The sequence below is a fragment of the Paramisgurnus dabryanus genome, chromosome 17, assembly GCF_030506205.2.
Source record: "Paramisgurnus dabryanus chromosome 17, PD_genome_1.1, whole genome shotgun sequence".
Classification (NCBI taxonomy): Eukaryota; Metazoa; Chordata; class Actinopteri; order Cypriniformes; family Cobitidae; genus Paramisgurnus; species Paramisgurnus dabryanus.
The window spans coordinates 27,399,623-27,643,415 of NC_133353.1; the positions used below are offsets into that span (position 1 = coordinate 27,399,623).

Here is a 243,793-nt window from a genome sequence, read left to right on the forward strand (position 1 = left end):
ACTAAGCCACAGGAACTACCGAAGTCATATAAAAGTTAAAGTAAATAAACCAGCAAGCTTGCACTTTGCTTGTGTGTTGTTGCAAGTCACTAGTTCAGCAAATATATGTGGTCAGATAATGTAACAGTAATCCAGCCCAAACATTATTAACCCGCCTCTCTGAGGGTCTAGGATCAGGGTACAAGCTCTGAAACTATCAGTCCGCTATAGAGAGCTGCCTACAGGGTAAGGATGGAGCCAGACCCCTGGGCCATCAGAAAGCAGTATGGGAGCGTTCCGATAAACAGCTCAGAGAGGATCATGGAGGATCCGTGGGGAGGGGACCCTCATTCTATTTTACTTTCCCTTTCCTCACTCCACATGCCTGCGCACAGGAGCACCATATTACAGCGCTGATCTGTGTCTGTCTGATTTTTCACAGAGTTTGGAGCTGCTGTAGGTCAAAGAGGAGACTGGCGGGCCGGGGGTGCGTGCAGGCTGGGCGAGCATTAAGCTGGTCAGGTGCAGCGCCACCAGTGATCATTAGGGTTACAGCTGCTAGGGCCAGATTGTCTGCTGCCTGTGCCGGGCGAGATGTCTCACCCTGGGAAAAAGAGTGAGCATCTGTCTGTCCTTCCCCGTAGACACGAACCTCCTACCAGCCTGTCCAACTCAGCCCGACTGGTAACAAGGTCACCTAGCTTTTTTCCTCACTTTTTCTCACTACAGTATGTTAATGCTGGTAAATGTTGTATTAGGCTATGTTTAAATGACAATGATGCAGTAAAAAAAGTTTTTCTTTATATTTTTTTTCTAAATATCACATGCACACGAAAAAGTTCAGTCAAAATAATCTGTGTTTACATGGATCCATGAAAAATACTAAAAATTATGTATTATGCATCCAAGCCAGTAGTATTCTCCAACCCATATGGTTTTTTAAGTCAGTTGTCCACACCCCCTTAAATAGGACCAAAAGATGCATTTACTAAATTAGCTCCTCCTTAATCATCCTGATCTCACGAATTTCCGTGGCATAGTCACAGAATTTTTTGCTAATTTTTCCCTAAACCGAAGCGACAATGGTTTGAAAATAGGAAAAAGCAGTTGAGTAACCAATCCGTGAGAATGCCACGGAAAAGAAAGTCCGTGGCAGGCCCATGGAAAATGCGGAGATCCGTGAGAATGCCACAGAAAAATTTGCAAAAAATTCCGTGACTATCCCACAGAACTTTGTGAGATCATGTTGAACTTAATATATCGGGGAAATAAAAAAATATATATTGGGGAATAATTTTGCAATGATGACATGTATTGGAAAATTATTTTCAATTTAAAGGGATAGTTAAAAATGAAAATAATGTTATTAATGACTCACCCTAATGTCGGTTCAAACTCGTAAGACCTCCGTTTTTATTTCCATAAAGGTAATAAAAACATCATCAAAGTAGTCCATGTGACATCAGTGGGTCAGTTAGAATGTGTTGAAGCATCGAAAATACATTTTGGACCAAAAAGAACAAATATTATGACTTTATTCAGCATTGTCTTCTCTTACGCATCTGTTGTGAAGTGCACAAGCGAGACTTAAGTCACTTCAGATGACGTACGACGCGGCTGACGTGTTATCTGGTGCGCCCCAGCTGTTCTGTTTTGACTTCGTATACAGACACACGCTGTAATTTAAAAAAAAAAAACTTTGCAAACATGTCTGAGATAACACGTCATCCGCGCCACTGCAGTCACGTGACTTTAGTCTCGTGCAGGCACTTTACAACAGACGCGGAAGAGAAGACAATGCTGAATTAAGTCATATTTTTTGTTATTTTTAGACCAGAATGTATTTTCGATGCTTCAACACATTCTAACTGACCCACTGATGTCACATGGACTACTTTGATGGTGTTTTTATTACCTTTCTGGACATGGACAGTAGACCGTACATAGATTTTCAATGAAGGGTCAACAAGCTCTCGGACTAAATACAAAACATCTTAAACTGTGTTCTGAAAATGAACGGAAATCTTACAAGTTTGGAACGACATGAGGGTGAGTCATTAATGACATTATTTTTGGGTGAACTATCCCTTTAAGACACAAGGATTAATTGTGTTTATATTACACATTACACTATTCAGGCATTTTGAGCAAATAACGTCCCATTTATTTATCATACACTCTCAAAAAAAGGTACAAATATTGTAACTGGGAAAGTACCTTTAAAAAGGTCCTAATATGTACCATTTTGGTACAGATATGTACCTCTGCGGTACCCATGTGTACAGTAGTCCTCAATTTACCACCTGAATCGATCTGCAAGATCAGAAATTATGCCATGTGAATTGCATCTGACACAGATTTTATGTGGGATTACTTGATTTACATAACTCTTACCCCACTATTTATTATTATAAAAACATGATTTCACTTTTGTATATAAAGAAATTGTAATTAGGACGTTGATTGATGTTTAATGTAATTATTTAAAGGCAGAATAATACTAAAAGGCAAAAAACATTGAACATTTAGTAGGATTATAAACCTTAAAGGTTAAAATCTTTAAGCAACCTTCAGATCAGAGAACTTTCAATATAAATGCGAGGATTTGCTTATTATAATCCTCTCGCCATAGTGTCTCTATTGTTGATGATTTTAAGATTAACTGCGTTTATAATCTCAGCTAAAGTGAATCGATGGCTATTAATCAATGTGAGTGAGTCTGAATTCTGCTATTACAGAGTCTCGTAATGAAATCACATCCCGGCCTCAAAAAGCCGCAAATAGCATATGGCCGGTTATTAATCTGTCAAAAGCAAGATTCTGCAGACATACTGGGGAGCAATTAATCTACATCATAAAAATATGGTTTTAAGGCAAATGATGATTTTATCGGACAGCAGATTGAAGCAGAGGTCAATCCTACTGTTCTGGTGGCATGGAGTCAAACACCAGCACTTGAACTAATGTAAACACAGTGGGTTAATCTACTCTATAAGAAACATAGAGGGTGTTAATAAGGAATGGCCATTTTTCAGTAATATAATATTTGAGCTTTAAAAAACGAATATTCAAACATTTGTTTATTTAAATGACATTAATTAAGAAAGATGTTTTTGAAGCTGTGTATTTTTCAGAGGCACGAGACCGCAGCAGAGTTTAGGAGGCAATCACAGCATATATATATATATATATATATATATATATATATATATATATATATATATATATATATATATATATATATATATATATATATATATATATATATATATATATATATATATATACACAGTATATATACTTTTTTCTTTCTTTTATTGTTTGATTGACATTGACACACAGTTTTAGGATCTACTATAATGCAATCTAATATAATGGTAACATTTTACAATAAGGTTCATTAGTTAATAGTTAATAGTAACCATGAGCAATAGATTTGTTATAGTATTTATTTAATCTTTGTTAATGTTATACACTCTAAAAATGGCTGGGATATTTTTGACCCATAATAGCCTCTTTCACACAGTAAGTCTGGTAAATTACCATGAATTTACCAGAATGAATTTACCAGTAAGACATCATTCACACATCAGTATCAAAATACCGGTAAACTCGGAGAGAAAGCGGAAGTTAACTGTGGCGCGTGGCCGGCAAGCTCCGTGTCGCCTATTTGTAAACAATTTCTATTCAAATTATTATTGCAGATCGAATATTTGACCATTCAAGCACATCCCTAGTGTTAATCTACTCTATAAGAGATATACAGGGGAGTAGATAATCTGCATCATAAAAATTGGTTTTAAAGCAAACGATCATTTTATTAAGGTCAATCCACCAGCACTTAATGTAAACACATAGCTGTGTCCCAATTCGAAGGCTGCGACCTTCAAAGAACGTATTATATGATTAATGTTTTTAATGTGGTGTGAAATGTGATTGACTGGAACGCATAGAGGTGAGGTATACATATAAACCTCTGACTTTGTCTCGAATGCAGCAGTTCAGTTGATAGCAAATCTGAAAAATTCACTGTCCCATGTGACCACCACTGTTCATTTTACAAGGGAAGAATAGAGAGCAATATACATTTCTCTCTCTCTTTCATGCCAAAGAGCGAGGAAGAACGAGACCGAATAGGAACACAAGACCAAACAGGTGTGACTCCAACTTTCTGCCTCACAGGAGAAAATGAAGCGTTGTCAAGGACATTGCACCTGTGCTATTGTCTGCAACAAATGGCTTTTAAGTGCAAATTTCTGCCAGGCTTAAAGGAGGACTGTGGCCTTTGCACTTATATTCACCATCTGAACTCATACAATCTGCATAATGGGGTGGGAATCAAAATGAGGCTCCAACGGAGCTATTAGAGAAACACAGAACACATCATCCCATCCTGATAGATTGCATACATGCTGCATCTCTTTGCAACACATCATATGTTTACATATGTATAATGTGCAATATTGTATGGTAACAGAGCTAACAATCAAGGAAAAATTGATTTTAAGTGAAAATACAGTGGAATAATGATTGAAAGGCATGCAACACATTTCAGGGCCTTGTGCTAAGGAAGGTCCTATTAACTCTTTCACCGCCAGCATTTAAAAAAAAAAAAATGCAGTCATTGTGGAAATTAAAATATTTTTATTAAAAACACTCAAATAAAACTTCATTTTGAAGAAACTATGACAGAAAAATGAACACATACTAGATTATTAATGAAATAGATGTTTTTTAACAGAAACCAACAGGAAAAGCTGCGTGATGAAGTGAAACTAAAGGGTTTATAAACACAAACTGATGCGCTTTATATACTGTATGACGCACTCTGCATAATATTAAGCCTTGATACAACAAAAATGTATTATATAACGTGCATCTGCACAAAATGCAAAACTTAAACTAAGTTACTGGACAGAAAGTTTAACTCCTGTCGTGGATGCGCATCATCAGCATGCTTTTAAACACGTCCAGTCAAAGCACAAGCTTCATAATATTAAGCAGCTTTAAGTCTTTTGCTATCATTTTAGCGATTAACGTTAGCTGTGTCATGCCGTCCTCTCACCTGTTCTCAGTCAAGATGTAATGCTCGTATGAGTCTTTGGTTTTTTTTTTTGACATTTGATGTTTAAAAATGAGATAATTACCCATTGAACTTGTGACGACGACTGTATTTTCGTTTTACCAAAAGTGAATCCGAAAATCACGGCATCCTTTTTAACCATAGTGCCTTGACTCGAGGTGTGTTCGGCTTCAAAGCGTCGCGCGGATCGGCCGGTTGCCATGGCGCGGGCTTCACAGCGTTGCGCGCATCGGCTGGTTGCCGCGGCACGGATCCGTTTGTTTTTGGATCATACATGTTAAATTACTGATGTCATATGATACGCCGGTCTACAACGCGACGTCCAACACGCACCCAGTTTTAGTACCACATGCGCTTGTAACACTAACCAGACATCCAAATGCGCCATAACCACAGAAAATAAATAAATAAATAAATAAACCCACCAGCGAGCTACCTGCAATTAAGACACGAGCTACCAGTAGCTCGCGAGCGACGTGTTGGAGACCCCTGCCATAGGGCAATATTTCCGGGTTTAAAAAGTTGCAGAAGTTGCCACCTGGTGGATAATAGCGGTATTGCGGAAAGACCGAAAATCTCGTCATTGGTGGGGAAGCGTTTTCTCTTGATTGACGAGATATCTCGTCAATGGCGGTGAAAGAGTTAATAGCTAATGACATGACGTTATTTATTTTGTGTCCGTATGGTTCAATTAAATGTAAAAGGGTTAAAATTTCAAAATAAATTTTCAGATTTCTTGCATACATTCTCTTTTTTGAGAACCAAGTCTAAAAATTCTGGTTTTAAATTCATTTTGAAAGAATATTTGGGGGATAATTGCAAAAATGTCAATGTGGTAAAACGGGTCTGCGTCAATTGGTGTAAATAGTATTTTTTTAAGTGAAAATATAAATTTATTCATAAAAAATGTGGAATAAACATAATTATCTAGTTTAGTGTAATATGATTTATTTACATATATTTTTACATAATTTGTCAAAGAACATTTAAGAAAAAAATAGCTGTTTTCAGCATATGTCCGGACAAATATTACAAAAACTAAATAAAATTTACATTTAGAAATAATTAATAAAATAATATTTTGTTTTTTTTTGATGATTATGCTTAAATGCCATCAAGGTGGATAAAATATTTAATATTTCTCATTCTTTGGCGCAATTGGTGGTTACACCATTTGACATTTTCAGGTCCATTCAGTCTTAACTTTCATCAAAATGCTACAAATGTAATTTTTATTGCCTAAAATTAACATGAATACACTATGTGCGTTGAAATAAACCTAATGCGTGCTTTTAAAACAAGTTTTTAAAAAAGATTTTTGAATTTCTCATCTTGCCAAACCGTTTTTGTCACTGACCTAGCTAACAATTTGATTAGGTGAAAAAGCATAATAAAATTTTTATAAAAAATGCAAAACAATAGAAATGCATTTGTGACCATGCTTGTGAAAACCCAGCTATAGTCATTTTTTGTCATTTACTATTTTCTAGATAAAATCATTCAATATAATGTAAAGAAGACACTGTAAAAATTTTAGTTATGCAGCTGTTTGTCAGTAACAATGTACATTTAAATGTATGTTATTTACTAGCAACAATTTGTTCAAAGTTAAATTAACATTAAACATTATAATAATAATAATAATAAGTTTATTTGAACATGTAATAAAAATACAAAAATATACATATATATATAATAATAAAGTATGTATACTGTGTATACATACATACAAAACAAAAAAATAAAATAACAGATAAATAAGGACATGTACTTCTCAGCACTTTCAACCAAAATTATTATAAATAATAAATAATTCAAAAAAAAAAAAATATATTCCCATGTTCAAAAGGAGTAGGAAGAAGTTCATAAACAAACTTTTCAAATCCCACCCCCTTTCTCTATTTTTATCAATTAGATAAATACACAATGATTCCACACGATTCTTATTTACATAAAAGTGCACCTCATATCTACCTACCTACAACTCACATATACCCATACATACATAGACCACAGACAGATGCAAACATGCATACATACCTACAACACTATTTTCATTTCTTTCAATATACCATACTATAACCTCAAGTCCTTTTCATAGCCATTCAATACATTATTTTTAAATAATCTCTTGAATTTACAAATTGTTGTACATGATTTCATCTCGTCACTGCAACTATTCCATACATTAACTCCTTTAGTTGTAACACAGTGATATTTGGCATTTGTTCTAATATGTTTCTTAAAGGGACACTCCACTTTTTTAGAAAATAGACTCATTTCCAGCTCCCCTAGAGTTAAACATTTGATTTTTACAGTTTTGGAATCCATACAGCCGATCTCCGGGTCTGGTGCTACCACTTTTAGCATAGCTTAGCATAATCCATTGACTCTGATTAGACCATTTAGCATCATGCTAAAAAATAACCATAGCGTTTCGATATTTTTCCTATTTAAAACTTGACTCTTCTGTAGTTATATCGTGTACTAAGTCCGACGGCGAAAAAAGAAGCGATTTTCTAGGCTAGGAACTATATTATAATTCCGAAGTAATAATCAATGACTTTGCTGCCATACCATGACTGCAGCAGGTGCAATGACATTACGCAGAGCCCGAAAATAGTCCCCTTGGTAACTTTCAATAGCAGGGGACTATTTTCAGGCACTGTGTAATATCATTGCAGAACAGTCAAGTTTTAAATAGAAATAATATCGAAAACTCTATTTTTGAGCGCAATGCTAATGGTCTAATCAGATTCAATGATTATGCTAAGCTATGCTAAAAGTGGTACCGCCAGACCAGGAGATCAGCTGAATGGATTCCAAACAATAAAAATCAATTGTATAACTCTATGGAGCTGGAAAATGAGCATATTTTTTAAAGTGGAGTGTCCCTTTAACAAGTCTTTATCTTTACAGAATAAAACGCAAATAACAGCCTCATGCAAAGCATTCTGGGATCCATTAATCCTCATCAACCTTTTTCGTTATTTCTTTCAGATTATGGTTCCCAGAATCCTTTGCATGAGGCTGTTATTTGAGTTTTATTCTGTAAAGATAAAGACTTGTTAATCAATAATTGAAATCTAACTTTGACGCATAATTAGATTTCACAGATAGGATCACATTTTTATCTCTAGATCGGATGCCACTTTTTTTCATCATATTTCCATATCAGTTCACAGGCAACTCCAAGTGATCATATTACCTGAATGAAGCGGTTATATAAATAACTAGTAGCATCGCTATTACAATCAGCTCATAAATAATGCATGAATATGCTGATGCAACTTTGTTGGATCTCAAAAAGGCGTGAATTTTGAATGAACCTGTTATGCCCCAGGACATTTGATGTAATATGGTTACATCTTCGAGGAGGGGCATGAATTGAACAGGTTCTACCAATGGCATCTTGTGTTCTCGCTTTAACGTGTGTTGCTAACGTGTTGCATCAGTTGTCACTCGGCAGGTTTGTTTTGCTAAACTGTTTTACGTACCGGCGTGCTGTTTTTAAAGCAGGATTTGTACCTTGTTGAAATTCTATTGAGTAAAATTATGCATGAGCCTGTGTTGTTTGTTTAGATGAAGAATAAATTCGGTCTCAAAAACACGTTACGGTAATCTTACCCATTTCATGAATAAAAAAATCACAATAGTTTGAATACTAAAAGAAGTCACTGTGTACACACAGTGAAAAAAGTCACTGGGACGGTGCCTTTAAATAGGTCCTAATATGTACAATTATGTAACTTTAAGGCACCAGTATGTACATAGTACCAATGTGTAACTTATGCACCTTTAAGTTACTTTTTAAAAGGTCAAAAAAGGTCAAAAAAGGTAGCGCCTCAGTGACAACTTTTGTACCTTATTGTTCCTTTATTTCTGAGAGTTTACTTACTAAGTGTTTTTTATTTTGTAAGTATAAAAGTTGTAAATAGTAAAGCTTTGGGGGGGCATCATTGGCTAATCTTAATAATATTGTTGGCTGGTCCCATATAAATGATTTATTAAAGAAAGCAGTATTCACATGCAAATTAAAAGAGGTGTTTCATCGGCATAAACTAGACTATATCTGCATCTTGTTGAATTTTAGTCAATCTTCTTGAAGGGTCTGGTTTGCTTCACTGTATTACTGTAGGTGACTCAGCCTTAGTGTGATGCTAATAGTTTTCCAGGGGCGTCTGCATCAACACCTACTGTATGTGCTGCAACCCCACTGCAGCAGTATGCAATGGCACAGTACACAGCGCCTCACCTGAACTCACTGTGAATTATCTTCTTACATGCCACCTATGAGTCATTTCCACTTTTTCTGTTGTTTTCAATAGCAAGTGAAGCTCTGTGGGTACACCTCATAAATTCAGAACCATTATGTTTATTAGTCTTCATTGCGTGTTCATTTTTCTCATTGTGTTAGATCACTTCAGATGCCAGGTGGCTGCCAGATATATCATACACATTATTTAGTGTTCATAATTTAGTTGCATTGATCTGTGAATATTTAAAAATAGGTTAGGTCTATTCGAATAACTTCCGGTAAACTCCGCTAAGAATAAATAACAACAAAGTTCTTTAAACGTAGTTTATTTATATAACAAGCAAAAAAACAACAAATAGATTACCTAGGAAACCAAAACATTTGTTATTTTTGACGAGGCATTTGTTCAAGAGATCAGTTTAGGAACTAGTCAGACCATTAAAAAAACGAAACGGAAGTAAAGTTCGGATCCAGACGTGTATCGCGTCAGTGCGTCCGATGAAAACGTCTATAGACCCAACGCTGCATGGCTTAACTTATTATTGCACGTTTTCATTTAATTTTAGGTAAATCAATCTCCAAATGCAATAAAATATAATTCTATCAATTTTAATTATTACTATTATTATTATTATTATATGATTGATTTTATTCGTTAAACACACAGAGGAAACTTTAAAAAAAAAACATTATGAACTGAAGAATATTCATGTTGTTGTTATAAAACTATTTCACAGAGTATTAACACTTAATGACATTTTCATGACAAATTATATTTGTACCACTGTAGTTGAGGTCAAGAAAAATATTCATGACACTGTTATAAAACTATACGACAGAGTCTTAACACTTAATTTAAAATTCAATTTGTATCAATGGTAAAATGTGGTCAGTTATGTTGTCTTGGTAATGTCAAGTTGTCATGACAAGTAATGATGAATGTCAAGTTTTCATAACAGGACATCTCAAACAATGTCATCTTTGCATTAAAAATGACATAATTGAATGAATGACACTTAATTACGGTTTTCATAAACGTACATAAAATCTCCTTTATGTTCATAGTACGTGTCATGTCGTGATTATGAATGTGTCGTGTCAGTCTTACAAACACCCCTTTAAGTAAAGTGTTACCAAATAACCCTTTGAGGGTACCACCCCAGCGACTTAAAAAGTCAAATTTTGTACCTTTTTTTATAACAGTGTAGTATTTAACAGATTCTGGCAACAAACCAGTATTTCTGAATGGACTGATGCCAGCATTAGCAGATTTAAAGTGATTATCTCATTTCTGATGGAGGTGGCATTTAGCGGCTTTTGCACCTGAGCTCTTCATTTACATATAGGCATTTATTATCCAAATCGACTTACAAAAATCAGGAAAACTTGAATGACATACATAAAGCAGTAACCATCTCTCAGATTATCTTTCATCGCTCTGGCTAACACTGCAATGCTATAATATGCATTAAATCAATTCTGCACTAGAGCATTAGCTGGGCTTAATCTGCTTGAACTTTTAAACACTATAAACATTTTCGCACAAATACTTACATTGGCAAGGCAAACAAGAACGCAAACCCTGAAGTCTTGTTCTCAGCTAAGGTAGATTATGTGCGGCTGCTGTGTAGAGCATCTCCTGGGATACTTTAGATGCAGAGTAATAAAACTCTTAGCATGCCTGTGCCAAGTTGGGACATCTGCTCACCTTATCACAGATAAGTGGGGGTTTGTCCCAGCATCTGTTGGAATTAATCCATTTTGCAAACACAGTTATCCTAATCTCCTAAATATGCCTCTCGCAAACCAGCGACGCACGAGTAGTGAGCTTTTCAAGTTTTTTTCTATTACGCGTTAAGCTAAAAGGCACTAAGCGTTACTAAAGAGCCAAGGCAAAACGTTTTAAACTCATCGTCCAAATGGTAACCCAGCGTCCGAAATGGCCTAACCACACGGAGGCCTTCCGCTGTACCTACCGTCTCCCCATGCATATTCATGAGTTGCCTTCTCTCTTTTGTTGTCTGCCTAGTCAGCAGTCACAAAGCACATGGCGAAGGTTGGCAGTGCCTTGCCTAGGTAGAGAGGGGCGGTGGACGGAGGCAATGGCAGGAACCGGGACCTGTGAGGGCTGACTGACGTTTCCATCTGTGGCGAAGGCTGGTAATTATCGGGAAGAGGAGCGCCCGCAGCAGCGCGCCATCTGCTAAGGGGGAAACGGCTCAATGAGGTATGATCGGGCTCCGCAGTGCCGCCGTGCCATTGCCTGATTCTGACATGAGGGCCTCGCATCTGCTGCAGACGGGCCACGGTCGTGCCACGCATGCACACACTTGAACACATCCACGGTCTGGATGCAAGGCATGTGACAGGAGGGCGGAGAGCAGCCAAACGCCCTCTACGACCCAGATCTCCATCTCCTGTGTGAGGCCCGTGCGACATGCAGCTTAAATGTGCCGAAGTTTCCACGCAGCTGTTATATAGTTTGTTTGTTTGCCTGTTTGTCTCTGAATGCTGTTGCATTGATTTTATAAAAAATTCTGCATTGTGCACAAGTGGAAATTACAAGTCCATCATATGTTGTTTATCGCAGCACTCAACTGCCCCAAAATCCTAATCACTCTCATATAAATAACAGCAAACCACACTAACCAAACTGGCAAACCAGCTTGCGTTCATTTGTGGAAGTCATAACAGCATGAGAGATAGTAATTAATGACACGCTGTTCATTTTTAGGTAAACCGTCACATTAACGTCATTCCTACAAGGACATAAACATAGAATCAGATTCTATGTCTGATACGAGCATGGAACCGGATCTAATGAGCAGATGAGTAAAGCTGAAGGTGTGGATATGGGGTGTGAATATGTGTCTGTCCTACGGTAACACAATGCAGATGTAGCGCATGACTCTCGCCGATGTATATCTGATTCACCAGAGTAGCAGCACATTATTGTGAGTTCAAGGAACCTGGTGATGGAGCTTTACAACTCTTCTCCACCTGGCAGGTGCAAACTCCCCCCTCTTCTGTCCAACTCTGATGGCTCTCCCCACACTTCCTGCAGACACACTAACATCCCCATTAACAATGAGCATGCTGTACTGGCCTCCTCAGGGGGCTGCAAAACCCATGATGAGGATCCATGGTGTCCCATTGCTATTATCTACCGTATAAAGACAGCTGCACGCATGTGGAAGGAAACTTGCATCACCCACTACTATAAAGTGGGACTTGAATTTGGAATCAGATTCTTTTACTAAACAATGGTGGATGGGGAGTGTTTGCGTGGCATGCACGAAACAATTGGGTAGCCCAGATGCAAGAGCCGCTCAATGCCAGCTCTGTCAAAAATGAGAATGAAATATGTTTATCAAATTCGTTCATTTCAAATCCGCTTAATTCTGGCTTCGATCTGGGGTGCGTTTCCCAAAAGCATCTTTAGCCAACTACTGCCGTAAGTTTCGAAGTTTCGCCGTTACTGACAAAGTTCAGGAATTTGGTGTTTCCCGAAACCATAGTTTAAACGAACATTCGCAAGCTGCATCGCAAACTTGTGTGGTTTGAACGACAGGTCTTATCATGTGGTTAGAAGCATACGTTGATCATGCTTTTGAATTAAATAAGCACAAAAAACTGTAGTGTATTCTATATACATCATTCTAAATATATACAAATTTTATTTTACATCTTTAAGTTTGTAAACAGAACTAAAGCGCTGTATTTGAAAACTGCGCATGTGCGTAAATCTGCAAGCTTCAAGACCCTGGGGAGAAGTGACGTAAGAGGGAACTTGCCCATTAATTAAATATCTTGAAATAAAACAACAAAAACTAAATCACGGTAATAAAATCAGTCTTTCGATGCAGTGTACGTTATTTACAGCAATAATCTGACATTAAATCAATTTAAACAGATTAAAAAATTAGTACTCCACCTCCCACGTGACATCATCAACTATGTTGTTGAACCAATGACGAATGTATGACGAATATAGGACAAAGTTACTATGTTTTCGAGAAACATTCTTGACAAGGTAGGTAGTTTTTCCAACTATGCATCGTACTATGGTGGTTCAGCAGCAAGTTACTTCATTGTTTAGGAAACGTACCCCAGGTCATTATAAATACTGCTTTGTTGGCAGAATCCGCTAAATGCCATGTCGATTATTCAATGATAAGTCCTCTATGTGCATGGAAGATGAAATAGATGAATGATGCCACGCAAAATGTGGATCACATTTAAACTCGTGTCCCCTGTAAGTACTTGGACCTGAATACAACCAGAATGTGGCAGTGACATGGATCACAGCGCCCCCTAATGTGTGGTTAAGTTTCTTCAGTTTTACATTCTGACTTTTATCATTTACAATGTTTCTAGTTGCATCTTTAGTGATTTTGTAAACTGTTTACTATGTCTAGGTTTTTGCCCAAAAAGTATTGAATGCACTTAGAGGGTTTTGCGGTAAAATACATTCAAATTTGTTAAATATCACTGAAAGTGACATTTGTGGAAAAAAAGCAATTTAATTACTGACTAATAACATTTTAATTGGCTTTAAAGTGAAATTACTGAACTTAAAATGCTTATTTACAAGAAAATGTCAGATGCACTTAGAGGGTTTTGCTTCTGAACTTCTCAATTATTCATTTTGCATATCAGTTTGGAGACAGTAGTGGGGCATTATGAGTCTTAACGATACCAAAGTTCATCAAACCACATACAAAATCATAAAAATGTGAAATACATCAAACATCAAAAGCATGCATGGTAATATTTCAAAATCTCATCACGTTTCTCTGAAATGTAATGCATTAAAAATGCCTGCAGATTTTCAAACCGTACATAATCTAACTTTTTAAAACTTAAACAATCTCTTCAAATCCTTTCAGTCTGTTACTTTCCTCCAAATGGCTCAATATTGCAGTAGCTCTTTTCACCTTTGCGGTTCTGTGTTTTCACGCCGCACTTTAGTACTTCTAGCCCCATCTGTGGCTGAATAAAAGAGGAGGAAATAACTTAACTCCCTATCACAGGAATTTGTCAGACTGTTTGGACAGATTGGTAGAATACAAAATGCAGCGGGGAGCTCTGATGTGGCGATAAAGAGCTCCCCTTTGATCATACTTTGCCTCCCCCATCACCACGCACATGTGTGCATCAAAATCAATTACATCATATACTGAGAGATGGAAAGCTAACCACCAAACTGACAATATTTCTTTGTTGATGTAGCTTTGAAATCAGTTCCCCTCTTTTCGATCGTGTTTACGAAAGAGTTTTCTTTGTGCATTTCTGCGTGCATATCAAAGCAACAATATATAAATGTAATATTGACAAGAGCAGTGAGCACTTAAGAACCACAATGTTACCAACTTCATTCAGAAACTGCTTGCACGTTATATCACAATTAACGTTCAAAACGTTCAGTGATGGGAAAAAATTGGAAATGTGATTTTTCTCTTTTTGTTGGAGTGGCTTTTTAGATGTTGCCAACACTTAGGAGAAATTCACGGCAGCATCAACAGCGGCCGTCTCCTCATTCAAAAGCATTAACTCTGTGCCATGTGTCTAACAAACAGAGGCCATTCTACAGCCCTTAATGACAAGGCAGGCGCTCCTCTTGCCTCCCTCTCCGCTGTTCAAATTGCTCTCCAAATGAAGTACAGCTGTGCCGACCAGGTGCTGCCATCCCTTTCAGAGAACAGGAAATTATCAAATCCCCAAATTCCTCAAACACAGCGAATGCCGGCTGCCTCCTCGTGTCTGTGGGTTTTTATTTGCGGTTGGTAGCCTCACGTTGCTGTGCGTGCACTATGCATATATATTAGTGTTGATGTTGTAGTTAAGATTATCAGTTTTACCTAGGAAACCCTAGAACGTGATGGGCAAACTTTTGCAGCTAATATTTTAGCGTAAAACTTGTGTCTTCTTGCAATTCAGTTGTGGTTGATAATAAATAATAATGTAGTGCTGCATCATACAGCGGGGAAAATAAGTATTTGAATACAAGAGCCATCTAGAAGCTGTAATCACCAACAAAGGCTATTCTCCAATGTATTAAATAAAGTGTGTTCAATACTTATTCCCTGTGTCATTTAACTTTATTTATTATGACTCAACTTGTATACTTAAATGTTCTTATTTCTATGTATGAATTCAATATTTGGCTTGATGGCTACATCTGGTGGAAATTTTGTGTAAATAGCCCACTTAGAAATCCCCTTACTGATAAAATTGCTTGTGTGTCAAATATACAATCCATGGTTAAGTTAGTTAACCGATTTTTTTATCAATTAAAACCACATGCAAGACCAGGAGTTGCGTAGTGCAGTTTGGTCTTCCAGTTGCGATTGTAAATACATTTTCAAGTTTCAAATTGTTTCAGCAAATTGGGTGGTAAAACAATAATATTAGGCCTACATACAAATAAACATAGCCCATAATGGTCGCAATTAATTTCCTGTAAATTGATGGAAATTGACTGAACATTTGATAAGAAAGTAAAACTACGCCTTTCAGCAGCCAAGTCATATTTGTTCATTTGAAACAGTAATCTTTATAGCAAGTATTATAGATCAACCCACAATCTACTTTATAATAAACAGCATATCTTTATTATTACTTCCCAGACATACACACCAACATATACAATTTCAATGCGCTCTGCTCTTTTTTTACTACACCTGTGCATAAAATAAGAGCAAACATCACGTTTCCCATTTCATAAAGCTGATGTGTATGCTCAGCTGGTCTAAAGGTAGTACATGGCCTTGTGCTTAGGAGAAGTGCAGCTGTTAGTCTCTCCATTAAGGTCCTTATTCATAATACACAAAGCATTTCCATAGCCAGGCTTCATATGTGCATCCTCAGCTGGTGTCCCACCCCAGGCAAATCCCATTCGGGCATCGCTCCAGCCAGATGTGCACTTTACACCATAGCCTTTGGGTCAACACATGTTAAAGGTATACACAGAGTCCACACTACGCATCAAAAAGATAACAATCAGCCCTAACAGTTTGAGGTCTGTTTAAAAATGACTTTATTGTACAACCGAGTGATACGCAGACATCAAGTTTTGTGGCTTTTAGTTTAAGTTAGTGATGGTCGCTTTTGAAGCACTGCTTCAAGAGGCTTCGAAACTTTTACAAATCTTTTGTTTCAAATCATTGGTTCGGAGCGTGTTTCAAAACTGGCCAAGTCACGTGATTTTAGCAAACGAGGCTTCATAACGTCATAACTGTTTTGAAACGTTTCAAAAAATCCAATGATTCACCACGAGAGGGTGTTGTAAAAAATAGTAAAATGTTTGGACAGAACTGCTTTTTTGACCATTTTTTGCAAATGCTGAAGAAGTGAACGCGAGGAGAGATTGTGCTCGGTCTCAGTGCTTAACTAAGTCTATTAAAAACCCAATATGAAAAATTCCACTTCTTCATGAAGCTTGTACACAATGTAGCTTTATATATTTTCATGCATTTGGCAGACCCTTTTACCAAAAATGGATTACAATGTAAACAATCTACTATTTTTTATAATTCAAAGTGATCTTGGTACTGGTATTACCATGATTTTCTAGTTAACCTACAGTACAAGAACACTTTAAAAAGACAAATTCTTGAACGTAAACACTTTTGACATCATGAATTGGCTTATTGGGCTCAGTATTGGGGTTACATCATTGGTGTGCATTATTTCCAAATAATTCAAAGGACCAGATTCAATTATTCTGCTTATACCACGGTTACCACAGAAATTGCTAAGACATTGCTCTGGCAGTTATTTTAAGACATTTGACCGGTTAGGCGTGCGTTTATCAAAAAATAATGCATACCAATGGAACATTTCTCAACCAATCAGAAAAAAGCATTTAACAGCTATGTGGTATAAGCACTGATCTATATAAATGACTGGATTGCGCAAGACGTCACAATTGTGAAGCCACCGCACCTCCATGTTGGTATGCCCAAACATTCTGTTAAATCAATGGACATTATCAGATTTCAATGATAAAACATCACTTTACTAGTCTCTGTTTTTATATCTGAAGTCTCCCTGTACATTATTACAAAGCAAACGTCCTAATTATGTACATTATTTACTGAATGTTGTACTGAATTTGCATTTTAAACAGTAAATTACAATACATTCATCTTTATTACAGTATCAGATCAGCAGACAGACCACAGCATATTTAGTATTAATGACAAACGTGCTGATTCTGAAATCTAAATAAATAATCATGCTTTGTACAGTATGTGCATGCAATAATTTGCTGGTTTTGTAATTATGTTATCTTTACAAGTTACCTAAACTTATTTAAAGAAATAACGCTCACCGTGTAGATTAATGTCAAAAAACTTTATTTATACCCGTGTCATTAACAGAATGCAGCAGACACACTCACCTTAAAGTTTATTTATAAATCCTGTATCCTGCCCGATTAAAACATAAACATTCCAAATAACACCAGAATAAACAATTAATTTATGTACACATATCCTAAAACTTGATTTTTTGTGACTGATACGCTGTAAACCGTAAGAATTTACATCATGATTTTGAATGTAAGTCAATGACGCCCTCTGCCAGTTGGGCTTATCAAGATGGCCGCTCGAACTCTGCAGTGGCTTCACCTCACGCTGTTAGGTTAAGCGTTCTATGGCCAATCCAGTCATTTATATAGATCAGTGGGTATAAGTAAAGAATAATTGACGATGGGCCGTTCAATTATTTGAAAATAGTTTTTCTTTATTCAAAGGACCGGAGTCAATTCTTCTTCTTATACCACAGTTACCACAAACATTAAAACATTTTAAAGGTTACATGTGCGGTTTACAAAAAATAATCCACACCCATGAAACATTTCTCAGCCAATCAGATTAAAGCATTCATCAGCCCCGCGGTATAAGCCTTTATAGTCCATTTCTAAGGTAAACATTTTATAATTATGCGTGTTCCCTGGCGCTTGAACCCACAACCTTTTGCACTGCTAACGTAATGCTCTTAACACTGACCTACAAGAACACTATTTTCAAATTATTTTAAGAAAACTAAAACTACCTTCCTATTGCTATATCCCAACTCCCTATTACAAAAGGTTAATGCATCAACACGGCAAAGAAAACCGAGCATAATAAGCCAATTCATGATATCAAAAGGGTTTACGTTCAGGATTTCCGCTTTGTGTTCTTGTAGCTTAAAGGTGCAGTGTGTACATTTTAGTGGCATCTAGTGGTGAGGTTGCGAATTGCAACCAACGGCTCAGTTTACTGCTCACCTCCCGCTTTTAAAACGCATAGAGAAGCTACGGTAGCCGCCACCAGACAAACATGTCATCTTTGAAGACAGCTTTGTAAAAAAAGTTTGTCCTTCAAGGGCTTCTGTAGAAACATGGTGGCACAAAATGGCGACTTCCATGTAAGGGGACCCTCGATATGCAGATAAAAATGTCTCATTCTAAGGTAATAAAAACATAAGGGTTCATTATAAAAATAGTTTTGTATATTATTTTGATTGTTCTAAAAATTACACACTGCACCTTTAACTATAAAATGATGGTAATACCAGCATCAAGATCACAGTTTGATTCATTATAAAGTGTTTAAATTGTAAATTGGCAAAAATGTCTTCCAAATGCATGGAAATAAATAAAACTACATTGTGTTCAAGCTTCATCAAGAAGTAGAATTGACCATATTGGGTTTTTAATAGACTAACTGTTAGTTAAGCACTGAGACCGAGCACAATCTCTCCTCATGTTTACTTCTTCAGCATTTGCATGTGTTTCTGGCTCTTGTGCCAGGGTCAGACGGTCCAGGTGGATGCCTGGCTGATCAAGCCTTTTAACAGCAAGGCTTACCGGGATCACAAGACGCGACCATGCCGGCTTTTATGTCCCCTTGTGCGGCTAAGGGCGACCTGAATTGAAAGTAGCAAACCCCTGCTGAAACCAGATAACCTCAGATGGGCAGTCTCTTTCGTAGACTTGGCCTGCGATGAGCCTCTGAATAAGAAAGCGCGCTCTTTGAAATGCAGAGATCCATAAAGAATTGAGAAGTAGGAAAGGAATCAAAGGATTCCGATTGGAAAGCGGAGAGCGAAAGTGATTCCTGAATTAAAGATGAAGAGGAAATGTGTCAGGTTGTAAATGCCACAAGAGAAAATCAATGTTTTTATACAGAGACAATAATTCCTCCATAACATACTGTAGTGTAGAGGAATGAGTGACAGTATACAGTGTGATGCATGTATTGTGTTAGAGAGAATCGCAAAGCGTTCGGTTAGCAAACAAATAATGAAACTTTCAAAAATTTGTCTCGCATGTCGGTAATCTTTCCTCTTTTATCCCAGCCAGGAGAGGACAGACAATGGCAGCAGTCCTTGTGAGATAAATAAAAGGGGGGAATATTGTAATGCGGTGCCGACAAAGCGTTCTGGTGATGGTGGCAGCTGATGGCTATTATGTCCAGGTGGCCAGGGTTGCGCTGGGGCTCACAGAGAGCCTCCCAGCTGCTGGGATTCTTCGCATGTCAATTAGGAGAAAGGAAAGCGTGTTTGCACGCTTTACAAGGACACACGGCACTCCGTGTGTCAAATTGGCAAAAACAGAGAGATCGTAAAGAAACTACTGAAGGGGCTTAAAACACTAAGTTCATCAAGGTCATTAAGAGTGTTTGCATGTTAAAACTGCAAAGCAAGAATGTAGAGCTTGAGATTAATTTGATTTCAATCCCAGTTACTATTCCACTGAACTGAATCCAAAGCTATGGCTATACATTAATATAAAGACTTTTCTCCATATGAATTAAATGCATGACCTTGCCATGGGTAGTGCCACATGCTAGCAGGCAGAGGAAAGCACAAGCTTTTAACTACTTAGTACTTGTACACTGTCAAAAAAAAGGCCCCTAGTGTTACCCTTTGCACCTCAAAAGTTCAAATATGTGCACAGCACAAAATATATACATACTGATACTAAATGTATACATGCCGTTAGCTAACTTACCAAGTTACTGCCCAGAGGGCGGCATGCGACCATTTTTTTCCATTTGAATGTAATCGATCATGCAATCAAAAATGCATGAAACTGTACTGGTTCAAAAATCTAAGAGTCAAGTGAATGGACACGAGGCCTGCATTCACACATTAATTTTAAATCGCACATGGCTGGGTTTCGTGTACCCTTTGATATCTGGTAAAGGTCGAAGGATGTTGAGACGTTAGCTGTTACCCTGTTATGCCTGCCACTTTATAGCATGTGCCGGGGTCAGAGGGCACGGTGCAAAATTCATACCCTGCATCGCACAGCCGGTTCTGTCTCAGTCTGTGTTCAGGTCTTTTGCATTCAGTCATGACAGGCCTGGTGTAATTGGCTCAGGGAGGTGAATCCGTAATCACGTGAGTGGCACGTTCCTCGCAACATTTTGACACCAAAGGTGAGGGAGAGGGTGCGTGTCAGAAGTTGCCATAAGGAGTAACCTTGTTAAAGGCCAGGGCGGCACCAGTGAGGTGTTTCTATTGTTGCTCCGAAATATATTACTATTTTTTGGAACATTTTTTACAGATAAAAATAAACTCAGAGGTACAGCACAGCTGCCAACTTATATTTTGGGAATGCATTGTATGAACTACAAAGACATGGATAGTTTTGCACTTAGAAAAGCCCACACACAGACCATATACTGTAGATCAATATGGTAAAACTAGACTTGTCTTCATACTGGCCCAGACATTTGAAAAGAAACGCATCCATCGTTCCTCGGAAACTCGGTCTCGGATGCAGCACACAGATGGTTATTATGGAGCTCCACATAAATTGATTATGTTGGAAATTAACTGTTGCTGTCAAAGGCAGCCGCCAAACCTGTCCCAGTGTGTCCCTCTGCCCGCTGATGCATAGTATACAGCTGATGAACCAGATGTTGCGCCAATCTCTTCATTTTTAAGGTCAGCGCAGACGTGTTTTGGAGGTCCTTACTCCTAATCTTGCCTTGTTCGGTAAGCTTGTTAGCCATGTGTATTTGTCAGAAAGGAGAAATGTTTCATTGCAAGACAGTTGAGATTGAAGAGCATTCTGATGTCTGTTTTAATGCACGCATAATTTGAGTGCACAGAAACACTGTAATGGAAAAAGAATGCAAGACCCTTTTATTCATACCTCAATGGCGGTAGATACCTTTAAAAACAATAAGTAATAGAAAATCTTCACTTCTCCGCCTTTCTGTTCCTCACACCTAAAATATCACAGCAAACAGCCATCTGCAGAACACAATCTAGTCTTTGATTGGGAGCGCAGGCTACGCTCGCCGCGTCTGGCAGAGGATGGAGTCCAGGCGCATGAATATGGATGCTGTCAGGTGTAAAAGAGTGGGGTTCTGTGATGCAGTGCTGTCTGTGACACATCCTCTGCTCAGCTCCCTGCTCCAATCACACCCCAGATGTACCAGGGCTGCTGCTGCTGTCACTCAATCTGCGGCCCACGGTGTCTGCCAGCAGCAGGAGCCTGGGTCCCCATCTCTCAGCTTTGACAGAATAACACTTAAAGAGATAGAGACGATACAGGCGACCTTATTCAAACCTATTTTCCAACCCGTACGACCGTTTATGGTCGCCTGTCCATTCCCCGAAATATGACCCACAGAAGCGTTTTATAAATTAAAGGCATCAAGTACGCTGTTCCTACGGTATATTATTTGGCAGCATTCATACATCCTATGCTATATAATATTTAATATGAAAAAGAAATGCATGCTTTTTAACACATTACTCTGTGGTATAAATATATTACCTTTGGTTATCTTCTCATTACTCAACTTGTAACAGGAGTCCACAGAAACGTGTAAGTGTATTTGATTTTAGACTTGTGAAGTTTTAGCGCAGTGTCGTTGCTAAGAAACGCTCTCTTGTTTACCTTTGTCTCACGTGCTGCAATCCGCGTTTGTTCTCGCGTGTCCTCGCGTGCTTTAGTGTATTACAGTAAATACAGTAGTAGTTTCGGCCATTAACGTGTTGTTGATTGTTTTCGGGCGTGGCCAACGCCAGGAGAGTATTTAAACAGCAGTAAACAGTTCAGTCTTCAGGTGAAGCAGTTATCAACAGGAGTCCACAGAAACGTGTAAGTGTATTTGATTTTAGACTTGTGAAGTTTTAGCGCAGTGTCGTTGCTAAGAAACGCTCTCTTGTTTACCTTTGTCTCACGTGCTGCAATCCGCGTTTGTTCTCGCGTGTCCTCGCGTGCTTTAGTGTATTACAGTAAATACAGTAGTAGTTTCGGCCATTAACGTGTTGTTGATTGTTTTCGGGCGTGGCCTGCTGAGTTTCAGCCCACATTTGAAGCACTTATAAAACCAGTCAGTCCACCGCGGCAGCGGTCGCGTGCAGCCCTTTGTCGTGTGAAGACCGAAGAGTGTAAAGACCATCGACTCTACCTGCGCGACTCCACCGAGCAGGGACACCGACTGGGCACTTAAGTATTGCACTTTTTGAACTAACTTTTTATATTTTTCTATTTATCTATATAGCACTCTTTTTCCTCTCTTTTACATTTCCTATTCTTATAATTTTTACTATGTGCTTTCAAATCTCTACTGTCATTACAACTCGTAAATCTGTTGTATCACGTCGCCGTGGGAGAAATATTAATAACCTCCGCACTCTCCCACCTTCCACTATTGCCTCACTCTCTCTTCCCATTGGCTTATGGAACTGCCAATCTGCTGTCAACAAAGCAGATTTCATTACTGCCATTGCCTCACATTCTGGCCTTTCTGTTTTAGCACTTACTGAGACATGGATTAAACCAGAGGACACGGCCACTCCGGCTGCCCTCTCCAACAACTACACTTTCTCACACAGTCCTCGCACAACAGGAAGGGGTGGAGGAACTGGTCTGCTCATCCCAAAGGACTGGAAATTCCAACAGCAAACCCCCTCATGTGACAGCAACTCTTTCGAATCGCATATTGTTACTATCATCCACCCTACTAAAATGCATTTTTTAGTTATCTATCGCCCCCCAGGTCAACTTGGACACTTCTTGGAGGAGTTAGATGTACTTCTGTCTTCATTCCCTGAGGATGGTACTCCTTTAGTAGTACTTGGTGACTTCAATATCCACCTGGAGAAACCACAGGCAGCTGACTTCAACACCCTGACTGCGTCGTTTGACCTCAAGCGAGTCCCTACTTCACCAACACACAGGTCTGGTAATCTTTTAGATCTTATCTACACACGCTGTTGTTCCACCTACCACACCCAGGTCACCCCACTTCACACATCTGATCACTTCCTAATTACTCTCGACCTCGACCTGACTCCCCCTGTCGCTACATACGATCCCCCATTGGTCACGTTCAGGCGCAACCTGCGCACAATCTCTCCCTCCCGCTTATCCTCTGCGATTGTTTCCACGCTGCCCGCTCCCAGCCAACTCTCTCTGTTAGATACTGACAATGCCACAGACACACTTTGTTCCACTCTTACATCCTGCTTAGACACATTATGCCCTCTGACATCTGGACCGGCCCGGGTCACACCTTCTGCTCCTTGGCTAACTGAGGTTCTCCGTGAGCATCGCTCCACACTCAGGGCTACAGAGAGGAAGTGGCGCAGATCGAATGATCCTTCTGATCTCTGCCTCTATCAGTCTCTTCTTGCCTCCTTCTCCAAGGATGTCTCCTCTGCAAAGACCCTATACTACCATTTAAAGATTAACAACTCACCTGACTCTCACACTCTCTTCAAGACCTTCTCTACCCTTCTTTGTCCCCCTGCCCCTCCACCTTCATCCGACCTAACGGCTGATGATTTTGCTTCCTTCTTTGTGAAGAAAACGAAAACTATTAGCAGTCAGTTCTCCGAGCCGCCGCTTCTTGCGCATTCTCAAATCCCTGAGACATGCTCCCTTCCCTCCTTCTCTCTCCTATCCGAAGCAGATGTTTCCAAGGTCTTGGCTTCTAATCATCCGACTACCTGCCCGCTAGATCCCATACCCACCCATCTCCTCCAGGCCATCTCTCCGTCTGTTATCCCTGCTCTCACTCACATTATCAATTCATCCCTTTCCACTGGCACCTTCCCTGTAGCATTTAAAGAGGCCCGGATAACCCCGTTGCTGAAGAAACCCACTCTCAATCCTGCTATGCTAGAGAACTACAGACCCGTTTCTCTTCTTCCCTTCATTTCCAAGACTCTTGAACGCATTGTGTTCAACCAGCTCTCCACTTTCTTCACACAAAATAACCTCCTGGATAGCAATCAGTCTGGATTCAAAAGTGGTCACTCCACTGAGACTGCGCTGCTATCAGTCATTGAGGCCCTAAGGCAGGCAAGGGCAGCCTCCAAATCATCTGTGCTGATCTTACTGGATCTATCTGCAGCTTTTGACACCGTCAATCACCGCATACTCCTGTCGACTCTCATGTCTATGGGTGTCACTGACACAGCGCTTTTATGGTTCAAGTCGTACCTCTCAGATAGGTCATTTCGGGTATCCTGGAGAGGTGACGTCTCCGAACCCCAACGTCTAGATACCGGGGTCCCTCAAGGCTCTGTGCTTGGACCGCTGCTCTTTTCGATATACATGACATCCCTGGGCTCTGTCATTCGGAAACATGGCTTTTCCTACCACTGCTATGCAGACGACACTCAACTCCACTTGTTGTTCCACCCTGATGATCCTACGGTTTCTGCCCGCATCTCGGCATGCCTGAGGGACATCTCACTCTGGATGAAGGATCACCATCTCCAGCTTAACCTTGCGAAGACAGAACTGCTTGTCATATCATCCGAACCAAAGATTCAGCACAACTTTTCCATTCAGCTAGGTTCCTCGACCATCACGCCTTCCAAGATGGCCAAAAACCTGGGAGTGGTCATTGATGATCGGCTTAGCTTCACGGAGCATGTTGCCAGCACCGCTCGCTCTTGTAGATTCATCCTCTACAATATTAGGAAAATTAGACCTTTCCTAGATGAGCATGCTACGCAGGTCCTGGTCCAAGCTCTTGTCCTGTCCAGGCTGGACTACTGCAATGCGCTACTGGCAGGACTTCCAGCCTGCACGACCAAACCCTTACAGATGATTCAGAACGCAGCGGCAAGAGTGGTCTTCAATGAGCCAAAGAGGGCGCACGTCACTCCTCTCTTTGTCAAGTTACACTGGCTTCCTATAGCAGCCCGCATCAAATTTAAGGCTCTGCTCCTGGCCTTTAAAACCACCACTGGGCCAGATATGGTAGAGAAATTTTGAGTGTTTTATCTTAAGCTTAGTATAAATGTTTTATATAAAGCACACTTTTAATGTGTTATATTGTTGAGGTCTAAATGAATTAAGTTGTCTCTCTGTTGCTTGCCATGACAGTGTTTTTCCACAGCTAGGCCTGGATGGGGGACATGTGACCTTGGTAAGAGTAGCAATATAGCTTTATGACGCATTAGAAAACAAAGGCAATGTGTTTTACCAGCAATGGCTGTCTTTTTGTGTAGCAACTTAAAGGTTGCAAAGATACAGGCACAGTACAAACAGATTGTTCGAATGGGAGGGCTTCCTTAAACGGGGGCACTATTTAAATCACTGAAAAACTCAGAACGGGGTCATTGTCATAGTCATTGTGATCATCATTTTACCAATGCAGGTGTATACACCCTATGACCAGTATTGTGTTTCAAGCTGTCTGACACAATTCTTTAATAAAATACTTTGAAGAGAATTTTACATCTCAACCGTCTCTGATTCTCCTGAAAAAATCCACGACATTTTGGCGCTGCGAGCAGGGTTACAAGAGAGAACATTGGACAACCGAGTGGGATCGTTCAGAGGCCGGTCACGGTCGGGGGGAGATGTTCTCCATCCTGAGTCGATTGTTTCTTCTTTGTGGGTGTTAAACTGCTAAGGCTGGCCAGCCGCTTGCTTCTTAAATTAAGGTAAGCAAAGCGTTATGGCATTTTTTCACCTGCATTGATGGGATTTTTGACTCTGTTTGGAAAACACAGACAGCCCGGCGTTTTCATTTGAATTCCTTAATTCTCTCTGTAACTCATAAACGAACTAGTATTGCGATTAATGAGAAGGGACTTGTGGATGATATTACAAGATAAATTATCTCTAATAGGGAAACCTGGTCTTCCGAGTAAAGTGTACTCTTATCTGGGGGTCAAGAGGACCCAGCTGTGAAACAGTTGATGGAAAATAATATTAACATAGCCAAGAGGGCGTTGACTGTTAATAGCCAAGAGGGCATTTAATTATACTAAATTTTGTTGATTTTATGGACTCAAACTAAAACAGTAATTTTGAAACTAAATTTTGTTAAGCCAGTGGGCTGATTTAAATAGAGTATCTGAGATGAGTACGGATATATCTTTTTTAAAGGAAAGAAAACCAGTGGGTTGATTGTGAGCAGTTTCTTGGTGTAACTGGTTAAGTTACGAAACAAAGTGAGATAAGAGAGAAGATTTTTGTTGAGGGAGAACCAGTGGGTTGCTTAAATGAGTATTTGAGAGTAATTTATCGATGAACTATGATACTATAAATTGCTCTGTGAAACAAATATGAAGAGTTTGCATAGTTTGTGTTCCAAGGAGCTTAGAACGTGCAAACGAGGGTGAGCGAGAGAGTCTGGAGTGAGGGAAAAACCAGTGGGTTGCTTGAGTGAGTGTTTATGAGTGCCTCTATCGATGAACTGTGATACTATAGAGAAGCTCACTGATATGGACACAGTGTTCAAGGGTGCTTTATCGATGAACTATGATACTATAAAGTATTCTTTGAGACGAACGCAGTGTTTAAGGGTAATTTATCGATGAACTATGATACTATAAATTACTCTATCAAATAAACACGGGAGAGACAAGGGAAAAAGCTTCGGTCCAACTTAAAGTTAAAAAAAGTGTTTATTAATTGTTGCATGGTAAGGATTTACCATAAGTGAATTGTTTTAGAACAACCCAAGAGGATTTCTGCATTTTATTAAACCCATATGAGAATTTTGATTTTGAAAGTTAGGGGTAAGAGTTATCCTGTGTGAAAAATATTGTCCATGATTGAATGTCAGTTGTTACTGAAAACATTGAATTTTGGTGGAACCTGAAATCTCTATCTGATATTGAAAAGTCATTATTGAGTGTATTTGATTTGACAAAAGAAAGGTTAACAGAAGGAAGTTTAACAATTAAAACAGAAGACTCTGAGATCAATACAGTTACGTCTGCATTTAAAATAGCCCAATTAATCAGAGAGATCTTTTGTGTTAGTTTTAGTTGGCCTGAGATAAGAAGTTTTTCCAGTTGTAAGATTAATGTGTCAAAGACAATTGTGGGATATAGAGAACTGAGGATTGTAAGAGCTAAGTTTAAGTTTGAATCAAATCTTAAAAGTGGTTGTGTGACAGATAAAGTGACTGGCGAAAAGGAGATCATTTACATACTTGTGGGACCCTTTGTGATATATTCCAGTTGCCTGACTGGAACATTTTATAGTGCAGAGAAGTGCATTGACTTATTGTTAAATAAATAAAGCAAACAACCATTCAGTGTAACATGGAAGCAGCAACCAAAGAATTAGAGCGTGCTATCACTGTGGCCCCGGTAGAATGGTGTAACTTACAAGACAAAGGCTTTGATGGTAAAGCATTGGCTAAGTGGTGTAATGATCTAAAATGGTATACCAGAAGTAACAAATATAAGAAAGGAGAGCAGCCTCCCTTTCACTGGCCAGAACAGGGAACGTGGAATAAAGAAAAAATTAAGAGTATGAAAATTTGGATGACTAATTGTATAGCTAATCAGGATTTGAAAACCAAGAAAGATGGAAAGAAGAAAAAGAGAAAAGCTTTGTTAGATGGAATGGAATTGTGGGAAAAAGCTAGAGGTTGCTGGAGTAAGGAAGCTGAAAGAGTGATGGCTGATAGAGAAGACATCAGAGTTCAAGAGCTGGCAAAGCACAACGAAAGAACAGAAAAGACAAGATTGCTAGAACAGCCAGTAGACACTGCAAACCAATTACCTGTGGTAACTAAAACAGTTAAGCCACCGCCCTATGCACTGCCCTCTGCCTCCCTCAATCCATGTCCCCCATTCACCACACACACAAACTGCCCTCCCTTTCCCACTCTCTCTGAGAGTCACCCTCCCTTTCCCACTCTTTCTGAAAGTCGCCCTCCCTTCACTGCTCACACACCAGCCCCAACCACCCCTGTTGCTTCACCAAATGCTAGCACACTGTATCCAGTTATTAAAGGAACTATGCAGCTTAAAGGGGAAGTAGAAGTTGAGGGAAATGTGGAACTGTATGATGAGATGCATAGAGGCAAAGAAGGATCATTCCGTGAACAAAGTCAGGCAGCAGGAGGAGCTAGTCAGTATACCAGGACTCAGTTAGAACATCTGGACCAACTAATTGAACAGAGAGCAAAGGAAATAACAGAATTAACTAAAGAGGTGAAGTCTTTGGGTTTAGCAGGGCTATCGCAGGACAGAGAGCTTGGTAAAAGATTACAAGAGGAAGAAAGGATGATTTTGGAGCAAGAAAGGCAGGATAGAGAGATAGCAAAAGAAAGAGTGCTTAAGCAACAAAAGGTCAGGGCATTGCAGGCTATGGAACAGAGAAAGCGAGAAACTGATGACTGGCTAAATATGAAAATGACACAAGAGTACCCAGCCTCTAAAGGTGGTATAGATATGACAAAAATGTCAGGACCTGATGGATTAAGAACTTACAGAGCTAAGATGTTGGTAGAGGAGAGAAACAGAGATTTAGAGTATAGGGACACATTAGCTTTAGACTTTGACCCAATAGAGGAAAGATCCCCATTATTGAAAAGCACCCCTAGAGGTAAAATAAATGAACAAGGTGTGAGTGTATTTCCGTTGCGTATTGAAGGGAAAACAGCTGTGTATGTCCCATGGGCTCATAGAGATTTAGAGACTATAATAAATCTGTTGCCAAGTTTAAGAGATGGTGCTGGTCCCTGGATCGGTGCGTTGGAGAAAGAGACGCAAGGTACAAGATTGGCGGTGGGTGACATAAAAGCCTTACTGGCAAAAATCACTAGTTTGAGGGAAATGGAGGATGTGTTGTGGTCAGCAGGTATGGGACAGAGTGTGGTTTCGTCTGATTTTGACGGCCAGGCTATTGACTGTTACAGAGGCAGACTTTGGGGTGCCTTGAGAACTGAGTTCCCTGTCAAGTTTGACAGCACCAAACTGACCCCCACTGCACTGGGTCAGGAGGACTGTGCACTGTGGATTGCTAAAAACATGCAAACTTGGAGAGGGCAGGGCTGAGAAAAGATCCCACTGACCCAAGAGACTTTGAAACCAGACTGTTCAGAAAGGAACTGCTGGACGCACTGCCAGTGTCTGTGCAAAACAAACTGAGTGACACCCCAGGGCTAGATGCAATGCCACACAGCCAGTGGGTGGAGACCCTGAAACACCATGCCTCCAAACACCAGAAACACGAAAGAGACTTAGAGCAACAAGCTAAAGAGACTGAACGAAAGCTGGCTCAAGTTACCCTGGAAGAAAAGAAAAGACACAAAGACATTAGTAAGGCCCCCAGGGGAACCTATGTGGTGGGATGGGCAGGGTCATATGAGTCAGCGAGCCACTCTCAGGGCGAAATGGTTGCAACACACCCTCCTAACAAGTCTGAAAAGGTAGCAGATCTGCCAAAACAAGCTGCGGATCAAACCCAAAATCAGAACCCATGGCAGCACCCCCATGGCGCAGCCCCGTCTCAACCAGTAGTTGTGAATGTAATGGCACCTAGTTGACAGAGTAGAGGAATTAATTTTTGAAGATGGCCAAGGGGCAGAGGAAGGGGATATTTTCAGAACAGGGCATCCGCTGATCTGGGTCCATATTTCGGGCAAAACAATGTTTGCTGGGGATGTGGGGAAAATACTCATGCTAGGCGTGACTGTCCAAAAAACCCATGAAAGCAATAGGGGTGTTCGGAGGGTCCAATTAACCAACAGGTAGCATTATCCAAAAATGATTGGGAAGAACCTAAATTAACATGCATAATTAATGGAGTGAAAATTGAATGTTTAATTGACACCGGGGCTACATGCAGCTCAATTGATCCAAAATTGGTACCTGGGGTTGTTGCATCACAATCATCTGTTAGAACAATGGGATTCTCTGGAAAAAGGAAAAACTGTTGTAAATCAATTTCTGATGGCACCTCAGGTTCCGATCACATTAATTGGAAGGGACATTTTGTGTAAATTAGATGATACCATCAAAACCGCACCACAGGGATTAACATTGCAGTGTCTAACCAAAATAACTAAACAGAAATTAACCCCTTTAATTAGACCAGAAGTATATTGGATTGGGAAATTAGAGAAAAAAAAATGATGGCGGCTGCCAGAGAAAAAACTAAAGATTTTCAGGGACGAAAGCCAAGATTTGAGGGTCACTGTACAATGAAATATTGCATCAAAGGAGAGGATTTAAAGTATGAACAAAGATTCAAATTAGGAGAAGAAATTGAGTTGAGAAGTGAAGGAGTGTTGGTTTGTGAGGCTGGAGTAGCAGTGAGGATCAGCAGTTGTAAGCTAGATAATTTTGCTGTGGAAGGAAGCCACCCCAATGTGACAGTGTGGGTGTGGGGAAATCATAGGGCCAGGGACCTAGAACCTCATGTGAAAAAGTCATATTCCATTGAATGGGAAGAAGGAGAGAAAGGCTGGATGGAGAACAGGGAGCTAGGTTGGTATCTAATTCCATTAGAAATGACTTAGACAGGTATACAGCAGAAGCAAATAATTTTACAGGATAGCAGCACAAAGGAGCAGGTAATTGCATTGTTTAACCAATTGCTAAAAGATAAGCTAGTTATCGCCAGAGATGAGAGGGAGTATGCTTGATATGTAGATGATATTTTGATAGCACACAACAATAGAGAGGGGTTTGATAAATTGACAGAACAAGTTTTGAACAGACAGTTTTGAACAGTGGATAAAAAGTATCAAAATAAAAGCTGATATTGGCTAAAACCAGTGTACAATACCTAAAAAGAGTAATCTTTGAAGGGCAAAATTAAATTTGTGACAAACACCACAGAACCATGCTTGACTATCCATGTCAAAAAAAAAAAAAAAAAAAAAAAAAAAAAAAAAAAAAAAAAAACACAGTGAAGCAAATGATGGCATTAATGGGAGCCACAGGGTGTTGTAGTTCATACCAGAGTTATTACCAGAATATGCCAGTAGGGTCAAGTAATTTAGGGAATTAAAATGTAAGGACATGGGAAAAAATCTGACAGATGTTGTTATATTGTAGAGAAGACACACCGCAGGTTTGTATGACAGAAGGCATTGAAGAGATGAAACTGAGAGCAGATTTGGGTTACGAAGGGGATCCTGGTTACAAGTTTGTTGATGGTTCATGCTATAAAAATGAGATAGGTCAGAGTTGCATGTGATAAAGTGTGATCCTGGGAGATCCAGTGACTGACAGATTTAAAGTTTTGAGGTGTAAGAGGATGAGGCATGGGCACATGTCTGCCCAGTGTGCAGAGTTAATGGCTTTAATTGAAGCATGTGAAATTGGAAAAGGTTTGGAAATCAATGTAAATACTGATATGTGGTATAATGGGTTAAAGAGAAGTAATGGCCACCCAATTAAATATCTTACAGAGATCAAATAACTATTCAAGGCAATACAAAAACCAGCCAAAGTAAATGTAATTAAGTGTGCAGCACACACAAAAGGAGATTCATTTATTGACAAAGGAAATGAAAAAGCGGATGAGGAAGCAAAATTAGGAGCGGCAAAACCAGAGCGAGCTGAAACCATGTCCATGGTAGTGACAAGGTCAGGTAAAAAGACTGAAAGTGAACAGGTGAGCATTTCCGCAGACGTAACTGTAGATGAAATCAGAGACATGCAAAATGCAGTGTAACAAATTGAAAAGATGGAGTGGCAAAGCAGAGGTGTTGTCAATGTAAAAGGTTTGTGAAGAACAGACCATCAACAATTAGTAATTCCATCTAGAATGGAGAAAATGGTAATGATGAACGCGCATGGTAGTGAACATTGCGCGAGGGGGGAGATGATAGATAAGATTTTGAGACAACAGGGTTTCTGGTTTATCAATATGCAAAACAAAATTAGCAAATTTTTGTCATTTTTGTCAGAGTGTGACATGTATATGAAAAGAAATGTCAAACCAGCAGTACATCCAATGTGTCTGTTTCCAAGTGTGGAAGGACCATTTGTGCATCTAGTGATGGATTTTGTAGATATGATCCACCCAATTAAGGAGAAAATGTGTTTTTTAGAGATGGACAGAAGCTTCAATCCAGTGTGAACGCAGAGTGCGCAAGCAGTGGCTGGAGCACTTAAGAGGGAAGTTGGTCCCAAGATTTGGGCTTCCCAAGGTATTGCAGGCAGATAATGGACCAGGATTTCAGGCCAACCTGTTGAGAAAAGCACTTGCTAGGGTAGGAATAACCCAAAAATTTGGATCAGTGTATCATCCACAGTCTCAAGGGGCGGTTGAGAGGTGTAATGGCATACTTAAAATCAAAAATAGCCAAAATCTGTGCACAGACTAAACTAATTTGGGTTCAGGCCTTACCAATAGCGCTCATGGCCATAAGATCTAGTACTAACAGGAAAACGCGTTTATCCCCTCATGAAATGGTAACTGGGAGACCAATGTTCAAAGCTAACCAAAATGAATTGAATTTGGAGCATGAGGAGGATCTAAAAAATGAAATTAATGAATATATTGCTGAACTAATGAGAAACCATAAAGCTATTTTACAGATTGAAAGCAGGCCCAGAGAGACACCTGGTGACGAAGAAACTGAAAAACCTTTTCCTGTAGAAACCTGGGTGTAGATCAAAGTTTACTAGCGTAAGTGGGATGAACCCAGACGAGAAGGCTCGTATGAGGTCACAGAAGCTAGCCCAACAGCTGTTAAGGTAAAATGTTCCAAATTGTGGTATTATAATACTCATTGCTTCCAGGTACCAGAGAAGACGACCCCCGGCGACTGTCTCCATGTCATTATGTTGAAATAACCATATGATAAATAAATACTGTAACCTTATTTTTTAGATAGTGATGTGATGAACCATAGAAACTGGATTTGGAGATCACAATGAATGGGTAATGTATGATCAAAGCATTTAAGGATATGGAGGATGACGATTGCATGAATGTTGTTTATTTGTTTATAATAATGAAAATGTTTCTCCCACCAAATATACAGGCCTATAAGGTTAATTATACATGTTTTAAGATAACCATTTTACAGATGGGTGGTGCCAAAAAGAAATTGATGTTACAAATGATAAAGAGGGATACAAGGCTAACTGGTTTGTAGGCCAGACCACAGAAAGGGCAGACGTATGGTGAATGTGTGTTGACATGAATTTAAGGCCAAGTTTAAGAGTAAATTGGAAGGGAACCTGTACCCTTGTACAATTAAATAATGCCATTTCAAATGTTTTCATTACCTGATTTTGGGGATCCTACATGATAAAATAAGTGTTAAGAGTATTAACAGACAGAAAAGAAATCTGCCTGGTGGATCTTATGATAATATGTGTATATAGAATGTACAGTATATAGATGCCATAGGGGTTCCAAGGGGGGTGCCAGATGAATACAAAGTGAGATATCAGATTGTTGCAAGTTTTGAGTCAATTCTTTTCTGGTGGTCAACCCTCAATAAAAATGTGGATTGGATTAATTAATTGTATTACGTTAAGGGGATAACAGAACAAATGGGACTAAGTCACTGATGGCACAACAAAACAGGCTGGCATTAGATATGTGGTTGGCTGAAAAGGGGGGTGTTAAAAAAATTATAGATGATGGATGCTGAAAATGTATTTTTGATAATACTGCCCCTGATGAGAGCATTATAAGGGCATTAGAAGGTTTGACCGCCTTGTTAAATGAATTGGCTGAGAACGCTGGAATAGATGACCCATTTACAAAAATGATGGAAAAGTGGTTTGGGAAGTGGAGTACACTGATAACTTCTTTACTGATGTCAACTGCTGTAGCTGTTGCTATCCTTACATTGTGTGGTTGTTGTTGCATACCATGTATCAGGGGTTTGATTGAGAAAACTATCGACAAAGGAATGGGTAAGATAATGTACCAACGGGTACAAATTAATGAGGACGACGAGGGAGATAAATTTGAGGACAACATCCATGTGTGATGGGAAACCAACGAGGCTCTAGTACCCTCCTCCCTCACACGGCCCTCTACGCGTGCAAAGCGCATGGGTTGAAGACCGTCGAAAGCTGGAAGATGCACCCTACACATATACATATAGAATTCATGTTTCTTAGAAAGACTCTGTGTGGAGTGCCCACCAGAGCAAAACACTCTCATGTGAGAATCATTATGTTACTGGTCATGTTAAACTGGACATAGGGTGTCACCTATACTAATGCATTTATTCTTTTTTATTAACATTTATAATTTTTTGCATTTGTTATCATTTATTAACAGATTAAATTAAATTAAATCTTTTGCATTTATTATTTTTATTACAAGTTATAATCTTTCATTAGTAATGCAAGTTGCAAACCTGAAGTGTGTGTAAAATAGGGAAAGGGATGGTTTTAAGCATCACTGTCCACGGTGTGATGACAGTGTAACAAGCCTGGTAAGTGACTGATGGTCCAGGAATCTCCTGGGGGTGGAGGTAAAACATCCACCTAGCACGGCTTACCAGAAAGTGAAAATAATTTTTTGAAAACATGATATGCTTGCTTTAGATTTAAAATTGAATGTTATGTTATTTTTTTATATGTTGTTAATCATTACTTTTTTTACAGGTTGTTAATTATCATTTAAAGGATAACCGGTGTGAAATGACTGTTGAAACTAGAAAAGTGACTGAGGGTCTGGCCCGAACTGTCAGGGGTATTTTATTCTTTGATTCTTTCTTTAAAGTACCTAGCCCGGCTTCTCTGGTATCATCAGTCGTATTTGCAGGGTGGTTATCGAAAACATTTAGTTTCCGAAGGGGGGAGATATGGTAGAGAAATTTTGAGTGTTTTATCTTAAGCTTAGTATAAATGTTTTATATAAAGCACACTTTTAATGTGTTATATTGTTGAGGTCTAAATGAATTAAGTTGTCTCTCTGTTGCTTGCCATGACAGTGTTTTTCCACAGCTAGGCCTGGATGGGGGACATGTGACCTTGGTAAGAGTAGCAATATAGCTTTATGACGCATTAGAAAACAAAGGCAATGTGTTTTACCAGCAATGGCTGTCTTTTTGTGTAGCAACTTAAAGGTTGCAAAGATACAGGCACAGTACAAACAGATTGTTCGAATGGGAGGGCTTCCTTAAACGGGGGCACTATTTAAATCACTGAAAAACTCAGAACGGGGTCATTGTCATAGTCATTGTGATCATCATTTTACCAATGCAGGTGTATACACCCTATGACCAGTATTGTGTTTCAAGCTGTCTGACACAATTCTTTAATAAAATACTTTGAAGAGAATTTTACATCTCAACCGTCTCTGATTCTCCTGAAAAAATCCACGACACAGCACCCCCTTACCTTCGCTTGCTTATAGAGCCTTATGTACCCTCTCGATCACTGCGCTCTGCCACCGAGCGACGACTTGTGGTACCATCTCAAAAAGGGAAGAAAACACTAACGCGTACCTTCTCAGGAACTGTCCCACAACTGTGGAATGATCTGCCGGTCGTGACACGATCAGCTGACACTGTAGCTGTCTTTAAGACTCGGCTAAAAACCCATCTCTTCCACCATTACCTAACTTCCTAATTACAGATTTACTATCTTTATTTAGTTACCCTTCTCTTTATCTCTTTCTCTATCTACCTTCCTCTTTATCTTAAAAAAAAAAATAAAATAAAAATAAAAAAATAAAAAAAACTACTAACATACCCTTGGCTATGTATATTGTGTTGGACTTGATGAGACTATTTCCAGTGCACTTATGTATTGCTGTTCTTATGTTGCCATAATTGCTTCTATTGTCTACCTCACTTGTAAGTCGCTTTGGACAAAAGCGTCTGCTAAATGACTAAATGTAAATGTAAATGTCATACACTGTAAATAAACTTCACCTTGTACGAAAGTACTCTTACGGTTTGCAGAGGTGGGTAGTAACGAATTACATTTACTTCGTTACATGTACTTGAGTACATTTTTTGTGTAACTAGTACTTTTAGAGTAAATTTAAGGATAGGTACTTTTTACTCTTACTCAAGTACATTTCTAGTGAAAAAACTGTACTTTTACTTCGCTACATTCGGCGGCGTTACTGCGCTACTTTCAAATGGTAATAATGAATGAATATATATATTTTTTAAAGTTTATAGGGCGTGTTCGAAAGTTTCGCGAGACAGGCTGCGTCACCCTTTAGCGCGCGCGACCGCGCGGTCATCCTTTAGCGCGCGCAACCGCGCGTAAATGATAGGAGAAGCAGATGAGGGCGTGTGTGCGTTGTGCGAGATATCGGAGGCAGATCATGCACGGCGGCTTCAAGTTCGGTCTATGTTTTCACTCCAAGAGGTCAAAAAGAATAGTTTCATGATGCGATGCATGCTTTGTTCAATGAACGAGCTGACATCTCAGCTTACAGGAATTCAAGATCCAACCTGAAGTAAGTGTCACAGTATTGTCTATACGAACACTATTAATGGTCATTTCACACACTGTCCGAGTTTTTTTGCCATATGCACTCTTGTGCAAGCGATGACAAAACCTAGTGTAAGTTAAACCATACAAACAGCACGTTCATCTGCACATTTCCATATCATTTCCCCACAACTAAACAAACTGAACAGCAAAATGTAAGGACGTCTTGCATTTATACACAAATCCGGACACCTCACTAATGTGTAGAAAATACATTTAAATAAAAACGGGATTGTATTTTATTTAAATCCTTCCTAAAGAATGAATGAATACAAATAAAAGAATAAAGTTTGATTTTAAAGAAACATGTATTATATATTATACTAAATGTAGAGTTGATTTGCACAAACAGATAAGTTCCATATGAAATTCTAAAATGATCATTTTTATTAAGCTCGTGTTTATGTTCAGTAATTGCACTTTAATGGCAATGAAAATAACCTATTCATATAAAAACATGATAACAAACAGACACACACGTTCTTTTTTGTTTACTGTTTGCATGTTTAAAGGCAGACGCTGACAAGTTTGTGTTGTGAACATGAAATTAAATACAGAGTTAACCGACAGAAAATATCTGTGTGTTTGAGATTTTTTCTCAAATGACACGTTATGTGATAATGTGTACCCATTGCAGGACTGAGATAGGCTGCTTTACTTGTATATAAGCAGAACAATGAGACTTTTAAGGAGAGGTTTGTGAAAACCCTCCAAGTAGTCTGAAATTCAGTGCTTTTGTGATCGGAAGTAACGAGTAACTAACTACTTGAGTAGTTTTTTCATCTAATACTTTTTTACTCTTACTCAAGTAAATAATTAGATTGATACTTTTACTTTTACTTCAGTACATTTTTGTATAAGTACTTGTACTTTTACTTGAGTACAGATTTTGGGTACTCTACCCACCTCTGACGGTTTGGGCCATTGTTTATTGAGGTATTTTGGGACCTACCCATGTCTCAAAGCGATCCTAAAGGGTGGCATATCACATTTATGGCGCTTTTCCATTGCATAGTACCCCACGGTTTGGTTTAGGTCGGATTACTTTTGGGAGCTTTTCCACTGGGTGCAGTACGTAGTACCAGATACTTTTTTTAGTAACACCTCAGTCGGGGTTCCAAGCGATTCGATCTGATACCAAAACGTTGACGCGAAAACACTGTAGATCACTGATTGGTCTGAGAGGATCGTCACTACAAGCGTTGCCGCTATAATGTAAAAGATTAGCTTTACCTTTATGCTAGCTTGCGCTGTCTCGAGTAAACCTGTTGTCATCTGTGCTTTGCTTTAAGTACCCAAACTCCCTTTTAGTGATAAAAAACATCCACAGGTTGTGAATCAGGAACACCATAACAGTTTTTTTCTAAACTTGCAGTTTGTGGCGGCACATTCGCAATGCGCACTTCCGCATATATGCTTAAACGCAACTTAAATGAGGCTCAGTGAATCGCGGTGATTGACGCCACCGGTGTTTGTACAAAAAACTGAGATTTTTGTATCGCTACAGCCCTAGTTATATATATTATATTGTATTTCTGTAAAGAAATCCTTCAAAAGTCCCACATTGAACCTTTAAATATATGACAATCTGTTAAATCAACTGTTGTTTTTTGCAAAAGACAACAACTATGACAATGGCATATTTTTAAAAGAACACTTTCTTTGTACTTCCACTAAAATTTAGATGCCTCTGCTCTATCCTTTTCATCAGAAACAATGTACAAACTCAATTCTTCATTCTTTTGCACAGAGATGAAAAGACGCCTTTCTTCTTTTATGCGTAGGTAATATAATGGTTAACGTTATTTTTGATAACCTTGGTTATTTAGGCTTATGAAAGCACTTTAAAGATGACAACTTCAATGCTTGAATTTATTAAACTTGCCTATTTTCCAGCTAACCTCCTTGACAACAAATAAGTTAAGCATCTAATTTTTTAAAAGTTTCAAAGCACAGTTTACAGAAGTTGATCTCACCCATAATCCCTCTGGGGTTTTTTCCACATGGCTTTGTGAATCACTGCCTAGGATATGGACATCTATTTATTGTGCGTATAAAAAGATGGAGCTTTCTTTTCTTTTTTTAATGCGATGTTAATGGGATGCGACACGAAATATGAAACATAAGTAGAGGATGCTCTGCAAACCCAGATGGGGCCATTTAGCCTCTTTAAAATATATGAGAAATTAAACACGCTTGTAGGGGAAAGAAATGTGCTTATCTCATTTTACAAAGCACTCCCGTAGTATATCTGCTGGTATCCAGACGAATGGAAACAGAAGCGAAACAATGTTGAGATTTTGGAGCAATGTGCACTCATTGTTGCCGGAGTTAGATTAAGAATGAGGGCTGAGAGGAGGGAGGGGGTGTGGGTATTTTTCTCGTGATTCATACCCCGCTGTAAACGGCGAAACTCTCTATTCCGGTATATCAGAACCAAACACCTTGGCTGATAGATGCTGTGAGGTGGAAAATAGCTAAATGAAATTTTCTGTGCTTAAACGGCGAGAAACGGTGAAAAATAGAAGACGCGATATTCTCCAATAGCTGTGCCGCAATCCTTCTTTGTCCTGAGAGGCCTGTTTGCCATTCTGCACGATTAACAATATTATCTGTACCTGCCCGCGTCTGCCGGCAGACTGCACGCCATTGTGTTCCCGTCAGGGGTGAATGCCTCGGGCCTGGCGTGACACTGACGCCGGGCCGTCAGGTGCCACAGGGTTGGCTTCTCCCAGGTGGGACTGTGCTGGCATTTTGACCGATTTCTCAGCAGGGGGAGTGTGGAGACCCCCAGCAGGAGAGAAAACGGGGGCAGTAACTTCACCGACACCTGCCCAAAAGGTGTGCGTGCGTGTGTGCATGTGTGTGTGTGTGTGTGTGTGTGTGTGTGTGTGTGTGTGTGTGTGTGGGCAGTAGTCCCAATGGGTGTAGCATTTGTACAGTGTGTACAGAGCTCCATCTGGCTCTTCGGTCTGGAACAGAGAAGCGGTTTAATAGCCATTTGGATTACCTTATAGGTATTGCTGTTTTATCTAGTCTAAGCACTGGACAGGATGCCCATAGGCTGTCCATAGACCGTTCACTGAGCACAGACAAAAATTGATATTGCAAAAAATAATAACGGGTACAATCAAATTGTTTGGGTGCTATGCTGTAATGTGAAATGAGGGCAAATAGGTTTCCATTGGGCTGCTGGGCAAAGTCGTGTTTATAAGCTACATAGGCTGATGCAATAAACACTTCTAAGGGAGAAATAGTCACCGGATTTGCCAACAAATGCAGGGTACTAGAATCATTAAGAGTTTTGTTTGAAACACTTAGTAACAACTATACTTAATATTCTTTAACTTACCTATGTATTCTTTTAAAGACTTGTCTGTAAACAGTGTTGGCGACTTTGTTACAACATTTAGTGACTTTTTACAAATTGTGCCTAGTGACAAATCTAGCAACATTGTGGTAGAGCGATAGCTTCAGATCTGCATGCATTTCGAAAGCGAGTTTTTGTTTTCCCGTTACATGCACGCACCATGACGCGTGAATGAGCTGCTTACAAACGGCATTTCCAAAGACCTGGGGCCGGTTGCACCAGCTGGGCATTACGCTTGTTGCGATAGTCGGTGAAACGTGATTACCGGTGCTTCGGCCTCTCACCGGTTGCATCACTTGCCCACCGCGACACCGTCTTTCACCGTCGTTTTGATATTTTCTTTTAATTAAATCATTTAGTTTCGTTAGAGAGAGCAAACACACTAACAACTGAATGTGTCTGCTGCCTGAATTCAGCGGAGCTCAACGTGCGTCACGTCACAGAGCAGCAGGTGTCAGATTTAATTTATTCCTGTCAGACTGCGGCGAGCTTACTGACCAGACGATCATGGCAGAAGCCGCGTGCTTACTCGTTTTTTGTTATAATATACATATATGATGTTAAATATAAGTGAGATCGTTTTGTTGTTGTGTTTTTCATTAAGAATAATAATAAACCCATCATTCAAGCAGCCCTTTATGGAGAAATAGCCAGTTGCTCTGCTTGGGACTGGAGGGTTCTGTCAGAAGTACATGTGCACATTGACTCAAGCACTTAAACCAGATTTTGGAACTCGCGATTGCACGCAAATTCATACACGATTTAATGCAGCGTACGCAAGCGCTGGATTTAAACAACAGTTGCATCTAATTCAAAAGTGAAAGTAAAATGCGCACATCTGTATGTGCATTTATAAGCCCCTCCCACCTGGTGAAACCGGTATCACCGGGTTTGTCACGCGCTGATTAACTGGTGGGAAAATTCTATCACCGCAACAACCCTACTGGGTGTAAACCCGGTCGTAAGACTACTCTGGACGTAAAATGCGCAATTTACACCTATTGCACCATCTAGCCGTAGCACATGTCTGAGACTTAAACTTACTTCTAATCAAGGGTAGGTGTAAGTATAAAGTATTGACTTTTTTTCTATGGCAAAAATAGAAATAATGAAATGTGACAAGACATTGGCACGTCTAATGCACAGGATACGCGAGCAATGTGCTTTAATGCATGGTAAAGAGACCGTCAATAAATTATATAAATACGAGAGAATCCTGGGAAAACAGGATGGTTGACAGGTGTGACACTGGGTCCTATCATACACCCAGCACAATGTGAGAGCAACAAGATAGTTTTTGCCCAACGCAGTTATCATTTTCACGTCCAGTGCCACATTGTTTAAATAACAAATGCACTTGTGCCCTATTTGTGTCCTGGTCTTAATTGTAAAATACCAAATTTGTCCTTTAAAGCCCTGTTTTCAGATTGTTTATGATGAAATAGAACGGTTTTGACTGAAATTTCGACATATGTGGCTGCCCCGAAAATATTCGTGTGTTTGTTTTTCATCTCCCACCTCTAAAATGGGTGTATAGGTGCACTGGAACAATCCTTTCTAAAATGCATTAAACTTTCGTTTACAAAGACGTGAAACTCATCGAGTGGTCAGGGGTGTTCACTGATATGCTCACACAAAAATCGCTGCAAGATGCTTTCCAACAGCTGTTTTAACATTCGTTGGAAACTTGTGGACCTATTTTTCCAAACGCCTCACACCCGTTCCGTTGAGAGCTTGAATAATAGACTCCAACCCAGTTGGTGGCGATAATCCACCTTTGCCAATTGCAAGAATACAAACAACGTTCCTGGCGCGGAGTAATACCGTACATCTCACAGCACATCTAATACAAGTCAATGGAGTTGGACAAAAACTACGATAAAACCTATTGGAAAGCATCTTTTGCGCGATTTTTGTGTGAGCATATCAGTGAACACCCCTGACCACTCGGTGAGCTTCACGTTTTGTAAACGAAAGTTTAATGCATTTTAGGAAGGATTGTTCCTGTACACCTATCCAGCCATTGTGTGTGTGTGTGTGTGTGGGGGGGGGGGGGGGTTGATACAACAAACACCCGAAAATTCTCGGGCAGCATCATATGTCCAAATTTCAGTCAAAACCGTACTATTTCATCATACACAATCTGAAAACAGGGCTTTAAGTGTAAAATACCAAACTTGTCCTTTAAAACGAAGCCTGTTCAAGTGCATTGACCACTTAAACCTGGTTTAAAGTCAATGGTGCAGTATTTTTTATTATTTAAAGACACACTATGCAGTTATTTTACCTTAATATAACAGCTTCAAAGTTATTTCGGTGGTAAACAAAGTCATAGTAAGGCGAATCATCCTCCTGTTGAAGCTCGGGGAGGACGCCACTACCAAAACCAGCAATGCAAGCTTGAGAGAACCGCCCCTGACAAATCTCGCGAGAATCACGACTTGCTTTACTGCAACGACGTCACACACCTTAGGCTTGTTCGACTTCGTGTGGCACTGCAAGAACCGACCGCCGGATGACGTCAAAGTACCGCGAGAATGATCCGAGACGGCACTTTGACGTCATCCGGCGGTCAGTTCTTGCAGCGCTGCATGAAGTCGATCAAGCCCATAACAACAACTACACGCGCGAATTTGAGACGTGAGGCTAAACGATTTAAAAGTTAAGAAAGCGCGTTCGGAAGCGAGTAGGAAAAGGAAAAGAGAATCTGACCGCGTTAGGAACCGGACAAGAGTCCCACTCGGTCAGGTTTTTACTCGTTGGCGTGAGCTAAAAGACAGCACTGGAGGGATGCTGATCTGGCGATCTTGTTGATGGACTAGTAAGTAAATCTCTCATTTTTAAACTTGTTTGCGGTCTATGTTGTTGTGCTTGCTTGTAGTATGTCATGCGATTATCATGACAACAGTTGTCAATATCTGACATAATTATCAGGACATAAATAAGCCTAGAGGTTGTAAATAGTGTAAACATGCACAATTTGCAAACTATTATGATAAATAGCAATAATCATGTATAGCGACATTATAACGAACAATGTTATGAGATAATGCAACGTACACAATTAACTTTGTCATGGCATTTTGTAATGTTTAATTGTGATTTAGCTGCGATGTTAAAACATTATAAGCTAGCAAACGCGGTATTTTATTATTATATGCACTTTACACTTGGAATAAACTTCTTATTATTCTATTACAATAATCTGTAGTTTAGTAGACTATGCAGTACCCTAATATTTGTATTAAATTGTGAAACATTACCTGGTCATTATCTTTGGAGTACTAGAGTGGGAAATTACGACAGTTTCAAGTATTCTCCAGCGACTCTAGGGGTCGCTGTTTGACAAAAACGCCGAATTGCATAGAGCGGCTTTAAATGGCGCATAAGTAAAATTCACACAATGGGCGGGTGCACAACGCACATTCTGTATATTACACACACAGGTTACAGCCCTACTTTACCTGTTTTTCATGGCATCTGCAATGACTGTAGTGTAACTGCTGTCTTTCTGGCTCATTTTACCTTCTGTAGCAGTGGGTGCAACACTATGATCGAATTTCCAGTTACAACAAATCTGATACTTCCTTTTAAAACCTAGCGAACATTAAAGTCCTTTGATGAAAAAAAAGAAAGAAAAGAAAAAACAATACTCTCCCCACTTCTTCCTTTTTTCTTCTTGTCTCTTTCTCTACCCAACAATCCTATTCACTCAGAATAATTGACTCAGCTGCAGTCTTTGTGATATAATAACCAGTTCACCTCACTGAATAACATTTCAGAGGCTCAGCTTCAGTATAAAGCTAATTGTTGCTGAAAGAGAAAGAAAGCAGTGCGTGTGTATGTGTGTAACCAGTGATAAGAGGAAAGGCGACACACACGCTCACTCCAGGCCTGCGTTTGTGCTAAAAGTGACATTTATTTCTCACTGTTATCCATGGCCCTCCCTGTACGCCTGTATAAAGGGGAATAGGCTCCGAGCCACACAATTTTTTTCTTTTTCTTATTACTTTTCAATAACTACACAGTTTCTTTTTCTCTCCCCGCAGGCCCAGTCCGGTATCCTGCTGAGCTCAGATAGGCAGTGCAATATTCACAGAACCTCCATTTCTTTCTTCCCTTTGAGCTATAGAGTTATGGTACAGGACAGCTTTGCATTGTTTTTCAGCTCTTTATTTCTTCATTTTCAAACCCACTTGGTGCATATAATATCAATAGGCCAGTAGATTGCTATAAACTACTCTACAGCGGTGGTTGTATGTAGTGTATACTGCATATTGTGTATGCTAAAGTATCATTAACAATAAGCACTAGTATTTTGACAAAATGGATAGCATTAAAGGAATACTCCACTTTCATGAAAAATCCCAATAATATTTCCCACATGACAACCAAGTCTTTCTTGGTTCAATCCTTTCAAGCGAAACAATAATTTTCGCCAAAAAATTGACTTAAACCACAACTTCTCATCTTGCAGTAGCCTGTGACAAGCGGCACCGTACGTATTACGTATGTTGAAAGGTCACGCATGACGTATGTGAAACTACCGCTCCAGTGTTTACAAGTGTAGAGAAAGAGGAATGTGGAATGATACTAATTAATGTCTTTGGGTCAGTTTACTGTTTAAAATGGTCTGCAACTGTGCGTTTCACATATGTAACACGTGACCTTTTGACGTGATTACATCATACGTAAGGTCACGCTGGCGCATCACATGGCTAGTGCAAGTTGTGGTTTAAAAACAACGATCGTTTCGCTAGACAAGACCATTATGCTTCGGTTGGGAGTGTTTAGAGCCCTTTAAAGCTGCATTGAAACTGCAATTTTAAACGGCATTGAAACTGTAAACTGTTGAGGTAAACTAAAGTCAACTACAGTACATAAAGAAAAATGCTGGAATGTTTTCCACAAAGAACTTAATTTCTTCTCAACTGAACAAAGAAAGACATAAACATATTGGATGGCAAAAGAGAGAGTAAATCAGAATTTTTTTAATGAAAGTTTCCTTTTAAGGGTCCATTATACTTCTCTGTAGGACTTTCGACGTAGCCTCAACAGTGTAGGCTATGCATCGGTTTTCATTTATACTTTTGCGTCGACATGCACTTACACATGCCAATCGCTAGTAAACCTTGGGTCTCAATCACTAAGCAGGCATATATACAAATTTGTGTGTGAGATGTGCGTACGGATGTTTTCACGAACAAATCGTGATTCAACAAAAACTTTCGTATAAAAATGTCTTCTAAATGTACGCAAAAATTCAAGAAGACCTAAACCCACTCAAATTCAAATTAATTTATAAAGCACTGAATAAAACAACTACGCTGACCATACTGCTGTGCAGACAATAGTACAATAAAAACAAACAGCACACAACAATCACTCTAAGTAATTTAAAAAGTAATAAATAAAGAAAAAAAATAATAAAAACTTGTACGCAATAATCACGTACGCTATAATATGCTATAATTATAATGTGTATGATTACGTTGATATATAGAATTTACATGATTATATTTTATATTATGATATTTTCTGTATTATATATTATTATACATGATCTATTTTATTATTATTATTATATACATTATATTATACTTTATTATAGCCTACTTATTTTTTCTACACATATTTAAAAGATGCACGTAATGACAAATCTTCACGCTTTCCTTCCTCACTTTTTAAATCTCTATATGAAAGCGTCTGCTTAATGCCTAATGTAAACGTCATGTAAATGTAATGGGAAGTCCAAACGTCAATCACTTCTTCGTCAATCTCATGTCTGTTTTATTTTAGATACAGATGCGGGTTTCTGTCATATTAATTAAATGTCATATGTTTTAACGCATCAACACTTATTTAATGTTACTCCGGTCGGTGGACAGCATTGACTTCCTCCAGCGACAGCGAAACCTCACTGAAAAAAATGATTCATGGAATTTAATAAATTTTTTTAAGGTAAGTGGTTGCAATCAATTTATTTAAGCTACATTTAAACAAAAAAGATTAGTATCGTAAAATAAAATATAAAACTTTTGTTTAAATGTAGCTTAAATAAATTGATTGCAACCACTTACCTTAAAAAATTTAGTAAATTCAATGAATCATTTTTTTCAGTGCTCCCAAATAAAAAAATGCAAAGCAAAACGAAACTTTACCGATAATAAATACGATCATGGATTTCTTTTCAAAGATTTTTTTATTCTATGACAAACTGCTCTGAAGTTTTCTGTGGACCATCACTGAAAAAAATGATTCATTCAATTTACAAAATTTTTTAAGGTAAGTGGTTGCAATCAATTTTTTTCAGCTACATTTAAACAAAAAAATAAGTAAAGTAAAATACAATAAAAAACTTTTGTTTAAATGAAGCTTAAATAAATTGATTGCAACCACTTACCTTAAAAAATGTAGTAAATTTAATGAATAATTTTTTTCAGTGCAGCGCTGCGGAATACCCTTGTATGGAGCTGGTTTGGGCGTGTTTTATGCAAATTACCAACCTCGTGCACGCGGCCGCCCATATAGAACACTCCAAATTCACTAACGTAAGGAAACGGGTAAAAAATAGAAACACTCATGTGCTTACGCACGTGTTGTGAATTAGGCGGAAAGTTTTCTTGAGAAGTTCAAGTGTGCTTATAAATACAAAAAACTTACGCAATTATTAGTGAATGAGACCTAATGTCCTCACCGTGCATGTCATGGTGTATACACGGTATCGAGGCAATGCCAAAGATGAAGCAGCATGTTGTGTACGATGTTGAAGCATCAGCAGTGATAAAGGTAAAGACAGCGATTTTTATTGCAGCTTGAGTTAAATATCACTCCTCAACTTGACCCATCTTTGTTTTTACCGTTGCAAACAGGAAATGCATATGAGGAAATTATGTTTTTTAGCCTATGGGGGGTTCTAGCAGACCAATCACGTCACTTGCGCTGCTCGTAAAATGGTCGTGTTTCATTTTTTGAGAGGTGCGCATCAAGTTACGCACAGCCCATGTATACGGCATAGGTCCTATGCGAAACTATAAATCACGCTTTATGAATAATGATTGAATTAATGTTAAATTAAAAGTAGTTGTTTTGAGCTCATTTATACAGTAATACAATTGGCTCATCTTCCATTTCATTTTAATGAGGGGTATGTTGCTATCTGTGAATCACTTTGTCTTGTATAGTAGGAGGTCTTTTCAAGCCCATGAGGGATTTGGGACAATTTCCCTGGTGGTCTTGAGCTTCTGTTCATTTTCCAAATTTTCTTTTGTTTTTCTTGAAGTGCATTGCTTGTCTACTGTTTCACAAAATGTGTCCAGTTGGATAAGGGCACATGTATTATTTTCAGACGTTTTCCATTTAATTTTGCATTTCTTACTGTACTTAGTTTATTACCTTTGAGATGAATGTTTTGCTCCATTTCTTTTACCCTTTTGTCAAAGTCACTCTTAGTATCACAGATCGGTTTCTGTGAATTCTATAGAATCGACCTTGAAATGGATAAAACAATTCCCTTTGGGAGAATATCATGTTTTTAATTCTCATTCCACAATCCCAAAAGTATTGTAAGTTGTATAGCTACTCTAGGTGTAAATGAGGCTTTCGTTCCCTGAAGGAACATTTGATCTTGGACGTATGCATTGTTGTTTAATGTCTGTTGTGTCTTTTAACTGACTTTTCTGTTTCTGGTCTCAGGCACAGAAGTAATATCAAAAAAATGCAATCTGTGTTGGCATTCCTATTCATTTCAATGGCAGTTGCTCGGCTGGTCCATAAACGTTTTTTTGGGATAAGACAATAAATATTAATTTGATCTGCTAAATGTTGTTGATTAAAAGAAGGTGCCAGGGTCTTAACATGATATCAAATGCTTAGATGACGATTGTGGTTGTAGCTAATCTATAGTTTCAGCTCCAGTATTAACAGTTTTATGAAAACCTTAGCTGTGTTTTACTAGTGTCATTGCTTATATTATATTAAACTGTATTTTAGTACCAACAACAAAGTTTAAAGGCTTTCATCAGCACTTTAACATTAAACAGTTGCCGTGGGACCTGTTACTTTACAGCTTGCAACTTTCATAAGTTAGGCCTATACATAACATGAACAGACAGATGTTGTGCCTTCAAGCAAGAATTTTGGCATTCAGATGCTCGAAAGCAAAAGATGAGGAGTCTTTTACAGTTTCAAACATTCAGATTCGTAATTGCATCCAAACAAGATGAACTGCCATGGTGCAGCTCAATGGTTACAGAGCTGGTATAGTGACCAACAGGTTTCAGGTTCAAGCAAAACAATGGCCCATGAACACAACATACCTAACCCCATGCTACTACCTGAACATCAGGTCGTGCTCCGGAGACATTGTGTATATGTACATGGTACAGCCACTTTTCACGGCAAAGTCATTTGAGTTCTAGAGCAGTGGTTCCCAAACTTTTCCAGCGTGTGGCCCCCCTTTAGTACGGTGCATTCCTTCGTGGCCCCCCAAAGAAAATTTGTGACAAAAAACTGTTCTAAAACTCAAAATTTTAATAAAAAAACATTAAATTATACAAAAAAGTAGTGCTTTTGGATAGTAGCCTTATTTTTTTAGGTTTAATTACACAGAATTCATGATAAATTAATGTATTTCATAAAATGTCATAAAACTGGGGCCCCCCTGGCACCATCTCGCGGCCCCCAGTTTGAAAACCACTGTTCTAGAGAATGCACATACTAGTGATGAATATCATAAATGCATCATAACTATATGTCACGGAGACAAATTTCCCCATGCTTGGTTGATAAAGACCTAAGTGTCTAAAATGGTATAGAGGAGCTGTCATGTAAAAGTCAGCAGATCTGGAGTGGATTATGAGGTCAGTAGACATTATCAGATATTGTATATTTCCTAGTTTTTTGTTTTTAAGCTTAAAAAACATCGACTTAGTTATACAACTCTCTCTGTGTATGGACGCCTTGCAAAGTATAGTTTATTTGACTCGTACGTGTACACACAGGTGTTTGACCCATGCACATTGCGCCGGGTTTAGGGTAATTTAAAATGAATGTGTTTTTGTCGAACGAAATCGAAAACTCGAACTCTCTCGCGTGTGTGCGTCAGTGTCCTTTTTAAACCTCTCATCTGTTTGCCAAAAGCGCTTGCCACATTGTGTGGCTGGCGGTAGGTTAATTTTCGTTGATACAGTCAATTGCCGGTTACCTTGGTGTCGTCGTCAGATAACAAAGTAAAACAAATGGAGCAGCTCACCAAATTGGTTGCGAGACCAGCAGGGTTTCTTTCTGTCTGACTGCTGCATGCGGGGCTGCAGACTGCACACACGTTGGTCCATTAACATTCGGGTCCAGTTGGGTTAAAATAATTGACACTGGTTCAGGGCGGACTTCGTCTAATTTTCTCAGGTTTGTCTTGGGTCGGGTCATTTTTTATTATTTATCCATGTCGGGATCGGGTATAAAGTGATTCGGGTCATTTCGGGTCGGGTACATTGTTTTGGACCCGAGAAGACCTCTACGCTGTACACTGTACGTAGACCCTCGCTTATGCGTAAAAAGTGGACTATACTTCAGCCTTTACAGTACAGTGCATACAAAGTTTACATTTTCTATGTGTTACCTGTGGATCCAACCCACATCTTTTGCAATTCTGACGCAAAGCTATACCAACACAGCTACACTACAAGACAATACAAGACTATTGCCTTACAGCACTCGTCTCTCACTTTGAATATTTGAGATGCGAGTTGAACACCTGTATGTGTGCAAACAGCTGGGGTGACAAATGGGGAGTTGGGGATGACACTCCTGAGCTTGCTCACAGCAGAGTGGGAGGTGTGAACAGAAAGTCCCACCCAGCAGTTAAATCCCTTACGATCCAATTTGAGTATCATGTGAGAGATAGTATACCGACAATAAACTAGTTTTGTCCAAACTTTAGGTTCAAGAGAGGACTGCTTGTAACTTCAAAGACAAAATGATTCATCGTTGGGTTGAATAACTTAGAAGCTTAGGGGCTTTTACATTTCGTGTGGAAAAACGCGTCCGCGCCGCTTCCCATCCTTCTTTCAAACGCGCTTTCGACGCAGCATTCTGGCGGCACATCGCACCCTGTGCGCATCGTGACCGCGTTGCTCTCTTTTTGAGCGCGCTTGCCACACGGCTACATTTGAAATAACGTATTTGCACGTGCAAAAGATGCGAAATGTGAATCGCCCCTTACGCTGTCTTGTTGACATGTTTAGTAGCTTTGGAAAGATGGTGTTTGCAAAACAGTTCAAAGTCATGATAAATAGTCGATGTACAGTACATATACCTGTGACAGCCCAACAATAGCATTTTATTTAAATGCGACAATGCTGTATGTCTTTCGACATTTTTTGATTTTCAATATTTTCATTCTATTATATCACCATGATATAAAAACCCCAATTGTTCATTGTTTCAGTTAACTAAATAATTATCTAGTTGGTAAAAGTCAATATTTTATGCATCTATTAAAATATCTACTATAAAAATAAAACGGGTATTACACAACATTGTAATTCTTGGTCAGTAAGTCGTATAAGCGGATTCTTGGCTGTTACCGACGTGTCGAGTCTTTGTACATTAAAGGTCCGCTTTCTCTACTTTTCCTTCTTCTCTCTACTCATTGTTCCACATGCCAGTGCTTGCACGGGCCGCAGGAGTCCGCACGGCAGATGGGTGCCTCGCTTTTACATCTCACTTGAGGGACTGGAAAAAGCAGCGCAATCTGCGACCCACAACGCACCATCGGCTGAGCCACGCGAACGAAACAGGGCGCAGCCCAGATTCTTAACAATCCCTTTGAATCCCCGCTTCCCCCTGCCTGGACCTTCAAAGTGTGCCCAATGTTTTATTTATCTGATGCAGGGAGGAAATAAAGAGCCATACCCCTTCTGTTTCCTGAAAAAGTCGACCGTTATCGAGAACAAGGGGAGGGACGGCGGGGAATCACACATGTCTTTGAGAAAGAACTACAAATCCCAACAGGCCCGCATGGTGGAAACGGACCAGCTGTCCACAGTTTCGGCAGACCAGATCTCGGCGTCTCGATTATGAAATCAAGAAATAATGAGGAGTAAAGTGCAGGCATGAGTGTATTCTCCTTTGTTCTTGCGTCTTGACAGAAGTTATTTTTCTCCCGTTGCCTTCAAGCTGTGGTCTGCGGTTGCCAATGTTTGGTGCAGGACTGCATTTGTTCCCTCAGACAGAAGACTCGTGGCCTGCCCTGCTTAAAGCTGTCATCCAACTCCCGCCTTGTGTTTTATTCAATTTTGACTGCGGCCCATACGCCTCCCATACCAACTGTCATCATCAAAATTGCAAAAGTCCAAAGCAATTAGACTTTTTTTGGAGACTTCGGATAACTTCTGTTCTTTTCCGCATTATAATAGACGGATACATAAACTCCTTTATGAAAAAGCTTCTTGCAAAGTGAGTTCTTGATAAGTGTTCTTGCAAAGTTTCATAAATGCCATTTGAATAAATGAAAGGCCTTACTCAGAGACGCACATTTTGGCTCACATGGCGAGCTAGACAGGACAGAACTTGACTAAACACAAAAAAAACTTGTGTGATAAACATATTAGGATAGTGGCATAGATTTAGTTAACAAAATGTGATAAATAGGTGTATGTATTTAAAGGGGACAGAGAATGAAAAACCATTTTTACCTTGTCTTTGTTGAATAATGGTAGTCTACCCGCATTCACAAACATACAAAAAGTGCTAGACATGCTAAACATCTCAGTCTCATAGAAATTCCTCTTTTAGAAATGTCAGCCAGAAAACGGCCCAATCTGAAAAACTGATGCTTATGACATCACAGGCATCTCACTGCCCCTCCACTTTAAAATAATTGGCTACATTTTTTGAGTGCCAGCAAAGTCAGCCGATCAGTAATGAGATTGCAAGTTAAGCCAGTAGGGGGAGCCAAATAGGTGCAAAACCACTTGTTTAAAATCCCCCACCCTAATAGAGCTATCTGAGAGAGGTTTTTAGGACGCTTCTAAGGCATTACAGACCCAAACAAAAACATTTTTGTCTACAGGTCATATCACAGAAAAAGGATAAATACCCCGTTCAATCATTCTATGTCACCTTTAAGTAAAGAGCTCAGATGCAAACCACTCTAAGTGCATCTGCATGTTTTTTTTTTGTAAATTAGCATTTTTTATCAGACTTAATTCTGCCAACAAACCGGTATTTCTGAATGGCTTGAAGCTGGGATTAAGCAGATTTTAAGCGAAAGTATTTGGTAAATGTATAATAAGTGTTTATATATCATTATCTTATATTTGATGGAGGTGGCATTTAGAGGATTTTGGATCTCCTCATATACACCTTTATATTGCAATGCTCACTCAGCAAGCAATAGCCGTCATTTTACAGTAAGTCAAAAATTGGTGCTAAATAGCACTAAAAGCTCGTAATCATAGGGGAACCATTTTTTGTGCTATATAGCACCTATAAAGCACCTTCAGGGGGTGATTTAGCACCACTAAAGTACCAAATATGGTTCTTTATAGCACAATATGGTTCTACACAGGTGCAACACAGGTACTACATACTGTAGGTGCTACTTTATATGGCACTTAAAATGGGATAAGCTAATGATTTTATAGAATGGCAAAAATCATGCATTGTATCCCGGGTTTAAAGGGACACTTCACTTTTTTTGAAAATAGGCTCATTTTCCAGCTCCCCTAGAGTTAAACATTTGATTTTTATCATTTTGGAATCCATTCAGCCGATCTCCGGGTTTGGCGGTACCACTTTTAGCATAGCTTAGCATAATCCATTGAATCTGATTAGACCATTAGCATTGTGCTCAAACATGACCAGAGTTTTAATATTTTTGTTATTTAAAACTTGACTTTTCTGTAGTTACATCTTGTACTAAGTCAGACGGAAAATTAAAAGTTGTGACTTTCTAGGCCCTGCTATATATGACTTTTTGCTACGAAAATGCCGGCGTTATGAAATCATGCAAGCCCGCATATTTTGCAAGCAGAAATCTGCAATTTATGCAGCAAAAGTGCTGCTTATTTAAAAAATACGGCCCCCGCAGACTTTGGCTGATTAAGCATTGAATCATGCGATCGCATTATTGCGTTTTTCTGGAGGGACTGTTTTCAAGCGCTGCGTAATATCATTAACTACAGAAAAGTCAATTTTTAAATAGGAAAAAAATCGAAACTCTTTGGTAATTTTTTGCGCGATGCTAATGGTCTAATCAGATTCAATGGATTATGCTAAGCTATGCTAAAAGTGCTACCGCCAGACCCAGAGATCAGCTGAATGGATTCCAAAACGGTAAAAATAAAATGTTTAACTCTAGGGAAGCTGGAAAATAAGCCTGTTTTCAAAAAAGTTGAATGTCCATTTAAGAGAAATGGTTTTAATCTGTTTTAATAATCCACCTGAATAGTCAGAGATGCAAATGTATATATTCTTTAGAAAGTTGCATTTATAATCCGCCTAGTTCTTAAATATAAAGAAAGTGCAGCTCCATATCTACACCATCGGGAAAAAAAATGGTCCCTTGCTGTCACTGGGGGAGTACCCTTTCAAAATATACACCTTTGCACCTAAAGAGGTCATATTAGTACCACAAAGATACATATTAGTATGTCAAAGGTACCAAATGTATACATATCTGTACCTAAATGTACTGCTCCGGTGACAGCTAAGGGCAATTTCTGGACAATTGTTTTCTGACAGTAAAGAAAGAGCTAATATTTCAGGCTTTTACAAAGACAACAGGCTGCTGTAGACAGATTTTAACTTTTCACGACACAGCAAATGAGCAAATCACAGCAGGCAGTAAAAGCGGGCAGCATTGTCAAAAAAGATTTAGATATGAACAAAAAAAGCTGACAGCGTTAATACGGAACCAAAAAGAGGAGAGCAACCTGGCATTCACTCAAATTCTGCACCTGCACCTTAACAAATGGAGCTCTCCTGTGAGCCTCTCTGGCTTTCTCTGACTCCATCTCTCACTTCTATTCAGCAAAAATCTCTCCTCCTGCCCTACACCCAGGCTCTGGGCGTCATATTTGGGGTGTTTTTCCCTGCTCTGCGTGTTAATTTGGACCCAACCCTGAGGGAGATCTACGTAGAAGACCTGTTTGGGAACGCGGTGCCAAGGTTGGGGCGGAGTGACACAGCGAGCAGTAAGAGACACCTGGTCTGCCTGAAGGGCGAGCGAGAAACTTCTTCACACTTTCTTTCACTTTCTTTCGCTCGGAGAAAACAGCTGCATCTCACAGCCATTTTACCATACTGGCTCAACCTGGGCCATCAATCAGCCAACACCTCCTTGGTGAGAGAGAAAGAGAGACTATGAGTGAGCAATGAGCAATACCTCATTTGCTTTGGCACGGATGTTCAGTACTTTCACACGAGTCTCAGATCAGCTTTGATGGTCTCAGCTTGTTTACTAAAACTTAGTTAGTAATGTTTCTAAACAGCATTTGAAACAGTGTTGAAGGAAGCACTTAAACTTTCAGTGCTGGGCAGGAAATATAAGAGCATCCTTTGTCTTATCAAGAACCAATTTGCTATTAGAGATCTACCTGCAAACTATATTCTGTATTTTTATGTGAAATCCATAGGGAACTCAGTAAACATTTATACATTTCAAACATGTTTGATTTCACATGGTACTTAAGAAAGATCTGTGCATATCAAATTATTATGAAAACTTAGATCCAGAACCCTCCAAAAGTGCATCTGACATCATTTCTTGTAAATAAGCAACTTTTAATCAGGGTCTTATGTTTAGGTTCAGTAATTTCACTTTAATGACATTAAAAAGTTATTAGTCAGGAATTAAAATGTCTTCCTTTATTTCACTTAAAGGACAACATCACCGTTTTTCAATATTTTACTATGTTCTTACCTCGACTTAGACAAATTAGTACATACCTATGTTTTTTCAATGTGTGGACTTAATCTTTGTTCAGCGCATCGTGAATGTGTTAGCATTTAGCCTAGCCCCATTCATTCCTTAGGATCCAAACAGTTTTTTCTTGGTGTTTTCCTTTTTAGTCATTTCAGATGTATTTAAAAAATTTGAATGTCTTTCGGTGCAAAACCCTTTAAGTGCATGCAAGCTTTTTTGGTAAAAAACCCCACTTTAAAAAAATCCAAGTCTTTGTACAACACAAAGTAAACAGTTGCAAAATTACTAAAGATGCAACAAGAAACATTGCAAATGATGAAAGTCAGAATGTAAAAGTGAAGAAACTGATCCACACATCACAGGGGGCGCTGTGATCCATGTGTGTGTCACATTTGGGTTGTAATCAGGTCCAAATACTCATAACGGACCATGGTTCATAAAATTCATCTTCTGTGCTCTTTACGGACATTTCATTTAAGGATTCTGCCAACAAAGTGCTATTTCTCAATGAGGCTAATGCATAATAATACATCCTATAATTTTTTTGTATTACAGAATAAGAAGTTTGTGATTGTGAGTCATCTTTTCAGTTGTAGAAAAATAACAAATTGCAATATAGGCGTAAAGGGGACAGAGAATCAAAAACCATTTTTACCTTGTCTTTGTTGAATAATGGTAGTCTACCCGCACTCACGAACATACAAAAAGTGCTAGACATGCTAAACATCTCAGTCTCATAGAATTCCTCTTTTAGAAATGTCAGCCAGAAAACGGCCTAATCTGAAAAACTGATGCTTATGACATCACAGGCATCTCACTGCCCCTCCACTTTAAAAAAATTGGCTTCATTTTTTGAGTGGCAGCAAAGTCAGCCAATCAGTAATGATATTGCAAGTTAAGCCAGTAGGGGGAGCCAAATAGGTGCAAAACCACTTGTTTAAAATCCCCCACCCTAATAGAGCTATCTGAGAGAGGTTTTTAGGAAGCTTCTAAGGCATTACAGACCCAAACACATTTTTTTTGTCTACATGTCACATCACAGAACAAGGGTAAATACCCCGTTCAATCATTCTATGTCACCTTTAATATGATGATGTTGCTAACTTGCAAATGCAAACCGTTTTTGGCAAGTTGGTCTGTCTTATAAAAAGACAATTTGTCTGCACTTTACAGTACCGAGGTTCCTACACACAAGAATGTACTTTTCGTCCACCTTCAAAGTACATGCTTATAGTGAGCAGTCCTCCGTGCTTTAAGAGTGAATCTTCTTTTACTCAAATAATGTAAAGTTGCAGGAAGAGTGCTCGTAGGCAGAGCCGGTGACAAGTGGACCCAGGCACGTACTCCGCCACACAACTTGGTCAGCACAGATGAGATGTGGGAAAACAGGCAGCTGCGGGTGGAAGAATAGACCATAAGGCTCGAGCGCTTGCCAAATTTCATCATCTATTATGGATTGCCTGAGAAGCATACTCCACTGCGACCGGGGGCACGTCTGAATCACATGCAATCGCAAATCAGCGCAGCGAGCGCTGAGATATTGGAGATGCACCCTGAGCCTGCCTGGCTTTACAGAAGTTACCACGTTACAACAGAATTAAAGGATTTCGATCTTTAAAAAAGGCTTGTATTGAGATACTCTTGCAATTTCAAATCAGATATAAGAAGGATTTTCTGACTTACTGAGAGATTTAGTGCCTCAATGCTCAGAATGTTAAGCATATGACAAATCCAATCAACTTATTAAAACTTTAAACTATAAAAAAGCATCCAAATCTTTATAGATACATAAAGATTACATAATTAGATTTATGTATCTTTTTATCAAAAATTTAAAGCATCAAAGTTCGATTTTATTCATTAGTAAAGATATCAAGGTTATATTTTTCACCGAATGTATACAGGATGGTTTTATAGTAAACAGTAAATCACAAAAAATCTCAGCAGGCATATGACCGACCTTCAACGTTGAAATGTGGTTGAAATAATGACAGTTCTTGTTTCAATGTTGAAACAACGTTGATACAACAGTTGATGCTAGATGGTTGTAAAAGGTTAATAAATATTGAAATAATGTCAGTTGTTGTTCAATGTTGAACCAATTTGCATAATCAAAAGGTAATTCAACGTTGATTCAACCTTGTCCTTGACGTTGATTCAACGCTGGGATGACTTTAGCTGGGCTTTCACAGACAGGGTCACATTAACTCTTTCACCGCCATTGACGAGATATCTCGTCAATTAAGAGAAAACGCTTCCCCGCCAATGACGAGATTTTCCGTCTTTCCGCAATTCCCTTCTGCAACTTTTTAAACCCGGAAGTATTGCCCTATGGCAAGTGGCTGCATGTCCGTGTCTGTTTTAAAGATCGCTCTGAATGGGATCTCTATGAAAAGTCCGTCACAAAAATGGAATTATCTCTGCTTTTTGCTCAAAATGTGGTGTTTGTTTGAAAGCAGAGGGTCTGTTCTTTCATTTGGTATATTGTATGTTTATATGTTTAAAGAAGAACATTTTCTGGAAGGCATTAAACTTTATAGAACCTTATAGAAACGCTACAGTTATACAAATACAAATATGTGCTATCCCAAGGTTTTACAAAGAATTCCGTTTAACTTTTTGTGAATTTCTGGTCCAAAAAAAGTACATGAATTTTCTAAAATGTATCCAAGAGACTAAAGTAATATACAACAATGCAGAAGGAAGGCATAACAAGTGCCCACCTTTCATCATCTAGAGTGCGGAAGCCCACTCGTAAGAAGCCAACTAAAGCAGTGATGAGAGTTTCTATATCTTTTCTGAGGGACCAGTTTGGCAGGCATCATCTCCACACAGCAGTCAATTGCCATGTAAATTACAGGGCCCGGGTAATAAAAACTGATTTGTATATCACCAGGAGTGGAGAGTGTGTCTGTCTTGTAAATTTAATTAAACAGCAGGTGCAAAATCAGGTCATATGGCTTTGATGTGCCCCATGTGAGAATGACAACCAGACAAAGATTCTAATATGGGCAGCATTTACATATTTCTGCATTGGAACAGCTATCACCTAGAATCCCTCCACCCTAAAAATCCAACAGGATTCAAATGAACCGCCTGATCATCTGATTTTGCACCAAAATAAACGTTTAAGCTCTTAAAAACAGCTTTGACTTGCTTAATGTTGCATAAATGCACCTATTATTGTCGCCTCACCATTACCGACACACTTCAGCTGGTTATGGTCTCACTACGAGGCAAATTATCCGATGCAACTAATATGCAAAACAAAATAAGAACCAATAGAAAGCACTATCAAGTCATCGCCGGCACACTCAGCCACGCAAATAAGCACCAAAGCCAGAAATCTTTCCTTTTATTGGACGATGTGACCTGTGACATCAGTCCCACCTTCGTCCCCACAGGACCCTTTTGATTTGACTTGTAAGAGGTGTCAGAGCCTGACCTGATGGCAATACTCATCCTGTGTTTTTACTTTCTACTTTCTTGCCTTTTTCGAGAGGAGGTGCTGGATAATTACCACCTAGGATGTTGCCATCTGCGCCGCCTTTTCACGGTCTGTTAACTTGCCTCTCAAAAAGTTTTCTGGTGGCAGGGGCCACACATGTAGGAGAGAACGCACATTCAAGGATCATTAAATCTTGTGCTAAAGAGGATAGACTCTACTTATGGCTCAGAGCAGTATGTCACGCCACCCTAAAAATAGGGCATAGCGAAAAAAAAAATTCAATTCCATGAGCATCATATGTTTTTGAGAACCGAGGTCACGTTATCTCAAACCGGTCCAAATCGCCCAAGTTGCCCTGGCACACAGTGTCCTTCCAAAGTCAGTCTGACCTTTTCCACCTTATGTCCAAATATGTGGAAAGAATTCCGATATCCAAGAGTCCAGTGACTTTACCGCTATTTTCTCCAAAGTTGCCGCCGACGTTCTGAACAAAAGCGGTTTATTGTTGTTGTGAAAATCTGTTATTAACAAGCTGTCTGACATATTCTTTGTGAAAGCCTCACTTAGGAAACCGCGGTGTCAAGCCGAGCAAGTTTTTAATGAGAAATGCCAAGCAAAACATGCCGTACTGCTGCAGGAGCGACGAGGGGGTGCAGGTGCATGGCTGGAAGCGGTGAATGGCTCAATAGCCAAGAGAGAACATATCTGTGTTCAGGATCTCCTCTGATTATTGCCACATATCATCAGAGAAATGAAGTAACATCAACACAGGTGCACAGCAGTGGCTTATGGGAGCCAGTTTGACACGTTTGGTGAGAGTCCACGCTGTTTGATTGCTTGTGATGCGTGCAGAACCACCAAAACATCAGACGTTATCTGATATGAAGCAGTTTATCAAAGCTACAATACAAAAATCAAATATTACACCGGAGAAAAACTGATTTTGATCATGTGGCGCTTTTAGCTGATTTGATGTAGCCAAACAATGAAATTCAGTTGTGATCAAAACAGACACAAAACAAAGGTGAGCTGCTTTTTCTCAACCCCAGATCCAGAGCCAGCCTATGTGCAGTAAATTCCTCAGGTACGCTCCAGGTCCTGCGTGTATCCATTGATTTATTTGGATGTGCCTGAAATATTTCTAACCAGAAAGTGTCGAACCAATAGAAATGTCACAGACGCAGCTGAGAAAGCTTATAAACTCAGGTGAAACACTCCAGGCATCAGCAGACAGAGAAGAAAGGTCCTACAAACAGACCTGTACTGCTGATGGATGTGACAGTTCTTCTTCTTTATAATGAATTTTAACCTTTTCAAAGCAGGATATGTTGACAGCTATGTTCAAGTAAGCTGCATTTAAAATGTTTGCTATGTTGAAATGTTGTATTACAGTATACTGTATGTTGCATAGCAGTGTACAATCTACATTCGCTTGCATGACTTGTAGGTGAATAGGACAGGTCGTGTGAGCATGTTGTATCATATGTAGGCCTGAACGTGTCTACACTGCAGTGCAGCCCTGAATCCATCATCAACCTCATCATCTTCTACTATTAAACTTTCTCCCCTATGGTGATATGCTCCCGGTTGTTGCATACAACGTTACTCCAGTCAGTCCAGAGATATATAAATCTAGAGCAATCTGTGACTTACATCAGTATACTGAAGTTTCAGAGAGACATGATTCCTTACGGCGCATTCACACGGGGCGTCAGCGTTAACGCTTCCCATTCACTTTTAATGGGTGATGTCATGCGTTGCCGAACTGAAATGTGGATCTGTCGGCGCCGCGTCAGTTCCGTTGCTCGCGGCAGAAGTTGAACATTTCTAAATTTTTAAAGCGGCAACGCGTGCGTCAGCCAATCAGATCGCCTTATGCAAATAACCTAGGCAGAGACAGCCAATTACGTTTATGGAAGAACGAAGCATGTGTAGCGGCCACTGTGATTGGCTGTTGGCCACGCTTCAGACAAGCCTTCCGTTAAGCGTTAACGCTTACGCCCCGTGTGAATGTACCGTTACTGGACTGTGGTCAGCACATCTATAGAGGCACTACAAACTAGGATTTACAAATGTTAATGCATTGAATAAACAGAGATTTATACTTTGCATTACACTTTGTATGTGTTATTATTGAGTAATTGTAGTTAACAGCATGCATTGATATACAACTTTAGGGGTTTCATACAAGCAAATGGTACATGACATGACTGAACCAAGTAAAAGACCCCAAAAAAGTTCAACTTATAGCTTCTTCTGAACATAACTGCTTGTGGTTTAGGTCAGTGGATTTTAATTTTATATTCTTGATAGCATTTAAAGGGATAGTTCAAGCAAAAATGAAAATTCTGTCTTTATTTCTCATCCTCATGTTGTTCTAAACTTGTATGAATTTCTTTTTTCTAATGAACACAAAAGAAGATATTTTGAAAAATGATGGAAAGCACACAGTTGATTTTAACCACCGACTTCAATAGTAGGAAAAACAAATATGATGGAATTAAATGGGGACCATCAACTGTGTGCTTACCGGGCCTCATTTATAAACCATACTAAATTTTACCTCACAATCTTTTCTCAAAAATGTGTAATTCTTAGAACAATTGATGCACAGAGCAGTTATATCTGATATCTGGGCAATTTCAGAATTCCCCCCTTAAACAATGCCCAATTAACTCTTTCCCCGCCATTGACGACATATCTTGTCATTTAACCCTTGTATTGTGTTCGATTTTGTGACGATTTTGATGGAGCGGCTCAAATTGACCAGCATTGGATTCAATGCAATTTCTTAAATATCACACTATGAAAAACAAGGAGGAATTATATGAACAGGACCATTTTAGTATCAGTCTTTGTCACAGATTAACATTTAAAATTTTTATTCAACATATTTTTTTTTAACATACCTATTTTTAAAACATCCTAAATAAACAATTTAATATTGCTGTGAAATGAAATGAAGCTTTTCTTTTTCTAAATAGGCTCATCTTTTGTTCTTGAGGCTCATTGTACAAATTCAAGAAATCACTCTTTACATGATGTGCACACATCAAGCATGTGCTTTCTGACTTCTTGCATTTTACGCAAATGGTGCTTATTTTGGTGTCATGTTTTGTCGGGCACAGCTGGCATCACCTGTATTCACCTCTGGATTTTCTGTGGGTCTGAATTAATCTGCTTTACTTAGTATTTCATATAAATTGAAAATAGAAATGATAGTTCACATTTACTTTTCTGTGTCTGAGGAGGTCTTTATCAGTACTGAAAATAGTGAGGAAAAGCTCACTTTTCCCTTTCCAGGGTAGTAAAACACTAAAATATACGCAATAAATGTATTTAATTTGTGTTTATACAGTTGCCTTGGAACAAACAGATATGGGTCAAATTGACTCGTGCACATCAAAAACATAACAAAAATCATTATTTGTGCTAAAAAAAAACTACTTCAAAACACATCAGTGTATCCTAACTTTGCATGCATGTTCATGGCCCTAAATGAGAAAAAGTGACAAAATGTCTGGAAGAAAACGATAACTTAAGTTGCATTTCATAAACATTGTAAATAGAAATGATAGCTCACTTTTACCATCTGTGTCTGTAAAAGTCTTTTTCAGTACTCAAAAGAGACCAAATTGACCCGGAACATAATATGAGGGTTAAAGGGGACAAAGAATGAAAAACCATTTTTACCTTGTCTTTGTTGAATAATGGTAGTCTACCCACATTCACAAACATACAAAAAGTGCTAAACATGCTAAACATCTCGGTCTCATAGAAATTCCTGTTTTAGAAATGTCCGCCAGAAAACGGCCCAATCTGAAAAACTGATGCTTATGACATCACAAGCATCTAACTGCCCCTCCACTTTAAAATAACTGGCTACATTTTTTAAAGTGGCAGCAAAGTCAGCCAATCAGTAATGAGATTGCAAGTTAAGCCAGTAGGGGGAGCCAAATAGGTGCAAAACCACTTGTTTAAAATCCCCCACCCTAATAGAGCTATCTGAGAGAGGTTTTTAGGAAGACCCAAACAACAAAATTTTGTCTACATGTCACATCACAGAACAAGAATAAATACTCCGTTCAATCATTCTGTCACCTTTAAGAGGAACATTTGCATAAAAAAGTGTTACTGATGAGGTTTTAGGGTTATCTGTAATACCGCGATTATCCACAATTCCCTAATTTATAAAAAACCTTATTTAATTTAAACTTAACTTTAATTGTATACTGCGTTTATGTTTTGATAAAATCATTTATCTAAATCTGATCTCTAACAAAATTATTTTACAGCAATTATTTCAGATTTTTTGCTAAACAAATTTTACCCATATTTAAGAGTTTATAAGCAGAGAAAAAAATAGCAGCAAGAATGGCTTATATTTCCAAAAACCTGCAGCAATCTGTCAAGCAAAAGTGTGTATGTCTGCTCAGACCCTGACGTGGCGCTAAGCACTTTTCCACATCAAAAAGGCATTTTTATAATTGTGAACGTTGCCGTGGATTTTTGCATACACACACTCTACAATCAAATCTGTGCATACACAAGCTTTAAAAATGAGGCCCACCGTCTTTTTATCACAATATTTCCATAATATTTGTTTTCCTACTATATAAGTCAGTGGTTACAATCAGCTGTGTACACTCTCAGAAATAAAGGTACAAAACTGTACCTTTTCTGTCACTGGGGCTGTACCCTTTCAAAAAGTACAGCTTTGCACCTAAGGATTTTATTTTAGTACATCAGAAGTACATTCTGGGACCAAAGAGAGCTTAATAGTACCTCAAAAATATATATTAGTATCTCAAAGGTACATATTGGTACTAAATGTTTACATATATGTACCTAATGGTCCTTGCAATTACCTTTTTAAAGGGTGCTGCCCCACTGACAGGTAGGGTACATATTTTGACTTTTTTCTAACAATGTAGGTCCTTAAGGTACAGTAATCTACCCAAAATTGTATTCTGTTTTGTAGTCCTGTAAAGGTATCAAACGGAAACTTAGGGTACAGCCCCAGTGACAGAAAAGACATTATATTAAAATATCTTCTTTTGTGTTTATCAGAAAAAATTGTAATGCAGGTTTAGAACAACATGAGGATGACAAAAATGTTTTGGTCACTTTGATGAGTTTTTTTTTTATCTAAGTTTGTGAGAAGCACATGGTCATGTAATTCATCCAGTCAAGAGGTCTCTCTATGTAACCTTTGCGTTTATCGTGTCAGTCACATGCTGAAAATTTCTCTACGTACTGTAGTTTTTATTGAGTTTTGGGCATGGAAATACTAATGGTTCAAACAGGTTCAGCTCTACTAAGTTCCCATGGTTACTGATACTTTGGTTCCCTCACTTGGTAAAGAGATGCAGTGCAAACAGCCTATAAACAGTAAGAATATAATGTTTGTGCAATATGTTTTTACTTTATTATAGCAAAAAATGAGTTAAATATCAACAGTCCATGTGAAGAACAACATTTTTTTCATAGGTGAGCCTAAAAACAATTTATCACAAAAAGTGCGTAATCGTATAGAAGGCAAGAAAACTGTGATGGCTAATTAATATTAAAGGTGATAATGAAGGGATTATTTTTTTCCAAGACGATAAGCAAATGGCTGTTAATTACAGGTGCTCTTTCTTACACTTTATGCAGCCTTTGACGCAGCACTGACAGAAATAACCCCTCATTAGCACTTAATCATGTTAACCTGACTGAGTGTTCAGTGATGGGGAGCTAACTCGATTTTGCAACCAGAGATTGATTTCTTACAATTAAATGAACAGGTGCGATGCTTGTAGAGTTTCAAAATTAAGAGTTCTGAACAATCTCACTAGTAGTTTATCTTCAAAACGACCTGATTCCTAAAAATATCTGAACTATTTTCACTTCTTATCACATTTTATGAAGATAACAAGGGCTGAAGATGTTTCAACATTTTAACTTGAACAAAGTTAGACCTTCAGAAAAGGTATTTTTTAAAGATTTGCACAAAGCACAACATAAAAATTACAAAATGAATAGCCTACATAAAAATGCACATTAATTACTACTAAATATCCCTACACCATGCAAAAAAAAATGACTTTCTGACTAAGTATTTTTGTCTTGTTTTCAGTAGAAATATATAAACATTAAGATGTTTTTCTTGATGAGCAAAATGACCCAAGAAAATAAGTCTAGTTTTAGACAAAAAATATACAATTTATTGAATTTGTGCTTAAAGCAAGCAAAAATATCTTCCAATGCGGTGAGAAATTTTTTTTGAAATAAGTGTACTTTTCTAGTTAAATTTTTCACCCCATTGGCAGATATTTTTGCTTGTTTTAAGCACAAATTCAATAAAGTGCAATGAAAAAAGACTTACACTGAAAAAAAATTTGCTTTATTACTTTGTATTTTTGTCTTGTTTTCAGTACAAATATCTTATAAAAAAATTCGGTCACACTTTATTTTACGGTATCACTGTTACAGTGTTATTATACTTTTAAGTACTAAGTAATAATCATTAATAACATGTACTTACTATAGGGTTGGGGTTAGGAGTAGGGTTTGTTTTAGGGTTAGTTGCATGTAATTATGCATAATTAACTGTTATTACTATAATAATTACATGTAACATGTGTAACAAAGACACCGTAAAATAGTGTTACCAAAAATTCTTACATCAAGGTGCATTTCTTGAGGAGCAAAATTACCTTAGAAAAAAAGTCTATTTTCTAAGTATCAAATTAAAGTGAATTTGTGCTTAAAACAAGAAAAAAATGCCAATGGGCTAAAAAAATTTCAAAAATTCTTCTTGAATTAAGTGTTTAAGAAAAAAAGTAAACTTATTTCAAGTTTTTTTCTTACCTCATTGGCAGAATTTTCAAGCACAAATTCACTTAAATTTGATTTTTTTTTTTTGTCTAAAAACTACACTTATTTTCTTAAGTAATTCTTCTCATCAAGAAAATGCATCTTGATTTAAGTATCTTAAGATTTTTGTACAGAAAACAAGACAAAAATAATAAGTAAAAAAGTATTTTTTGTTTGCAGTTTACTCATATCGCAAAGCTTCAAGAGTCCTGATATTGACTGAAATTGGTGTATGGTGGTAGTTACCTGCATGACATGGTTAACCTAGTGAAACACCTTATGAATCCACTGGTGTACTAACAAGGGTTATTGATGGTCCGATGGCATCAGGATGACAAAGTGCACAGTGAATGTAAAACTGAAGGTGCAGAATAAAGAAACACCATCAGTCTGGTCGTACTCTGCAAAGGAATGTAATGACATCATCTTCTCTGCATACTGAGTTATATTATGTTTGCAGCCTTTCTAATGAATGATGCGTGACCTTTTTTGTACAGAAAAGCAACAATATTGGTTGGTTGGTCATTCAACAGCTAATAAATAGGTACAACCGTCAGAAATAGCCTACCTAAAGATAACACATATGCCCCCAAATTAAGTTACAGTACCAATAAACATGAAAACGCAGCAACTAAATATTACAAAATAAGATAAAAATCTCGACACAAAGGAACTGCGAACCAAGAAAAGCCACTAGATTTAAATTTTGGGCACATTCCAGTTTTGGTTAGAATGTTTACGATCTTTGATGACGTTTCATCCGTGAAAACACTACGAAAACTTTTAAATCTTTTTTTTCTGGTTTGCAGCTGACTAACAAATGCTCAACTTAATATAATTTAAGAATAAATTGATTTTACCTTCTTTAAACGAAATTAAAAGGCCTACCTGTGAAGAGAGAATGATGAGCAGGATTGCGGCCTCGTGCTTAAAGTCAATTCGTGCGCGTGACCAATCACTGATACAACAGCGCCACCTTTCCGTGACGGATTAATTTACAACTAAATCTACTGTGAATGATAATATATACTGTGTTCAGATAGGACATAATTTCATTTTGAGGTAAAGATTTTGTTCGATCCTTCTCATTATAAGGGTTGCTCTAATTATTTGTGACACTGTCTGTGAAATCCAGGCTTAAGTCTCAATTATGAGGTCAAACCATCAAAGATAGATTTCACTTTAATCGTAATATTTAATATTGCCTTATTTAATAATAAAGATATTAAACAAAAAATTATATATTTTTGCTTTCATTTAGTTATTCTTGAATATATAAGGTTATATATTCACAGAATGTTCTTTACATTATATAGGATGATTTTACATAGAAAACAATAAATCACAAAGAAAATATTTAGCTGAGTTTTACATTATTTTCTTTACTGTACTTATTCTGCAATTTAATGCATTTTTCCAGTACTATGTATATTGTTTTTTTTTCTATATGCTACATACATTGTTTACTACCATTGTATGCTTGACTGGAATGCATTTTTATCATGTCAATAAAGCAGAAGTAAAAATCCTAGTCTACAACATTTCTGATGAAGCATCAGATTAATATAGCTACACTACAGTAGTCCCTGTAAATGTAAGTTTTTCCTACATTTGTTGATGACATCACAAAGAACAAAAAATGTTTGACAAAGTTTCTGAAAAGACTGCTTATTTTTATTTATTCTGCATCCACACCATACATTTTCAATAAAGAGAAGTGAACTGGTTGGTTGTTTTAATGTTTTTCAAATGTTTGAGGCTGCCGACCACAAACTGAATATCTCTCCTGAATGAGGCTGGATGACAGAAAGGTCACTTAACCATAATTGTGAAATAGTAATTGCATTATTAATAAACTTAAAACTCTACTTCCTATGAAAAAAAAGGCCTTCCAAAACCTAAGCAAACGTTCGTGAATGTAATTTTCCTCCACTGTCAGCCACAGCAGAACATAAATGTTCTCATTTTCGGCCCACCTTCATGGGTCTCAAAGAAGCGGTGCTGTTCAACTATGCTTTTTCAGTCTTTGCAGTATGATAAACAATATAATGCAAGTCCCTTGAATGATTATGGCAATACTGGTTAATTCTTTCTTCAGTTAGTCATCAGCCTTGGCCTCCATCTCTTCTGCATCATCATCTCCATCAACCTCTGCATTCTCCCTTTCCAAACGCTCCAGCTGCCGAGCCAGTTCTGTCTCATCCGTGTCCGTTACGACTTTAGCCTGCACGGATTAGAATAAACATGAGGCTATAAGCTCTATACCACATATAAGTAAAAACAATTTGAAACACCCGAATGAGCTTTATTATATGATCAATATATAAGGCAGACACTTAACAAGTTAATATCGGAGTCAATGCAATATCATTTCTTACCTCCATCTGAATGTTGAAGACACCTCTTTTCTCCTCAATCCTTTCTTTAATAGCAGCCATGGCCTGATTGAGAATAGAGAGACCCTCTGTGCGCTCTAGTGTGGTTGTGGTCATAACATAGCGAGGAGGGGCAATCAAGTTGATCTGGAACAAAAAAAACGACGTGAAAATGAACAAGTCTGGATCGAAAAATGTGTGGATAGAAAATGTTAAGAAACATCACTATCTTAATGTTCAATATTAAATGGTCATCATATGAATAAATAACATAAGTAAATCACAAAAAATGACTAAACTAAGTTTTTACAGGCAGGGTCGCATATTATTACAAATTTTAAGTAGTCAATCTGGGCACTAAGTGTTTATTAAGAAAAACTTGTACCTTGATTGGCATGGCCTCTGTTGAACATGCCAGTCCAGCCCGCAAAGCCTCTTTGACTGCATCAATGCCTTCATAGCCATAGCAAGCCACCTCAATGTCTGTTTGTGAACATTAAAAAACAATGTAATTATTTACGTTTCATTTAGTTTTTTTGTGTAAATGTTTTGCATTTATAGCTGATATATATTTCCAGTTCATGGCTATCTTAGGGTGACCATTCTTTCAGAACACGTCCTGGCCAGGATTTCGGGTGCGTCTTCCGGAGCATACGTCATCAAGGTTCTCCCATTTCAGTTAAAAACATAAGTCATAAAATCGTAGTTTCATTCTCACCTTAAAATGTAACGGTTGCTTTTCTGATATAGAACCTGAAATAATAAACCTCAATGACGTATGTAGTCAGCAAAATATGAATTCCGGAAGACGCACCCGAAATCCTGGCCAGGATGCTTACGGGAAAAATGGCACGTATGGTCACCGTAGGCTATCTATTGAATAAAAGTCTGGCACCTGCTCTTATTTTGACAGCTTGGGGAGTGAGGCGTCTGTTGATGTTATCAATCAAAACGGCCCTTTCCTCTTCTGTCAAATCCAGGTCATCTAAAATGGATGTGTCTCTACACGAAAGAGAAAAAAATGCAATTTTAACACAGTTTGCACTGAAAACTATTTAAAATCAATAGTTCATATATAAATTCTGACGATTCATACTTACGACACAGCCTGCTTAAAGATATCGTACGCTCCGTATCCAGGTCGCTTGTATTTTTCATCAAACACCCACGCCGCACGCTGGTACAGACTCTCCAGCTGTTCATCTTTAGTGTACTCCAAAACTTCAGCTACATGCCTCAAAATGCTGTAAACCTACAACAACACGTTTGTTGACGATTTAACCATTGTGAACCAGCTGGTCAAAGGATATTTACCGGTAAATAGATAAAATTGATACATCAGGAATACTCACAGTTTTGGATTTCGTGAACTTGTCTTCGCATTTAATGGCCTCTTCGGGTGACACTCTTCGTTTGGATAAATCAATGTAACCTGGAGAAAAAATATATATTATATTTTAGATTATAATAATAGTTTCACATAATGTAAGATGACTTATTTTAGGTAGACAACAGTAAATTACAAAAAAATACTTAGCTAGGTTGTCAAAGGCAGGGTTACATACAGAATACAGAACAATAAACATAAATTGAATTCAATGATCCACACCTTTCTCTTTATCCACACGAATGACCACCACACATTCATTGCGTCCGATACGGATGAGTTTGTTGATGGATCGGATTCGTCGTCTGGAGAGCTCGCTGAGCAGGATCATACCCTCGATGTTGTTGTACTCTAATAGACTCACATATGCGCCCATCTCTGCGATCGACCTTACATTAACCATAACTACATCTTCCACCTCCGGAAACCGGTGCTGGTAAAATCTACAACTGAGCCCGGGCATCTTGAACCTGCTAAAAACAAACACACAGTCACATGGTTTTTTAAAACAGAAAGAGCTGTCACCTCGTGCTGTCTATGTAGGGAGCGTACTTGGTTTTGAGATACTGATGAATTACTAGACAACGTTTAACGTTACTGTTAATTATATTAACAACGTATGTATCATCACCGGAGATAAGTTCCAAGGTAAAAGACCATACAGATAAAAACACTTAAATAAAGTATCTTGCAGAGAACAAAAAAACTATAATCATTTGTAAATAGCGAACTAACTGGTAGGAGTCATTCAACATAACCCAGTACTTTCTCCGAAAACAGTCACGATCTCTTTTACTTACCAATGTGCTGTAAATGCGTAAATTGAAGTTACTTGTAATCCTCTACTTGCTGACGCAAATCCAAGTGCGTATATCCAAAAATAAGATAAAATAGATGGACTAAATATCCGAAGCTTAGTAATCTATTTCATCAGCATGTTAACATCCAGCCGGAAAAGGAAGTGCTTCATTACACTCTTGTCTATCTGCGTGTTGAGCGGCTCAATAGCGCCATCTAGCGTTTCGGAGCTATGCGGTTTAACTCTCAGGAGTTGTTCATGACCAAAAGATTACAGTTTTTCTCAATTGCTTTGGCACATTTTTCACAACAGTCTTATTATTCTCTAAACTGTGAGTGCAAATATCACAACTGTTTGCTGGAACTTCAGAACTTAATTGCATGTCTGCAAAATGAAGTTACACACCCAAAACATTTAATTCATGCTTCAAAACCTAGTTATCTTGTCAGTAATTTGGCCAAGGGCACCAAAATATAAAGTATTTTTGTCATCGTGTGAGCAACACTGGTCAAAATGTTTAGTTGTTTTTTCACCATGAAAGTCCACCATAGAAAATAAGGTTTCATAAAAAAATCGTAATAATTGAAAGAGTCAACAGTACATAAAAAAAAGTAAATGAACATTTCTATTTATTCACTTCATTTATTTTTGTATGTGTATTACATTTAAACTGAAATCTTGCTTGTCCAATTGCTGTACATTTCATATTTCCTATGTTACAAAAAAATATAATAGAAAATAACTACAAAATAACCTCAATGATAAACTAATTATTCTTGTTGGACATCCTGTCGCTCTTGTTGGACATCCTGTCGCTCTTGTTGGTCAGGCCGAAGATTTTCATTCACATCACATCTTATGTTTTCCATTGCCATGCACCAGGGAAAAAATCTCCAATGAAGCAGACATTACAAACAATATCAATGTCAGATATTTATGGAATGTACATGCATGTTTAGTAGTTTTTGATAAGTGAATGGATCGTTTTGAATGTGATGGCGTACACGATGACAAATGATTGAGAAGTTGTGAAGAGTTTGACAGTTTAAGTGAGAATTGACTCATCAGTTTTGATCAACAAGCCATATGCAATTAGTTGTTGGGCAAACTGCAGACGATTGTACTTATTGTTTGCACACATGTGCCAAAGCATTTGCAATTTGCTCAAATCAATAAGAAATTCCAATCTGATGTGAACAATAAGCTAATTGTTTAGAGATCTGATCTTATTGTTTTGGAAAATAAAATTTTCATTTGAGAATTGAGCCAAAGCAATTGAGAAAAACTGTAAAACGCACTATAACATGTTTTATTATCCTCTTAATTATTTTAAGCATAGTGCATAAACCTATAAAGCTAAAAGCCTATTCCTTTAATATTGATCAAAATAATACTATACTGTCTGCTAATCATTTAGCAGACAGTAAGTTAAAGTGGCAGTTTCCCGGACAGGGATTAGATTAATTCAGGACTATTTTTACAAATATTGGTGTGCATGTTTAAGACACACCAATGACACTGATATATGTTACGATGTGTCAGAGCAAGATGTTTTTAAATTAAGACGGCACAAACGGCATTTTTTATCTGGGACTAGGATAAACCCTGTCCAAGAAACAGCCCCCAATTGTATTAAAGCCATTTAGATTTAATTCGCATATGTTCCCTGGGATTCGAACCCATGCTAATTCAATGCTCCACCAATTTAGCAACAGGAACAGACAAAAAGCTACATTGGTTATCCACTACTACTTGTTTTTAAAGTAAATGCTGCCAACTCTGTGTGATGCCCTTTGAGCAATATTTTATGATCGGATGCCAATTGACTGAATACAAGACATTTGGTTTACAGTGCCATGTTTCCTAAAAATTAAAATTAGCCCATATTTTACTCACCCCCAAGCCATAGGTGAAGCCCGGCTCCAGATATGAGATGAAAGGTGGGCCAAGTTATATTCCAGGTGGGCCGGACGGAATGGAGGGGGTTCTTTAATATTTAGGATATATATATATATATATATATATATATATATATATATATATATATATATATATATATATATATATACCACGGGTCTGTTGAATGCTGTATTCTGATTGGCTGAGAAATGTTCTGTGGGTATTCATTAATTTCTGATAACCACACACCTAACTTGTCAAATGTCTTAAAAATAGGCACCAGAGCAATGTTTGTGGTAACCGTGGTATAAGAGGAATAATTGACTCCGGTCCTTTGAATTTTTAGAAAATAATGCACACCCGCAGTGTAACGGCATTGCACCTTGGGTGTGCATTATTTTCTTATAATTCAATGACCCGTTGTCAATTATTCCTTACATACAGTCTTGTTCAAAATAATAGCAGTACAATGTGACTAATCAGAATAATCAAGGTTTTTAGTATATTTTTTATTGCTACGTGGCAAACAAGTTACCAGTAGGTTCAGTAGATTCTCAGAAAACAAACAAGACCCAGCATTCATGATATGCACGCTCTTAAGGCTGTGCACTTGGGCAATTAGTTGAAAGGGGTGTGTTCAAAAAAATAGCAGTGTCTACCTTTGACTGTACAAACTCAAAACTATTTTTCTGGGATTTAGCAATCCTGTGAATCACTAAACTAATATTTAGTTGTATGACCACAGTTTTTTAAAACTGCTTGACATCTGTGTGGCATGGAGTCAACCAACTTGTGGCACCTCTCAGCTGTTATTCCACTCCATGATTCTTTAACAACATTCCACAATTCATTCACATTTCTTGGTTTTGCTTCAGAAACAGCATTTTTGATATCACCCCACAAGTTCTCAATTGGATTAAGGTCTGGAGATTGGGCTGGCCACTCCATAACATTAATTTTGTTGGTTTGGAACCAAGACTTTGCCCGTTTACTAGTGTGTTTTGGGTCATTATCTTGTTGAAACAACCATTTCAAGGGCATGTCCTCTTCAGCATAGGGCAACATGACCTCTTCAAGTATTTTAACATATGCAAACTGATCCATGATCCCTGGTATGCGATAAATAGGCCCAACACCATAGCAGGAGAAACATGCCCATATCATGCTCCATGCTTCACTGTCTTCACTGTGTACTGTGGCTTGAATTCAGAGTTTGGGGGTTGTCTCACAAACTGCCTGTGGCCCTTGGACCCAAAAAGAACAATTTTACTCTCATCAGTCCACAAAATGTTCCTCCATTTCTCTTTAGGCCAGTTGATGTGTTCTTTGGCAAATTGTAACCTCTTCTGCACATGCCTTTTTTTTAACAGAGGGACTTTGCGGGGGATTCTTGAAAATAGATTAGCTTCACACAGACGTCTTCTAACTGTTACAGTACTTACAGGTAACTCCAGACTGTCTTTGATCATCCTGGAGGTGATCATTGGCTGAGCCTTTGCCATTCTGGTTATTCTTCTATCCATTTTGATGGTTGTCTTCCGTTTTCTTCCACGTCTCTCTGGTTTTGCTCTCCATTTTAAGGCATTGGATATCATTTTAGCTGAACAGCCTATCATTTTTTGCACCTCTTTATAGGTTTTCCCCTCTCCAATCAACTTTTTAATCAAAGTACGCTGTTCTTCTGAACAATGTCTTGAACGACCCATTTTCCTCAGCTTTCAAATGCATGTTCAACAAGTGTTGGCTTCATCCTTAAATAGGGGCCACCTGATTCACACCTGTTTCTTCACAAAATTGATGACCTCAGTAATTGAATGCCACACTGCTATTTTTTTGAACAAACCCTTTTCAACTAATTCAACTTATTGCCCAATTGCACAGCCTTAAGAGCGTGCATATCATGAATGCTGGGTCTCATTTGTTTTCTGAGAATCTACTGAACCTACTGGTAACTTGTTTGCCACGTAGCAATAAAAAATATACTAAAAACCTTGATTATTCTGGTTAGTCACATTGTACTGCTATTATTTTGAACAAGACTGTATATAATAATATCCTTATTATATATATATATATATATATATATATATATATATATATATATATGCTTAACATATTAATAATAAGTATGAATAAGTAATAATTTTGACCACTTAATAGATCTTGTATCAATTAAGTAACTTTAAATTTGATTAAAAGGGCAGTTCTTTTAAAATAACTATTTACATCAACAAAAACAAACTTGTTACAAATTTTTTTTTATTCTATCTGAAATTCTGTTTTTCTTAAGAATTATTCTCATGTCTGTTAATATAGTATAACGTTACAGATTTTTGGCCAAAACATTGGCTGTTGGTGTGGGGCCAAGGTGGGCCAAGCCTTTGATTGGGTGGGCCAGGCAATACATTCAGCCGAACACAGTTGCAGTTACGTTAAACAATACCCTAGCTCTTTTCAGCATTATAATGGTATTGGATAGTGCCCAATTATATTAAAGCTTTAAAAAGCATATTTAGCAATCAAAAAATACTCCATAAAGTTATAAAATATGTCTTCTCATGTGAAGCAAAGTAGAAGAAAGATGAGAGTGATTAAAATGTGGGTTATTTTTTAATTTAGGGGTGAACCATTCCTGTAAGATTTTCTGATAAGAGAGACATTTGTTAATTAATTTTAATACATTTTTTGAATTTAAATTTTTAATTTTAAATGAGCATAAATGACCATCAAATCCACACAGAGGACAAAACAACACATTCTAATAATCTGTGCTTTAATTCACTTGTATAATTAATACAAAAACAGCTGAGAAGGAAAAGGTGATTCATCTTTTACATTCATTAACTCTACTTCCAGTTCACTGGCTTGTAACTAGATCACATGAGACCGAGGTGTTGCACAGCAGGTTACCGATCTGTCCATAATCAAACATGAATACAGAAACCAGACTGTAGTGCACAATAGTAAAAAGCTTAAGGGTGTTGTCTGACTGATCTATTCTGTACATTTAAAAAAAGACCTCTAAACACACATTGAAGAAATCAAAACGGTAAAAACTGTTTTGCAGAACAAATCTTAGTAAAGCTGTTTTCAGGGTGTGCTTGAATCAACTACAGAGATAATACTTGCCAGCAATAACTGACACAGTCCTTCATTTTAAGAGGGATGTTTTAGGTGACGTACATATACTTTCTGTTGATCATGATCAAGTGTTCCCTACTTCCAGCATTTGCTTTCATGGGCCAAATATACACATGAGAAAATCCACACATATACACAAGCACACACACAACATGGTTGAATTCTCATTGAAAAAATAAATTTTGCATAAGAAAAATGTTTCTACACTGTGACGTTTTCAAATCAATCAAGCAGATCCTCCTAAATGCTCAATACTGTGATGCATTTAAAATTTAATAATGTAATTCTACCAAAATGGTGATTCTCATAACTGCCATTTTTACAGTGTTACAATAAAAACTACCAAAAATGCATTACTGAATTTAAGTTATCACAAATTACAGGCGGTACAACAAGTACTTCCTAGTTATTTTTATACAACAGTAAGAGATTTTTAAATATTGAGTATTTCAGAGAACAAACTTAATTGACATTTTCATAATGCAAAAAATCATTCATGAGTTTTCTTGTGATTGACCTTAACATAGGGTATTAACCATTTATATTAAAAGCATAATACACAAGCTCCTTGTCAGTATTGAGGGCCTATAAAACACACAAAATCTTCAAATGCAATTAATCAAGGGAAAATGACTTGATCCAAGAAAACATAAAACAACTTAAAGACGTGCAGAAACGTAGACTTCGGCTTTGTTGACGCTCAGATTGTGAACCTGACTGTATTGCTGTCAAACACTGTTTACAATACTGGTTACACTTTTGAGTGTTGGAAGTGCGTGTGAATACTGAGATAGACAGCAAAGACCTTACAGACTTTCCACAAACATTTAACCTGAAGTTTACTACCAAACTCCGTCAGTGCTCGTTGCCACTTTCAGGCAGCGCCACAAGGGTAAAGAAGGAAGAGGCATACGGTTCAGTCACTTAAACATTTATCCAGTTTAGTGTCTTGGAAGCTTGGTATCTGATATATCCACATAACTTTGTACATTAGAAATTAAAGGCGATTAAGCAGAGAACAATAATGAATCTCCTATCACAAAAAAAAAAATTCTGTCATTTACTCACCCTCGTGTTTTTACAAACCTGTATAAATGTATTTGTTCTGATGAACACCATTCACTTCCATAGTATTCGTTTTCCTACTATGGAAGTGTATGGTGCTTCTGATTGGTTGTGTTACAAACATTCCTCAAAATATCTCTTTCTTTGAGTTCATCAAAACAAAGATATTTATACAAAGACATAAGAGTGAGAAAATGATGAATTTTCATTTTTGGGTGAACTCTCCCTTTAAATGTCTGGATGTTTGGATTTTGGTGGAGGGCCCATGATGTCCACACATATCCCTCAGCTGGATTTTTACAACAGTGGCTTCTTTCTCAATCACAATTCAAACCCTTCTCCACATGTCCATGTACGTTTTAAAAAATACATACAGAATATATTTACAATCATAAATAGTTATCAAAAGCAGTACAGAAGCCCTAATTCTACTGCTGCACCAAGTGCTGCTAACTCTCTCACAGGTCTCTGGAATGTGGGTGAGTGGAATCAATAACACACCATGATCAAACGATTTATGACATAAAAACTATCATTGCCCCAGCCTGGTGACAGCATAGTGCAGACAGACACTTCTGTCAGGGTCTGAGGTGGCGTAGTGTCCTTATCTAGTTGAATTTTGTAGTGTAAATACATGAAGTCAATGACTGGATGAAAGATTTCTTCATTTACACCTGTCTGTAGATGGGTCTCACTAGTCTGGGAAGGATTTATTTCAACGCAGCCAGGTTGAGGGGACCCACTGGGGTTCAGTGTCTAGTTTATCGATGAGGCGAATCAGCTCCTGATACGACTTTTCCAGGTCAGTGTTCACGATGGCGGCGTCAAACAGATGTCCGTAGTTCTGCTCCATCTCGCGAGCCTTTTCGATGATGTCTCTCAGCTCCTCGGGCTGACATAAGAGAGAAGAATGTGGGTGTAAGTTTTTTTCTGCCTTCAAGTTCTCTTCATTTAAATTTTTCTTAATGTACAATTGATGCATTAAAGGTGTTGTGTGTAGATTTTAGAGATTGTGAATGGCAACCTCCCTTTCGAAACGCATAAAGAAGCTACGTTAGCCGCCACAGGACAAACACATCATCATCTGAGACAACGTTACGTGAAACATTCCATGTAAGGCAGGAGTGGGCATTTCTGGTCCTAGAGGGAGCCTGTCCTGCAAAGTTTAGCTCAATTGTTTGTGTGTGTTAAGGGATGGAGCTAAACTTTGCAGGACAGTGGCCCTCCAGGATCAGGAATGCCCACCCATGATGAAAGGGAGTTAGAAGGTTGGGTGTGTAAGATACCAAAACCAAAGTTATGTCATATTAATCAGTGTCTTGTTGACTAAAACATAGCATCGTTTTGAAATATGTCTGCAGCTCTTAGCAACTTTTTTGGTGGGCTTGAAAATATTTTCACCCAGCGGGGTTAATTGTAAGGCACTTATGATATGAAAACCGCTAATGTTAGCGTAATTCTTGCTGTTGTTGTAAATAGGCTACACACAAATGATTGCTGGCTGCCATCAAAATAAATGTGCCTGTCTTATCAAAAATCGTGTGTCAAATGTATTTTTGTTCATATCTTTAATATTGATTGAATAAGGTCACGTCAAAGATTGAAATCATAATGAAATGAATGGCTAAAATCAGACTTTGATGCTCATTATGTCAGAATTTGATTTTGAAACTGTAGTTTGGTTATTACAGATTGGGTCACATATAAAAAATGTTTTGTCATAATTGTGCTGCTTTTTCTACCATATTAAGACATTTGTATCCATTTATAATTGAACTATTGTTAGAAAAGGGCTGGATGAATGAATACAGTGTGGATACCTGTCTATTATAGACAGATATATAAACAATATCCAATTCAAGTATATAGACAAAATAGTATTGAAATATTTGCCTGCAAACTTAATTTTTAGCTAGTGTTACAACTAACCCCCTGCCTGTTACAATGAACCCCACCTATGGGGTAAGTTGTAACGTTTGCACTTCTGTCACGTTTTGTGTAATTGTCCAATAATGGTAAGTACTAGAAACAAACTTCAAAAAGCGTTAGGTTGTGCCCGCTCTCCTCTATACAAAAAATTGTACAGTACAATATTAATTTGCTTCTAAAATAGTTTAATATTGACACCCCAAAAATTCTCCCACGGTAAATACAATATTGTTGTGGCATTCATGTGCTCTCAAATTATACGTACGATTACTTCAATGTGACCTGAAGGTATGTTAGAGCTAAAAGTTGATGTTTACCTTTGGATTTTTGTTGTCTTTAGCTAGGAGTGCCCTCAGTCGTTCTTGCGATGGAGGAGCGATGAAGATAATGTAAGGCTTAAGGTCCGAGCTGCGCAAAACCTTTAAAGACTGAAACGTGAGAAAGATTAATGAGTATTTTCTTTTTTACATCAAGTTTTACCAAGTTTCTGTTTACATCATGTGTGTGTGTATTATGTATAATAATCATGTATATAAATACATGATTAGTTGTTATGCAGCCCTTTTAAAGGGCACATATTATGTCCACTTTTACAAAATGTAACATAAGTCTCAGGTCTGCCTAGAATGTGTCTGAAATTTCAGCTCAAAATACCCCACAGATAATATACTAGTCAACATTTGAAGTGGATCAAAAAAGTTTATCAAAGTTGTCCAGAGACAAGAATGGGTATTAGGGATTGGTTTTGTGTCAACTTTTTTGAATGGTTTTGATCCACTTCGAATGTTGACTAGTGTATATTAAAGCATGTCCACAATGCCCCTATTTGGGTGGAAGCAAAAAAGCTCTGTTTTTATGTGTGTACCTTTAAAGGCAAACTAGCAACAGCTCCTCACTACCTTCTTACCAACAGACAGTGAGTGCTTTTGGTTAAAAAAAATATAATTCTGTTAATACAGTCTGAGAAAATAGTATTAGTATTAGCATAAGCACTACAATGTGCTTACAAACACATTTAAAAGCGTTTGGGTAAAAGTGGCCGTGGCTGGGGCTTTGTTTGTGTGATGTCTAATGGGAATGCAAACACACATTTATGTCCAAATTTATGTTTTGCATAATATGCACCTTTTAAACTACACTCCGTCCGCACTCACCTGAGTGTGCACACACAAGAGGCAGATCTTGCCTGTGTTAATAACTTGTCGGACCGAGTCCGTGCTAGTGCCATAAAGGTTCTTCTCAAACTCTCCAGACTCGATGAACTTCCCCGCCGCAGAGTCCGTCTCAAAGGCCTGACGGGATACAAAGTGGTAGTCACGGCCGCTCACCTCAATATCTCTACGGTTTCTTGTGGTGTCTGTGAGAAAGAGAGGCTCTTTTATAGATCATGACAGAAGACAACATGCTGACAAAACTCAATGTAAGATGAGCAGATGGAGTACGAATCACCAAATAACGAAAAGTTTCAGGTACGTACGAGGGACAGCGCCAGCAAACCTGTCTGGCTCACTAGAAAGAAGTCTCTGTCTGAGCTCATTCTGCCCGCAGTTTGGCGGGCCGATCATGGCGATGGGGCGCTTACGATTGGCTGGCTGGTGGTACAGTGCCATCTCTTCATATGTGAGAACCTCCTCATTATCAAAATCTTCAGGTAGAAGAAGGAAAAGGAAAACATTTTTAGGAGCACCTAAAATACTTTATCTCAACATACAGTCACATATGCAGGAAGTGCTAATGACTGTTTGAGGCTCAGGTTGTTCTGAAGAGCATGAACACTTATTTGACTTACCATCATTTTTGTTGGCATTGTATTGCATCTTCTTTCGCTTTTTCTTGTTCTTTTTAGCACACCAAAGTTTTCCTGATGAAACAAAAGGCAATATGTGGTTTTGAAGGATGGATTACTACTACTCTAACAAGAAAGTTACTTATCCAATATCTGAAAATTCAAATCGTTTTTTTTTTACTTTAAACAGTGCACTATGTCTTTTGAGTAACAAGTTTTGCTTTTATGAGATTAGGGTGTTTGTTGTGTGTCCCTCACCTGATTTCTCAGGCTCTTTATCCTCCTCTATGGTTTGCTTCATTGCCTCTCTCTGCTGCTGGAAGCTTTTACCTGGATCATCAGATATAAATCAAAGTGTTAGCTGCTAATATGCATTTCAAATGGCTTAAAACACAGTTTGCAAAGATAACCTGAGAAATACAACACATGAAAAATCACTACGTTTCAGTACCAGGGACCAAGCCGGCGAGAGGCTGGTTGTCTTCGTCTCCATCTCTGTAGGCCTGCCACCAGTTAGGGTCATCTTGGCTGATGATGTGGAGGATGTCGCCCTTTTGAAAACAAAGGCCAAGCTCTCGACAGGGCACGTAGGGGTCATCTGAAGGGTCGTAGTCAAAATGTGCTTTCACGTGCACCTGTGTGGAGAGATACAATGTGACTGTATTGCATGACGGTAGCAATATGTGTTTGATTCCTTCATTTCGGATCTGAGTTTAGACTGACGGCCTCACCACTGTCTCTTTAATGGGAGGTGGTTTGATCTGTGGGCTGGGGATCAGAACGAAGGTCAGGACGCCATGCATGTCCGCCTGTTAACGAAGGGAAAAACAAATAGTACAGTCAAGGATGTATTGTTTTTATTAGATTTTTTGTAATGCTCATACCATTTTATATAAATTTATTTATTTTCTCTCACTTTATACTTAAAGGGACACTGCACTTTTTTTGAAAATATACTCATTTTAAGTATTTTTACTGTTTTGGAATCCATTCAGCTGATCTCCGGGTCTGGTGCTCCCACTTTTAGCATAGCTTAGCATAAACCATTGAATCTGATTAGACAATTAGCATTGCGCTTAAAAATAACCAAAGAGTTTCTGTATTTTTCCTATTTAAAACTTGACTCTTCTGTAGTTACATTGTGTACTAAGACCGACAGAAAATGTAAAGATGAGATTTTCCAGGCTGATATGGCTAGAAACTATACTCTCATTTTGGCGTAATAATCAAGGACTTTGCTGCTGTTACATGGCTGCAGGAGGCACAATGATGTAATGCAGTGGCCGAAAAAGTCTCCTTAGTAACTTCCAATGGCAGGAGATTATTTTCGGCTGCTGAGTAATATCATTGCACCTTCTGCAGCCATGGTTATTTGTTAGCGCAATGCTAATGGTCTAATCAGATTCAATGGATTATGCTAAGCTATGCTAAAAGTGGTACCGCCAGACCCGAAGATCGGCTGAATGGATTCCAAAAAGGTAAAAATCAAATGTTTAACCCTAGGGGAGCTAGAAAAAAAGTGGAGCGTCCCTTTAATACTCCACATTTTAAACACTGCTGTATTTCTCTCTTTTCTTACCAGGATGTCAAAGACCTCATTGACATCTTTGCCACGAATCTCCACACCATTTATTTCTAGGATCTCATCTCCTTCATGCAGCAGGCCACTGTGTTCTGCTGCGCCCCCCTTCACAATTCGGCTGATGATTACGCTGTCCATGTCGTTTCTTACGGTTGCTCCCTATGCAAACACAAATGCTGTGTTTTTAAAATGTGTAATCATTTACATGCATTTCTGGGTGAACCATTTCTTTAAAGGAATAGTCAATGTTCTTAAAAGAGGAATCCTTTTTTTACTCACCACCATGTCATCCAAAATTTTCATGTCTTTCTTTGTTCAGTCGAGAAGAAATTATGTTTTTTGAGGAAAACATTGCAGGATTTTTCTCATTTTAAATGGACTTTAATGGACACCAACACTTAACACGTAACAGTTTTTTTTCAACGGAGTTTCAAAGGACTATAAACGATCCCAAACGAGGCATAAGGGTCTTATCTAGCAAAACGATTTTCATTTTTGACAAGAAAAATAACAAATATACACTTTTAAACCACAACTTCTCATCTAGATCCCGTTCTGAAAGCGTCTGCGTGACCTCACGCAATACGTCATGACGTCAAGAGGTCACAGAGGACGAACGCGAAACTCCGCCCCAGTGTTTACAAGTGTGTTGAAAGAGGACCGTTCCGACGTTGTTGTATGTGGAATGATACTAATTAATGTCTTTGTGTCAGTTTATCGTTTACAATGGTCCGCAAATGTGTGTTTTATATATGTAACACGTGACCTCCCTACGTCACTACGCATTTACGTTAGGTCGCGCTGGACCGGATCTAGACGAGAAATTGTGGTTTAAAAGTGTATATTTGTTATTTTTCTTGTCAAAAATGAAAATCGTTTCGCTAGATAAGACCCTTATGCCTCGTTTGGGATCGTTTATAGTCCTTTGAAACTTCATTGAAAAAAAACTGTTACGTGTTGAGTTAAGTGTTAAGTGTTGGTGTCCATTAAAGTCCATTAAAATGAGAAAAATCCTGCAATGTTTTTCTCAAAAAACATAATTTCTTCTCGACTGAACAAAGAAAGACATCAACATTTTTGATGACATGGTGGTGAGTAAATTATCTGGATTTTTCTTTTAAGAAAATTGACTATTCCTTTAAGCTAAAATTACAAATAAATGCATCGCACAATGAAAAGAGGCATTGAATATTTGTCCTCACCAATGGGATGTCCTTAGCTTTCTCAATCCGCACAATCTTGACAGTCTCTCCTCCCCACTGGGTGAAAGTTTCGCTTGAACTGAAGGAAGGAGCGAGCGGCTCCAGCTGCATCTCTTGTTCAGCCACACTGTCGTGGGCCACCATAAGAGCCTGGAAGATTCATACAGAGCGAAGAGATGAAGAGCAGCTACATTCAGGATGAAAGCCACTGAACCTTTTCACTGGCAGGCCATTTCAGAACTCAGAGTAGCCATGAGCTTGACCTTGATATCTAGTTAGATCAAAGAGCTCTCAGCCATTTAAAGAGGGAATATGATCACAGCTGTGGGCAATAGCACAACAGTGTACAGGAGACATGGATAGAATGTGTAGGACTGACTAAAAATGCAATTGTGTACAATAAGTTTTAAGGTTTTTAAAGGGATAGTTTGGCCAAAAATTATATTAAACCCACGGTTTACTCACCCCAAAGCTGTCCGAGATGCATATGTACATCATTTTTCAGACAAACACATTTCAGTTATTTTAGAAAATAAATAAAATAAAGTTTTAAATGTGGATATTTCTACAATAAAACTGCACAGATTACCCTCAGAATGCCTTGTTTTATCATCGTGGAGCCGTTTGGATGTATTTTGTGAAGGATAGATGCACATTTTTTGGACTTGAAGGACGTGGACCCCCTAACTTTACATTTGATTAACTGAGAGATCGAAAAATTTTCAAAAATAACTGAAAATGTGTTTGTCTTAAAAATTATGGACATATGCATTTCGGACAGCTTGGGGGTGAGTAAATCATGGGTTTAATATCATTTTTGGCCGGATTATCCCTTTAAGATTATTAATTGGCAACCTATTTGCACCTCATGCACCTTGTGCGTGTGATGGAAACAGACCTGCATGTGAGGAGTTGTAAGCAAGCTGTTTAGCTCCAGTCCCTCCTTCTGTGAACTGTTGTGTAGCATGGCCTGGACCTGTGAGGACAGTGAATCATCCCAAATCAGATCAACATACCAATACTGCACCACCAATGCTACGATACCCCTACTGTAGTGGTTCTCAAAATTGGGGGCGTGAGATGGTGCCAGGGGTCCCCAGTTTTATAAAATACATTTATTTATCATAAATTCTGTTTAATAAAACCTCAGAAATATGGCTACTAACCAACAGCAATGCTTTGTATAATTTTAAATGTTTTGTTTAATTAAAATTTTAAGTTTTAGAATGTTTTATGTCATGCTTTTTCTTTGGGGGGCGGGAAGAGATAGACCCGTGCACATAAGGTGGGCCGAAAGTTTGAGAACCACTGCCCTAGTGTAATCAACTTTTAAAAAATCTTAAATGTGCTCAAGTAAACAACCAACTGTGTTGAGGACAAATATTGAACTGAAGTAGTAATTTTACAAATAATTAACATAACAGGATATCAAAATGAACTACATTAATTTGCTTGATAAATGTTCCTGATTGATGCATTATTGATAAACCCGCATTCATTTAGCAAACATTTTTTATCAGTACAGGAAATGTAACTCATGATTTTGGCATTACTAGCACCATGCCCTACAAAAATTCAGTTTTTCAGTCAACCTTATATTTTCAGCGCGGCTGGAAACATTATAACCCCAATAAGGTTCCTCGCTTGAACCATGTGTCGTTTTATAGATGGAAGTCCCACAATAAATGTCCACATAGGCACATAGGCGTATGGTCCATTTTTATGATTTACATTATGCAATTTTGTCATTAAAAGAGTACAGTACGCACAGAGCAGGATTTGACAGTACACCAGATTAACATTGGTTGTGTAGGTTGTGCATACACCTACAAGAGAATGTAGTATATTATGGAAGCATATGGGTAGCATAATTCAATTTAGAATGTAATATGCAATATGACAATGCAATATGTAAAATGGCAATGCATTTCTGTATTTAAGTTTACATTTTCCATGCTTTGTATGTGCAATGCTTGGTGCAAAATAAAAATGAAAATGTAATACTTTAATTTACATTTTCCATTTTCTACAGCCCTGTTTTAAATACATATTTTAATGCTTTAGAAGTTGCAAAATTAAAATGGAAATGTATTACCCGAACTGATATAATGTGTTTCACATGGTCAAGCAAAAACTGTAGCAAAATTATAATTTAAATGTAATTCTCCCTAAATGCATTTACATTTACAGGTGGGAAACTTGGGATTGCATTTTCATTTACATAGAGCGCAACGGATGTAGCAAAATTAAATTGGAAATGTATTAGCTGGATTGATTAGATGTGCTTTACATGGTCAAGCAAAAACTGTAGCAAAATGATCATTTAAATGTAATTTTCCCTGAATGCATTTACATTTACGGGTGGGAAACTTGGGATTGCATTTTCATTTACATAGAGCGCAACGGATGTAGCAAAATTCAATTGAAAATGCATTCCGTGTTGACCACGCCCCCGCCCCGTGAATCACTAGCCGTTTCTCAATGTCAAGGATACTTCCTTGGCAGGACTAGTCCTTACAAGTCACTTCCTTCAGAGGCTAGGCGAGGATCCTTTTAAGCATTCGGAGAACACGTTAAATGGAACAGGCTAGCAAGTGCACGTCATTACGTCATTGCGTGATTGAAAGGTGTGCTTTCGGTGCTGCGCGCATAGGATTGTGGGTGATTTCAGCGCGTGAAGAGCGCGAAGGATACAAATTTGCATCCTTTCCTGTATATGGGATATTTCTCGAACGAAGGACTCAGTCCTTGGCTGAAATTTCAAGGATCCTCGACATTGGAACAGTCCTTCGACGGACGTCGATGACGTAGCATCCTCGAAATTCTAGCTTCCGAGGATCCTTCCTTGACATTGAGAAACGGCTACTGCGTCAAGGCGGGCCAACAACTCCCATTGCCTGGCCTCTCACGTGGGAAACATTTCGGCAGCAGGGCTGATTGAGAGTGTTATATTCGCTGACCGATTAAGTGAAGCATAAACAGAGAAATATTAGTGTTTATGAAGATTATTACGTGTCTGCTTTCACACTCTGTTTGCAGTTCGCTGCAGCTGCTGACCGCTGCTTTTGCCTATAAAATGATCGCGTGATTGACACCCCCTGCGGAAAAGCGCAAAAACATTATAACAGATCATCCTTTTTTTCACAAAACAATATACTTTAGATATTATTTGATAGACTAGTAAGTGTGGATTAATGATGTTTAAAATCTCTAGCCTGGTGGTCAGGACATGAATGGACGAAATCAACAGATTAGCAAAGGTTTATTTATCTCCACATATATCATAAATAAAAATTAGCAGTGTAACTTTGCGATATACTTCTTTATATTTCCTACTATGTAAATATGATTTCCATATTATAGACGAGAGTATTCAACGGCAATAAACATCTCATATGGCAATAAATATAATAAACATAATAAATATTTTTGGCAGATTGATTACGGTTTGTATTACCCTAGGTTTTTTTTTTTTGACCATCACAGTTCAAATAAACCCTAACTGTTACATATGTAGTGTATGTATTTTTACGTTGAAAACATTGTTCAAATCTTTTTTTATAATTTTAAAATACAGAAAACAGCACGGAGTGAAAAAAGGTAGACAGACTGAACTTCTTTTGACATGAAAAGTGAAACGTTTGACATGTTTTGTGAAGAAGAAGAACCATTATCTGTTCTGGTAAAATTCTGTTCTTTCACAATAATGCAATAATGGATCATCATTTAACAAGAATAACCATTTTACTACATTAAGGCTTAACTATGGTTTCAGAAAATCTGTAGTAAACAAGTTTTGTTGTTGTTGTTGCTTTAAGGTAAAACTTTAAGGTTCATTTTCGTAAGGGTCTAAGACAGAGTCATTGTTTTACTGTTTGCCGTTAAACGACCATCTCCACCAGCAATCCGGTTCTAACCAGAACACCGCATGTAAAAATTGTCGATCTCCATTTCGTTTCATATTCTCCATGTCTGTCTCTTGTATCAGTAAAACTTCAGTATAATTTAACTAATCTGTCATGATGCGAGCGAGGCATGTCTAAGGTCTAAACAATCAGAGGGAAATCACAGATTATTTACGCTACCAGATTGTTTTTAACATGGATCCTGATGGATGTCTGTTTTATATATTTATGTTTGAGTAGGCTATTGTTGTGTTTAAATATTGTTGTAATATTTGTTTAAATTTAATTAGCTTATTGCGAAATACAGAATAGGCCATTTTAAACGTAATTTTTCTTCATACGTTTTGTTTGCTTCTTTAAAACGAATTTCATTTTAATCTATGTTTTGTTAATAACTTTTGTGGATATAAATAAATGGAACATTAAAAGTAGTGAATAAGATAAGCGGACCCTAGCCACAGGTCAGTATAGCCTTCCATTCATTACGCTTCTGCTAGGATGAAAGTGTATAAAAGTACAGAAAGTTAAATGTACGTTTGGTCTGATCGGGTCAATATGCTAATGTCCGGGTGTGCAAGACTAGTCGATCTGCAATACTTATTCGAAAAGAAAAAAATCTATTCAAAATTTTTTTAACGTGTCACTGCAGGGTTAAGGTATTGTAATATAGAATGGTCATTTAATGCGCTATCACTTCATTTGTTTTATTTTATGTAAAGAAGTAGTATACCTGAAAATTATTTTGTATGTATTTCTGATTGTTTTGGCCATTCAGGTCGCAGTAACCTATTTCGAGATTTAACACCGCTGCTAGGTTTTCTGATTTCACTTGCTCGCGTGTTATTTAGACGTGCGCATCATGAGAAATTAGCCTCTTTTTACCGATAAAACAGAAGAGCTAACCGAGACTGAGAATGAAACGAAACTTAGATTATTATATGCGGTGCTCTGGTTATGAACCGAATTGCTGGAGATGCAAACAGTAAAACAAGCAATGACGCCGTCTTAGACCCTTTCGAAAATTTATCATAGTTTGACTATAGTTAAAGCCAAAATCATGGTTACAACAAGATGGTTTTGAAAACCAACCACACAAGAGCTTTAAAAAAACTTAAACCTTACTGTAGTAAAACCATGGTTATCTTGTTAGATAATAATCTATTATTGCATAATTGTTAAAGACTTTCATCGGAACAGGTAATGTTTATTCTTCTTCACAATAACATGTCAAACTAAATAAAGAAGTAGTCTGTTATAGCTTATAAACCTTTTATCATTCGCACCGTGTGAGGTTTTAACGCCATTATCTTTATTTTAAAATCATTTTAAAAAATGTACAATGTTTTCAACGTAAAAATACATTCATATATATGTAACAGTCAGTGTTTATTTGAACTGTGATGAAATGTTCGCGGTAGAAACATCCGTAGGCTACTTGCATGCAAAGACAGCCACAGGACAGTGCGGGGTGAACTAGCGTCTGATAATGCAGACAATTCGGTGAGAGGATCAAACAACGCTGTTGTTCTGTCACCTACAGACAGTAATAATCTCCATAAACACTAATATCTCTCTGTTTATGCTTCACTTAATCGGTCAGCGAATATAACACTCTCAATCAGCCCTGCGGCCGCCATGTTTCCCACGTGAGAGGCCAGGCAATGGGACGGGAGTTGTTGGCCCGCCTTGACGCAGTGATTCACGGGTGCGGGGGCGTGGTCAACTCGGAATGCATTTTCAATTGAATTTTGCTACATCCGTTGCGCTCTATGTAAATGAAAATGCAATCCCAAGTTTCCCACCTGTAAATGTAAATGCATTCAGGGAAAATTACATTTAAATGGTCATTTTGCTACAGTTTTTGCTTGACCATGTAAAGCACATCTAATCAATCCAGCTAATACATTTCCAATTTAATTTTGCTACATCCGTTGCGCTCTATGTAAATGAAAATGCAATCCCAAGTTTCCCACCTGTAAATGTAAATGCATTCAGGGAAAATTACATTTAAATGGTCATTTTGCTACAGTTTTTGCTTGACCATGTAAAGCACATCTAATCAATCCAGCTAATACATTTCCAATTTAATTTTGCTACATCCGTTGCGCTCTATGTAAATGAAAATGCAATCCCAAGTTTCCCACCTGTAAATGTAAATGCATTCAGGGAAAATTACATTTAAATGGTCATTTTGCTACAGTTTTTGCTTGACCATGTAAAGCACATCTAATCAATCCAGCTAATACATTTCCAATTTAATTTTGCTACATCCGTTGCGCTCTATGTAAATGAAAATGCAATCCCAAGTTTCCCACCTGTAAATGTAAATGCATTTAGGGAGAATTACATTTAAATTATAATTTTGCTACAGTTTTTGCTTGACCATGTGAAACACATTATATCAGTTGGGGTAATACATTTCCATTTTAATTTTGCAACTTCTAAAGCATTAAAATATGTATTTAAAACAGGGCTGTAGAAAATGGAAAATGTAAATTAAAGTATTACATTTTCATTTTTATTTTGCACCAAGCGTTGCACATACAAGCATGGAAAATGTAAACTTAAATACAGAAATGCATTGCCATTTTACATATTGCATTGTCATATTGCATATTACATTCTAAATTGAATTATGCTACCCATATGCTTCCATAGTATATAGCCCAGGAGATGCATTGCATTTTGTCTCAATGCACATGCGTGGAACGTCTGTCTACACGTACGAGTCAAATAAATTATACTATGCCAGGCTGTGCATTCAACCGTGCATGTATACGCTGTACACCGGGTTTTACTGTGTGGGCAGAATACAGGTCAGCGGATCTTGGTTTTAATGAACACAGAAGACAGAGCGGCTCACTGTTTGTTATTGTCCAGCACTTGAAGAAACTCAATACAACAACAACAACGAGTTTATTAACCATGAGCTTCTCATTAGCATTGCACACAACAATGAGTCGATCTAAAAGCCGTTTCACTAAATATCAGATTCATTAGTGGAAATACTTACACCCTTCATTCATTTCACCAGCTTTGAGGGTTTTTTTAGATTCACATCCAATATTTAGTTACAAAATTACTTAACATATTAAAATGCTAACTAATGCTGGGATGGGTTGTGCTTAGAATAATGCATCAAAAGTTTTTTTTAGGGCTTGCAGTGTAATCGCAGCCCTTGTTAAAGGTATGTACCCAAGTTGAGTGTTGACTGATTCATGCAAACAATTCACATTTTGTTTTTATTGTGTCACTACACATCTTTTGTGATCTTAAAGCCACTTAGCAAACGGTAACTTGCCAGCAGCCAAAATGTTGTTGATCACCGGATAATACAGGATTTCATTGTTATTGATTCAATATATATAGTAACATCAAAAATGAATAACTGAAACATTTGATAAAGTTTGTCATTTTATCTCTCACATTGTACCTGTTGCTAAAAGAAGAAATATATTTAATCTGATCATATAAATAGGGCAGGTGAAACTTGACTTTCATATGGCAGAATGGCTCCATGAACCTATTACAAGGAGAATCCCTTTGGAGTCCCCTGGAGATAAGATCCTTGCTCAAGGGCACAATAATGATGGCTCATTAGACTATATACGCTGAAACTAAGGGGGAGTGCACACCAAAGCTTTTACGCCAGCGGCCGGTGTACGTTTTCAATTGCTTCTAATGGCAGCGTGGCGTTTTTCAAAAAAGCCAGCACCTGCCGGTTTTTTCACATTGAAAGCCGCTTGGCGTTTTTTCCGTGCTCAGCTTTGAGCAATATAAAAATATTCAACTTGGGGTGAAAAGCTCAGCTCGTCATGTCACTTCTCACCCGGCTGTCCAATCACAGTGGAGGAGGGGCGGGACAAATATCACAACCACCAACCGGCGTATCATACAACGACTGATTAACATAACAGAACTATCACAGCAACCATAGCGGTCACCTTTGGTGCTTTGGTGTCCTCAAAAATAGACTTTTGTAATAAAATGACATGTAAAAATGTCACTATTACCTGAACAATTAAAGAGAAATAGGTGGCCTGAAATATCACACCAAAAAATAAAATGTATTAATTTGGTCAATCCAAACCCTTTTTGAACCATTTCTCGATGGTAGGTCAATCTCCAATGATGACCTCCAGTTTTAAAGCATCTTTATTTCAACAAAAAAAAAAAAAACACTCCATGAGGTACAGACTAACAGTTGAAAATGAAGCAAAGGTGTCAAGGCATCTAATGGCGCTTTTCCATTGCATAGTACCCCACGGTTTAGTTTAGTTTGGGTCGGGTCAGCTCACCTCACTTTGGCGTGGTTAGCTTTTCCATCGAGTTTAGTATCACTTCGGAGTGGGAGGGATTATAGGCGTGTCGTTATATTTACGCTGCCTACTGCTGTGACATCATACACGTGAGAGCGTTGTTGTACATTCCCATACATTCATTTATTTCTCAGTCTGCCACAAAATTAAAATTGTCCACCACAAATAGATGTTTGCACATCGCGTTTATCACTACCTCTGTCTCACATGACAGTTTCTGTTCAAACACCCGACCCGTGGCGTCAGTCGACGGCGCTCCGCTGAGCCTCATTCAAGTTGCATTTAAGCATATATAATGCGGATGTGCACGTCGCGAATGTGCCGCCACAAACTGCAAGTCTCGAAAAAACTGTTATGATGTCCCGGATTCTCAACATGCGGATGTTTTTCATCACTAAAAAGGTGTTTGGAAACTTATAGCAGAACACAGATAACAACATGTTTGCTTGAGACAGCGCAAGCTAGCAGTAAGCTAAAGCTAATATTTACATTATAGCGATGACGTGACGATTCTCTCAGACCAATCAGTGATCTACAGTGTTTTCGCGTCACGTTTGGTATCAGCTCGGGTCGCTTGGAACCCCAACCGAGGTGGTACGAAAAAAAGTATCGGGTACTACGTACTGCACCCAATGGAAAAGCTCCCAAAAGTAAGCTGACCCGACCCAAACTAAACTAAACCGTGGGGTCCTATGCAATGGAAAAGCGCCACAAGTTACAATTAAGCACTTGTTGCCATGCAACCCTGGAGCAGCAAACAGGACGTTCTCACACCTGTTATATGCATGAGGTCCTTGACATCAACTAGTTCACAAAACACTTCAGGGGCTTCTTCTTTTCAGGCTATTTGCACATATGCTGACATTATGTCTCTGGAATGCTGCATCCAGCCATGAGTAGATTGAGGAATTCAGAAGAAAATGCAAATAAGCCTTGTCAGAGCTCTTTTGTTTGTTTCTCAAGAACCTAGTCTTGTCACCATTTAAAAAGAAAAACACTCTATCTTCATTAGTTTGCATGTTTAGTTTGTACTAGTCTGATCAAATGCGTGACAATGCATTGATATAAAACCTCGGCCTCTGTCACAAATCTGGACCTATTACAGGCTGACACTGTGTCAATTTCCTATTTTTCATATTATACATGCACAAATTTACACCTTAAAACACATAATATTCTGAAGTGCTCGACCTTCTGAATCTATTCATGCAAGTAACAAAGAGGCTGTTTACACTTGGCATTAACATGCGTTTTCGTCGATCGGATCACAAGTGGACGACTTTAATGCCAGGTGTAAACGGTGTTCAAAACGTTTTGAGCTCGTCCACTTTCGACCACTTTCAACCACATTCAGAGGTAGTCGAAACCACTTTCGATCGGATCGCTTTGGAGTTGTGGAACGCATATGTGGTTGAATGTGTTCGAACAGCCACACACGACCGCCTTCTCTCCGCCCATTTATCTAATCTGAGGTATTAAACACAAGTTTTACGTCTTTTTTTGACTTCTGGCGTGAACATACGGTGAACAGCGCTATTTTTAGCCTTTCATTGATAAAACTAAAGCGGAGGATCTCCGTAGTTTCGTTTTGAAAGCGTGTGAAAGTTGCGCGATCCTATTTCATCAATTGCGCTGGAAATTCAGAGAAAGCTCTGACATACACATGTACAAAACACTGTGCACCATGTTTACTTGCTAAACAAGCAGTGGACTCCGACATAATATTAGTTTGCGTCCATATAAACTCATAATTACTCCCGCTCGGGTTTGAATGACAGCAGAAAGACTTGCCCACCGTCTCACAGACCACCCCCTCACAGTATTCAGGACAGATGCGGTCGAAAGTGAACAAAAGAGACGGATTTAAATACCAGGTGTAAACGTAATGTGTCTCTCTTGTCCACTTGTGATCCGATCGATGAAAACACATCTTAATACCAAGTGTAAACAGCCCCAAACTCAGCTCACCTCTTGCGTGAGGGTCTGCGCATGGTCCATCAAGGGGAAGGGAGGGCTGGGCCGGTTCATATAGTGGGCCACAGCGTTGTGGATGTTGAAGGCTTTCTGGAAGTCAGGCTTCTGGACCAGTTGGAGAACCAGCTCCACGTCCTCCTGACTCTGAGAGTCATTCAAACAATGCTGCACCTGCTTCAAGGACATCAACAGCTCCTCCAGGTCTGAAACAAGACAAATTAACACAATTCATATGCATGCTTGTCAAAGCTCTGAAAATCCTACATCAAAAAAGAACAATAACTTAAAAGAAACAACGGTACATACCTCCAAATCACTCACCTGGAAAACTGATGACGTTGCCACAGGCAAAAAACACTCCCCCATTAAACTTTTTACTATACTTTTTCCAGACTGCATGTGGCTATTCTACCACTTTTCTTAAGGAATGAACTACAGCTATGCTGTAAATCTTCTCTCTAGTGTCTAAGTTCACAATGAGGAAACGTTGAGACATAATGGCAGTGAGACATGGGGGTGTGTTTTCCTTTGCAAGATGTGTAATACCTAAGTGGGTGGCTAATCAGAGTTATTCGTGGGCAAATCAAATATCCTTAATGTTCCCTCTGCGTTGACCTTAATACATGTTTTTCAAGCATGCTTGTTGACGCAAAGGTTCAAATCCACGTAAATGTTTGGGAAGTCCAACTTAGTTCAGAGCGATAAACAGGCTAACAAAATGCAAAAGAAACAAAGAAAAGAAAAAAAATCAGCTTGCGCTGCATTCTGGGTCAGAATGTTTCATAAAAGGCTTTTTAATTAACCTCCCCCTCCGAGGGTCCTCTCCTCCCTCCCTGAGGAATTTCACTAACACGCATCCCTCGGCCATGACTTTGAGGAGCCATGCAGAGTGCCTCTCTCATCCGCACAGTAACTATGCTTTGCACGCTGGACTTCCCCTAATGTGAGGTCCATTCAAAATCAAGAATTCACTTTAGGGACTGAATGCGTGTGTGTGTGTCTATCCAAACCTCATGGATCAAACTCAAGAATAAGGTTTCATGCAGAGAGGAACCAAAGAAAAGTGGAAACGACATCAGAAAGCAGAAACAGTTGAGCTGCAAAACTGAAAGAAATCGGTCCAAACTAGATATGAAATAATGGGGCATTTAAGTGGAATTTGGTGCTCATTTATTTTCAAGACCTATCTGTCTCTGGCTCTTGAACGCTCTTAGTCATCAGTTACATGGCCTTGAGCAGTCTTGCTTTGCATTCTCTAAGAATGGCTTCACTCATGCACGCTGATTTTAGCAGTCAAGTGCCCTTCAGTTCCAATGCATCATCTTCAAGCCCATGTCATTTGACCTTTAAGTAGTGGTTGACTGATATGGGTTTCTTAATGGCTGATGCGGCGGGCAAAAAGTATTTGCAACAACAATTCACTAAAAGTACATAAAAACTGCTAAAAGACACAAATGCATCTGTTAAGAGGTGCAGAGACAACGTTAAGTTAACAGGAAAGTCACCCACATGATCACTACAGGTCAATGCGTTGTGCACTAATCATTAGGCCGTAACTCTGGCTAATCCACTGCAGGCTGCTTTTCAGTAAACAGATGTTAGGGGAGGGACAAATTTATCACCCCAATCTTCCGAAACAATGCTAATTAGCAGTTTATGACACCCACCTAGTAGAGCAGGTGGTGCGGTGAGGCTCTGCAGGCCTCCCATGGAGCCTCCGGAGCCCTCCATTTGCTCAAAGGTGGGGTTATCGATTCCCACTTTTGGATTCTGGGAGAGCTTTTTGATGCGGATGGACGAGTTGAGGTCGAGCTCCTTGCGTCCCTCCTCCTCCCGTCTCCTGCGGTCCTCATGCTGCTGGCGAATTCTCTCCAGCTGAGCGCTGCGTCTGACGGGCAGGGTGCGGGCACCCAGGTCTCCAGGGCAGTCCACTGCCATCTCCCTGTGCTTCAGCACCACTTCCTCCTGGGCATCCATAGCCCCGCCGCTACCTCCCCCACTGTCTGATTCAGTCACGTAACCGTTCATGTAGGAGGTGGTCATCATGGCTGTGTGTGTGAGTGGTGGTGTGTGGTGAATGCGTGGGTACGTGTGCGTGTGGGGGTTGATGGTTAGCAGGGATGCTTTCTGCATTGTGTGAGGGCTGGTGCCATGACAGCGTGGCTGAGGTCAGTAGCGGCTCCAGAAAGGGAGCCACACCTGGAAGAGAAGAGAACAGAGGTTAGAGGAGGATAGCTGAGCCTTGACCACAAATCGACCAAAATCGATTCCGCTCATTGATTGTGATTTCTAAAGTTTCTTGGTTTCGATTCCATAGAGATTAAATAACAAACAATAACAGTCAAATCAAGCCTTTAAGTATCAAAAATATTTATTTTTTGGAATAACATTTGTACATATAAAAATTTTTTAGGAGCTAAAAAAACTTTTAAACAAACATGGATAGGCTACCTCAAAATTATTTAACATTTTCCCTTGTAACGTAATCCCTACCTAAAGGATGGGGACTCAACAACAGAAAATGCATGCAGCCCTTTTACTATAAATGTTGTGATTGATCTATCACAATTCTCAGTTTTTACTGTGTGAACCTTCCTTTTGAAGCGAGGGTGAAAGGGGTCTCACGTGTGGGATGTGCCGGTTAGTGGTGCAACGGATCGCAGTTGATCCGTGATCCGTACGGATCACGACCCACGGTTCGGCTCGCATGTGATTCGCGGATTAATACGCAAATTTAAATAGGGAAAGTTTATAATTTGTAAGTGTTATAAAGGTTTGCAAATGTTAACATTCAAGTGATTTTAAACAGTTTAACTGCAAAACGGCGCTAAAGTGATCAGTTTACTTTACGCACAAACGCACGCGTGCGGTTAAATGCGTCCGGTCCAGCTCGAGTCAGACGTAATCATCCTTCAAAGATCAGAACTCTTGATGTTTAAATTTCAGAGGGTTGCGCTACTCTCTCTCATACTGTAGTGTATTAAAATACATTTGGCTAATAGAGCAATGAAAAACAACGTAACGTTTTTATGTGGGACGACTGTAATGCTGCGCCGTCTGTAATTCACCCTTTGTCTGTGTCTGTGCGCTCGTTTAAGGGGACTCGGTAGTGCACAAACAGAGAGATGCAGTCTGTGCACATTTGGTCTTAAAGAGACAGTAAGCTCAATTGACCTACTTAAGTCTGTGTCATTAATGTTAATCAAACAACCCAAGACAAAGAGAAAATCACTTCTGAAGCTTTAAAAAAATAATAATTACATTTAATTAATACAATAAATGCAGTGTTATTATTCATTTGATTTCTGTAACTAATGATTTTAGACCTTACTTAATGTGCAACCTTGTTCTTTTTATAAATGTTTGTAATTTCTTGATTTGTTATTAGAATTTTCCCATACTTTTTTTTTTTTGCTGATCCGAAAAATGATCCGATCCGTGCCTCAAAATCCGTAATGTGATCCGAACCGTGAGTTTTGTGACCCGTTGCACCCCTAGTGCCGGTGCTACTGCCGCACTATAGTCGGCGGCGACTAATGATGAGCACTTAGCAGAGTCGGCACTCGGGATGTGCATTGCATCAAACAGGGTGCATTCTTTTAATCCGACACGATGAACCAACCGCAGATGCTTAGCCGATATTGCTGGTGACAATGTTTTGTCTGATTTTGCAAAATGCAGCCACACTTTAATGCGCCTTCCACCATGGTCTATCGTGCAAACTTTAAGTATTTGTGCAGAAGGTCCTGCGCACTGTGTGCAGATGGCAATAGATCAGGTGACCCAGGTCTGGCAGAGGACGTGAAAATTATGTGACGGTGCAGTCCGGAATCGTTACGTGAAAGCGAAATTGTAACCTTCTATAACAAAGATCCGATTCCCTTCTCATGTATCTGATTTCAAAATCAGGTTTTGTGGTCCAGGGTCATATAACATAACTACAAATCAACTTACATCTCAAAACTGTATTATAATGGCTATATAGAAATAAAATCTATGCAATACATATTGCACACTAATTTATTATTTGAATTTATTGAAACGCCTTTTTTCCAAAACTTTAATAAATTAAACAGATACTCCAACCATATATCAAATTACCCCATAATTTATTTAAGTATCCGAGATACATGTGTCCATTATCTTTCAGACACTTGCTGTTGCACAATTTTTTGAACCGCCAGGGGGCGACACGAGCAATCAAGTTAAAAAACAAACACAAAGATACGATAGAAGAAGTCGTCCGCTGGAACATCCATGGTGCTAACATCAGAGCTTGATAAATAAATATGAGAACTTGAATAAAATATGTCTTTATTAAACATTATTATTTCATTAACATTTTACTAAACAAAAAATAAAGACATATTATGATTTGTATTTTATTCCTCGTCCAGTGGTTCATTCAATACAAATATAAACCAAACATTATGAATCATATGTAAAAGAATTCGTGTTTTAAATCGCAAAGTTTCCATGCTTTACTTCCAGAGTGTCAGATAAATAGTATATGCATTGTTCTGCATGGATTGAGCAAAAAGGAAAAGTCACAGGCTTGCCTGCTCAAACAGAATCGCCTCGAGTTACGTCACTTACGGATTCGGGGCGTGCTCGTTTACAAAAATTGCCGTACACACCTCCACGAGAAATGGGGTCTCGCGCACCCACGTGCACGAATGCCCACTCTGTTAACATAATTTTTGCCGCGGGCACGTTGGTGCGCGTCAAGTATAAACATAGCTTTATGGTAGAAAAGAGAGATCAGGGAACAACTTCTGACTTTAAACCCTAAAAAAGTGCATCCATCCTTCACAATAATTCACACGGCTCCAATGGTTAATAAAGGTCTTCTGTAGGTAATTAATGCGATTTTGTAAGAAAAAAATTCATATTTCAAACTTTATAAACTGTAATAACTAGCTTACGGTAACGACAACATCTTGGACTCGCGCGATTCAGAGTTTTAGCATAGTGAGTGTTGGTTGCCATAGGTACACTGCGCAATGATTCTTGAGTCCAAGATGGCATAGTTACCGGAAGCCATAGATATATACACTAGATGTCGCCTTGGGGTTCTAAGCATGCGTCAAAACCGCCGCCATTTTAGAAACGGGGTCTTGTCATAGGAAGTAGCTAGGTGACCCCTATCTCCGCCTGAACTTCGAATTCATGGACAATGCTGGGCTTTTGTGCTGCGTATGGGTGTTAGGCCTAGTAGCACTATGCATTATAGTTAGAAAAAGTAAATTTTCATAATATCAAAACTTTAATTTTTTCCTGGACTCAATGCTAAATACATGTCTGACTGTTGAAATGAACCAAATGAAAACCAAGAAAATCGCATTCATGACGATTTATGGTGATTTAATTTTCACCGTTGCCTACAATGACGCTAATGCGGGGTTCCCCTGTTTTAAGATGGCGGCTCTAGTTGACGCATTCGGTCCAATGAACTGCCGTAGCCAAGGCGACATCTAGTGTACATATCTATGACCGGAAGCTAGTTATTACAACAAATTACATTACACAACCAGCCAAAGAATATGCAAAACACAAATACCTCAACATTATCAAAACAGGAAGTTATGTTCCTGCGGATCCCTCATACAACACTGTTGATTCATTCGGTTTATGACATTCAGCCCTGCATGAGTGTACAGTTATTTAAGGAACTGTTTCAGATGAAAAAAAATGACACATGCATTACTTTCCCTAAGTAAAGCTTAACAACCACCACAAGCACAGAGAACTACAAGCGCACACACACACACACACACACACTTCCCCACATTAAGGGCTTTGTGGTTGTGTGTCAGCTGCATGAGACAGGCCAGATTTTTCTGCTATCTGCCCCTTTATCATCCTTATTTCTGACACCTGACACTTTCGCAAAAACCCAAACCGCATTCTCACCCTCACCCAAGAGCCTGCAGATGACCCTTAACCCTGCAAGCTTTCCCTTACATCCTCTCAGACGGATTTCAGTCACAAACAGCCCTGAGTCACGTCTCTGTCACTCGGTAAGATGTGATGGGGAGTGCATTGGAGGGGAGATGCTATGCTCATGTAATGAGAGTATTCATGGAGTAGTGAGTTAAGATTTAAGTGTGCTTAAATGCTCTACCACTGAATTATGCATGAGACACCACATTACGTGGGTGTCTTCTTCCAGGAAAAGGATCTCATAGGATAATGGAAAGACATGGGATCACACGGTGAGGATAACGGATGGGACCTTTGTCCCTCTATTGACCCTTCCTCCATTTTGCTGTTAGGTCCTCATGTCTCTGACTAATTTTGTGGAGGAAACAAAGTAAGATCCTGTCCACACTTTACCCTAAAACACATAATAACATGGCCTTTTGTCAGGCAGAAGGAAATTGCATTAAAGTTGTAACAGTTCAATTGGTGAGTGAAATTAAATAACTGGATTTCCTTGTAAACTTTTGACTCGTTTATCCATTCGATCTGACCTTAGCAGAGCATTATATATGATACCAGACTTTCAAACAGAACCGCCATCCTTCACTTTCTTATCTTTAACACTATCATTCATTTAGTCTACTTTCCCTCCTTGCTAATGGATTGCTTCTTTTACTTCTACCATGTCCTCCCTAAGCTCCCCTCCTCCCCTTAGCCTGCTCCGAGATTACTGTGCCGCACGACTGCCTAACCCATTGCCATGACAACAGCTTTGTCAGTGGTTGGGAGGTCCGAAGGCCTAAGAACCAAAGAAGAAAAGCACAAAGCCCCATACAAACACACAGGGGGGAGAAGCTATGGGGATCCTCACCTGTGTTTGCCAGTCAGTCTGGGATAAATCCTCCAGATTGAGAGAGATTCCTTACCCGTCTGCCTCCTTGTTTCCTCTAGGTGATAAAAGCTTGTCTCCCTTGACACCACCTGCAAAAAAAAAGAAATTGTAAGTGCCGGGCAGATTTCAGGGAACAGTGACGTGTGTGCAAGAAGGTATCTGCTTTATAGACAATCTAGAAAGGCTTATCAGATAAGAAAAGAATTTACTGACTGTGTTTACATGCACATGAACATTAATTTACTAATTAGAGTTGGGTAATATGTGAATTCCAGAATAAAGTCTCATAGGCAATTCCAGCATTATGGATTGTATATTTTTTTTGTCAAAACTTGTTATATAATTTCTCAGAAAATGCTTTTATTACCCATATACTGAACCATCTGTTTATATTTTCATAAACCACTGATGAAAGAGTTCAAAACATCAGTAAATATCAGTCTACACTCATGTTTTCTATTTTAGATGAGAAAAACATGCAGGCATTATTGATGTAACAAAAAACACATACTTTGTAGGAATTCTGTTAATTAAAATGCACAAACCAGAAGCAATCATACCCAACAAATGGCGAAGGGGTGGCTCTTTAACATTTAATATTAAGTATTGTATGCGCATTTATAAGGAAGAAACTGCATATGAATGTGACATTTCTCCGTTATGGACAAGACAATTCAAAAATATCCACTAACTTAACTATGGAAAATGATAAAAAATGCTTTGAAAACTTTAATCAAGGCTTTGCATAGGTATTTAAAACACCAAATATTTACATCTGAGATATCAGTTTGGTTAAAACTTTGTGTTGACATTTGCATGAAATTGCCCTATAACCTAATTATTTTTAGTTTAGGATCATCAAAGTTTTATTTTACTTCTTTGACATGGCCATAATTAAAGATTATATTTTCGCAGAATGTTCTTTATATTACAAAGACCGAATTTATTTCGGCCGAATTTTATGTTTACGTCATATGTTCCAAAAATCTATGTGTCATGTACAGACAGTATTCACATTGTTCTTTGGGTGGTATTGTTAATGACACAAATGAGAATACATTGTTATGAGTGCAGAATTACCAAAGAGGAGTGAGCATCTTTAGTACTCGAAGCACAAAACAGCAGAAAAAACAATCATCATTGCTTATTCAGAATATTATCATGTACAGAGGAATAAAGTAAAACTAACTTATAATAGAAAGTACCTGGTACTCAAAATGTGCCAAAAAGTTTAGCTAACTATTATTTTTGAGTTCATTCAACATCTATCACAGATTTAAGTTAACAGTAAGTTTTTACAACTACACCAAAGGTAAAGAGTTTAGGGAACTTGAAAAGTAGATTCAACCATAATTAAATATTTTAAGTCAAAAGCCCTCTAGTGGCGGTTTTTACCAAAAAGTGACGTCATCATTGAAAGGGCACTCAGATGTGTTTTAAACGGATGAATTTGCTCTTGGATGCAAATAATTACAAACTTTTGGTGGTTGTGATGAGTTCAATGTGCCAGGTAAGCTAAGAAAGAGTCTGTCACTGCAAATTTACTTCATTTTAAAGTTAAATCAACACCATTGGTTGAGGAGGTTCAGTTCCCAGCATGCTTTGCATGAGCCCGCAATCGCTTGGGAGTTGCGGAATGCAAATGTGGTTGGATGTGTTTGAACAGCCACACGAGACCGCCTTCTCTCCACCCATTTATCTAATCTGAGGTATTAAACACAAGTTTTACGTCTTTTTTTGACTTCTGGCGTGAACATACAGTGAACAGCGCAACTTTTAGCCTTTCATTGATAAAACTACTGCGGGTGTTCTCCGTAGTTTCGTTTTGAAAGCGTGAAAGTTGCGCGATCCTATTTCATCAATTGCGCTGAAAAATCAGAGAAAGCTCTTACATACACACATACAAAACTCTGTGCAGCACGTTTACTTGTTAAACAAGCAGTGGACTCCGAAATAATAGTAGTTTGCGTCCATATAAACTCATAGTTACTCCCGCTCGGGTTTGAATGACAGCAGAGAGACTTGCCCACCGTCTCACAGACCACCCCCTCACAGTATTCAGGACAGATGCGGTCGAAAGTGGACTAAAGAGACAGATTTAAATACCAGGTGTAAACGTAATGTGTCTCTCTCGTCCACTTGTGATCCGATCCATGAAAACACATCTTAATACCAAGTGTAAACAGCCCCAATAATGTGTTGCTTTATCATATAAATTAGGGATGTTAACAATTAATCGATCTTCGATTAATTGTCGATAAGAATTAAATTGATAAAACTTTTAAATAAACGATTGTCGAAAGAGCAAGCACGTGTAAACTAGCCATGATCACAATGATGCTCGATCCCAAACACTCGATTTTAACCTCATTCGAGACGAGGCTGGCTGCTAACGCAACGAAATGGCATCCGCAGTGGATCTGAGAGGGTCCGATGCCGAAAATCTAAACACAGTTAGGATACTGACAGCAAAGACCCTCTTCAGGGAAGCCTGCAAGATTAGCATAGCAACGCTGCTATACACAGGAAAGGAGACTAGAAGCCGTTTTTAATGAACAGATTAAAATGTAATCTTAAATTCTGGCAAGAAACTGTTAAATGTAAACTGTAACTGACTGTTGTTACACTCTGAACGCCCGCAACATATATCATTGATCATCATTATTGCCACACGCTAAACACTGTTGCGGGTTTTCTTCATAATATAAGCATCTTTGCTGAAAGTACGCCGCAGGTCTGAGCTGAGGTGACAACGGGAAAAGTGCTCTTCGTGTGCTTCTTTGATATAATTACAACAAGCTGTGTATCAATGACTCGGAAAGCAAGGTGAACAACTAGAAAAATAACACTTGATGATAATGAAACTTTTATTTTGTCATGGACGCACGGACTTTCATCCGACTGTGCGGAGTGCCCATTTGAGGCGGAGTTATACTGTGTCTATTAGTCATTATATTTCATTACGAGATTCAATTGATGATTTTTATCAAAACACCAACTACATTGACTCATTTCACAATCCCACTAGCATGTTATTTAGACAAAATAAAATCTTTTAATTCGCGTGAGGAAACTGGCATTTTTACGCACACATTTATGTCATTGGCTATATGCCACAGCTGTAAAGGCTTATTGCACTATTACTGTTAACGATTATTCGATTGATTGATCGTTAATTTAAATGATCATCGAATATGACAAATTGCATAATTTGACATCCCTAATATAAATAATACCTATGTGAAAGTCAGGACTGAGCTCAGTCTCAACACACTTTCACTGGTATCAAATTTTCATGAGTCACATTATATGTTTCTGTGATTTGTGAACAAAATTAAATGGTAGTTAGTTTGCTTGAATATTTTGAGTACTCTGAACTTGTCGGGTTTTACAGTGTTCTGTTAAGTTGTAAAATGTAGATATTTGAGTACAGGAAACTTAAGAAAAACAAGGCAATCAGTTGCCACAAAATATTTAAGTAAAACTACTTCTACAATTTAAGTTACATAAACTATATAATTTAATTTATATAAGACTGTATCTAAGTTTAGATATATACATTTTTTTTATTTGAATTGAAGTTGTCAGTACTCAAAACATTTAAGTTGGCAAACTTAGAAAAATAGCGCCAATCAGTTGCCTCAATTTTTTTGAGTTAGTAGAACTTATCTGGGTTTACAGTGTTATTGTGCACACAGTAATATTACAATACTTAACGATCTTATAAGTCCTTTTTGGCTTCAGAAAAGTCGTTTTATCAAATCTAGTGACTTAGATCAGCTCTCTAACACTTTAGATACTCGAAACAAGAGCGTACACATTTGTTTACATTCCCCTTGAATGTTTCTATTTTAATACCTATAACAGTCTATGATATCATTGTTCTGCAGTGACGGAGCAACAATCCCATAATGCACAAGGCAGGAATGCAAAACAGCCTGGGAACAGCATTCTTCTACAGACCAGAAGAGAATAAGGGGACTATTGTGAGTATATGTGTGCATGGTTTCAAGGTCACATTAAGAAAACAAGTAATGGAAACAGATACAAAGTGTGATATTACATAAAGCTAGGGGTGACCCCGAATAGTCGAAGATTCGATGCATCGATAGGATAAGCCTGATTCGACTACCAATCTCACAGTCGAATCGTCGCAGATGTGTTACGAAATGAGGATCATTCAATTTTGGCCGTGGGTGCACACATGATCTGATCTCACATATAACATCTTTCTCACAATATATTAATATACTGCATATTATGATAATGCTGCAAATAATATGTGAAGTAGCAGCTTTCAATAAATATTTTTAAAATGCTTTAATAAATCCAACAACCCCTGTGACTGGGCTACACGTCCATAAGAGGTTTATATGTTAATAAACCATTGCCTCTTTGTTTCTACATTTAAAAGAAAAAGCTGGCAAATTATATTATGCCTTTCGTTCTTTTAATAATTTCTATATTTTATTTTATTTATAACTCACTTTGGGTTATCTGATTTAACTATTTGGCTTGTGTTTTGTTTCCGTGCACTTGAGGCATTTTGCATATTTTTTCTGCACTTTGTTACTTTTGACCTTATTTTATTAACAAAATTGTATTTATTATAAACGTAAATTCTGATCTAATTTAAGTCTGTAAATTTTGGATAGCTTTTCGTTGTATCGATGTTGCGCTATTGCGTGCTGGCCATGCTTGCGCATGCAATTTAGCCGAACAGGCTAGGTGCTCTGCGTCTCATATTTAGGAGTTCATCAAACTAAACATTAAAAAACGGATGTTTTTCGACGAGTATAAGTTTTTAAAATGTATTGAAAACAGAGTGGTTATCTTCAAAAGTCAAAAGTTAAACTACAAAACAGGTAAGCCGTTTTTTTTTCGGTGATGAAACGGAAACTAGTATCTGCACCGAACCTATTTCTGCCTGACACAAATGTCTTTCTTGTGATTTAATATTATTGTCGGTCGGTGTTCACTTTCAAATGATAGCAAAGAGATTCCTGAAATAAATTATATCATCCGGTCTTTCTGTATCTAAAGTTAATACAGAGATGATCAAAGTCAAAGCAAGCAAGCAGGTATTTCTGTGCTAAATAATAACGCGTAGTGTCTATAAAATCATTAATTTCAGTGTTTTTCTTGTTATAAATTAACGTTTTGTATATATGGTTATATACAACGAATTGTATATAAAGATTAGTTTTTATCATTTACAGTCACAATCACAAATTATTTGTCATTTCTCATTTGTCGGGTTTTTTTGGGTCATGACTGCTTTGACGCGCTAAATCTCCAAATTAAATAAAAACACTTAATTGTAGCCGGAGTTTCCAAAGCAGGAACACCTTTGTTATTTTTTTAGGTTTATTTATCAAAATGTATTTTTGTGTGATGGTCTGTAGATCGTGGCTTTAAAATGTTATGAGGAATAATTAAACAAATGTTGCCTTACATTTTACCTTAAAAAAAAAAAAATATATATATATATATATATATATATATATATATATATATATAAATGCATCGTCAGTTTTGTCTTCTTTTATTACTTGAAAGACAGTTTTGGTCACTTTATCAGAAAGTTGTTTATGTGTGCTGCTTGTGAAAGAAAATAAAAGTTACCTGGCCCCTTCCCAACCCATGCACACAAACATAGATGATTCGACTATCGGTCGACTATGGAAAGATTCGACAATTCTGATTCGAATATGTAAATCCTTAGTCGAGGACACCCCTACATAAAGCCCTCTAAGCCACTGTTGTTTGTTTGGATGTGATGGTAATATCGACAAACGAAAATCCAATTAGTCTTGAATAAAAAGGTAAGCAGATTGCAGCTCTACAGCTCCACACAGACCCTTCCTGAGAATAGCCAACTTCCATGTGAGCACAACACACTCCCTGCATTATTCAGGTACTCATGGTGATGTCATTGTTAAAAGTGGTTTTCCATTCTGTTGGCTACAGATAAGAACAATCCCAAGGCTGTCCGCTACACTAAATCAGAGTCAATGAGTGATACTGAGCCAAATCAAACAATACTTCTACTGACAATGCCAAACGGCGGGAACATTTATATAATCCCTATGTTCATGAGAGCAGCTTAGATGGAGGAGTGAGGTATAGTGCTGTCCAGGGTCCAAAATTAACCTTCAAGTACCAAAAGAGAGTAATTTTACTAGCTTGTAAGCCACCTTTTAAGGAACAGAAACATAATACATGGTTTAAATAGCAATGCAAGAACGTCTGATCCATGCTACTTGAACTGTGAACTCTTTACCACAGATAAACAGATTTGCAGACTGTTGTGCATTTTTCAACAACTACCTACCTCAGTTATTAAATGATTATAATAAGGCTGTTCACCTATTTAATTCACATATAGGCTGTTTTCACCTGGGAATAGTTCACGCCAAAATTAAACTCTGTTATCATTTGCTCACTCTCATGTTGTTACAAACCTGAATGAATTTCTATGTTCTGATGAACACGAAGAAAGATTTTTTTGAGGAATGTTTGTAACCAAACCGGTCATGAGCTCCATTTACTTACATGGTAGGATAAAAGAATACTATGGAAGTGAATGGGGCTCATGGAATTTGGTTAAAAAGTTCTTCCTTAGTGTTCATAAGAACAAAGAAATTTAAACAGGTTTGTAACAGCATAAGAGGAGGTAAATGATGAGAATACATTATTTTTGGGTGAACTAATCATTTAAGTGTTTTTCATAAACGCATTTGACCGGATTGGTTTTGTGGGTTAGACGGCGTGTTTGTGGTCGTATGTGTTTGAGCAGGCAAAAAGACCACCTACTCTCTGCCTATTGGACAATGTTTTAACACTAGACCGGACGTCTAGCAGGGGTGCAAATCGGACAGATCAAGGGATGTCAAACTTTGCAATTTCCCATATTCGATGATCATTTAAATTAACGATCAATCAATCGAATAATCGTTAACAGTAATAGTGCAATAAGCCTTTGCAGCAGTGGCATATAGCCATGACACAATGACATAAAAGTGTGCGTAAAAATGCCAGCTTCCTCACCCAAATTAAAAGATTTGATTTTGTCTAAATAACATGCTAGTGGGATGTAAAATGAGTCAATGTAGTTTGTGTTTTGATAAAAATAATCAATTTAATCTCGTAATGAAATAGATAATGATAATAGATACAGTAAACTCCGCCTCACAACGGGCACTCCGCACCTGCTCTGCACAGTCGGATGAAAGTCCGTGCGTCCGTGACAAAATAAAAGTTTCATTATCATCAAGTGTTATTTTTCTAGTTATTCACCTCGCTTTCTGAGTCGTTGATACAGCACTTGTTGTAATTATATCCAAGAAGCACACAAAGGGCACTTTAACCGTCGTCACCTCAGCTTTAGACCTGCAGCATACTTTCAGCAAAGATGCTTATATTATGAAGATTTCAACCTGCCATTACAAACCCCCAACAGTGTTTAGCGTGTAGCGCCTCAGCCAGTCAATAATGATGATCAATGATATATGTTGCGGGCATTCAGAGTGTAACTACAGTCAGTTACAGTTTACATTTAAAAGTTACTTGCCAGAATTGAAGTTTTAATCTGTTTATTAAAAATGGCTTCTGGTCTCCTTTCCTGTGTTTAGCAGCATTGCTATGCTAATCTTGTAGGCTTCTCTGAAGAGGGTCTTTGCTTTCAGTAACCGTGTTTGCATTTTCGGCTTCGGATGCCATTTTGTTGCGTTAGCAGCCAGCCTCGTCTCGAATGAGGTTAAAAAGCCCAGGTGTGTGTTTGGCATCGAATATTGTTGTGATCATGGCTAGTTTAACTTCTTCGCGCTTGTTTAATTTTTTCACCAGCTGTGTATGTGCTTTGTGCAGGCGCCACACACACGTGCTTGCTTTTTCAACAATCGTTAAGTTTTATCATCAATTTAATTATTATCGACAATTAATCGATTAATTGTTAACGTCCCTAGACAGTTCATTTTCTCTGTCAGCATTGCAGTTTTCACCGGTACATTAACCACTGCTTGGATGCGGTTACGATTCGTTTCTATTAATTTATCGATATTTTATATTCATGCCTAGTTAAGCAGCTACAATTTACTTACAAATGCAACCAAAATATATAACAAACATTTATTGAATTCTTTGAATGGCTCAATTTCTTGAACATTAACAACAACGAACTTACAAAAAACAACACTTTTTTTAAATAAAGAAAAATTAATATGTCCCATAAAATCAAGCTTATGATGGCAACAGTCAAAGTCTTTCCGTATTTTGTGACAAAATGTACAATAGTGATAATCACTGAGGTTGTTGTGAATTGAAAAATAAATTAATATAAAGAATAAAGCTGTTAAACTTAAGCATTTGATCTGTTGCACAACAGTCAAAGAAGTGCTGCAGTGGTCTTTTGAGAGAAAAAAAAAAAAAAATCAACTGATCATCATTTCTGGAGAGAGGACACTGCGTTTTGCATTGAAAATATCACGTGGTCTTCTGTCTCTTTCGCTGCTACAACCGCTTTGTTGCTGCATCGCATTAACTTGCTGGCGCTAGCAGATGAAAATAAACTTAAATGGGCGCTTTGGCGGAAATGCGTAGATGGATGTTATGTCAAGGAATTAGGAGGTGAAGAGTGTCAAAGTAAAGGTTCCTTAATTCGATTTTTTACATGTGGCATCGATGCATCGGTTCGTTAGAAATAAAAATTGATATCTATCCATATCCATGTATTGTGTATTGTTACACCCCTAATGTCCAGCGTGAATCCTAAACAGGCTTTCATTGATTAAATTACATAATGTTATGCATCATGTTTACTTACAACACAAGCAGTGGACTCGGACATAATATTAGTGTGCATCAATTTAAACCCGTTATTTCTCCTGCTTGTGTTTAAACGAAAGCAGAGGGAGTCGCTCACAGACCATCTCCTTTAAGTAATCAGGACAGCAGCAGTCGAAAGTGGACAAAAAAATTACCAGGTGTAAACATGAATGCGTCTCTCTCGTCCACTTGTTATCCAATCCACCAAACGCATCTTAATACCGGGTATAAACAGTCCCATAAACATGCACATCAAAATGGGACATGTCTCTACAATGTTTCACCCTCCTTTTATGACACAGCATGCAGTCGAGAACCTCAAGATTGAAAAACATATAAATAAAGCCTCTAGCCATCTGCTGCTCAAGAGCTTAAGTAGCCTACTTCAAACCCTCCTGCTCCATTCAGTAGCAGTCTGGCCGGGGTTCAGCACACTAAGCTTCTGGCCTCTTATACAGGCAATTCGGACATCTGGGCTTTTACTGGTAGAATGTTCTTAGCTCTTCCAACCCGAATGTTTGGAAAATGTTTCCAGGTTGATGCCTGACAAATGCAAAAAGGAGAGCAAATGTTTTCTACTACAGATAAATAGGGATGTGTTTGGGCAGATTAGAAAGAGCAGGTTCAATGCAGGTGCTTCCAGACCGAGCAGGTGTAGCATGACTGGCTACAAGGCTGTGGGTGTGGCCCTCTCACGTCAGCCAATGGGACACAAGCATGAGTAGGCACAGAGTCAACAACCCCGTTGTTTGTCATTCCACCTGAGAAACTGTCTTCACAGATACTGCGGCTGTGAACACGAACTACATAACAGATATGACATGCTCTCGCCAGCCGCATTCCTGGCAAGCTTTTGTAACTGAGTAGTTTTAGTAAAGTAAACGAAAAAGAAAGTCAACAGTGTTAAAAATGTCATCAGATATAACTTTCACAATCGGCCTGTTCAGTTCTTAATAATATCACACAGCTCAAGTGATATGATATTCTTAGTCAGAAAAATAATCAAATAAAACAGGGTCTGTTAGGTAAAGCAAAGTAAATTACTTCACCTTAAGAACAAAATAATGTTATTTATATGCAAGAAGGTTTGGCCTTGTGGCCCCAGTCCTGCACAGGATGAACCAGTTTTACTGACTGACATGAAACAGCTCGCCTCGAGGAGTGGCAGTATGGAAGACAACAGCAACTAAAATATTGGAAAGGGAAGTCCCTATGCATCAGCACCTGGGCTTCCTTATTTCCCTTCATCATCCAGCTCATAAATCTTTACATTTACAGTTACATAGTGTTAACCAATAAATTATAATATATCAAATACCTACAGAGCACTAATTGACACCTCACAGACACAGTATCAATCTCTGACAGATATGGATAATGAAAAACTGAAGAAATCTGGTAAGACACTAGACAGGCTGACACTTCCATGGGTGTCACTATAGAGAAGAAACAGACCAGGATTGTTATCTACCCCAAAGCTCCAGCTCAACATTCCAACACCCAATACTAACGTACCAAAAAAATCCAGATTCCAAGCTACTAAGAATCGAGCACGTACCACTGAGTACCAGGAGGAAGACAAATGCCAAAAAAAGAGGAAAAGAGAAACACAGAAGGAAAACTCAGGCATCAAAGCGAAATATGAAGCTACAGAGGTTTGTAGTCATGCCAAAGAGCATAGTAGAAACCCACCTATTAGCAAAAAGATTGAATTTATAACACTTGGCAACTGCAGTGCAGGCAAGATTTAATAGGAAAAGCTCTGAATTTGGAAACCGAGAACAGAATTAGTGCATGACCTTCATCTTGATGCGTGTTGTCAAAGCTGTTAATGAGTAAACCATTACACTTGCCAGTTAAAATCTTACATGGGAGACAAAAGTTGAGCGTGCAACTATGCATTAAGAATAAAATATTCAAGTAGGTGTGAAACCTAAACCGCTTAACTCAAACTTTCAAACCATCAACCTCTCCTAGGTCCTAAACTGACAAGTCAGTTAGTGAGGTTTAGTTATAATTTTGTGCAAGAAGGTTGTTGTGCTTCATTTTAAGTTGTTTATGACATTTACAGCAAAAAAAAAAACATTGGTGTGGTAAGGTGTGTTGACGTTGTAATTTATAGCACCCATCAGATGCAGTGAGTGTGATCTGAGGCTCTTCCACACTGGATGGATTTCTTAACCTGGACCAGCCAGGAATCCCTTAAAGGAGATCCTTAAAGGAATCAAGTGATTTACAAGGATTTCCTCACTGCCAGCATTATCTGATACGAGCAGTCATAATTTTACATGAATCAGTTATCAGGTCCAGTCATATGAAAGATAAAAGCTTTCTAATGATTGGTTTGAACACATTTAGGGGACATCATGCTTTTGTGCACCTTTACAGGTCCCCTGAAAACAAGCAGTAAAATCCAGGTCTAGACAGCAGGCCCCAGGCTGGTTGGTAAGGCTCTCAAAGAGAATCCATCAGGACAGCAGTGCTTTTGCATATTGAGAATTCCAAAGGGGACACAGACAGGTCAAAAAGAGCACAGGGGTTCTGTATAATCTTGGCACAGGTCCCTTCCCACTGCCAATGTAATAAGAAAACCTGTCTACACATTTATACCTCTACTAGCTGGCCTATGCTTCATACATGTCTGGGAATAAAGCTGGTACACTTGAGACTATCAGCCTAATTGTAAATTCCTTACACATCTACAGAATGTTTGCTGACAAGATTTGATCCTGGTATTTGTCATAACAAAGATATGAATGAGTGGCTGATGAATTCAGGTGTTTAAAGCTGCAATCCTCAACTTTAGCCTCTCTATCGATATCTTATTTTTGGAGTTATTGTCTTTATGTGGGTGGTGCTTCGGCATTGTGCATAGACAAAAAAAGTAAGAAATACTTTCTAGAAGTCATATCCAAAAACATTTCTTTTGAAAAATTATATATCTGTCACTTTTGTTGTACCAAACTAAAATATAAACTCATGTTACTGATTAGGGCTGCATGATAAATGACATGTGCATCTCTTCAGTAATGCCGGTTCCTCGATTAGCAGTAAACGCAAATAATTTTTTATACTGGCCTGGCTGGGCCAGTGGTTCAAGGCTGTTTAAGGCACTTCTGAAGGCACCACTGCTTTGACAAGGGTAGCCTTCTGCAACAACACTAATGCATTCAATTGAGTAAAGTGTGTGTGTGTGTGTATAAATGCATGTTTTTACAGTCATTAAGTAATCGTGTTATCCAGTTTTCCCCAATTTCGAGCAGCCCTACTGCAAACAGGGAATGTGAAAAAGTGTTATCTTAATAAATTTAAGGCAATTCCTATTGTATGTGTGTCCAATTTTTATGACTAAAATAACAGTAAAGGGTAAAATAAATAATTGCCAAAAATTAAAACGAAATTTGCATAAAACAAAATTTGGGAAAAAATTAAACGGATTTTATAGGGCCCTATCACCATCACCTGCTTTCAAATGGAGCGGCATTTAATACACAAAGCCGCAGTTCACTGACAATTGGGGCAATTTCGCATTAATAATCGCTGACATGTGATATGTATGCAATATGGCCAACTTTTCATTGAACTACAGCTCTGTGTAGTAAATGCTGCTCCATCTGAAAGCAGATGATTTACTACTAATCAAGGAACCGGCATTACTGAAGAGATGCACATAATATCACATGCGATTTATCACGCAGCCCTATTACTGATGCCTTATCCGTTCCAAAAAAACAATCTCTGCACCCATTCACTTTAAATGGGTGACGTCATGCGTTGCCAAACTGAATTGTGGATCCGTCGGCGTTGTGGATCTGTGTCAGTGCCGTTGCTCGCGGTAGAAGTTGAACATTTCTCAACTTTTTAAGCAGCTTTCTTTAAAACACTTGAATTGATAAAAGCACAGTGCGAATATGCGCTTTTGGGGGAGTTGGGCCCTAGTGTGAGTGAGCCCGAAGTTATGTTTTAATGGGGGGCAAGCACTTTTTCACACAGAGCCATGTGGGCTTTAATTTTGTTTTTCATTCATTTAAAAACTGCATGTTGTGTTTACTTGTGTTTAGTGATCGACCGATATATCGGCCGGCCGATACATCGGGCCGATTTTAGCAGGTTTTAGGTGTATCGGCATCGGCCGATTCGCGGCTTGCGTTCGCCGATAGTTTTTCCCCGGCATTAATTACAGACAGGCGCCCACAGGCAGCCCGTGCATTGCCCCTCCCCCCACTAGCAGAGCGGAGCGCTCAAAGACTGCTCTGGTAAGTTTTAAACTTCAAAGCATCTTTTAACTGTTAGACTGAAATATTGCCATATACTTTGAAAGTGTAAACACGTTGCTCTATATGTGCGTGCAACCATAGCTAAGAAAGTTTGGTGGTCCTAATGGAAAACGCGAATGCCTATAAAACTGCTTGCCATTGTATTTAGGGAGCTTCAAATAGCTTTTAGGCTAACCGTATGCATACGGCAGCTGTTACGAACACTGGTCATAGGATTATATAATGCTGACGTTGTTCCGTGATTTCGTGGTATTTATAGGAGTTTTATTCAGCGACCACCAGTCTGACGTTTGGACACGACGCGTGCTCATAATGCCGCAAGCGAACGCAGGTCATGTGATCAGCCGAACAGCTGATCATAGCTGGACAGGGTGGGTTTTTAATTCTCATCTCCATAAATATATGTAGTAGTAAAAGGCTAAAAATCTATATCCATTGCTGATAGTTTCTCGTCATTGTGGAGAGCGCAGTTCATGGTTGCATACGTTTATGGTTGTTAACGCGGAGTTTCGCGGAATTTTCGTCAGCGAAAATAAGAAATTCGACCCAAAGCACTTAGTTCCAAACAGTTCACACATGACTTTTATGTGACCGGAGAAGTGTTTTTTTGTAAGTTTTGTCAACATTTCCGTTCACTGGGAGCGCAAAGATACATGCACTCTCTCATCCATGTCTCTCTCACTGCACCTCTCCCACGTGCACGCGCTCTATTATCTGACCGAAGTCCGTACACAAATCCTCATGTATTTTGTTCAGTTTTATGCGTTTTAAGCGAGCTGAGGCAAACTAACTATCCCTCGCATTTATTATAGGGCACTAGGGTGTGTGAGGTACAGAAGTGGGGCAATTGGCATGTTATTCAGAATTCTTAAGTTGTTTTTTGATCAGTATTGCTGTTTACATTTTCCTTGTCTTCTTATTAAAGACATTTGCTCTACAAGAGATTAAGTTAAGTGCACTAAAACTTAGACCTAAGCATTAAATAGGTTGTAAATAGTTGGTTACTTTCATGGATAAAGTAAAGTGTTCCCCTTGTTATGCTGCTTGGTTGCTGCTATTGTGTGCAATGGTGTAATTATTTTATTTATGTATTTTAAGCAGCACTGAATTTTCTTACTTGTTCTACCTCACCTTTTCTTACTATTTGTTAAATATAGTTCAGTAAATGTTCCTTTTTTAAATTAAGAGTTGTAACATTTGGTTTTATCATTGTGTCATTTTTATGATATAAACTGAATGAGAAAAAGCAGTATCGGCTCCAAATATCGGCTAAAGAAAATCGGCAGCCTGTATCGGTCATCGGCTAAGGCTGATGGGAAAAAATCGGTATCGGCATCGGCACAAAAAAATCCATATCGGTCGATCCCTACTTGTGTTATCTTTGAATAATATTAATAACATTTAAAAATTGTTTTACGATCAGAAACAAACCACTGTATGTCCTACAACATATTCTATACAGGGCTCGCAAAATCGCTAGCCCGACATCCGGGGGCTATATTGTGCCTTGCAGTAGGGCTACCAAAATGCATCTCCACCCTACCTATTGGGGTATCTCGACTTATAGGGAGGAAAAATATATTTAAATGCTTATGGATGGGTAATTGGTGTATGTAATTCAGGAATCGGGTATTAAAATCGTGTTTGAACGTGTGCTTTCACGATTGCGTGAAGCCGCAAACTGCACAGGAAGCAAGCAGTACTGATTTGTCATTGACGATCTGGACATGTTGCACAAAATTTCCTCCGATGTCATTCTGTCAGTCATTAATATCTTCACATAAAAAATTAAATCTCCTGCAGCAAGCTTAAATGTGATATAGATTGCATGTCCAGTGAGCAAAATTACAAAACAGGCTACAGCATGTGCCTCCGTGCAGAACTCGCTCTTAAAGTGACAGTAGCCCCTATTTTTCTGATTGGAAAAATTATCCAATTTGTAACTGGAGAAACATAATATGATCCAAATTGTGAGTTTTTTGACCCATTGAACCACTATTAAATGGTGAGTATTTCCAGTGTGGAACTGTGCAGAAACAGCTGGTTACATGGAAATCCAGATTTATGGTTTGTTAAAAAAACAACGACATCAAAAACAACAAGAATAGAAGAGCAAACATTGTGGTCAGTGGCCCAATTGGCTTTGAATTTGCTAAATTTGGCCTGAGGTGAAAATTAATTGAGGAACCCTCAATCAGGAACTAACTGAGGAACCCACATCAGGAAACTTCAGTTACTATTTCATATTCAGAATCTGAAGTTTATAGATATTTCAGTTCAGTTAGAAGCAAATATTTGTATTGATTATTTTAATATGATTATTTTATGTGTTATTTGTGTTTTGCTAGATGTTTTTTTCTCAATATTCTACATTAAAAGTAATGTCTTTTTTAATCTGGCTACTTACATTTATTTTTGGCTACCAAAAGCTTGAGAGTGCCTGCCCGAAGGGCTACCAGGGATTTTGAAATTTTGCGAGCTCTGCTATAGCATCCCATGGTAGTAACAAAACTACATCTTGTACATGCTGACATCATAGAGCCAATGAAGGAACGTCTAGAATCCTGATGAGTAATCTGATTCTTGCGTATGTTGGAATTAGCACCCTCTCTCACTACACTGAAAAACAACACCATGTCCCCATGAAAGACAGCTTGATCAACTGAAACAGATCCAAAATCCAGTATCATCTGTTATGTGTGTATATATGTAGTAAGCCAATACATTTTCCATTACAGCATTTTATTTTTATAACCTCTATGGGAATGCAATGACGGGGAAAACAAGATTATAAAAGTAACTATGTAACAATAAATGTTTTGCTAATATAATCAATACACCAAAATCAATAAATACAACAAATGACCTATTTTGAGTTAAATCATTTCAGTCCATGTATTAAGAGCAGAAAGGTTATCTCCCAGCTGATACATGTTAGATAGACCTGCCTCTGAGCTGAATTATATCCCAGCATGCAGTAAAGAGTTATCTTTAAACAACACAGAGCTGCCAGCTAAATCACAGCTTGTCATTTGAGGAAATGATAAGACTGTAAATTGTGCACCTAATAATGGAATAGTGAAAGCAAGTCTGTGGTGGGATGGGATTTCACTTTTGGTGACTTGGTAACGTTTGAGAAATAAAATAAATGTTTACAATACTAATAATTCAAAGAAATAAATGCGTAGAGACAGTAATGTCATTACAAAAAAGTATGTGTGTCAAATGTTCTATTTGTATGCTTTTGCGAAATAAGATTCAGTTTAACCTGTAATTGACGAGACCGACACCAACCAATAACTAAATGAGGGGATTTAATTGTATAAAAGTTATGTGAAATTTGTTTTGGGACAATGCAATATTAAACATGCAAAGTGCACACCTCTCATTCAGTATGGTGAGTGAACTTCTGCAGTTAGAAAACATATACACAATAAGAGATCATCGCTGAATTTATCTCCTTCTCCTTTACTAGCACATTAAACTGTCAGATCCTTTTGCACGTGCCAAAAAGTGGGTTGATGAAATAAAGTTGACCACTTAGCACATTAGGTTTTATATGCAAATAAACACTGTGTAAATGCCTTGTAAACACGCATACCAGTGAGTTAAGACACTGACACGTTCCTCATTCATGATACAGGATCCTCAATTCATTAATAAAACAAGAAAGATAAAAGTGTAACTTTAAAGACCTGTCTGGGCTGTGGGATACGCTTCCATTTACTTCACCTCCCAAGTAATTCACAGTCATAAAGTAAACTGATAACGCCCTTTCCATGTCAGCTTTGATCCCTAGTTTCCTACTAATCATTCCTGTGAGAATATCACATTTCTGCATTAAACCAACGACCATTCTCAAATGGGATCGGGAAACAATGCCAGATTTGTGTCCAAATGGCTGTAATGAATTAAATGAACAATAGTAGCCACATTTGTCGATTAAACAAACTTCCACACTATTTCAACAGGTTGTTTACGGTGCTGGATGAATCGCTCGCTTTGTCAAATATCCGGTAGCTTCGATTCACAGTGACTTAATCCACAACGACAAGGTGTTTGTCTCGAAACCTAACGTTAGTGAACTGCCAGCGTAGAACACAATTTGGGGTATTTAACGCGCCAACGATGCTCACAAACGCAGGCTAGATAGCCAGCTTAATATGTTATAGGGGGCATCTGTTGAACAAGCTTGATATGTACTTTTAGAAAGAAATAGTGAAACAAAATATGTTACACTTTTACAAGCCGTCTATTGGACGTTTAAAAAGCTTTATTTGATATATTTAATAGTGTGTTTTGCCGTTATTTGCATAGCTAACACTGCTAGCTCGTCACTTCCCGAAGTGCAGCGCTGCTTTTCTTTTCCAGGCAACCTGTTGCAAACACCTCCCCAGTATTTTAACAACCAGAAACAACTTTAAACAAGCACGTAACTTACCTCTTTAGTCAGTTTTGCGAACCCTTTAGTCCAATATGTGTATAAATACTTCCTAACTCGCTGTTTTGTTCACAGATACGCTGTTTTCATGTTGTGTGACGGGTCACTGCTGCTTGAGTCTCGGGACTGCGTGCGACTGACTGACGAGAGTGGCTCGACAGCGCCTCTGGCAACCGAATAAGACGACGCTTCTGATTGGACAGATCTGCCATGCTTAAACTCGACTGTCCAATCAGGCGTGGCTTTTCTTAGGACGGAGAATGGGATGAAGCTTCAGTTTCGATTATGAATCTCATCTAAATATTCGGATTATTAATGAATAGGCTTCATAAACTAACAGAACTGATCTAGGTTCATGTTAATTTATACAGTTCAGTTCACACCAAATTTCATAAGGATAAAGATGTAATAACTAATAAAAAGTATAATTTATTGTTATTTAACATCAATTATAATAATTTACTGTAAAAGGAGAACACAAGCTGTAAAAACATCAAAAACATTTATTAAAGGAATGCTCCACTTTTTTTGAAAATATAGTCATTTTCCAGCTCACCTAGAGTTAAATATTTGATTGTTACAGTTTCTGGTGGTACCACTTTTAGCATAGCTTAGCATAATCCATTGAATCTAATTAGACCATTTAGCATCACACTCAAAAATAAGCAAAGAGTTTTAATATTTTTTCTATTTAAAACTTGACTCTTCTGAAGTTACATTGTGTACTTAGACTGACAGAAAATGAAAAGTTGCGATTATTTTAGGCAGATATGGCCAGGAACTATACTCTCATTCCGGCGTAATAATCAAGGACTTTGCTGTTGTAACATGGCTGCAGGAGGCGCAATGATATATTACGCAGCAGCCGAAAATAGGAGATGGTTCTCACTGCGGAACACAACATCCAGGGGGCGGGGTTGGATCTAGATCCAACTCCTCCCACTTTATATACTTTGTTCCGCCAAATGAACCAGTATATTTGCGTTGTTGCAGTCCGCAATTAGTTGCAACCTGTGGTCGCCAACGTTTGCTCTTATCAATTTAATTGTACGTTTGATTAACTATAGTTGAGAAAGATTCATAATTTAGAAAGTATCACAGTTAGGTGTAAGGAGAGGTACGGACACGTTCCCCGACAGTTTGATATCACTGAAGGGATTTATTTGTACATTATCCCACTTATAACACAGCTATTCCTATACGAGTAAATATAAAAACAAATTTATTTGATATCTTTTATTAGCAAATAAAAAAGTAAACCATCTATGAGGGAAACCTATTTCCTAATGGCTGTAAGCAAAGACGCGTTAAAACAAGTTCAAAGTCCATACAAGATAAACATTCAATATATTAATTTCTAAATAACATGCCATAGCCTATATATTTTAATAATTATGCATATTCTGCATATTACTCATAGTAGGCTTACCCGAAATGTTTTACTCCAAAACATTATAGCAAAAAACTTACATTTCACCCTAAAGGCACTACTTTTATTGTAGTCATAAGTAAAGTTAGTTTTTATGTCAAAATAATAACTTAATTTAGTTACGACTTAATGCGGAACTGGTAACGCAGCAACACGTGTATGACGTGTCTTGTGGTAAAACTGCCGACCAATGGGATCTCTGGATCGGGATCCAGCTCCGCCCCTGGATCTAAAGGCAGCTCCGCCCCTGGATCTAAAGCCAACCCCGCCCCCTGGATGTCGCGTTCTGCAGTGAGGCGCTACTGGAAAATAGTCCCCTTAGTAACTTTCAATAGCTAAAAGTGTTAGCCCCAGATCTGGAGATCGACTGAATGGATTCCAAAACATCAAAATGTTTAATTCTATGGGAGCTGGAAAATGAGTATATTTTCAAAAAATTGGAGTGTCCCTTTAACAATAATGGCACATCCATATTATTTATATGTTTGAAAATAAATGACAGATGAAAAGAACTAAAACTTGAATCAGCTTTGTGTTTATTTAAAAAAAGAAACTGAACCACGTTCTTTACATAATGATCAAGAATTTTAATTCTCGCATTTGATCAGTATTACAGAAAATGATATTATAGTACAGAGTTTTTCAATATCTTTTCAATACCTTAGTATATGCCTCAGTAGTGCTGGTCACTTATCTGTACAATGTCACTCTTGCATTTTTTTGACTGTACATTTTATGTAATTCGTTTAAAAAGGCTGTCAGCACTTAAATAAGCTGTGTCTTCATCTTAAAGAAATAAAAGTTTCCAGGAAGCTCAGCCTCTAGGAGTGGGCCGGGCGTGTTTAAATGTAAGGGTAGTGGGTAAAATAGAGAGAGAGTAATAAGGGCAGTGCTATGAGGGCGAGTTTATGATGAAGTCTGCTCCAGGCCAAGGTAGTATACGGGTGCGTTTAAATAGCACAGAATTTACACAGACCCGTCAGAAGAAGTTTACTGACTGGTCATCGACTGCAAAAATGGTGTTTCAAAATAAAGGATCTGTACAAAATCTGCATTACCCAGTAGCACCCACTGCCTTTCCACCGCCAAGCACTCACCCCCAAAGCCCTGGCTTTTGGCACTGCGCACATAAACACGACTCACAATTTAAACGACAAGCAAAGCGGTTTTGTAAACCCTTTATAAAGCATTATGAAGTCTTATGGAGCATATAATACTAAAGGGAAAGATAGCTGGGTCACCTTGGTGCACTTTGAGGAGAGATGAAAAGATCCACGCTTTTGTCATGGAACCAAAGGGGTCTCTGTTGTAGTTTTAAGATTTTTTCATCCCTCAGTGACACATTTTCTACCGATGAGAAAATAAGCTTTCTGATGGATGTGTGAGAGGCGCCAACAGCTGTCTATTAAAATGCTACCGCTATCTATAAGTTCTAGCATTGAACACACAAAGCAATTGCAATGAAAGAGAACAAAGTTGCTTAATATGATAATATTCATTATTATATTAATAATTATAATAATTATAACAATATATTACAGAATAAATCTCTTATAGTTCATATATATATATTTTTCACTTTAAAAGGTATAATATTTTCTCTCTTTGAAATACTATGATGTCTTTGAAGTCATATTTTCATAAATTCACGTATTCGTCTTCATTTGAAACGTTGATTATACTGGATCAACTTTTTCCAAATCAATAAAAACTAGCTGTGCCGTTGCATATTACAGAATAGTAATGATATGTGGACATGCACCACTTTCTTGCACTTCGCTTGGTCTGTCCCTTAAAGATGACATCATAGTCGTCCTATGACCATGACGTCCACAACTTCGCCCTTGTGCAGCTCCACGTATTGCTCTGTTTTCGGAGGCAACATCAGAAGGCCGTTGGCACTGCGCATGCTCATTAGCCGACTACTCATTTGGTTTCCTGCAAAACATGGAGAAACATGGTGTTAATATACTTATATTTACTATAGTAATATACTTGCCATTCAGCAGATATTTTTAAAGGGACACTTCACTTTTTTTGAAACTACTAATTTTTCAGCTTCCCTAGTTAAACTTTAGATTTTTACCGTTTTGGGATCCATTCAGCTGATCTCCGGGTCTGGCGCTAACCACTTAGCTTAGCATAATCCATTGAATCTGATTAGACCATTAGCATCACGCTCAAAAATAACCAAAGAGTTTTGATATTTTTCCTATTTAAAACTTGACTCTTCTGTAGTTACATCGTGAACTTAGACCGACAGAAAATCAAATATTGCGATTTTCTAGGCAGATTTGGAACTATACTCTCATTCTGGCATAATAAATAAGGACTTTGCTGCGGTAACATGGCTGCAGCAGCCACAATGATATTATGCAGTGCCCGAAAATAGCCCCCTGCTATTGAAAGTTACTAAGGGGACTATTTTTGGCTGCTGCGTAATATCATTGCGCCACCTGCAGCCATGTTACAGCAACAAAGTCCTTGATTATTACTCCAAAAGGAGAGTACTGTATAGTTCCTAACGATATCTGCCTAGAAAATCGCAACTTTTAATTTTCTGTTGGTCTTAGTACATGATGTAACTACAGAAGAGTCCAGTTTTAAATAGGAAAAATATCAAAACTCTGGTTATTTTTGAGTGAGATGCTAATGGTCTAATCAGATTCAATGGATTGTGCTAAGCTATGCTAAAAGAGGTACAGCCAGACCCGGAGATGACCTGAATGGATTCCAAAACAGTAAAAATCAAATGTTTAACTCTAGATCTGGGAGCTAAATGAGCATATTTTCAAAATAAGTGTAGTGTCCCTTTAATTGTAAAACTATTTATGAAATTTCTGCTTGATCAACATGGGTCAAAAGTTTTGAGGATATAATGTTGATATTGATTTGGATTGCGATTTTTCACCCCTTTTCCACCAACTGGGTTCCAAGTTTACGTGCTGGAGCCAAAGTCGGTTGGTCAATCCATATATACACATTTCAATCAAAGAAAAATACTTTTCACCATTAGCATTTTATCAACCACATTTGTATACCTGTGCTCTGTGCCCAGGGCAGTGGTTCCTGGTGATGCCACGTCAGTATACAGCGATGATACTCCGGACGTGGATCCAACTTTACATCACAGGACAGCTGCAGAGAAATGGGAGCAATACTGATGAGATCCCAGCACAACGGGTGCGCAGTGTATGGGACACTAAGATGGGAAGTTTGCTTACCCTGGCTTTTATGATGGTGGGTCTTGGATCCAAAATCCCCTGCATCTTTCTTAATGCAGGGATGACAAAAAGATTACAGGTTACAACAGCTGACACTGGGTTACCTGAGAGAGACAACAAAAATGACTGTTGAGGTGACTGTGTAGGTACAGAGTTTAAGGCTTTGGAATGGAGATCTGGGGCAGAATGTCTGTACAAAAGATCAAAACAGTTGTGGATCATCGAATGGAAATGTAGGTGCATGTGTGAATGTATTTGCTAAAAATGGGGATATGGGGTTATGGCTATCCTAACTGTATGACTTCAGGAGTTTACAAAATTAAGATCAAGGTTTTCTTTTGAAATAAATGTGGTTTTCTTTTCAATAGCATGTAATTTAAAATCATTTCCCCTCCGGTTTCACAGACAAGACTTGAGGCTAGTCCTAGACTAAAGCACATATTTGAGCTGTCTCAACTGAAAATAATCGTAAGATATGCCAACGATTTGTCCCAAGATACACACCAGTAATGTCTTTTTTAAGGCATGTTCATAAAAGATGAAGAAAACATATTAATTTAACTAAAGGGCTCATTATACTTCTGCGTATAGCCTACGCCTGGTCGTAGGCTACGAGTCAGTTTTTATTAATACTTCTGCATTGTTGTTCGTGTCAACATGCAATTACACATGCAGACCGCTAGTAGGCAGTATCTACGTGTGTAACCCACAATAGCAGGGGAACAGTCGAAGAAGCAGCTCAGTAAACCCAAAAATGAAGAAGCTTGTGTGTTATTTGAGAAGATCAGCAGTAAATAGAGGTAAATAGAAAGTGAATATTGTTGCAGGTTGAGATAAATTAAAAATTTTAACTTGGCCCATCTTTGTTTTTACTGTCGTAAGCGGAAATCCGTATGAGGATATATGCGACGCAGATCTTATTGACCTGGGTTCTAGCGGACCAATCACATTGGCACGCTGTTACATTTTGGGAGCAAGGCATGGCAGGCTACGCCGTAGGCTACTGCCTACATTCGCGTCTCTGCGTAAGATATGCTGTTCAATCGACGCAGAAGTATGAAGCCGCTTAAGTCCTAGTCCTGGTTTTAGCTAAGGCTTGTCTGTGAAAAAAAAATACATTTACGCATATGGCAGACACTTATTGCAAGCGACTAACAGTACAGTGCATTCAAGCTGTACATTTAATCAGTGTGTGTGTTTCTTGTGATTGAATCCATGAACTTTTGCACTGCTAACGCAATGCTCAGTAAAGTTACAAGACAAGGCAATGTGAAGCACCCCTTAAAGGAATATTCAATTTTCTTAAAAGAAAAATACAGATTATTTACTCACCACCATGTCATCCAAAATGTTGATGTCTTTCTTTGTTCAGTTGAGAAGAAATTATGTTTTTTGAGGAAAACATTGCAGGATTTTTCTCATTTTAATGGACTTTAGTAGAGCCCAACATTTAATACTTAACTCAACACCTAACAGTTTTTTTCAACGGAGTTTCAAAGAACTTTAAACGATCCCAAACGAGGCATAAGAGTCTTATCTAGCGAAACGATTGTCATTTTTGACAAAAAAATAAAAAATATGCACTTTTAAACCACAACTTCTCGTCTAGATCCGGTCGTGATGCGCCAGCGTGACCCCACGCAGTACGTCATGACGTCAAGAGGTCACAGAGGACGAACGCGAAACTCCGCCCCAGTGTTTACAAGTGTTGAGAACGAGGACCGTTCCTACGTTGTTGTATGTCAACTGATACTAATTAATGTCTTTGTGTCAGTTTATTGTTACCAATGGTCCGCAAATGTGTGTTTTATATATGTAACACGTGACTTCCCTACGTCACTACGCATTTACGTTAGGTCACGCTGGACCAGACCTAGACGAAAAGTTGTGGTTTAAAAGATCATATTTTTTATTTTTTTTGTCAAAAATGACAATCGTTTCGCTAGATAAGACCCTTATGCCTTGTTTGGGATCGTTTATAGTCCTTTGAAACTCCGTTGAAAAAAACTGTTAAGTGTTGAGTTAAGTATTAAATGTTGGGCTCTATTAAAGTCCAGTAAAATGAGAAAAATCCTGCAAGTTTTCCTCAAAAAACATAATTTCTTCTCCACTGAACAAAGAAAGACATCAACATTTTGGATGACATGGTGGTGAGTAAATTATCTGGATTTTTCTTTTAAGAAAATTGACTATTCCTTTAAGCTCTGTTCTATTTAGTTGTGCTATATCTAGCTGTCTTTGAACACATAAACGTATTTTGTGTGAACGGACGCCCTACAAGTCTCCTCTTTATACACTACAGAAATTAGACATGGTACAACAGTGTGCCCTTCATCACATCAACAGGAAGGAAAGACTGAAAGCAAAAGGAGGACATGAGGAGAAATAAGGTAGGAATTTCTGACAAACAGCAGTTTCAAGAAACTAAGCCACATCACAGTACACAAACAGCAGGCTTGGGGTCACCACAGAACTAGCAGCTACAAGTAGAGCCATAAACTCGAAATAAATAAAAAGCACAAAGCTTTTCTCTCAGAAAACAGAACAGAAAGCGTCACAGTTGATGATCAAAAATTTGTTTTTGCTGATGAGTTCCATTCTATTGTGTATGAGATGTTGTTAGATTAGTCAAGGTTTTCATGATTTGGGATCTCAAGTCTGCCATGATTTTAAAACGCAAAAACTAAGAGATTTTCTGTTCAATATTGTTCTGGTTCAGAAAACCAGTTAATAAGGGTTTGGTGTCCATTTCCGTTTTCTGAGCTCAGGCTGAAGACAGGGCTTATTTTCTTGAATTAAAAGCACCTACTTCCACGTGTGGGAGGGGGCGCGGGAAGTCTGCTGGCCTCGATGTCACTCAAGGGCACAGCGTCCAGTAGAGTCGCCCCTGTGTCTCTGTAGGTGAAATTACCTTTGAAGGGGAATATAAAAATTGCCACTGTCACCTCTGCCTCTACTACCTGGGCTCTGAAGCTACAAGGTGGGAGCACAGTGGGCCTGGGGGCAAGCTTGGGAGACGGAAGACATGGACCAAAAGTGTGGGGCTCAGGTATACAGGTATTGAAAACTGCGGGCTGATACAGTGAAATTTCATGGGATGGGGACCATTTAAACATCTGGCCTGAAGGTGGGACTTCATAGTCAGAAATAGTAATGTATAATAATATATTAATGCGAGGAAACCTGTTTTTTGTGTGTGATCAGTGTTTCAGTTTCAGGTAAGAAAGACACTTTCTGCCAGTCAAAACAAAACTGTGCCATTCATTCATATACACAGACACACAGACTGGAGTACAAAATACAGCACAAAATACCTGGAAGGGCAAAGATCAGTTTTCTGGCACCGTCAATGTCTAAGGTGGCAAATGTGGTAGGCAAACTGCAAATAAAAGAGAAGAGAGCACATCAATGTTTATTTTTTATCAGCAGATCTTTCTCATTCTAGATCATTCTTATCTCAGACTACACATTCAAAGATGAATCATTGAGAGTCTTATGCACACTACAACAATGAGCGATTGTTATGCCGCTATTATACAGGCCTCTGCATGTATGGGCATGAACTGGATATGATGTCACATAAAGTTTTGCTTTTTATTTACACACCATGGATTCAGATCAAGCCGCTACCTTTCAGTCTCACGGAAGTGACTTAAACTGCAATTCATTGAATTCCCAACTTTAAAGCTGAAAAAATATGTTTACAGACTGGTATATATATATATATATATCTATTTATGTGAATTTTTTTAAGTGATTTTCTTTAACTCATCCGTCTGAATTACATTAAGCCTTATATTTCTGCATTATTAAGGGCATGGCCACTTGAGTGACAGGTGGATTGCCTCTGCTATCACTACTGTCGAACTAGGCAGGCATGGTTTCATTAATTAAGCACCTCAACCCACCCACATTTCGCCTCTTTGCCTATTTTTGGTTATCTGGGAGTGACACGCTGTGACTCGCTGCCATGATGGCGATGCCAGCTCCGCCCACTTTGGGCTTAAAAAATGCTTCTCAGAAACCTATGGGTGATTTCACAGACACTACCAAAGATATTTCATATTAACAAGATGTGGCATTGGTATTGATATGAATTGGGGAGATTGCACGGTCAATTTGGGCGCTCTAGCCCCACCTTACAGCAAAGAGAGCCAATCGTCAACCATTAACAGAATTACATCCTATGGGGGAGGGACATGGCATTTTCCAGAAACTTCTTCAATCTACACTGTAAAAATTACTTGTTGCACTTAAAATTGTAAGTTTAATAAATTTGAAATTAAAATTCATTTCAACTTTCTTGCTTAGTAAGGAGTTGCTATAAATTATAAAAGTAAAGTTAAATTAAACTTTATTTTTATCAATTATAGTAACTTCTCAATAGTCAAGAGAGTTGAAATTAATTGCAAATTAAACATTTACAGTGTAGAGCGAGCAACACAGTTGCGACAGAATCACAATATGTTTTTCCTATTCCATTTATACAGCAATATATAAACAAGTGGGCGTGTCTAACTGACATGAGACTTATCATGATGATAAAACAAGGAAAAAGATAAAAACACACTGATCAAGTCCAACCACAAATAAATCCCCAAGCAGGAAAAAGAGCTTATAATTAAAAGAGGTGCGACATATGTGGTCTGGACATGTTCGGGTTTCTATGTAGGCTATATTCTTTGTATATACTACATATTGTTACCAGGAAATAAAATTACTCAAATGGTCTATTCTAAGTGATGCACCGATGTATCGGCCGCCGATATTTATCGGACGATTTTTGATGAATTTGAAACCGTCGGCATATCGGCAGTAGCACGAGAAAAGCCGATACCGATTGTTTATTAATTAACTGCATAAAGAAATCCATTATATGTAAAAAATGAGTTAATGTTGTTAATAAAATAAATGCTGAATAGCAAAAACCACCTTTGAAGGTTGTCATGCTGTCTTATTATATTTTTTTAGCTTAATTTGTGCCTCTCTTATTATGTTGGTAAGTTGAATGTTAATGAGATCCAATCCATGTTCAGTAAAAATAATTGATGCAGAAATAAACTAGCTTATAAACCAACTGTATAGTTTTGTATACAAGTGTTTAATATCGGTATCGGCCAGAAGTTGTCTGTTTAAATCGGTATCGGCCTAAAAATATCCTATCGGTGCATCCCTAGTCTATTCCACTAACATAATCAATTTAAGATTAACCAGCTATTAAATGTTCAGTAATTGTTCACTTCACAACGTGTAACCATGTGGTTCTTACTAAAATAAGCAACACTACCGATCAAAAGTTTTGGAACACTCGCTCGCTCGCTCGTTCTTTATTTATATAGTTTTTCCACATTACAGAATAATAATAAACCCGTTCAAATTATGGCATAACACAAATGTGACTGGATTTAAGTTGGTTACTAAAAGTATTCAAATCAAAACTTTGTTATATTTTATCATCTGTAGTGCAGTCACCCTTTGCCTAGAAATTGCAAAACCGTACTCGTGTCATTTTATCAAGAAGCTTCTTGAAGTTTCACTTGAGGATGAATTTTAAAGAATATTGAGTTCAGATTTAATCTGGGCTCTTATTGGCTACTTTTTCTTCAGTATTCAGTTTAAGTTATCTATTCTGAAAATAATATTTTTAAATAAAATATTAGTTTTCTAATAACCGAAATTAATCTGTTTGGAACAGCTATATTTTTGTCTAAGAAAGTAATTTCAAGCATTTAACCATACACCTTCAGATGAAAAGATTTTGAAGATCATAGTTAACATTTCAGTGAAGTGTTTTTAAACATTCTGACAGATAGTGAATATTAGGGATGCACTGAATACATTCTTGGCCAAAGCCGAATAAAATGAAACACTCAGCCGTAGGCCGAATAGCGAACAACCGAACATGTTTTTTTTTCAGAATTATTTTGCCAAAATGCTTTGACGTTTTATTTCTCATTTAATATACGTGTTTTTATCATTGTAGGAAATCCTTAGTCTGAATATTTTTGGGGGGCAGACACGTTGATGAAAACATTGTTGAAACTAACTAGTAATGGATCTACCATTGCCATTAGCACCTGACAGGCTCAAACTACAGATTATGATGGGCTATTTGAAACACCAATATAAAGGTTACTCACTAAAATATGGCGCAAACTAAAAACATTTTTTTTTTAAACTTTTTTTTCATCTTTTACTATATGCCACAAAGTAAACCATGATGAGACTGAAAAAATTCAGCCACTTTGTGCATTTAAAGGTAAATACATCAATGTGGTGCACCTAAAAATAAGTGACAAAGATTTTGAGGGAATTTTATGTTCTGAAAAATCTTTGGTTACATGCATGGTAATAATAGGGCACAAAAATGAGATTCACCACTGGTCAAAACATGTTTAATGTTTAATAATTAGTGGTGGCATTTAATACAGATTTATTACTGAACACCAAACAACCTTTGCAACCTAAATTTGAAGTGGATACTGCAACATTAAAGTTACATAATTCAACTGATGTTGACTTTGCCTTTTCAGACACATCATGTGCATTTGTCTTTTGCATTGTTCTTTTAGTCAAAAGCTACACGTTTCACACACACATGCAGGCAAACCAGATATACGAATGTGTGTGTGTGTGTGTGTGTGTGTGTGTGTGTGTGTGTGTGTGTGTGTGTGTGTGTGTGTGTTTGTCATTATATTATCCTCATTCTGTAATCGCGTGCGTTAACGCACACACGCAAACCTGATTCATGAACCATCAGCGAATGCATGTGTTCGTCAGGATGAAGTCGGACCTGGTTCACGTGTATGCGTTAACGCATGCGATTACATAATATTATAATGCAAGCAAAACGTTTTGACACAAACGCAACTTTATACTGGTCTCCGTTCAGCATTTGGCTGCAGCTGGATCTCAACCACACTTTAAAGATCCGCCCCATTCTACTTCTGATTGGCTAGTTTGTTAGTTTGGTTGAGAGTTCCTCTCATACTATTTGTAGGCGAATGCATGAACTCGAACTGATATTAATATAATTATATAAAAAATTTTTATTTAGCAGTCAACGCCGCACGCCGGAAATCCGGCACGGTGTCAGGAAAACTTTAAGCCCTGTTACTGGTTGTAGGAAGTTTTTATTACATACTGCTGACGCTCTTCGTTGTTTCTCTTCTCATCTATAAGGAGTCTCTCGCTCTCCCTGCTTGTGCTTTGTCTTTTCACTTTGCTGAATAATTTTGGCTGCCGAACATTCGGTGCATCCCACGTATATTGTAGGCTTCATGCAAATACGGCTCTGTAAGACTAAGATTGTATTGATTCGACTTACCCTGGTTTCATAAACACTCGGCCAAAGTGGATCTGAGCATGGAGGTCTATATCCAGTACTTGCTTCAGATAGTCCTGCAGGGAAAAAGAGACTGTAGTGGTGAGTGTGTGTATTTGTGTTTCTCCTCTCATGCGGGACAACACATCTATCTACTCCAGCCTGTCCAACAGCACTATGCGATGAAGTCATTCAAAATCTCTAATAAATAGGGCAGAAAAATCCAGCGCAGCAGAGGTATGAAGCAATGCTGGGCAAAAACCCAAAACAAAAGGTCAAGTTAACAAGTGATGCTTAGTAGTAAGAAACAACACTGGAGAGAAACACAAGATGGCAGTACAACATACAGTGACGTCCGGCTGGAGTTCACTCAAAAATGAAAGTTCAGTCATAATTTCATCATTAAACCTGTATGAGTTTCATTCTTTTGCTAAATACAAAAGAAGATATTTTGATAAATGATGGTAATTGCTTACCATTATTCTTCAAAATATATTTTTTGTATGTAACAGAAGAAACGTCTAGACAAAGCAGATTTCATTCCTCTATTAAAGGGGCCATGGCATGAAAATTAGACTTTTTCCATATTTAAGTGCTATAATTGGGTCCCCTGTGATTCTATAAACCTAGAAAATGTGAAAAAGATCAACCTAGTAACTTAGTTTTGGTAAACCATTCTCTACAAGCACATAAAAAATAGGTCGTTGAAATTTGGCCCTCTTTATGATGTCATAAGGAGCTCTTATAAGAATAATTACTGCCATTTAGTGCAGAGAAAAAGAGAGAAAAAAATAATTCACAGCACAATTGAGTTTCAATTGCAACAAACCACCATCATTGTGATCAGTATTTGCACTTCATCAGCTCATTTGCATTTTAAAGGACACACCTAAAACGGCCAATTTTTGCCTACACCAACAAAGTTTCAATTTTAACATGTTATAATAAATGATCTATATGGTATTTTGAGCTAAAACTTCACATATGTGCTCTGGGGACACCAAAAATTTATTTGACATCTTAAAAAAGTCTTGTGCCATGGCCCCTTTAAGGAGCTGTAAGACTGAGCTGGTGACTTTTCATACATGATAGTTCTTCATAAACTATAGCCATTCCTATCAACTTACCTTCTCACCCATGGACACGCCCCCTGATGTGATGATGACATCGGCACGACTGATACCTTCATTGAGGGCATTCAGTAGGTCGTCTGGGCTAAAATTGGCAATTACACACAAAATACTGGCATATTGGTAAAGTAACCCAAATAGGTGGCCTACAGTACGTACTGTATGATTATCGCCAGAGTAAATTTAAAAGGGTAGTCATACAAGATCAAAAATGTTGACATTTTTAATGATTTAGGCATGGGCAGTGTTGACTCTGTGGTATGTGTGTGTGGTAAGGGTGTGATGCTGACTTGTCTCCGACGATGCCGAGGTTGATAGTGGGGTAGCCATGCTCCTGGATGGTGGCCAACAGTGTGGATCGGTTACTGTCCCTGATTTTTCCTGGGTGTAGGTCATCTTCCGGATTTAACAACTGCAAGTGTAAACACACCCGTACACATTCAAACAAGCATTGTGACGAGTAAGAGAAATGGTAAAGCCACACAGGACAAAAAAGACAAAGACAAAAACACACTGTTGTACCTCATTGCCGGTAGACATGACTGCTACAACTGGGAATTTCTGCACCTCCACCTCTGTGACTCCTACGGTGGCCAGTAGCCCAATCTCAGATGGACCCATGTGAGTGCCCTTAGCCAATACGCACTCTCCTCTTTTTATATCATGCCCTATAGGCCTGTGTGTGCCAGACAGAAGAGCAGAAATGAAACACATGGAATAGATAAAACATGGATTGAAGGAAATCTTTTACAACAAATAACAAAAATGTGGCAACATGTTAAAAAAATAGTTTTGGTGCAAATAAAAGTGCATGGATGAGTTTTGTTTGTGTTGCAATGGACAGCAATGGCTTAAGATGAAAGAATAAAAGAAAAGCATACATTTCCATATGACTATTATCACCATATTATATCTATGTTTGTTTTTCACAGAATTTGAAGGATTAATACTATCAAATGGTTAAAAAAATTGGTAACACTTTACAATAAGGTTGTTTAAGTAAACATTAGTAAATGCACTAACTAACATGAACAAACAAAAAACAATATAGTTTGATTAATTTTGTCAATGTCATTACAGTTATTCATGCTACTAATGTTAACACTTAAAATGCTTGACTTTATAAATGTAATATTAAATGCTGAAATTAACTAATATGAATAAATTCTGTAGAAGTACTGTTTATTGTTAGATCATGTTAGCTAATGCATTAACTAAGTTTTAACAAATACAACCTTATTGTAAAGTGTTACAAAGTAATTTTTTAAAGGTGCCAAAGAATGCATTGATACATTTGGCCCTATTTTAATGATCTAAGCGCATGGTCTTAAGCACACGGCGTACAGTCTAAAAGTGCGTGTTTTAATGCACTTTTGCTAATTTAAGGACAAAAATATGGTTTGTCCGCCTAGCACAGAGTCTAAAATGGTTGTTACTATTCTTGTAATGAGTAACGAGTGTGCTTTAAGCATAACGTGCAATAAACCAATGAGAACCTCATCTCCCATCCCCTTTTTAAACCCAGCTGTGCTTGCGCCAGGCTTTGTAAACTTTGTAAAACTTCGCGGAAGAAGATCACCACTATTTTAAGATTGATGTAAAAAAAAATGTTTTTTTAAATTGTTCTTTTTTGTTTTAAAACCTCTTTAAAAGTCATTTTCTTTCAGTCATGGAAGTAAAAATAGCAGACTTTTAATTGCTGTAAATGTATGGATAGCCTACATGACCAGTGTAATCTCAAAGAATAATTAGCAAATATGCAAGAAAAGATTTGCACTACAAAAAAACAGAAGATAAATAATTTTCAAGAAATGTTTCAGCACTCGTACAGCGCCGTGAGATAGTTTTTAAAGCATTACTGAAAAAAGGTTCTCATCTTCCATATCCAGAGGTACAAAGTTATCATATACAAAAATCCGTGGGGCATTAAAAAAGACATTTAAAAATAGCTGCAATATTTGCATTTGTTTAAAGCAACACTATGTAGTTTCCATGTAAAAGTGACTTACAGCTCCCCCATGTGGTTGAAAAGCGCAACAGTGCCTGGTATCAGACACTCTTCTGCAGGTAGGGGGAGGGGCGGGGCTGTGTGCTCTACCCTCCACCGCCACTTTCAGAGTGTGCTTGTAGCAGCTAGGAGGCTGCTCAGGTTGCAGCAACAGTACAATTTGTCCAGTTAAAAGTTGTTCTATTACTGAAATAATTTTAGAGACATTATTTAAAGGTAAAAAAACTACATAGTGTTGCTTTAAAGCAAAACATTCAATTACTTATCAGGCTACTGATGAAGCAGCTCTTTACGCCTTCTAACGTCTTATAATCGGCCCTTTTTCATGTCCAGGAGACTCAATAATAATCTTTTACATTTTAATTCTTTAAATTTTATTTTTAAAAACGTTTGTGTGCTGTCCATGTATGTAATAAGCAAACGCGCGTTGTCGTCCCATTTATAGGCGCATTTTACTAACGCGCTCTTTAATTAACAAAAACAACATTGCGCCATTAATTTTAGACTTTAGACTAGGTTTTAGTTTTTAGGTTTTAGGTTTTAGCAACAAGCCAACAATGCGCCTGAACACACCTGGTTTTCAGACCAGTATGTCCATGGGCACAAATGTATTTGCTATTTAAACAACGTGACGCTGGATGTGAAAATGATAACTGCGCACCGTTACATCGTTCTCTGATTTTTCGTAGAAGGTGTGTGGCTTTATTAATTGCAAAAATTGTTAATAGACGTTTCAGTAAGTCTGTGTGCCAAGTTTGTGTTTTTTGTCAGTATCGACCTCCAAAACGTAATTGTAATGTCAATAGAATAACTTTGCAGCCTAAACGCTAGCATATAGCATTAACTAGCATATAACGCTAACTCAGCAGTCACAACTTTGTTTTTAGCATTGTAACAATATTGTAATTAATTTAATCATTGTAATTTAATGTTGGGGCATACTTCACGCCTGTAACGTCACAGCTGGTGTTATGTAGAGATTAGCCTGTTTTCCAGCGTCTTGCATGCACAAGGTTAACATAAGAAAGAGGGGTAACACTTTAGTATAAGGACCAATTCTCACTTTTAACTAGTGTCTTATTAGCTTACATATTAGCGGTTTATTAGTGCTTATAAAGGACATATTAATGCCTTGTTCTGCATGACCATATTTTACATCCCTTAACCCAATCCAATACCTAAACCTAACGTCTACAACAACTACCTTATTAGCTATTAATTAGCAGTAAATTGGGAGTTTACTAAAGCAAAACTCATAATTAAAAATCAATAAGTGTTCCCCATACTAAAGTGTTCTGAAAGAGGAAACAATCACGTTTGAGGCTCACAATATGTCATTTCCATGTACAGAACCCTTATTATTCATCTATGATTCATCTTTACAGTTTTACATTCTATGGCACTTTTAAATATTTTTTCAAGCTATTTTAAAAATGATTGCTGCTTGGTTTAGAAAAATCCACACATACAGTATCAAGCAGAATAGCATTCTTGAGAGGAAAAAAGTCACAATTTGTTATTATAAAAGGCTATTTTAGTTTTCCTCACTTAACAATGAAAAAAGTAGCTTAATTTAGTAATAGATTTATAGTACAGCTACTTGGCAACAGTGCAAAATTGTGAAATGAAATAAACTTGAATTAAACTGAATTCATGATTTCTGGCAAACAGATCATAAAAAATGTCTCCAACCTGATGTCTTGTCCTGGACGTGCCTGAACCAAGATCCTCACCTCCAGCTCCTCTGTACCCTATAATTCATATGTGTATACAAATTAAAAAGTGTTAGGTGCACATGACATCTTCTTTATTTGATATCTAGGTAAATGAATAAAGTGGGCTATTGTAGCTACAGTATAGTCTGGTGACAAAATGGCAAGAGAGATTGTTGCAAAAAAGTCTGATAAACGTACATCTTCAGACTCTCGTAGCAGTTCTGTGTCTTCTACTTGCACGACGGCATCTGCACCACATGGGATAGGAGCACCTGTTGTTACCCTCATCACCTGCCCTGGCATGACTGTGAGACTGGGCTACAAACACAAAAACACAAGATTAGTTATCCCAGAACTTTACACCTATATATATACAGTCTTGTTCAAAATAATAGCAGTACAATGTGACTAACCAGAATAATCAAGGTTTTTAGTATATTTTTTATTGCTACGTGGCAAACAAGTTACCAGTAGGTTCAGTAGATTCTCAGAAAACAAACAAGACCCAGCATTCATGATATGCACGCTCTTAAGGCTGTGCAATTGGGCAATTAGTTGAAAGGGGTGTGTTCAAAAAAATAGCAGTGTCTACCTTTGACTGTACAAACTCAAAACTATTTTGTACAAACATTTTTTTTTTCTGGGATTTAGCAATCCTGTGAATCACTAAACTAATATTTAGTTGTATGACCACAGTTTTCCACTCCATGATTCTTTAACAATTCATTCACATTTCTTGGTTTTGCTTCAGAAACAGCATTTTTGATATCACCCCACAAGTTCTCAATTGGATTAAGGTCTGGAGATTGGGCTGGCCACTCCATAACATTAATTTTGTTTGTTTGGAACCAAGACTTTGCCCGTTTACTAGTGTGTTTTGGGTCATTGTCTTGTTGAAACAACCATTTCAAGGGCATGTCCTCTTCAGCATAGGGCAACATGACCTCTTCAAGTATTTTAACATATGCAAACTGATCCATGATCCCTGGTATGCGATAAATAGGCCCAACACCATAGTAGGAGAAACATGCCCATATCATGATGCTTGCACCTCCATGCTTCACTGTCTTCACTGTGTACTGTGGCTTGAATTCAGAGTTTGGGGGTCGTCTCACAAACTGCCTGTGGCCCTTGGACCCAAAAAGAACAATTTTACTCTCATCAGTCCACAAAATGTTCCTCCATTTCTCTTTAGGCCAGTTGATGTGTTCTTTGGCAAATTGTAACCTCTTCTGCACATGCCTTTTTTTTTAACAGAGGGACTTTGCGGGGGATTCTTGAAAATAGATTAGCTTCACACAGATGTCTTCTAACTGTCACAGTACTTACAGGTAACTCCAGACTGTCTTTGATCATCCTGGAGGTGATCATTGGCTGAGCCTTTGCCATTCTGGTTATTCTTCTATCCATTTTGATGGTTGTCTTCCGTTTTCTTCCACGTCTCTCTGGTTTTGCTCTCCATTTTAAGGCATTGGAGATCATTTTAGCTGAACAGCCTATCATTTTTTGCACCTCTTTATAGGTTTTCCCCTCTCCAATCAACTTTTTAATCAAAGTACGCTGTTCTTCTGAACAATGTCTTGAACGACCCATTTTCCTCAGCTTTCAAATGCATGTTCAACAAGTGTTGGCTTCATCCTTAAATAGGGGCCACCTGATTCACACCTGTTTCTTCACAAAATTGATGACCTCAGTTATTGAATGCCACACTGCTATTTTTTTGAACACACCCCTTTCAACTACTTGCCCAATTGCACAGCCTTAAGAGCATGCATATCATGAATGCTGGGTCTCATTTGTTTTCTGAGAATCTACTGAACCTACTGGTAACTTGTTTGCCACGTAGCAATAAAAAAATATACTAAAAACCTTGATTATTCTGGTTAGTCACATTGTACTGCTATTATTTTGAACAAGACTGTATATATATATATATACACACACAAAATGATATTATCAGGTGAAAAAAAAACAGTATGACATCCATGCAAACATGCACAGGTTTATTAGATGAACATTATTATTTTTCAAGTTAAATATGCTATGAAACACCTAACATGGCCTCACCAGTGTGTATTTTTCATGTTCACTGTATTTGGGAGTTCATTTACATAAATTGCCTTTACAAGTAATGCCAAAGCACACTGCAGTGCAGAGGTATTTCCAGTGTGTTTGTGTGTGCATGTGGGAATTAACATCAGGTTTTAGGGCACATGAGAGTGGATGAACATGAACTAATGTGTGTTAGAAAAAGCATTGACATATTTTAGTTAAGCTCACCTGCTCCCCAGCCTGAGACTCCCCGATGATAAAACGATCCCCAGGGCCATCGGCAGCTGAGAGACAGGAAAAACAATCAACCCTCTTAGATATACTAAAATGTAACTTTCAACGTAAAGATTACCATCTTTGTGATGGTAATAAGGTAAAATTATTGCCACTGCATTTAATTCTTAAGAAAATTATGATAAACCAATAATAATAAGTTAAAATGTCCATCATTTCAAATGCCACTGGTGGAAGTGCACATGCACATGAATTCAGCAGTACATAAAACTGTAAGTGTATGATGTAACATGCATTATATAGTATTTCATGCTGTAACACTCTTTTTTCTGTTTAATTTATAAAAGATTTAATCTACATTTCATTAAAAAAATCTAAATGTTAACTAATTGCAATTTTTAAATAACTACCATTACATCAATACAAAGCCATCATGACAGTTTTGTGTGCAGGTTTTGTAGTAAAATGGTCGGTTACATCATTGTTCTGCTCTTAAGTCTCAGAAAAAGCAGAACAACACTAAAAAGAAAATCCCTATCCAAAAACCTGCTTCAACACCTGCACCATTTCAGTCCAAAAAAGGTAAATGAGACCTTATACCAGTGGTTCCCAGCTTTTTTCACTTCAGGGATCCCTAGTTGCCCACAACAATATTTGAAGGCCCCCACTCACTAAATTTCTTTCAACATAAAATGTTCACATTAAAACTTGGAATGACTAGACAGATGTATATTCGCTACTAAAATTGCCCAAAAAGTAAGAAAAAACTTGATCTTTGCTTGTTTTAGTTTATTTTAATGCTTGTATATTGTCCAATTTTGAATCATTTAAAAGTCATCTTAAGGCCCCCTTGGAAATCTCCTTAGGCCCCCCTGTGGGCCCCGACCCCCTGGTTGGGAAACACTGCCTTATACAATGCCATCTCACCTCGAACAGCGTAGCCATCTTTAACTGATGCTGGGAAAGGTGGCAGGTTGTCTTTGGCGTAGACGTCCTGAGCCAAAACGCGGCCCATTCCATCTACAAACACAAAAATGATAGAGATAAAGTTTTAATGGGATTGCAAATACAGCTCCAATACACAATCATGATTGTTTTTGGCACTTGGAGTGTATGAATCGGAGGCCGGCAAACGCTGCATGAGAAAGCAAACGTAGGCATGCGGCCATATGGATGTTGAGAGCAGGAATGGAGGCAAGTGGAGATGAACATGAGGAGATGATGCAGGCAGAAGGATCCCAATGAAAAGGTGGGTGCAAGGGTGCCATTTCCTCCGAGCACCAAACACACACAGTCACGTACATAGCCTGAGATCTCTGGAGCGAGTAACAAGCAGCCACCCACACATGAAAAGAAGAATAAAAACAGACAGAGAGAAAAGAGAAAGAAAAGATCTGGGAGAGCCAGAAGGAAAGAGAGAGAGACAGAGAGCAAAGGCGCTTGTGTAGAGATAAAGAATGGGAATAAGACAGGGCGAGCAAGCTGATGCTAATGAGGCCTTTGCTCTGTTGGAGACTGATTAGAAAAGACTTATTTCTCTAAAACAGCACATCTGACGAGGCTCTAAATATAGCGAGTGTCTGGAATGGGAGATCAAACAGATGGGTACGGTGTTATCTACACACAGCGATGAGTACACAACCTCGCATCACTGACAGTGCTTACAACCCAGCCTCGGTGAAACGGCAACGATTCCCTGCAGCTACAATACAGCAAGCCTATGTCTACTCAACACAACAGTGTTCACATTTAGTTCCTAGGACCACAGACAAAGTCCATAACAACTACTCAAAAATCTACAGATAGCCCAATGCAACAGTAATGGGTCGTTTACACAGAACAACAAATGGAGTGTAACAAAATGTAAAGTTTATTAAGTAACCTGGTGGAGTTAAGCTTTTTCCTTTTTACCGTTTTGGAATCCATTCAAGCTGATCTCCGGGTCTGGCGATACCACTTTTAGAATAGCTTAGCATAATCCATTGAATCTGATTAGATCATTAGCATTCGCGCAAAAAAATAACCAAAGAATTTCAATATTTTTCCTATTTAAAACTTGACTCTTCTGTAGTTACATCGTGTACTAAGACTGACGGAAAATTAAAAGTTGCGATTTCTAGGCAAATATGACTAGGAACTATACTCTTATTCTGGCGTAATAATCAAGGACTTTGCTGGCGTAACATGGCTGCAACAGGCGCAATGATATTGTATTAAAAGTAACCAAGGGGACTATTTTCAGGCAGTGCGTAATATCACTACGCCTGCTGCAGCCATGTTAAAGCAGCAAAGTCCTTGATTATTACGCCAGAATGAGTGTATAGTTCCTATCTGTGAATAAATTTGGAGGAAAATTATTAAATGTTAAAAATTATTATAAATATCATTATTTTAAATATTAACTACATTGTGGTCCTTTCGTGTCTAGCGATGTGTGTTTATATTAAAACTAAAACGTTTGTTGCAAATATAAAATTATAAAGTTTCATGAAATTAAAGGAATATTCCTTTTTCTTAAAAGAAAAATCCAGATAATTTACTCACCACCATGTCATCCAAAATGTTGATGTCTTTCTTTGTTCAGTCGAGAAGAAATTATGTTTTTTTGAGGAAAACATTGCAGGATTTTTATAATTTTAATAGACTTTAATAGAGCCCAACATTTAATACTTAACTCAACACTTAACAGTTTTTTTCAACGGAGTTTCAAAGGACTATAAACGATCCCAAACGAGGCATAAGGGTCTTATCTAGCAAAACGATTTTCATTTTTGACAAGAAAAATAACAAATATACACTTTTAAAGCACAACTTCTCGTTTCAATCCGGTCGTGATGCGCCAACGTGACCCCACGCAATACGTCATGACGTCAAAAGGGTCACAGAGGACGAACGCGAAACTACGCCCCAGTGTTTACAAGTGTTGAGAACGAGGACCGTTCCTACGTTGTTGTATGTCAACTCATACTAATTAATGTCTTTGTGTCAGTTTATTGTTTACAATGGTCCGCAAATGTGCGTTTTATATATGTAACACGTGACCTCCCTACGTCACTACGCATTTACGTTAGGTCGCGCTGGACCGGATTTAGACGAGAAGTTGTGCTTTAAAAGTGTATATTTGTTATTTTTATTGTCAAAAATGACAATCGTTTTGCTAGATAAGACCCTTATGCCTCGTTTGGGATCGTTTAGAGTCCTTTGAAACTCCGTTGAAAAAAACTGTTAAGTGTTGAGTTAAGTATTAAATGTTGGGCTCTATTAAAGTTCATTAAATTGAGAAAAATCTTGCAATGTTTTCCTCAAAAAGCATAATTTCTTCTCGACTGAACAAAGAAAAACATCAACATTTTGGATGACATGGTGGTGAGTAAATTATCTGGATTTTTCTTTTAAGAAAATGGAATATTCCTTTAATTGAGTTGGCTCGTACAATTTTCGGTTGGAGAGCTTTTGAAAAGGTCACGTGATTTCCAGTAAGGGAACATAGGGACCGTCATTGCTCACTGGTTTTTGCGTTGCATTGTGGGAATTTTTAAGGAACAAATGATTGATTTTGCGATTATGACAGCCCCTTTTTGAAAAAATTGAGAGATGAGGGAATAAACAGAAGTGTGACAGATGAGAAGCTACAGGCATGAAAGATGAAAACAACAGACTACTAAACAAAAGGAGCTGATTGGGACAAACCCTTGGGTTTTTTCGGAAAAAAATTATTTGGTCTTTTGACCGTTTTGAACAACAAAAATACTTGCGGTGCATCCCTAGATATCTCATCAGATTCCAGGCTGAGAGTTACATTAAACCCCAGGCACTTATTTAAAAAACAGGGGAAGAGCCCCTCAATACGCCCCACGCCAACTTTGTGTTTCAGTGGAAATACGCAGCAAGTTTGTGCCAGAGCAAAAGCATGACTGCCTTCTTTGTGACCGTCTTACTAACCAGTTGAGTGAGTGTACCTCCTTTCTACCCAATCGGTTCTGCTTTTGGTAATGGAAAATAAAATATAGATTCTTATGTTATTATTGGTACATAACTTTGACAAGCACATTTTATCTCACCATTTCTAATTGGTCTACAGGGCTCCAGACTAACTTTTTTCACTAGGAGCACAGGGGCCCCCAACTGAAAATTTTAGGGGCGCAACCCAAAAATTTAGGGGCACACACCGTAAATCAACATGCTAATCAAATAATGACACTTCTACAAATTTATACTGTATTAATAATAAATACTTTGATGATAGATGCAGAAAGTACAATGTGCTGTTTCAAATTCAGTGTCACATCACAAAAAAAGGTCAAATTTACTGGGGCGACTGGATGTAAAATTCAGTGGCACACTCTCAAATTTTGGTGACAAAATGGCAGTCTGGAGCCCTGGTCTATTATGCATATTTGCACACACAGCCTGTGTTCCTAAAAGATTTTCATATGTGCGCCTTGCTGCATGCACCGCATCAACTAAAATGACCCAAACGAGGTTTAAACTTGACACAAGCGCGCAGCCTTTTGTCTCTCAAAAGTGGTTAAATACTCGCGTTTGGTTCCACATTTAAAACACACCGAAATTCCATCTTACCGTTTTGCTAATTTCACTTGGATGAAATGAGATGACACATTCAATGCATTTTTAACTTTAAAAACAAACAAATCTATTCAAAACCGCAATATCGGGCAGAAAAATTGCAATTAGACATCACCAAAAATCGCACAGCCCTAGCACCACAAACAATAATACACTGCAAAAATAAGGATTGTTTTCAAACAAGTTTTGCAACCATTTCCCGTTTTCCACCGACTGGACAAAAAAAACACCATTGCCCTCGAAAAATAAACCACCGTCTAAAGCCAATGTTGCTGCCTCATTTTAGCAATGCTAAAATACATAATATACTATGAGATACACTACAGAAAACTAACACTTCAAAACAAGGTTGAATTTGTTAACATGCTATTGCATTAGCTAACATGAATTAAAATTTGCACTTCCCCAGCATTTTCTTTACATTTTTAAAAACAAAACGGTTAACATTAGTTAGGGCACAATAAACTAACATTAACTGTACTGGCACTAATCAACATGAACAAAAATTAACAAATGCTGAAAAACTATATCGCTTAGTGTTGTTTATATTATCTTATGTATTAAATAACATTATCATATACCATTATGTTATGAATAGTTATGAATATAAAATTCTGTACTAAAGAATACCAAGGATAAATCTTACAGATAAAGCACTAAATTAACACTAATGTTTTATTAAAAAAAACAAGCTTTCAATATTTTTATTTGGTATTAACTAGTATTAAGCAAAAATGTACTTATGGCCGCAAGAAATTGTACATTTAATAACGGCTGAGGACTACATTCTGCTGCTTCTATCAACATACAGAAGCCACGACTATTTTCACAATATAACACTCATCCGAACTTTACTATTTATGTACCGCAGATATACTACAGACATACTGAAGTATCTCTAAATATGCTGGTTATTGTTCATAACAAAAAAGTAATTATCAGCTATTGGTATCAGCTGAAAATTCAGGAGCATTTGCTTGCCACCGACATCCAACAGAACTGCTTATGCTAAATGGCCAATCTTCTCCAAGGCCGAGTCCATTTATAAATCTTTAAATTAATTTTATTAACCGTAGCGACAGAGAGACGTTTTAAAACACACACTCGCTCATAACTTACACCCATCTTGGTGCGTGAACAACGCCATTTCAAAAATTTATGAGTGACATTACTTGGCTTGGTAAGGATATTTCCTCTATTTACGCTGATCTGGACTTGGTCTCCATGTGCTCGAACTGAGCTGAATATCCATCACTTTTATCTGTCATGAAACTGTGAGGCTCTCCGCAGGGTTACTGATGGATCGAAACTTAGTTTAAGGCATTTGGTGGTTTTGTAAAATGAAGTGATGTATGAAAAGTGTGTCTATTGAATGTTTGGTTTAGGTTTGGGGTTTGAAGAGCATTTGTGTGTCTTTTTTTGGTTTACAATGCATTAAAAATACACATTTAGTGAGCCCAGCTACTTTAGCGAGATTATTTTTATATTGTTTACCTTTTTGTATTTTTGTGTCATGTCTTGTGTCATACGCATTGTGTTTTTCAAGATCCTCTGGCACTCAGGCTTTTTGGTCTGGTTAAACACAAGCATGCTATGTAAACACCCCTAAAAACATTCAATTTCATTATTACCAATTAGTCATGGCTTTTTTAAAGATAGACTATTAGTCACCTTTGACTGATGGATTTTTGCTGGTTTCCATAGCAGTAGTTGAGCAAAAATCTGAGATAGTTGCATTTTGTGAAGGACTTTTGATAGAGATCAGATTCAGAACGATCCTCAAAACATACACGGACATACAGCTGTTTGTCCTAGGGCGATACTTCCGGGTTTTATACAGTAAGTAGTAGAAGAGCCACCAGGTGGATAATAGTGGTATTGCGTAAAGCCGGAAATATTTGTCATTGGCAGGGAAGCGTTTTCTCTTAATTGACAAGTAAATTTGTCAAAGGCAGGAAAAGAGTTAAATCGAAAAAGGTTTTGATTTGAGGTAAGTGCGAATAATGGGAGATGGGAATGCAATTGCCAAAAAATTCTGACGTAGCGAACATTAAACCCATGGGACAGACTGTCAAGCTGTTTCCGCTGACATTGACTATACCATATATGGGGCTTGACGTCGTCTTAAAAGGCATAATTCGGGCATAAATTATATTAAACCCATTAAGATTAACTCACCCTCAAGCCTTCTTAGATGCATAAGTCCATCATGTTTTTATGCAAACACATTTTCACTTATTTTAGAAAGTGCTAGATCTTTCAGTTTATAAAATATAAAGATATGGAGTGCACCTCTTTCAAGTCCAAAAAATGTACATCCATCCTTCACAAAAGTAATCCAACCGGCTCCAGGGGGATAAACAAGGCCTGTTGAGGATAATCTGCATGGATTTGTTGTAGAAATACGCATATTCAAAACTTTATTAAGAAAATAACGCTGATACTCTCTCCTGAATGCGGACGCGACTAAGGTGGTGGCATTTCCGTGAGCAAGTTATTTTCGTTAAAATCACAGGAACAAGTAAAAAGTTGCACCACTATTACAAGCTGAATCCAACGTCACATACTGTCCAATATGGTATTGTCTCATCCCAGATTGTAGTACATTAAAAACAGTATGTCAAAGGTGATTAATGGCCATACTATTTCTAGTGCACAGTCAATGGATGGATTCATGCATGCCACGCAAGACATGCAACAATACACCGACACAGTACCATTATGCAATTTCAAAAAAATATTTTACATCTGCTGGTACAACATGCTTGGCTAATTTTTTCTATGAAAAGCCATGTTCACATCCATATTTTACAATAATACTGTTCAGTATGCAACATCTCGTTAGCAGTTACAAACTCTCTATCGCCCCTTGTTGGACTGGAGGTGAAATGAAGCTATTGCATGAATGATAGCCATCCCACAGCATAATTGGACCGCGATGAGCACTGGGCATGCTCAAAGTTGCGCGCTGGACATGAAGGTTCTCACTGACCTGTGCAATACTTGGGGGTATGGGCAGCCCTGGCCAAGGACCTCCTCTCTGCCTTTGCTTCAGGGCCAGAACAGAGAGGCATTTTCCTCCAACTGGAGCCAGTCTGGCGCCAGACGCCTTTTCGTGCCGGAGGGGCCATGTCACCTGGGTTGGGCCCTGCCAGACGCACGGCATATTTTTCACTACCACAATCCCCCACCACATGGACCGAAATTAATGTCCAACTCACTTGGTGGTATAACTGACATCCACATGCAGGGGTGACTGCTGTGTGTAAGTGATGGCCGTGGAAACCAAAGAAGATTGTATTTGTAAACCAAACAGAAAGTAGAAGAATAGCCCTCCGTGTGTCGACCATAAAGTAAATTTAAAGCAAAACTATGGGATGCAATCTGGCTTGCCGGATTGGTCAAATTCTGCATTTGTTGTGTCCGATTGAGCACTGTGAGCAATTGAAAACCTTCCAGAGCTTTTATACTGGGTTTGTGTCTTAGGCAGCCACATAGCTGTTGAAAACTGATCACAGGATAACCGCAAATGACATCAAAGCTTCGGAGGAGGTCAGCGAAACAACAGAGGACAAGAATAAAGCTGAAAGAATGAAGAGATGAGGGAATGGGAGAAAGAAAGAACATATGTATGACAGATGAGGAGCTACAGGCATGAAAGATGAAAACAACAGAGCAATGCTGAAAGCCTAAAAAGCATCGAGAGTATGGAAACTACAGTATGTGCCTTTAGCACTTACTGGCCTATATACACCACAGACCAACAACCAATGAAAGAACTAATTTTGGCTCATTTAAAAGCACAGTATTATTTCAAGGGACAGTTCATTACATTAATCATTTACTCGCGAATATGTGGTTCTAAACTCGTATGATTTTCTTCAACAAAAAAACAAAAGGAGCGGTTTCTAAAAATGTTCACTAGAGATGCACCAATATTAATCTTTTCCACCGATACCAATAGCTGATAAACGTATTTTATGGACTATAAGTACCACTTTGTTCATAGTTTGGCTAGTCCTGCGACTTCTAGTCTGGTGCGACTTATATTTCAAAGTTAATTCATATGAACCAAGAGAAACCATTACCGTCTACAGCCGCGAAACTCCGCTCTATGCTGCTCCTGTATTTATGTAATTTAATGGATTCAGTGATGTGCAATGACTTCGGGACCTTTTTGAACTTGATTTGGCTTGTCATGTTAATTTAGCCATGTTATGTTGGATATGCTTTTGTGTTCGGTGAATAAATGGTAATGTTACGTTAACATGTACGGACACCTTTTCAGCCTGCTGTTTTGTGTGCCATTGTTTAGTTGAATAACTTCCCTTTTTAGATTAAATGTCTGTTCTTGGGCTTGGATTTTGTGAAATCATTTTCTAAATATGAAGATTACATTTCTGAATGTTATTCATTCATATAATGACCATTAATATTGAAAATAAAGAGCCATTCACACTTTAACGATAACTATATTAGGTCCACATCACCGGATTCGCTCACATGTGCGCTAATTGCGCAAATCACTTACCTTCAATGGCATTAACTAATACCACGTATTTCCGGTAATTAAACTTTTGAAATTGTTTACATGTCACTGAATGTTTAAATATGCTGTTCTAGTTGTATTACACAGCGGCTATAACCAGCACACGTCCTCAACACGCTGCGTTTTGCACAATTCTAAACAGTTTGTGTAATTTAATATCTTACCTTTTAGGGCTGTAACGAATAATCGCGCAAATGCGCATTTTCTCAATTAATTAATTTCGGTGACATCTCGGCACATCCAAAAGCCAGATGGCGCTCTCGTGCAGAAACTCCAATTGTGCCACAGAAGAAGTAGCATTACAAACAATATTCCAGGAAATGCCTACAAGAATATTTATATCGGCGTTCTTCAGATTGTTTTTAGGTATTTTCATGATAATAAAGAATATTTTGAATGATTTTGTTTAACGAGTGTTGCTTTTTTTAAAACGCACGTTATAAACGACTCGGATTCCTAATAATTTTAGATTGATAATAACTTCTTACTGATAAAAACGCCATAGCACACACACAAGCTGCGAATGAAACATAGAATCGCAGCCTTGCGATTCAGAATCGATTTCAGACAGGTATTTTTAATGGGACACGTGATTTATTGTCACAGCCCTATTACCTTTTGGCGTAGTATAAAAAGCATTACTTAGTCAATTTCACAGCAGCTGCATCAGCGCTGGATACCTGAAGTCATTTTATGTTATAGACCTCAGCAATGAGCTTCTCCACCATGTTATCTGTAATTTCAAATGCGCGGGCATTTAAAGTTCAAATAGATTTGATTGGCTGTCAATGGTTTATCATTCATCGGCTGGAAAAAAATCACTCAGAAAGTGATCCCAACAATCCTGTTCACTGTATTGTTATCATTATAGTTGTGGGGTGATCTCCGCTATTCTCTTTAAGATAAAATAATTTTTAAATCTATATTTTTTATAGTTATAGTTATCGTAATAATGTGAACGGCCGTTTAAAATAGTGATGTTTCTTAAAATTTTCTATACACAGAGCTTAAATTCATTGCATTTTCCTGTTCTCTTTTGATTGACAGGATATATCTGGCTGTTTTTAAACTATCGGCTGTGAAAAATGGCTTTTATCGACTGATACTGATTATTGGCAAGAGTTTGGTTCCAAAACGCAATTAATCCATTTAGACTAATTCGGATAAAAATGTGTTTTCTACACCAAGAAAGTGACAAGAGGAAAACCACTATTTTTGGTTAAAAACCAAATTCACATAGCATCGTTAGGTTATAATAACATTAAAAATTAAAATCCCAAAATGTACTATTTTTTAGTAAATTTAGTAAATTAAGTTCTTTTTTTCAAAATGCTATCAATCTATTGAATCAATTTATAAATGTGCATTCATCTTCGCCATGTTATATTCATTTAGTTGACTAGTGGTATACACTGATAAAAATAAACATTAAGGTCATTAATCAAAACACTTTGTCATATTAAGAACACTGTCATGGCTGCTGTCATCCTTGGGACGTCGTCGCTGAACTTTTTCGACAGCGATCAGCTGTAAAATGTTTTGGTCCTGCTCGAATTTTGTTGACTTTGTGTAAAATAATGAAACGTTTTTCATAAAATCCCCAGGGGTCAATGTGTTAGCATGACAGAAGCTTCATGTTGTTGGGAGAACAAGCAACCGCCGGCATTTTTCTGTCTCCCGAGTGCCTCTCACGTAAATAATTCCATGTTTTTCGCCACAGAAAAACATCACAGGTTTATCAATGCCATCAAAATTACTATTTTGTTGTTGTTTGTTTATTTATTTATTCAGTCACAAAGTACAAAGTAGATGAGGAAAACTAGGATTCTGTATGTATTCAAAGTGCCGCCATTATTGTTTACAATGCGTGGAATGGTGCGCTGTGATTGGTTAAGCGGATTTAGTGCATTCTGCAGAGACGGAGGACTGGCGTTTGTCGCAGTTTGGGAATAAAGGGAGAAAAGATGACAGAATAACACGACAGATATTGGATTTTGCGTAAAATAAAGAACTGACTTTTTAATACTGACCTGATACAATACTGATTTTGGCGGCAACTATTTTTTTAAATGGCGTTTAACGTGTTTTGGAACCATACTCTTCATATATATTGATGCATCTCTAATGTTCACCCTGTTTCTTTTCTTTATAGTGAGCAGTAGCTGTAAAAGAAGCATAAATAATTTGTATACTGAAGGTTTCAAAAAATCAATCCATAATCAAGTCTGGCACATCAAGATGCATCGTGCCAGTTTTGATGTCAATCGTTCCAAAACAGCAAGTTTGAATATTCAACAATTATTACAATTAAACTACTTTTCTGGGATTTTGTACTTCATTTTTTTGTTATTGGACATACAGATAATGGTCTAGTTTTGTTGGCCTTTGGTCTATGTGGTATAGGCCAGTCTTACCTCTGTAATTGATGATTTCGGTTCCCAGGACAGGAGTCATCTCCAGCACAGTGATGAAGGCTTTGTCCATAGAAGTGAGTGGGAAAGGGGACATGCGGTGTCTCCGAGCTACCTTGGTGATGTCCACTGCGCTGTGACCTGAGACCAAAATCAAGAGTTTACACACGTTATCATACGCTTGCAGATGTATGCTTCACTAAAAATGCACAATCGGTCACCCACTTGCTCTTAGGATGTTCTCCTTGCTGCTGCATCGCGACTGGACCTACACATATAGAGAGACAGAGAATGAGAGGAAATGAGGAAGAGAGAGAGACGAGATTGGAAAAGGAAAGAAAGAGAGAGAGATGAAGAGGGTTAGAGCGCAAAAGGAGCTTCATCCTTTGTCCAGGAGTGTTTGCATTCCACTGACAGGATTCTTTCAGATCGAAATGATCATCTACACATTCAGACGAAACAACTAAATGAAACTAGCTACAGTTTGAAAAACAAAAACTGAAAACAACATTTTCAGTACTACTGCCATTATTATCATTATCTTCATGGTTTTGATATAGTGCACCATGGAGGGTTACATAGCATAATGTATCATTCTAGTACCCAAAACTACCCAGTTTAAGAAGAGTTTTAATTATAGCTAGGGCTGCAAAGCTTAGGAATTTTGGAAATATTTCAAGTTGGAAACTTAAGGAATTAAAGGAAATTATTTGTAAATTTTTGGTCATTTTATCAAACTGTATAAATACAAACATTAGCTTCCTCGATCCGACTCTTCTTCATTTGTTGTGCCACAACTCCCATTTACACTCACCTAAAGGATTATTAGGAACACCCGTTCAATTTCTCATTAATGCAATTATCTAATCAACCAATCACATGGCACTTGCTTCAATGCATTTAGGGGTGTAGTCCTGGTCAAGACAATCTCCTGAACTCCAAACTGAATGTCAGAATGGGAAAGAAAGGTGATTTAAGCAATTTTGAGCATGGCATGGTTGTTGGTGCCAGACGGGCCAGTCTGAGTATTTCACAATCTACTCAGTTTCTGGGATTTTCACGCACAACCATTTCTAGGGAGTCTACAAAGAATGGTGTGAAAAGGGAAAAACATCCAGTATGCGGCAGTCCTGTGGGCGAAAATGCCTTGATGCTAGAGCTCAGAGGAGAATGGGCCGACTGATTCAAGCTGATAGAAGAGCAACTTTGACTGAAATAACCACTCGTTACAACAGAGGTATGCAGCAAAGCATTTGTGAAGTCACAACACGCACAACCTTGAGGCGGATGGGATAAAACAGCAGAAGACCCCACCGGGTATCCACTCATCTCCACTAAAAATAGGAAAAAGAGGATACAATTTGCACGAGCTCACCAAAATTGGACAGTTGGAGACTAAAAAAATGTTGCCTGGTCTGATGAGTCTCGATTTCTGTTGAGACATTCAGATGGTAGAGTCAGAATTTGTCGTAAACAGAATGAGAACATGGATCCATCATGCCTTGTTACCACTGTTTATGATGGTGGTGTAACGGTGTAGGGGATGTTTTCTTGGCACACTTTAGGCCCCTTAGTGCCAATTGGGCATCGTTTAAATGCCACTGCCTACCTGAGCATTGTTTCTGACCATGTCCATCCCTTTATGACCACCATGTACACATCCTCTGATGGCTACTTCCAGCAGGATAATGCACCATGTCACAAAGCTTGAATCATTTCAAATTTGTTTTTTGAACATGACAATGAGTTCACTGTACTAAAATAGAGCAATAGAAATCTATAGAGCATCTTTTGGATGTTGTGGAACCGAAGCTTCGTGCCCTGGATGTGCATCCCACAAATCCATCAACTGCAAGATGCTATCCAATCAATAGGGGCCAACATTTCTAAAGAATGCTTTCAGTACCTTGTTGAATCAATGCCATGTAGAATTAAGGCAGTTCTGAAGGCAAAAGGGGGTCAAACACAGTATTAGTATGGGGTTCCTAATAATCCTTTAGGTGAATTCACATGTAATTTCCATGGAAAGTTTCCAAAATATTCCTGAAATTTTGCAACCCTTATTTTAGCCAACATTAAAGTCAACGTGAAACAGAAATCACATCCCATTTTACTTCAATAAACAAAGATTTTTGAAGTATTTAGAGCGCGACTTGTTTTACCCATTATGATTTGCTGGGATACCACAATGGAGCCATTTTGCATATTGACGTATCCCAGTGGTTGTTTCCTTGGAAAATCAAATTTTTTTGCTATTAATACCTTTGCGTAATAATGCCGTAACTAAAACGTTAATTTTAGATACGTGTATTAAGGAAGAAACGTGTAAATTTTGTTTTCACGTTGACTTCAAGACACTCACCAAGTGATCCATATACAAGACACTCCCTCCCATCATATTGACTTTTAACCACTTATATGCCTAATTTCTCACAAATTGACCCATGAATGTCTATGATAATAATAATAATAATAATAATAATAGCAAATTAATTATACATTTAGCTAATTGTAACTGTCAATCTACCAGTACAAAATATTATAAAGTATGGAATTTCCTTTAGGCCAAGAGTAATGGTACGAAAGGGCAATCATTTTCCATGCAAAACAAATACACAAAGACTTGAGGCTATAAAGGTTAATAAAAATGTGTTAAGTCTTTGGATTACTGCATGAAAGTTTTGAATAATGTGTCCTTTGTGATGAACGCAATGCCCCTGGCCTATAGGGGGAGACATACAAGCAAGTCCCAAATCCTTTCTACTCACGATCCAGTTACGACAGACTAGCACCAACACAACAAATCAATGATCGACACAGAGCACAGACAGAGAGAAAATCAGAGAGAGAATTAGAAAGAAATGAGGCGCAGCTGACACACAGCAGACGGTGAGAAAACACTGCGTCTAAATGGAGATCAAAACGTAAAAGTAACAGAAAACAGGAGAGAAACCATAACAAGATCTAAGAAACAAAACTCAAGGTCAACAAGAGACTCCAACACACCAAACGTCTAATAAAACAAAGAGCGTTAGATAGAGCAACGTCCACAGACAAGATCATGAGAGAGGGCAGGAAACAGACAAGGAAAAAAAGAGTGTGAAGCAAGGAGTTTGGACTCCTGACGCAAAGCAGAGTTTGCGGATGGAAGCAGCTCCTTTTTTTGACACGGGTGGGGAATAGTTACTCGCGAGTCGAAGGTCCTATGGTTCCTGCGATCATCTTTGAGCCCCTCCAGCCTAGAGTGGAGCTTCGGCAATGAACAGAAACAAAAGGATTTACAACAGACAGAGCAAAGGAAAAGCTTTGGGAGACCAAAGAAAGAAAATAGAGTTTCAAAGGCTTATAGAGACAGCAGTTGCTCAGTTTACACAGAACAAGCCGAGAGATGACAGGGAACGAGCACTGAGGAGGTGATCTGATTGGACGATAACTCGGCAGTGGGCTAATGTTTAAAAGGGAGGTGGGTTGTTATGCCAGCCAGCCAGGAAGTTAGCACAGGTTAGCGGGGAAAGGGCTGCGGTGAGGCACAATGTCACTCAGCACAGTTAGCGGAATCACACAGCACATACTGCACTTCTGGTCCAGTCAATTTTTTTGGTGGACACCAGGGAAAGACGTTAGACAGGCACTATAGTGTCATAGGTGTTGGGTGTATCTGTGCAGATGGCCGGGTCAGAATTTACATCAAATTGATTTCATTTTCTATATGAGGTCTGAAGGGTGTATGAATGTGCATGTGCAAGTGGGGAAATCACTGTCAGGAGGGTTATGGGTGGATAGATGGGTAGATGAACAACAACAAGACTGATTTTACATTTACGCATTTGACATCATACACACAAGTGCATTAAAGATATTTTTTTATTAATGTGTGTGTGTCCTAGGAATCAAACCCATGACTTTGCGCCAATTAAAGGTGCATTGTTTAACTTTTAGGAGGATCTCTTGACAGAAATGCAATATAATATATATAACTATAAGAAGAGTTTGGTTCCAAATCGCAATAAATCACTAATTTTGATAAAAATGTGTTTTCTATACAAAGAAAGTGACAAGATGAAAACCACTATTTTTGAAAGAAACTTTCACATAGCATCGTTAGGTTATAATAACATTAAAAATTAAAATCCATAATTTGATTTTCAAAGATTTATTATAAAAACTGATTATTTGTTTCTGCACAATGCATTAAATCCATAACAAGATTTTTTTTTCAAAATGCTATATATCTATTGAATCGATATATAAATGTGCATTCATCTTCGCCATGTTATATTCAGGTAGTTGACTAGTGATATACACTGATTAAAAAAAGAAACATTAATGATTAATCAAAGCATACTTTGTCATATTTAAAACATAGTCATATATGCTGTCATCCTTGGGACGTCGTCTCTGAACTTTTTTGACAGCGATTAGCTGTCAAATGTTTTGGTCCTGCTCGATTTTCATTGACTTTGAGTAAAATAATGGAAAGTTTTTCAGAAGATCCCCTGGGGTCAATGTGTTAGCATGACAGAAACTTGATGCTTTGTTGTATGAAAACAAGCGTTTATTGCGTTTTGGGAAAAAAGAGAGAAAAGATGACAGAAGAACACAGTTGATATCGGATTTTGCGTAAAATTAAGAATGTACTTTTTAATACCGACCAGATAAAATACTGATTTTGGCGGTACATAAAAAAAATGGCGTTTATCGCGTTTTGGAACCAAACTCTTCATATATACATAACTATATTATCCGTATTTTTATAAGACCTTACAAAATGACCTGCATTGTTTATTACCTTAAAATGAGCAGATTTTATCTACATATGCCGTGGGTCCCCTCACATGGAAGTCGCCATTTCTCGCTACTATGTTTCTACATTAGCCCTAAACGGACATCTATAAAACACATTATGTCACTGCAAGGGCTTTGAACCAGAATTTTTTCGCAATTGGTTCATTCCGAACAGAAACAGTATTTTAACGTTTCCGGTTTCGGTTCAACCCTAAAATTGACGTTCCTGAACCGGTTAGAACAAAAAAATTAAGTTCCCGAACCCATTAATAAGATTCCATGTCAGCTTTGGGACATACAAATAAGTAGGCTGATCATAAGGACATTAAACTTAAATTATTAGTCTACTTAATTTTCCTTAAAGGAATAATCTACCCTTTTGCCATATTAAACTATGTTATTACCTCAACGCAGACGAATTAATACATATCTATCTTTATTCAATGCATGCACTGAACAGCGCGTCGTGAATGTGTTAGCATTTAGCCTAGCCCCATTCATTCCTATGGTACCAAACAGGGAAGCCACCAAACACTTCCGTGTTTTCCCTATTTAAAGACTGTTACATGAGGAGTTATACCAGTAAGCCACAAAATAAAACTTTTTTTTGGTACCATAGGAATGAATGGGGCTAGGCTAAATGCTAACACATTCACAACGCGCTGTACAGTGAATGCATTGAAAAAAGATAGGTATGTATTAATTCGTCTAGGTTGAGGTAATAACAAAGTTTAATATTGCAAAAGGGTAGACTATTCCTTTAAGTCTCTATATAGTCATCAAACATTAAAAAAAGGCTACATTATGTAAGCGGCATAACTGTTATTCTGACATGCCTACATTTGTTGAGTGCACTTAAACACGCGCACACAGACAGACGTAGGACGAATTCCAAGCGGCGCATAAACAGTCGCTCCATATAAAGTGAAAATAACGTTGTTTTTCAGTGCTTTATTCACCAAATGTATTTTAATGGACTACAGTATGAGACACAGTAGCGCAACTCTCTCTAAAGTTTATACATCAAGAGTTCTTATCTTTGAAGGGCGGAGTTGGACCGGACACATTCAACCGCATGTGCGTACAGAAAATTGCTCACTTTAGCGTCTTTTAGCGGTTAAATTGTTTAAAATCACTTGAGTGTTAACATTTGCAAGCCTTTGAAACACGTGCAAATGATGAACTTTTACCATATTTAAATTTGCGTATTAATCCGCGAATCGCAAGCGAGCCGAACCGTGGGTCGTGATCAACTGCGATCCGTTACAACACTAATTAGTAAAAACAAACATCTTGTGGAACTTGGTAGCCTACAATATTTACCTCTTATGATTGAGCATTAGAGACTTGGGCTTGAGTAGGCTATTTGCTGGTGGCAAGCTTCTCATTTCTCAGATGAGTCAATGACGATCGGAAGTGAACTTCATCGAGTATTGCACAGAAATCTTGTCAAAGAACGAAAAAAATAACGTTATTGACCGGTTACCATTATTTTAAATAAACGTTTCTGTTCCGGAACATATGTTTTTTTTAAAGTTTCTGGTTTCGTTTCTGTTCCTTGCAAAACATCAAAAGTTTCTGGGGCTTTTTTTCGTTCCGTGAACCGGTTCAAAGCCTTACGTTGTCTCAGACGATGACATGTTTATTCTGTGGCAGCTACCGTAGCTTTTCTCTGCATTTTGAAAGGGAGGGGTGAGCTGTGGATTGAGCCATTGGTTGCAATTCACAATCTCACCACTAGATTCCGCTAGAAATCTACACAGTGGACCTTTAAAGGTATAGTTCACCCAAAAATGAAAATTTTGTCATCATTTACTCACCCTCATGTTTTTACAAACCCACATACATTTATTTGTTCTGATGAACACAAAGGAAGATATTTTGAGAAATGTTTAACAAAACCATTCGTGGACACCTTTCACTTCCAGGATAAAAGAATACTATGGAAGTGAATGGGGTCCACGAACGGTTTGCTAACAAACATTTCTCAAAATATCTTGTTTTGTGTTTATCAGAACAAAGACATGTATACAGGTTTGTAACAACATGAGAGTGAGTAAACGATTACAAAATTTTCATTTTTGGGTGAACTATTCCTTTAAAGGGATGGTTCATTCTTATGTTGTAAGAAACCTGTATATATTTCTTTGTTCTGATGAACACAAAGGAAAATATTTTGAGAAATGTTTGTAACCAGACCGTTCATGGACCCCATTCACTTACATAGTAGGAAAAAAATACTATAGTAGTAAATGGGCTCCACGAATGGTTTGGTTACAAACATTTCTTAAATATCTGACTTTGTGTTCATAATAACAACTAAATTTATAGAGGTTCGTAACAACATGAGAGTAAATGATGAAATAATTTTCATTTTTGGGTGACCTATCCCTTTAAATTTAGCAAAATTGATGTAACATACTACAAAATCCTTTGAGGTATTTGAGGATAAAACTGAATTAATACACTGTATTTAGTTCCAAGTATAAACAAGATAATCACAATTCTTTTCTAAAATGCACAACAAAAAATATATATTATATTAACCGATCAGCGTACTACGCATTCTTCACAAAACAGACAAACATACAAACACACACAGACACACACACACACAGATATCTAACAATATTATCCTATTAACAGACATGTACATTTTTATTAGCTTATTTTTATACTTCTTTTTACTCTTATTTGTACATCTAACCTCCATTCCTGAGAAATAAAGACAACATGAGCTTAAGGTGAAAGTGAGGTGACCAATGACCTCCAGATTGACTGAAGAAATGGACTGATGCAATGAAAGCAACACAGCGACATTAGATCTTTTTAAATCATGGCTGATTTAAAGCAGTGGTTCTTAACGTTATTCCTGGAGGCCCACTGCCCTGCACATTTTGTATGTCTCCCTTATTTAACACACCTGATTCAAATCATCAGCTCATTAGAAGAGATTTCAATGAACTGAACTGAGTCTGCCAGATAAAAGAGACATACAAAACATGCAGGGCAGTGGGCCTCCAGGAATAACGTTAAGAACCACTGATTTAAAGGATTCAGTGGAATGAAAGTACTGCTCACAAGCTGACCAGTCCTCATACAAAGGATGGAAAGTGATGCATCAGCATACAGGCAGATGAAAGCTGATCCCTGGTCAGTGAAATGAAAATGGAGTAATTGGGAAACAGCAGTGGGCAATGAATTCTTAAGTAAGTGTCAGGACCAGTATAAGGAACGTAACCAATCAGGAATGATTGATAGGAGAGTGTGTGAACTAAGAACTGCAATGCTAGCGAGTTGTTTTATAAGCTATGGGTCTAGGGTGGGACTCTGTTTAAAAACTAAGTAAGCTGTCTACCTAGACAACATGACTATAAGCATAATTTAAATGACTGCGCAAATATTAGACAGTAGCTACGTTTACATGCAACCAAATAATCCGTTTGTAATCGTATTGATGGCTCAATCGTAATGAAAAGCCTTCACGTAAATACCTTAAAGGGATAGTTCACCTTAAAATGAAAAATTCTGTCATTATTTACTCATCCTCATGTTGTTCTAAACCTGTATGAATTTCTTTTTTTCTGATGAACACAAAAGAAGATATTTTGAGAAATTATAAATACAGCAGATAGTGACCATTGACTTCCATAGTAGGAATAAAGAAATATGATGGAATTTAATGGGTACCGTCCACTGTGTGCTTACGGTCATTTATCACAATACTTTCAAAATATCATTTTTCTACTATGTAAGTCAATTGTTACTACCTGCTGTGTGTTTAACATCATTTCTCAAAATATCTTATTTTGTGTTCGGTAAATGATGACAGAATTTTCATTTTAAGGTGAACTTTCCCTTTAATCAATACGATTGAGGCCGATCGGATGCAAATTTCGATTGTATTGAAAGGGATGGTGTAGTGCAATCTATGATCCGATCATTAGGAGAAAAATGCACATGTAAACACGTGAAACGTAGTATTTTCTCAGTCGGATGCAAAAATACATTTACGTCTCACATGATTCTCGTCACAGAAACATGCAATAGCAAGACTATGGCAACACGCAATATTAAGGTAATGTGGTCAAGCGCTGTACATTTTGCAGCGCTCATGTGTACTTTCATAACATAAGGCTACACAAAGCAATAAAATAGCATTGTAACTTTCAAAAATCGTGTTGTCATTGCCTATATCTGAAAACGTCTTAAGAAAAACTTTCTCCAAATCAGCTTTGTACATTTATCTAGGGATGCTGTGCGCTGGGTGGCGTTGCCAAGTACTCTGCTTGTTTTTGATTTCAGATTTGGGCTACTGTTTAAACAGTCTTCGCAGGGTTTTTTCTACAGGTTATAGATGACAAGATTTTGTTCATTAGTTATTCCTATTAGGGCTTTGAATGGTCATTGGAGATGCTTTTGGGTTAGTTTTGAATGTACATTGGGATGGTTTTGATACAGAAAGCTCACAACCCTGGCTGTGCGTTTGTGCAGACGTTCGGTTCGGATTATATAGAATTTACTATTACTATCATTATATATTTTTCGATTAAAGGCTCTCTAAGCGAATCTGTGCGACGTCACTTGTTGTTGATATTTGAACTGTTTTCAAAGAAACGGAGCGTAGCTAACTCCTCCCCCTCCCTTCCGTGCTTTCATGAACGCGACCAAACCCCACCCCCAAATCCTTCTTGGCGTTTATTGGCTGTAACACTTTGTTTTGTTTCGTGGTGCAGGTTTGGCCACTGTGTGTATATTGAAGTTTGTAGAGCCTGGGATGTCTACAGAGATCACGTTTTTTTACAGTTTGATCAGCGGTCAGGTAGCAAGCAGATAGTGAGGAGATGTTTGCGGTATGTAACAAAAAATGTTTTTTGGTCTAAAACGCGTGAATTCGCTTAGAGCACCTTTAATCGTTTCTTTTAAGGCCACAAATCGATTTTTTTTTATGAAATTACCTGATCCTGTTTGATCAAGGAATGTGACTGTTTTTACTTTTTTAGCATACATTTTTCATCTTGCATTAAAATTGTATTGTATTTAACATAATTGTATGCATTTGAAAATGTTACTTATGTTTCTTTTTATTAATTACCCACTTGTAAACTTATGTTCACTGTTTTTTTTATAAAAGTATTTGTATTAAATCTATATTCACCGAGTTGAATTGAGAATCGAGTATAAAAATCGGTCCGAGAATCGGAATCGTACCGAGGACCAAATCGATAGCCTATTAATTGAAATCGAATTAATCCAGAACATCTGAATCAATACCCAGCCCTAGGATTTACATGTAGACGAACATTTTAATCAGATTGCAATGTTTAGGGTGCATGTTAACTGTATTTTCCTAACCTTCAACAGTATTAAACTCAGTCAGATTGTCAAAATTGTGTGCATGTAAACATATCCACTGTAGTTCTGTTAAATTACTGTGGTGTTGAGTATAGGAGATAATAGATATACATTTCTAACCACCACACCAAGTGTACTGCTGTATTCAAGTTAAGATCAGATTAAAAAAAAATATATGTTAAGAACTGCATTCACTTTCATTACATTCTACTATGATTAGCAAACACCACAATGTATCCTTGGAAGTTAGCACCATAAACAGGCTGTATCTAGAAAAGGCAGCTTACTAGTTTTTCAAACAGATCATGAGGAAAAAGTGCCCTGACACTTCAATTTTTTAGGATGTGGCCGCGAGCAACAATCAGAGAGGACGCTGGTGCACGCTGGCATGTGTGATTGACTGAGTGCTAATAAATGGGAAAGTTAGGGGAGAAAGGTAATATCCGTTTACCTGGTCCAAGGTAGAGTACCTTGACTTGAGTGTGATGACCTCATCCAGGTGAGCCCTGAACTCTCTCCGTGAGGCCTGAGGGAAGCCACAGGACAGTAACTCACCTGAGACAGCCATCCCCATTAACATACATACAAACACACATCACAGTAAACACAATCACACACACACACACACAAACGCACAATCTATCTACGGATCAGCTGACACTGGGATGAAAAATGTGAGGGGGAAGAAAATGAAAACTCAAAGCAAAAAATCCTTGCGGCTACTACATGACCAAACAAGAGGAAAGCAGGGGTAGTGTGTCTTTGTATGGGATGCTGATTTTTTAAAGAGGATTTCAAAGAAAAAGAAACCAATCAAAACTCAAATCTAAAGCTTGTTTCTGTAACCCCTTCATTTTTAAATGTTATGTTATTATGTAACAGAAAATAACGTTATTATGAGGTATACTATGTTGGTGTCTTGAGAGACAAGAGAGTATTTTAGATACAGTTGTTAAAGGACCAATATTATGTGCTATTTACAAGATGTAATATAAGTCTCAGCTGTGCCTGGAATGGGTATGTGAAGTTTCAGCTCAAAATACCCCACAGATCATTTGTTATAGCATGTCCAAAATGCCCCTTTTTGTGTGGGCTGTTTTCATGCGTGTACCTTTAAATTCAAATGAGCTACTGTCTTTGGTTTAAAATAGACTTGATTTCTGTGAATACAGTCTGGGAGTTAAGCATCTTTAGCCGCATTAGTGCAACAACGTGCTAACAAACACATTTAGAAAAGCTTTTAGGTAAAATTAACCAGTCAGTCAGTGGTTGTGGGCGTGGATGTGTTTGTGTGACATCACATTAACAAGAGAATCAAAGCAGCATTGTCTAATGAGACTGCTTTGGTTTAAAGGGAAATTAAAAAGAAGGAGAGGGTGGATTTTTTCATTGGATGGTTGTTGTGTTCACAAACTGCCAACACACATTTATGTCCAAACACATTGTAAAAGTGGATTTCCATAATATGGGCCCTTTAAAGGTCATGTGTTTAAATTCAGACTTCAAGAGTACTTAATGAGCTGGAGCCATCAACTGATGAATTACACACAGTCAAGCACACATACACGCACTAAAACTAGAAAATGTTTTGGAAAAAAATGGGCCGCGGATGAGACAGAGTTGTCAAATAGTGATGAGTGAGGTGTGTGAGCAATGATTGGCTGAGTCTTAGAGAGGGGCGTAGTTAGTCGCTGGGATATGAACAGTGCTGTGTAAAACATGCTGTACCTCTGTGACACTATAAGTGGATGAGCAGGAGGTGAGCCGGGCCTGGTGCAGGGAGAGAGGGAACAGGAGGGTTAACACTGCAGCCACAAGCAGGGAAAAAACACACAAACAGCATTCCCATTATTAGAAAGGAACATGGGCTGATGCTGGATCGTAACTCTACATAGACAGGTAACACCATAAAGACACCAAAATCCCAGTTTATTTTGTCTGAACTAGGGCTGCAACTAACGATTAATCTGATGATTATTTTTCTCGATTAATCGAATAAAAACTAATCTTTAGTATTTTTTACTTATTATAGCTAAATCTGGCACTCAATTAGGATACACACTACCACAGAGTTTTAGTAATATAATCTTTTTTTATTTCGATATTTTAAGCCTTAAATAAAAAAAACTTGTGCAGCTATTAAATTGTAAAACATCTTTAAATGTAAAAATATAAATAAACAAAAAGTATTGGGTTGTTTTCTTCATAGATGTGCTGGTGAGACAATTTTGACACAGATTATTAGACTGATTTTAATCTTCACCTTTAGACCTTGATGAGCATTAACATTATTCATTATTAACAAAATAAATAAGCCATATGACATGAAAGTAATACATATTGTTACAGTAATAAAAACTTGGATTTCTCATTACTATTTTTATGAAAAAGAACCCCAACAAAATATAAAATAACAAACTCACTTAAAAGGGCACGTTCTTCATGATCCCATTTTTCAAACTTTAGTTAGTTTTTAATGTTGCTATAATAGCATAAATAATACCTATAAAATGATAAAGCTCAATGTTCACTGCCAGGTGATATATTTTCTTTAACAAACTTCCCCTTTCAAAGCCTACAGCGAATGGCCCGTTTGGACTACAGCCCTCTTCTTCCTGCTTTAATAGGGGTGCAACGGATCACATAACGGATTTTGAGGCACGGATCGGATCATTTTTCGGATCAGCAAAAAAAAGTATGGGAAAATTCTAATAACAAATCAAGAAATTACAAACATGTATAAAAAAAGAACAAGGTTGCACATTAAGTAAGTAGGGGTGTGACGAGATCTCGTGCGACGAGATCTCGCGATATTCAATGTGTTTCTTGATATTCTGATATTCAAGAGATTTCTTGTGGAGGTGAAATGCTGGCCGTTTCTCAAATAAAAGACTGCATCCTTCGGAGGTCGCATTTTTAAACTGCATTTACTCCCATATGTTGATTAATCAACACTGGCCGCCACAAATAGATTTTTCATGATTCCCATTTACATTTTAATTTTACTATTTAAAACGGCTTAATTCATTGCAGCGAGTTCCCAGCGCGCCTCCATCCTCCCTCTCTCGTTGTGTGAAGCGCCTCAACAGCGCGCGCCGTCGGCCCCTCCCCTATGAAACGCGCCTCCAGTGAAAGGTATTTTAACTCCGTGTTCCTCCGTGTACTTTCTCTTTTTCGCGTAAACGTCAACAGTCACGGATGTTACTGACAGCTGATCTAGTTCATCATGGGTGACTTTACAAAAGGTTAGCAGTAGTGTTTCCCACACATACCCTTTCTGATGTGAGTCTGTGTCCGAGCTCTCTCCCTACCTATGATGTGGCATGCCCGTGCACGTGTTCTGGAGTAACAGCAACCGTGTATTCTCTCATATTTCTGAATTTGCAACAAATTGTCTGCGCTATATGCGATATACAATAAAACTACCACTCGTATTTAAATAAAAAAGCGCTCATAACACAACAACACTGATGAGAAGAGCAACACCAGTACAGCCTCAATGTAAATGTATGATGATTTTTTCAGACGATGTCGCGTTTTTAGCAGCAGTTAAAGAAAGAGCTGATTGGATTAAACAAAGAGTAACTGGGTCGTGGGTCCTTACTGGGTCCTGTTTAGTCACTATTGTATAGACAACAGAACAGAAACTATGTAAAAATAGCATTCAGTTGTGTTAGAAAGCAATATAATGTGACGGATGCAGGCATTTGTTATAATACATACATAATGGTTTTTATTTATAGACCACAAATGTAATGTGTTTGTAACTTGGTTTTAATACTTTATTTGAACCAATTATTATTGCATCTTCGTTATTATGTAATTTTAAATGCTACTGCTCACTTGGGTCTATTTTTATTACCCCAAAATAACAAATTACTTCATTATCAGTTAGCAAAATAATTGTTAGGACCAGTCCTTGATTAGTTAAAACATTTAATAAAAAAAAAAATGTGATTTCAGTTTCTTATTCATTTATTTTATCATTGTGGGTTTCTTAAAAAGTGTACAAATATCGTCTCGTCTCGTTCTCGTGAACCCAATCTCGTGTTTCGTCTCATCTCGTGGATTAAGTGTCTCGTCACACCCCTATAAGTAAGGTCTAAAATCATTAGTTATTGAAATCAAATGAATAATAACACTGCATTTATTGTATTAATTAAATGTAATTATTATTTTTTAAAGCTTCAGAAGTGATTTTCTCTTTTGTCTTGGGTTGTTTGATTAACATTAATGACACAGACTTAAATAGGTCAATTGATCTTACTGTCTCTTTAAGACCAAATATGCAAAGACTGCATATCTCTCCATTTGTGCACTACAGAGTCCCCTTAAAAGAGCGCACACACACAGACAGAGGGCGAATTACGGCGCAGCATAAACATAAAACATTACGTTGTGTTTCATTGCTCTATTAGCCAAATGTATGTTAATACACTACAGTATGAGAGAGAGTAGCGCACCTCTCTGAAGTTTAAACATCAAGAGTTCTGATCTTTGAAGGATGATACGTCTGACTCAATCTGGACTGGACGCATTCAACCGCACGTGCGTTTGTGCGTAAAGTAAACTGATCACTTTAGCGCCGTTTTGCAGTTAAACTGTTTAAAATCACTTGAACGTTAACATTTGCAAACATTTGAAACACTTACAAATGATAAACTTTACCTATTAAAATATACGTATTAATACGCGAATCACATGCGAGCCGAACCGTGGGTCAACTGCGATCCGTTACACCACTATGCTTTAATGAAGTAACTAAAACAGTTTTTTGACTAACCTCCGCCCACAGGAATACATCAGTTGCCAGCTAAGCTAACGGCAAGCTAAGCTGCTATCGAAACACAACACACTAAACAAACTACACAATCAGAACTCTTACTTATTTCTGAAAGAGGGACTTCATAGAACAAGGAAGACATCAGTCCGTGTTTAGGACAGTGAAAACAGCGCTATACAGATAAGAAAATTGGGTAAAAAATACCGCGTTTTTTTACACGTGAAACATGAACACTGTAAACACAATCAAACTTCAAAAACACAGAAAGAATGGGTGGACGAAATTAAACCTTTATTAACCAGCGTTTTGCTTCCGTCACTGTCCTGTCGGGTTGCCAGATCCTGGAACAAAACAAGCCCAATAGCCAAATGCATTTCAATGACTGTTCACAGAACAAATACCAACTAATGAACAAAATCCTTCCAACTCTAACCTGCAGAAAACATTAACATAGAGAAACAGTTTAAATGCAGCCCAATTCAGAACTCTGCCGAAAAGCAGAGGATCTGGCAACGCTGTCTTTCTTAACCAAGCTGGTCGTGCGGTGAAAAGAAGCACCTGATAAACGTGCAGCTTGTGCTGTATAAAGTAGCAGCTCCTTACTTTGATTACAAGCGCACAGCTCGCATTGTATGTCTGCTGTCCAAGCATGGTTGTCAGAGACCAACTAATCATTAAATTCGTTAAGAATGAATTCCATAATCGATTATTTTCGATTCATTATTGCAGCCAGTGGCGGTTCTACACGGAGGCCAAGGGTGGCCCATGCCTCTGTAGACATGTCCCTGGCCACCCCTGTGGCCACCCCGTGCTGACCAAATAAAAAAGTATATATTTATTTTGATTTTACACGCGAGCGCCAAAAGCGGAACTAAAGGGCGATTTATAGTCGTGCGTAGGTCCTACGGCGTAGCTACGGCGTAGGCTATCCGTAGCCTGTGCGTAGCTCTGCGTAGCCTGACGCGCACCTCCCAAAATTTCTAACAGCGCGTCGGCTCTACGCGGACCGTAAGCGCTGTGATTGGTTCACCAAAACCCCTCCCGTCAGGTAAAAAAAACTGCGTCATAGGTATTTCCGTTTGAGACGGTGAAAACAAAGATGAGCCAAGTTGAGGAGTGATTTAACTCAAACTGAAACATAAGTCGCTGTTTATTTACTTCCATCATTGCTGGTCTTCTAAAATTATACACAAGTTGCTATTTCTTCTTCGTTTGTGGGTTTACTTGCTTAGCTTCTTCTTCTGTGACGACTTCTGCTGCTACTGTGGTTACACGCGTGATTACTGCCAACCAGCGGTTTCGCGTGTGTTTGCACGTCGACGCGGATGGCGACGCACAAGTATAAATGAAAACCGACGCGGAACCTACGCCGTCGCTGCTACGCCGTAGGACCTACGCACGACTATAAATCGCCCTTAATGCGACGCAACGTTTTACACGGGTAAATTAGAGCGGCGCACCCAACCACTGTAGCCGCCTGTGGGTGCTGCTCGGCTAGTGTCTCAATTCGTTCCCAACCTCCCAATGTTGAGAATGTGTATGCAGGTTTGGGCACTGGTAAGGACTCTAGCTCACTTCACATTGGGACACTTTTCACTTGTTCTCCTGTGACGTGGCTGCATGTTGTGATCATTTACAGCTGTTACTCATCAACAACCGACAAAACCAACATCTCGCTAACTTTTTAAAGTTAACACATTGTAAAAAGCGCTGTAATTATGCTCTTACATATACGTGCATAAAATTTGAGGAATATAATTAAATGTTACATATAAAAAATTTTTACAATTTAAAATAAATATTATTTTAAATGTTGATTAGATTGTGGTCCCTAACTGTCTAGCAATGTGTGTTATATGTAAACTAAAACAAACGTTTGTCTTTATAAAAGTTTGCATTTCATAAAGTTTATTGAGTAGGCTCGCATGATTTTCGGTTGGGGGGCTTTAGAAAAGTGCCCAGCTCCCCTTTGCACCTGCACTTACTCTTGTATTAAATAAAAAAGTATATGATTGTAAAGTAAAATAAAGTTTACAGGGTAGTTTCCCAGGAAAGGGACTAGTCCTAGACTAAAATAAATGTAAGAGCTGTCCAAACTGAAAACAACTTGCAATGCCATATCTTAAAATACAGCTTTGTTTTGCTTCAAAATGCACACAAGTAATGTATGTTAAAACTAGCTTTATTTCCTAATTAAACTAAGGCCTAGTCCTATCTTAAACTAATTCCTGTAACCACCCTTATAATCTTTAAATATAACTTCTTGCCATTTTTTTTATGTGCCCCTCTGGTAAAACACTGGCCCCTCCTTGGCCCCCCTAGTGAAATGTGTCTAGAACCGCCACTGGTTGCAGCCCTAGTCTAAACTCAACTTACACAATCAGCAAGCCCCTCAACATAAAGGAAAAATCTATAGAGAAAGTTCATGCAGTCAAAACTGTGTTTCAGTTTCTAATGCTTCTGATAGATTTGCATATGTAGTAGGGTCCAAAATTAAGAATTGAAAAAAAATCTATTCTTAAACAGGACAAATCTCTCATCTTTATTTTTGCATGTCTTGTGGCAAAACCCATTTGACATGCACAATTTTTTTTTCATTGGGGTTCCAATGTTTTTGCATTAATTCATAGAGTGCATGACCCAATGAACTGCGCTGTTTGCTGCAAGTTTACAAAAAAGTCGCAACAAAACTTTTAATTTTAATGAAACATACAGTAATAATAAATTATCGTTTTCAAAAAATTGACAGATAAATTCACCTGATATTAGCAATTGTGGCAAGAAGTTAATTTTGGACCCGGTGTACATGTCAAAACAGGTGCTTTAATAATGCAACTGCAAGAGGGTAGTGAAATGCAGGATGAATTAGTGTGTAAATAAAGAAACCAGGAACTGTGGTCAAAAATATGATAATGGACATTGGACACGCACACACTTTTTGAATAATCAGTGCCTGTCAAATATAATAAATACACAACTGCGCACAAAGAGCTCTCTGTGTATGCCCTTGATGTCTTGCACCGTAACACACACAGAGAGAGAGAGCGCGTAATGAAAAAATTTAATTCAGGAGGCACTGCCAAATACAATATGTATCTCTTCCAAAACAGTCACACAACTGTCAAGTTCAATGACAGGGCCATGTAGTAATCACCACGGCAACCGTAAGGACCCTTTCTTCCTTTAGCTGACCTTCATCTCCTCTCCAACCATCAATTAAGTAATGAGGAGGTGGGGTCATCAATGTCCAAAGGGACTGTCAATGTCTATGCATTATAACTGGAAATGGTAATCAAGGTACACTCTGATCACACTATTCCTGCTATTGCCTTACTGCTAGCATGTGCGTATCTTCATGATGATGTTACTTATATTTTTACATTAAAACTAGTGATGCACCGATGTATCGGCCGCCGATATTTATCGGCCGATTTTTGATGAATTTGAAACCATCGGCATATCGGCAATAGCACGAGAAAGGCCGATACCGATTGTTTATTAATTAACCGCATAAAGGCAATGAATGGCATGACTGTTGTTCAATTAAAATGATTTAATGTTTGGGTGTGCACTAGGACTGTTCCGAATACCATTTTTTGAGCTTCGAGTTCGAAGCTCTAGTAGAAATCAAATCAAATATTCAAAGCTTCGGAAGGAGGGGCTGAACATATTTTTCTCTTTAATAAAGGCAGGAATCTGTGTGTGTATGTGTAGAGGTGTGCCTGTCACGCGTGCTGCGAGAACAGCATTAACGTTAGTGAAACAAAACACGAGCAATACTTTTAATAAGGTAGCCTAACATTTTTCTAAAGAACAAACACTCCCGTATCAGAAATTAGAAGCATAGTAATTACTGATAACGTAAAGGGTAGGCCATTTAAATAAAACAACGAAAATAAATGAACGAATGAATGAAGTTCAACAAACTGTAATAAAACGGTAGTATACTTTTAAAATCAAGTTTATTTATAACACTTACACCATCCAATATGTTTTTTCATCAGTAGAACAATAAAGAAGATATTTTGCAGAAACCCCAGTGCTCCGTCATGCAAATCAACCGATCCGCCACTTTAAGCATATATATCCAATACAAAAGTAATCTATCATAACTCCGTGTGACATATTGACGTCTTGTGAAGCAAATCAATCAGTTTTTGCAAGAAACTGAAAGTTATTTACAACACTATTAGCGTGAATGCCAAAGCAGGAAGCGCGCTTTACGTCCGAGGCGATCTCTTCTACTGGTGGCGTTTGGTGGCTGTTGGCTATGGATGTTGGTCTCTCTGCGCCACCTATAGAGCTGGAGCGTGAAGCGCACTTCCTGCTTGGCAAAAGCTATGCATTAACGCTGTAAAATATATATATATATATATATATATATATATCAGAGATGGGACCAAGTCGAGTCAAGTCGAGTCACAGGCTATGTGAAGTCAAGTCAAGTCAAGTCCTGTAGTAGGTCAAGTCAAGTCCAAGTCCAAGTCAAGTCACCTTATTATTGTAATTTTACCTGCAGAATCTGATCTTAATAAAGATATATAGAATATAAAGATATAAAGAAATACTCATGTTCAGTAAAATACATCATGGAATCAAACAAAATTGTAATCTCTTCCGTTTGCGTGCCTACATTTGAAATAACGAACTTGAGCGCGCAAAAGACATGATATGTGAACCGGCCCTAACATTGAAGAATCCAGTTATTTTTCTCTGTGTGTGTTCAGTTGGCAAACTTAGACACAGTTGCCAAGTCTCGTACCGCTAAGATCAAGGGAAGTATTTTTAAAAAAATAAATCAAAATTATTTTGCCCACATTTGTCCCCAACACAGTATGATGAGGGTTAATGGCTACTTTAGCTATTATTACATTAGCTAACTACCAACTAACCTTCAAATGACGGACGAAATTGGAGGTTGTCGTCTGGCTGTCCGTGATTTTAATGTTGCATGTCTTGCAACGCACTGTTCGTCTTTTGCCATCATGTTGAAGCTGAAAGCGATGACCCCCTCTACACCTCTGGCTGACATGTTGATATCTGTTCTAAGTGGGCGTGGTGTGCGTAAGCAGTGGTGTAGTCTAGATTTTTGTAGTGAGTATACTGTGATTTTTCCCTCTCACCCTTATGCTCACTCGTCCTAGCGCGACACCTCATAAGCACCACCACACTCACAGATGCATACAGTATGGATCTTCATGTAACTAAGAGCATTCTGAAAGTGTACTCATAAACACATAAACTGAATGTGTAATCAACATGTCAGTTTATTATAAGAAAAAAAGACTTTAACAGCCATGGGTTTACAGCTGGGGAAACTGGACTGATTTTTAGACTGGTTTAGTGTTAATCAACATCTAACTCAGGGACAAAAGTTATTTAACTGTTAATTAAAATTAAATAAATCTTCAATCTGTGGCTAACACATGCATTAAAGGAGAAAAAATATTCAATTCTTTCAATAGCTATTATCTGACAACTATTGATAACATTAACATGTGTAATTTAATGGTGTAAATGTTTTTAATTAATACACATTTAAGATGACCATGAATTAACTCTAATTAGTCACTGATATAAAAGCTTATTTTTGCATATAATATAAGCATTGTCTAAAAATGAAAATAGGCTTATACTTAATTATTATTACAAGACCATCATGTAGCCTAATATTAGACACCCAAACCAAACAGAAGTTTAAGATCATATACATCTTGAACGTAGATATATAAATGAACACAGAGAAGGGAAGTTTAACACTGTGAAGCACAAGCAAAAATGGAGAGGAACTGAAGGCAGTTAAAAACCATCAGGATATTATCACGGGCTTATTTTATTGCATTTGGAGCCTTACCTCCAGATAAAGTAATAAACTGGACTGATGATTTAAATGTTGTTTACTCACATGTGCGTTGTAAACTCTATGGATTTTATGTTGCAGCACTCGTTCACTTCTCTGGACTGTTTGTTTACAGTGTCGCGTGAGCAGCTACACTGCAGGTTCGACTTCATTTGGCGCTAAGCAGACCTCATGGTGATGTCAAAGTACCGCGAGAGCGAGTCAAAGCAGATTTCTCCATGTGATAACTGGAGTCTCTCTCGCGGTACTTTGCTGTCACTCGCCAGTCTGCTCCCCAGTTACTTTCGCGTCACTATAGTAATCTGATTTCATAGAAATTCATACGCCGATCGGATCGCGCAGTTCGGCATGAAGTATATAGCCTAATATGTATTTTAACCCGTATATAACCCGCTAAAGTAGCAAGTGTAGCATGCTAATGGTCAATGCTTCACATCTATATTATGACTAAACTTAAAAAATGTCACAAAACCATGCTGTTACGCATCCTCGCGCTATTTTTAGTGGGTATACGGAAATCCTTGACCATTTCTAGTGGGTATACGGCGTATACCTGCGTATCACGTAGACTACACCACTGTGCGTAAGGTACGAGAGGGCATGACTGATGTGTCGTGATTCAGTCATGACAACGCCATTCTCAGCCTGCGCTCCAGCTGGGTCAACTTTATTTTTTAAAATAGTTTATATATTTTATATTCAAACTGAAAACATGATGTGATTAACACTCAAGTCATTCAAGTCATCGTGTCTCAAGTCAAGTCAAGTCTCGAGTCTTTAACTTCCAAGTCCGAGTCAAGTCTCAAGTATTTTATTTTTTGTCAAGTCAAGTCACAAGTCACAAAAATAGCGACTCAAGTCGACTCGAGTCCAAGTCACCAAGTCACAAGTCCCCATGTCTGATATATATATATATATATATATATATATATATATATATATATATATATATATATATATATATATATATATATATGTAAGGGATAATGTAGAGGCAGCCGGTAGTTATCGGGAAATAAGCCCCGACAGTGTGATCAGGACCCGACGCGAAGCGGAGGGTCTTGTATCACACTGAAGGGGCTTATTTCCCGATAACTACCGGCTGACTCTACATTATCCCGCTTATTACACGGCTACTTGTCACATAAGAAAAAAACTGGACATGAATATGAATTTGAAACATTTTATTGGCATATTTGTTTTAAATTAACATTTTTTATCCTTCCGCGAAACTTTGCACAGATGCATAAAATGATCGTAATACCTTATTAAGATCCTCTGCTTCATACTTGTCTATCTTAATTTTTTTCTCTTTTAGCCAGTCTTTGAAAAGTTTTAATGCCCATTCTGTATTTTTTTGTGTGTTGGCTTCGTAGCTGTCATGCTCTATTTTGTCAAGTTCAGTCTCAGTAAGCTCTCTGTGTCTTGTCGTGGTTGTCGAGTGTTTGTCACAAGATGGCGCCAAACAAACAGTAATCTTTATTGATCTTTATTGGCGCGGAGCGATCTTACTCATAAAAGTAGTACCGGCTATGCGTTATTATTTTGGAGCGGTTATTATTCGAAAAGAACGAACCTGCAAATGTCTCAACTGACCAATCAGAATCAAGCATTCCAGAGAGCTGTGTAATAATATATATATATATATATATATATATATATATATATATATATATATATATATATATATATATATATATATATATATATATATATATATATATATATTCAAATCTCAAAACTGAAAATCGAATGTCAACCAAGGGAACGAATATTCGCACATTTTGGTCCAGCCCTAGTGTGCACTACTTAAGCACTGACAGAAAACCTTTGTTGAGCTGGCTCAAATGTCTTGGACAATAAAAGAAACAGACTGCACTTTAGTGGGGGAAAATAAGTCCAACTTTTTTTGAAGTAGCAATATTTATACTCTGTTTAAAGCAATAGCACTGGCATTATTTATGTTTATTAAAGAAATCCATTATATGTAAAACAAATTTTTTAATGTTGTTAATAAAAGAAATGCTGAATAGAAAAACCACCTTTGAAGGTTGTCATGTTGTCTTATTATATTTGTTTTAGCTTAATTTGTGGCTCTTATTATGTTGGTCAGTTGAATGTTAATTAGATCCAATCCATGTTCAGTAAAACTAATTTGATGCAGAAATAAACTAGCTAATAGACCAACTGTATAGTATTGTATAGAAGTGTTTTATATCGGTATCGGCCAGAAGTTGTCTGTTTAAATCGGTATCGGTCAAAAAAAATCCTATCGGTGCATCCCTAATTAAAACATTTTCTCCTATTACAGTGGAAAGTGCTTAAAGGCACAATATGTATTTTTGGCTGCTAGAAGTCGAAAAACAATAACAAAGGTTTAGCTTGATGATGCTGTGAAGGAGCGTGGAATGATGGGAGTTGTGCAAGCAACTATAATGCAAGCAAACAAAGTGGCATGCAGGACCCTACAACTAGGGCTGTTCCGAATACCATTTTTTGAGCTTCGAACAATATTTTATACACAAACCTATATAAAATATTCAACTATTTTGCAACAAAAAAGCCTCTGGAGTCCACAAATAATGTATTTCTTGGCATCCAAACGTAAAAAAACAAATATTATTGCAAATGTGACATTTGAACCTGTTGTGAAGGAGTTAAAGTAAGAGTTTCACTTCAAAGTTTTGTCACGCATATTCTCATGTCCTGCGTAGGTGAAAGATGCAGCTCTAATTCAGTATTAACACTCTTTGTTTAATTACAGTCTGTCTGCACGACTGAAAGGCCCTTCAGGCGTATCCTTACCCAACCTCACCACCACACATACACATCAGTGAGCCCACAACACACGCGCCTCAGTGAGCACACACATGCGCTGTCCTCTGGGCATCAACACGATCCTTTCCACACAAATCCAGTCAGCAAAGAACAGAACTCAGACTGTCTCAATCAGTAGTCATCAAAGGAAAACAGTGGTACTAGAGTAACAATACACAATATATTGCTGCTCAGCAGGTGGGGAATTCTGCAATACGTTTTGAAATGTTTGCAGAGCATGATCTGACAAAACGTCTATATTTGATGTTTCCACATGCTTATTTAACAAGGTAAGTGATGATTTTCATTAAATTAGTTTTATTATACTACCTGCAAATGGTTTACCTTTTCCATCCATATTAAAGACGGTTTTATACCTGCCCCCCTCCTTCTCAGACTCAATGCTCACATGGGTTGCCAGACATCTTCAGGAGCACAACTGACGATGATAAGCATTAAGCCTTACACTGTACTGTAAGTTTACTAATTCATTTTTACATTTGCAATGTTTCTGTTGTTTGCAAATTACAAACCCGCCCGTGTGGATTTTTATAACTCAATCTGTGGCTTATTTTGGAGGTTGTGTCCTCAGGAGGTCTCATTTATGGGCCATTGCACTGTGACCCTGCACTTAAGTAGCATGGGTATATTTGTAGCAAAAGCCAAAAATAGGCTACATTGTATGGGTTAAAATTATAATTTTTTATTTTATGCCAAATATTATTAGGATATTACGAAAATAGCATGTTCCATTAAGATATTTTGTACATTTCCCGCCATAATATATCAAAAATGTTTGTGCTAAGGACTTCATTTGGACAACTTTAAAGGCGATTTTCACAATATTTAGATTTTTTGCACCCTCAAATTCCAGATTTTTAAATAGTTGCATCTTAGCCAAATATTGCCCTATCATAAAAAAAATTATTGTAAAGCTTGTTTATTCAGCTTTTAAATGATGAATAAATCAAAAACATGTACCCGTATGACTGGTTTTGTGGTCCAGGGTCACAAAAAAGTATCCGTAGCTGTCAAACTAAAAAAATGAGTATATTTGGCAGTGGACGGGATCACACAGACCAAAACTAAATAAAAGACATTCCAACACAGAAACGTGCATTAAAACTACTATAGCATTGTTATTCAGAGAAACAGGTGTGTGAACTTAGCATTTTTCTTAAACATTATACATATACATTAAAGGTGACATAGAATGATTGAACGGGGTATTTTTCCTTGTTCTGTGATGTGACATGTAGACAAAGTATTTTGGTTTTGGTCTGTAATGCCTTAGAAGCTTCCTAAAAACCTCTCTCAGATAGCTCTATTAGGGTGGGGGATTTTAAACAAGTGGTTTTGCACCTATTTGGCTCCCCCTACTGGCTTAACTTGCAATCTCATTACTGATTGGCTGACTTTGCTGCCACTCAAAAAATGTAGCCAATTATTTTAAAGTGGAGGGGCAGTTAGATGCCTGTGATGTCATAAGCATCAGTTTTTCAGATTGGGCCGTTTTCTGGCTGACATTTCTAAAACAGGAAATGTTTAGCATGTCTAGCACTTTTTGTATGTTCGTGAATGCGTGTAGACTACCATCATTCAACAAAGACAAGGTAAAAATGTTTTTTTATTCTCTGTCCCCTTTAATATATTGTATTTTTTTTATTTAGTATAGTCAAAAACCTACTCCTTTAAAGCTCCCATAACACACCCTGTTTCTGCATATCTGATGTAAATCTGGAGTACCCATAGAGTAGTATTACATCCTTAATATCTCTGAAGAATATTAAGTTTTATCAGATTTATTAAAGACAGATCAGATCTACCAATTCTTTCCGATAACGTACGAAAAAATTCTGTAGCAGGAGTCACAGGCTAGGGGGGGGGAGACTTACTGCATACAACTCATGTCCCAGTTGGGACTTTTCAACAAAAATCTGCAGTAAACGAACACACACAACACACTCCGCTGCTACCATGAATAAACAAACTATATCCATTGTTTCCATAATGCTGGCTTACTTCTCCTTACATACGAAAACACACTTCTTCTTTCATGCAATTATTAAGACTTGATACAAAACAAGCGTATCGCGTGAAGTGATGCCTGTGACTTCTAGCGTCCTCGGTTCTCGCTCTCCCACTGATTGACATATGGGGTGTTTTTCCTGGAAGAAATTATACCCCTGATACGTCAGCTCAACCCATATTCGAAAAAAACTTTCAGAAACTTATACGAACCCTGTAACACGTCCAACTGCTTTTTTTGACAATTTGCCTAGGTTTAGCATGAGGAAACAACTCTATAACTGTGTTAATAAGTCAGAATGTATGAAATACCATTGACCCCCCCCCCCCTTTAATAATGCATAATTTTTATATGTATATTCATTAACAATTATAATAATTGTTATATAATTATATAATACTAATTATAATATAACATCATGATTACCAAATGGTTTATTTTTAGTAATTCAAAAGTAACAGCTATGAAATATAATTAATATATAAAAAAATAATGTGGAAATGCAAATACCAAAACAAACACAGTCGTAAAATTATAAAAGCCTATACATTTAAATATTATATCACATTAGGTTGCCCACTATAACCAAAATAATTTATTCTATGATATTTAAAACATCTTTGTCAATTCATGCTTATTCTCTACAAAATCACACCATGTGCACAAACCAGACAGAAACAATAATCACTGATTTATACAAATTCCCAATTTATATAACAACCTACACTTTAATAAAAGGTGCTTAAAAAGCTCCTCATAGCGATCCCATAAAATAAAAAATTTTGGATTGTCAAAGAACCAGTCAAAGGAACCTCTAAAGTTCTTTCTGCCCCACAACCGAACCTAACAGCTTTTAAAGCCAATATAAAATCATAAACCTTTACCATAAGCTGTCCTTTGCATCCAAACAAACGCATTTATTGCCATCTCATTTTTAAAACTTTTTGTGAATTTCCGTGGTTTTCCTATTTCTATTGTCAGCTTCGAAACCATGTAACATTGTAAAAAAGTGCTATATAAATACATTTTAATTGATTGATTACATTTCAAAAATGAGAAGAATCTTTTAACACCACAAAGAACCTTTTGTGAAACCAAAAGGTTCTTCATATGTTAAAGGTTCCTAATGGAAAGGCTCCCATTTAGCCAAAAATTGTTCTTCTATGGCAACGTGAAACACTTTATTTGTAAGAGCGTACCCCTAGTCGATACCAATCCTAATCAAACTAACCTTAATTTCAGATTTTACATATTATTGTACTAAATCTGTACTACTGCACTTTTTGCTACTTTTAGCCACAATATTTGACATGACACCAGAAGTTATGTACATCAAAAATAAAAAATAACAGTGTAATACCTCTCCTACTAAACACAACATACACAGACACGTAGTGCAAATGCACCATATTCAAATAAACATGCATGCATCACACAGTGTGTGCGTGTGTGAATTTGTTGTTGTTGTAGAGCTACAAAAAATGCACAACAAAATACAATAACGCAACAAGATCCTGTAAGGTCTTGGAAAAGCACTAAAACTAAACCAAATGCAACTCCAAACAGCAGCACCTAACACCGAGCCCTGCTCCATTCACAGAGCCCGATACTAACATTTCCTTATGTGCTACACTAAAGCACTGCAGCTGTTATGAAATCACAGGACTCGATCCCAGTGAGGGGCCGCTACATACACCACACAGAATTCACCCCAGAACAGAGCATCCCACCCCGGTGCATCTGCCACGGATTCCCCCGGAGTTTGTCTGAAACCCTACCATCTCACACACACGCAAGCACTCACGCACGCACATCCGACATAAACACGCTGACGACAAAACACAGTGACGCATCAGAGCGGAGAAAGCCAGCGCTTACCATGCTTGATCCCGACGCGCAGCAGAATGCTGCAAGTCTCCCATGCGCACACAGGGACACACACGCACGCTACACGCATGAAGCTTGCTTGAGTGTAGGAGGGGAGAGAGAGGTGGAGACATGGGAGAAAAGAAAACGTGCAAAGCGACTGATCTAGCGTTAATAACGTGCATTTACCACGCAAGGAATGGTTTCAAATACACCCAGCCGGGTTTAATTTTTTTTCACAATTTTCTTTGTTCTTTTTAAAAAGGCAAAACAATACACCAAAGAAGATGATAAAAGACCAAAAGGATCTAATTTTAGAGGCAATAGATCTTTAGTGCTGTGTGGTACAATACTGTACAATGCAACGGTCCTGACTGACTGTTGTCTGTGGGGTTGTGTGTGTGTACCAAGTGAGTTTTCTGAATTTAACCGATTCAGGGCAAAAAAAATATACAAAATTGTGGGTAAGATAAAGAAGGAGGGACGCAGGGTCTTATGTAACAGCTGGATGCATTTGGATCTACTGAGGGAATGCAGTGGGCTTGTGTGTGTGTGTGTGTGTGTGTGTGTGTGTGTGTATTGATTTTGGTTGTTTCAGATGATGTATGCTTTTATTTCACTCACTAATAAGTCACCATCTACTTATATGGAGAGGAGGGGTACATCAGCCACAGATAAAACCTGACTGTGCTGAAATATTATTAGCTGTTGACATCCAATCCAGAACATACTTTTTTCTTTTATAAAATTTTTATAAATATCTATTTTTACTTAAATATGATTTAACAACAGATTCTCTCATTGGGGTGTGTTAATATTGTAAAAATGTTAATACTTTTTCAAGGGTTACTTCACCCCAAAATTACCCTTACCCGTGTCGTTGTAAACCACCAAGTCCTTCGATTGTCTTCAGAACACCTTTTTACATATTTTTGATGAAAACCAGGAGGCTTGTTGTGAGTGTCCCGTACACAATAAAAAGGGATGTGTTAATTTTGTACACATTTGTGTGTATCATGCTTTTTAAAACATTATGGGTCAGTTTCCCAGACAGGGTTTAGCTAAATCGAGGACTAACCCTTAGTTATGTTAGGACAATTAAGTAGTTTTTCACGGACATACCTTACAAAAACAATATTGGTGTGCACCTTAAGACCAAACAATCGATATATTTTAAAATCTCAGTAAAATGTGTTTTTAAAATAAGGCAGCACAAACATGCATTTTAGTTTGGGACTAGGATAAACCCTGTCCAGCAAACCGCCCTTATGTGTCATTTTAACACATTACGAGACGGTTTCCCAGACAGGGATTAGCTTAAGCCAAAACTAGGCCTCAGTTTAATTAGGAAATATAACTAGTAGATTTAACAATCTTGCCTTACTAAAAACATTACATGTGTGGATTTTGAGGCAAAACAAAGAGTACTGATGTATTTTAAACTACGTCAGTGCAAGTTGTTTTTAGTTTGGACAGCTTTTAAAAGTGTTTTTAGTCTAGTACTAGTCTAATTCTTGTGTCTTTTTGTGTTGATTTTGTGTTAAAGGGACATTCCACTTTTTTATATGCTCATTTTCCAGCTCCCCTAGAGTGAAACATTTGATTCTTACCGTTTTAGAATCCATTTAGCTGATCTCTGGGTCGAGCACTAGCCCTTTTAGCATAGCTTAGCACAACCCATTGAATCTGATTAGACCATTAGCATTGCGCTAAAAAATAACCAAAGAGTTTCAATATTTTTCATATTTAAACTAGACTCTTATGTAGTTACATCGTGTACTAAGACCGACGGAAAATTAAAAGTTGGGATTTTTTAGGCAGATATGGCTAGGAACTATACTCTCAAACTGCATAATCAAGGACTTTGCTGATGTAAAATGGCTGCTGCAGGCGTAGTGATATCACGCACTGCCCGAAAATAGTCCGCTGCTATTGAGAGTAACCAAGGGGACTATTTTTGGGCAGTGCGTAATATCACTACGCCAGCTGCAGTCATGTTACATCAGCAAAGTCAGTGATTATTACGCCAGAATGAGAGTATAGTTCCTGGCCATATCTGCCTAGAAAATCGCAGCTTTTAATTTTCCGTTGGTCTTAGTACACGATGTAACTACAGAAGAGTCAAGTTTTAAATAGGAGAAACATCGAAACTCTTTGGTTATTTTTTTGCGCGATGCTAATGGTCTAATCAAAACCAATGTATTGTGCTAAGCTATGCTAAAAGTGGTAGCGCCAGACGCAGAGATCGGCTGAATGGATTCCAAAATGGTAAAAATTTAATGTTTAACTCTCTCAAAAAATTATTCTCCTTAGTCCTTCAGTGAGCATTCACGAGCAGACAGCTGCGCATGCTGCTGATAAGACCTGCTGATGTAGTTGCCAGCATACAGACACAGAATACGCTGGCAAGTAATTTGTACATTGATAAGTATTGATTATAATGTTTGCATAAAAGGAAAATACAGCAGGTCAGCATGTAACGTCAGCAGCATGTGCCGTAGTCTGCTCGTGAACGCACACTGAACAACCAAGGAAAACTGTTGATTAAAATAGTTTGTTTTGTTTTCTTTGCACACAAAAGTGTTTATGATATAGTTGTACATTTGGGCTAAAATACACTACAAAAAAATTCTTTTTTTAGTATTTTAGTATACATATAAATATTTAAAAAATTCTTCAATTAAGATGCTTTTTCTTAATGAGCAAAATGACCTAAGAAAATAAGTCTAGTTTATAGACCGTTTCAGCAGTAACAACATAAACAAGCGGCTGTCGCGGTCAGCACGTAACTTCCGGTAAACTCCGCTAATAATAAATAACAACAAAGTTCTTTAAACGTAGTTTATTTATATAACAAGCAAAAAAAATAACACAAAGATTACCTAGGAAGCCAAATCATTTGTTAATTTGGACAAGGCATTAGTTCAAGAGATCAGTTTAGCAACTAGTCAGACCATTAAAAAAACAAAACCGGAAGTAAGGTTCGGATCCAGACGTGTATCGCGTGCGTCTGATGAAACCGTCTATAGACAAAAAATATACAATTTGAGTGAATTTAGTTTAAAACAAGCAAAAATATCTGCCAATGGTGTGAGAATTGTTTTTCTTAAACTCTTAATTCAAGCAAAAAATGTTGACTCAATGGCAGATTTTTTTGCTGGTTTTAAGCATAAATTTACTTAAATTGTATATTCTTTGTCTAAAAACTAGACTTATTGTCTTAGGTCATTTTGCTCATCAAGAAAATACATCTTGATTTAAGAATAAATGATTTTAGTAGATTTAAGATATTTCTACTGAAAACAAGAATAAGTAAAAAAGTCATTTTTTGCAGTGTAACCCTTAGTTAAATAATTATTTAATCATTTCAGATTGCTCAACACAGTTCAGGTTTTTCACCATGTCTGATATTTCCTGGAAAAGTACAAAAATATAAAGTCAGTAAACCTAGCATTACTCCTGTTTGTGTCACGCATGCATTTTACACACATACATTCTCTGCACGTTTCAATAACATTTATAATTTTTGCACTCATGTCCAAGGCGCGCTCACAAAGCACACATGTAATGGACTACACATACACATGTCAGCGCTAAATTTACTTTGTGTAGCCTCTTTCGGTAACCATTAAGTGCCACCTGACATGACTGTTTAGTATCAAAAACTAAATCACAATACGCTTGTCAAAAAACCCCCAGCAGTAAGCAGAATTACAAGCAAGCCTGAGGTCACATCTGAAGATCAGACGTTATTAAACTTTGCTTAACAAAGGCAATTTCTTTGCACCCTGGCATGAAAAAATTAAAACAGAAAGTTAAATACTTCTAATTCTTTGCAAAATCAACTCCTTGGTGCCTGGTATATAGATGGTTTGTGTTGTACAACACATTATGTCCACCAGAGGGGGAGAGCGAGAGAGGAAGACAGAAAGAGGAAGAAGAAAAAAGAGAGAGATTGCTAATATAGTATCACTACATTTTCAATTCCACAAATGACTTTTGGACCCATCCTCATATGAGTTAACAGAAATACACAGTGGTTAACTATAAGGTCTGATCAATATTTAACGAAAAGCAGTGCATTGGGAATACCCAAGTAGTGACAATGAACCGTCACCAAACTACAGAAACTACTAAAAACGTGAAGAAAGAAACTAAGTAAAAAAGATCTCTTTATGTAAAAGAGCAGAAATCAGAGGATCCTGCCCTCAGACCCTTCAAATGCAAAATGTACATTCAGATCAAACCAATAACTCGACAGCAACTAGAAACTAGCGTTCATATAACACAGGACCTACTCAGTTACAATGAAAGTGCAAAGTTGAGATGATCGAGTATGACCATGAATTATGAAGCGACTAAACACACAACGGCTACCAAAACCTAAAAAAGGCTTAAGTTTGTAATGCTATACTGTATTTAAAATAATGGATATAACAATGATATATACATAAACAAGGTTTAAAAACACACAAAAGTCAAAAACCACTTCTGAACCTTCCCTAAAAAGATTCACATCTGTAACAATATCAAGTCACACATTTTGGATCTGAAATATAAAACTACATCAGCAAAGCAAACTGAATTGAACCAGTGTGGAAGCTCCGCCTTTCCTCTCTGACGGCCCAATGAGCAGAGTCGCTTCTGTGTGGAAAGCAAAGCAGGGCATCAAAGCGGCCAATGAGGTGGCGGCAGATGAAGATCCAGCCATGAGGGATAAAAGGAGCATGACGAAACAGAAAGCTGAGCTTGTGGGAGCAAGGAATAGTGTGATTGAAGCGGGAGGGGCGGGATCTTACCTTAGGGGTGGGGCAGGAGGCAGTGGAGAGGCGGGACTGCTGAGCACAAGGTGATTCAGAAGGCGTGGTGCTAAGAGAGGCGGTGTCTCGCGGTAACACTTGCACGCCTCGTGAAATGATGGATTCTGGTATCTGCAAATACAAGACCATCCAAGCAAATGTCAGTTAAATTCAGTAAATAACTAAAAAATTACAAATTTTTACCATAAATAATGAGATGTGGCAATGATTTAGCTTTTAAGTGTTCCTGTAGCTCAGCTGGCAGAGCAAACCTGTCAAATAATTTAAACGTTCTCAATTCCAAAAACATTTTAACTAGTGGCTCTAATTTTTTTTTTAAATAAACAGCATTAGTTTATTCATTTTGCATGAACACCCGAAACAATTTAATAAGATGATTTTTGCAGTTATCATATGACTCAAAATATCATATAGACAATTTATTATAACATGTTAAAATTGCCACTTTGCATGTGTGAGCAAAAGTGTGCCGTTTTGGGTGTGTCTCTTAAAATACAAATGAGTTGATCTCTGCACTAAATGGCAGTGCTGCTGTGTTTGGATAGTTCAGATTAAGGGGCTGTATTATCCCCTTTTGACATCACAAGGGGAGCCAAATTTCATTGACCTATTTTTTCACATGCTTGCAGAGAACGAGTTACCAACACTAAGTTACTGGGTGGTTGTTTTTCACATTTCCTAGATTGATAGAAGCAATGGGGACCCAATTATAGCACTTAAACATGGAAAAACTCAGATTTTAATTTCACCAAGAATGAAAATTCTGTCATCATTTTTCATCCTCATGTTGTTCTAAACCTGCATGAATTTCTTTTTTCTGATGAACAAAAAACAAGATATTTTTATTAATGATGGTAAGCATTGATCGTAACCATTGACTTTCATAGTAGGAAAAACAAATGAAATTCAATAGGTTGAACTGTGTGCTCACCATCATTTATCAAAATATCTTCATCATCATTTATCACAATACTTCTATAATATTTGTTTTCCTACGATGAAAGTCAAAGGTTACAATCAGCTGTGTGCTTACCACCATTTATCAAAATATCTTCTTTTGTGTTTATTAGAAAAAATGAATTCATACAGGTTTAGAACAACATTAGGATGAGAAAAAGATGACAACATTTTTATTTTTAGGTGAACTATCCCTTTAAACTAATAGAGGTAAGGTACCTTAATGAGCTTGAAAATCGCTGCAAGAATTCTTGACTTAACAGAACAGTTCACCCAAAAATTACAATTCTATCATCGTTTAAAGCATTTAAAACAGATCTGGGGCACAATTGACTTCCATAGGATTATTTTTCCTACTATGGAAATCAAATGGTGCCCCAGATCTGTTTGGTTACAAATATTATTTAAAATATCTTCATTTGTATTTGGCATAACAAAGAAATTTATACAAGTTTGGAGCAACTTCAGCGTGAGTAAATGATGACAGAATTTTCATTTTTGGGTGAACTATCCCTTTAAAAGGGACATATCTTGAAAATCTGATTTGAAGTGCTATTATTTGGTCTCCAGTGCTTCTATCAACCTAAAAGATCAACTCAGTAACTTAGTTTTGGTAAACCTTTCTATGCAAGCGTGTGAAAAAATAAGTCATTGAAATTTGGTCCCCCCTCTGATGTCAGAAGGGGATACTACCGCCCCGTAACATGCACTATCAGGGCTCGACATTAAGGCTCTCGACATGAAGGACAAGTGTAAAAGAAAATTAGTTGTCCGACTGGACAAGTTAAATTTCAAACAATGTTAGTTAACATTATGTGCCGTTAACGACAGAGCAGAACACGCAGCGCAAACACAAAGCGGAATATTGAACATAGAGCGCAGCGCGCCGACACACACACACGTTTACACTTTGCTGTTATTGTTACTAAACAAGCTGCGCGCGCATGAAACCTTATCGCCGAACACGGAGGGGCGGGCGGCATGGAGTGGAGAGGGATGTTTCTTCAGGCTCCAGCGTGAATATTAGACAGACAGACACTTCAACCGCAGTCCGTATTTTTTCTCTTCTAAAGTTCGGTAAAACACATAATGGGCTTAAAATCTTGTTTAAGAATCTGTTTTATAATGAGAATCTCTCTTTCAGCGCACCTACGTGTGTGCGCGCCGCACGACAGCCGATTTGAATCTGACAGAGTTCGTCACCGTACATTAAAAAATCCCATACAAACATTACAGCGTAAATGCTATTAAGATTGATTTTATATATATAACAGATAATCTGGATACATTTACCCTAATAAGTTTTTTAAAACATGGTAATGTTTTAATGTTTTGCTTTAGTGTTTTAATGTGTTTAATTGAAATGTGGGAAAAATGAAGAGAAAGGCAGCAGATATAGCATCATTCTTCTAGAAAGAGTAGCAAGAAGCAGCCAAATGAATCTTAGTAAAATACATTTCAGTGGCCTACAAATTCACGTGATTTTCTGGTCTCTATAGTTTTTTCAGCAATGGGAGATATAAATTCTGGTTTCAAAGTAAATTTCAAAAGTTTTATTTGATTAAATTGTATAAAAAACATGAGGTTGAATTATGACTATAAATTGTATATTAATCTCAATTCATTTTTAAATGAAATTAAAGTATTGTAGCAATTATATGTTATACATCATTGTGATTAACGCACCTATAATACTTAAAAGTATTTTAAGGTTGGATGAAAGAGATTTTATGTGCCAAATAACTGCTGGCCCCTGCCTGGCCACCCCTATGAAAAATCCCTGGCTTCGCCACTGATTAGCAAAACACAAAAAATTAATTATATTATAAATCTTTACCCGGACAAGTGACTTTTGTCCATGGACAAGTGAAACATAAATTTACTTGTCCGAAGGACAAGTTCCTCAAAAAATTAATGTCAAGCCCTGCACTATCCAACCGGAGCACTGCCATTTAGTGTGGAGATCATCTGATTTGCATTTAAAAGGACACACCAAAAAACGGCACATTTTTGCTCACACCTACAAAGTGGAAATTTTAATATGCTATTAAACGATCTCTGGGGTATTTTGAGCTTGAACTTCACATATGTACTCTGGGGACACCAAAGATTTATTTGACAACTTAAAAAAAGTCTTGTGAAATGTCCTCTTCAAGTTATAATCGGACTTAAGGAGGAATTAAAAAAGCAACAAATGCACACCTACACACGAAAACATCATTACTTATACAGGCTGAGATTTTATACAGTAGTCAGCCGAGTCTTAGTGCAAAACTAACTGTAGCTATACTCTCCAGAAGAAGCGTGGTGGGATTAAAAGCGAGTCTGATGGGCAAAGGGGTGAAGAGCGCCGGGATGTTCCACAGTAACGTTGGGGCTTAACATACCACTAATTAACACTGGGGCTAAATCAAGTCCTCACAGCTCCAAAAGCGCTTTAATTACTCAACACTGTGCTATTAATAGCGCTCGACTCAACCTCTGCGTTCCCAAGAGACTTACGGTATGATCGCTCCCTGTGGAGAACACAGTGATGCCAACCTGCATGACCTCATTATAAGAGAACTAATACAGAATATATATTCAAAGCTCTGGTAACAGGGAAAAGCTTTACAAGACCTGGTTGGATAAGAATAAAAATATTGCTTACTGGTAAATAGTCAGACAAAACGCACTGTGGTATGAGCTTACTCGGTTTATACATTTTCTGAGAAAGACATGAGAGGTGCTTGTGTATGCAAAACTCACTAGGGCATCACACCCTATGCGGTTTCAAAGGAGTTTGGGACGGCTCACTGTCAGAAAAAAAGGTACAAAACTGTACCTTTTTTGTCGCTGGGGTGGAACCCCAAGGTACTGTTTTGTACCTTTACAGGTAAATAAACATAATACAATGTTGTACTTTTTGGGGTACATAACTGTTCCTTAAGGATCTATTTTGTACCTTAAAAGGTACAGTTAACGGTTTTGTACCCCTAAAATTTAACTGATACAAAATTGTTCCTTAAGGTACACAATTGGTCCTTAGAATATAATATTGTACCCCATAAGGTACAACATTTCAATGTGTTTTATACCCATAAAGGTACAAAAATGTACCTTTTAGGGTACCACCCCAGCGACAGAAAAAGGAACAAGTTTGTACCTTTTTTTCTGACAGTGCTGGGTGTTGGTGAGAGGAGCCCTAACTTTTAAGGACTTTGTGGTCCCCAAGATTTGATGCACTGTATCATTTATGTCTGACATTGAATTAATTTCACCTGAAAGTTTAATACTTGGGGTTAGTGGTTTGTTCAAACCCCAGTAGTAATAGTGACTGGTTGACATATGCAGCCTATACACAACTTAACTACAGTCCTTTAGATAAAGTAGATAACACTTTCTTATAGATTAAAGGTGCATTGTGTAACTTTTAGAAAGATTTCTTGACAGAAATGCAATATAATATACAAAACACTATTATTAGTGGTGTATAAAGAACCTACATAATTAACTGTACTGTTTTAATACCATAGTATAAGCGTTTTTATCTACATGCACCACGGGTCTCCTTACATGGAAGTTGTCGTCATGTTTCTACAATAGCCCTAAATGGCAGACTATTTAAGCATGTTTCGTCCATACGTTGTCTCAGACAATGACATGTTTGTCATGTGGCAGCTACATTAGCTTCTCATTGCGTTTCATAATCGAGGTTGCAATTCAAAATCTCACCGCTAGATGCCGCTAAAAACCCATATTGTACCTTTAAAAACTGCATGCTTTTATAGCCAATGAAATAGCAGGATGGAAAAAAGTGGGTGGGGATGTGAGTGTGTGTGGCTTACCGAGTGGCTGCAGGAGCAGGTGAAATGGGAGGGAATGGAAGTGGGAGGGATGAAGCCACTCAAGGGCCGCCCACCTTTCCCCATGTAAACAGCATGGCTGGAAAGGGACTTCATGCTCTGATGATGAACACGAGACGTGTCAACATGACAAGAGACTTCACACAAATCTTCTCCCATACATGCACACACAAAATACAATACATGAACGATGGAAACGTCAACAATGTGACATGGAAAATCTTTAACACATTTAATTATATGTAAGAAGAAAAACTGTATACATATTAAAGCCAGTTAGTGGAGCAGGCTGGGCAACAGTTTTGGAGCTAGAGGCGCTCACCTTAGCAGCAATGGCAGCTGCTGTGATGTGAGAAGAGCCGCTGTCTTCTGTGGATGCCACACCGCTGTCCTTCTTCTCCTCATCCTCTTCCTCACACTGCACACCTTTTTCTTCTGTCTGCTTGTGTAGGTTGTTGGTGGGTGGAGGGGAGAGAGGTGGAGGAGGAGATGGCAGGTCCTCCAGGGCGTCATGTACCTCCTTCACTTTTACGATAGCATCCCTCAGCAGGTCGATGGCATGAGGAAGAGCTGGCAGGATGAACTGGAAGCACTCCTGGAAAAGAGGACAAAGAGTAAAGAAGAGAGGAAACAAGATAAGGAATTAAATGACGGGAAGGTTGTCTAAAGCAACATCACTTATTTTTAGCCATTTACTATTTTTATACATAAAATTGTACTACATAACGTATGGAAATATAACTTTGATATCTTTAATACTGACTGAGTAAGGTCATGTCAAAAATTTAAATAAAAGCGAACTTTGATGCTCTTTATTTCAAAATTTAGATTATGAAACTTCACATACTATATGTGACCCAGTCTTAGGCCCGGTTTATATTAGAGCATTTGCGTTTTAAAACGGCATTTTAAAATGAAAACGATCCTCGTTTATACTGGCATTTTAAAAAGAATCTTCATCCACACTATACACCACCATAAACCCATGAAACATGACCAATCACGTAACTGGGCATGCGCATAAAAGTGTAAAATAACTTATTACTCTAATAATAGCTTACCTTTGCGCGTTTATGCAGCGTAGGGGTGTGCGATATTGACAAAAAAATCATACCTGGGTCCTTTGCTGGCAACTATAACAGACACTATTTTTGAACCTATAAAAATGTGTTTGGGAAAGTCTTATACTGTTCTAGCTCCCCCCCACAACATATTAATATGATTAATAGGTTAATTTTGATTTTATAACTAAACAGAAAGGTCTTTATGATTTAAAAAGAAAGCATTCAAGTGAACAGTACTAAACAGTAGCGAACTTGAAGCAAAAATAAATTTTAGCAAATGCAAACTTCAATCAAACATTGTAAGAGGTGAAGTATTAATTTAGCCTACCATAAATGCTTATTGCATTAATTTTTATAATTGTGCGAGGTCCGTGCACGTCCTCCGCTAGTAACACAGAAATAGCTAAAAGCAAGCGCCTAAGAGCATTATATATTAATGACTTTGAGTTTATTGTTTTTATTAATTTATATTCACAAAACTTAGCAACAAAACATCGATTCAAATTAATTTTAAATTATCTGAAACGAAATTCATTTTAATGTAGCAAACAAAACTTACATTAAACTGGAAAATAATGTCTGACCCATTACAATTCTCCCTTCATATTGGCCTTTACAACGCCTATGTGGCTTTTAAAATTACTGTCTATCTATCGTAAGCTAACTAAATTTAAACAAAACATAAACACTTATACTCTTCTAGCTCCCCCCTACAACATATTAATATGATTAATAGGTTAATTTTGATTTTATAACTAAACAGAAAGGTCTTTATGATTTAAAAAGAAAGCATTCAAGTGAACAGTACTAAACAAAGCAAAAATAAATTTCAGCAATGCAAACTTCAATCAAACATAGTAAGAGGTGAAGTATTGCTTTAGCCTACAGAAATGCTTAATGCATTAATTTTTTTAAGTTTGCGAGGTCCATGCACGTCCTCTGCTAGCAACACAGAAATAGCTAAAAGCGCAAGCGGCTAAACGAGCATTAAATATTAATGACGTTGAGTTTATTGTTTTTATTAATTTATATTGACAAAACTTATAAACAAAACATCGATTAAAATTCAGAGACAAATTATCTGAAACGAAAATCATTTTAAAGTAGAAAACAAAACTTAAATTAAACTCAAAAATAATGTCTGACCCATTACAATTCTCCCTTCATATTGGCCTTTACAACGCCCTATATGGCGTTTAAAATTACAGTCTATCTTTTGTAATAAGCCAACTAAATTTAAACAAAACATAAACACATTACAACAATATTCAAACCCAACAATACTCAAACGTAAATATAAAACAGACATTATCTATAAGGATACATGTTAAAACAATCCGATATAGCGTTTATAATAGCTGGTTGGTAGATGTTTACTATTTTTGTCAAAACCTCCGTTGCAAACCTCCATTTATCTGAATAAAATAATTTTTACTTTGAAAATGATGCGCTGTCAAGTTAACATCAGCTGTTCGTTTACATAAGACATAAGTCTACGTTCATTTACACTCAGCGCAACGTCTGAGTTCTCAAACTAAAACAGGGTCTGCAGCGTTTGCGAACGAATCCGTTTATGAGGGTCGAAAACGCTGATGTAGTGTAGATGAAAGGCGTAAACGTAGCAAAAGTAATGCGTTTTAAAGGATAAACGCATTAATGTAAACATAGCCTTAAAGGAAAACACCACCGTTTACATTTTACTATGTTCTTACCTCAACTTAAATGAATTAATACATACCTATCTTTTTTTAATGAGTGCACTTAATCTTTGTACAGTGCGTTGTGAATGTGTTAGCATTAGGCTAGCCCCATTCATTCCTTAGGATCCAAACAGGGATGAATTTAGAAGCCACCAAACACTTTCATGTTTTCCTTATTTATTTTATTATTGTTACATGAGTAGTTTGGCCGAGGTCGAAGTGCTGCAAACTAAGTGCTCTTAATTTGCATGTCTTAATTTGTCTAAGTTGAGGTAAGAACATAGTAAAATATTGAAAAGTTTTTATGACAAAATTTTGTCATATCCTAAAAAATCATACATCAATGAAAAGCTGTGGTCCAGGGTCATATATTTCCAACATTGCAACAAAGAATATTCCTAATTAGGGGTGTGCGATATAACCGTATTTGGTCTTGAGCGATTAAAATGTCTCCGCAGTCCACTTTTCGGAAACATTGTTGTAGCGTGATTCGTGCTTACATCAAGTTTGCGACAAGGGGCGCGCTACATAAAGGCGAGGTAAGGGCCGCTTATATCTTTTTACTGCGTATGCGTTCGGCTCGCGTGCGCACCCGTTCTCGAAATGTTCAAAGTATACTGACCGCAGCTTTGCGCATATGGCCGTGTTCCGACACATACGCAATACAAATGATGTCTTATTCAAATTATTACTCTACCAGGCCGTCAGGGCAGCACTGATTTGCAACATTTACAGTATATTATAAAATTTAGGATAAGTGAAAAAAAGTAGCTGATCCCCATTGCTAACAAAGTTTAGAACAAACATCAAGAAAACAAAGAACATAAAAGAACAATAAAAACTTGAAAATAAAAGAAGAGAAAATGATAGTGTTTGAGCAAATGCTGTCCATTTTCTATGTGTAATGGTTTGTAGTGGAGAGTCCTGTCGTCAAAAATTTCTCATGTATGCGCTGTTGTACACGTACTGTCTGTGCACTTTCTGCGCATATATTTGTTACATTGTAGGACTGCGTTTTTAAACAGGGGCATTAGTACGGCTCAGTAAATGGCAAAATAGTCTTTAAAAAACAACACGAATAGAACCGTCATAAAATCGTGATTTTGCGTAAATAAATTGTGATATGATATTTTCCCATATCGCCCACCCCTATTCCTAATGAATCAATTTAATACCCCCAACCAACATCTCTCAGCATCTCTTTGGAGCTCTACACTGCTCATGTTTAAATGTACCGTTTAGCAGTAATGTCAGGTGTTCACAGCACAAATCTCTCTTGTTCTGCTTCAAAGTAACGGTCTTTTAGAAACGACCCACTATCTATCCGAATCCCCTAATAGGACGACTTACAGGCCAACCTATTGACTCGAACTTAATGGAGTTTCTAATACAGTTGGACATCCTCCATTTTGAAGCGCTAATGTCTGATAAGGGCACAGCTTGTGAATGTAACACAGGTGGCCGAACTGGATTGCTCTTAAACTGCATTGCTTAAGTAGTTCAGACAGCAGACATTAATAATTATGAAGTAATGGACAGCAGAGGGGACGGAGAACGGAGTCCAGGATTTTGCGGTGGAGCGTTGCTCACCACAGGTCAGGTGATGCCTCCATTATGGCTCAAAGTTAAAATGAAGATTAATGAGTGGAGACATCAAAAGTCCATAGGCTACATCATGTCCTATTGGTGTGTGTAAAAATTGTCTATTTTCGTCTTCCTGGTACAAGGTGAGGCAGGCATGTGTGTGTGCGTGTATGTGTGTGTGTGTGTGCTGACACTCCAGATCTGAGCAATATGCTATGTAGGAGAACTCAGCTCCAAGGAAAATGATGGCGACTCGCACAAAATTACCATGTGACAATGTGGATTTTGACTATACCAGTAACTTAAAGTGGGAAAAACACCAGCCACTTGATGTTAAAAGTGCAATTTGTAACTTTTAAAGGAAAATTCCACTTTTTTATTAAATTTTCATTTTCCACCTCCCCTAAACATTTGATTCTTTCCATTTTGCAATCCACTTAGCTGATCTCTGGGTCTGGCGCTAGCATTTTTAACATAGCTTAGCACAATCCATTGAATCTGATTAGACCATTAGCATTGCGCTAAAAACCCCAAAGAGTTTAGATATTTTCCTATTTAAAACTTGACTCTTCTGTAGTTACATCGTGTACAAAGACCGTCAGAAAATTAAAAGTTTGGATTTTCTTGGCAGATATGGCTTGGAACTTTACTCTCAAACTGGCGTAATAATCAAGTGCTGTTTCTCAATTCCAAGAACGCAAAGAACGGACTTGCGTTCTCGTGGAGACTGGTCTTGCCAGGCTACCTTGGAAGAACGAACTCAGAAGATCGCGAGAACACAGAACGCACTTATGAGAATTGAGATGTGTGCGATCTTCCTGCTGGTCACGTGACCTCACCAGATTTCAGCGCGCAAGTCTGCACTCAATGCATCCTCGATATCAAGAACTCATCCGGGTATTTTCATGCGTCCTTTGTACTGGCGTTCTTGAGAATTGGAATTGAACTTCGACTGTTAATGATGACGTAGAGTGAGAACACAAGGACGCAAGATCGCTAAAGAACGCACATTGAGAAACAGCCAAGGACTTTGCTGATGTAACATGGCATTTCCTAGAATAACGTTTTGTAATGACACTTCTTCTGTGGAGTTTCTGCACGAGAGCGCCCTCTGGCTTTTGGATGTGGCGGCATTTCACAGTAATTCATTAAAATTAATTCATTGAGAAAACGCACATTTGCACGATTATTTGTCACAGCCCTACTATAGAGTAGTATTACATCCTTCATATCCAAAGAGTCTTTAGTATTTATCAGATTTATAAAAGACAGATCAGCTCTAGCGATTCTTTCCGAATAAACCCGAGCTCCTGGAGGCCCACCGCGAGTGGAGCGAGTTATGAGCAAGCAACACAAACAAAACATTTTCCAACTATTTATGGATAACTTGTGATTTACTACATATTTTGTGTCGTTTCAAATATAAACAAACAAACACACACGTACAAGCTTCAATTTCCCTCACAAACAACAACACACTTCTTCTGCGATGTTGATTTTGTGTCAGCTCTTGGTTAGTGTGCGCTATTCCGATTTAAGTGCCCATATAAGGACTTCCAATGTACTTCCTGCACTGAAATTGCTCATAAAAGAAATAAAGCAAGATTGTTAAATCTTTTATGTTCGCATAAGGAATCCAACTCTTAAGTAAGGGATAATGTAGAGGCAGCCGGTAGTTATCGGGAAATAAGCCCCGACAGTGTGATCAGTATATCACACTGAAGGGGCTTATTTCCCGATAACTACCGGCTGCCTCTACATTATCCCGCTTATTACACGGCTACTTGTCACATAAGAAAAAAAACGGACATGAATATGAATTTGAAACATTTTATTGGCATATTTGTTTTAAATTAACATTTTCATCCTTCCGCGAAACTTTGCACAGATGCATAAAATGATCGTAATACCTTATTAAGATCCTCTGCTTTATACTTGTCTCCATTTTTTCTCTTTTAGCCAGTCTTTGAGAAGTTTTAATGCCCATTCTGTATTATTTTGTGTGTTGGCTTCGTAGCTGTCATGCTCTATTTTGTCAAGTTCAGTCTCAGTAAGCTGTCTGTGTCTTGTCGTGGTTGTCCAGTGTTTGTCACAAGATGGCGCCAAACAGTAATCTTTATTGATCTTTATTGGCGCGGAGCGATTTTACTCGTACAAGTAGTACCGGCTATGTGTTATTACTTTGGAGCAGTTATTATTTGAAAAGAACGAACCTGCAAATGTCTCAACTGACCAATCAGAATCAAGCATTCCAGAGAGCCGTGTAATAAACAGTGTTAATAAGTGCATAAAATAGCTCCCTTCTTAAAATGAATAAAATAACTCCTACTGTTCGGCCATTATTCAGATCTGTGGCATTACAAATCATCTAGACACCAGCGCTGAGTTCTAACCATCCATGACACAATAAAGCCTGTGCAACAAGACATTAGTTTATAATGCATCCCTGGATCAAAATCCTGCTTCATCTAGCCGTATATTAAACAGAAGTTATGATCTGATTAGCTGAAATTTTATCACATCAGGCCTGTGTACTGTTTGCACTGTCTCTGTTGATCAATGTCTCTTCTGATCAATAATACACACTCTGTTATGTGTATTACATGCTTTTAAAGTACATGTAGATAAGCCTTGTGTATTAGGGTGGTCCTTATAATGGGTCAAATTTTTTTTTTTTAAATGTTCAACTCTCACCCCCTAAATGTGTTAGGATATCAATAAAAACACACTGTGAATTGTTCCTACAATATCTAGAGGTTGCTCAAAGCCTTTGAATATTTCTGAAATCACATATTTTTGCAAAAACTGTACCAGACACACATAAAACTTGCTTCTTGGAGGGTAACTTTGTTCCAGTTATTTCAGTCTCTTCTGATCCGAGTAGCCATATAGACGGTTTCATCGGACGCACGTGATACACGTCTGGATCCGAACTTTACTTCCGGTTTCGTTTTTTTAATGGTATGACAAGTTGCTAAACTGATCTCTTGAACAAATGTCTCGTTGAAAATAACAAATGTTTTGGTTTCTTAGATAATCTATGTGTTGTTGTTTTTTGCTTGTTATATAAATAAACTAAGTTTAAAGTACTTTGTGTTTATTTATTATTAGCGGAGTTAAGTGACTTAATGGTTATTTATTTTGCTTGTTATCATAAATGATCTACTCAAGCTGTTCTGTTGTTATTGATTCTTTGAGGATGTCTCCCAGAAGTTAAGTTTGGACAACAAAAGCCGTTTTTTATGTTGTTGCCGCTGAAACGTCTATAAAAAGACACTATATAGAGTGATGCGAATGACGTGAATTGGACGTCACGATTTCCGCGAACACACGTAAAATTCACAAGTTGTGAAGTTAAATCCCGTGAGTAAACTAGAGCAAGGAACGTGATGCTTCGTGTTTGGTGTACATAACACTTCTAGGTTTGTATCAAATTTTACAGCATCATTTATAGTCAGAATATTTCCTTTTTGAAAAAACACAACTCAGTATCAGATCAGTATCACTCTGTAAACTTATAGTTTGATGACCGGGTTTAGCTTTCATTTAAAACCAAGCAGTCCAGCCTCTGTCACAGAGGATGCTGCTTTTATAGGTATTGGCTGTGGGATGGAGGGATGCTTTAATTTAGGAACGGAGAAGGGGAGAGCTGTAGCTGAGCTGGACCGGGCATAAAGGGTTTCTTAAAAGTTTAATCCCCTTATCGGCTCGGCTTCTGGACTTCAAAGCGCCAGTGACAGTGAAGCGCTCCGTGGCCAAGGCTGATGGGTAATGGAGATTAATACCATGGCCCTATCACGAGGAAGGAGCAGTAATAGGATTGGCCACAATGTTAACACGGTAAGCGTGGTGAAAGTGTATGTGAGAGGTGAAGGAATGGGAGGGGCTCAGAATAGTTCTGTTATTATTTACTTGCACTCAACTCCTTCCACACTTTTATTTAACTCTTTCCCTGCCAGCGCTTTTTAAAAAGTTTTTAAAACGTTTAATGCCTTCCAAAAAATTTTCCTCTTTAAATATATAAACATACAATATATCAAATGAAAGAACAGACCCTATGCTTTCAAACACAAATTTGTTCGCTTTTATCACCTTTTGAATATGGGTAGGTTTCTTCAAAAAATTCAGATATAATTGCATTTTTGTAAAATACTTTTGTTAGAGATCAGATTGAAAGCGATAATCAAAACAATTAATATAATTTATATTTGTTTATTTAAAAAAAGTAGAAAATAACTGACAAAAAAAATATATTTTTATAAAATTATATAAACGTAAATTTATATACACCCGATATAGTGCACTATATAGTGGATAGGGTAACCCCGGGTCAGGTTGGGTAAAGAAATTGTCACTTTATTGCGGGACGGGTTGGGGCAGGTCATTAAAACCAAAATAAAAAACATGTATGTTGTGTGCAATTCACTATAGCCTATATAAAATATTTGGGAATATATTTAAAATATTATTAGGTTCTTTGATAAGGTTAAATTATGTAGGCCTATGTGGCAACGTAACTTCCGCAACATAACTTGATATCCCCAAACCTTTGGCCTTACGTCACAGAAGCACCAAGTAGCTCTCGCTGACAGCCACAACAACAAAACAAACGGAGAAAAGATGAAAGATGAAAGACGATCTGCCCATGAAATTAAGGTAGGGAATTTGTGAATAGATAATACAAACACTGCTTTGTAAATGTTGAACATGTTTATCATTATCCTATCCTTGCTTATTTATATGGTTCGCGTGTGTTGTTGTCAGTTTACAGGGCGATGTAATCTAATGGGTGTTTCCAAGCACTTTTAGGCTGAAATAAAGCCTCTTTTCATTTACATTAAAATGCCTAGTATATCGATTTTAATGGTCGCGGGTGGGGGCCAAATATTTGATAAAAGCGGGACCCGCGGGTTGGAAAAAACGCTGACACGTGCACATCACTAAAAAGAGACGCTGCCTGTAAAATCCAGGCTAGTCTCAATCTAATTATGAGATTAGGAGCATCAAAGTTTGAGTTCAACCACTAATATCACTATGATTTTAATCTTTGACATCCTCTTAACATTATGTAGGAAAATTTTATGTAGAAGACAGCAAATCACAAAAAAAATTACTTTAGGTGGGTTTTTACAGGCAGGGTCATATCCATAGAAAATACAAAGATTAGTATCTGATTAGTATTTAAAATACAGAGAGATATACGCCACACTACTTTTATAGCACTTAGGGTTAGGTGGGCTATTTAGCTACATAGAAAGTCTTAAAAATATTAGAGAAGACAGATATTGAATATAATATACATAATTAAAGATGGATAGCTAAGGAAAGATTTTAAAGACATTTTGAATCCCTTTATGAACTTCCTTAAGAAGTTTTCAAATGTATGCAAAAATGCATAAAACCCATTTTAAAAGGATTTGTGCTATTTAAGAACAATGATGGGAATAACGGCGTTATAAGTAATTGGCGTTAGTAACTGCGTTATTTTTTTCAGTAACGAGTAATCAAATAAATTACTGTTTCCCACGTTATAACGCCGTTATCGTTACTGACATTAAAATGCGGCGCGTTACTAAAATTGATCTTACTGTAGTGATTTTCAGCCGCGTATGCTCACTCTCTCAGCCAAACACTGTTTTTCTCTTGTGTGTGTTGTGAGACACATAACGGATGATGATTGGCTTAATTTCCATCGGTAGCCAACCAGAGGCAAAGTTCACAAAAAGGCCCGCCCACACGCGCAGTCCAAGTCCGAGGAGCGAGCAGCAGTGTTAGAAAGTCTGAGCAACTTGGTCACTTTGTCGCTAGATTTAGCAACTTTCTATCACTTTAGCGACTTTATAGGACAAATCTAGCTATCTTTTCCAGCGTGGTTGGAGACTTTTGTAGACTGACATGAAAATACGCGTCGTTTTCTCTTCTCAACGAGCAGCGCTGCTGCTGCTGACTATGCCCCATCTCAAAGCACTGACATGCAGCCCGGTCATCGCGCATCAATCACTCCGAAAACACCGGCGACAGGGAGATGGCAAGTACAACAAGCTCAAAGGTAGCGGTCGCAAACACGAAGTATAAAGCACTACTTTTCCATTGTTGAGGTGAAAGGCAAGAATGTTTGTGTAATGTGCAACTTATGCCCATGAAGAAAAAGTCTCTCCACGTCTGTGGCAAGTAATTCTGATCTAATAAAGCACCTCACATCGTCACATGCTGCCACAAAATTTGTGATTTCTCTTTAGTATCCATTTTAGTCATTTAACATATTTAATTTTGTAAGGGGCATTCAAGAAATATTAAATTTTTTTAAGTAACGCAGTAATTACTTTTCCTGGTAATTAATTACTTTTATAATAATGTAACGCAGTTACTAACTCAGTTACTATTTGTGAGAAGTAATTAGTAACTATAACTAATTACTTTTTTAAAGTAACGTTCCCAACACCGTTTAAGAAGTATGAAGGAATCCATACTGAAGCATTGGAACTGTTAGCACACGAGGACACAAGCATTCTGCTTACCTGTGAGCCTTTTTTGCTCCCAGGTAAATTAATGATGAGGGTTTTGCCTCTGATTCCACACACAGGTCTACAGGAAAGAGATGATTAGCAGTCAGACTGATTAGTATTCAAAATACCTCCTTCACTAGTGTTCAAGTGTGACAGGAGGAGAAAAGGAATATGAGGACGTGTCCGTGCATTTACCTGGACAGCATGCCGAGCGGCGTGACATTTAAGGAGCCCATAAGCATGGCTAGAGCCATCCCTGGAGCTTCACGCTCAATCACCTCTCTGGTGGCCTGTAGAGGAGACATATAGTGTACAGTATAAGAGATACACAACCAACCAACAGCTTATCAACATTTTTTTGGCTTTTTTATATCTTTGTGTAATAGACATATTTATATTCACATGAACACAAACACACACACATGTTGGCTCCCACATACCTCAGGCGTGACATCACGAGGGGCAAAGCCCGTTCCACCGGTGGTCAGAATCAAGTTGAGTTCCTTCTCATCGCACCAGTCAACCAGTGTCTCCTTTAACACACAAACACAAATGGTACAACACTGACAAGTCTGTGGGTGTTGGGCATGGAGCGATTAACCGGTTTCATTATTAACCGTGCTTTAAAAGTTCAGCGTAAAATAATCGTAAAGGCTCCGTTACACCACGTGTGAACCACCAAGAGGTGTGCGTGTATGTGTGGGTGCTCGCCTGGTAGCCACACTGTTGGTTGTTTGTGCATCTGGTTTGTGTGTGTCTGTGTGCGTGTGTGAAACAGAGGCTGTGTCCAAAATCTCTAAAATACAAAGTACATTCAAAAGGCAGGAAGGAATCAAGGCACGACCGAATCCAATGTTTGCTTTACTTCCGGACTTGTGAGATACCTTCATCAACTTGTCCCACAATTTTATGTGTGTGAGTGAACAGGGAATGTGATTGGTCGAGCTTGTTCAAGTTCAAAAAAGTAAAAATGGCAGGAAGGAATTAATTTACGTCCGAATTCAACATTTACGTTACTTCCTGAATCCTGAGATACATTCATTGTCTTTTCCCACAATACTATGCGTATGTGTGCACGGGGAATGTGATTGGTCGAGCCAGTTCGAAAAAATAAAATGGCGGCCAAGAAAGCATCTGGATCACAAATTTTGTGTAAATAAAGTTATAATATTTTCACGTCTTATTGCATTTCTAGCGATAAAATGATTATTAAAATCAATAGCATGAATTTTGAGGAAAGCATTCAAATTTTTTTCTTAATTTCATAGATGTTTTTGGACCCAAGAGTTTACAGTTTAAAATAAAATTGCAGTTTTCAATGCAGCTTCAAAGGGCTCTAAACCAGGGGTCTCAAACTCAACTGGCTTGGGGCCATTTCTTAGACAGACATTTCATCGGGGGGCCGCAGAGCTATTTTAACGTTTAAAAAAGTAAAAATTTCTGTAAATGTCATGTTTAATTTCTATTATTTCATGTATAATAATACTTGAAAACATATAAGCAGTGGTTTTATCTTTTTAATATACATTATTTTATAAAAGTAGCCTAAGTAAATCTTTTCTTAACCTTAACTAACTTTAATATAACCTTGCACTAAACTAAGAAATTTAATTTCTGTATAGATTTATAAACTATTATAAAAATTTACCACCAGTAAGTTTTTCTGTTTTGATTTATTTTGGATTGTTTTCAGTCATAGTATTGACTTCATTATGTTCTTTGTTATTTCAGTTTTAATAAATTTTTTTATAATATGTGGGAAAAACAATCTCCATTAGATGCTGTGAACTAACCCCACCGGAGCTCGATCTTCCCTGAGTAACAGCTGATATCCACCCGGAAGTAACAAATCTTTTTTGAACAAACACTACAAAGTCCTGACCAGTTTAACTGATCGCATGGTGACAATTATATGATTGACGCAAGGTTAAGTTGAGGAATTAAAATCCGATCACGCATTCCGTTATCCTCGACATCACGGAGCGCGCGCGGTTCATGGCTGCGTAGCAACGGGTGATGCGACCCAAGCCACGGAGCGCAACTTCCGCTTCCCAGCACTTGTAATGCTTTGACTCGTTTTAACGGGTTGTTAGACGTGACATGTGAACGAACATTTGAACGTTTAAATCAAAAATCAAATGAATATAAAACAAAGTTAATACAAATCTTTCTGCGGGACAGATTATGTTATATTTTTGAAAGGTGACGCGGGCCGCACAGAGGGGGAGGGCGGGCCGCAAATGGCCAGCGGGCCGGGAGTTTGAGACTACTGCTCTAAACGATCCCAATCGGCTTGTCTAGCGAAACGGTTGTCATTTTTGGCAAGCCAAATAAAAAATATGCACCTTTAAACCACTGGTAAAAATTGGTAAAAGTGGAAAAAAAATGTTAACAATTTTTTCGTCTTGCACCAGCCGTATGACACGCCAGCGCGACCTCACGTAATATTATTTGTTTTGAGCGGTTCTTTTTACTAAAAATTATTATATAAATTATATAAATAATAAAATGTATTTAATAATAAAACTAATAATATAAATAGCTAATATAAAAATTATAATTTTTGAATGTAAAATTAGATTTATAAAATATATTAAAATGAATACATATGGACAATTTATAAGTTCTCTACTTGGTTCAGAATATTTGTAGAAAAAAAATACACTAACAAACAAAATAATTTAATTTGAATTTAACAATTTTTCAAAAGTGTGTTCATGTGATTTCATACAATAATGTTGTAAAATTAATGAAACCGTAATAATCAAACAATCGTGATTATTCATCAGACTATAATCGTACAAACAAAATCTATAATCGTTGCATCCCTAAATTGTGTGCATGGGCACTATGTCTGCTATTTTAGTTTGCTAAAACCCATAGTTTGTCCTGGTGTGCACTTTGGTGGGGTGTACTATGATGAATAAAATATCTCATTTTATAAACTGCTGTTTATGATTTCATCTTATTGCTTTATCATACATACATACATAAATTTAAAAGTGCCCACTGTATGCAAAAACTGTAAAAGCGTAAATTTAAATAATTATTTTTTTTCATCAAAGATCGAAAATATTACCTCTGAAGCAAATATATCTGAAGTGCAACACTGATTAAACATGTTTAAAGCATGTCTAAACATCAAAGAAATAATGCATATGGTAAGAGTCCAATACTACTACTGGCCTCAAGGGGGCAGCAATGTAAAAAGGTGTTTGTGTAAATGCATGTATAGGCTTGTGTAAAGGGTGAGAGGAAATGTTACCTTGATCTCGTCAATCTCATCTGGGACTATTTTGTATGCAGAGATTATGCCTCCGAGCCTGTGAATAAAGCACACACACGATCACAAGTGTTAGCGGTCCCAACAGCAGGGAGCGAGAGGTAAAAACCAAATGTGACAGTGTGCAGAAAACCGAAAGAGCAACACAATGCCAGAGGTATCATAAACCTGCCAAAATATATCCCCTCCACACTGCACCCACAACAGGAATGACAGTTACAAAGGAACTTTCCTCTTTCGTGGGGCCCTTGCAGTTTTATTCACTTCTGCGAGTGATACCTCGTGAGGGATTAACTCTGACCGTTGGCCACAAAACAGGTAGGTTGGTGCAGTGGCTAGATTTCAAGTCTCCCAGGCATAAATTTTCTTCAGGCGTAAAATCTGAACACACGTTCTTTGAACTTTAGGCGAAGCAGTCAAATTGTGAAGTGCAGCACAGACAAGTGGCTGATTTTGGAACTGCAGTGTGTAATAATTTAAAATAAATATGAAACATAATGAAATACGATCCAAATAGCTAGATAATAAAATAAAACTATATTAAACAGTATTTAGCATATTTTCTATATCTTTTATTGTTTAGGGCCCAATCTCCTGTGTAAGACCCTAATACTGTCTTTAAGAATACTATTCGTATTATTAGTGAGACACAATTCACTTGGGTATCCTCAACATGAAAGTTACATTTTATTTACTTATTTATTTTTGACCACTGTGCATTGTTTCCCTACAGGCAGAAGGTGGTGATGGAGCCGGGGTGCCTATCGTTATTTATTATTTGAAATACCATTTAAAAGAACAAAACTTGTGTGTTTATTTTTTCATTATATTAAACAGAGAGAGCAAATAACAGTAAACTATTGAAAGAGAGGCCATCCAGACTCAAACATGTTATGCAATGCTACATTTACAACCAAAGAGGCTTTTTAAGCAAGGATATGTTCACGTGTTAGAAAATGTAAAAGATTTCGCAAGATCCAAACAGTTTTATTGTGTGCATGTGTATTTGTATCTTATCTGTGCACTTTGCGTGAATTATGTTGCTATTATGCATAAAAATTTCTTCTTAAGGATCAACAAAGCACATCTATCTGTCCATCTGACTATTATGGTGTAATGCCCACAAAAGAGCAAGAAATAGAGAGAGAGAGAGAGAGAGAGAGAGAGAGAGAGAGAGAGAGAGAGAGAGAGAGAGAGAGAGAGAGAGAGAGAGAAAGACTAAAAGAAGAATATGCTGAACACAAAGATGCAGAGCTCTTTAATCCGGTTGCCAGGGAAACCACTGGTGTGTGAAGATTGGGGGTTTGGGGAGAGGTGCTTTAAGACGGAGATGAGTTTGGGATTTCAACCTGGGTATTTTGTTTGTGTAAGTGAGTACACACACACACACACACAGAGAATCTGAAAGAAGTGCTTCCTGAATCTGGACAGAACTGTGTGTGTGTGTGTTTGTGTGGTTGAGATTTTATTAAAAGGTGTGTATGTGGTACGAATGGCAGTGCTTTGTCAAACCCAAACAAGAATGTGCGTATGTGTACAGATTTAGCAGATGTTTTAGCCTGAAAATAGCCTTTACACTATTTTTTCTACCTCTGATGGAGCTGTCATGCAGTGGTTAGTGCACATGCTCCAGATCCTCCAGTGGAGCTTCAATGGGTGCACAAATTGTTTTGTAATTTTTTTTAAGGAGACATTTGCATGATTTTAAGGGGTCGATCGAACCTGGGTGCAACAGAATAGTTAAGAACTATGATAATAAAATTAGCTGAAATATTTCACAAATAAAGCACACTGTCAGAAAAAAAAATGTCAAAATATGTACACTAGCTGTCACTGGGATGATACCCCTTGAACCTAAAGAGTTCATTTACCTCAGAGGTACATACTGGTAACAAGAAATGCTTATTATTAGCAACTCAAAGATAAATATTTGTATCTCAAGGGCACATACTGGTTCAAATGTGTATATATTAGGGCTTTATTAAAGTGTACTGTATTTTGACCATTTTTTCTAACAGGGCAAGACTGAGGGCGCTATCTGTAGACAATAAAACAAGGCTTGAGACATATAGTGATACTATTGAAAATAATAATACTTCAATAAAAATAAAAAATAAATTCATGCTGTTCTAAATTCTCATAGCATTCACTTTGGTCCCGTTCACACAGCATATTAATCCGGTTGTCACTTCACCTTTTAATGCTTAATCCTGTTCTATACACACACAGTTCAGTAATTTACGGGACAGACAACCGCATTTCACAACAGAATTAACTCCCGCAAAATGCAGGTAGTGACAACTGCATTAACCGAAGTTAATAAAGTTTTAAACAAGCATCATGAACATCGCATGTCTCTCTTCGGAAAAAAATAAATGCCTAAAAGGCGAAAAAGTTTTCTGTATGCATGGTGCAGAAAATGACAGAGGCACGAGCATTTGCTGACTATTCAGCCCTACAAAGCCAAAGCGTAGTAACTACGCATTTGGTCAAAATTGAGGTAAGGGTTAAAATGGGCTTTGTGAGATCTGATGTGTCTTGTGACAAAGTCTCCTGGTTCAATTTTGTCCCATTTCAGAGAAACATGTGTGCCAAAATTGCAGTAACATGTTTGACTGGCTGGTGTAAAAAACTTTAAGGGCATTTTTCTCAGTTTCAGTGTTTGCATAGTTACTGCACTTAGCCTTTGTAGGGCAGTATTGTTGCCAGGTCTTGCACGAAAAAAAAAAACACAAACAAGAAAAAAACAATAATAAACCAAAATAAATCCAAATGCTTTATTTCAAAATATTGGGACCGGCAACTTAACACTTTAATAAGACCAAAAACTTGATCGCTTCATGACCCAAAAGCCATAAACAGTTAAGTGCCAAAACGGTAAGTGAAAAAAAGACAAGGACCTGGCAACACTGCATGACAGCGCGCTGTGGAGCAGCCTCACAAATGCGTACAATACACAACGCCAGGACGAAGGTTTACTGCAAAACATAACGCTGTTAAATTATTTTGGTCAAAGCTGTGAGCATTGTTGGGGAAAGTTACTTTTAAAAGTAATGCATTACAATATTAAGTTACTCCCAAAAAAAAGTAACTAATTGCGTTACTTAGTTACTTTTCATGGAAAGTAATGCTTACGTTACTTTTAAGTTACTTTTTCTTGACTGAGAAAAGTTCTGCATTTAGAAATTGCATATTTTTTCACAAAAATGCCAAGCTCTGGCCTGCCATCTCAGTTTCTGACTCAAACGGTTCCCACACAGGCGTGTACGCATAGAGTGCATAATATGACTACTTCAGTTTAATTCGGACCATCATTTTTTTTATCAAATTAATTAAAACTAAAAAAGTAACTTGTATTACCTTTTTTAAAAAGTAACTCAAATATTAATGTGTACATTTAAAAAGTAATCATTACTTTACTCGTTACTTCAGAAAAGTAATATCATTACGTAATGCACGTTATTTGTATTTGTAAAACTGTGAGTGATAAGCACGTGAGACGGCAGAACGTTGCTATGGTTATCTCTGTATCAATCATCACATTTTCGGGCGTGAGTCTTCTACCGTACGGACATTAAAAAAACATTTAGGGGATTCACTCCCGCATTTAAATGCAGTGTAACTCCCGAAAGTTTGCAGTGTGTACGAGGCCTTTATTTCTACATGTAAACATACCTTTGTATATTTGTATTTCATAATTATACCATAATTTTTACCTAAATATATCTAACTGTGTTGGATAAATAAGTGGCTACACATTGAACTTTTCAAATTTTTTAATTTTCTCAAGGCCCCTTAAAAAGTTCTGGGGGATGAATTTGGATTAAATGAATGAAATGTCTGCATTTCTGCTACATGTAAATAAACTTGCAACATAATGACGCTTATATGAGAAACACGTGATTAAAACATGATTTGTGCCTCTAAAAAAAAACCCTTAACCCCGAAAACTCAAAGTTGAAAAGAGAATCACAGGCACATGAAAGTCTACTTCTTAAGACCCTTCATGACCATGGCGGCACATTCTGAGTTTCTGCACTTCACGTCTGTCGTGAGGACACGTCCATCTCCATTTCTCAGGTGAGCAGCTCTCCCCCCTTTCCCTTTCTAAAACGTCTGTTCGTCTGCCTGTCCGTAGGCAAAGACGTCGGAATTGCATCCATCCAGAGGATGGCGGGCGTCGCATATCTCCGGCATGATTAATTCTGCTCTATTTTTACCACACTTCATTAGTAAAACTGACAGCTCTTCCAATGAATCAATTCACCTGAGCTGACAGAGCACCAGAGAAAGATGCTCACCAGTCAACAGACAACACACACGCACACCTTATCCATCAATACTCGCTCGTGCATTTCTACCTTCTGGCTATGCCCCATGTTCCCCGGTCTAGTTAAGAAGCCTCGGTCTGACTAAAGCTTTGGTTTTTGACGCTAAAGCAGAAACACATTTGCGGTGGTCTGGTACTATGCAGTCTGGCCATAAGCTCGTGATCCATCACAGAGATTTCCGAATCTACAATCCCGCCCTCTTTAGCCATCATGCTAAACAACACAGATGAATCAATTATTTAAAAGGGGCATTGGCTGGGAACTGTTTGGTGTCTCCTCCCAATTTTCATGCGATTTGTATTCGTATTTAATATTAAAATCATAGCGTGTTGAAATGAGTACTCTTACAGTATCCATGCACACTCAACGGGTGATTTTCCAACAACTCACAGTGAAAGGGAGGAGTTTAATGATGCTACATTGAATGAATAAATTAGATAAGCGATGCTTCGCTGAATTTATAAATTAAATAAGTGATGCAATACACAAGAAATTATGAAAGAAGAGAAGCTGAAAAGGGAATATTTGTATTTGGATGGGTGGGATTGTGATCTGTTTGTCCCAGTATACCTGTATACTTTCCGATAACAAATACAGTGCATACAAGTAGACAAATTAGGATGCAGCAATTTGTCTACATATAAATAAAACCAAACAAACTTCCAGACAGGCTTCATGTCTAATTATCTCAAACAAATTTAGTGAGTGACTACTACTTACTCAGACACCACTAAACGACATGCAAAGGATTGTGGGATTAAAAAAAACTAACAAATGAAAGGATCTCAATTAACAGCACCCAACATCCTGACTTTAGACGTTTAAGGACATATAGTCCTTTCTACCTCCATCTATCTCCACTTACATGAAAAGGTAGCATTTTTCAGGATTCACAACTGCTAATCTTATTTGAATGACAAGTTTTAAGAAAATTGCTCTCACTGAGACAAGAGACTAGACGGCCTTCAAAATCACGAGAGATCTCCAATAAAGTAGCTGGCAACAAGAGACCTGCATTATGTGAAGATGCCGTCCTCACTATGTAATGCTGTCCTCGTAGTCAAAAAAAGACTATGGAGGACAGAAAGGGTATAAACATAAAATGCTGACTATTTGGCAACATCAAAATTTAGACAGGACCTGGTGCATGTGCTGTGATATATTGCATACAGTAAACTGAGAGTTGTGTCACTTACAAGGAGGGGTCATGGACGAGATCTTTGAGGTTGACTCCGCTGCGGTCCTCAGCGAGGTTTCTGAAGCAGCTGTCACTCACTGCGGAGAGAAGAGAGATGGAAAAAAGTGCACATCATTTCAAGGAAAAAACACAATGTCTATTTGCAGGCGGAATACGTCTTATTCCTTAAACGTCACTTCAGTTTCAGGTTTGAGAGAATATGAGTTCTGTCAAAACACATTATTCATCATAAGCATGTGCCGACTATGAGCATCCTTCGCTAAGGTTTTGATGTGTTTCATGTTACAAAGGCAACACCGTTACAAGCTATTCAAACCAAAAAGTGAATTCTGTCATAATTTATTCGCCCCAAATGCTGACCAGCACTACCTCTATATATGCCATCTCTGTTTGAAACATAAAATTGCAGGTTACTTTATGTACCCATCTTTAAGTCAAATTACGCCAAACTGACATTTCTGGTAAAATCATCCCGGACAACTCAAATGAGCCATTTTTATGTAATCCCTCAACTACTGATTTTTGTTTATTTGTAACCAAAAAAAATAAATAATTGATTGCAGCTCGTCAATTAAGGGAAAATGCATCCCTGCCAATGACAAGCTTTTCCGGCAATCCGTAATACCGCTGTTATACACAACTTATAAAACCCGGCATTCAGGGCAAACAGCTCAAACTCTGTGTATGTAGGGCCCTATAATCACGGATGGAATCGCGGAATTGGCAAATTAACACGGAATCTAGTATTAACGCGGAATTTCGCGGAATTTTACATATTTTGAATAAAATTATGTTTCTTGTGTGGGAGACGAACGTATGTCTGGGGGAAATGCAGACCGAGGGAAGTAAATCTGGGCGACACACCCCCTCCCGTCGTTTCAGACCCCCTCCAAAACACTGAAACCATGTGGAAGCGGCTCTCCACGATCTGCTTTCGTCAGCGAAAAAATTAAGAAATTTGACGCTAAGCACTTAGTTCTGAGCAGTTCTCACATGACTTTTATGTGACCGGAGAACTGTTATTTTGTAAGTTTTGTCAACATTCTGTTCACGGTGAGCACAAAGATACATGCACTCTCTCATCCACGTCTGTCTCACTGCACTTCTCTCACGTGCACGCGCTCTCGCATCTGTCCGAAGTCCGATCACAAATCCTCATGTATTTGTTCAGTTTTATGTTTTTTTTAAGATAGCTGAGGCAAACTAACTATCCCTCGCATTTCTTTCGCTTGCACGTGCAAAGAGCTGCGCGCTCATGCTGTCCTAAGTCAGATCACTATATCCTGTGTATGTTTGTAAAGTTATATCCATTTCAAGCGATCGTGTATAAAATATGGATCGCGTTCCACTTCTAAAGGCACCACTGCTTTGACACCTTGTTGTAGCCTTCTGCAACAACACTAAACAATGCATTGAACTGAATTGAGTTGTGTTGTGTGTGTGTGCGGGCGCGCGTGTGTGTGCATGTGTATGTGCGCGTGTGTGTGTAAATGCATGTTTAACAGTCATTATGTAATCGTGTTATCAGTTTTTCCCCAAATCATTTACATTTTAATCATTAACATTAAAGGCACACTCTTTGTATGACTTAAATAACAGTAAAGGGTAAAAAATATAATTGCCAAAAATTAAAATGGATAAAACGGAATTTGCAAAAATGAAAACGGAGAAAACGGAATTTGGGAAAAAATAAAACGGAATTTGGGAAAAAATAAAACGGATTTTATAGGGCCCTATGTATGTTTTGAGGATCGCTCTGAATCTGATCTCTATCAAAAGGCCTTCACAAAAATTGAATTTTCTCAGCTCTTTGCTCAAAATAGACTATTTTTTAAGAAACCTTCCCATATTTAAGAGATGATAGAAAGAGAACAAATAAAGGTATGATGAAACTTTTTTAAAGCAGAGGGTCTGTTATTTCATTTGATGCATTGTATGTTTATATACCTGAAGAAGAATTTGCGTGTTTGTTAAAATGTTTTAAATTTCATAGTTAAACTAAGGTCTTGTCCTGGCTTAAGCTAATCCCTGTCCGGGAAACCACCCATTAAGGTTCCTAGTGGCCTGGTCGTTACGGTGGAAAATTTAGATACCATGAAATTGAAGTAAAACGTAACAGATTTTTCTATTCCATGTATTCTGCGTAATGTAAATAAGTGGGCGTGGCCAACTCAGCACTCCCACGTTAGACTGAGTGTGACACAGGAAATAATCCACATATAACAAATGAAAAAGTAATTTTCTAATCGTACGTGAGCCCCATTCACTTCTAGTACTATGGAAGTGAATGGGGCTCACAAATAGTTTGATTACGAACATTCCTCAAAATATCTTCCTTCAGGTTCATCGCAACAAAGAAATTCATACAGGTTTGTAACAACATGAAAGTGAGTAAATGATGACATCATTTTCATTTTTGGGTGAACAATCCCTTTAAAACCAGAGTACACTACAGGACTTTTACACTCCTATAAGATCATTACCTTATCACACTGTGCGACATGGATTGTTTAAACTTGGGTGCGACAAGCATGTAGACTGTACGATGATGACACGGAGGCTCTGACGGCTGCGTCACACGTTAGCGCAACGTCACCAGCATGCGCTAGTGGTAAACATTTACAAGCACACATGTCGTAGCAGCAAACACACTGTGCGTTGATCATGCTGAATTTCTGACATTTCTGTCAGAAACTATCGTAGGCTATCTTTGGACTCAAGACCGGGACAACGGCCATCTTTGAACCTCTTACTGTACGACATAGGACCACCGATAAAGAGCCACGATGGCAATCTTTTGTCTGGGACTGCCAAAAATTGTGCAGTGTATTCCGGGCTTAAGGTGCAAGTCTAAGAAAGTAGAGGGCGACAAGACCACCTCAAAACAGACTCTATAATCATCACCTAATTTTTATAATCTCCATATCTTAAGATCTTATATACAGGTATTTTTCCCTGTCTGGTTTGTGCATATTTAAACTTGTTTGTTACATGCCTATTTCTAAATGTAATGTATGCATAAAAATAAAAAATGCAATGCATAATATATCTTCGATAACCTACAAAATAAAATACATTTTAAAACAAGATTCTGTCTATCAACTTTTGTTATCTTTAGTGCATTTTTACTTTAACACTAACTTTAAATCATATCTTTAAAACTGTGGTGAGCATTTAGTTTAAAGCCTATTAGTGAGTGGCAAATTTGTATATTCCAAAAACAATATAAACAAAGCTGAAAAACATATATACACCTTGAAATATAGCGTTACCGTGAATTAAAATGACTCCGTAAAAAGGAGTTTTGGTCATACCGCCCACCACTAGTAGGTACAAGCCTTAATATTAAAAGCATATTACAATAGATATACAAGAAATAAATACGAATTTCAAACACAGAACATAATAGACTCTAGTGCAGCTCGAAACAGGTCAAAATCATGCAGAATGACCCATGCTGTGTAAATAAATAATAAAGCGCTAGTGTTCGCCGTCACATTCCCCATCATGCACAAGTGCTCGCTGCAACACTTGCTTCATAATTGCAGTATTTTCTCACCCCTCTCTCTTTTCTCCTCATCTCTTGCTCTCGCTCTCTCTCTCCTTCTAACCCTTGATCTATAAATAGGCTGGTGTTCCCTGCAGGAGGCAGAAGAAGTGAGATCTCCTCAGAGAGACAGCAAAAACGTCTTGTCACAAGCATGCAAACCAACGTCTGTTTGTGTGTTTGTATACCAGTGAAGGTAAAGGAAGAATCTACTGCAAATGTGTAACATAAGTGACCGAGTGTGTGAAAGAAAAATGCTGCATCTCCTTCCCGATTCGCCCTCCGTATGTGTGTGTGTGTGTGCACTCAAAAGTGCATACACGAAAAGATGCGTTTCAAAAAGCAAACAAAAATAAAATCTTTTTGTTCTTGACTGGACACATACAAACGACATGATCTCGAAATACCACATTATTCTTTTTTAAATAAAAGCATTTGTTTATGTCTTAAGTGTATGTATAGATTAAAGGCAGAAACAAGTCCGTGCTAATCTTAAAGAGACAGTAACCTCAATGAACCTACTTAAAGGGGACATATTATGAGATTTTTTTTAAGATGTAAACTACGTCTTAATCTAGGTCTGAGCAAAAGTGTGCCGTTTTGGGTGTGTCATTTAAAATGCAAATGAGCGGATGTAGTGCAAACACTGATCACAATGATGGTGGTTTGTTGCAATTGAAACTCAATTGTGCTGTGAATTCTTTTCTCTCTCTCTCTCTTTCTCTTTGCACTAAATGGTTGTGCTGTGGTTGGATAGTGCAGATAAAGGGGGCGGTATTACCTTATTCTGACATCACAATAGGAGCCAAATTACAATGAACTATTTTTTCACATGCTTGCAGAAAATGGTTTACCAAAACTAAGTTACTGGGTTGATCTTTATCACATTTTCTAGGTTGATAGAAGCACTGGGGACACAATTATAGCAGTTAAACATGGAAAAGTCAGATTTTCATAATATGAAAATCTGTTAAAAAATCTGTTTAAGTCTATTTTATTAATGTTAATCAAACAACCCAAGACAAAGAGAATATCACTTCTGTAGCTCAAAAAAAAAAGTATTATATTTAAATGTATACAATAAAGACATTGGGCTCTATCATACACCCGACACAAGTGTCTTTGGCTATTTTCGACCCAGCGAAATTATAATTTTTATGTTTAGCGCCCAGTTTTTTTAAATAGCAAATGCATTTGCGCCCATTTTTGCACCCATGGGCGTTCTGATCTAAAAACGAGGTTTGTTCAGGCCAAAACCAAAATAAACTACGCCATTGACCAACTAAAACCTGGTCTAAAGTCTATGGCAAAATATTGTTTTTGTTATTTAATGAGCGCAATATGCGCCTACAAACGGGACGACAACACGCATTTGCTTATCATGGATGCGCAGCAGCACACAACCCTTTTTATAATATAAAAAAATTTAAGAACTAAAATATAAACGATAATTATTGAGTCTCTTGGACATAAATGAGGACCGATTATGATACGTTAGAAGGCGTAAAGAGCTGCTTTACCTGTAGCCTGGAAAGTAAATAAATGCTTTGCTTTAAACAAATGCATCTATTTTTAAATGTTTTTTTTTAAATGCTACCCCACGGATGTATTGTATATGATGACTCTGTTCATGTGGATATGGTGAGATGAGAAAAATTTTTAAGTAATGCTTTTTTTTAAAAAACATGGTGCTGTCCGAGTGCTGAAATTCTTTATCTCCTGTTTGTTACAATAAAGTATTTTTAGAGTACAAACCTTTTCTTGCATCTTTGCAAATTATTTTATAAGATTACGATTATGTAGGATATCAATAAATTTACAGCCAATTAAAGCCTGATATTTTTACTTCCATGACTAAAAAGAAAATGGCTTTAAAGGTTTAAATAAAAAGATATTTCAATACAAATAAAAACACCATTTTTTAACATTAATCTATAACTGGTGGTCTTACACCCAAAACACACCCATTACTCATTACGAAAATAGGAACAACCCTTTAGACTGTGTGCTTGGCGCACAAACATTTTACCCATCGTTAAATTAGCAAAAGTGGATTCGGACCCACCCATTTAGACCGTGCGCCGTTTGCTTTAGACAATGCGCTTAGATTGGTAAAATGGGGCCAGTGTTATTCATTTGATTTGTTTTCTGTAACTAATGCTAATTGTAGACCTACTTAATGTGCAACTTTGTAATTTCTTTATTTGCTATTATTAGATTTTTCCCACCCCCTTTTTTTTTGCTGATCTGAAAAATTATCCGATCCGTGCCTCAAAAACCGTAATGTAACCGGAACCGTGAGTATAACCTATCCGCTGTATTTAAACAATCTGTCACTTTCTGATAGTGGGAAAAATTGAAAAATTAATTGTCATCTAATTTTTTGTGACAGACCGATATATCAGCTGATATATTTTATATCAGCCAATAAATCATTTTACTCCTTAAAATCAAGAAAAGCCAATCGTCTGACAGACAGTAAAATTATTACAAATCATCATTCAGTTTTTAATGTGATGTTACATTATGTTACACACAGCAACACTCCGGGGTATGCAGTCTTATTCAAACAGTATTGTGATGTGCCAGATCTGCAGCAAAACTTCAAACAAACTAAACATTTTGTTTCACGTACAACAATACCACAGTTTTTACTCATTATTGCAAGACACATCAAAGAACAGTGTGACCAAAACAAGGATAATGTTACAGTACATTTTGTACTGTATTTTAAGTAAAATGAAAGACATTTAAAATATAAATATAAAAGGGTTTTTGAAGGCCATCAATTCTCAAGTCACACAGACATAAAACCTGCACGTACGGTACAAACGCACACAAACACCGTCTTTCTACCTCATGTCTGTGACTCACAGCTCTGCAGACGTTAAAGTCTGTCTGCATGGACACTTTGGTGAGGTGAGAGTTTCCCTCTCAGTGCGAGACTGCGTGTGTTGCCTGCGGCTGTGAGTAGGAGTTAGACTTGCATGAGCCGAGCTGTTGTAAAGCCCGGTCTGGTTAACCCCTGCCTACATTCAGAGAGGACCCGTGGACCTCGCTTTGTTCCTCAAACACAGCAGGTCCGACCCAGGAGAAGATAAGCTCAGCTTAGGGTAACGAACCTCTGAGCTGCATTCACAGTGAAGAACACTTTCTGAAAAGTGGTGGTACAGCTTACGGTCGGTAAGGCGTTTGTTTCTGATTGGATGATCGGTTAATCACACTTATTTAGTTGTTTGAACCCTCTTAAAGTTTTATTAAGGCTTATTCTTTTACTAGGCAGCACATAAAAAAAATTAAATCCAGACTGCCACCAAATGGTCGCATTTTGCCACCAAAATTTGAGAGTGTGCCACTGAATTTTACATCCGTTTGCACATGTGCGACCAGTAAATTTGACCTTTTTTTTGTGATGCGACACTGAATTTAAAACAGCACATTGTACTTTCTGCATCTATCAACAAAGTATTTATTAGTAATACAGTGTATTACTTAGTAGAAATGTGAACATTTGGTTAGCATGTTGATTTACGGTATGTGCCCCTAAATTTTCTGGTTGCGCCCCTAACATTTTCAGTTGGGGGCCACTGTGCTCCTAGTGAAAAAAGTTAGTCTGGAGCCCTGAGCCCACTTCCAATTCACTTATATTCTGGTCTTTACATACTAGTGGTGGCACGGTTCACAAAGCCTAGGGTTCGGTTCATATCATGGTTTTAGGATCACAGTTTTCGGTTCTGTACGGTTCTCCCCAAACTGAAAATGGAGGCAAAGGAACCATAAGAAAAACCTTTGCCCCCCAAAGAAAATTCATGGCATAAAACAATATCATACTTGTTCAAGAACCGCTAACAGAACGGAATGGAACCGGTTTGAAATAAGAACCAGTTCTAAAATAAGAGGAATCTGGTCTAGGTAGGTATCAGGTGAACTCTATTAAGGAACCCACAGATACAGCAGTGACAGGAACACGCTGATCTCCAGGCACATAGTTAACAGTGCTGGACACAACGTGTGTGTATGTGTGCTGATGTTACAGAGAACAGAAAGCCACAATGGAAATCACATCTGTGAACTGCTTTTCAAAGCACCTTTATACAAATTGTATCGTATAAAGTCTATACAAAAGCTCAATTTCTAGATAAGCGTTTCACAAGACCAAAGAAAGGAGAGGGAAGGAAGGAAAAAAATAATGATTTGGGGGAGGGTGCATACAGGGAATATGAATGAATATTAGATATGATCTAGAGGGGAATCAGGGACATTGAATTACATCAATGAGAAAACACCATTACATCTTCTCTCCATACATACAGCCTATAGGTATTTACACAGGGAAGACAGAAAGTACCGGCCATTTTATCATTTAGCACCCATTTCTTATAGGCAACTCCATCACTTTAAAACATCAACTAGAAGGTATTTTGGCCCATTTCTTTGCACAGAACTGCATTAAGATATCGATATTTACACTTACATAAAGAATTATTAGGAACACCTTTTCAATTTCTCATTAATGTAATTATCTAATCAACTAATCACATGGCAGTTGCGTCAATGCATTTAGGGGTGTGGTCAAGACAATCTCCTGAACTCCAAACTGAATGTCAGAATGGGAAAGAAAGGTGATTTAAGCAATTTTGAGCGTGGCATGGTTGTTGGTGTCAGACGAGTCGGTCTGAGTATTTCACAATCTGCTCAGTTACTGGGATTTTCACGCACAACCATTTCTAGGGTTTACAAAGAAAGGTGTGAAAAGGGAAAAGCATCCAGTATGCGGCAGTCCTGTGGGTGAAAATGCCTTGTTGATGCTAGAGGTCAGAGGAGAATGGGCCGACTGATTCAAGCTGATAGAAGAGCAACTTTGACTGAAATAACCACTCGTTACAACCGAGGTATGCAGCAAAGCATTTGTGAAGCCACAACACGCACAACCTTGATGTGTATGGGCTAAAACAGCAGAAGACCAAATCGGGTACCACTCATCTCCACTACAAATAGGAAAAAGATGCTATAATTTGCACGAGCTCACCAAAATTGGACAGTTGAAGACTGGAAAAATGTTGCCTGGTCTGATGAGACATTGATATGATGGAGTCAGAATTTGGCGTAAACAGAATGAGAACATTGATCCATCATGCCTTGTTACCACTGTGCAGGCTGCTGGTTTAATGGTGTGGGGGATGTTGTCTTGGCACAATTTAGGCCCTTTTGTGCCAATTGGGCATTGTTTAAATGCCACGGCCTACCTGAGCATTGTTTCTGTCCATGTCCATCCCTTTATGACCACCATGTACACACATCCTCTGATGGCTACTTCCAGCAGGATAATGCACCATGTCACAAAGCTCGAATCATTTCAAATTGGTTTCTTGAACATAATGAGTTCACTGTACTAAAATGCCCCCAAAGATCTCAACCCAATAGAGCATCTTTGGGATGTGGTAGAACGTGAGCTTTGTGTCCTGGATGTGCATCCCACAAATCTCCATTAAATGCAAGATGCTATCCTATCAATATGGGCCAACATTTCTAAAGAATGCTTTCAGCACCTTGTTGAATCAAATGCCACGTAGAATTGAGGCAGTTCTAAAGGCGAAAGGGAGTCAAATACAGTATTAGTATGGTGTTCCTAATAATCCTTTAGGTCAGTGTTTTTGGTTGACCCACTGGCAACTATTGACAGGTTTATGATTGTGACATGATTTTTTTCCATAATCAACTATTCAGATGAGGCTAAAACAGGTATAAACGGGGTGTGAAACTTTTTGAGCTTGTCCTACTCTCACCCTGATCTAATGTTATGTACTGAGCACAATGTTTTTCTATCGGACGTGACTTCTAGCGCGAACCCACAAGTGTTCGGCACAATCTTTAGGCTTTCATTACTAAAACTACAACTTATTTTATCTATTGCTCTGAAATATCAGAGAAAACTTTAACATATACAAAACGCTGTGCAACATGTTTACTAACAACTAGGGATGCACCGAATCCAGATTTTTTAGGTTCGGCCGAATCCCGAATCCACCGTTTAAGATTCGGCCGAATTCGAAACCGAATACAGAATCCTACTCGCATCCTTATTCCATTAACACAGTAAAACACATTAATGAAGTAAACAACGTCCACAGCAGTGTATTTTTCATTTTATTTAATTTTAACTGTACATTATGCCAGGATGACAAGTTGGAAAAAACTATTTTGACATTACCATAAGCCTATGCATAATGAAAGCGATGCGTTGCGACACGCTCGTTTTTACAATAATGCTGAAGCAAGCAGCTCCGCGCTGAAAACTATATTTAACTTTGAGTGAGAAGCTCCGCTCGTCAATGTCAGGTTTCACACGGCCGTCCAATTACAGTGGAGTAGGGGCGGGAGATTACCACAGCAACCAACCGGCTCACAGCTGAAGCATCACAGCTACCAAGCGCTCGGCTGAAAAACAGCTGGAATTTGGCGTCCTCAAGGCGTTTTCAGCCGTGTTTAAAAGTTTTGGTGTGTCCAGCCCCTAAGGCTCACCGAAAGAAAAAGCTCATCTCCACGTCAGCACCCGATGTGTGTAATCAACGGCCGCGTTACGTCGACCAGCGTAGCGCAAGCCTAGGGTTCGGTTCGGTGAAAAAAAAATCTAGGATTCGGCCGAATCCGAACCCCGTCAAAAAGCCCAGTATTCGGCCGAATCCGAATCCTGGATTCGGTGCATCCCTACTAACAACACAAGCAGCGGACTAACACATTATTGGTGTGTGTCAATTTAAACCCTGCATTTCTCCCGCTTGCTCTTAAACGAAAACAGAGGGGCTCACCCAGAGTCGTATAATAACAGAGTTACGAAACGCTTTGATCTCGCCGCCGTGCGGTCACGTGCATCATGTAACGTTCTGCAGTTCCAAACCAAGCAGGGCTGTAATCTGTTGGCATAGGTTTTCAGCTATTTTAGATAAATATTAGCTTGTAATGGGAATTGATCACTATACTTACTATGTTTATAACGTTTTTTTACTAGGGAGTGATGTAAATATAGTAAAACAGTTAATAAAGATAAACAGTTAATTGTGGCCCAAAGATAACTGTGGTTATCTATACCAACTACAGCAACACAGTTTATCTTTTATTTTTGTAGCAAAATATGGCTATATAAATGGCTATCAATCTGCTAAAAACATAATTCCTACACTTTTACTATATTAAAATCACAAAAAAGATCGCCAACGCGGTTATTTGTAACAGTGAAGCATAACATAAACACACTAAATTCATATTTTAAATTCACAATAAATGTTAATATAATCATACATGATTTTCGAGGATACATCACTCGTATTACTTACCAAACACAATGAAACACATAGCAGCATTGTGAAGCAGTGTGACTTTCTTATGAGGCATTTAGCTTGTCGCTGTTGCCCCCTAGTGTTACTCGTAATATATAAAAAAGATAAGTATAAAGTAGATGGCCACCAGTAATAATTAAACCATTAAATCTATATTATTCACACATTATACACAACTCATTAAAATATAAAAAAATTACTAGTTATTATTAACGAAAATCATTACCTACAGCAGAGTTCATAAAATATCACTGTTGACTATATTAATGAAATGTCCGAAAATGTAAAGAGAAACGGTAATTTAATCGATTTACCAGCAGGTGCCATTGAAATGAATGGGCTTCAGTGCTGCGTTTGGAACTATGCGTCACTACCGGTCACTACATGAAACGCTGTTACTTCCGCATTCCATTCTTACAACGGACGTCTATGTGAGTGTCGTAACTCTATTATTATACGACTCTGGGCTCACCCACAGACCATCCCCTCAGTAATCAGGACAGAAGTGGTTGAAGAGACGGATTAAAATACCAGGTGTTAACGTGAATGTCTCTCTCATCCACTTGTGATCCGATCGACCACAACATCTTTATACCAGAAATAAACAGCCTCTTAAATGTCCAACTTTTCATTAATTAACAGGTCTTAAAATAGCAATTTAACAATTAACTGTCAGATATTTTCTATAAGAGGATATTGTTTCCTTAGTTTAATTTAAATTAGCTTCTGTTTCTATATACTCACTAGTAATGTAATAACTGTTAATGGGAAAAGGAGGGAGCGGGGAGAGAGGGAGGGAGAAAGAGAAAGGGGGAATAGGAGACTTAGATTTATGGAGGAATGACGCAACCCCCTTATAACCAAAAACACACACACAGAGCTGTTTCCCATGTGAACACTGGTAATTATCTTCAAGCCCATTGCTGATGACCCCTGCGCTTTCATTAGCACTTCTGTCAGCATACAAGCACACACACAGATATTGAAAGACTTACCTTCTTTCTTATTGCCATCAATTGCAACATGTATGTTTCTATGAAGATTTTGCAGAGATACACAGTATTTACATACATGACTGTAGTCAAAAACTATGTGAGGGAAAACCTTCCAAATTACAAAACTTTTCTTATGACATTCAATATCAAAAGTGTCCCAGCAAATCTATAACAGATGCTTTCTTGCTTAAACATACAACACTGGTTTAATTTTTTGGGAGGAAACACATTTATTCCATTAAAAACAAAAATCCATAAATACTACCACATTTGCCAGACTATAAATCGCATCAGTCAAAAGTGTGTTTTGGAGAGGAAAAACATATATAAGTCGCAATGGACCATACGTCGCGTTTATTTAGAAAATTATTTCACAAAATCCAAGCTGAAGAACAGACAAGGCAAGTTATTCAACTAAACAATAGCACAAAACAGGTGTCTGTACATGTTAAAGTAACATAAACAGTTATTTACATGATACACAATAGCATACAGAACATACCTGGGAGGCTGAATAGGCTAAATTAACACGACAAGCCAAATCAAGTTCAAAAAGGTCCCAGAGTCATTCCGCATCACTGAATCCATTGAATTACATAAATACAGGAGCAGCATATAGAGGACTCTCGCAACTGTAGACGGTAATGGTTTCTCTTGGTTCATATGAAATAATTTTGATGTATAAGTCGCACCTGACTTTAAGTTCCAGGACCCACCAAAATATGAAAAAAATGTCACTTATAGTCCAGAAAATGCAGTACCTAAAACCAAGAAATTGTAGCGCTCAAGTTGCAGATCATTTGCCAAAACAAATGTTTGCTATCATGTTTGGGTACGGTGACAGCAGCATCATCCTTTACTAGCACACAGTATGGTTTATTCAGTGTGGAGTGATATTGCGGTGGGAAACCCAATGTAGCTCTAGTGTGCGGATGCTGTAATCCCACAATCCAGGGCTGCATCCGGATCCAATGCTTAATCTGCTGCACATAGACCCGCTGGGACTCACAAACCGACCTGCTTCATAGATGCTCAATTCAGCCGCACTGTACTTCACTGCCACTTTACATACTTTTTTGCATCAGTGTTATCAGACAGAGATGATTTTTGAAAACTTTACATTGTGCAGACATTATACCATACCATAACCTGCAGGTTTTAAAGGTTGCACAAAGCCAATTTTTGTGATGGTTTAGATTTTAAGAAGTTAGCCTTTTGTGATCACAATAATGACAAACTAAAAAAAAACAATACAGAGCTCAAAAATACGAAAATAAAGAGATGTGAAAGAGATGTTAGAGTTGACAGTAGTTTTGAAGACATAAGATGAGCTCAGATACAAAACCCTGACATTTTCTTGTAAATGGTTATTTCACTTTAATGGCAATGAAAACATTATTTAAGCAAATTAAGCAATTGAAATGCCTTGTTCACTTCAGACATTTCACTGGTATTTATCAAATTTGAATGTCTTTTGCTGCAAAACCCTCTATATTGGAGTAGGACATGCAAAAATCTCCACTTCTAAAAAAAAAAAAAAACGCTCTTAACTGTCCTTTCTGAAAAAAGGTAAATGGCACAATGATTCAGTCAATACTAATATATTTGGCACACCTCAATAACCAGGGTAAAAAAAATCTTGCACCTTGATGCATGCGCCGCCATTAATTCAATTCTTTATCCATGCACTTAAAGGACTTTGCTAAAAAATCAGCATTTAATGGATTTTTGTCAACAAAACTGTATTTCTGAATGGCATAAATCTGGAATTATGTGGATTTGAATAGGGATGACTTTTTCATTTCCGATACCGTAATTCAGAATATCAGCCGATACCTGCCTAGTACTACAGTAATTAAATGTGTATAGTGCTTTCTTCTACATCTAGTATAATTTGTAAATGTAAAAATCAATAATTTAAAATGATTTACAAGTTACAGAAAACATTATAACAGTAATTATTAATCATGGCAGAGTTTAGGAGAACATATAATAAGTACATTTGATCAGTTAAGTATGCTAAATATTTTTCCTCCTAATAGCATAAAACTGTCAAAGTAAAAAAGCTTTATTGTGCAGATGGTTATTTTGGGAAAGATGTGCTTGACCGGACTTTTTATGCACATTCCGGGTGCCGAATTGATGCGCCTAAATCATCCCTTGAAGCATAACTCAGTTTGCGAGTAAGTTACCGTGTTTCTGTGAACTAAAATATCTTTAAATGTGCGTTTTTTCCTTCACATGAAGCTATTGAGTGTATTAAAAGACTTTAAATATAGCGCATAAAACAATAATGGTGCTTTTATAATACTTTGTCCTTTTTATAGCTTGTCAGTAACAACCACGGCTAATGCACAGTATCGGAATTGGATCGGTCATGTTTTCGGTCCTCGATCCGATGTCCGATCAAGCCGAAAAGCCCGGATCGGCCCAATACCAATCCAGAATATCGCATCGCGACATCCCTAGATTTGAAGTATTTGATGAACGCATATGTGCCGAGAGCATTCTGTCAATATCATCATCTCATTTTTGACGGAGGTGGCGTTTAGCGACTTTTGCATCTGAGCTTTTCATATACTTATGAAACAAAACATCTACTTTTGACCTCTTTGATGGTCTCTCAACAAACTCGATCTTATTACACCACCATGTTATATTACCCAATTACGATGTAATGTGCATGTTTCTCTTGAACTCAAACACAAGTAGTGCCACCCCAACCAGCAAACACAATAAGACATTTTAAACAGGCTACAGAAGCGCTGTGATTAAACCTACTGAATATAATATTGCATGTTTAATACAATATGTACATTTTTGGTACAATACTCTGAAAAGTATCAATACTTGAATGATCATAATGAAGGTTTTTTGTAATCCAGAACCAACTGCACTGCTTTGAAGATCTGCTTTAGAGGGCAATAAACTTTTGGAAGTTACTGTAGTCTGCCTGCGCACATTGGAGACACCACATCCACATAAGCATTGAGTGTGTGGATTCATTTTGCCTTTAACAGCATCAGAGAAACAAAAACTTAATATGAAACATGCAATTTGCAAGCAATGAAAGCCTTATTGCAGTTTAATAAGTCTTTGCAATTCTAAGATTTTTTTCTATTTCGGCTTATTAAAATAACTGTAATACGCATTGGAATAAAGTCGTATTGAGGAATCTCTGGAATGGATAGTGTATCGTATATAAAGCATTGGTTCTTAAACTTTTGGGTGTCCCCTTGTGTATGGTGCATCTCTTCACACCTCCCAAAGAAAATTCATGACAAAACTCAACGATCTCAAACTTTGAAGATTAAAATTATATAATGCATTTCTCTTGGTTGAAGTCTTGAAGTCATATTTTTCACAATTTACTACACAAAACGTATGATAATTTTATATACACTCACCTAAAGGATTATTAGAAACACCTGTTCAATTTTTCATTAACGCAATTATCTAATCAACCAATCACATGGCAGTTGCTTCAATGCATTTACGGGGTGTGGTCCTGGTCAAGACAATCTCCTAAACTCCAAACTGAATGTCAGAATGGAAAAGAAAGATGTTTTAAGCAATTCTGAGCATTGCATGGTTGTTGGTGTCAGACAGGCTATTCTGAGTATCTCACAATCTGCTCAATTACTGGGATTTTCACGAACAACCATTTCTAGGGTTTACAAAGAATGGTGTGAAAAGGGAAAAAAATCCAGTATGCGGCAGTCCTGTGGGAGTAAATGCCTTGTTGATGCTAGAGGTCAGAGGAGAATGGGCCGACTAATTCAAGCTGATAGAAGAGCAACTTTGACTGAAATAACCACTCGTTACAACCAAAGTATGCAGCAAAGCATTTGTGAAGCCACAACACGCACAACCTTGAAACGGATGGGATAAAACAGCAGAAGACCCCACCGGGTACCACTCATCTCCACTACAAAGAGAAAATAGAGGCTACAATTTAAACGAGCTCACCAAAATTGAACAGTTGAAGACTGGAAAAAGGTTGCCTGGTCTGATGAGTCTCGATTTCTGTTAAGACATTTAGATGGTAGAGTCAGAATTTGGCGTAAACAGAATGAGAACATGGATCCATCATGCCTTGTTACCACTGTGCAGGCTGCTGGTGGTGGTGTAATGGTGTGGGGGATGTTTTCTAGGCACATTTTAGGCCCCTTAGTGCCAATTGGGCATTGTTTAAATGCCACGGCCTACCTGAGCATTGTTTCTGACCATGTCCATCCCTTTATGACCACCATGTACCCATACTCTGATGGCTACTTCCAGCAGGATAATGCACCATGTCACAAAGCTTGAATCATTTCAAATTGGTTGCTTGAACATGACAAGGAGTTCACTGTACTAAGATGGCCCCCACAGTCACCAGATCTCAACCCAATGTGGTGGAACAGGAGCTTCGTGCCCTGGATGTGCATCCCACAAATCTCCATCAACTGCAAGATGCTATCCTATCAATATGGGCCAACATTTCTAAAGAATGCTTTCGGCACCTTGTTGAATCAATGCCACATAGAATTAAAGGAGCATTTCACCCGTAGAAACATTAATCTTTATTGAAAGTGTGTCATATTTGTAGTCGAAATGTAACATACATTTAGAATTTGGTGCCTATTTGACAGAGAAAAGGGGTGTTTGTAGTCTCACAATTTGCACTTCCTTCTTTCAATGATGCAAAATGATGATTTTTACATCATTGAAAGAAGGAAGTGCAACACTGAAGTCTGTATTTCTCCTGTCTCAGCGGCAACTGAGGAAATGATGCATGACCATTCAAAAACATGACTGGGGTTCTACTATACAAAGCTTAATGCAAATGGGTGAAGTGTCCCTTTAAGGCAGTTCTAAAGGTGAAATGGGGTCAAACACAGTATTAGTATGGTGTTCCTTATAATCCTTTAGGTGAGTGTATGTGTACAAAATGTCATAAAACTGGTGGTCCCCTGGCAACAATTTGTCGTTTTGCAAATTATGAACTTGCAACAGGATAATCAGATGATATTTATTTTGACTGTTTAGGATACAAACAACTCATTTATATCAAATAAGGCAAACAAAAATCGGACTGTTATAGCAAAGCAGAGTTGTAGTAATGGCAAGGTCATAGGTTCGATTCCCAGTAGGCAACGTTCACACTCCGTACAAATTTCTATGGACTAAATGAAGTTTAAAATGGAAATGGTACTTCTTTTGTTTGGCAAAGAAAAGATATCCTTGTTAAAACATCCTTGTTATTTGGCAAGGACCACCTGATAAAGACAACAGACTAGCTGTCTTCTCAAGACCGACAAAGCTCTCCAGCCAATGGCCACACGAAGAGCAGACAAGCCCAGCTTGTGTCAAATACAAAAAAAAAATTTCCAACGTGACATTTACCATTTCTCGCGCTAACAGGTTAGGAAAATTTAAAGGACAGAATGTCAGCTTGATCAGCGCAACAGAGATTCCTGAGAAGAGGATGGTTTCTTTAGCAGAGCTGTCTCTGATTAATGTCCACATTCTATTATCTAGGACGTTATAGTCACGCGGTGTCCAGATAAGGATTGAGTTAAATTATTCATCAGGACACGAGCCAACAGAACGCAGGGACGTTCAGATGGAAAGGCATGTTTAAGAGAAGAAATCATTACTAAGACACTTTGGCAGACTATCTAGCTCGAACAGTCTGTTTCGAGCATATGGGCTTTTGGTGCTGTTACTGATACAGTTTTACATCACTCCATATGAGGGGTGTTTCCACAATATCACAGTTGCTTCCTAGTTTACACCATCACTGCTTAAAAGATTTCAAGTCAACAGTTTTTTTTTTTACAAAATAGGCAACCATCAAAACCATTTACTACCATTTGCTCACACAAATACACAGTCATGTGTTCTCTTCTCAATCTACTTAAAAACATACAGGTCTTTCATTGTATTAGGGTTGTGTTGTACAGATTTGAGTGCTGTTGACAGTAGAAGGTTGTAATGAATGTAATGATTAAAGGCCGATTAAAACAGAATGAGGATTATAATGCTCATTTTAAGCCTCTGTTCTCCTCACTATCTAACACTGTTGCATTTTTTCCACCACTGTGCTGGTTTATCTGTGTGTCTATAGCCTTGGGATCCGCACGAGTAATCGATTGCTCGAGTACTCGAACGTGACATTGATGATTGATCACGTAAATGATGACCTTGTGGGTTTATTTTTGTATTTATTTATTTTGTGGTTATGGCAGCATTTCGATATCTGTTTGGTGTTACAAGCACCTGTGATAGTGAAGTCCGGGTGCCTGTTTGACGTCAACGTAAGCTGTGCAGACCGGCGTATGACATCAGTACCATGCATGATTTAAAAGTTTCCAATGTGCACTCGCGAAGCGGCAACCCTGCTGATATGCGCAACACTGTGAAGCCGAACACACCTCAAGTTACTGAGGCGCTATTTTTCGTATTCACTTCAGTAAGACGAAAATACAGTCAGTCAGGTGCAAAATGTACAGCGACGTCACAAGTTCCCTCATATCATCTTATATTAAACATCAAATGTCAAGAGATATCAGAGAGCCATATGAACATTACATCAACAGGTGAGAGGACAATACGACACAGCTAATCGCTAAAATGATGGCAAAAGACTTAAAGCAACACTATGTAGTTTCCATGTAAAAATGACTTACAGCTCCCCCATGTGGTTGAAAAGCGCAACAGTGCCTGCTATCAGACACTCTTCTGCAGGCAGGGGGAGGGTCGGGGCTGTGTTTCCTACCCTCCACCGCCACTTTTAGAGTGTGCTTGTAGCAGCTAGGAGGCTGCTCAGGTTGCAGCAACAGTACAATTTGTCCAGTTAAAAGTTGTTCTATCACTGAAATAATTTTAGAGACATTATTAAAAGGTAAAAAAACTACATAGTGTTGCTTTAAAGCTGCTTAATGTTATAAAGCTTGTCCTTTGACTGGAAGCGTTTAGTGCGCAATTAGGGTGAACATACACAACGGGAGTTAAACTTCCAGTCCAGTACCTAACTTAGTTTAGGTTAGGGTTGTGCCGATAGACGATAGTATCGTGTATCGACGATCTTCAGACATATCGCCAATGGCAGGCTTTCATGGCGATAGTCATGACGATAGTTGGCGAATGGTTATTATTATTATTATTATCATAGTTTTATATTAACACCCACAATTCATGCTTTTCCTCATATGAGGGTTTGTGGGCTTCACTTTACGTGGAGAGCTTGTAAAGAGAGAATTCCTTCTTGCACGTACCTGCACTTAATGCGCGCGTCTTGGTCTCCTTCTTCCACTAAATCCAGCGCGCCCTGTCATTAGCAGCTGCGCTTCTCTCTGTCTCACGTGCACGCGCTCTCGCGTCTGTCCGAAGTCTAAACATAAACTAAAGTAGTAATCCTTATGTATTTGTTCAGTTTAATGCGTTTCATGCGAGCTGAGGCAAACTTTACTTTTTGTTTAAAATATGACCCGCTGCATATTAGCGCCTCTCTCTCACTCTCGCGTACGTGTCCGAAGTCAGATCACAAGGTATTAATCCTGTTTATGATATGCATTTCAAGGAGTTGCAGCAACACGTCCCTCGTGTTTAATATATGATTGTGTTTAAGATATGATCGCGTTCCGCTGGACTGATGCGTTTAAAAAGGCTCATCTGAGAGCACCACTGCTTCACACGTGTAGTCTTCTGCAACAGCACTAAACCAATGCATTGAATTGTGTGTGTGTGTGTGTGTGTGTGTGTGTGTGTGTGTGCGCGCAGATGCATGTTTTTACAGTTAAGTAATCATGATAGGGTTTTAATGACGCGCTCGCATTAATGGCATCAGGTTTAAGAAGGTTGCGGTCATGACGCTGTTGCTCTTGTTTTTTTTTTGTCCACCCATCAAGTGACTTGTTATAATGAGTAAAAAATTAACAAATAAAAAAATGAGTAAACGTCTGCCCCGACCCCCGATAATATCGTGTATCGCCGATCTCACAGGCTGACGATAGGACGATCTGAAAATAGGGCATATCGCCCAACACTAGTTTAGGTTAGTGCTGGGCGATAATTCGATAACGATAATTTTACCGATATAAACTTTTTCGATAAACCGATAAGGACAGTTCGATAAGTGATCGATAATGTTTACGCACTGTGCGTAATGTTGCGCGAGCACTTCCGGATGCGGCACGCGCTCTTGGTTTACAATCACAGTGTCAGTTAGACTTGAAGGAGTGGAAGATGAGTTATTCATTTATTAGTAGAGACCTATGATTTTCGCGATGCGGATAACGCGGACGGAATCACGGAATCCAAATGCGCGGAAACATTTTCTTGTGTGTAATGTTGGACGCACAAACAGGGTTCGTCAAACACAGCAGACACAATAGGTGCAGTATAGTGTAGCCTACTTTCATTCAGCGTCCGCCTTGCGTCCGCACAGCTTTAAAAGTATATTTACAGGACATTCACAAATTCAGGAAACTGAGGAAAAGCAGCAGATCCACCACTGCAGTGAATATAGTGTTTGCGTATGTGCGCTCCCACAGCAAAGTGACACTCTTGACATCCATTTATTAGCGTGTATAGCTCGTATATGTATAACACACGCGTGATCACTGAACTAAGTTTTCTTTCTTGTTTAAGTGAACATAAACAGCTGTTACTCAGTATATTGAAACTTAAAGCAGTCTGTCTTTAGGTATGTGACAAAATGACGTAATACGCACGAGCGCTTTGTTCCCACGGCTGTGTTCCCAGCAGGTATTCAACGCCAGACGCGTTGGTGACTTAGGAAATCTGTCATATCTTTGCTTTGTGAATACCTCTAAAGCCCATATACTAGTGACATAAATGACTTCCTCACGTTGATTCTCACGTTCGAATTTCCAAGATCGCTGTCGTAAGAAGAAAGTTATAAGCGAAGCAAAATTTCTCTCGTGTTTGGCATTGAAATCCTCTATGAAGGCGAGTATTTTTTTGTTTCAAACCAAATACTTTTGATAGAATATACATTTAACTTGAATTAGGTGAAGTTTGGGATAGATTGTAACATTCGCATGTGCTTTTTTAAGATCCGCAAGTGACGTTGTTCAAAAGCAGAATCGCCCATTCAATCATATTGGCTTCCAAAACTTCTCCGTTTTCATCAATCCGTGCAGTATTTTTCAAAGTAATCATACAGAACGAAGGATTAGAATCTCTAGATTACATTATTGGCATGATTTTGTCAAACATATAAATAAATACATGCATCCATTTATTGATTTATTAAATTATAAATAACATAATCGTCAATTAATGTATTAATAATATCTGACCATTTAAAATGCTCGCCAGCATTATTAGTCAATTAAGAAATATTAAAGAAACAATGAAATGTTTTTTTTAATATATAAAAATATAGCTTTTATTTGAGAGGGCTTTGATTTCATATGGAAAGATATGCGTGGATTGATGCTCTCGGTTTCATTAATTAGTGGTTAATCAAAAATAATAACATTTTTATATATATCTTTTAAAAAGATGTCATCGTAATCTTGTTGGGCTTTTAATTACCTACAATGTGATGTTTGAATTACGCAAATAGACCAAGAAATGAGGAAGTTATGATATTTTAAAGTGTTCGGTCAAGCGGAAGAGGTAGGGATGCTCACATTGACCGTTTAACCGTTAACCGAAGGTAAGAATTTATGACCGGTTAACATTATCAGTTAAAAAAAAAAAATTTGATAATACATAGTGCGTGTAGTCATGAGCCGACAGACATTTAGCCACTTTTCTATCTGTAATTTGTGAATGTCCTGTAAATGGCACAAATTATTGCTGCCCTGACGGTCTGATAAAGTAATCATTTGTATGAGAAATCATTTGTATGCGTGTTTGGAAGCTGAACGGAGACGCGCGCGTGTCCGCGCAAGATGACGCGTTCCGTCTCGCGCACAACCGGACAGACGTTCGGTGATGGCCTCTGACCCTGAACATAAACATCTCTCTTTTTGCACAAACGGAGAAAGACGACGCAAAAGCAAAACTTTCTGAAAAGCATCCTGCTTTAGAAATGACCACTGTGGTAGAAGAAACGGAGACAATCTGCCCTTTTTGGATATTAATCCTCTGGACCGATCGCGTGCTTTTTAATAAGGTAATGTTGCGTGAATATCTGATAATGTATGAATCCTGGTTCTGTTGTTGATCTGTCACTGCTGTTTGCACGTTCAAATTAAATCTTTTGTTTTTACTAGTTCACAGACAACCGTCAACTGTATTTTTACTCAATGACAATTTCATATTAAAATCTTATAAGTTAACGGTTAATGTTCGGTTTAGAAGCTACGGTTGTCGGTCGGGAAAATTAACTGATATGAGCATCCCTAGGAAGAGGTCACAGTTTTTCATAGTTTTACCGTTTTAATTGGGTACAAAAATGCCCCCTAATTTTCGAGTTAAAAAATTCCATAACTTTCTTAATAATTATCTGATTTTAATAATTTAAAAACCATGTTAAAGTTCTTTTTATTATCTATTATATGGTTATAATTATATATGAATTTTCTAGTATTTATATTTTTTTGTCACATACCTACTGTCTTGGTTCTTAAAGGGACAGTAGTCTGCTGCTTTTGTGTCAGAAATGTGTTGATTTCATAACAAATAGATTTACATTTAATACAGATGCATTAAAACAAGATTTTAGTATTTGTATTTGTCATGTTCTGAATAAAAAGTAGTTTAAAACCATTATTAACTGGTTTTTACAATTTTCATTCAGGAGCAAAAATCTGCCTTTAAATTTGACAGGAGTAAAGATTTGTTTCTATCATGATTATTATCGATATCGACTGATATGGAAAACATTTTCTCGATAATTTTTTGGGTCATATCGCCCAGCCCTAGTTTAGATCTTGCATTTTTTGCAGATAGATGCATTTTGTATAATATATTTATGTTATATAAGGCTTAATATTGAGTGCATCATATCGAAAGCGCTTCAGTTTGTGTTTATTAACCCTTTAGTTTCACTTCATCACGGAGCTATACCTATTAGAGGTTTCAGTTAAAAAAAACATTTACTTTATTAAAAATCTAGTATGTATTAATTTTTTGTCATAGTTTATTGAAAATTAAGTTTTATTTGAGGTTTTTTTAATAAAAAATATTTTATTTTCACCATGAGGTGTACGCCCCGCCCCTTTGATAACCCCGTCCCCAGTTAATAGAGTACTCGTTTTTCAGACCTATAGATTAATCGAAATGAAAAAATGACATGCATGCACATCCCTACTAAAACCTCTTTCAAACAGTAATTTTGGTAATCTGCATTTTTGCACTTTATTGGCCTTAAATACACATATGCATCAAAATATCTGTCTTTGCAAGTATTCAAATAAACATGACCATTAAGGTCTCACGAGAAACTAAAAATCTGAAGAAAAAAAACGCATGTGTAACAGTATATTGGATCTAGACTTTTTTCTTAAAGGGGAAGTTGCCTAATTTTGCTCCTATCACTCATGTTAATCAAACAGCATTGACAGAAAATCTCTCTCGTTTTAGCTAATAAATTTACTTAAAATCTAATATTGACAAATTGTTTGTGTTAGAGTTACAAAATATCATTGGCCTGGTAAAAACCAATGTAAGTCAATGAGACAACCCTGTGTGTGTTGCCTGTTTAAACTGTAGATCATATGATAAATATGTGACCAGCCTTGATCCCTTTTATGGAGCTCTGTTTATTCAGCAGTATGACAAATCCAGCATTTAAAGGCAAATGTGAAGGGCATCATGGGACAGATGAGGTTAAAGGTCATTTTGTAATTATTAACAGCAGAACACAACATGAGGTCGCTGGACTAAAAGTGACGGTTTGCAAATAATATCTTGTTATACATGATTTATTGTCTTGTAAGCATTTGAGTGTATAAAATAGCATTTGAGTGTATAAAATGTCTTTTGAATGTATAAAATGTATTTCAAATTTTTTATTTTTAGCAAACGCTTATGCTAAGATATACTTGCGATAAAAAGCAACTTCACTGTGCAACTCAAATTAAATACAGCCAAAAAAAATTGAAATACCAAATTGTACAGTTGTGCTAAAGAATTGGGCTTGTAACTAGAAGGTTGCCAGTTTGAGTTTCACATCCGGAAGGTTGTGACTGACTGAGGTGCCCTTGAGCAAGACACATTTTCCTAAACTGCTTTCCCAGTTTGTGTGTGTTCAAAACTAACTGGGATAGGTTGAATGCATGGGCTACCATACTTGACAGTCACTTCAAGACCACAATCCATTTACACCTGTCAAGTCCAATTATTCCTGCTATACAAATGCACTCATCATGTTATGTCTATGTACAAATTAAGATACGTTATGATATGATACTCAAGTACAAGATGTTTTGAAATTAAAGCAGCTCAAACATGCTTTTTAGTCTAGGACTAAGATCAGCCCTGTCCAGGCTATGTTTAAAGTTTATTGATGAGTTTTTAAATCTTTCACTCACAAACTTGAATCTAATGAAATGTGTGCGTCTGTAATAATGATTACATGTGTGACTGGCTCTAGAATGGTCACACCATCCCTGTTAGTATAACACAATAAACCATCTGCAGTAAATTCACATGCTTTCCACACAATCTGAGTGCAAGTGGGAAAGTGAAGCATAGGCTAGACGGTATGGCATAAAAGTTCTGCTGGATCATATTTCCCACTGCTCCAAATCCCCAGCAGGACACAGACACAGAGCCAACACGTTCATGAGCCATTACGCATTTATGAATGGAGCTTGTGGTGAGGTATTAGAGGCAGGCTTTGGAGCCAAATCTGCTGGAACAGACTGCGACAGGACAGAAGAACTATCAGTCATCATATCAACCAATAGCAGAGCGGGAGGGCGGAAGACAACAGCCTATACTGACTATAGGCTTGGGTAATAAAACACCTTTTTAAATGATGATGATATAAATTCTATTATCGATAATTTTGCATACATATTTTGACTGTCAAATCATACTTTTGCGTGCAGGAATATAAGCTTATACGTAATAACATAAATCAAAAACAATTTATAATGTCAACATGTGAACGAATAGCCAACTATATATCAACCAAGAATCAACCAAAATATAAACATTACGAAGAACTAGGGGTGTAACGATTAACAGTACAAATCGTTTTTTCAATTAATGAATTTGAATGAATTTTTATTATGTAAATGAAATAATAAAATATAGTGTTTTCCATTCTTTACTTAGAGTATGGAGGCCTGCCATGGTCAAATTCTTCTGCCATAGGCTGCGTCCAAAAACACATTTAGACAGCCTTAATAGGAAGTGTATGGAATTCTGTTTAAAACAAACAGAGAGTGCCTCACTAGAAATGCAATTAAAAGGTGTAAGAAGTTAAAATATAACTACTCGCACTAAATTTGTGATCCAAGGCTGTATTTAAAGGCAAATGACATCACCGGGCCGGGACAAAGGATGTCCCAATTCGAAGGCTCCCTTACATACATGGCTCTATAAGCCTTTTTTTCCCCTGAAACCAAGGATCCATAGATGGATCCTTCACAGCCTTGCCTTAGAGTCTACACAGGTCCAAAAATTCATACCCGAACCAGAAGAGACCCATAAATGTGCTAAACTGAAGCAACCTGGACCCACCTATTATTTTGAAAGTTGGACCCAGAACCGACGCAGACCCGTCAATTATATAAAAGCTGGACCGAACCCGTCCGGGCAGACACATACCCGAGTCTGCGTGAAAACTTTAGATATAACACCAATATTGTTTATTTATAATATTATTATAAAAATTGGAGAAAGTGCAAAGTAGCCTACCGTGCAAAACGAGTAGTATGGAGGAATAAGTCCCATCTTCTAAATAAAAGAGCCAATTGTCAAAGGTAAATTCATTGCGTCTAGTGATGCACCGAAATGAAAATTCTTGGCCGAAACAGAAAACCGAAAAAAGCAAACCAAGGCCGAAAAACCGAAACCGAAACACCGAAAGAAATTATTATGCCAATTATTAGTACAATTGCATTTATGGCTTTCACTGTGTACTAACTAGGGGTGTGTGACGGATCAAAAAACTCACAGTTCGGATCACATTACAGTTTTTGAGGCACAGAATCAGATTATTTTTCCGATCAGCAAAAAGCGGGTGGGAAAAATCTAATAAACAATAAAGAAATTGCAAACATTTATAAAAAAGAACAAAGTTGTACATTAATAAGGTCTGAAATTAGCATTACAGAAATCAAATTAAATGAATCATAACACAATAAATTAATATTATTATTTTTAGAGCTATTGGTCTCTTTGCCATGGGTTGTTTGATTAACATTAATGACACAGACTTAAGTAGGTTAATCTGACTGTAATCTATACATACATTTAAGACATAAACACATTTTTTTATTAGAAAAAGAATACTGTGGAGAGAATTTTGTTTATATGTGCCCTATCAATAACAGAGAGATTTTATGTTTGCTTGTTTTTTTTTTTTTTAAACGCGTCTCTCTAGTATGTGCACTACCAAGGGCACTTAAACGCGAGTGCTCAAAGAGAGAAGGAGGGTGAATCTCAAACAGCGCAACAGTCGCTCCACATAAAAACGTTACGTTGTGTTTCATTGCTTTATTCGCCAAATCAAATGTACGTTAATGGATTACAGTATGAGACACATTAGCGCGACTCTCTCTAAAGTTTACACATCAAGACAGCTTAATCTTTGCAGACGCGTGCAAACGGCTCGACCCTGAGTGAAACCTGCTTGAGCACGAAGGGGAGGGGTGGGTGACGACTGGACTGATCACCGTGAGTGAAACCCAAGCGCTACCGCACAGATGGGAGGGGCGCGGTTGACATTCATTTTCGGTTTACATTTTCGGCTGGATTTTTTATTTCGGCCCGAAACCGATAATGCTATTTTCGGCCGAAATTTTCGCCGACCGAAATTTCGGTGCACCCCTAATTGCGTCACTGCAGAATCTGACTGGTAGCCATAGCAACATTACAAGAGCACATGCGCGTTAGCTGCCTGGCTGGAGCAACCAAAAATAAACTTTTTAACGCAATTTGTGCGTCATAGATAAAAAGATTTTGCTGCTGTTTTTGAAATACTTTATTTAATGTGGGTGTGGGTATTACCCACAATGTTAAACAGACACGGGACCCGAAGTAATAGATTGGGACCCGACCCGGTCCCCGCTGATCATTTAAAATATAGTCCCGAACCCGTACGGGTCCCAGGTCAGGTCCTGGGTCTTCCGTGTAGACCTCTACCTTGGCTATCCCAAGTTTCAATGCGCGCCCGTGACGTCTGGGTATTTTGAAATAAACATTCAAAACTGTAGTTATATAAAGGTGTGTATTTTTGCAAACTAAATGTCCTTGTGGCTGTTTCCCTATTATAAATGTAGTTTTAGTGATGTGAATTAATTTTATTGTGTTGCTTTTGTATTTTTCTAAGGTATGTGATTTTTACATAATATTGGACAGTTTAATCTGCATCAATGCGTTATATATTTTTTTAATAACATGTAAAAAAAATTTGCCTCCATATTTATTTTTAAAAGTCTGATAGGTCTCAGATGTTGTGTCCCGCTGACAAGCGCAGTGGGCAGGAACAGCAAGTGATGCAACTCCCCCCGTAGGCTAAACAGTCTCATTTTAGTTTGCTTCGTGGCCATAAGAGGCTGCCGCCTTCAAATATCCCTGAATTGGGATGCACCCCAAGTAAACCTAACATTGGATTTGGATGTGCCTTGATGCCTTCCTGCCCTGGAATGCAGCCTCCAAAGGCGGCCTTTTATACTACATAGACACCAAACGCATAGACACCAAACGCGGGCAAAGACGCATTTGAGGCGAATAGCGCATGTTTTCGCGGCAAACGCACCACCCATATTGCGTAATTCGCATTGTTTGTGTCTTTGCATTGACTTTGTTTGTAATATACTCGTATTAAAATCGTTGAACTCGTGTCTGGTATGTACAGTATGCCCCATTAGAGCTCTTGCCATAGTCTCAAAAACGAACTGAAAAAAATGTATACCAACCAAGATCTCTAACATTGGGTCATCAAAGTGATATCGTCATCAATATGCTAATTGGCGTCATCCAGCACCACTGTACCACAAAATCCTGTGGGAAACACTGAAATATTATAAAATAATGAATGCAATTGCACATGAATGAATAATATTTCTAATAATACAATCTAGCTACCTAAAAAATAAACTGTAAATCCAAATTAATACAGAAACTGTATATGAAACCAGTTCAAATTCTATCTGTACTAGCTGGACTATAAGGGCTCCTTAATACTTTGGAAAAACATATATCATTGTCATTGAGTTAAACTATAACCGAGACTTACATCAAGTGTATCTCAGAATGAGATATGGCTTTCTAAATGACAGAAAGATGCTTCAAAGATAATCCGCTTCAAAAAGAAACTCCTGTGCCCATGATGAGAGAACTGAGCTTTAAACATATGCAGATAACAACTGCAGTGGATTTATCATGAGCATGCAATTTCATCTGGACAGAAATCCCTTGATGAAATAGATTAATAATCCGCTAAACTGACGATATACCTTCAACATAATATGACCAGAACAAAAACTGCTTTTGTCTCTGTGGTTGCACTATAGGACAGCTGCCCTATCGGCTACACTGTTTCACGAAACATGAAGGCGTGACGAGGCGCGATGTTATTTATGCATTTGTAGCTCAGCCATTTTTATGATTAAAAGCCTCTGGCATGATATAGTAATAAGCGACTGTAGGTCTGGAGTCTTTCAACAAACTTGTTAACTCTAAAAAATGATCGTGATCTTTAAAATCCTTCACAATGAGGTCGTTACACGTGGCTCTATAGTAAAAACAAAAGGGCTGACAAACTTTGAAGTACTATAAATGTATATACGTCAAGCTGAAGTAATTTGTCCTCTACATCCCCAAAGGGCAACCTGAGTCTGAAAACACAGGCATATATCCCCATAAACATCATCTGTGTAGACATGGAATGGGTTTCTTTGTAAAAGCCTCTCCAAAAAAGCCACATACCGTTGCTTTTACTTTGTGCTGATGTAATGTACGGGCCATTCTGAGAACATTGACCGGAAAGCTTTGTTATCAGTGTTCGACAAGGCCGATCTTGTCTGAATTTCCAACACCTGTGAAATTATGCCCCTGTAATTCAATACTGATGGCTTGGAAATGATACCTGGGGACTGACATCTGAACTATCTTTCATTAAGGCTTATTAATGGCAACTGTTGTCGTTCAGCTGAGATTAGATCTTGGCAAAGGCCCATGTCTTTCAAAGACAAGGTCCTCTATTGCCTTTTAGTCTGGCACAAGGATTCCCAATTGCAATTCAAGCGTCTGCCCCTTCACCAGCCGAGGGTTTCGGAAGGTGTTAAAGGTGGCTGAAGTGCAAACTTTTGAGAGACTGAAGATCCGGGTTTGTGCGTGTTTGAGTGTTATCAGAAAGACACCACTCACATGGCTGCTAACATGCTCTGACACCACAGCGGCCAAGAGGAACTTGTGAAGATGGTTCATAAAAGGGCACCAAGAATAAAAGACTTGATGACTTGTGACTGATAGGCAAGTTTGTGAGAATCAAAAAATCTACTTTAATGAAGTCTTGTTACTGGAACTTCTGACAATTTTTTAAAAACAAAAAAACACTGGCAACCCACTTTACTTTTGTAATGTGACATACTTCAAAATAAAACAGGTTCCATCGACAACAAGGAAAAAATTAGGGCGGGACTTGATTGTACTCATTTGGAATTGGGATTGTGAAATGTGTTTTTTATTTAGTAAAATGAAGTAAAGGGCTCAGGTAAAGGTACAAAAAGAGAACTTGAGCCAAAGTAAAGTCGCTTGAGAAAAGCAAAACATTTCAATTTTGATAAAATATTACCAAGCAAAGCTCGACAATAAGGATAGCCCGATGGCCCGGAAAGGGTACACTGTAAAAAAATTCTGTCGAAATTACAGTATTACTGGGTATTACTGGCAACTAGCTGCCAGTAACTTACTATAAATTTTACATGTTATTTACTGGCAACAGTTTTTTCAAAGTTAAATGAACATGAAACATTTTCAGTCTCTATCTTCTACAGTAAGTTACTGGCAACCAGCTGCATAATTACAGCTAATTTTTTTAAAATTCCCTTAAAAAACTGGACACCACTACTACATCATACATCATCATACGTCCTACAGCAAACTAGATGCAATGTTTATCATGCTGCCGTCACATGTAGACATACGTCTCCCCTTACCGTCTTTTCATTTTCTGGTTTTCCCGTTCTGTTCACAATCACTGTAGTGTGTTGGCAATCTGAAGCACACAATTAGAGCGGGGAACCAAGAAGCGATCAGACCACAATCTTGTCAGGGGGAACCAGGGCGTGATTGCGTTCCAAATGTTTGAAGGGCTATCTGACCCTTCTCTCTTACACAACCACTTTAAAGCTCACGTAACACACGCTGTTTCTGCATTTCTGATGTTAATCTGGAGTACCTATAGAGTAGTATTACATCCTTTATATCTCTGAATAATATTAAGTTTTATCAGATTTATAAAAGAAAGATTAGCTTTACAGAATCTTTCCGCGAACGTACGGAAAAATTAAGAAGGAGGAGTTATACCGCGGGAGAAGCGAGTACGAGTCATGCAACACTTATAACTTATGATTCACTACATGTCGTGTCATTTATATAATATGCAACTCATGACCCGGTTAGGGAAATCCAGCGCATCAAACACACACGCAAAACTTCACTGCTACCCCAGATAATAAACTATATCCATTGTTTTCATAAGGCTGACTTTCTTCTTCTTACATTCAAAAACACACTTCTTGTTTCGTGCCATTGTCGAGTTTTGAAATTAAACAAAGCTGTCTCGCGTGATATAATGTTTGCAAGTTCTAGCGTCTCCCGCTGATTGACGGGTGGGCGGGGTTTTCAGGGGGAAGTGCCTGTGCTGTAAATGACACAAATTATTGCTGCCATGACGGTCTGATAAAGTAATCATTTGTATGAGAAATCATTTGTGTCCGTGTTTGGAAGCTGAACGGAGATGCGCGCGTATCCGCGCAAGATGACGCGGTCCATCTCCATCTCGCGCACATCCGGACAGACGTTGGCTGATGGCCTCTGACCCTGACCATAAAATCTCTTATTTGCACAAACGGAGGAAGACGAATCAAAAGCAAAACTTTTTGAAAAGCGTCCGGCTTTAGAAAGACCACCGTGGTAGATGAAACAGAGACAATCTGCCCTTTGGACTGATCGCGTGCTCTTTGATAAGGTAATGTTGTGTGAATATCTGATAATGTATGAATCCTGGTTCTGTTGTTGATCTGTCGCTGCGGTTTGCACGTTCAAATGAAATGTTTTGTATTTACTAGGTCACCGACAACCATCAACTGTATTTTTACTCAATTACAATTTAATATTAAAATCTAAAAAGTTAACGGTTAATGTTCGGTTCATAAGCTACGGTTGTCGGTCGGGAAAATTAACTGATATGAACATCCCTACTTGAAATACCATTGAACCACCCCTTTAACTAAAAGAGAATTGAGAACGCGCTAAACGGAGGGAAAATGTAGGAGTAAGGGGTAGAAGTGGGATTGGGCCTAAATCAAAGAAGCTGTTTGAGGAGCGCACCCTCGGAAAGCCGTATCTCAAGGCCTCAGACAAGCCCAAATACTGAGTTTATGTTTTCTTGCATTGGAGCCTACGTTTCAAAAAATTATCTCGAAGTGCCGTGACTATCCCTGTAAACCTAGTCAGTATGTCATGCAAATGTTAACAGTTCAGAAATAAAAATGCAAGTGTAACAGTATTTACACCAAAGAGGACACCAAAAAGACATAATTTTTCTTCAAAATGACATGCAGCCATAAATTGTGCACAATAGCACCAGGATCATTTTTACACCTTATAGGGATATGCAGACACGGAAAAGAAGACATTGTTAAACGAAGTCGTTCTGTTTTGCGTTTTGTTATATTCGTTGCTTTATGGTATGAAGATTGAACCACTGTAGTCACATGGACTATTTTAGCAATTTCTTTACGGCCATACTGGGTCTTGAAAGTAGTAGCTGGATTACTGTCTATGGGGAGTCAAAAAGATCTTGGATTTCATCAAAAATATCTTAATTTGTGTTCCGAAGATGAGGAAAGGTCTTATAGGTGTGAAATGACATTTGGGTAGGTTATTCATCACATGGCATGAACAAACCCTTCAAGTATGCAATTTTTGAGCCTCAAGCCACATTAACCAGAGCGACAATACTCACGATTGTTTTCAGAAAGGTTTCCCAAACACCCTGTCTCCTGTTGCCACCCCATCTCCTGTTACTCCAAGGTAATAAACTAAAAACATCTACAATAAAAACTTAGAAGAACTTCTTGACATCCTGTCTTTGAGGAAATACAGGCCAACAATGATGAGTTTGTACCTGACTTTAGTCATTGAAGTACGACAGCTGGAAACAAAGACTAGTCGATTCCACACGGGAGGATCTCTCTGAACAATTTAGAGACAGACCCTGACAGCCTCTGCAGCCATGAAGGTAACTCTGATCTGAAAAGCTTGAGTTTTTATTCTATGTTTTATTTGACATATATCAAAAAGATCGCTGAACCATCTACTTGAGGATAGAAATAAACTGTGAATCTGATTCTCTATAGTGTGCAAAATGCATGCAAAAACTTGATGTCTAAGCATAATGACAAACTCTTGGTTTAAAAACCTGATCTATGATGTATATACAAGGCAGGATAAATAACAAATTTAGTCCCGATGCATGCATTTTTTCCTTTTCAGGATTTTGAATTTGCACCTTTTTATCCAAGTTTCCCCATTATATGTGTCAGGGCTATAGATACTATGCAAATATACATATGTGACCCGTCACGGAAACCAGGGACACAAGTCGGCAGCACAAGTTTCGAGAAAATGAGAATCAAAGTTTTTTTTCAAAATTTTTGATTTTCGTTTTATTGCAGAATCTGTTAGTTGAGATCACGAAGAAGCCTCTCCATGTTTGAGATAGCAGTTTATGTATATTTAAAAGCGTACATTTTGCGTTTGAAATCGGCTTGTTTTTCCAGAGATTCTAGCGTGCAGCGGGGGGCGTCATTGTCTGTGTGTATATTTACATACTGGATAAGCTTGTGTTTTCGCCTCCGCCCCCACAGGGAACAGCGTGACTACTGACTAAGGATAGTTCGCCCAAAACTGAAAATAATGTCATTAATGACTTACCCGTATGTCGTTCTAAACTCGGAAGACCAGTCCGTTCATCTTCGGAACACAGTTTAAGATGTTTTAACTTTAGATTTAGTCCGAGAGCTTTCTGTTTCCTCCATTGAAAATCTATGTACGGTTTCCATGTCCAGAAAGTTAATAAAAACATAATCAAAGTAGTCCATGTGACATCAGTGGGTCAGTGAGATTGTGGTGAAGCATCGAAAATACAGTTTGGTCCAAAAATAGCAAGAATTACGACTTTATTCAGCATTGTCTTCTCTTCCGGCTCGAGCGTAAACTCACGTGACTTGTAATGACGCAGCTGCCCTGTTCCTCAGACATGTTTGCTTAGTTTTATTTATTTTTTCAAACTTATAGCATGCGTCTCCCCAGACTGTAAATGAAGCTTGGGCGCACAAAACAAAAGAAAGATAAAAGAAGCTGGGGCGGAACAAATAACAGTCAGCCGCATCGTACGTCAGCTGCGTCACTGAGTTTATGGGGCGCCGCAGTCGAATGACGTCAAAGTACCGCGAGAGCTCTTCAAGAAATCTTACGGAGTAGTTTAATTTCGACTCGCTCTCGCGGTACTTTGACGTCTTGGAGCGCAGCATGAAGTCAAACTCATAAGTTACACAGAGACCCTATTTTAAATACAAAATTTGAAGGCGGGTTCATGTGTTTAACAGAACGCAAATACCGGACTGTAATCTGATATACCCTTACATGTTACGATGTAAATAGTCCTCAAATTGTATATTGTATTGTATTACCAGAAGTTCATGCGAAATCTGATGTAAACAATAGACTATATATATATATTTCACGGATTATACGCATTTATGGACAAAAATCATTGGATGATTCAAACATCTGAAACAGACTGGATTCGACTTGTGATCCCCACAAAGGTAAAAGTCCTGTTTATTTTTCCATGTTGTTCATTCGGACTTCTGTAATAAAATACTACATTTGATGCTAGAACATCTGTATCTCAAAACGGCTTTACAGGGGGTATGGCTTAGCTAAATGAGATGTAAATGAGCCCTATTGTCTCTCCAGCCAGGGAAAAGGGAAAGTGTTAACTTTTTTCTTTCTCAAATTTCTCAGCATTCTCTTTCTTGAATGTGTTACATTCAAATGGCCACAACTTCTCCAAATCTTATCAGATTTCCATGTGTTACACATCGTTAGAAAGCTTAGAAACTGCACTTTCAGAATCTATGAATAACTCAAAATGCCCCAGATCCGACTTGTGTCCCTACTTTCCGTGACTGGTCACATTACTAGACAGCACCCTGAATCATGATTTGTTTGCCTGGAAACCACTTAGAAAATCTGCACACTAGCTATCAACTACAACCCCAAAAATAAACACAAAAATCAAATCAACTCTGAATACCACAAAATCAATAGTCTCTAATTCAAATTCTGTTTTCAAAGCAGTTTTTAAATGCTGGGTAAATACTTTAAAGATCTATTTTTGGAAAAGCCCACTCCACCGAATCTATTAATCGCCTCTGTTATGTTTTCGCTTCACAAATTTGCAACATTCGAAATGTAAACGCCCCACAGGTCAAAAGGTTTTAGCTTGCCAATGCATGACTATTTAAAATCTGCACTCTGTAGGCAATAAGCTTGCTCACTATTATGTATGCATGTTCCGTAGTTCTGTGTGCTTGGTCCCATTTTCATCTCACTCCAAGGCATCCATACTCCCTCTCGCTCCCTGCCTCCTTCACGCACACATTTACACACACACAGTTCCTCATCAATAAGCGTGCGCTACCACGAAATGCCCCTACACAGTGAAGGCATGCTAAGCAATCTCCTAGAAGGGCTAGGCGTGACTGTGACTAATGATGGACTACATCAGCTGATGTTAGTATTAGAGAAAAAGGAAAGGAGGGGGGCTTATAATGTCCTCGGGAAAATCCCTCTCACCTTCTCAAACATATTTCTCTCCTGGCTGTATGGAGCTCGGAAAAAGGTGCGACAAGCACAAATATGAGCTGGGCGACATTTCAGCACTACAAAGCATTGGACAGCACCCCCGACTACTGGGGTGTGTGCGTGCGTGCGTTTGTGTGTGATAGGGGGAGGGGGATTCCCATACTGTTTTATGCCCCTCGCGACAATAATCGCAGAGGCTCGTGCACGCGAAATAGGTGCACGAGAGCGGCAGGAGCACGCCGAGAGGAATGTCATGAATACGTGACACGCTGCAAACTCACTGACATTTGCATTCAGCCACTGTGTGCATTTCATCACTCATTCCGTCTAAGCTCCCGTGGGGCAGCAACGGCAATATTTAACGGGAAGGCGGCTGCTTCATCTCCCGTTAAGAAAAAATGGGGTGGCGATCAACGTAGACTATTAAAATGGATCTGACGAGAACATCGCCTAAACGCGTGCACATACTTAAAATCATTCACCATAAAAGTAGCGTCTGCGATGCATTTCTAAAGGCGTTTAAACACAACTGGGTCTGTTGCACCGTAGATATTTGTGTCACGTTGCATGTGCACAAATAAAAGCTCAAAGCAGCCCTGAAGCCGAGATGCTGCTGTGCAGAAATGCACGAGAAAAAAAAAACACTGCGTGACCAACTCCAAATACCAACTCGTGTCCATGAACCAACAGCATTCATCTACCAAACATATCGATATGACTGAGGAAAGACGTATTTGAGCGATCGCTCGGTTCATTCACAGATTTATGAGGTTTTCCCGTGTTCTGCTTTATGTTAGTTGAATGTCTTACGTGCAAGGTATGAATAATTCATCACACAAACTGTTGTCTTGACACTGAGCTTTGCTGCATGACAGACCAAAGGCAGATCTCTGAAAGCCGGATCCATGCGTGCACAGATGTATAACTGTATTAGAGAAAACACAGTAGAATAAACGCTCGGGTTTTGATCACTGTCGCCTGCAAACGAGTCGAGAGGACCGCGCGCGACAGGCAGAACGCTCTCAGATAGTAATCACCACGCGACACATTACAACCGGCACGACAGACCGCAAAGAGCAACGGCATGAAGAAATACATGAGGATCAGCGACGACACGGGAAATGAACGAGTGTCATTGCGTATTTACCTGTTAATATTCCAACTCGGATTTGGTGGTCGTGGTTAGTTAATATCATCCCGTCCGACGCCATGTTTAGCAGCGCTCTCGCCCGCACTGACGAGCCTGCCTGAGCGGAGCCGAGGCACGAGCGCGTCGAACTGAAAAGGCGGAGTCAGGCCAGAGCAGCCGAACCCAGAGCAGCGCTTTCCGGTGCAAAGTTTTAATATTTTGCAAGTATTTCATTTAAAGAAAAAGCGTCGCATTAAAGGGACATTTCACAAGGCTTTTTAAAGATGTAAAATAAATTGTTGGTGTCCCCAGAGTATGTATGTGAAATTTTAGCTTAAAATACCATATAGATCATTTATTATAACATGCCACTTAATGAGCAAAAAGTTTGAGTGTGTTCTTTTAAATGCAAATGAGCTGATCTCTGCACTTAATTGCAGTGCCGTGGTTGGATACTGCAGATTAAGGGGCGGTTTTATCCCCTTTTGACATCACAAGGGGAGCCAGATTTCAATTACCTATTTTTTCAAATGCTTGCAGAGAATGGTTTACCAAAACTAAATAACTGGGTTTTCTAGGTTGATAGAAGCATTGTGCATCCAATTATAGCACTTTAACATGGAAAAAGTCAGATTTTCATGATATGTCCCCTTTAAGATTTTGTTAGAGATTGTAAGGATGATCATGATGGTCACGATTTGTTCACATTAATGCATCAAAATATTTCTATATTTTATTTTATATATACTTTATTTTATTATATATTTTATATATATACTTTTCGTGTACTCAAGCTCTTTCAAACTTTTTTAAACACATTTAAAAAAAAATTCTGATAAGGAAATACTTTGATGATGAATGTTTGTTGGGAATTGTGTCCATGTTGCATTGTTTTTTAAGATCTTCATCAGTGGCGCCTCGTGACTGTTCATCCGAGGGGCGCTAATTCAAAATAAGTGTTCGGAGTGTCATGTGTGTGGTTCCTTTTTCAAAATATGTGATATGCGCTCGAGAAATCCTGTGTGCATCACGCTTTTTGTCAAAATAAGTGCCTGATGCACACACGTCAAAACCGTTTATAATAAAAGAGACGCTCACGTTTACGAAATACACGCAAGACGCTCCCTTAAACTCTGATTACGCATGAGAGAATGCGAGTTTCTGGCAAACACAAGCGTCTCTTTTATCATAAACCCTTTAGACGCATCTGTGTGTTAACCCAAGATCTTATTTAAGGCATTTAACCAAAACCCCATTTGACTTTGGGACGATGAAAGTGCTAAAATGCTAACTCGCTTCCTGGTTTTGCCTACAAAATTATTGCCTAGAGTAAGGGATAGATCTCTGAAGGAGACTGAGGAATTGGTACCTGTATCAGAAATTAATTACACACTTTATTGCATCACAGAAAACCAAGCTCAGATAATGGATTGGGCACTAAGGTGCACGGCTTAAGTGAAAACACTCCAGTGTTATTAACATGAAACCATGAGCATTATGGGAAATACAATCGAAAGCAATAGGGATGTCCATGAATAGACATGACTGCTGTGGTAAAAATGAAAGTAACCCTTTAATCGCCTGAAGTTGCGAGGGTCAGGGGAAACATTTTCTGGCAACCAGTTCTAACCAACTACTAACACCATACAGGAAGTCTGACTTATTTGGAGTTGAGTGAAAAGTCAACACGTCAGCATGGGCCTGGTAGGACAACGGCTCTCTGCGGGTCATTATTTAAGCATTCTTAATTGGCAGCCAGCTCAAGCCAACAAAATGAGTGGCTGTTTTCTGCTGGCAGAGCACAAAAATAGAAATGCCGGCTGTGTCAAGCTCCATGCATCTCCTAAATATCTAAATTAACCACAAACATTTTACTGCCAATTCTAATTGAAGCACCTGAGGCCATTGCACGATACTGTACATGCTCCAAAATGAGATTTCTTTAATAACATAAGACTTTTAATGTCATAAAGGGTAATAATTTATTTCTTTAAATATAACGTCTGTTGTGGTTCCAACCTCACGATTTGCATTTCAGCCTGTAGGAGCCAACGAAAGCCACAATCATTGGAATTAGACAGCTAATACACTTTTAAAAATTAAAGTTCCTAAAGCTCTTTTAAGAACCTGACTGAAAGGTTGCTACAGGATCCAAAATCGGTTCTTTGGTATCGCTGCAAAGAACCCTTAAAGCCTATTATTTTTAAGTGTGTACTTTATGCCTCTATAACTCTTTTACCTAAAGCAATCTTATGGCCATCCTCCACTTTACTGTGCCGTATGTGTGTACTGCAATAACAGATGAAGCTTTCCCTTCTCACTGGAGGTGACATGAATATTCCAACTGTTAGCACTCTATAAGGAAAGCCTTAGCACTCATAAAAGAGACTGCTCTCCAATTCACATATATGCAGGCAGAATTTTAAGCAACCTGACGACTTCTTTCCAAGATCGCTCCGCTTTTCCATTCTTTCACCTCCCCCATCCTCTCAATCAGCCTCTCTCTCTCTCTATCTTCATGCATATATTTCCATGGTCAAAATGGTTTAGGCTGGCTTATGCTGGTTAGTTCTGGTTTAGTCTCAGCCTAAGACGTGAGTCACGCCTGTGGACAGTTAGTTGGTTGAGCATCTGATGCATAAAGCACACAAAATAAAACTGCAGGAGTTTCAAAGTCGTGACCCGATTGGTTCAATTCTGCAGGATTTCCAGGAGATGTGTGTCCAGGGCTGATCCAGACAACAAACGCTGTTACTCGGGCAGTATCCTTTCAAAAAAGTGCA

The 243,793-nt window shown here is 38.0% G+C and overlaps 3 protein-coding genes across 15 annotated transcripts; all 3 read right to left on the minus strand.

The window, feature by feature from the left end:
- Positions 1 to 67,243: 67,243 nt before the first annotated feature.
- Positions 67,244 to 70,332, minus strand: eif2s1a (eukaryotic translation initiation factor 2, subunit 1 alpha a). Of its 2 annotated transcripts, none has more exons than XM_065288459.2 (8): positions 70,154 to 70,332; positions 69,576 to 69,823; positions 69,319 to 69,398; positions 69,067 to 69,218; positions 68,862 to 68,968; positions 68,352 to 68,449; positions 67,970 to 68,113; positions 67,244 to 67,815 (listed from the first exon to the last, which is right to left on the minus strand). In XM_065288459.2, the coding sequence occupies exons 2-8, from the start codon at positions 69,814 to 69,816 to the stop codon at positions 67,690 to 67,692; spliced, it is 948 nt and encodes a 315-aa protein (XP_065144531.1). In that variant the 5' UTR covers positions 69,817 to 69,823; positions 70,154 to 70,332; the 3' UTR covers positions 67,244 to 67,689. The 2 variants fall into 2 exon arrangements, with proteins under 2 accessions (XP_065144531.1, XP_065144530.1); XM_065288458.2 differs by having other exon boundaries at positions 69,576 to 69,826; positions 70,154 to 70,331.
- Positions 70,333 to 74,807: 4,475 nt separating this feature from the next.
- On the minus strand, positions 74,808 to 117,461 carry pals1a (protein associated with LIN7 1, MAGUK p55 family member a). The gene is made up of 15 exons (XM_065288457.2): positions 117,313 to 117,461; positions 99,748 to 99,857; positions 94,622 to 95,153; positions 92,949 to 93,157; positions 83,655 to 83,732; positions 82,757 to 82,906; positions 81,552 to 81,713; positions 80,704 to 80,781; positions 80,424 to 80,607; positions 80,231 to 80,302; positions 79,976 to 80,047; positions 79,664 to 79,831; positions 79,341 to 79,543; positions 78,504 to 78,614; positions 74,808 to 77,149 (listed from the first exon to the last, which is right to left on the minus strand). The coding sequence occupies exons 3-15, from the start codon at positions 95,085 to 95,087 to the stop codon at positions 76,973 to 76,975; spliced, it is 2,130 nt and encodes a 709-aa protein (XP_065144529.1). The 5' UTR covers positions 95,088 to 95,153; positions 99,748 to 99,857; positions 117,313 to 117,461; the 3' UTR covers positions 74,808 to 76,972.
- A 1,799-nt stretch (positions 117,462 to 119,260) lies between these two features.
- gphna (gephyrin a) lies at positions 119,261 to 241,148 on the minus strand. Of its 12 annotated transcripts, XR_010544397.2 has the most exons (27): positions 241,029 to 241,148; positions 204,757 to 204,835; positions 199,212 to 199,269; positions 196,387 to 196,479; positions 196,142 to 196,236; positions 195,959 to 196,025; positions 185,415 to 185,687; positions 185,075 to 185,191; positions 180,270 to 180,401; positions 159,844 to 159,885; positions 158,567 to 158,641; positions 151,163 to 151,225; positions 148,201 to 148,243; positions 147,979 to 148,116; positions 137,356 to 137,448; positions 136,423 to 136,478; positions 134,341 to 134,460; positions 134,120 to 134,178; positions 130,942 to 131,095; positions 130,710 to 130,831; positions 130,417 to 130,504; positions 129,293 to 129,366; positions 125,280 to 125,344; positions 124,775 to 124,876; positions 121,966 to 122,014; positions 121,783 to 121,879; positions 120,638 to 120,679 (listed from the first exon to the last, which is right to left on the minus strand). XR_010544397.2 is itself a non-coding variant. In XM_065288447.2 (26 exons), the coding sequence occupies exons 1-26, from the start codon at positions 241,090 to 241,092 to the stop codon at positions 120,546 to 120,548; spliced, it is 2,505 nt and encodes an 834-aa protein (XP_065144519.1). In that variant the 5' UTR covers positions 241,093 to 241,148; the 3' UTR covers positions 119,261 to 120,545. The 12 variants fall into 12 exon arrangements, 10 of the variants coding, with proteins under 10 accessions (XP_065144519.1, XP_065144524.1, XP_065144521.1 ...); XM_065288447.2 differs by lacking the exon at positions 124,775 to 124,876 and having other exon boundaries at positions 119,261 to 120,679; positions 121,966 to 122,069; XR_010544398.2 differs by lacking the exon at positions 124,775 to 124,876.
- Positions 241,149 to 243,793: the final 2,645 nt, after the last annotated feature.

Coding starts and splice junctions, on each gene's coding strand:
- eif2s1a (XM_065288459.2), bottom strand. CDS start 69,816: ATGCCCGGGCTCAGTTGTAGATTTTACCAGCACCGGTTTCCGGAGGTG. Junction 68,450..68,861: donor AGCTGTCAAAATAAGAGCAG/GTGCCAGACTTT, acceptor GTTCACAAACAG/ACATTGAGGTGGCTTGCTAT. Junction 68,114..68,351: donor CAGAGGCCATGCCAATCAAG/GTACAAGTTTTT, acceptor TTTTTGTTCCAG/ATCAACTTGATTGCCCCTCC.
- pals1a (XM_065288457.2), bottom strand. CDS start 95,087: ATGCAGAAAGCATCCCTGCTAACCATCAACCCCCACACGCACACGTAC. Junction 81,714..82,756: donor AAGCTAAGGACATCCCATTG/GTGAGGACAAAT, acceptor GTGTTTGCATAG/GGAGCAACCGTAAGAAACGA. Junction 80,608..80,703: donor CTCCCATTAAAGAGACAGTG/GTGAGGCCGTCA, acceptor CTCTCCACACAG/GTGCACGTGAAAGCACATTT.
- gphna (XM_065288447.2), bottom strand. CDS start 241,092: ATGGCGTCGGACGGGATGATATTAACTAACCACGACCACCAAATCCGA. Junction 148,117..148,200: donor GGAGAACATCCTAAGAGCAA/GTGGGTGACCGA, acceptor TTTTGGTCTCAG/GTCACAGCGCAGTGGACATC. Junction 129,367..130,416: donor GCGTGTCCATGGGTGAGAAG/GTAAGTTGATAG, acceptor TTTTCCCTGCAG/GACTATCTGAAGCAAGTACT.